The sequence below is a fragment of the Mchenga conophoros genome, linkage group LG7 (genome assembly GCF_057382185.1).
Source record: "Mchenga conophoros isolate Kocher_MC1m ecotype Shallow Benthic linkage group LG7, M_conophoros_male_GT1.1, whole genome shotgun sequence".
In the NCBI taxonomy this organism is placed as follows: Eukaryota; Metazoa; Chordata; class Actinopteri; order Cichliformes; family Cichlidae; genus Mchenga; species Mchenga conophoros.
The window spans coordinates 66,272,880-66,561,237 of NC_140532.1; the positions used below are offsets into that span (position 1 = coordinate 66,272,880).

Genomic DNA, 288,358 nt, shown 5'->3' on the forward strand with positions numbered 1-288,358 from the left:
AGACAGCTCTCTCTTCATTTCCAGATCTTGTATTTTTGTGACATCACAGATGCACTTGTCTCCTGCTTTTCCTTATTTTCTGTCATATTTACTGTGTTTCAACGTTGGATGTTCATATTCAACATGGACACCCTTTGAAATAATGTGATCAGTGTACGTACAAGTGATGCCCATGAGCCATGAGCTCAGGATCCAGACCACAGACAAGCAGCCTTCAGACGAGCCTCTGTTCTCTTTTTGCTCAGCAGTGGTTTTCTCTTTGGACTCCATTTTTGCCCGGTCTCTTTCTTATGGTTGAATCATGACCTCTGACCTTTACCAACGCAAGTGAGGCCTGCAGGTCTGTAGATGTTGTTCTGTGTTCATCCTGGTGGATGAGTCATCGATGCACTTTTGGAGGAATTTTGGGCTTTTGGACAACATTGAAAAGTTATTATTTTGAACCGTGAACGATTTTCTAGTGGCGTCCGAGATAAAAAGCATTAAGGTGGAAATGAGTAGAAAATGTTCACTTTAATCATCATGTTGTCACCATTTATGTTCTTGCTTCCCTGCTGTCACGACTTTATCGGCAACCATTAATAGCTCAAATGAGCTTTGGCTCATTACTCTTGTAATACAGGAAATAGAGGAAAAGTTTCCACCACACACAAATCAAACTTTAGCTCCCTGGATGAACGTTAAATCACTGCAGCAAGCCTAGATAGGCTTACTTTTTTAACTGTGAGGCTCTTTTTAAGGAGAAAATGCACATTTCTCTCAGAACCTTACTGAGGATGCAGTTTAGTTCTATATTGTCATTTTCAAGAGACAGGTCTGAAAGTGAAGCAGTTCAGTTATTCTGCAGTAACTGCTGCAATAAAACAGGTATTACAAACCTGACAAAGTCAAATCCCAGTGAAACCCCAAGTCCCGTCAAGCCCCAAAGTCCCAAATCCTAAAGAAGGTTTGAAGCTAGGTGTCAAATCTTAAATCAGGTCAAAGCTTCAGCAAATAGCAGCTGAGACGTAGTCAGGTAACCTCAGATCAGGTAGAACAAGTCCAAGCCAAACCTTGTCAGGGCTGGTAGCTTGTAGCTAGTAGCTAATGTAAAGTGACATCATAAACTAACTAAATAAAAACTTTTCCTACCTCTTTATATGTGAGCGAAGCCTTGAGATTGTCAGAGTCTTCCTCCCCTCACCCCAGCAGATGCCCCTCCCCCATCCCCGAGTCTGATTCTTCCCGTTAAAAGGAGTTTTTTCTTCCCACTGCCGCCAAATACTTGCTCACAGCAGGTTGTCCGATTGTTGGAGTTTTCTCTGTATTATTCTCTGTATTATTGTTCAGTCTTTACTTTACAATACGAAGCTTCGAGAGGTGACTGCTGTTGTTGGACTCAAATGAGTTTGCACAGATTAACGTTAAATCAGAAACTTCTCTGCGTTTAGTCAAATAAAACAAAACTCATATTAAGGTTTCCACATATCTGTAGCTTTATGGTGATTCAGGTACAAGCCTAAACTAGCCTAACCCCAGGTGACAGTCACTGTGCAAATATATGAGTGATGCATGAACATTGCCGCGGTATTTGTTACCGACAAATTCATAAAAAAATAACTTTAAAGCTATCTGAACCCATCTGAAAATGTGCACTTTATTCTGCACCATGATGGAAAGCATTCTTGCTTTTCATAATGAGATTACTGTAAAGCCATTATACAGAGTGCTTTGCATACAGTATCGTTCATTTCCCTTGCTTAAAAAAATGGCAGCATGAAATATGAAATGTTTGTGCGTATTTGTGTGCATGCAAATGATGGCCTTTATGTGACAGTGGGAGCGTAAACAGCCGCATTACCGGGACTGATGTTAGCAGTGCTCAGAGAGTGCCGCTCATACATGTTTCATGATGTCAAACTCCAAGTTCAGCAGAGACACTGCTGCAGGAAAATGCATGGGCCAATGCAACATTTAGTAGGTGCAGGCACAAACTCGGTAAAGACATGAGTTGAATGAGACTTCAGTCTTTTGAGATTTGGAGTAGTTTCAGTTTACAGTACTTTTCCTCTCCACCTACACTACACACTCATAAACATACAACCTCAATTGTGTTTGTCATGATTGGGTATAAAAGGAGCATCCCCAGAAGGCTCAGCTGTTCACAGGCAAGGACGGGGCGAGGTTCACCACTTTGTGAACAACTGCGTGTGCAAATAGTCCAGCAGTTTAAGAACAACGTTTCTTAATGCACAATTGCAAGGAATCTTGGGATTTTTCTACTGTCCATAAAAAGATTCAGAGCTCTGCAAGTAAGCGGCAAGGCCGAATAAGAACACTGGATGCCCATGACCCTCGATCCCTCATTTGGCACTGCATTAAAAACCAACATCATTCTGTAAAGCTATTACTATGCGGGCTCAGTTAACACAGTTCATCGCTACATCTACAAGTGCAAGTTAAAACTCTACCATGCGAAGCGAAAGCCATATATCAACAACACCCAGAAATGCTGCTGGCTTCTCTGGGCCTGAGCTCAGCTGACACAGACTGACGTAAAGTGGAAAAGTGTGCTGTGGCCTGACGAGTCCACAAATCTTGTGGCAAAGAGGAAAAGGACCATCCGCACCATGCCCCTGTCCCAGCAGTGTTGCAGGCATCAAATTCAGTTTGAACATTAGCCATATTGTCTTTGTAGTGTATTCAATTGAATATAGGTTGAAAAGGATTTGCAAATCATTGTATTCTGTTTTTATTCATGTTTCGCACGACGTCCCAACATTGGAATCTGGGTTGTACATCCTCAGAACAGCGTGCTGAATCCACTGAACAGTTTTCCATTCTTCTGAAAAGAAGACTTTATGTCACGGTTCCTTATTCATGGTGTTTACACACAGATTAAGAATAAAAGAACAATTTTTATTTAGACCTTTATGAATCAAATAATATTAGCTCAACAGTGTTTAGTGATCAATATCCATCACAAAAAAACAAAGAAAAAAATCACACAGTACAAGTTTAGCCATGAATACTTTTTTAATTTTTGGTAATTATAAATATCTGCTTTAAATACACTAACAAAATAGCTTGGACATTTTTCATGACTCGATATAGTAACAGCTTCCCAAAAATTGAGATACTTTGAAAATTTCAGGATCTACAAACCTGAGCCACAACGAAAACAAAAGATCAACAGAAGGTTTGGTAACCGATGCTACACAGTAGCTGATAGAAGATGAGCAGCTCCAGTCCTCCACGAGTTACCAGCGCCGCGAAACGCGTTACTGACACGTCAGCAAGCTCCGGCTGAAAACAAAAGATCTGAATACACAACAGCCAGATTAACAATTCGACTTCATCGTCTTTAGACAGCGTTGAATGATTGGGAGATTGACTGCAATGCACTTATATTTGATTAAAAGCTTCACAACAGTGTAAATTTCAGAGATCTGTAAACGCTGCACATGATTCAGCAGAAGTAAACACACATATTCAATCAGCAAAGGTTCATGTACTCTAATGTAAAGAAAATAGAAAATACCCTCACATGTATGGAGTTACATTTGTGCCACAAGTCAGTGCAGACCTGATTTTTGCCATGTGACAATCAATCTACTTCTTCCTATGCTTAGAGTTGAAGCACAAATGACTCTCTGTAAGTCAGAGCAGCATCTGCTGTGCTGATTAACTACGCGTATGTGGGTGCCAGTTTCCTCCTAAGGGTGAGGGAAGGATACTCTTCTTTGTTGGTACAAGTTGTTGCAAGCATCGTTTAGCTGTACACACAATAGGTGTCGAGAGAAAGCCACCTGCTCCCGGTTCCCTTTGTTCTTATTAATATTACATGTTGTACACCTATGATGCAAAGCTTTCAGGGAATTACATCTTTAAAGAACAAAACAGAACAACATTAAGCGCGCACACACACACACACACACACACACACACACACACACACACACACACACACACACACACCAGTGTTTGTATTGATTTTGCTTCCTGTTGGAGAATTTTCAAGGGAAAAAAGTTCCCCCTTCAGAAACTTGTCCACTATCTAGATTTCCATCTGTTCAGTTACTTTTTGTGATTCTGCATTAATTCTGCACATAACTCGTTTGTGATGAGTACACATCCTTCAGGATACCTTTGAAAAGCCCACACAGACGTGCAGAAAGACCTCACTGCAGCGAGTAGGTGGTGGAGGATGGATTGTCGTGCTTGCTCCCATTTTAGTGAACTGCTAATTCTTTCAAAGAGACACCGAGGTCTTCCTCTCGGGTGTCGCTAATCCCCTAAACATCTGATCACGTCAGAAAGTTGCAGCTGCAGTTTGTAGCAATGCTATGGATGCGGTCTCCTTCCTTACAGATGTTGATGCTGTGTAATTTTGTTTTGTTTCCTTCCTTCACCTGGATGCTGAGGTCATGCCAGCCGCTGATTTTCCTTCGTGAGCCATCGTGGAGGGTTTGGGTTGGGCCACTTTCAGTCCACTTTAAAGCTGCATTGAATCATCTGAAAAACTGTTTTCCTTGATGAGATCAGTTTAAAATTCAACGCTGGTTGTGGAAACGGGGAACTTTTAACACCTGTTTAAGGAAGGTGTAGGTTGTGTTGCTAATCTGTCTTTAAAGCACTTTTTGGTGGTTTAATGACCTGTTTGTTTTGAATCATAGTGAATGGCTCTCGGTCTTCTGGCATTAGTTGTTTCAATGTTCAGGACAAACCTTCTGTAAACCAGCTTTGAGCTTTTAGGCTACGTGAAACTTTGACAGCAAACAATAAAGGTGATTATCCACACTGACTGTGGGGAAGATTCCTAAAAACTACAGTCGCTCCTGTCTAAAAAACAGCTGTTTAAGTGTAACCTATGATATTTTACATATTTTACTGTAGGTTTTTGATCCAACTGGATTATCTTTGCACTCACGTTATATTTCTGAGTGTTGAGAGGGCTTTGAAACATGATTTTTGAGATAAAGTTAAAAGAAAAACTTAAATTTTAAATAGTGAGGAAATCTAAGAGTTAGTTGTTGTTTTTCTGCAGAGATAATTCAGCATTTCTAAAATCGTGCACACTGCAGCACACTGCTCCAGGTGTCAGTGGACGGATGCCGTGGAAGCTCCATCTTCTCCACATCACGAAGTCTTTTGTCCTGGCAGGTGTTTCCAGATTTCTGTTTAGAAGTGTACACACACGCCAGAATGATTGGCGGTTCTGTCTGTAAACCATTTAATCCCAAAACACACTCTGAAACCCCTGAGTGACGGTGTTTCTATCACAGTGCCAGTTTAAATCACTCTGTGGTATTCTTCATTAGACCAGCTCCTTTTTAGTGACATCAGGAAATCTACAGCACCTGCTCGGTCGCTCCGCTCCAGTCGAGCGGTGATGGTAACGATTTAAAACCTGCCCTAAAAATCCAACGTGAGCAACACGCCGGCTGCTTTGCAACAATACGCTCACCTCGCATCTGTCCGTCTGTGTCATGGTCCTGGGCCATGTGGGCCCAGGATTCTTAGTTCCTTGTATTTTTGTATTTCGTTCCTTATTTAGGCCATGTTTTCTGAGTTGCCCTGTTGTGTTGTTCCCTAAGTGTTTTCCCTTCATGGCTTTTACCCCCTGTGTGCCCCTCTGTGTATCTGTGAGCCCTCGTCTCTCCTTATGTTTTATTCCATGTTTCCCCTGCCCATTATGTCTAAGTTCTCCCCGTGCTCTCTCTCCCCCCTGTGTGCCCTCTATGTATTTATGAGCCCTCGTCTCCCTTTGTGGTTGTTTCATGTTTCCCCAGCCCGTTATGTCTGTGTTTTCCCCGTGCTCTCTCTCCTCCTGTCTGAACCTCTGTGCCTGTACATGTCATGTTCAGTTCACCCCGCCCTGTCTCGTTATGATTATCAGTGTCACCTGTGTTCCCCGTGTGTGCCCACTTTCCTCGTTTACCCTCTGTGTATTTCTGTCTGAGTCTCCCTCTGTTCGGCGTCGCGTTCTCCCTCATGTTGTGTGGATCTCCCTGTGTCTACCTTCGAGTATTAGTTTACGTTTTTCCGGTTTAGTTTTGCATGTCCTGTATTCTGTCCTGCCAGCATTAAAGCTGTGTTTCTTAAGTTCATCCCCGTGTTTGTGAATATTGCTATTGGGTCCTCCTCCTGCCTGCCACACGGCCGAATCATGACAGTCTGCACGCAAACATATTTGTTTTGAGATTGTGTGATGAGGCTGTGGCAGCTCAGGCCTGAACTTAAACTACCGACTGGGAGCCAGAATACATCACAGGCCCGCTCCTGCAATAACCAGACTGCTTACATGATTTCATGAGCCTGTCTCCCGGAACAAGTGGCTATATTTCTCATTTCCATCGCAGAGTGGGGAGTTTTAAGAGCTCCGGCTCCATCTGTGAGTGTCTCTTCTCCCAGGTCATTGGTATAAAATGGTTATTAGGTTACTAATGGTCCGTGTCTGATTGGAGCACATCTGCTTCTATGCAGATTCTCCTTAAAAATAAGTCCAGTACTGAAACTAACTTTTTGAGAGCTTAGTTTGATGCTGAGGTCAGTGTGTTAGTCCATCTCTAACTGGACTATCATTTGTGGACCAGACCTCTATGATGGTGCATCCTGGCTTTGGGTCAGTTTGGTTTTTCGGTGTGAAGTGGCAGACTTCCTCAGTTAGACCAGTCCATCACATGAAAGGTCTCCTAATGTCTGACTGGTGTCACTACGTTCACTGTGGCAGGACAGTCAGTATGTTGGTGATGGTCCATTTCTGATCCGTGCAGTCCTGAATTGCCAGCTGGAAACTGAACTCTGACTGTCGGCTCTCCACCAGCTCCAGACAGCGCTGCGACTCCATGTTTTGGATGGGACCACCCTGGAGAGACAGAGACAAATGAGGTGAGGAATATCTCAGCATACAGGCAGGACGGGTGTGACGTTCTACTGATGTTTTTGGACGAGCAGTAACCTCCATGGCTGAAGAGCAACGCGCACGAGTGTCAAAAACAGTTATTTAGATGTTTTGGCAATGCTGCTCCTGTGACATCTGTGCCAGTAAAGCTGACTGAAGGGAACTGACCTGAGAGAGGGGGACACAAAAAGCTTGTGTGTGTCTGTCTGTGTGCACGTCGCTTCACAACAATGTCATTTTCAATAAGAGGCTTGCTTCACTGTCTGAATGCACGCTGGGCTGCTGCCTCTCCATTCCTTGAACAATGCGCTGGCACCTAAAAGTAGGTCCTTAGTTATGTGGCAAACAACAGTAATATGTTTTAATGAGCCCGAGCGCAGTGAGAGCGGAGACTGAACCAGCGCTGCTTTGAAATCAATATGCTCTACACCTCCCAGCATTACATGCACAAGCACAAAGGAACAGCCATCAGCCTGAGGACAGAGCTGACTGTACAGCAGTGTTTTCGTGTTCCTAAACACACCGCTAACCCTGCATGCTGTTCTCGAATGCCTGACTACATTAGAAACACAACAAAAAAGCGGACCTGTGCACGGCGCTAACACAGTGCTCTTCTCTCAGCTCTCAGCTCACTGAAAAGGTATCGATTCTCTCTGCTTGCTTTTCTCTGTGCACAGCTGCTCAGGCACAGAGCTGTTCACCCACAAAACCCAAGCTGCTGACACGTAAGAGTGACCAAAGCATACATGCACATATATGACCTGTCATAAACATGCATTCATGCAGAGAGCGGGACAGAAACGTGGAGCTCCATCTGTCTCTGAGATTTGAACCTGACCTTACGCTGACCCCAGGCTGATCACCGTAGCTGGATGTGTCCCATTATACACTCGGAATACTCGAGGGCTTCTTATCGAAGCTCAAGGTAAGTATGTGCAATATTTTCACAGCCAAAAAGGAGAAAAAGTGTTCCAAAGCACACTTTCTAAGAGCACCTTTATGCAAGAAAGAATATAAAGAATAAACCTCTTTAACAAGAACTTTATTGTGTTCGCTAAGCCTGTTTATTATGCTTAAAGTGTGACTGCATTACTGCTTCTTTACTGACTAATGCTTTGTGTTTTGCATTTTCCTTCACCTGCACCCAGAGACGAGACACATTCCTCGAAATCGACTAACGTGCTTTCTGAAGTCCTTCTGGGTTCCTGTTTGGTTTCTTATTGTTATATTTAAAACACAAGGCCTGAAAGCTTAGTGAGTCCGTTTAAACCCTGGAGTTTCAGGGTCATGATAGACGAACTCACTTATTACCTTTTTAGTTTTTGGCATTATAATACATGCTGCAAACCTCACCTACCCCAGGGCAAAACTTAGATGTACAAGGGCCAACCACCAATGTGGAAAACAGTAGAAACCAAGGTTATTATAGTTAACTAAAACTGAACTAAAAAACTAAAACTAGATGTGAAAATACATTTTATTTAATTACAACAGAAATAAAAACGATACTTTTGAACTAAAATTATTTCACAAATCTAAAAAAAAATGACCTAAAATAAAAAATGTTTAGTGAAAATATTCTTAGCTTTAGCGTCTGTTAGCTTGGTTAAAGTGGCTGTGAGACGAACATTTTCAAACAATAAAAACTGAACTGAAGTAAGAAAATTCACTCTGGAAACTAACTGATGCAAAAAAAGACGAGAAAACGAGAAACTACAAAACTATAATAACTGTGGTGTCAACATTTCTGATGCACAGGTGAGAAAAAACCTCTGATGCTCTTAAGAGAAAATGTTTTTGCACAGATTACTTCGAGCTAACCCTAAAACCGGCCACCCGAGTCTTATATCGCACTTGCTGATCTTGTATCAGATTTGAATTTTTAAAAAATATTTCTTCCCTTTATGCCCTTTACAGACCTGTAACTGAGCTCAGGTCTCGTGTCCTGCACTGTGAGCATTTTTTCCAGCTTTCCTTCCTGGATGTAAAAACCTTCTGTGTCTTTTGCCTTCATCTTTCTATATTCATGTTCTCATTGTTACTTGGCTGCAGTTTAAAGATTCAGATTTAGGACCTTCATCTGCTTCAGAGCTGCATTTGGATCCTTTTTTGTCCAAACTGATATATTTTCAAATTCATATTTAAGCAGAGGATTTTTCTTTTGGAGGGCATGAAGGTTGCAATTTGACTCAGAGGCTGTAATAAAGGGCAACACAAATAGGAGCCTCGTTGGAGATTAAAAGGGACATCCTTCTGAAGTGTTAGCACTTCCAAACCCAGGAGTAGATAATAGCTTCATCCAGGAAATACGCTACGAGCCATCCCTCATTTCTTTTCATTTTGCTTTAAAGAAGCCAGACTGACCATTTTCACAGGACAAAGCATAACAAAGGGCACTGAACTAAAGGGAGAAACTGAATTGTATCTCTACATAACAGACAAATTGGCAAAGAAACAATGAAATTTTATCTTTATCGCTGGTACTTTGTCTCTAGAAAGCTGTCAAAAGAAAAACATATTTGTTCCCAGACTGACAGAAGCCAGGCTGCCATATCGCGCCATCGGCCCCTCTGGCCAACACCAGTAGGCAGTAGGGTAAAGTGTCTTGCCCAAGGACACAACGGCCAGGACAGAGAGAGCAGGGGGATCGACCCGGCGACCTTCTGGTTACAGATGAGCTTCCCAACCCCCTGAGCCACGGTCAGATGAGTTTTTAATAATAATGGTAACACATTTTCTCTATATATACAGAACTTCTTGATGCATTCTCAATCATCCAGGAAAGTAAATCTCCAAAAGTTGATTTTGTTCATCTGGACGTAGTCTCAGCTGACTGCAGGTAAACCTACACATACGGATCAGTATCTAAGGTTTGACTCTCATCATCCACTGGAGCACAAACTGAGTGTCATCAGGACGCTACAACACAGAGCGAACACCATCCCCACTGATACAGCGGCCAGGGAGGCAGAAGAACATCACATCAAGAAGGCCCTGAGTAAATGTGGTTATCCCAGCTGGACTTTTGTCAAAGCTGGAAAGGCACCTAAAGAAAGCTCCAGCCGATCCAGGAGAGAAGGACAACCGCTGCCCACCTGCAGTGATCCCATATGTGTCAGGAGTATCGGAGCAGTTGAGACGCATTTTTTCTAAACACCGGGTCTCTGTGGCTTTTAACCCAAGGATCGGGTCCCCCGACACAAACAGAGTAACACAGTGTACGCTGTTAAGTGCAGGAGGATTGCCAGGATTTATACATCAGGGAAACCAAACAACCTCTGGGAAAGCGGATGGCACAACACAGAAGAGCCACCTCGTCAGGCCAGTGGACACTCTTTCAATGATGAGGATGTAACATCCTGGACAGGGAGGAACGCTGGTTTGAGCGCGGAGTCAAGGAGGCCATTTACGTGAAAAGGGAAAGACCAATCGAGGAGGGGGCCTAAGGGTACATCTGTCACTATCTTACAATGCTGTGATTGCAGCCATTCCCCAACTCTCTGTGAATGGGACTTATGGACATTGATCAGTGGTTGTTGATCAGTGGTCATGAGAATTTGCATAATTAAGATTAAGGAACTGCCCTCCCAGCCCATTGTTCCTTCAGTGGGCTGGTTTCAGTCATTATGCAAACGTACTGGTTATAAGATTGAAACCTGCAGTCAGCTGAGACTGAAGAAGTCACCTGATGATGACGAAATGTTTCTCCCACAAAACGCTGCGTCCAGATGAACAGATTCAACTTTTGGAGACATATATAAGGAAGGAAGTGTTGTGTTTAAGGAAGAGTGAGACTTGTAAGCAGACATCAACTCAAAACAATCTTGTTAAAGGGGAAGCAGAATCCATATAGATTGATGCAGGTGTACTGTGGAACACATGGAGCTTCACACATGCTACCCCCCACCCCTCATCCAAGCACAGAGCAGGCATTGGTGTAAAAGGATGAAAGCAGGAATTGGGGTGGATGTGGGTTGTAAAGCGGCTTGCAGATAAAGAAGCCCAACTATCAAAAGCAGTGTTACTAAAAGCAGTTTGAAGCCTGACTAAATGAAGCCATTTTGCTGTGAGACAGAGTGCACGTACTCTGCCAGAGTGGCATTGACATTTTCAGGTTTCCATCATCTTCTGCAGTGGGCCGCTAATGGGACGTTATAGCAGGAGGAAGCAATCATAGTAGTCTTCCTTTGATGCCTTTTACTGTATATAGTATAGTAGAAGCAGGCTTGTGCCCCATTAAAGTAATCACAATGATCATTCTTGCCTCCTCTGCTGAAAACCAGTCAATTGGCTCTGTCTAAGTGTTTGACCTCCTGAGTCACTTCCAGCAAATGTACTTAGAAAGTCTATGTGCTAACTCTGCAGCTAAGACTAAGTGTACAGGAGCGGAGCCGGTGTATATACACAATCGCACACATTGATGTTCCCCTATACACAAACACAGGCACATATATACAAGCACAGAAAAACATGTGGCATTTATCCAGCACCATGTCCTCGATGCTGCAGCGAGCCTGCCTGTGATTCTGCAGAGTGCAGCGTCGGACCGCACTATTGATTCCTTGCTATTAAGGCGGGAACACTAGTTAATCAGTCGGTCAGAGAGCCAGTCAGCCAGAAAGCTATCAAGCAGCCAGTCAGGGGGTTGGGCTGGCAAGTCAGACGGTCTGAGAGCCATCAAATCAAATCATTCACCTCGAAGGATGCGGTGAGTAAAAGCACCCCGAGAAGACAAAGAGCACCGAATGCTGCGGCAGCAAGCGTGAGGCGCTAGAGTCTGTTCATGCTAAAATACACCCAGTTTACTTTTACACGAGCAGAACAGCAAACATCCCAGAGTCTCTCAGCTTGATACAAATCCAGGATCATCTACAGATACAAACAGCCTCGCGGGCTTTCTTTGATAGAAACTGTGATAGCCTTCAAAGTGCTTTGTGACATCTGCTAACATTTAGTTTACACCAACATTCAGCTCACATCTTTTGTGATTCATTCATTCTTTTCCACAGCTGCACATTATTCTGTCTCTTTGTGACAAGAAAAATATACATAAGAAAAGATTTTTTAAAAGTACTCACAACATTACACCCACAGGCGGGCACTTTCTGTTTATTGTTGTACCCTCGACAATCCCAAGCACATGAGCTTTTCAGCTGGGAGCAGGCTGCTGTTTTCAGTGAAACAGCTTTGATAAAACCAAGACATCTTCCAACCTTAATGACCATTTACAGTCTCCTGCCCCTCTTAAAATTAGCCAGAGGAGTGTAGTATGGACATAGATTTAAGTTTACCTCAAACACAGAAGGTGATGGACCTTTTCTGAAGAGACTTTGCAATCTGGCTGATAAATAATAGTGTCGTTCATGTTTAAATACAAAGGTTCTGTACTCCGAGTGAATGCAATGCATTATTAATGCGGCGAGCCATGACTCATCCTTCAGAGAGAACAACAGGACGGTCTTCCCATGGTCACTGCACGGTGACAAAAAGAATATTATTTTAAACCCCCGTCTCTCTGCACTCATGTTGGAACAGCTTCACTTATCTAACAAGAAGGTTCGACCCGTTTTCACACCCAACTCCTAAATACATACGTTGTCAGCATATAACGGGTCGGGTCAGCTTCACATTGTGATGCATCAGATACTCCCTTAGTATCAGTTTTTTGCAGGTTAGTCCAGCAGACCCAACAGGAGTCCCCAACAGCTGAAAGTGATGAGCGGAGCCTGAAAGCTAGAGTGGTTCGGCACCATTGCTGGGCTCATACATGTAAATGACGTGAAAATGGAAACGTAACTTTGTAACCAAGTAAATGTCAGAGGCAGAGAGTGATCTCATCATTTCCTCAGAGATTATTAAGTATTCTGATAATGTGAAAGAGTCACTGTAACAGTCCACCATCCTCCTCATGTGGAGTTTAGCAGGTTTTGGTTCTTCCTCACACACAGAATCTATGCTAAAACTGTCATAGTCCCTTTGGTAGGTCTATGATTGGTCTTTCTATTAGGTCTATATTTCCTTCTGGGTTTGAGAAGCTTTTGAGGTTCACGTTTCTTTCTTTTCCCTTCCTTCACTCTTGTCTTTGTGTTAGTCTTTTGTCTTTGGTTCTCCTGTTTAATTGCGTCACGTTAATCATCTTCAGTCACTTCTCTCTCGTTTGATTTTGGTAAGTGTGCTCTGTGTCTTACGCCGAGCTCAGGTGTAGCTCAGGTGGTAGAGCAGGTCATCTACTGATCGGAAGGTTGGTGGTTCGATTCCCGGCTTCCCCTAGTCTGCATGCCAAATATCCTTGGGCAAGATACTAACCCGAAATTGCTCTCCGATGCATCCATCGGAGTATGAATGTGTGTGAATGTCAGTTGTGCTTGTGCGAATGGGTGTGAATGGGTGAATGCACAAGTTGTGTAAAGCGCTTTGAGTGCTCAGAAGAGTGGAAAAGCGCTATATAAGAACCAGTCCATTTACCATTTACTTTCCCATCTCGTTTGGTTAGTTGTCTGCAGCTGTTTCCCAGCTGCTCCCACTTCCCTCATTACCTTTTGTTTGAATTGTCTCAGTGTCCCCTTGTGCTTTGTTGAGACATTCACATATAGCTACATGCTGCAGATCGTGTATAATCTCTTGTTTTCTCATCTTGGTGTTATTCATGTGTCCTGCGTTTGGACCCCCAACTTACTGCAACAATCACACAGCCTTAAATATGACAAGAAAAGGGGTTTCCCTGTGCACAGGAAATGTGTACCTGAGAGAATATATAGATATGATAAGAAGGGTTTCCTGATCAAGTGTTGCGAGCGACCCTTGGAAAACCTGCACAGCCGCACTGGAGGTCCTTACATGCTTTATTTTTTTGTTATGAATCAGCATTAATATACAGAGAGCAGACAAGGAGGCTAGAAATGACTTATAACAGTGCATTCTTAGTGGGTCCACTTTGCAAATATGTCAATAAGATAAGTCCAGAAACAGCCTTTAAATGAAAAGTTTGTGAAATGTTAGTGACCCAAACTACAGCTGTTGTTGTAGAGAGTAAAGAATGAGCTGCTCATCAGAGTCATAAATGACTGTAATCAACTGAACATGATCCGACATGACTGAGATCTTTCACAGGCTTGGATTAAACAGTACGACTCTGCACTAAAGATGCACCACGATCTAAATTAGTGAGCGCCAGACAGAAAACACTAATCAAGACAACTATGTTTGTTAGTACATATTTTCAGCCCTGTGTTCACTTCTCAGTTTGGATGGATACAGTTTACGATGGCTGATTCTAAGAACGACTCTCTCGATGTCTCCGCTTTCATCTGAACGCGATCAAGCCTCGCTCAGGAAGCTCTCAGAGCGGCCCGCCCGCCCGCCTGATGAAACGCTCTGGTGTTGCTCTTCTACTGTGCAGTCAGCCTAAAGAACGTTGGCCAGCAGCTCAGCTTTTGCCAAATGAAACTTTTTACTGGGTTAGCCTAAGGTAAATGGTGCCCATAAAGGGACAAATAAAAGCAGAGCAACAAAATAAAAAGCTGATGTAAGAAAATTCACCCTTATCACAAAACACTGGCTGCTGTCGGACATAAGTTTTTGATTTTCTTCCAGACCTTCTTGCTCTGTTTCACTGTATTGATGGCTGCTGCCTTGGGGTTAAGCTCAGTTCAATATTGTAAAAGATCTACTTATCAATAATTCACAAATACTGACTGGCCGCTTCACATGAATTGCTGCCTCCCTCCGTCTCTGCTTCGCTTCATCGCCTCGCTTCTTTCCAGCATTGCCACAAGCCTCTGCCGTTCTTTCCTTTTATTTTCTCGCCCCGCCTCGTCTCTTTCTTTCATCTCTTTTCTTCATTTTGCACTTGTTCACTTGTGAGATTCTCTGTATACCTCCTCTTGCTCACTCTTTGTCTAAACATGTACTTCTGAGCAGGGGAGACTTCACAAACCAGAGCCCTTTGTCAGCTGCACAATCTACACTCTTTAAGCTTTTCCTGCAACAACACTGTCAATTTCAGAGACCAAAAATACATAACAAATGCATATAAATGTGTATCTGTGCTGCTCTGATGCTGACTAAGTGTCAGCAGCCTCTTTGCTAATAAAAACATCCTGAAACCACAGCTGTTAGTTCACTTTGAAAGCTAATGGGCATTAGTGTCTACCCTGAGGCGAGAACAACAGTGTGGTTTCTAACATGAAAATGAAAATGATGTGAAACACATGGTGGGATAATCCAAGCTTGAGCTTAGGTTGCTAGCATGAGCTGATAAGCATAAATCATGATGGGCACCTTCTTCAGTAACTTGCACATGTTGCTCATGTTTTTCTAATTACTTTTTTAAAAACAACTAAAACATGCATGTGTTATGGCTCGAAGCTAAAGCTGCAATAAAATAATATTTCTAACAAGTAGCTTTCTGACTACGTGTCATGGGACAAATCTTTGATCAAACTTTGAGGCTACCTCAATAGAGATTTTTTTTGTTTTAAGTGTAGCTCAGTGCTTTGATTTTTCAGACACAATCAATCTATTATTAATCTGACTCCCAGCTGTAGCACAAGGCTATCGTTCTGTTATTAGAATTACTGCATCTCAGTTTCATGAATTTAGTCCAGTTGGTTTAGATCCATGTCTGTCCAGACTTTACTTTTGGATGTAAAATGGTGTTATGTATCATTTTGTCCTATCAGATGCGTTAAATTTGGTCACTTTGTGAATGACTTCTGGAGTTATGAGAAGAGAAACACACATCTCATGCTTTATCCAGAGACTGTATACAAAAGATGGACATACCAGGTTTGTGAATATTTTGAAGCTTCAAAGTTTCATTACAATCAGATTACTCCTTTTAGAAAGTAAATAGAAATAGAAAGGCAGCTCATCAGGTAAAGCTTGCTAACTTCACAGCATATTATATCAATATACTATATGAGTGCAATCCACAGACACAGATATATTAGTATTAAGTAAATTTAAAATCAGCAGCAAAATCACAACAACAGTTGTCTCAGGGCACTTTATATTGTAAGGTAAAGACCCTACAGAGAAAACAGAGAAACCCCAACAATCATATGACCCCCTATAAGCAAGTGATCTGGCGACAGCAGGAAGGAAAAACTCCCTTTTAATAGGAAGAAATCTCCAGCAGAACCAGGCTCAGGGAGGGGCGGGGCCATCTGCCGTGGTTGATTGGGGCGAGTAAAGCCTGAAAAGTAGAATTTTACTCATCAAAACTGAAGCTCAAACTACTTGGACACATCGAAACATCCAGTTATGAGCTTCTGATTAGCTCATAAAGAGGAAATTTAACCATAAAGGCTGAAATGGTTTAGAAACCAGGATGATGTGACCGAGGCCACCAGAAGAACTGCAGGATTTAAAACGTGGTGCTTGGTGTTTTCTGACAATGACTACTGATCCAGTGTAATTACATATACATTACTTATTGTTTTTCAGTGTAAAATCTCCATAAGAAATGACAATAGAATAATTTCTCTATTTGGAGCAAATAAGGAGAAGGAAGTTACTTTTTAAGGATAACTGGAAAGCTCTTTTCTCTTCTGCAAATTTGTTTGTACAAGAAATGTATAACTTTATGCAATTCAACTTTGTGGGACTGAGAATTATTATAGTTGCAAATATATTATCGACTCTTAATGAGGCCATTACTGGTGCAAATCCATATCCAGTTCATCACTGGTAAACAAATGAGTGCATTACTGCTAATGGAAAGAGGATCAGACGATGTAACAGTTGTTGTTACGCTAACTTTTAACTCTTTTTTCAGTGAGATGGAAAATCTGGCCTGAAAAACGTGATCAGCTGGTGAAGTGAACGTTTAAGGTTTCGCCCTCTCCGTCTCTTCTGAAGTTTTTATACTTCCTAACATTTCTGGGGACCTTATTTGACTTCCCCACCATACTTTTTATGAAGAAATCCAAGTTCTCTTTTGAAACCCCCCCCCCCACGGGGTTGTGCCTAATGGGCTTCATCTCTTTGACTTCTGACTTAAGTTGGGAGTGAGAGTTCTGAATCTGGCCGATGCTAATTAGGGGCTGATTCCCCTGCCAGAGTGCCTGGTAGTAAAACTACAGATAGTCAGGAAACTGGATGGTGAGGTGGTACTGTGCCTTTCAGAAGACTGGATGAGAATCGAGGAAAGGACGGGTCTGAATGATGGATAAATACGCCCCACCTTCAGTCTGATGTTTGGGATGAAAACAGTCCACGTACACACAGATGAAGCTTACAAATGCACACACAGACCAGATGCCAACGGCGTGAATGCAGTAGTGTCTTCTTTTTACTAATTATCCAGCTCCTTCTACTTATCTGTCACATTTTAAGACAACATTAAAAGTGTGAAGATAAAAATAAAAGAGGCTTGTTAAAAGTCAGAAATTGTGGACGTGTGAAAGCTCATTATGCAACGGAAGTAGATGTGCTTTTAAAATCGCACAGAATAGAGGAAAAATGATCTAAAGAGCCGGAGACAAAGTGGAGAGGAAGAAGCACGAATCTCACTCAATTATTGAATAAAAAAGAAAGAGCATAGGATCCGCAGAGATTTGGTCCAGCAGACAAAAAGCAGCAGGAAGTTACAGCAACATACAGAATATCAAAAAAGCAAAGGAAGGAGATCAAAGCCTGGAAACATTCAGAGGATGCCCCTGAAACGGGCAGAACGCGTGCACATCTGGGGTTTGTTACAACCACGTAGCGTTCGTTTGGCTGCAGTCGGCCATCTTTGTTTATACGTGCTCAAAGCTCACCTGAGTGAACGTCCAGGTGAGCTTCATGTGCTTAGTAGTGCCGTAGCTGCACTCCAGAAGCCTGGGTTTGCTGTTCACGTCAACCAGACACTTGTTGTCGTCGTCGTCGATCGTCGGGCTCAGCACTCCCAGGTGAAGCTGCTGGGAGCTGGTGTAGTACACGTTCTGCTGGGAAACAGAGGCGTGCAGTGATGAGGCAAAACACCCGTAGGAGCTTCAGAGTAACAGTCATGGCAATACTAGACTACAGTGTAATAAAACGTTTGACAAATCAAGACAGACCAGCTGAACATAAAAGTTGTCTGTATCTTTAAGGTGTATTGAAAGTGCAGCGCACTGGAGACCGACATCATTAGTTATTTAGGTTTTTTCTTATTTTTTTTTGGCCTTTAGAAGTCTCAAATACTCATAAGAATGTATGCATCATATATGATAGGCAGGTGTTAAGGGGTTAAGCTCATATTCTTTCGAATGGCCACCAGGGGGCGACACCTGTGTTTGCATAAAGACTTCTGCTCTTACAGAATTCTGTGGAAAAACCTGAAAACGTGACCTCAACACATTTTTGTTATTTGGGCTGAGTACATTCATTAGGAATAGAAGTTAAGTTGGAATATGTTCCCTTTTTAAATAATTAATAATCAAGTCAAGTGGCTTTATTGTCATTCCCATCATGTGCAGTGGTACAGTACACAGTGCAGCGAGACAACGTTCCTCCAAGACCATAGCGCTACAGACAATCGAGGTCGGCCATATCTGGATATTTTGTTTTTGATGTACTATGTTTACTGTACTCCACTTCTTCTGTTGAAAATTAAAAACAAAACAGACAATCGACACAGGACCACATCAAGTGCAAGTGTGCAGAACTTTGCAAAAATTGCAAAAAAGCAAAACAAAGACAGTTCAACACCAGCCAGAACAGAACGACACAGACACAAGGCAGTGCAATAGAAAAGTGCAACAATGACAGTGGGCTGTGCAAAAGACTGAGCGTTGTGATAATAATGAGGTCCAGTCAGCTTCTAAATAAAACAGCTGGTAGAAACGTCCTACAAAGAGACGGTTTTTACTTCGAGGCCTTTTTCACTATTACTTTAACAAAGAAGTTAAATCCATACTTCATCAGAGTATTTTTAACACAAACATCAGTATTTCTACATAAGTGATGACTGTGTGTGATTTTCCCATCATTCACTTTTGTCTGCTCACTCCTGTAGCTTGTGTTTGGTCCCAGTTGGGATGTAAGTTTTTCCATTTCTAATATGTACCAAGCAGGGGGAAATCATAGTGATAAATAATGTAATATAGTATTTGTTATCATGCTATAAAACTGGATTTAATCATTTCATTGCAATTCTTGTTTTTCTGTAGACAACAGAAAAACAAGAATAGATCCCCGATGACCCGATGGTTCTGTTTTTTTTAGTAAATTGCATCTTGGGCATAAATATGTTTTTCTTGATCAACAGAGCTCTGTCCTCTCTGTGAAATAAACTGAACCAGGACAGCAGATATACCTCAGTTTTATAACGAAGCAGCTCTGCTGTAGCCTGTATTCACTGAGGGTTTCTGTTATTAGAGGTTAGCTGCAGGGAGGACTGTAAGTAGGCTAATTTCTGAATACTAAGTGTTTTTTTTTTACTCTCACCTGCAACATTTTCCATGTCTTTTAACAACATTTTCACTTTTACTGCTGTGAAAAATAAACAAGCCACCTGTAACTGAACTAATTAGGAAGAAAACAGAAAGGAGAGAGGGGGAAATATTTAGTGGAAGGTAGGAGAAGAGAGGTCAGGGGATGATATTAGGTGCCAGTTGAATACTAGCTCAGGAAGTTTTCTTTCCCTTTCCAGGTATGCAATAGCATGAGGACATGGTAATGAATGCAATAGTTGGTCCAGTTCTGAAGCCCACAAAATGTCTAGTGAGGTAAATCAAACACAAACCTTAAGTAGGTTGAAAATTCAAACCGTGTAGCGAGGCATGCATCCCAGAAAAAGATGAGACAAAGAATCACAGACAACTTGACATGAGTAAAGCAAATGAGAAGGATCAAGGTCGACACGAAATCCAAACAAGCGGAAAAAGTTGAGATCAAGGAGCCGTGGAATAGCAGGCACAGAGGCGGCACTGCTGAGAACAAACGGATACACCGGCTGAGCGCTCCGACTCACAGTGTATGTGTTTCCACAGGAGTGTGTGAGAGCTCAGAGGAGGTAATTGATGAGAATGATGACCGCCTTACAGGAACAGGACATTTCTAGATAGGAGCCATTATCACACTGTGAACCAGCCACAGGGCTTTTAAGCTGCTGTTTAAAAACTCCCCGAGACAGACAATGGCACACACTGATGTGTGCGTGCATGTGCTGCGAGCATGTCTGTGCTGCGGAGGGAAAGCTCGTTTTTTTTCTGTGCACGTGCACTAATAAGAGTGATTACATTTGCATCCGTCAATAGATTGATGCTCAGTCTCCAACGGTGGGGCCTTAATACTTTCTCCTGCCTGTCACAGCTATGGAAGAGCAGGAACAGAAGGATTAGCACGGTGCTTCTGTAGACACACAGCAGTCTCTCCTGACAGATGCACACAGTAACAAGCGTGGACAGGAGAAAGCTGGGGGATTATTTTTAGTCTTTAATGTTTACTTTCAGCAGATGAGATTTTAAGAAAGAAAATCATTTTGAATTCATTAAAAAACTGTTTGTGACAAACATCAAATATATAAAAATGAGGAGTGGAGAGGCAGCTGGTCCAGATGATGTAGCTGTGGAAGCATGGAGATATCTGGGAGACAGGGCGGGACTCTTTGATCAGATCGTTTGACACAATCAGAGAATAAGAGCTGCTTTGATGTAGGGTTTGGAGACACTGACAAAAAGACAGGAGGGGGCAGAGCTGACGATGTAAAGGTTTTCCTTGCGAGTGAGAAGGATGGACAGGATTAGAAATGAGTCCATGAGAGGGACAGCTTGAGCAGTTTGGGACGAGGGTTAGGGATTGAGAAGCAAGGCGAGATGGTTTGGATGTGCAGAGGAGGGAGAGTGGATATGTTGGTGAAAGGATGGTGAAGCTGGAGCTACCAGGAAGGAGGAAAAGAGGAAGACCTCAGAGATGATTCATGGATGCAGTCAGATATTATATTTTCAAGTGAAAAGGCCATCTATTGGTAACCAGAAGAATTATGACTCGTGCAAGAGCAGCGTGACAGGTGGATGGCCATTTAAAGCCAGGTGATTTTTCTCAGACTGGTTTCTAACCACAAACGCCCTTTAGCCACTTTCCCTTATTAGAAATAAAAATAAATTTATTTCAACTGGAATAATGTTTTGTGCTTGCACTGTATATACTTTCAAGATTTAGGTTGAGGACAAAACCTTCTGCCTCCACTCAGCCCCGACCCTTAGTGAGGACTTCTTGTGACCAGGAACATGTTATGACTGCAATCAGATCATGCTAATCCTTAAATATATCATTGGGCCTCAAAAAATGTGTTCTTAGTCATGGTCTAAAGTGCGGACCGGCAAATTTTTCTTTGTTGCTGTTTTAATTTGAAGGACTTTAGGAATTGTGTAAAATTTGTGTTTTTCTAGGCACAGATGCGCTTCATTGTCATCCGCAGACACATGTACATAATTCATCCAGCAGACGCAGCCGGCTGGAGCTGAAGTTTGCATGTTACAGTATGTGTTTGGAAGCTCCATCTCTCGCCTCATTGCATATCTATTCAGGGGAGAATAGGGAGAAGCATAACAGAGCAGGGCACCAGGAAGGCGGGGTTTAAAGTATGACGACTTCTTTCTCACCAGTTCCTGTCTGGGGAAAAATGTGTCAACTCCTTCAAAGCCGTGTTCTGATTCAACTCGGTCATCACTGTGAGGAGGGGCTGTGAATTTGGGTAGCTAATTATTTTAATTGCTTCCATAAGCTGTATGTCAAAACCACTGACTGATGAGAAGTGGCCAAATCAGCGAACCAGACTACAGCGTCCCATCGTTTTAGAACAACAGCGTGCCCACACACTGAAAGCACCATCCATCTGTCTCTCTCTGTTTTTCCATCCTCGTGCAAGTCACTCATCGTCAGCTTGTGTCCATAAGGACTGACTCGGTGCTCAGCATTGGATGGGTGATTCACTGACAGGGGCTCTTCGTCTCCTCATTCTCCTAAAACAGCGAGGATTACCCGATCAGGTGAAACTTTTCTCTGTGCATGCCGACTCGTTCCCTAAGTTTCTCTGATATCACACAAACAGTTCATCTAAGCTGAGAAAGCTGCTCTGGGGCCTGTTCTTCGTACCTCGCTAAGTAGGTTAGCCGGATTAGATTGTTGACGATTTCGCGTGATCTTGGATCGTTCGGTTCCCCGAAACTCATCCGGGACTTGCTGTCATAGCAACAGAGCCGTAAGCGTAAACCTGCTCGGGAGCAGGTTTACTTTATGTAAACAGGATTAGATCGCGGCCACGCAGGTATGTCCGCTTCATTTATACGAAAGCAACAGCGATATTCCACCACTGTTTCACCATAAATAAATAACATCAATGTAACTAAAGACAATGCAGCACTTGATCCTTTTATTGATGTCACACAGATACATACAGGTCATTTCCTAAAAAAGGGAAATGTACTATTAACATTCTATTACATGTATGTGATTATTACAGATGTAATTCATATTTCAGAGTAGTAATTGTAAATTACTTCGTGTAATCAAGATGAGAGACCACGGCTATAAAAGCGAAGGTGGATTTGGGAAGTCTGTCGCAGCCATGTCCTGTCCATTTACGCGAGAAACCCATTGCGGAAGGTGCAAGATTGATAAGGAGAGTCCTCAGAATTCAGCGTATATTGCGGGACAGACAGGATCCTTTAGCTCAGCGCGACAGTGTGCTCATAGAGAGATATCGATATTCCCGTGAGGATATTATTTACTTAACCAACTTGTTGACGAGGGGGTGCAGGACCACTACCTGTATTTTTTTTGCTCTGCCCTTTTCTTGGTTGCTGTTATGAACAAACAAACAGATTATTTCAGGGTCTCTTTCCAAGAGACGAAAACCAATATAAGTGATAAATATTACCATTCTGTAGCATATTCTTATATTCCACTTTTACTTGTTCCCATGTTCTAGTGGGTCCTGTCGTGGCTCTAATGTGAAAGGGGATATAATATAACAATATAATATAATGTAATATAATATTGGATAATATAGTGTAATATAATAAATCTATGAATAAATAATAAAGTGACTGAATAGTGGTATTGTAAAGCGCTTTGGGTGCCTTGAAAAGCGCTATATAAACCCACTCCATTATTATTGTTATTATTGAATTACTTACGAGTTTAATTTGTCAGCAACTTCCTGCCAGCCCTCTCTCCTTGCTTTTGCAGCCTTTGCAGTGTTCCCTTGCGTTTTAATTAAACTCTGAAACTCCTGAAATCCCTCAATCAAGAGTTCTTGCTCTGCTGCCGGAAAATACCGAGCGCGCCCCTTCGACATTTTCGCCGACCAATCAGCGGGTTGCCGATCAATGTTTCTACTATCGATGCGTAGCCCCTTTTACGACACCCAGTGATGGCACATTACTGCGTCCAGCTGTACTAATCGTCAACAACAGGTGTGTTCGGGGAACCGGATTAGCGAGCTCACGGTTAGCGCGATGATTTGGTCTTGGATGTTTCATTTGATCTTGGATGTAGTGAGCGACGTACGAAGAACGGGCCCCTGTCCTCTGGTTTTGTTTTGTTTTTTTGGGATACGCGTGGAGTCGTCAGCTCATCGCTGCGCCGCTGCCAGAATGCGTCGCATGGCTGCTTTCACGGACAGCGCACACTGTGGTAGTGTAAACAGCTCTGCTCTCCTAACAGCTAAAATAGTTGTTTGCACCTGCTTCTGTTTATTTCTCTTTTTTTGCACAAACATTATTAATGTGTCAGAACTTTAAAGATATCGATGCTCATTCTGCAAATTAATGCTAATTGGTTGGTCAAGAACTTCTACCATGATGTAATCTGTTGATGGCACCAAATTTCATTAAAGCTGCAGTTAAATGACCTCAGAAATGTCTGTGAGTATGAGGATGGAGGTGATGCTATCAACGAGCTGCTGCTAGAAATTTTGAACCGCTGCTCATGTTCGTGTTTTTTTCTTTTCCCTTTCTTATCCTCATTCCTATCTATTCCTTTCTGTCATGATCCAAGCAGCCAGGAACACACAGGCACAAATGTAATCTTCAAAAAAATGGGTTTTATTATACCCCCCAAAAAGGACAAGATGATTACAAAAATTCAAAATAACTGCTAATTTACATCTGTAGTCTGAGGACAGGTCACATAAAACTTTCTGACAAGCAAAAATCCAACAGGAAGGAGTTAAAAGTAGGAGTGAAGATTTGGGTGCTGTATGGTGTCACATCTCCCCTTACAAAAATATATTTTACTATAAAAAACCCTAAACTTTCATCGATACATAGAAAACGCTGACATTGACGTTGTAATGCTTGAGCTACAGCACCATACAGCCCTATTCATCCTGGATTATCAGAGTCTAGATTAGTGGGTGTGACACAGACACGTACAAGATGTTTATATTTCTGCTGGATTTCATTCGTCTAACAAATAGGGAAGCTGTAACTCACAAATCTGTCTGATCCTGATTCAAAAGGCTGTGGGACTGATCTATTCCATCAGCTCTACGTTACGCCAACAACTTTTCTTTGTAGGTTTGTAATCGTTTTTGACTGAACTGCAAACTGTTGTGGAATAAAAAGCTCATTCAAACAAGCTCTACTTGTTGTTCCTAGAGTATTTAAAAGTAGAATGGGAGGCAGAGCCTTCAGTTTTCAGGCCCCTCTTCTGTGGAACCAGCTTCCAGTTTGGATTCAGGAGACAGACACTATCTCTACTTTCAAGATTAGGCTTCAAACTTTCCTTTTTGCTAAAGCATATAGTTAGGGCTGGACCAGGTGACCCTGAATCCTCCCTTAGTTATGCTGCAATAGACGTAGGCTGCCGGGGATTCCCATGATGCATTGGGTGTTTCTTCTCCTCTCTGCATTTAATCTCTGGCTCTCTTCAACAGTGTGTGTTTTGCCCTCTCTCCCCTCCCCGAGCCTGGTTTATTCCTGTCAAAAGGGAGTTTTTCTTCTCCACCGTTACCAAAGCGCTTGCTCACAGGTTGTCATTTAATAATGGAGTTCTCTCTGTATTAGAATAGAGTCTTTACCTTACAATAAAAAACACCTTGAGGTGACTGTTGTTGTGATTTGGTGCTCTATAACTAGAACAGGATTGAAACTTGAATTAAGCTTCTCTTGTCAGCTCCCCTCTGCACATGTTTGAGGAGGTGAACTCAGCGAGAGAGCAGGGAAACGATGTACAGCACTCAGAAAGTCTGAATCAATCAAGAAAAGTGCAACTGGCACATCTCTAGAATCATTACGCTGAAAAAAAAGCACTCACTTCTCTGTCCATTTCTTAATTGGTCGTCCAGAGATAACGACACAGACACAGCCTTAATGATACTGAGCAGGCAGAGCCACATAAGTGTGAAAGTGACTTTGCTTTATCTGAGACTCCTGGTGAGCTTATTACTGACAGTTAGGGATGTAGTTAGGCAGGCTAATCACTGGTGTTTCCCTCAGCCATCTGCTGCGGTGGTGGAGAGACGACGCAAACGCAACAGCTGCAAAGTTGTCTCAGAACATAATGAAGAGGTTTATCTGGATGAGTGGAGCAGAAGGAGGAAGAGGAGGGAGTTTAAGAGAGAGCGCAAACAATGAGGCTGACTCTAAACACTGGCTGTTTTTCTCTAAAGACACCTACGACGAAACATACTATATGCCCCTCCCCCCCACACACACACACACACACACACACACACACACACTCTGAGCGCTCATTACGGTATCAGCACCGATCAGATTGATCCCACTTTTAATAGGCTTACAGTCATTTAAAAACAGATCAGTGATGAGAATCATTCCATATCTCCATTTCATAAACGCAGCTTTTTAATGACCCACAAAACAAACTTGTCTATATGCGACTTATTTTTGTTTTTTGTAAATAAAGAAAGTTACATATAGGAGGGCTGCATGTCTGGTCCACAGATACACGAACAAAGAAAACATGTTTTTACACATCGATTTGGGCAAAGGTTAAAAATTTTCTCAAGTCCAGTAATTGGGTTTCTCTGGCAGACAAACACCCACGTCCACATGCTATTAGCTGAGAGTTTTTAAAGTTTGGTAATTAGTTTGCGTTTCTTTGTGTTAAACAGACTCCCTGGTGAAATACCTCCATCTTAAATCTTTAACGCACAAACAACTTTCCACAAAATGATAAATCAGTGTCGCCTAAATCACAGTCTCGTTATAAAAGAAACGTGATGGCTGGAGGAAACAATTTCCTCCTTCCTCGGCTTCGATGTGTCCCACCACTTGGTTTCTCTTTGTAAATGTCTGTTTTTGCCTTATGGACACTTGCAAACATCAAGTTCTGCTCCAAGATTTCCTGCAGCTCGTTCATTTCCGCCTGGACACACAGCTCCAATATCCTGGTAGTATCACTGTGTGGATCCACAGAAACACACAGGAATGCCAGCACACAGTCATAATTTACACTTCTTTGTGGCGTGTAAACCACAGCTGTGATAACATATCCACAAAAGACGTCTTACTGGCAAAGTCCAAAAATAAGCACTCAATTGAGTGCCAGCTAGTTAGTACGTTCACACTGCAAGAAAGCCACACACACACACACACACACACACACACACACACACACACACACACACACACACACACACACACACACACACACACACACACACACACCGGGTAAACAGCCTCAAAGGTCTAATTTTCAGACTTCATTGATCCAGCCACAAACCAATCTTCTTAGCAAGGCTACACAATATTGAGGCTCACATCAGATTTCTATTACCTGCTTAATTTCCACTGCAATTTCTCGCTATTCTGTCGAAGGAATATTGTCATCAGCACCTCCTGCACACGACTGAAATTAGCCCTCGATCCAACAACAGCATTCATTTCCCAACTTTAGCAAATGAGACACAGAGATGGGTTTCATGTTTAGAAACACTTGAGCGTGTGTGTGTGCAGACAGGCTGGAAACAGTTTTTTTCACCCTTTAGAAATAACAGCTTGCTTGAAAACAATGTAACTTTTTTTTTTTATTAAAGTGTATTTGTATAGCATATTGGCTTTGGGAGAAGCAATCATAATGGAAAATTGGACTGCACGAGTGATAACAAGTTGAAACTAAATAACTGCTCCGATGTAGCTTCACATTGTGCTCCCTCTCACTCAGACACACAACCACACACAGACACACACACAGTTGCTATCCATGATTTGTTCTTTGGGTTTTTGGAGTTTAATTGTAATTAATTTTTGTTTATTGTGAGCTTTCCTCTGTTTCTTGGTTCAGTTATTATGTAGATTTGATATTCATGTATTGCTGTAGTTTTTGCACTCGTCAGTTCTTGGTTCCAGTTTCTGTTTGTAGAGTTTATTTTGTTCCCTCAATATGTCCCATCTCACCCTCCTGTTTCTTTTCCCCTGTGTTTAGTTATTGTTTCTAACTTCCTGTTTTATTTTGGTAGTCATTTGTCTCCCTTGCCTTTTATCTAGTTTAACTTTTCTTCTCTGTTCTTCGTGTCTCAATCTTGCTACCCCTCTGTTTCCACTATCCCTCATTTCTCTCATATGTATGCATGTATGTGTATATATATATATAAAACTATGAAGTCATGTCGGCTCAGACGTCGCCTGGATCAACAAGGTCCGTGTCAGGTGTTGAGGAACCAGGGCACCCTGATGAGAAGTGGTCTACTGGAACAAGATGGCATCGATGGGCAAGAGATAAAAATAGGATGCTGTTGGAATGCTACTACACAAGTAACCCCAGCGGAAGGGGTTACATGAATAGGATGAGGAACCTATGGCATCTTCGATACCCAACATCCACATTAACAGGATGTGGAGGGTGAAGGTAACAGTGGTCCCAGTGGTAGTCGGAACACTCGGTGCAGTGACTCCCAAGCTAGCCGAGTGGCTCCAGCAGATCTCAGGAACAACACCTGAGAGCTGGGAAAGACAGCAATGCACTATTTGTGTGGTTTGCTTCAGCTGGTTTGTGCCAGACTCGAAGTGTAATCTCCAAAAGGCCGCTCACCTCAACATTTTTCCTGCAGTCAGGTTTTGTTTACAGTCGAGCCGACTGGACCTGAATGCAACATGAAGTCGATAGCTGTGGTCAGACACATTCATATAAGTGCTTTACTGAACACTTGCCAGTGAATTCCGCTCTCTGAGATCACTCTCCTCCTCTGTGTCTTAAATGGCCTCTCTATCCCACCTCTGCCCGTCTATCCTTCTCTTCCTCCCTCCCCTCCTCCGTGTCGGAAAGCTCAGAAAGGAAATTGAGGAACGTTATGCATCATCGGCACTCAGCAGTTCATCAGGTATTCAAAGCCACACACCTAATCTAAAGGACTGGACGAATCAGAATAAAAGGATCTGAACTGGGAATAAAAAGCACTGCAGGGAATAACATTACAAAAGATATTCTGCATGAATAAAGAATAAAGAAGGAAAAGTATCGAAGGCATGACAGAAGACCAGAGGAATACTGAAGACTTTGATGTCTGCTATGAAACGCTTCCTGCTGCTTTTTGCTCTGCCTCCTCGGGCTGCGTCTCGCTGATGTCTAATAAACGTGGCATCTTTTTGGCTCCAACCAGCGAGCCCGAGTGAGGACGGTGCCGGCGCAGTTTTACCAAGCGTCTGTATGAGCAGAGTTACTCACAGAGGCCTAAAATTTCATTAGTTTAATTCGAGGAGTGGCAGCTCATGCATGAATGTGTATAAAAATATCCATTAACATAAGAGATTATGGATTTATCCATTATATACTAACATTCTCTAATCCCATGATGATTAGCACAGCAGGTACAGGATAGATAATAACTTCCATTTCATTTTCTGTGCAGTACGCACTCGCACCTCTGATTCTGAAAGCCTAAATATCTGGGGTCTATAAAGTGATTAGTTCCCCTTTGCTGATTCTGTACTGTGTAACGATATTCTGCTCCTATCTTCACTTATCCCAGCACAGCCCCTAAATATCCCTGTTATCTGAAGACACTGCACAGAGCAGTAGGTAAATTATGGCTTGCTTCAAGTCATTTTTCTTTTGAGGAAGCTGAAATTTCTTGAAAGAATTTTATTTTAAATCACTGTGTATTTTAACACCTAAATATCTGTTCACCAAGGCTAACCGGGAAAAGTGAGTTTTGTTAGAAGAGCCGCGTTAACATCATATAAGGTGCATGAATAATACAGCATCATGCTGCATCCCAGAGGGACCAGGTTTGGCTCACAGGCCTCCACTTTAGGCACTGCTGACTGGGACTGAGGGCACTCTGCTTTGCCAGAGGCTGAATACATTTACCTGTCCTATCTGTGATTAGCCTGAGCCAAACTCATGCTGCAAATGTTACAACTTTTCATAAAGCATCAACCTGCCAAACCTAATTTTAGCAAAACCAGCACACTTAGAATGAAGCTTTTTATTGTGATGAGAAGACGCTCAAAAACCTTCACGGTGGCTTTGCCCGTCTCATTTTCTTGCATTTAAAAAATAGATTTAAAAAAAGCCAGTAAGAGATAAAAAAAAAAGGCACCACTCAATTTCTTTATCAGCACCTGCTGATTATGCTTTCCCCCAACGGAGAGAATATATGGAAGGCAAAAAGACGGAGGGTGAGGGAGGAAATGCAAACACAGCTGTTTCAGCAGCTGATGCTGTATTACCGAGTGTGACCCAGAAAGAAAGTTGGATGTTTCCGACATCAAGGCGCCGGTCAAAGCTATTAACTTTAGTGACAATGGAGGCGAGGTTTGGAGTGTCAGAAAGCTTCCCTCGATGCAGCGCACTACGTAGGCGTCTACTTCTGATTATGTGAGCCTCTTTACACAATACTGACAATTTAATATGAATTTTTAATTTTGTGAGGCTGCAGAGCTGTTCAAAGCAGAGAAGAGCGGCAATGCACAGTCCCGCTCGCTCAGTTTTTAAATTGTTTTCTCCGGTCTGCATTAAGAAGGCAATGAGCGTAGCCTTTACCGCCCCTCAGAATTCAATGACCTTAAATCTGCAGCGAGCTGATAGAGTTGTTGATTGGCCTCGGTGACTCGAGCAGAACTTTTCAGCTGCAGAGGCTAAAAAGTTTCCCGTCGCAACTAAAACAGCACGCAGAACGTGAACCTTATTATTGGGTGGTGGGTCTCCTTGCATTTCATTTTAAATCTATGGTGTAATTAGACGTCTAACTCGTGACGGCAGGCGTCCATAGCTCAAAATAACTGATGTTGTGACTATGCAGTCACCTCCGTTTTAAGTTCTTAGCTTGATGGACTCAGCTGGACTTCCTTCTGACTAGAGTGTTTAAAGGAGACCTGTTATGATTTTTCTTATTACCTGTCATATATATAATTCCAGTGGTGAGTGCTCATATTATACATGCCCAGAGTTTATGTACTTGTGAACTTTAGACTGTCCTAAGAAACAGATTCAAGCATTAACGTGTTGTGCTAGTGCAGACTGGGTTTTGGCATAAAACAAACAAAACAAACTGTTGTTATTTACAAAGAGAGCGCAGTGAGAAGACTGCATGTGAGAAGCGACAGCTCAGATTTTTGCAGCAGCCTCTTGCATATGCATTTCTGGGAGATCCTTTCTCAAGCAAGAAAATAAGAGAACATTTAAACCACGTGTGCCAGCTGATTTGCTAACGTTTTTGACGTGCAGTTTGGCGATAACTGAGGTGATATTTAACGCAGAAAAAGCATCTTAACTTTTTGCACTTGATATGGTTGCAGTTACTGCTGCACGGAGGAGGCCTCGCACAGATTTTAGAGCGAGTGTTTGAAGAGAGACGTTTCTCCAATCGTCTAAATTTATTTGCAATACCAGATAAACGTGATAAAAAAGTTAAAGGAGTCATGCAACACCAGCAATGACTCTTTGATGGGTGTCAGTCTGATCTGTGGATTTATGTTAATACACTTTACAAACAACATTTGTCCTCAACGAAGTTTTGTGACACTCACATTAAGCTATTATAGTTTCAGGACCATGGACAGCGCACAAGGTTTTCATAGAGACCCACACAAACTCAGCTGCATTATAAAAATACACACACACACACACGCACACACACACACAGATGGAGTTTGTTTCATGCTACAGAAAGCAACGCCACAATATTGTTGCACAGCTTACAGTCTTTGGAGGCTGTTAACTACCAAACCCTGTTTCCATTACAGGGAGTGCAGAATTATTAGGCAAGTTGTATTTTTGAGGAATAATGTTATTATTGAACAACAACCATGTTCTCAATGAACCCAAAAAACTCATTAATATCAAAGCTGAATGTTTTTGGAAGTAGTTTTTAGTTTGTTTGTAGTTTGAGCTATTTTAGGGGGATATCTGTGTGTGCAGGTGACTATTACTGTGCATAATTATTAGGCAACTTAACAAAAAACAAATATATCCACATTTCAATGATTTCTTTTTACCAGTGAAACCAATATAACATCTCCACATTCACAAATATACATTTCTGACATTCAAAAACAAAACAAAAACAAATCAGTGACCATTATAGCCACCTTTCTTTGCAAGGACACTCAAAAGCCTGCCATCCATGGATCCTGTCAGTGTTTTGATCTGTTCACCATCAACATTGCGTGCAGCAGCAACCACAGCCTCCCAGACACTGTTCAGAGAGGTGTACTGTTTTCCCTCCTTGTAAATCTCACATTTGATGATGGACCACAGGTTCTCAATGGGGTTCAGATCAGGTGAACAAGGAGGCCATGTCATTAGTTTTTCTTCTTTTATACCCTTTCTTGCAGCCACGCTGTGGAGTACTTGGACGCGTGTGATGGAGCATTGTCCTGCATGGAAATCATGTTTTTCTTGAAGGATGCAGACTTCTTCCTGTACCACTGCTTGAAGAAGGTGTCTTCCAGAAACTGGCAGTAGGACTGGGAGTTGAGCTTGACTCCATCCTCAACCCGAAAAGGCCCCACAAGCTCATCTTTGATGATACCAGCCCAAACCAGTACTCCACCTCCACCTTGCTGGCGTCTGAGTGGGACTGGAGCTCTCTGCCCTTTACCAATCCAGCCACGGGCCCATCCATCTGGCCCATCAAGACTCACTCTCATTTCATCAGTCCATAAAACCTTAGAAAAACCAGTCTTGAGATATTTCTTGGCCCAGTCTTGACGTTTCAGCTTGTGTGTCTTGTTCAGTGGTGGTCGTCTTTCAGCCTTTCTTACCTTGGCCATGTCTCTGAGTATTGCACACCTTGTGCTTTTGGGCACTCCAGTGATGTTGCAGCTCTGAAATATGGCCAAACTGGTGGCAAGTGGCATCTTGGCAGCTGCACGCTTGACTTTTCTCAGTTCATGGGCAGTTATTTTGCGCCTTGGGTTTTCCACACGCTTCTTGCGACCCTGTTGACTATTTTGAATGAAACGCTTGATTGTTCGATGATCACGCTTCAGAAGCTTTGCAATTTTGAGACTGCTGCATCCCTCTGCAAGATATCTCACTATTTTTGACTTTTCTGAGCCTGTCAAGTCCTTCTTTTGACCCATTTTGCCAAAGGAAAGGACGTTGCCTAATAATTATGCACACCTGATATAGGGTGTTGATGTCATTAGACCACACCCCTTCTCATTACAGAGATGCACATCACCTAATATGCTTAATTGGTAGTAGGCTTTCGAGCCTATACAGCTTGGAGTAAGACAACATGCATGAAGAGGATGATGTGGACAAAATACTCATTTGCCTAATAATTCTGCACTCCCTGTATGGTGTCTGCCTGCCAGACTGCTGCTCTAGGTCTACACTTGTGTGACCTATGACCTATATTTGACCTGCAGCATATATTTATATGCTTTTCTGAATACAATTAACAAGCTGCCTCTGTCCTGTTGGTAAATTACCCAAAGTTGAATATCATCTCATAGTTTCTTGCCAGATTTGATAAGCTGACTGCGCCCGTGTTTAGATCTCACACGCTGGGCTCTGACTGCACACACGTCCCCCACCTGAGGATTAACCAGGGCCCGGCAGAAGATATAAAGAATTATGGGTAGCACTTTATAATACGCCCCATGACTAAGAGTGGATCCCCTGTAACTACATGGCAATTCAAGGTATTTTATTTACATTTAAATTTAACTATAGTTATTAATATTTACACAGGAAGACACATGAGAATGAGGGGGTGACCAGTCAGGTTTAACAGGAAAGAAAGAAATAATTATACTGTAAGTAGATGTAGGTACTGCAAGTAATTACACGTAGTGTGCAGTTTCTATGGTAATTCTGCTGAAAAACAATGTTTCTCCATCTAACATTAGAGACGGGCTGTACTTAACTATCAGGTCTGTGTGACTTCAGTTGTTCTCTTTCACAGTTACTCTTTAAACACTTTCTAAATGAGTGTTTCCTTCCTCTAATGTACCTACCTTTAAGTATTTGTAGGGAAATATAATTACTTAATTTGAAATAAAATACCATGAAATTCAATTTTCCATTTTTCCCATTACAGGGGAATTAACCCTTTAAGACCTACCATAGAACCAAGTCCGCCAGAGCTTGTATTATATTTTTACATGCTGTGGAGCCATTTTTGGGAGCATTTCAAGTTGATATACATCAATACAACCATTATAGCCCAAATTTTAATAACATGTCTGCATTAAGTGCATAGTAATTACATAAATTGCAAAAAAGTGCAATAAACTACAAAAAAAATTGAAAATTGTTTTTGTTTTTTTAACATATATTTCTAGTTAGAGAAATTTAAGAGGCTTATCCCTCAAAACAAAATAGTTTCCCACCACAGGAAATTTATTTTGAGTGTCTTCATAGTTTTATTTTTGAAATACACCAATTTTTATATACTGCAGGAAAAATGAAAATAAATATTATAATGCAGATTTGCAAAAAACAGCATGTGCATCACAATAAACTATTTCCAGCAGTGCAATATGAGTCCTAAGCATCCCAGAAACGAAACAGAAAGTCATAAAGTCAAACATAACTTTTAAAAACACCAGTATAGGCTCATGAGGCCCTGATAGTAAAAAAACTACATTTCCGCTAAAATGACGTTACTTCCGGTTTCGGGCAGGTCATGGCGGACAAGCGAAAGTTCGCGCTGACGTCTATTCCAACGTAGGAAGTGTTATGAACAGCTGATCGAATCGGCAAAGCGTGTTTCTGGAATATTATGTTTTTGTTGCTGCAAGTGGTTTTTATGCAATTTTTGCAAAGCTTTATGTGGAAGGAAACTGTGACCTAGCACAAGCTGATGGCATAAGATGTAAGTACAACTCCTCCGGTTTCATATGCAAAAAAAAATTATTGCGCTAGCTTACGCGGTTGCAGAGCTACTGGGATTTAAAAGTAGCCCGCTCCGACCGGCTTTAAAGGGTTACGCCCTTTATCACAGGTGTTACTAAATTATACTGCATTGTGAATCATACAAAGCTACCCGACCGAGTCCAACAACGCATCAGATTACTCGTTATCTGAAAGCAGCTGCTTGCAGCACTGAATCCACAAAACAAACTGACCACCTTAAAGCTTTTGTTTTAGTTTTCTGGTACGCACCTCCGCTCTCATTAGCATTGTTTTCAGCGTTAAGTGACAGCAACACACACCCAGGCTGCATGGACCCAACAATAGGCAACTCACAGCTGAACTCAATCGAAGCGCCAGAGAAACTTTACACAGCGATAACACGTCTGTCTGCTGCTTTCAGGGTTTTTTCTGCCCCCAAAGAAACAAAGCAATCAGCAACAGCAAAACATCAAACCATGCTTTAAAAAGCTGTGCATAATGACAAAATGTTTCTGTTTAGAATTGGACAACGTGCTAACTGTGCCTTCTTTCTGTTATGATGTGGAAAAAGATAACACTCACTCATCCCTGCTGCATAATGCAACTTTATGCAAGGGTTACTCTCTCCAAATCCCCCATTTAAACTAACAAAGACTGCAGAGGACTCTAATTATCTGCTACTGACAGCCTGCCTTGGGGGATTTCTCTGTGCGATCAGTATTTATCGGTGTCTCGTGGATTCGAAGCGATAGGACAGAGCGGACGAGAGCAGAATGAAAACCTGAGCCGACTTACTCACCTGAGGCGTCATACCATGGCACAGGTACATGATGGGGACGTTGTCAGTGTCAGGTCCTTGGTCCAGACACAGGTCGTCTCTCAAGCTGTTCTTCAACTGAAAAACAGAGTGAAGGTCAAAATGAAGACGGGATGCTTCTCTACCTAAAACTGACATTATAGGCAGTGAAGCTCAGGAATACAAAATGACAAGACTGCCGTCTAAATCGATTTCATAACAGAGCAAACAGGACACAGGAGGAGGGAATGACAACGTGAAGGGGAACAGAGGAAAACTAAGGACCTAAATACATAAGACGATGGGCGACAGGTGGAAAACACAGCCGGAACAAATCCAACTAACGAAACAGGGAAGCAAAACTAAACATAACGCACATGAGATGAGGGACTGTCAAAATAAAATAGGAAGCGATAAGAACACTGAGACTCAGGCAAAGACACGTGAGCTTGACACTCGCACGGGGAATAACAGGCATGGAAACACACGACACAGCGGGGAGACAAAACAAAGCAACAGCCAAACTAGAACACAAGAACCACACAGGACAGGGCCAAGAGAGGAGGACACACCGAGGAAAGACTGGAGACTGGACACCAAAGAAACAAAACTAAAGAAGAACTAAGAACTAGACATGCAATAAAATCAGAGGATCTCCTAAACTGAAGATCAGAATCTCAATATTCCACAAGTCTAAACAAACACAGGACCCAGACGACCAGGACAAGGTCTGAAATTAAGAACAAAAAATTAACTGTTTTTGTAAAAGAAATCTCTTTACAAAAGTCAAACGTTGTGCTTTTAAGAGGACATTTTTCATTGAAACATTTTTATACGTTATTTTATGTTTTTTTCCCTCTAATTTAAGAGAAATGCCCCGTCCTTTGAGTCCACTGTTTTTGATCCTTTGATATTTTGGAGGGACAACTTATTAAAGAGCTGTAATTCCTTAACCCTTCCTTTTTAATGGGCTGTTAATCCCCTCAAATTACATCCGAGAGAGTGCGCTTTAAACCCAAATTCATTATTTTACTGTCGCTTGAAAGTGTTTTGGGAGTATAATAAAGAAACCAGCTAAGACAGCGATGATGTGGTCCTTTCACCACAACCAAGAAAATGAAGTTAAAGAAAGAAGACGCTCTGTTTAAACGACGTGTGTCTGGTTTTCCTTATGGATGCGTCTTTGTATTCCTCTCATAAGTGGAAGACGAGTGAAGCAGTCTCCTTCTCCCTCTCTATCTGGCTGTCTCTCTACATTATTAATTACTCCATTATGACAGAGTGGTGCACTACACAGCTTTAGCTGCGTGGCTAAAGTGAAGACAAATGGAACCACAGCGGGCTAATTACTGCTCGCCAGGAGAGTTATGCAAACACTTTACACTAACATTCACCTTTTTTGGCAGCTGCAGAGTCATATTTCAAAAAGAAAGAGCATCTTTGCTTTTTGGGTCACAGGTTATTTCCTCAGTTTGGCCACGTTCCACAAAAGATTATGAACTAATTGTTCAAAGTAGGCAAGAGAAAAACTAAAAAGAACTTCAGGTTGTCCTTGCTCCGTCTGTTCTGCTTCATGGCTTGTTTTCTGATCTTAGCAATTATCGCACTGAGTACAGTGCTATTAATCCCTAACCCTCAGAGAGGGAGGATCCTCCAGAGGGCCAATATCGCTGTGCATCGAGCCCATGTTGTAGCCAATATCCGAGTCCACGCTACCCATGGAAGGGTTTTGGCCTAAAGTGAATAATTTACCCTGGTGTCTGTAGGATACTGTTACGTTAGATATACCTTGGGCAAGACACTCAACCCCCGAGTCCTCCGATACATCTGCAGCATGTGCACAGAAAAACAGCGGCTGTGTGCACACATGAGCCCTAGCATTTTATAAATACAGTGGCTTGCTGCTTAAAAGTCTTTGGTGTGGTCATTAAATCTAGAAGGGAACTATAAGTCAAAATGCAGAATAATAATCTGGACCGTCTGTAATTGTTGATCAGTCAATCGTGTTAGTTTCTGCTGCATTTCCATTTCATGCCATCACTTCTTTATGTTATTCTCTCAAAGGGCAACTTAAGTATAGAGCTGAGGTTAGTAAACTTTGATGACTTAGTCAAATCTGATGCCAGCAGAGGAGCTAGCAGTGAAGGGTTAACAGTTTGAATCCCAGTCAGCGTATTCATTTCACTCTGGTAATCAGTATTAACTAATATTAACTATTAGCCAGATGCCTGAAACTACAGTATCGATATCATAGCGTGAAATCAAACTGTTTAATTTGTATAAAAAAATCCAGCCTTGGTAATATACAGCAGAGATTTTTGTACTTTGACCATGTTCGCTTGAACACTTTACGGATAATAACAATCTGTTAAGCTGCTTCGTGATTCATGACGTGTCATGAATCTTTGTGCGATGACTGATGCGCTCACACATGCATTATTTTCCTCTGTCTCTCTTCCACAGCATGTCTTTATCCTTCTCTCACCCCAACCAATCACAGCAGATGGCCCCGCCCCTCCCTGAGCCTGGTTCTGCTGGAGGTTTCTTCCTGTTAAAAGGGAGTTTTTCCTTCCCACTGTCGCCAAAGTGCTGCTCATAGGGGGTCATATGATTGTTGGGTTTTTCTCTGTATGTATTATTGTAGGGTCTACCTTACAATATAAAGCACCTTTAGGCGACTGTTGTTGTGATTTGGCGCTATGTAAATAAAAATCAATAGAATTGAATTAGTCATGGCTTAGATTCCATGTGATATCAACGGTCACAAAGCCGTGGATAACACAAGAATAAATGATTCATTTATATTAAAGTAAAGATTTTAAAAATTGAAAAACCATGAAAATATTCGTAGTCTTTTTATACAGTCTATAGTTTTTCCTTAATTTAGGCTAAAATTGATGAAATTATAGAAAAAGTGGTCAATGAAGTTAAGTTTCTTAATTTTTACCAAAAACGATGTTTCTTAAAACATAAGCTAATAACTCAGGTCTCTAAGTTCTCCATGTTTTCTGAGATGTTTTTTACCTTTTTTTGATAACATCTTCAGTTTGGGTGACGTTTATCTAAATTTTCCATTCCTGCACATTCCACACAACAAACTGTTTATTATCTGAAGTAAAATATTCACCAGCAGAGCTCTGATAACAGCGATAACCGCAGCGTCATGAGGACTGATGTGATACGAATGCACACGTTGAGGAAACCTGGCTGTTAATAGCTGACACTGAACTGATGAGCTTCGGTAAAAAACGACCTCTAAAAAGAGCGGATTTGAATAGAAATGTCTCTGTATGTATTCAAGCTCTGGTCTGAGTTTGGTCGGCTCCAGGTTTATTCATCATTAACGTTGGCAAAATACAAACATTACTTTTGAAAGTTGAATGAAACGGCTCGATGGGTCCACATTCACACCAAACCGAGTCTCAAAGCTGAAGCATTTGGAGTTTATGATGAATGACAGACAGGCAAAACTTTCATTTCCGACAGTTTATTTTCTCCACTTGCAGCACAGCTGGCCTCAGCCAACCTACAGAACCCGCCGTTCATCGGGATCATGGATCGCATCTCTGCCTTGGTTTACTTAATGCAACCCATCGCCTCTCTGCGCTCCTCTGCATCACGTCAGAGACAGTCCTGTGGAGGTTTCAGTGTGTTTTTGATCCATTATTGGAGGCTGAGTGAAGCTTTCTGTTTCCCAATATCTCACGCTGCTTTCGGACGTATCACAGCGCTGCAATAATTTGATTTTTTATCGATCCCCTGAGGGAATTTCGTTTTTACTTTTGTCCCATTTCATAGAGGGTCAGAGGTCAGGCTCGATTACACAGCCGGTGGCTGCGATGACACCGGATGATTCAGTGTTTTGCTCAGTGGAGGTAAGGAAGCAGGAGGATTTAATAGTTGTTGAGATACATCAGTCTGGACTCCACCAGCTGATAACTCTTCCATCAATCAGGCCGTGCTCTCGAGTCCAGGAGGCATCACATCAGGGGCCATTTCACTCATGAAGGCAATTTTTGATGCACTTGTATTCCCATGCTATGCCCCTTTGCACTCCATAACATCTAAAATTTTAGTTTAGTTTACGTTATTTTCAGAGGTTAAAGGTCTCTAACATATAATACAGTGTAGAAGTCAGAGAAAACCATTCTTTATATTTCATGAGTGGGAAATAGAAGCAGCGATTTAGTAAAACATGTCAACATGAATGGAAATTAAGTAAATAAGGCAACAAAGAGCTTAAAAGTCAAGCTTTGGTGCGATCACCTTTTTTCTTCAGCACAGTCTGAGGTGGCCTTCCCTTCATTTCTCTGAGTGGTCTTCAGGAAAAGTTCTCCAGGCTTCTTGAAGAACATTCAAAGCCCTTCTTTGGATGTTGGCTAACATTTCTCCTGCAAGATGTTCCCACACTGCTTCAATAATGTCGCGGTCCGATCCACGGCTGATGCTGTTCCACTCTGTGTTTTTATCTCCAGGTGTGCTCTTACTGCACCTGCAGTGTGTTTGGGATCGCTGTCATGCATTTTTCTTCATAATTCCATTGATTTTAACAAAGACATGCGACACCACCGGCTGAAACGCAGCCCGAACCATAACAGATGCTCCACCGTGTTTAACAGACGGCTGTAACTCCTCTGTTGTGGCTCTCGCCTGACTTCTTCCAGATTCATTTCCAATTGAATTTCTCTCCGTTTCCCTTCTTTAAGCACGGCTTCTTGACTTCACTGTCTGTGCTGTGTTCAGTGCTTGCCTTGTGTGAGCTGTGTGTTCTTGTAGCTTTGACTTCATGCTAAATAAGAGATGAGTGTGTAAACAGATGGTTGTCACATCAGAACGCATGTCGCGCTCTCTCCGACTGCTACCTCCCGCAAGATATTGGTTTTTTTTGGCAAATATGAAACCTTCCTATCTACATCTCTCACATGTCACCGTGGCAACGCTTTCCTCTGACACGCTCGAAGCCAAGCCCCGCACGTGCTCAGTAGTGTCAACAAATAACTCCATCCGGCCCACATTGTGATTGAAGTGTTTATCGAACAACAGCACAAGAGGTGATGCGGAGGCTGCTTTCAGAACTGGAGATTCAATTGCTGCCGCTAATGTCTGCCCCCCACCCAGCCGCCCCTCCACCCCACCCCACCACCCACACATCTATCAACACATAACTCTTTTCTTCTATTCAGCGACAGAATTGATGTTCCACAGAGACGGAATAAAACTGAAAGGTTTTATTTAACTACAGGTGGGAAAACAAAAATTGTTTGCATCCAGCTTGCAGACAATCAAAGTTATTTGAAAAATAAAATAAAAGAGAGAACTTACACCTGTAGCTCTCCCACGAGATGAGAACAAGCATGTCCCATATGCCTGAAAATAAGAGGCTTCAACCTGGTGGTTTCCTTTTTGGGTGATTCCACAGAAAATCAGTGAGTGCCTCCCACCTGACCCCCTCCAAATCAGCTATTTGTTTATACAGCAATTATAGTATTCATGTAGTACACTTCATAGGTGCAAATGGATATCCACTTGAAATTTCCTGGCCTGAAAATCACGTCCAGGCTCTTCACGTCATCTTGGTGGCTGTTTATGTTCCCCCCTCTGCTAACCCCACAGCTGCATGTGACACTATCCACTCTGCCATAGCTCGGCTACAGACTCAGCACCCGAGTGCCTTTATTGTGATCTCGGGTGACTTCAACCATGTATCACTGGACAATACACTACCAACATTCAAACAATATGTGGACTGTCCCACCAGGGGAGAGAAAACTTTAGACTTACTGTATGCTAACGTCAAGGATGCATACAGCTCCTCCTCCCTCCCCCCACTTGGTAGGTCAGATCATAACCTGATTCACCTCACCCCCCGCTATGTGCCAATTGTGAGGAGGGAACCTGTGACCACCAGGACTGTTAGGAGGTGGTCAGAGGAGGCAATAGCGGAACTACAGGGCTGTTTCGAGGTGACCGACTGGGAAACACTCTGTGAGCCTCACGCCGAGGACATCAATGGGCTTACTGAGTGTATCACAGACTACATAACTTTCTGCACCGACTCCATTGTTCCAGCTCAGACTGTTCATTGTTACCCAAATAACAAGCCGTGGGTGACTAAGGACATCAAAGCCCTCCTCAACAACAAGAAGAGGGCTTTCAGAGGGGGCAACAAAGAGGAGGTGAGGAAGGTCCAGGTGTTACTAAAGGACAAGATCAGAGAGGCTAAGGACAATTACAGGAGGAAGCTGGAGTGGAAACTCCAGCAGAACAGCATGAGAGAGGTGTGGAGGGGCATGAAGACCATCACTGGATTCAGGCCAAACAACAGCAGGGGAGCTGAGGGAGGTGAGAATAGAGCCGACGAGTTGAATCTGTTTTTCAATAGATTCGACACCACAGTGTCTGCTCCCACCCCCACAACCTCACCTGCAGTCAGCCTGGAATCCAGAGCCACACCACTGTGCCAGCCTCTCTCTTCACATGTTGCCTCCTGTGAGATTCCTGACACCCCTCCCCCACCCATCACCTTCACTCAATACCAGGTTGAGATGCAAATGAGGAGACTTCACTCAGGCAAGTCTGCTGGACCAGACGGAGTGAGTCCCCTCGTCCTCAAGACCTGTGCCCCCCAGCTGTGTGGAGTCTTTCATAAACTGTTTATGCTGAGTCTGAGTCTGCAGAGGGTCCCGGTGATGTGGAAGACATCATGCCTCGTCCCTGTACCAAAGACGCCTCGTCCCAGTGGCCCCCAGGATTACAGGCCCGTGGCACTGACCTCCCACATCATGAAGACCCTGGAAAGGCTCATCCTGGACCAGCTGCGACCCATAGTAAGACCACATCTGGATCCCCTTCAGTTCGCTTATCAGCCTCGTCTCGGAACAGAGGACGCCATCATCTACCTGCTCAATCGTGTCTACACCCATCTGGACCAGCCGGCGAGCACTGTGAGGGTCATGTTTTTTGACTTTTCCAGTGCTTTCAACACCATCAGGCCGACCCTCCTGGGTGATAAGTTAGCAGCGATGCAGGTGGATGCTTCTCTGGTGTCCTGGATTGTTGATTACCTGACAGGAAGACCACAATATGTACGTCTCCCACAGTGTGTGTCTGACAAGGTGATTAGCAACACAGGGGCACCACAGGGGACTGTCCTCTCCCCCTTCCTCTTCACCCTCTACACCACAGACTTCAGCCACTGCACAGAGACCTGCCATCTTCAGAAGTTTTCTGATGACTCTGCGGTGGTTGGATGCATCAGCAGGGATGATGAGACAGAGTACCGGGCTGTGGTCGACTCCTTTGTCACGTGGTGTGAGCAGAATCATCTGCAGCTCAACGTGGCAAAGACCAAGGAACTGATCGTGGACTTCAGGAAGACCAGGAAACACTTGACCCCTGTTTCAATCCAGGGGGTCAGTGTTGACATTGTGGAGGACTATAAATACCTTGGAGTACACATTGACAATAAACTGGACTGGGCTAAAAACACCACAGCACTTTACAGGAAGGGCCAGAGTCGTCTCTATTTTTTGAGGCGACTGAGGTCCTTCAACATCTGCCAGAAAATGCTGAGGATTTTCTATGAGTCTGTGGTGGCCAGTGCGATCCTCTATGCTGTTGCATGCTGGGGGAGCAGGCTGAGGGTCGCAGATGCCAACAGACTTAATAAACTGATCCGTAAGGCCAGCAATGTTGTGGGGATGGAGCTGGACTCCCTCAAGGTGGTGTCGGAGAGGCGGATGCTGTCCAAGATAAAGACAATGTTGGATAACACCTCCCACCCACTCCATGACATGTTGGTCAGTCACAGGAGCTCGTTCAGTGAGAGACTGAGATTACCGAAAAGCACCACTGAACGACACAGGAAATCATTCCTGCCTGTGGCTCCCTGTACAACGCATCCACTTAACACACTGTTTGCTGCTACAGCTACACATGTTTCTTTTCCAAATATTTGTTTATAAGTGACTTATGTATGTATGTATGTATATATATGTATATATTGTACTATTCTTAGTTAGCATATTGTCTGTCTTGTCTTAATGTTGGTTTAAAATGGAGCACTGTAACAAAAATAATTTCCCCCAGGGATCAATAAAGTATTCTGATTCTGATTCTGATTCCACAAACCTGGAACCAAATCAGTTTCACACCAGCATCATCGATGAAACTGATCAATGAAACTGAACTAAAAATATTTAAAGTGACTTTTTGCATGCGGCTAAACATAGTCTGTCCTGAACAGTGTAGTAATATTTGTTCACAGATTGAAGTTCAGTCATGCACTCTGCAAACCCGAGTCCACTGGCCCAGCAGGAGGGATCCAAAATGAATACGGATCACGGATTCAGACCAGATCCGGTTCAGCTCTGGTCGTTTCCCAGCTCATCCCGTCTGAATCATAATGGCTTCATTTCCCTGACGTGATTTGTTCCTTTGTTTAAAAAGGCTCCTTTGATCTAAGCTATACTAATTTATGCAATATATATAAAAAATGAAGCAGTTCTTATAATGTGCTTCTTTTTAATGATAAAACTTTAGATGAAAAAAACCTGGAAAGTTGCCCTGCTTTGTTTTTTTTCAGGAATCTGAAACCATGACTGAACTGGAGAACATTAGATCAGAGGTTTTATCCAGTAATAGCAAAAAAAGTGAGGTTGTTACATTTCATCAGTAGATTAAGCTTTTACTAAAAAATTATTGAAACATAGAAATGATCATTAACTATAGAAAAAACAGTTTTTATTCATTAAACACTGTCTTGAGGATAATAACGTCACAGACCGTCTCTCCTGTCGGGTCACAGCTGAGTAATTAGATTAAAAATCAAGAAGAAAAATAAGATTCCAGCTTCATTTAATCAAAATTACATTTGGATAAATGACAGCAAATGTTCTAACAAATTATATATTTAGTATCAAAGTTTTATTCTGTCTGTCATGACAACGGAGCTAATCGAAATGAACCTTTTTAAACTTCCTGTTTTTTAATATAAACAGTCAGCACTGGCACGTGTTCATATTCAGGGTGAACATTCCCAGAGCTGATTGGAGCAACTCTGATCAGCTGTTCTGGCGGCTCTGAGTTGATTTTTAAACTCAAAGATTGTTTTACCTGCTTCCTCGAATAGGGCCCACAATCTGAAGACCAAACCTCATTTCAGTTTACGAGTTATTATTATTTCAGAGTAACAGAAGCATGCACTGATACTGTGCACATTTTATCTGATTTCCTATCATTCAGAAAAACTCAAGAAAGTGAATTTTGGGCAAAGCTTGAATAATCATATCACCTGGTGGGATACGGTCAAAATAACCTGGAGGTTATGCGGGTTACTTTGTACCCACATTTTGTTACCAGGTTCATCATCTAGCTGTATCTTTTCTTTTTAACCCTTACAAGTGTCATGTTTCCATCTCATGTCTGAGAATCTGTTCCTAAATGGGCTGTCTTGCTCTTTGTTCTACACGACACCAATCAGGTGTAACACTGTGGCCACTGACAGGTGAAGTGAATACCACTGATTATCTCTTCAGCACAGGACCTGTTAGTGGGTTGGATATGTATATTAGGGAGCAAGTGAACATTCTGTCCTCAAAGTTGTTTTTATGGAGGAAAAATGGGCAAACATGAGGATCTGAGGAGGCTTGAAAAAGGGACAAATCTCTAAAACTGCAGATTTGTGGGGTGTTTCCATCTGCAGGGGTCATGAAAAGCGGTCCAAGGAAGGAACAGGGGTGAACCAGCGACAGGGTCATGGGTGGCAAAGGCTCTTTCATGCATGTGGAAGTGACAGCTGTCCCCTCTGGTTTGACCCAGCAGACAAGCTACTAAAACTGAAACTGCTGAAAAATGTAAAGGTGTCAGAATACACAGAGCATCACAGTTTGTTGGCACCAGTCAGGATGCCATCTGCCACGAAGCAAAGATGGTTCAGGAACGGTTTGAGGAGCACAAAAACGGGTTTGAGGGGTTTCACCAGATCTCAGTCCAAACAAGTCCGATCCACGGAGGACTTAAAGGATCTGCTGCTAACATCTTGGTGCCAGATACCACAGCACACCTTCAGGGGTCTAGTGAAGTCCATGCCTCGGTACACTTAAGTTACAATGTGGCAAAAGTTTTGGTTTTTTCATCAATGCAGAAACTGGATGTCTACCCAAGCTACAATCCAGTTATAAGTTTTAAAGATTTTATGGGTTAAAGGGTGACTGAGATCTCAATTAAAAATGACATTAAATGGTTAGTAAGTGGAATTGGTCCCAAATTAGTCATTTTCTTCCTCTATCAGCAGGAGCAGTCAGAGCAGGGGGATAATTCTGCTCCGCTTTCAACAGATTACTGTCATTTTTCAATTATGCAAAATCCTCCCACGGACGTTAGATGATGAGAGTTATAGTCATGCAGAAGTTAAGTGGTAGAAAAAAAGTTCACCTTCTCCATACCTGCTGCTGTGATTTAAAGTGAGTGTGCGTGTGCAATTGCACTGAGGGTTAACAGAAAAGTTGTGTTTTTGCAGCTGGAAAGTTACAGGAAGTCATGAAGAGGTGTTTATGATACGACGATAACAGGGTGGGTATTGTTTCTATTTTAGGTTATTTCTAAAAAGCATCGACATGAAGAATCTGAACAAAACTCAAAATAAGAGGCGCACACTCGCAGGAGCACAAGACCTAACTGTGAAAGTCCATTTGTGACCATTTCCAGATGAATCATTTTGGGTAGAGGGTATATTTTGTCACCACAGGGAATCAAAATAATTTAGCAGAGGCACTGATATACAGACCACGTGGTGAGAAACCCCCCATCACTTCTAGCAACTCAAATCCAGACTTTAATCACTCTAATATCTTTACTTTACACCAAAACATGAAAAGAAGTATCAATCGTATTGGATGCGAATCCCAAATCCTAAACTGGTAGTGGTCGTGTATAAGAAGGCAAAAGTCCATGAAACAGCCCCAGGGTCATACATGAGGACATCAGTGAGGAACAAAAGAAAAAACAGAAGCACTGGAGCATCAGGAAATGTTTGGAAAGCTATAAATGTACGAGAAACAGAGGTTTTAAACTAGAACAGAAAGAAAATGCCTACAGCTCTCATGGGCTGTGTGGGGTTCAACAGGCTGCCAGTCGACTGCAGGGCCAACTGTTTCACAAAGACTACAAATACCCAGGAATACATAACGTTCTGATTTGGGAATTATTCAGAAACCAGTGGGAACTCATTAATGAATAAACCCTTAATTCTGGATGTCAACATAGGCAAAGACGGAAATGCAGGTCGATCACAGGAACTCACCACGCCATACGCAACTGTGTCGCTGTAGGATCGGAGCTCAGGGTAGATGTTGGAGAGGAACCAGCTGAACGGTCGACAGCGGAGTCTTGACCGCAGGGCCTTCCTCTTTGAAATGTCCCCGATGTCTATTCCTGAGTTCTAGGCAAGGAAATAAACACACACAGATCCAAGTTTTACATGCTGAGCATTTTACTGCCACCCAATGACCTCGAGCAACACGATAAATACAAAAAGAGCTTCAATTTTCTTACATTCGACGTAGCAATAAATAAAAACACGTGCAGAATTCAGGCGTCTGCGTCCTTTGAGCACTACTACATCCTTGGAATGGCAATGGAAGAGTCGGAAATGATAACTGAGCAGAAGAACAGCAAGGAATGTTTAAAAAGGAGCCTCACAGAGTGCGATACTCAGTGAGGAACGGCTGAAATTAAACAGAGATGTTAAAGCAGAATCTACATAAAAAGTATGTGAAATGTTCCCGAAAGATTGTTTTCCTGCCAAGAGGAAATTTACCCTACAGACATAAATTGTTCTTGGTCCTACAAATTTGAGCATATACTGGTTGATCTGCATTGAATCACTGTAAATCTGGTCTGCAACACTGTGCTCATACAAAAAACAATATCAGAGAAGAGCTATTGCCGGGCTCGAGCAAACTGGAAGACAAGAGCGATCTACAGGCTTATAATGAAACTAGCTATGAACTGAAGGACTACTTTGGGTGAGTTAGGTATATGTGCGATCACTCAGATATGAGTCTGACTTCGCATTAGACCTGAACACACGTGGTTGAAACATGGATACTAAAAGGCTGAACTAGTGTGAACTTTTTGGGATTATGAGGGTTTGGTTAGGTTTTGACAGGTCAGCTAAACCTGGTTAAGAAACACACTGTAGATCTTTGTTATACAGTATTCAAATGACTTGCGTGAGTTGTCATCTGAAAATGTAAACAAACAGGAAGTGACAAAAACGGTAGTACCTCTAATGACCGCTTGAGGGTGGGTCCAAAAGCAAATCGATCTCAATGCTAAAACGTGCAACGTTACGACATGAAACGGTATGATGGAGCTTGACACAGAATAAATAACCAAGCTCTCTAGTGTCATCTGGTAAGTTAACGCTCAATTATTTTATCTAACTTTCATCACACATACAACTAACATGCTAAGAATTGTCCAAAATCCACAGCGAAAATGTAGCTCCATCTTTTATATACAGTATATCCTTGCACAACAACAATCCTTCAGAGATGCATTTGCTTGTTATTTATGTGCCACTGACTTTCTAGTGGATCTCCATGGTGGCATTCATGGCTGCTAGAAAATCTGTAACACAACCCCTGAACACAAATAAACATGTCCACAATAACACCCCCGCACAGGGAGAAGAAGCACCACACACACACACACACACACACACACACACACACACACACACACACACACACACAGTGAGTGCAGTGTGTTTACCTGCAGTGGAACGTTCCAGGCCATGTAGACGTGACTCTTGTACTGGTCCATCCAGACCTCAGCCACCCTCAGAGCATTGCGGCGGACGTGAGCCGTCAGGTTCTCCGTGTAGGGTTTGTGGGCACGCTCGATGTGGGCGATCCGAGAGCAGGGCAGGACCTCTACACTGCCACCGCACTGCCACACCTTTGTTACACACACACACACACACACACACACACACACACACACACACACACACACACACACACACACACACACACACACACACACACACACACACACACACACAAATGTAAATTCTGACATGTGAGGACTGTGGGGACTCCCAAAAAAGGTAGAGATATTTTCAGCACCTGCCAGGTTACTGCCAGTTAAACCTGTGTCCTCTGAATAGGGGATTAAAACCTGCTGAAACTGAGCCTGGCTGATGGAATTAGCATGAATAGAAAGGTAGGTGGTGATGCCTACCCAGATGCTGCTATTTTCATCTGTCTGCACTTGTTTGACAGTGGAAGCTGTCCTACATGCCTATGTAGGACTAGCCAGGCTCATGACACATGTGACAAATGTTATTTCAAGTCATACATGTTTTAGTAAAACAATATTTGGTGTGTGTGTGAGGTAGCACATCATAGAAAACTCATGTTTGGATTCTTCCTTCTTTTGTGCCATATACGGTAATGGAAAAAAGTGTCTTTGGATTCAAAGGTTTTCTGTGTGAGGAGATAATAAATACAAACTTCACACCCTCAGCAGGTTCTAAAATTAGGTAAATACAACCTCAGAAGTACAGCTACACGTGGGATATTATACCGTATTATTATTTATCAGAATAAAAACTAAAAATGCAGAAGCAGTGCCTGAAAAGCTAAGCACTATCTTCCTGCTTCCACTACTCACGATTCAGACAAGCCACAGTTAACATGTTAAAGGCTCAAGTTCATGACAGACATGGCTGGTTTGGAAGGGCTATCAGGGCCTCTTCTCTTTAAAAAGAACACAGCAGCACAGCTTAGGCCTGGAAAGCTGCATCTGAACAAACCACAAGACTCCTGCAACAATGTCCTTTGGACAGAGACCAAAGTGGAGATGTTAGTCCATCATGCACAGCAGCACATTTGGAGAAAAAGAAACACAGCACATCTCATACCAGCTGTCAGCAGCGTGGTGGAGGCATGAGGATTCTTCTAGAGTCAGATGTGAGGCCATCTGTCCAAAAGCTAAAGGTTGGACCAAACTGGGTCAACAGGACAAAGATCCCAAGCACATCATCAAGTGTCCAACAGAAAAGTATCCAGGTGCTGCAGTGGTCCAGAGTACAGACCTCAGCCTGACTGAGATGCTGTGGTGGGAGCTTCAGAGAGCTGTGCATACATGCATGCTGCAAAACTCACTGAACTAAAGTAACTAAGGAAGCTCAGAGCCTTTAATATGTGCAGCAAGATGTCAGAGATGTTTATGTCTGTGGTAGCGAGTGCATCTAGTCTCTGTTCTCCCTCAGACTCCACCTCGCTGCCATAAAGAACACTACCATTCTCTTCAAAGCTGCATAATAACTCTTCGTTCTGTCAGACCCCAAACATATTTGTATCATACCTCCATGCAGCTGTTATTCTCATATTTAGAGAGTATTTATGATTTATTAATGCAACTTGCAATTTTCTCTTACACAATGTGAGTCTTGTACTGTTTTAATCCAACTTCTTTTTTCATCACTGTCGTAAATATATAAAGTTCCTCACCTCATCGTGCAAGGTCTTCATCAGGCGCCTGCAGCACTTTTATTCTAAATGTGTTGTTTATTGCAGACTTTAGTATTTTTGCTCTTGATCGTGAAAATAAAAACCTGGTGTTAGAAAGGATCATAATAAGTCATGTTTAAAGGCTAACCCCACTGGCCTGTTACACCAAGCAAAAATATGCACGTTGACAAAATGTTACTGCAGCTAGAACTTCTGCACGGCTGTTGTTAACATCTTGCAGCGGTTAAACACTGACTGTCAGTGCTAAACAAAACCTTCCTGACAACGAAGTCGATACAGTACTCAAACAATGCTTTGATGTGGAATAATCGAACATCTTTCACCAGCTACAGGTATTTTATTAGTGTTTCGGCCCACAGCTGCATATCTAAATGTTTACTACTTTGCCCTCCGGTGAGTTTCAGAGTATGATGCGATGTGCACCGTCTCAAAGGTGAAGGAATTACATGGATCACGGGTCAGTAGGAGAGAAGCAAAGGCCATCTCTGCTGGTACTTTAGCTACTTTGAGCTCTTCCTTCTCAACATCAACTCCACTCATATTAACTTTTTTTCAGGGGTCCAATTCAAACCAGTGCCAATAACAGCGAAGGACATCGCTGACTGATGTATGAGCGAGGCAGCAAATACATCGCAGGGTTACCTAGACAACGGAACTTGGAGTGTCCACTAGTGACCACCTGTCAGCTACAAAGCAAAGTGCAACAATCAAGCTGCTTCAAATGTGGACCAACTTTCAGGAAATAGCAACACTTCTCCAGAAATATTCTAGAATTCGCCACGTTTGGTCAGAAGATTATTGTACCATTGTTTCCACAATAGCGCTGCTCAACACTGAGCTGCAGGCACCTTAGGATTTCACAAACAAATGCTGGGAAATGCTGATTTGAATAGAAACTCCTGTTCCCTCTATTGCAATCCTGCACTCCTGTGCATTTGTGTTCTAATCCCTCCTGCCGGCCAGCCTCCTTCCCTCTATCCTACCAAAGCAAAGCGCTGCTGCAGAACAACAGCAGAAACTGTAGCGCTGGCCTGACGCCCAGGCAGGGCCAAATTCAGAGATAATACATGCTTCTTTCAGAAATACCTCAACACTTTCTATAAAGGATTTACAACATGGGGTTAGAGTATAAGGAGCTATTCTTCGAGTATAACAATCTACCTCTGAGCATGTGGGTGTGCAGCGTGAGATAGAGAATGGCATCAGGAAAAAGGGGAAATGAAAGAAGGAGAGATTCAAAAAAGGATATAAAAAGAGGAGGTGCTGGGATAAACACACAGGGAGATAAAGCGGGAATAAAGAGAGGAGATAAAGAGAGTGAAATAAAGGGGAGAGAAATCTGGTCTTCAGTGATCTTTTCGAGAAGTCTTTTCTTTTTTTGGCTTTGTTATTTTTGTTCACGGGTGAACACAGGGTCATGTGCCAAATACTACACAGCAAACATCACAGAGCATCATTATGACTTTGAGTGCGTGTGCATCCGCTGTCTGGGAAGTTGTGTCTGGCTGACTTGTACGGGTGTCACCCAGACAAAACGCAGCACATTTACATCCCTAATTGTCTCCCGGCCTGTCTCCTTTGGTGAAATGTGGAACAAATCTTGCTGTCAGACTTGTGTTTTTAAAAGTTTTTAATGAGAAAATGAGCAGCAAAAGGCATAAACAAGTTGTGAATTATAAATCGCATTGAGCGAAGACAACCACCCGTCGTGATGGAGCGAGAAAAAAAAAAAGACAATGAGTGTTAAATATGCACAATATTACGCCAGCACGGCGCAGATCAGGCTTCATGAAAGCAATCTTTATCACTAAAAGGAGCGTGCAGGCCAGAGATACGGAGAGCTTCTGCAGAAACCGAGGGAGCGCACGAACAAATCGCTGATAAAAAAGAAAAAGTAGTCTGTGTTTGGTATGAAGATAGAAATAGAACAAACGGAGTGTTTTCTGAGTTAAACCCAGGGCCAAAACCAACACATGATGAAATAGTTAGATTAGGAGCAATGCCCCTGGGACATGTGTGCAGAACTGATTCTGTCAAAATATCACCGCCGATTTACATAATCATTGATCTGAAAAAGGGGCTTCTACAGCTCTGTGTGCTGAAACATTGACTTTCCCTGTCATTCCTGATGTTTTTATAGAAAACCACGAAGTAAAAAACTCATCAGAATAATGATGTGCGTGTCGAGGCGGGGACTCTATAGAATTCCACGTGCTGCTGAGTTCAGGCTTCAGATGGTCCTGTGGCACTGGAAGTGTTTGCTACAGAAATAAAATGTCAATACTCTGGCTAACCTTTAGTTGCTCTTTCAGCTGTTCCAAAAAACTCCACACACGGAGTTGTAACCTGTCCACATCCACACAAAATGCTCCACAGCCCCTTTGAAGTGCTTCTACGCTGAAACCGCTCCATTTTGCTTCACCGTTGCTGTCAACCCTGCAGAGGGCAACTGACTCTTGGCCCCGTTTCAGCACACAGGCCAACAAGTAATGTGGGCAGAGCGGCCGACGGCTGAGGGGAGCATCTGATCTGGGTCAGAAAGACGTGCACTGCGGTCGTGGTGGCGACAGTGAGCTCATCCCCCCACAGAGGGACCCTCACTACTTCTGCTTCACTGAATAAACCATCCAACTCTCCGCTGTGCTAATGTCAACAGGTGTTCAATTTGTCTCTGCAGTGTGGGCTTATGCAGAGTAATTATATGGCAAAAGAGCTCTATAATAGAGAATAACCTCACTGCATGATGCAGCAGCACTCTTGCTCTCTGCACTGTGAGGAGCTAAGGAGAAAGGCATTATCAGACCTGTAGCAGGCTTGACATTCATGCTTCATATGGAGTCACATCCGAGTCCTCCACAAAAGCTTCCGTGAGACAAAGGAAGGCACAACACAGCCAGTGACCAGACACATTTATATTCATGACATCATAGTGTGTTTATGACATAAGGTTGTAGCTGTTCTAAAAATGCACAGAGCCAAATATACTAAGTGGAACTAATAAGCCTGACTGCAAAACGCTGTGTGCTGGACTGGAAAGTTTGTCGGGTGAATAATCTGTGAAACAAATTGTCAGCCAGTTCTTTTCAAAGATGCCCTGCACCATCAATCAGACCTCAGGAGGGAGGATCCACTAACCAGCACAGCAGTGTAACTGTGGGGTTCATGCACATGTCTCAGAATAACACTTCAGGAAGCAGCTGAAGAAGCAGCAGCAGGTTCTGATAAAAGGGAAACTGTTAAAATCTGAAGGTTGAAGGAACAAATAGAAGAAACCAAAAGATGATTTGCCACCAGATCCTGATCCATGCATGCATCACTCCCCTTTATTCTGACTTAAATCCAGTGACCCCTGAACGACATTCTTTGAACACACTTCACACCTGAAAAAGAAGAAAAGACTACATGAGAGCTGATTTGTGAGGCTGCAGATCTCTACATGCGCCCTGCTGTGTGAAGACACAGACGTCTGCTGCCTGAAGTTTTCATTATGAACCAATGTCTGCGTAGCAATGTAACTAATACCCTGAAACACTGCCAACTCTGCTGCTCCCTGTAACTTTATGCATGTGTAATGAGCCACTCCCCCCTCTCTCGGTCCTCCATGTTAAGCTCTGCTCTCTTACATTAAACAGAAGTATTAAGGAGCAGAAATAGACGCGTCTCAGCTCGAAACATCTGGCTGAGCAACTACAGGAGCCAAAGGTTAGGCATGTATTCCCTCCTCATTCCAAATTATCAAAGCAGCAACTTTAACAACCACATAAGGTGCATAAAATATCATTATTTGAAAAGTTTGAAAATTGCTCTTGCAAACGTAAAAAAAAAATCCTGTCCGAGTGGTTCCTTCATTTTCTCTCTAACTTTTCAACACCTACAAATATGCAATGCACTTCTGCGAGCTGCAGAAGCACCTGTGTTTGTGACCTTTAATAAATCTGGTGCAATATTTCCTATAAGTGCACTCTTCCTATTGGAGTTTAGACTGAGATAACACAGCTCCTGTAGTCAACATCCAGCCAACATTCCTTTACAGGTAGCGTCGCACTCACAGCAGTTCGCCTGCGTTCTTGTTTACAGGTGGAGGGGTATAATTACTGGGGAAACATCCACCATTCCCGAGCAAATACAGGGAGCATCAGTCAGCTTGGATGCTGGCAGGTCTGCTTGTTCAGCTCTTTAGCTCCATAACCTAAGCAATACCTTATTTTTCCACCAGGGGCAGCAGAGCAGATCTTTTACTGAAGGTCTCTGTTCATCTGTTGAAACATAGATACTGAATAAAGCACTGAAAAGGTTAAGATTGCAAGGAGGGATCCAAAAATAGTGGCAGTGCTGTAATCAGTCCAAACATGCATGAGGTGATTACTCTGAAGGGGAGATTGGACACATTTAAATCGACAGATTTCAGTTTATTTCGGGCCAGTTTCTGAAACCATAGTTGCTGCTGGCTTGTCCCACCATAACTCAAATCAGCTTTCAGTTCTTCTCCCTCGATTCTGATCATTTAGCTCCAAGCATGCCTTCTTTAGCTTTTTACGGTTCATTGAAGGCTGCCGATGTGGGTTTCTTTTACTGCTGTTTTAGAAGAATGGAGCCAGGGGGAAGGTGGCATTTAAAACGTCTATTAATGCATCACAAATGGATGCAGTCAGACAAAGTTAATGATAACTGGGCTGTATGTCTGTTTTAGAGGGCACAGTACAGTAACAACCAGAAACTTCTCTCTGTGTTTCATTTATCTATCTATTCTTTTCTAGACTTGGTGGTTCAGATCAGCATCAGCCAGCCCGGCCTGATAATCAAACCTGCCCGACACAGACACGGTTGCAGTAAATCACTCCACACCGAGCCTGAGTCAACAGTTTCTCTCGATGGCTCCCGGATACATTCAGCCTCAACGCTGTGTCATCCTCCCGGGGCTGATTGGCAGCCTCAGGATGACTGTGCTTGTGCAGAGCCCAAGGCCTCTAGAGATCCGATTAGAGATAGAGTCCCTCTGGTAACTTAATGTTCTGATGGAGTTAGGCTGCCTGAAAATGAAATAAAATGTGTTGCTGCTCAAATTTGCCAGAAACTACAAGAAAACTGGAAGATGTGGAAGTTACTGTCACCATAATGTGATATATTCATATAATTTTATCATATTAAGTTACAATTTGTAGTTGTTACATCATTAGTAATTAGCCAGTTTGGGTGAGTCACCGATAAAGATGCTGCTCTATCAAAGGAAAGGTCATTCTTTTTTCTGTATGCTAGGCGAGCCGTCCTTTTAGCACAGTTCAGGTTGGATGGTGACAGCAGCTGATGCTGTTGTTAGGCGGCCCACGCTACATGTGTTTGTAGGTTACTGTATGGAAAGTGCTGGCAGAGATCTCAATCGATATATGCAACTGTTCTTGAATTTTAAGATAAAGGTCCAAAAATTAACAGCTCCTTATGAGCAAGAAAAACACCCTTTTAACAGGGAGCAACCTGTTAAAACCAGGCTCGGGGAGGGAGGGCCACCAAAGACACAGTGTGGAAGAAAGCCTGAGCTTAATAAGGCTTTATAAAGACACAGAGAGAAACATTTGAGTGAAGAAGAAACACCCAGTGCATCATGGGATGCCCCCAGCAGCCTAGACCTATTGTAGCATAACTAACGGAGAATTCAGCATCACCTGATCCAGCCCTAACTTTATGCAGGTGTAAATAAATATATTTTGAAATAAACTGACACTTTTTCCTCATAAAATGACAGTTTTCTATTAATGCATGCTGGCTGTATCCTTGTAAGGACTTTACATTATAATATAAAGCACCTTGAGGTGACTTGTTGTGATTTGGTGCTATATAAAGAAAACAGAACTGAATTGACGGGTCAGTTTAAGATTGATAACGGTTATCATTGCTCCATGTTTCACCAGTAACTAGTTTTTAGAAGTCTGGTTAAACCAAGCTGTCAGGCAGCTGCTGCTGATTACATCAAAATGGCGAGTGTGGCAAAAGTTTTGACCCCAATACATTAAAAAAACGAATTTTTACTATAATCAAAACCATCTGTTTCATTCTGGACTGTATCGTAAGGGTCTCCATGAAGCTGGACAAAAAGGAGTTCTTGAGTATTCAGAAATTAATCAGTTTGGTTATAAGAAAAGTTTATAAAGACCGTCTCACCCTGATTCCAAGCTCCACATTTTCTCCACCATAAATTTCCATGCCCTCATCAAGCAGGCCAATCTCTTCAAAGTATTTCCTGTCGACCACAAAGCAGCCAATCAGAGCAGGGCTCCTAGAATGAGAGGAAAGAGAAAAGGTCACAGAAAAATGAAGCTTGCTTTATATTAAAGTGAATGCACTGTCATTAGGCCCTTTAAAAAATATAATGCAAAGCCTTCTCCTCTACCCACATACAACAGCTATGTCCTAATCCACAATTAGCCTCATACTGGGGCTAATTGTGGGGATCAAGCCCCCTGCAGATCTATTTTTCAAGTACACTGCACATTCGCTGCTCTAAACATAGTCCTTAGTCTTGCATGAAAACCCAAGCAGTGCATTATACTCACAAATGATGCAGCTGTCAAAATGATGCCTTCACCTAACACAACTACTTCAGGACATTTTGTGGAAATTCAGGCGGGAAGAGTACACAAATCTTTCATCAACATCAAACTGAACCAACAGGGGTGAAAAATAACTCCTATTAGTATTCATGCTGTCAGTCGCACACATCTCTTCTTATCAATATGAAATACAGCAGCGCAGCAAAAACAGCTTGTTTGGGTGAATTTTGCATCCCAGTGGATACACACAGTGGCAAACAGCCAGAAACCAAAAAAAGACCCCCCCCCCCCCCCGGCTTTCAACACATTCTTTTTCATACAACATTCAGTTAAAGAGTTGTTTTTATTTTGCAGCCTATAGCGTACAGCAAATACTGAGCTATGGAGTTCTCATTATCAATCTGCAGTGGTGCTAAATGTGAGGTGCAGAGGAAACACTTCCAGGTGTGCTGAAGCATTAAGAGTTCCTTTCACTGGAACTAAGAGCTGAGCCCCCGCACCGTAATCCCCCCTCCACCAAACTTTACACTTGTGCAGTCAGAAAAGTACCGTTGCCCTGGCAACCGCCAGATCCAGACTGGTCCGTCGAACTGCCAGACGAAGGAGCGCGATTGGTCACTCCAGAGACATGTCTGCACTGTTCTGTATTTCACTGCATTTTAGTAGTAGTATCCATTATCGCATTCAAAGGTGGATTTTCTGAAGCTCAGCGGAACAATGTGCGTCCGAACACTGCCTCTCACAGACCGTAACTCATCATCTTCTGATAACTAGGAAGAGCACAATACGCATGTTTACTTAAGAAATTAGATACCGATTTAACAAAACTGCTCTGAAAGCCATTAAGCGGTAACAATACTCTCAAGCGGTCCTCCCGAGCAAATCCAGCAGCAATCTGCACTTGAACAAAAGTGCTTAAGAAGATAGAGAAATATATAATTGGGCCCATTTATCTTCCTCCATTACAATATTGAGCAGGATACGTCCTCTTGTTTTTCTCCAAATCTATAAACACTGTATTATTGATTTACTTGCCATAAACCTCAACAACAGACATGTTATCCTCTTTGCACGTATTGGTGAGCAGGCAATTCTGCTGTCATTACTGGGCTGTTTGTCTGTACTGGTCTCTGGTGTGCGTAAGCAATCTTTCTCCGTTATATTGGCAACACTTTCCTGGCCACTGAAGATCATTCTTTGTCGGTATGCGTGGTGACTGTGCGTGGTGTTCAGGACATCAAATAAGCAGACATAAAATGCACCTGCTCTCCTTCTTAAATGTTAACTGTAACGGCCCACCGAGACCGTTTTTATGTCTTACACTTAATTTGCTCTGTAGCTGTATTGCTTCCCGCGGGTTTTATACGGGTTACAATACTGACACTACACTAAGCAGAATTTACATGCGTAATTATTCATGGGGATTAGTGTTGGAGAAATTATAATGTAAAAATAATGAGCTTAGTAAGTGATCTTATCAACCCTACTTCAATATGCTTCAAGTCAAATGATTAATAATTAATACATTCTTGGACTTCTTTCTCATAAAGAGGTTCCTTTTAATAAAATAAAACCATTTCTTTTTCCCCCCCTCATATTTTTTTTTACATTATCGAGCCTCAGAGCTCATCTCCCGTTTACCTGATAGGCGCCGTGTTGTTGTGCTGCGTCCACCAGGACTTTGGCGGGTTGAGGTATCTGCACCACAGCTCCCAGTCGAAGCCCTGAGCAGACAGAGGGTATTCCTCGATCTCAAAGGTGTCATACTTGATGTTGTCAAATGAAGGCGAGACCACCCGGGTCCGGTCCTCCTTTATTCGCTGCAGAATAGGCTCCGCCCTGCAGGATGATAAAGTACAGATAGGAATGTGTTTATAAAGACAAAAGCAAATTATTGAAGAGATCGGTTTTACGCTGCAGGGATTAACGTGGTCTCTCCCATCATCTCACATCATGTTGTGAGAAGAATCAACACCATAAAGTATAGATTACTGGAAAAACAGTCTTTGTAGATGTGGTTTCATCACATTTTGACTCTGCATCAGCTACAAGCAGAGCTGTGCTAAGCCTGTCCGAACCTATGTCTTCCCCACCCAATGCACACATCTCCTGTGGTGTGCACAACCACACTGAGTTCTGTACCACACAGGATGTGGCACTGGGCACTGCTCTCGTCGTTCACTGCTAACGGGGGAAGTTTCTTCTGATCTGAGGTCATATTAGAAAGAACCGAGTAGCAAGGCAGGACAGGCAGGGTGTTTGTGGCTCCTGAGAGGGGTGAGAGGCTCATGTGTATTGGCGTGCTTCCCGATGCAGTGAGGGGGCGACTGGTGGCACCAGCTAAACCACCAGCTGGAGCGATTGGCACACGCATAATGGGGTCGGTGTGCCCACCAGCAGACACATCCATTTGTGCAGATTTGACAGGGAAGCACTGCTGCCCGGCTCCCAGGCAGGGACGTTAGGGGCCCAAAGGTTGTCTGTGAATACCCCACAAAGCTGTGGTGGGTCTTGAGTTAACTGCACAAAGCGATGCTAAGAGAGGTGTGTAGTGGAACCTGGGGGCACAAAATGCTTGTCCGGCTGTATTTGTAAGACCTGCGACTGATTGGCGACCTTTCTTTGTCTTTTCTGATTGACTGCAGGACAAGAAGGAAGAGCCTGCTGCTGTGCTGCTTTATCAACTACTCCCCCTGGAGGATCATGTGATAGTGTTACCTTGTTTTTTCTAATATTCCTGTGCAGCTTTCTGTTGAGCGAGGAGGAGTGAGCAAGCTTTCTAATAAGCTTTGATTCTTTTCCTCTAAAGAGACGTTTAGTGAAGAAATTACATTTTGTTCCAGTAGATATTTGTTTTACTCATTCATTATTTCACTTTGCTTTTACTTCTGTGCGGGTGTTGATTCTTTTGGTGTGCACATACTCTGTAGCAGCCTTTTTATTAAATGTATTTCTTTTAAAAAAAGACGGAAAGCTTTTGTTGAGCAATCATCTTAAAGCCGATACATGTGGTTCAGAACTAATTTGTGTGCTATTAATTTGGTCACAGTTGCTTCATTATGCATCTTTTTGTCATGTACAAATACAGTCATCTCAAAGACAGGATAATAAACTTCAGGTAACTGATCTAACATCCAAGACTGGACCCTAAAAATTCTGCCTGCTCTAAATGTCCCTAAAGGATGGAAAAACAAACAGCACAAGACACAAAATGTTCACCTTGAATCATGTTTGAATTTTTGAGCCTTATTTGCCTCTTTGCTTTGTTTTGATTAAATAAATATAAAAGACAGTTTTTGTGGTCCCTTTTGTCTTTATTGAGCCTAAATCTCATTGGTGTATTTTCACAGTTTATGTTCCTGATTCTGCTCCGATTGGGCGGAGCAACCAAGTAATTTTATCCAGCTTTTATTTAGTTCAAAGCTCTGTTTCAGCAGTGTCATTATCTCAAAGTACCAAAATGCAAATGAAGAAGTCAAAAGAAAACAGAAAAGTCAAAAGGCCCCAGACACTGGCAGAGGAAACAGCCTAAATTATTCCTCTTCTATCTTATATTTGTCATGAATATTACTGATGCTGCCTGCTGTCAGCTGAAGATTCTTTGCCCTTAAGAACTTTATAACCCGGCTGCGTGTTCGGGTTTGTTTGTTTTGAAATTTGCATTTTAACAGTAGAGAAATAAAAAGTTCTTTAAACTGAATTTGAAGCCTAAAAAAGTCAAACATGTATTAAATATCACACGAATGAGTCTGTCTGGGAAAAAAGAATGTGATAAAACAATCTGGGGAATTGTCAGTTCAAGCTGGGAAATGAGACGGCCGTCTTGACTGGATCAGGAAGGTCATCCCGCTGGAGAGCAGCGAGCACAGAGCTGAATCAAGGACTGAAGGAGTGCAGCTGAAGGCTCATCAGAGACAGCAGAATCAGTGGAAGCAGTAAGGTGGTGTCTGGAATCTGAAGTCCTTGAGAGATCCGATTCCATCCTACTTAGCCTTGTAAGCCATTCCAGAGCTGAGAATTGAATCGGAGAGTGAGTACAGGAAGTGGCTGGAAAATTCAGCGTTGGGGGGCTGAAGAGAGTCCAAAGAGTCCAACCAGAGCCAGGACTACAAATGAAGTCCTTGATCAAGTAATATGCAATTCAGCGGATGTTGACCACAAGGCTACGGGGCTGTGGTGGGATGATAACTTTGGCAAGTGGGACAACTCTTAAGATTCATGGGGGGATGTGGGCAGCCTGGGCAGTGATCACACACAGAGGGAAAGAGCACTGCTGTTGAAAAGCTGAGCAGATCACAAGATGTCCTGCTGCAGATAACGTCTGTCCCCAAGCAGAGATGCTGTTTGTCTATTTTTAACTCTTCGGCATTCAAACCTCGGACATTTTGTGACATTTCTTTGTTAATTATGTGGTTCTTCCAGGAAACAGAGTAGGTTTGTGATATAAAAAAGAAAAGTTGAAAGATTGCAAAGCAGACATTTAAAAATGTTCCTGTTTTAAAAGACGATTTTTATTCATATTTAGTGAAACAGGATTTAAATCAAAGTGGGTTGCAAAGCAGCTTGCAGAAAAACATAGTCCTTCACTCAAAAGCAGGGCATAATTTTTTTTAGCAGGTATCTGTACTTGTTGTCTCTTTTCAGCCATTAAGGTGGACCTTTAGGGTTCCAACGTTCTCTTGTTTTTAAACCTGAGACACTTTTTAAGGAGTCATGTTCGACTGTATGAGCAGAACCCCGGACTGCCGCTTAAAGGTGTGAGCTGTGTCAGTTTAAAACACCCTGCATAACTGGATGGTCCATCTTCAAACTCATTCAGGGCAGACAGGCAGGAAGAATTCAGCACTGACATTTCTGATGAAGTGTGTGAAAAATGTTTGGAAAACAGAGTCTCTTAAAATGCTAGGCATATTCTGAGTCGTCCACTGATTGCACTTCTCTGCCACTAGATTACATAAAATATTCAAAGGGATTTCACCTCTGTGCATAAAATGTTCGACGAAGGCAGGAACTCTTTTAGTTTAATAGATTACAGACTTTCTGAGGTTAAAGTGAAGGATTAATATGAAGCTCAGGTTGTCTCCCTATCCACAATGAAGAAGTCTGCTACACTCCAGGAACATGGGGCAGCCCAAACGTTTGTCACGAGGCTCAAGGATTTAAGAAATATACCACAATCAGAAAAAAAGCAGATACAATGAGTCAAGCCATTTACCTGACAATGACAACAAAGTTAAAATGATTGGTTAATGGTCTAATCGAGCAACAGTATTCTAAGGTAATACCTTTCAAATATGATGTAATACAGTAATTTCTCCTTAATGTCAGAAAACACCAGCGTTCTTAAATGTTAGATTTTCTTTTAATTTACAGTGGCTTGCAAAAGTATTCGGCCCCCTTGAACTTTTCCACATTTTGTCACATTACAGCCACAAACATGAATCAATTTTATTGATTTGCAGTTATTTATTTGTAAAAAATGTTTGGTATCATGTATGATTTTTGTTCCACTTCTCACGTGTGCACCACTTTGTGTTGGTCTTTCATGTGGAATTCCAATAAAATTGATTCATGTTTGTGGCTGTAATGTGACAAAATGTGGGAAAGTTCAAGGGGGCCGAATACTTTTGCATCCACTGTACATATTTTTGTATATCTCTACCTTTCTTTCCAAAAATCTAGAAAACAGATGTTTGAAAAAAAGTTTTTAATAGTCTTATCGAAAGTTCTTAAAGTTTAAGCATTATCAATATTAGCTTTAATTTCACGATCACTGTGTCACCAGCAAAATCTGAGAAGAACGGTTTTCTGACTCAAAATGAGATCTTTGCAAAATTGTGTGCTTGCTGTATCTCTGTCTTATCTAACAAAGCTGGGCACTCGGTTAATGCTAATGAGGCAGAACCTTACTGATCCTTTTGTGTTATTATTGATGTGAAGAAGACAAAGGCTGAGTGGAATGAGAAAAATCAGAGCCTTGCCTCTTCAATTTGTGGACTGCTAGAGGCTGTCATCTAAATGCAAACTACCACTGGCAGTTCCACGAGGGAGAAAACATAAACCTGGCACTGTGGCTCACAGTCATGCATGTTTGATCAGTTCAGGCCCACAGATGTATACGATAATAACATCAGAAATTCCCAGCATTAGAGAAGGGGGGGGGGGGGGGGGGGGCTCTTTCATCCTGCACTCTGATTGTTCTTGGGCGGTAAACCTCGCCTATGGCTGAGTTTTTTTTTCATCCGCTCGCACATATAAACACAGCGAGCCCACACAGATAAGCCTGGAATCTTGATATAGGGGGAAATCTGGGATCCACCTAATTAGTGAGACCTTCACATCAAAGAAAGGTAAAGGCTGGAGTGTTCACACGGGGAAGCGCCACGTCAGCTGAGAGAAAATTATTCTCTCACAGCTGAATATTAAAACATGTAAGGTGCTCTGGAACTCATTCATTTAGCTGCAGATCTCCAGATAGATTAACCCCAGCCTCCGTGAACTGCAATTAGTTAATATATCTACAAATTTATGGCAAATAAATTAGTTATATTTGAACAACATATTAGCCAGGAGCAAGTGATTTAAAAAGATCCGTTTTAGAAAAAAAAGAAGTGTCTAATAAAATAACTTCACTTTCTGTGTTTGACATTTTTAACTTCATTTAATTTTTTGTAAACAATAAAAATTCAGAAAATAACTTTTTTTGTGTTGTCAAATGAAGATGAAGTTCCATCTTATGTTAATGGAGCAGCAGGTGTGCCATTACGTCATCTCTCAGCATAGACTGAGCTTTGAACTACAGTACTAACAGGGATGAGAAAGAGAGATCATACAGGGAGTGCAGAATTATTAGGCAAATGAGTATTTTGTCCACATCATCCTCTTCATGCATGTTGTCTTACTCCAAGCTGTATAGGCTGGAAAGCCTACTACCAATTAAGCATATTAGGTGATGTGCATCTCTGTAATGAGAAGGGGTGTGGTCTAATGACATCAACACCCTATATCAGGTGTGCATAATTATTAGGCAACGTCCTTTCCTTTGGCAAAATGGGTCAAAAGAAGGACTTGACAGGCTCAGAAAAGTCAAAAATAGTGAGATATCTTGCAGAGGGATGCAGCAGTCTCAAAATTGCAAAGCTTCTGAAGCGTGATCATCGAACAATCAAGCGTTTCATTCAAAATAGTCAACAGGGTCGCAAGAAGCGTGTGGAAAAACCAAGGCGCAAAATAACTGCCCATGAACTGAGAAAAGTCAAGCGTGCAGCTGCCAAGATGCCACTTGCCACCAGTTTGGCCATATTTCAGAGCTGCAACATCACTGGAGTGCCCAAAAGCACAAGGTGTGCAATACTCAGAGACATGGCCAAGGTAAGAAAGGCTGAAAGACGACCACCACTGAACAAGACACACAAGCTGAAACGTCAAGACTGGGCCAAGAAATATCTCAAGACTGGTTTTTCTAAGGTTTCATGGACTGATGAAATGAGAGTGAGTCTTGATGGGCCAGATGGATGGGCCCGTGGCTGGATTGGTAAAGGGCAGAGAGCTCCAGTCCGACGCCAGCAAGGTGGAGGTGGAGTACTGGTTTGGGCTGGTATCATCAAAGATGAGCTTGTGGGGCCTTTTCGGGTTGAGGATGGAGTCAAGCTCAACTCCCAGTCCTACTGCCAGTTTCTGGAAGACACCTTCTTCAAGCAGTGGTACAGGAAGAAGTCTGCATCCTTCAAGAAAAACATGATTGTCATGCAGGACAATGCTCCATCACACGCGTCCAAGTACTCCACAGCGTGGCTGGCAAGAAAGGGTATAAAAGAAGACAAACTAATGACATGGCCTCCTTGTTCACCTGATCTGAACCCCATTGAGAACCTGTGGTCCATCATCAAATGTGAGATTTACAAGGAGGGAAAACAGTACACCTCTCTGAACAGTGTCTGGGAGGCTGTGGTTGCTGCTGCACGCAATGTTGATGGTGAACAGATCAAAACACTGACAGAATCCATGGATGGCAGGCTTTTGAGTGTCCTTGCAAAGAAAGGTGGCTATATTGGTCGCTGATTTGTTGTTGTTTTGTTTTTGAATGTCAGAAATGTATATTTGTGAATGTGGAGATGTTATATTGGTTTCACTGGTAAAAATAAATAATTGAAATGGGTATATATTTGTTTTTTGTTAAGTTGCCTAATAATTATGCACAGTAATAGTCACCTGCACACACAGATATCCCCCTAAAATAGCTAAAACTAAAAACAAACTAAAAACTACTTCCAAAAACATTCAGCTTTGATATTAATGAGTTTTTTGGGTTCACTGAGAACATGGTTGTTGTTCAATAATAAAATTATTCCTCAAAAATATAACTTGCCTAATAATTCTGCACTCCCTGTATTCCTCCCATATTGGACATAAATTGTTAAATTCAGAATTTATCTTAAAATCCTTTTTACATACAAATTCTTGAATAATAGGTCGTATCTGAACGGGAGGCAGAGCCTTCAGTTTTCAGGCCCCTCTTCTGTGGAACCAGCTTCCAGTTTGGATTCAGGAGACAGACACTATCTCTACTTTTAAGATTAGGCTTCAAAATTTCCTTTTTGCTAAAGCATTTAGGCTACGTTCACTCTGCAGGTCTTAATGCTCAATTCCGATTTTTTGATCAAATCCCATTTTTTTGTCTGCTCGTTCACACTACAATTAAAATGCGACAGCAAACGCGCTCTAGTGTGAACGCTCAAAGCGGCCCACATGCACAAAAGAAGACGTCACACACAATGCGCTGTTTAGACCCAGAGCAACAGTATTGTTTGACTGATGGCCCTTAATAGACTTCAGACTTTATATTTCCCAATTTTTGCTTTAAGTTATTTTGTTATTTACATAATAATGTGAATAACCTAGAGCTGGGCGATAGAACGATAACGATATGTATCGCGATATAACTTTTTCTCGATAGAAAAATTAAACTATTGCGATAGACCTCGCCGCTCTTGTCCTCTTAAAAAAAAAAAAAAAAAAAAAAGAACAGCCAATCCAAATTACGTAGCGCAGAGCTGAACCAATCACAGGAAGAGCCATAGAAGTTCCGTAGTGTGAAGGTATTTCGGCTATTTCAAGTCTGACAAAAAACAGAGTAGCGTGCACTGTAAATTGTGCCGAAAGCAAGTCTGGAAATACAATAAACTGGTGCATGCGTCACACTGTGCGCCACGTTATTGTTTCAGTGAAATGAATTTCTACAATACTGTTACTGTTAATTCTACTCTCTGCAGTGTTTAAATGCTTACATATACACAGTTACTGTCCCTCCACACATACGACTCGGTTCTGCTTCTATGCCCCAGCTTTGTTTACTTTTTCCCACCGAGGCTTCTAGACTTCTGATTGGCCAACATTTCTGCACGGTTAGGAATCTAGCGCCACCTGCTGCTTTGGCATGTTCATAGCAGCGTTTTCCTTCATTTCTGCCTTTATGTGTGGACGGGATTATTTTTTAAAATGAAAACGGAAAATCTCAGTTTTCAAAAATACCCGTGTACGTGTGGACGTAGCCTCAGTCTCTGACTGGAAGCGCTAATTCGTCATTCGGCTTTTGTCAGACTAAAGTAACTGTTAAAACTGTTTGAAAAGCTCAGCTATACAACAAGGAGAGATTGAGAATTTCCTTTTAGTTCTCACTTTATTTGATATTGACAAAAGTTAGTCAGTTTTGTCTGTTCTTCTGTAAAACAAACTAAGATTTATTTTTAGAATTAATATTTTGTTTCTAAGTGGAATTGACAATTTAGTCTGTTTCGTTTGTTCTGTTTTGAAACTTAAACGCTTTAGCGGCTGCCTTTTGTGTAGTTTGCAATATTTGCCTTTATTTATCTGAAAAAGTCTCATGTTCCTTAAGTACATCTACCCTGTTGAACTTATTATGGGAAATAAATATTTAAATAAAAACAAGCTGCTGATTATTTCACATTTTACTTGTGAGCAACGGCACATTTAAATCTTACAAATATAGTTATTTGGCTTATATCGTGATAGATATCGTTATCGCCTGAAATGAAAAAAACATATCGTGATATGAAAAAATCTTATATCGCCCAGCTCTAGAATAACCTAATAATGATCCTTATTGCTGTTTTAGAGGAGCGGTGCTTCAAAGGATAGTTGCAGATTTCTGTCAGAATCTGCAGATTATACAGTACAAATAAAATGTTCACGTTTCTCCAACGTTGTCTTCCCAACAGTTTCACTGACATCAGGATGGCCAGGAAGCCTTCGCGATGTCTTCTCCGGCGCTGATAATTGGCGTCTGTCTTGTGTCGGTGACGTAAAAGACGGATTTAATGCAACATGACCATCAAACAGCAGTCGCTTTCTAAAACATCAGATATGTATGGGATTCAGCACCACATACGAAAGTGAGATTATAGAGGATTACTGTGATAACAGCCGGACAGTCTCTCTAACATAAAACACCCTATAATTACTGGACTTTGATTCAAAATAGACAACACTGCCGATAATTGCAATGGATGGTAGAGGCAATTATGCAGATCGAGCAGTCAGTGCTTTGTGGGTAATTATACAGCAATTTCTCAATTTCTGCAAAAAGAAATGTAGAATCTTCCAGAGGGTGGCCGAGATTCGGAGCACAGGAAGGAGCGTGGAAAATAAAGGTTTAGGAGGAAGGTGTCAGCAGAGGAAGACAAATGTTACGGTCGCTGACCTCTAGTGGCTCTCCCTCTGTAGAAGAGTTGTTTTTCTCCTTTTCTTGTGTTGCAGGTCTGCCTCATGAGCCGCAGCTGAGGTGTGTTCCAGCTCGTCAGCCACGGCATATAGGCTGCCATCCTAAACTGCCACACCCCCTGCCATTTTCCCCATGTTTGCCAGAGCTGTGAGCTGTAGAGTTTTGGGCAGCGGGCCTTAGTGTGTATGTGTGTGAGAACTTACCCTCTGTGAACTTTGGTTTTTCTTTCTTTTATTGTAAGCAAAGGTGTACCCTTATTGTGTTAATTAGTTTGTCATTGTGGAAGCAGGTAGGGGTTCTCTGCCATTTTTGTTTCAACTGTTTTCTCCTGGTTTGGTTAGACAGGGAGCTCAGCCATTGTATTTTGTTTTGGTTAGTGAGTACTTGGTTTTGATTTCTAGCTAAAGTGGGGTGTTTTGTTTATTGTTTTGGCCTTGGAGACCCTGAAGAAAAGAGCTTCCCTGTGCTTGTTTTACTGTAGTAGTTTTAGGCAATAAATCTTGTATACTGACATCTATTTCTCCAGTAGTTCATGTGTTCCCTCTCACTTTGTGTTACCCCTCGCTCCAGTCGACACTTCGTTCTTAAGTGGGGCGTAACAGTACATACATGCCAACATACATGCACTTCATCATGTAATTATGTTTTGCCACCATATTTGGCGATGACTAGGAGCCCATATAGAGAATATGAGATTATAGAGGATTACTGTGATAACAGCCAGACAGTCTCTCTAACATAAAACACCCTATAATTACTGGACTTTGATTCAAAATAGACAACACTGCCGATAATTGCAATGGATGGTAGAGGCAATTATGCAGATCGAGCAGTCAGTGCTTTGTGGGTAATTATACAGCAATTTCTCAATTTCTGCAAAAAGAAATGTAGAATCTTCCAGAGGGTGGCCGAGATTCGGAGCACAGGAAGGAGCGTGGAAAATAAAGGTTTAGGAGGAAGGTGTCAGCAGAGGAAGACAAATGAAAGAGACGGAGAAGAAAGTAACACAGAAGAGCAGAGGCGTGCCCACTGCTTTGTCATTACTACAAGTGAAATCACATGCGTTACTGGGAGCGTTAATAACACTGGCACAAATACAACAGCGGCTATTATGGCAGTGACGAGCGGCACAACAAGAAACATTTAAACACAAAAACACATTGTCAACAAAGTGTGCTTAAAGAGAGGGGAAAGTGGACGGAAAAAGCCTCGTTCGCTGGCTGAGCTCTTTTGTGTCTCAGCCAAGAGTGATTTTATTAGCCACAGACAAATACCCCCACTGTGGCAATACGTAGGAGGTTTGTGTCAGAGCTTCGTACAGGGAGGGAGGGAGGACTGGAGTGGGTGGACGAGTGGAGGGTTAGGAACCTTGTAAGTGTCTCTCGTCGAATGTGAAGCACACAGCAGCAGCAAATGTTATTTTGGATCCAACCCAGACAGTAAGATGAAGCACGCTGAAGAGCAAAAAGCAAGGCAGCACACACAAACGTGTTACCTGCAAATCGATGTTGAACTCGTGTGTGTGCGTGTGTGAGACATTCTGGCGGCTGTCAGAATGATTAACGGGTGCAAAGCAGTGTTTTTAAGAAAGGACCCCGAGGTCGCAAAGTGTCCTCGGCTCAAAGAGGCTGCTAGGAAGCAAAACAGCACTTGACAGAAGAGCTGACGTGTTACGGAGCTCAGCTGCCCCAAGACTGTCACGTGTTACACACAACCAGTTATGCTAATGGGGTCAGTAAGTAACTACTGCTCTCATTACTTAAGGTGCTTAATGGATTCATTAGGAAGTATTTCAACTGTGTGTCAACATGCTCGTCTCTGGCATCACGCGTGCTTGCAATTATTTAAACTCCAGCCTTAAGAGTGGGTTATTTCCAGGAAATAAAAGTGTCCTCATTAAAATGCAAATACATGCGACTCATCAGATTACCTGCTGTAACTAGGAAGCAAGGTTTAAATATTTAAACTTTCAGCAGGAAATGCAGGCAGGCCAAAATATCCCAAATAGTTGGAATAACGAATCTTTAACCTATAGTCAGTCTATACCTCAGGTGGCACATTGATAAGCCTTCTAGTTCAAAGAATTGCTCCTAAACTGTGTGACAAGTGGGATATTTGTGAGCATGCACTGCTGCGAATTGTTGTGGAAGTGTCGGTTAGCGAGCGTCCACGGGAATTTGAAGCCGGAGTAAGGAAACTGGAACTGTCGGGAAATCGATGTAGAACACGAATTTCTGTCAGTGTTACGATCACGAGAAAGTAAATAAAATAAAATCAAGACAGCGGTACGAGAGTAGCTTTTGTAATAAGGAAGTGCTCTGAATATGTCAAATCTCAAACTGTTTATTAGTCCAAACCAGAACTGTGAGCATTTCTAAGTAGGCATGACATCATTTTTAATTTTACATAACCAGATGTGATACTATGAGTTCATACTCTGTTATGAACATGATGTTTATTAGCATCATTTTAATATATAGACAAGTAAAGAAGGTCACTACTGCTCCAGTAATGTATAGCATTTCAGTAATTACAGTTACCTTTCCTGAAAAACAGGGAAAGACTTTACTTTTGTCCGATATTCAAACAATACAGCACATTTACATCACTGATTATAGTTCAGCCCATAAGATGAACGGCACTCTGTGCTCGTAAGCAGGAAGGGGGACTCACCTTTAGCAGCTTGACAACGATGAGTTTCACATCAGCTGCTCACAGTGTGGTGGTGTTGGATCGTTCTGTTTTTGTTCACCTTTTCCTGTTTTATTTTGAAAACATTGGTTTCTGTTCCTGTCAATTTTTATTCCTCGCTTTGCTCATTTTCCATCCTGGTTAGTTGTTTGCCCCGCCCTGATTAGTCTCACCTGTGCTGGCTTCCACAGTGTATACTGCCTATGCTGCCTGGCACCTTTGCACACCGCACGTGTAAATATATTCTTTTCTTAACGCAGCCGTTCACACCAACTGCGTAATTTTGCAGGATGAATTTGTGATTTTGTTTTTTCAGATCATCTCATGGGTGACGTTCAGGTAATGCTGCTCCACACGTCCAACACTCAGATCTGGATTTGATGTAATCAAGGTGGAATTTAATCAAAACTAGAGCTTACTTCATGAAACGGAGCCAAGAAGACAAAGTGGACGGTGAGGGAGTCAGTGTTAAAACATTCAACCTTAAAAATTACATGCAGCTGCCACTTGGCTTCAAATGAAGCAGAAAATGTAAAACCTCAATAACTAGTAAATGTCCTTTCATATTTCTGGAATGGCTATAACTGGGAGCGACGTTGCTAGTTATCATTATGATGCCACTTCATCTCATACTGACTGACTTATTCACCTCAGCTGCTTAAGATCACCGTCTTTCCCCCGTGCGCCTGCTACGTACACTGGATTATATTTTTTATACAAGTATTTTCTGTATCGGTTTCATATTAAAAGCCCTCTTCAGCTTCATAAACCGGTTAATATTTTGAGGATATTCTGACAGTTATCAGAGTGAGAGAGTCATTTCTCACAGGGACTGTAAGAGATGTTAAACTGTCGCCGTTGCAGAGTCGTACCGTACAGCAGATTGAACTGTCAGAAGTGATTTACTCATCAGTGTGCAGCTAAACAGTGAATCCATTAAAAATGATGGCAGCCTGTTCCAACCAGCACATTAACTCTGATAAAACCGGCAGTTTTTGACAAATTGCAAAAGTTACTGAAAGTCATTCACTCAATTCTGCAAATACTGTCAGACAACAACGACTGTGGCACACACAACGAAGAAAGTCACAGAAAATGCGTCTCTTAAGCCGGTAAGAATGATGGACTTTAATCTCTTGTTTTACTTCTTGAGTAAATTTTGTGAATATCAGAATAACAGTGAAACACACCTGAGACCACTCAAGCCAAATAAGCTGAAATCCTGAGAAAGGGAAAGAAAGCAGATGAGACCTGGAAAACATATTTAGTAAACCGGAAAGCTTATTTGTCTGATTTGTTACCATTACATGCAGGACTGCCCGCTGCCCTCACCCTGATTCAGGTGCACTTTCTAACTCAACTCAGCAATTAGCACTAGCTCTGCACTGATGGCCAGAGACAAGTTAAAGCTGAGGGTCACCTTCAAATGTAAACACAGTATAAAAACTTCAGCAAGTCTTTGAGCTGTCACTTGAAAGCCTCATGCAAAGAAATCAATTTAGATTAGAAAAAAGATTTGCTGTTGCTCACAAAGCACGAGATGGATATACAAATCTATCACCACCAAGTGTCAAGAACTGAGTGAGGAGCATCATCAAGAAATTCAAAGAGAGCCACAAGTACAGAACAAGCCTGACAGAGGTAGAAAGAGAAAGACTTCAAAGACTTTAGGAAGAAAACTAGGGAGAGATGTGTTTAACTACCCCAGACCCTGCAGAGGAATAGACTGTGCGGCTGCACACCAAGAAAAAGTCCACTTCTGTAGATAAAACTAAAGGTCTTTAGCCACAGAGATGCTACTTATGTTTAGACAAGGGAGAGGCACCACAGTCCCCACAGTGAAACACAATAGTGGAAGTATTATGCTGTGGATGCGTCAGTGCTTCTGGAACTTGGAACTAGTGACGGTGGAAGAAAGAAAGATATGTGACAACTTTAAATGAAAACTTCAAGCAGTCAGCAGCAAAACTGGGTCTGGGTCGTTCTTCTTCTTGTCCTGTTCAATACGACGACTAAAAACATACGCTGGTGCTGGTGAAGAACTCCCTCCAGAAGCTGATTCTGTTTATCTGGATGCTACATTAAGATGAAAAGACTTTTTGGGATTTTCTTATCTGGACATTTAAGCATGCGTCAGACACCAAGTGAACGTTATGTACTGGCCTGCATGAAGCCCTGACTAGGATCCCATTGAAAATCTGTAGAGAGAACAGGGGACCACGGTCCATGTCAGAGGAACATCAAATCTGGAAGAGATGAGAGACTCAACATAGAAGAATGGGATGGGATTGCTCAGGAGGCGTGTGTGAGACTTGCTGAGAACGACAACAAATTACTGCAGGCTGCCGTCCGGCAAAAAGGACACACAAGTAGACTCGGTGCTGGAATGAAGAAGTGCAGGAAAATATTTAAAGGAAGAGTTTAGTAAAGACAAAGTGGGATAACCAGGCAGACGGGAGTACTGGAAGGTTAGGTGTACAGGAAGGAGAGAGGTGGCAAAGGAAAAGGGTTACAGAGACTTGTATGTAAAGCTGGAAGGTTTGGTGAGGACGAGCTGAGATGAATGCAGATCTGCTGTGGCGTTCACAGGTGTATAAGCTAATGTGTGTGCTGATAATAAAAGATATCGTTTCTTCTTTTAATGCTAAGGATGGAGCACGCTTCTTATCCTGCTCAGCTAACAGACTACAGTTTACTGTGCTGACAGTAAGGGCCGAGAGGTGACGGCTGTGACAGTCCAGCATATTGACATGAAGAATTAACATGAAAATGGCTTAAAAGTGTTCTTTCTACTTAGAAAAGCAGAAGTTCTAGTAATGCTAGTCTGTTACTAGTCTGTGTATGTGAAGATGACATGTGGCTGTCTTTTCACAACCATTTAGTAACCAACTGGATGGTGATTAAACACATGAAAAAACACAAACAATGCCAGACCCATTTAATTTCTTTGCTGAATTATTCCGATCAACATTTCTCACATTTCCTGAGACGGTTTGACTGAAGCGTCTCACGATTTCTGCAGATTGTGAGAATCTTTCTGTGATATTTGGTTCTGTAGATGAAGAAATCCCCAAGTTCCTCACACAAATACTCTGAAGCATATTGTTGCTAAACTATTTGCTCACACAGTCATTCACATAGTGGTAACATGTCCACATCTCTGCTTCTGAAAGACTCAACCTCCAGTGAACCTCGAGAGCATCTCACTGCCGAGGGACTCCTCTATCAATCCTTTATCTGAGGCCTGATTTGAAACTATTGGCAACAACAGTGTGAGCTGCATATGAAAGTTCCAGCTTGAACCAGTTGTACACAGAAACATCAAAACCCTCAGAAAGCAGCTTCAAAGGCTTTGGACCGATCTTCAAAGCGCGCAGCGCAGTGTTGCATTTTAGCCGCTGAATTAAACATGTTTCCAAGTCATGCAGCCGTAACTGGAGCACTGAGGTGTAAGCTCCGTAGGTCAAAGTTGTCCTCATGAGTTAAAGTTTATCAATGATTTATATACGACATCACTAAGAAAGTGACACCGCTGAATGGAAATGGAAAGGAACTGTGTGAGGACTCAGGCTCTCTCTTGACATTAGGTTTAAATGTGTTCAAACAGAGAATGATTTTTAACCATCGCCTTTGTTTATATTGGGTTATTCTGGGCTACTGACTAAGTACTTGTGATAGCAAAGCGGAGACGTTTGTGTTCTTTTTTTTTCACATTTCCAGAACGCATTTTTATCATGCTGTTAGTATTTACAGCCAGATAAACAATGAATCTCTCTCTCTGTTGCTGCAAGTGAAGGATTACCTCATGATCTTGTTCCCAAGTGATGGGAACGTGGAGCAGGAGATGAAAAGTCGGATTGGTGCGGCATCAGCTTTAATGCGGGCCTCGTATCAGGCTATTGGGGTGAAGAGAGAGCTCAGCACTGGCAAAGCTTCCAATTAGGCAGTCATTCTGTGCTGTAACCCTCACCTATCGTCATCAGCTCTGACTGGTGACCGAAAGAATGTGGCCAAAATGAGTTTCCTCTGCAGGGCGGCTGAGCTCAGCTTTACAGATAATTTGAGAGAAGAGCAGCTCCTCCACATGGAGGTGGTTTGGGCATCTGAGGTGATGTCTGCATCAGTGGTCATCACTATGGAAACATATTTATAAACTCTTATTTGGCCCAGAAGTGTCTCAGAAGTGTCTCTTATGGAGCAACTGGGAAAGTATGTATGTATGAATAAAATGAAGACTGTGATCTGTTCTGATATTCTAAATAATAAAAGAAACAACATGTCAATAATAACTTTTATATTGATTTTGTTTTGATAAAACATTTTAAAGTTTGTGGATGAAGAGAACCTTGAAGAGACGTGCACCTACGCTCCTTCTTTTCCGAAGCATTTGATGTGCTAAGGTGGCAAACCGAGCTCACGAATACTGCTGGATATTAGCGACGACTAAAACCCAATGCTATGCCAGCAATTCTGACCCTCAAGAAGTCTTAATGTCCTTAGATAGCGAGTTTAATCACTTTAAGAAACATGAAAGAAGGAATATTACGAGTAATGTAGCCCTGAAAGCCAAGCAGTTGTCACATCCTGAGCTTCCTGATCACAGAGGAGTGTCGGGTCACTCAGCTCAGCAGTCTATAAGCCAATTAGACCCCTCCTACACACACACACACACACACACACACACACACACACACACACACACACCACTCTCTCATGTGATGATCTTCTCTTTGATGTACAGTTTGAGTAATGTCTGTAATGTTGTTACGCTCGGGTTCAAACTGAAACGACTGAACAGAGATGTCTCAGCACTCGATGTCGCCGGTCAGATGGTGTTTCAGTGTAAACAACAAACGCTGCTCACAAGTTAAAGGATTTTATGTTTCTAAACTGACACAAAGTAAGACAACTGTTTGTTTTCTAAAAAGCATCAGATCCTAATTGCTGAAGTTAAAGTTAATCTGCAGGACAACCTTTACAATCTCTTAATCACAACATGTCCTGTCACGATAGTATTCATGTGATTAACCTGCATTCAGTAAACGTGACGTCTGAACTTGACAGTAAGGTGCAAAACGTCTGTGCGGTACCATTTCGACAATCCTAGGTTGCCTTTTTTCTCGCGTCATCGTGTTCACAGATGCCCGCCCACTCTCCGTGACAACAACCCCCCCGTCAGCCTTCAGACTGAGGCGTAAAAAGCTGCACATGCATTCAGACTCAGAGTTCCTTTGAAGGGATGTGACCAATCAGATTTCACAATGCAAATACCGATCTCTCCTTTTCATCACGAAGATGATTGTGGCAAATATTTGTTTCCTTCGACACTGTCAGAAAAAACACGTTTCCAAGAATGAGCACGCAGACGAGCCACTACCTCAGACGCCTTTACTTTGTGGTTGTTGCTATAATTCCTTTTAAGGTGTCTTGGTTTAATGTCAGCCTGCATGAGGTTTATTCCTTTCACAATGACCTTTTATTAAAGCCTACAAGAAGAAAGTATGAAATGCTAAAAATCTAACTTTATTTATTTTGTTTTCTGGCGCGTTGTTGTGTCGATATTCACAGCAAAGATATTATCGTTAACATTCACGCAGCAGAATTTAGTTCAGGTTTCACTGAGCAGATTCTTATTTCTACTTGGATTAAGTGATTCTGTGATGTAGTCACTGCAGATGTGTTTCTTTGTTGATCGGAGCAAAGAAAGTGCGTAACCAGAGCGCTGCAGGTTTAATTAAGCACCCCTTTATTTAGCAGAATACCTCAACCACTTCATCTCTTTTATCCACCCGGGTCTTTGGAATTAAATCACCTCACTGCCAGCCTTTCACACGATTAACTTTGTGGCCTAAAATTCAAATAAATATGTCAGAGCCTCTGTGGCTCTCTGGAACTGAAGGTTTGCACCTGTCTGACTGATGAATATGTGAGAAAATGGGTTACAGCACCACAAGTTTGTTATAGCAGTCAGAGTGACGGAGGAATGCAGCGATCCCGTCATGAATCAGCTTATAAATAGATTATTTCTTCCATTGTGTGCTGAAATTCTTCAACCGCTGCTGCAATAAAAGAAGGAAAAATATGCCTTCTTTCTGGGAATTACCTATAATATTCTCTTTAGTTTACACTGGTGCAATCAGTCCAGTTTAATTGTTTTTATATAGCACCAATTCACAGTAAGAGTTGCCTCAAGGTGCTCTACGATATTACAGAGACAACTCTAACTAATGATCCGACATGAAAGAAGGCAGTCTGGGATATTTGCTTCATCTGTGTGTTAAGGGGTTCCTCACAGGTACAGGCCCGTGGTCTGAATAATCTTATAATCGCATTATAAGATGTCTCGGCTTCACAGTGGGCTTCTTTGATACAGTAAGAAACTACGTAAAACGCCGTTTCCAGTTCACGTGTTACCTTTGTGAATTCTATCAGAGAGACAAACCTGTCTGATTGATTGCTTTAAGCCTGCAGCACCACTAACTAACACACTTCACTGTGGAAGCAAAGCATGGAGTACGAGTAGCTGGTCATATGTTACTGAAGGCAATAATTATTTAAATTTTGCTACAGTACTTTTAGATTGATGTCCCCAGTGTTGTGTGGTCCGGTGTTCTAAATTTAAACGTTGTTAAGAAAAGGAGGATCTATTAAGTGTTCAGTTTCTCCATGCACCATATATCAGGACTGAGAGTGTGATTAAAGCGATGAGTGGACCTATTAACATTTTAAGAGAAGTCATTTGAGTCTCATTATGACTTGAGGCTTTATAGGTGTTAGCGGGGCCTGCAGTGGTGGTGTCGGGTTCTTTCTCCAGCTTCAGGTGCCACCCTTTTGTACACCATCCTGACAACACCTGAAATGAACAGGGTTCATGATGCTGGGTGGCTGGGCTTGTAATACACTTATGGTTTACACCAGTTTACACTGTTATGAAGGGTTAAATTAGCTGTGGAGACATAAAACCTGTGAACATGTTGATTTCTGCAGTAAAGCTACAAATCAAGGGAGTGCAGTCTCCACCTTTCTCAGTGGCGTTATTTTTCAAATCCATATGCCTTATGGTTATATACTCGTATTGTTTTCTTCAGCTTGTAGCCATTGTGGAGTTTTGAAAGCAGGAGTAAACTGTCCATTTGTTGGGAACTATTTTCAGCTTGAATTGGTGCAAATCTGGTGTTGCAAATGCACCTGCATGATCCCTTTCTTTAGAGGAGATTCTGAAAAGTTGTTATTGCTATTTATATGCCATTAGCATCGGCCCTGTGCTATATGCTGAAACAATCTGGTTCTCTTGTGGACCTCACAATGTCTTTGGCTGCAAATGTCCTTAAAACTACACTCGCTGCCAGCGTGAGCCAGCAGCTGCACGGAGCTTGCTTTAAGTGAAAAAAGCTGCTCACCATCCAGTGTTGAACTCCACGTGTGCGTCGAACAAAGCGACAACAGGGGCAGAAGCTGCCCTCCAGCCGCTCACTCTGGACCTGATCAGTCCTTCCTGCTTATCATGGCGGACCACCTTGATGAACCCCGGGCCGTGCTGAGCATTGGTCTCATCCACAAAGTTCTGCAGATGCTCCTTTAGCTCCACTGGAGAGAGACACACACAGATTTAAGCATATTGTTAGCAGAAGTAGGATCTCTGACATCTGTTGTGTGACTGATCTAATCGACAATACTCCACAAAAGCTCACACATGCTGTATTGACATAATTCCACATGCTAGGAAAGGCAGTGCAGGAAGACACCGGCTGAGTTAAACTGATGAGCAGCAGTTGTTAGTATGCAAAACAGCAGGATGGTGATGATGTTGGAGCTCAGTCCAAGCATTTCATTTGCGCCTAAAGTTATAAAATTGAGACTTGAGTATTTCTCAAGGAAAAAGATGAGAACAAAAAGAAATGATGATATTTCGTCACAGGTGTAGTTTATGGTCGGAGAGTGGAGCCTCTCCTATCTGAAATATTTACAGCAGCTGTGCCCGACACAGTCGATCCTGGTGGTGTGGCTGAGTTTCTGGAGTTGACAATGGCTGCTGATCCAAACGCACCTCAAATGTAGTCCAGTAGCGAGTATAGCAGCACCCTTGATGTGCATCTTGCAAGCCTACCATCTTTGAATGAGGTGATTTTTAGACAATCGCATGCTTGTAACTCTGTGGCAATAATCTGAAGAAACAAAAGGCCTCTGTGCCAAAGGAAAATAGTTACCTCAGTTTTGCACAGAAGGAACAATCCAACATTTTTCTTTAGAAGAACTGACGGCTAGCCAGGCCTGACTATTCAACATCAGAGTTGGACCTCAAAAAACCTTCTGGTCCTGTAGCCTATAAGAATATCATTTTTCGTCTGGGTCTCTTTAATGACGTTTCTGCTGTTTATGGACTCAGTCAGTCATTCTGGATCTTACTGAAAAATAAATTCGTTGTATTTTATGATTCTTGGTCTGACTGTGTTTCTAGGTTGAGGGCTATCCATCGTGCGTTCACTGTGATTGGTAAGTGAGTTAAGGCTCTTTCACATTATGTTCACTTTTCCAGCCCTGGAGCCATTTTCATTTTTTCTTGCCTCCCTTTTTCTTCCTGAGTGACTTCACACAGACCTTGATTCACACAGACAGAAACATGCACAGAATATTTACGGCACACGTATATGCCATCTGCCCGCAGTGGAACAGCAGACGTCTTCATTTCCTGGTTGTGATTTTTCTGTGTTGTAATCCTGCCTGGAGGCTACGGCTGCTGCTTTTCTTTTTCTATTCATTATTACCATCAGCCTGGATTCTCTAGTCTCTCTGTTTCTTTTTAATGAGCCACAGTTTGCTGCTGACCAGGAAGAAAGATGGGCTCATTTACAACAGGAGTTGGGAGGATCTGAAAAGCACCTTACTGTGCTATATGTACATATGCGATGACTTCTAAGCACTCAAAAAAAAGAAAAAAAATGAAATCATTAAATCAAGCCCACCAAGCCCAATTAGCCCGGCCCACACCATGCAACCTGTTTTCATATAAAATATAGCCAAGTGAAGAGGAAGAGCCCTGATTTACTTTACGCTGTTAAAAAAAAATCAATTATGTGATTGAACTGAGAATTTTGAGATCAAAATGAATGATGGATTGATGATCGCCCAACAGAAAATCAATCAACATGTGTTTATATTCAAGACTATACAATATCACAAAGAGAAAGAAAAAAAGGTTTTGACTGAACAGCAGAAAAAGCTGTAATATTTAGAATAATGTGGCTTATAAATGTTGGATGATAATTATATAGACAGTTTAACCTGATACCTAAATTACTGTTGACTAATTTAATTATATACTTACTAAATCAACTCATCCTATCAATTCCCACGAGTCTGATGCTCATCCAGTCTCTTTTCTTTCCAAGCTCCTTTGAACGCTCATTGTAAGGAAAATTATGTTTCAGTCAGGACGCTTTCATTGGAGGGGGGTTGCAAAGCAGCTTGAACAAGTGCAGCAACTTTCCATGAGCTTTGCCAGTTGGACGTGTAGCGTATCAGCTGATGTAAGCTGGCAGTGAAATCAGATCATCTGTGGCTGATTTGTGGTTTGCTAACATTATATTTGAATAATATAAGATTAATGAAGATTAATCTTAATCTTCTTAAAGTCCGATTAACAAAAACACTTCTTATGTCAAAAACATTTTTTTAAATATATTAGATGTGCAAGGCCAGTATGTTTAGGAGATCACTGTCGTACTTCTGCAGAGTGCATTACATACCAACCACTGTGTATGATGCTGGATTGAGGACACAAATGCGAGCCATGCCGTGGATCGGCGAGAGCATCAAAAGTTGCGTCTGGAATCTGTTCAAGCCACTCTCCTGGTTTCATGGTTATAGATCGGAAAGCTCCTGTTACCACCAAGACCACTTTGGACTCGTCCAGATCTCCTCGAGTTGTTTCTTCAGCCTCTGGTAGTTCTTGATTTTTTCGTTCCCCTTCTTCCTGCTGTTCCTGTCACATCTATCAGAACTGCAGTCTTCTGTTCCTTGTCAGCCACCACGTCTTGCTGATTAGCCAGCAGCTGCTTGTCCTTTTTAGAAATCACAGTTCCACAAGACCTTAGCTGTGTTGTTCTCAACCACCTTTGGTCGGCTGCTATCAAGACTTTCAGATTTCTAGTCCATATGTTGTCGTTTCTCCACACTGTGTTGTCCCCCTCAGCTTACACAGTCTCAGATTGCAGCTTATATTCTTCATTTATTCTAAATGGGGGACCTGTGCATAGTCTGCAACTTAGATCCTGTCAGCTGTGGTAGACTCCTGCCTCTATGGACCTGCGTATTCGGTCCTGTTGTGGTGCTGCCATGATCTGTCCTTTAAGCCAGCCTTTTCTAGACACTGGTACGATTTCTGGATGCCAGTCATTTCCTCTGTCTGTCGATGGTACATCTCATACGGATACTTAGTTGTCCATGATCGTTGTCCTGTCCCTCATCACCATCTGTCTTCAGCTGCCTGGGGGATTCTTGGAGTAGCTCATCTCAGGGGGCAATCTTCCTGACGTATTTGCGGATGCTAAACGATCAGCGAGTCGATGTCTCGCTCATTCGTGGCATACAGCTTGATGTCATCCATGCACCGGAGGTGACTGATGGTCACTCCACTCCATAATCTATATTCACATCTACTTTTAGTGTTGAGCTGAGCGATATGCAGAGCAGCAGCAGGAACAGTCATCATCTTTGTGTAGTCTGCACTCGTGTGTTAAAAGTTGGCCTCCAGTCACTTCTAGACAAATGTCATCAGTGCAGTGAAAAGCACTCCAGTAACCATGTGTGGAGCATTGACTTACAGGCTTTCCTGTGGTCAATCCAGACAGTTCTCGTGTCTGCCCGATCGTAGAGTTCTGGTGTACTGCTCTATCAATCAGGAGCTGGCCCTCTGGTATAATTTTGCTCCATTTATGCCTTTTATACTGTATTTCCATGTATGTTCATATGTTTCAATGCATTATTGCACCTATTTCCCAGTTTTCCAAGCAAAACACAAAGAAGGATGGCTGAAGACTTTTTCCCAGCACTGTATTTATAATGGAATTCATATAAAGCTTTCAAAAAGATTCAAAGTATTGTCATTGTGCCATTAATGGAGGTTTGCATGGCTCAGTGATCTTTGATAAGCCCCCTGAAGTGATATGAACACAGCCTCTCAAGTCTAATTTAGTATTCTGGTGGCAACACTTGCCTGCATTTCCACTTTTGCCTTCATCTGGCCTCAGTTGACCCTCATTTGTCATAATTACACCCTGCATGATCAATAAGCAGCATTAATGATCTTGCACTTTTACTCAGTTATCTTTCATCACTTGCCTTCATTATAAATTACCTCCACGCAGCTGTAACTCATTCCAAAGCAAAAACATTAAATCATGAGCTACTTCCCAAAGAATTGCTAAGTTGAACGTTTGTAACGCATTAGGAGAGAATAATTTGAGGTAAATGTTAAACGTATTCATTCCCTTGCTTGCTCCACTAATCAGCATTCAACCCCGTGCAGCAACCATAACTAAACTCTGATATATTGTATTATTGAAGAACAGAGGAGCAGTGGCAGACCCATAAAATCTGCAGGCGTTGGATGCACGGACAGATTTCTCATAATGGTAATTATAGATTTGGCAGCAGTGAAATATGTTTCATTGTACGTGATGCAATTATTAACACTGGAAGTCTAATAGACAAGCCACATCCAGGCTTTGCCTGTGACTGCTGCAATAAGTCTGACTTTGTGTTCATGCACCAGTGATGCAGCTAATGCCTACACGTGTCATGATTTCGTGCACCATCCGAGGCAGAATATACGTGGGACATAAAACATGGACCAGTCGAGGCTGTAGCTCAACTAAAGGTGCCAGTGCATGCTGCAGTTATTCAACTCTGGATCTCTGTCCTATAATGTGAAGATAAGCTCTTCATCAAACTGGAGTGACTTTAACTAGCTCTTCATTTGGCTGGCTCTTTTCATTTCACTCTGTGTTTGAACCATTAAACATTCCAACAAGTTGGTTGAGCTGAAATTTTGCTGCCACTTGGGACCAAAGATGAAATCTGCAGCTTCACGTGGCTAAAATTAGCCTCAGCCTAAGATGAGGTTGAAGTTTCATTAGAAAACTTGCATATTGCTCTTAAGGTTTCCATCAGTCTATTACAAGCTAAGCTAACCGACCCCTCATCAGTCCTCACTCTTATTTTTGGTTTTGGTTTTTTAGTTTTCAGAAACACAACAGCTCAGTTAGCTAATATATCCTGTCACTCTATTAATCCTTTTAGCAAATTTACACTTTAAAAATAAAATACACATAAAAACAAACAAATAAAAAAATAAATAACTACATATTGCTACAGCTTTTTGTTGTTTTTTACCACCCACGATAACATCCTGTAAAAAATTTCTGCATGACAGAAATTTTGTGTCAAGTTTCATCAGGAAAATTAAACTGCTAAAGGTGGAAACAACAAACTTGAGGGAAAAACACTGTCGAGTACAACTATAGACACGCTAGAGGTGATACGAGCAGCTGTTGATGTGCGACCCAAAATTAAACAAATGACTCTGCTGCAAAATGTGCCAGCTGCACTCCATGTGATAGAAAGAGAGTGAGATACAGTGGGGCAAAAAAGTATTTAGTCAGCCACCGATTGTGCAAGTTCCCCCACTTAAAATGATGACAGAGGTCAGTAATTTGCACCAGAGGTACACTTCAACTGTGAGAGACAGAATGTGAAAAAAAAATCCATGAATCCACATGGTAGGATTTGTAAAGAATTTATTCGTAAATCAGGGTGGAAAATAAGTATTTGGTCACCTCAAACAAGGAAAATCTCTGGCTCTCACAGACCTGTAACGTCTTCTGTAAGAAGCTTTTCTGTCCCCCACTCGTTACCTGTATGAATGGCACCTGTTTGAACTCATCATCTGTATAAAAGACACCTGTCCACAGCCTCAAACAGTCAGACTCCAAACTCCGCCATGGCCAAGACCAAAGAGCTTTCGAAGGACACCAGGAAAAGTATTGTAGACCTGCACCAGACTGGGAAGAGTGAATCTACAATAGGCAAGCAGCTTGGTGTGAAAGAATCAACTGTGGGAGCAATCATCAGAAAATGGAAGACATACAAGACCACTGATAATCTCCCTCGATCTGGGGCTCCACGCAAGATCTCATCCCGTGGGGTCAAAATGATCATGAGAACGGTGAGCAAAGATCCCAGAACCACACGGGGGGACCTGGTGAATGACCTGCAGAGAGCTGGGACCAAAGTAACAAAGGTCACCATCAGTAACACACTACAACGGCAGGGAATCAAATCCCGCAGTGCCAGACGTGTTCCGCTGCTGAAGCCAGTGCATGTCCAGGCCCGTCTGAAGTTTGCCAGAGAGCACATGGATGATACAGCAGAGGATTGGGAGAATGTCATGTGGTCAGATGAAACCAAAGTAGAACTTTTTGGTATAAACTCAACTCGTCGTGTTTGGAGGAAGAAGAATACTGAGTTGCATCCCAAGAACACCATACCTACTGTGAAGCATGGGGGTGGAAACATCATGCTATGGGGCTGTTTTTCTGCCAAGGGGACAGGACGACTGATCCGTGTTAAGGACAGAATGAATGGGGCCATGTATCGTGAGATTTTGAGCCAAAACCTCCTTCCATCAGTGAGAACTTTGAAGATGAAACCAGGCTGGGTCTTCCAACATGACAATGATCCAAAACACACCGCCCGGGCAACAAAGGAGTGGCTCCGTAAGAAGCATTTGAAAGTCCTGGAGTGGCCTAGCCAGTCTCCAGACCTCAACCCCATAGAAAATCTGTGGCGGGAGTTGAAAGTCCGTGTTGCTCGGCGACAGCCCCAAAACATCACTGCTCTCGAGAAGATCTGCATGGAGGAATGGGCCAAAATACCAGCTACTGTGTGTGCAAACCTGGTAAAGACCTATAGTAAACGTTTGACCTCTGTTATTGCCAACAAAGGTTATGTTACAAAGTATTGAGTTGTATTTTTGTTATTGACCAAATACTTATTTTCCACCCTGATTTACGAATAAATTCTTTACAAATCCTACCATGTGGATTCATGGATTTTTTTTCCACATTCTGTCTCTCACAGTTGAAGTGTACCTCTGGTGCAAATTACTGACCTCTGTCATCATTTTAGGTGGGGGAACTTGCACAATCGGTGGCTGACTAAATACTTTTTTGCCCCACTGTACATCCCAGGTAGAAATGATTTTTCACCTTTATTATGGGACAATATTGTGCAGCTCCTGTTACAAGGATAAGTCACTTTAGTTATTAAAGTTGTTGAAGAGTTAAACAGCTATGTTGTACTTTTATTTAACACCTCCATTAAAAACACTGCTTGCATTTGACCCTGTGTACCCTGCTGTGGCTCTACTGCTACAGAACAATGCTGCTGCTCCTGGCACCCTGACAGATTCACATTTTTTTAATCGTCAGTAACTCATATAACAGAAGGATGCATTTCACCTACCCCTGGTGTAAATGACATTAATGTGAATTCATTCTTTAAATGCTCATTGGGCTCATCTCTGACGGGGACGAGTCTGCCTACAGGAGGGAGGTTGAACGTCTGGTGTCCTGGTGCAGCCACAACAACCTGGTGCTGAATGCCCAGAAGACAGTGGAGATTATTGTGGACTTCAGGAAGCACACAGCCCCACTCCCCCCCATCATCCTGACTGACACCCCCATCACCTCTGTGGACTCATTCTGCTTCCTGGGTACCACCATCACCCAGGACCTGAAGTGGGAGCCCACCATCACCTCCGTCATCAAGAAAGCCCAGCAGAGGATGTACTTCCTGAGGCAGCTGAAGAAATTCAACCTGCCAACACGGACGATGATGCAGTTCTACACCGCAATCATCGAGTCCATCCTCACCTCCTCCATCACCGTGTGGTACGCTGGAGCCACTATCAGGGACAAACAGAGACTGCAGCGTGTTGTGCGCTCTGCTGAGAAGGTGATTGGCTGCAGACTCCCATCTCTGCAGGACCTGTACACCTCCAGGACTCTGCGGCGTGCAGCTCGGATCTCAGCTGACCCTTCTCACCCTGGACACAGTCTGTTTGACCTGCTCCCCTCAGGCAGGAGGCTCCGGTCCATTCGCACCAGAACCTCTCGCCACAAGAACAGTTTCTTCCCCTCTGCTGTTGGACACATGAACAATAACCACATGACTGTCCCCGCCACTAACACATGACCCTACGCTGTGTCACTGCATCATTCCATGTCTGGCACTGATCACCACCTGCACTCATGTATATATCTTTCTACGTAGCACTCATAATTCTTATTCTCATGTATATATCTCATGTATATCTCATGCACATATCTTTCTTTCTACATAGCACTTTAATTCTTATTGTCTGCACTGAAGCACCGCAGCAATTTCCTAATGTTGTAAACCTCAACATCTGGCAATAAACCCATTCTGATTCTGATTCTGATTCTGATAGAGTCTAAACCGTGTCAAAAACTTTGTCTGTCTTATTGTTGCTTTGGATGAACTGAAGCATCCGCTCGTTCTATTAACCGATGTGAAAACTGAACAAACACAACAAAAACTGGAAACTGATACAGTTTGTCTTAGAGTTAAAGTTGTGTCTTTGGAACATACCGCAGCATAAAAGGATGTAAAAACAAAAAAAGAGAAAAAAAGACTTGTAGTGAAGTCCAACACTAAAATATTTGATGGACATTTCAATTTGGACATATTTAGCCATAATATAAACAAGTGCAGAGTATCAGTGAGGAGGAAGAGAGAGCTGTTATGAAAGGGATGAAAACTGGAAAAGTGGCAGGCTCAGACTGCATACCTGTGCAGGTACAGAGATGTTTAAGAGAGAGGGCAGCGGACTTTTTAACCAGTCTGTTTAACACAGTCTTGGAGAGTGAAAGGATGGCTGAGGAATGGAGAAGTGTGCTGGTACTGATGTGCAGAGCTGTAGGAACTACAGAAGAATAAAGCTCATGAGAAATATCATTAAGATATGAGAACGAGTTGCTGAAGCAAGGTTAAGAAGAAAAGTGATGATCAGTGAGCTGCAGAGTGAGCTCATGCTGAGAAACAGCACTAATGTTTGGATTCACTGCTGATGGAGAAGTATAGACAAGCTCTTTGTGAATCTACAGAAGGCATATGATTGGGTGCCAAGAGAGGAACTGTGGTCCTGCATCAGGAAGTCAGGAGTGAAGTATGTGAGGCAGGTGGTGCAGGACGTATGAGGACCGTGTCACGGCGGTGAGCTGTGAGTAGCTGATAGATGGGATGGCGGTGGGGGTGGGATTACATCAGTGATTGGCTCTGAGCCCCTTCTTGTTTGCAGTGGTGATGGACAGACTGACAGATGAGGTCAGGCAGGAGTCTCTGCGGACTCTGGTGAAGCCGAAGGAAGAAGCAGCTATATTGTAAACAATAAAATAGGGAACGATGTTTTGGCTTAATGCTGGAACCGGTCTTCTAACTAATGGGATGTTAGCCATCATCTCCTTCCTCCACTAGAAGGCATTTATGGTTTTATTCTGAACTAGTTTTGAAATTTAACCTTTGGGTTAATTTAATGTTACACAAACCATCCGTGGAGCGACCATATTGCATACACAGCACTTCTGTGGTCAGAGGATTAGTAGATGTGTTTGAGCCCCTGTCAGTCAGAAAATCAGCAGATTTCCTTTTGATCTTATTTCAAGTTGGTAATTAAGCTAATACTCAGCACATGAGGGATATAAGCTGTCATGTTCACATGAATGCTTGCAGACAATATACATCTCCTGTGGCTCAGGAGGCTGTGCAGTTGGGAGGTTGGTGGTTCAGTTCCCATTTGCTCCAGTCTGTGCACAAAGCTATCACTGTGCAAGATAGTGAAGCCTGAGTTGCTCTCTGATGTGTTCATTGAAGTGCTAATGTTGGATAGAAAGCACCTCAGGCACAGAAAAAAGTGCTTGTATGAATGGGTGAATGAGGCTCGTAAAGTGCTTGAGTTGAAAAGCACTAAATAAGATCCAGTCGATTTACCAGCGTGCCACGCTCTGAACTGGAGATTGTTATTCCTGGCTCTACTTAATTATGTTTGGATTTGTGTATCTGTGTTCATTGGATTTACCAAAACCTCCCTGAAACGTCTGCAGGTTGTTCAGAAAGCTGCAGCTGATTGAGACTTCTAACTACTCCTATATCACACTGTTGCTAAAACAGTTGCACTGGCACCCAGCTAGCTTCAAAGTCCATTTTAAGATTCTGGTTTTTGCTTTTAGAGCCGTGCATGGACAAGCACCTGTGGACATCAGTGAACTTTTGCATCTAGACATCAGCTAGCTGTGCAGCACACAAGGCTGAGAGGGGAAGCAGACGGAGCTTTTGCAGCAGTGGATCCAGACTCAGCAGCTCTCTGCCTATCAGCTACTCAATGGTCTCTTTCAAAAAATTCAGCTTCTTATCTTCATTTTTTTAGCACCTCGGTTGTGAAGCACTATAATTTTTTACTTTATTTTCTTTACTTTATTTAGTATTTATCGAACAGTTTGAATAATGGAATAAGCTGATAGTCCGCAGTGCTGAACTGTATCACACGTCTTCATCCAAAGCGAAAAATCCCCAAAGGTTTCATATCCTTCAGACATCATCAGTAAGTAAAGAATTTATTTAGATGTGTCGGCACACATTCGTTTGAAATTTCCCTGGAAGAAGCCCACACAGGCACAGGGAGGACATGCTTACTCCACACAGGTTTTAACCAGGAGCCTTCTCCCTGTGAGGGGACACTGCTAAGCAAGACATTAAGAACAACTGCTGCTGTGCCAGCTGTGTAAGTGCAGGCTGGCTCTGAGGAAGCTTGAGGGTTTTATGAAAGTCAAACAGCTGGAAGCCACAAACACAACTTCAGCTCACGTCACATCAAATCTGAAGTGCATCAGGTTCAGTTCAATTTTACTTATACAGCAACAAATCACAACAACGGTCGCCTCAAGGCTCTTTATATTGTAAAGTAGACCCTTCAATAATACAGAGAAAAACCCAACAATCATATGACCCCCTATGAACAAGCACTTTGGCGACAGCGGGAAGGAAAAACTCCCTTTTAACAGGAAGAAACCTCCAACAGAACCAGGCTCAGGGAGGGGCGGGGCCATCTGCTGTGATTGGTTGGGGTGAATCAGAGATTCAATCATGATTAGCCTCACAGGTCTGTCTGCCTCCGCTGAAACGTGAAACAAGCTTAACCTCCTAAGACCCGAACTCTTCGACAGCATGCATTTTTAATTTCTCTTTGATATTTGGGCTGATTGGGGCCCGATGAATGTAAAAACATTCAAAATTACCAGATTTTTTTTTCCCTTATTTTTGTTTTTAAGAAAAATAAGAGCTACATGAGGATATTCATTTAAAAATTTGATAGAACAGTAGCAGTATAATGTCCTCGTAAGTGGATATCAGGTCCTTGTAGAGCAAAATTGGGTATTTTGGTCTAAATAACCCAAAATGTGATGTCCACATATGTGGGCGCAGGTCCTAGGAGGTTAATGTTAAAGCTAAAAAAGAAGCTTAATGACTGTTTTGTCCACAAAAGGCCGGGCTAATGCCACACGCTGGATGCGTGAGAGCTGAAAACATTAACAGTCCACTCCTCTCACACTGACAGCAGAACAGTGGTTTGTTTTATTTTATGTAGTTTATATATTTTTAGCAGCCTTTAATACTATTTCCTGTAAGCTGTAGACATTCACGACGGCCGTCTACCACGCCACTTCATTTCTACTGTTTTCTGTCTTCTTCTGTTTAGACTTTTCATTTCTGTGCCCACGGTGTAATGATGTAAGCCTTCAGTGTGGCTTTAGCTTTAAATATACTGTTTTATTTCTATCTGTGCATTATTCTCTTCCACCAGACGTGAGACCTCTTGAAAACTAATGATTTATCATTGGAGTCTGTTTACACAGAATAACCCTGCGACTGAGCATCTTTGATCTTACACATCTTACACATCTTACACATCTTATCTTAAAAAAAAAAAAAAAAAAAAAAAAAAAAAGTCGAATTTCCCAGAGGAACCCACCCGAGGGATTAATAAAGTTCTATCTTATCTTATGATGCTGTTACAACCAGCCAAAGAGCTGCTTTGAAGAACTGAAAAATCAATAATTTAATGCATATAAAATCTTAATCTACATACAGAGAAGAGGCCTGTGAAGACCTTTGTTTCTGAAACGTACATATAAATACAGACACACTAATTTATACTCAGAAGATGTGTTTTATTTGCAGATCCCTAGAGGCAGCAATATATTTTTCTTAAAAGCAAAAACTGTATTGGTTTGCAAATGACACGTTGCAGCTTTCTGAATATGGATTTCCTCACTGACTGAGTTTCTGCAGTTTTACACCAAATAAATTCCAGTTCTACATGAAGTAAAAGATCAAGAAGACTTTGATTAGAAACCCCCCCCCGTGAAAAAAAAGCATCGTTATAGTATTAGAAGAAATACAACTTGGCATGGATCACGACATCTACAGATGACACTGTGATCTGTAGCAAGAGTAGAAGCAAAAGAGCACATGTGTGTGAATGAGACTGAGACGGGTGTAAAGGCGAAGCTGCAAGGAGCAGAGGTAGGGAAGATGGATGAGTTTAAATATCTGGAGTCAACCATCCAAGAGAGAGTGCACAAGAGAGGTGAAGAAGAGAGTCCAGGCAGGGTGGAGTGGGTGGAGATGAATGTCAGGGGTGATTTGTGACAGAAGGATCGCAGCAAGAGTGAAAAGGAAGGTTTACAAGGTTGTAGTGAGACCCGCTCTGAGGTCTGGTTTGGAGATGATGGCACTGACAAAAAGACAGGAGGCCGAGCTGGAGGAGCTAAGATTTCCACTGGGATTAGAAGCGCGTACATCAGAGGGACAGCTCCGGTTCAGCGGTTTGGATACAAAGTTAAAGACACGAGGCTGAGATGGTTTGGACATGCGCAGAGGAGGGTGAGTGGAAATGCTGAAGATGTCAGGCAGGAGGAGGAACGGACGACCTCTAGGGAGGTTCATGGATGTAGTGAGGGAGGACATGCAGAGAGTCGGAGTAAGAGGGGGGAAATCTTAGGGATAGGGTAAGATGGAGGAAGATGATCTAATGCGGTGACCCCTTAAGGAAGCAGAAGAAGATGTGCAAGTAGAACTAGACATGAAAAAAGAAATGCTGAGGAAGGTTTAAGGTTCTTACAGCTGTTGCTGTGGTCATCCACCAGTATGACCTCTTTGAGCAGGTGGGAAGGAGTCCTCTGGATGGCCGTGTGGATGGAGCGCAGCAACACCGACAAGGCCTCGTTGACAAAGATGAAGATGACACTGAGCTGGGGAAGGTCTGATGAGTAGGACATGTTTCTGCATCTGAGGGGAAACGCCAACATTCAGAAGCTTTGTGAGCCAAAATCACATCCTGTTAAATCCTTACAGGAGAACACCACCACACCGACACTCACCCGTCAGGCCGTAAATCTGGAATCGGGCGGGTGAGGGAGATGCGGTCGCTAAGGTAACCGTTGTAGCCATAGTACTTGAACTTCTTGAGGGCAACCCTTCGGCTTTCCGGGCCAAGGTCGTGACCCCAGTGGTTGAAGAGTGAGGAGGCGGGGTCTGAGGCTGCGTCTGACGAGGATGCCGCATCTTCCCCATCCTTCAGAGGAGTTTCTGTGGACAGAGAGAGGGAGCGGTCGATGACTAGGATTATACAGTTAACCCTTTATCACCCAGGTATCACACAGGCTGCCTGGACTTGTTTTGTACCTTGTGAATGCTTTGTGCTTCTGTAATAAACCGAATATGAGCGAAAATCTTCTTTATTTTCAGAAACCATTTGAATTTTTGTCTCTAGTACCAACGGGAACAGAGTTACGCTTTCTCAGGAGAAATGACTATGACCAAGTCTAAGCGCTCCATGTGGTTATCAAACAAAACCTGTTGACTGAGGGCTGAAAGAATCATTTCTGCAGCATCGGGAAAAAGGATGGAACTCAAATGCGATTGAAGAAACAGAGATTTTTATTGTCATTCCAAATAACACCATCAGGCAGCTGCGCAGATCCGTTTCTGCAGAAGTGGAAACAAATCCTCTAACGTGCCCCAATGTGACACTATTTGGTTTTCAGATCAGCTCGGACCTCTGCGCCACACATGCACATGGTGGAAAACAGTAACAACCAAAAACATGCTGTAGGCATATTTGGTGGTTTGAAATGATCGATTTAAAAAATATATAGCATGCAAAGAGGCTTTAATGTATTCCGCTTTTCACTGTGCAGGCTGCAGAATTTGGATGCAGCAGTCTGTTGTTTGTCCGAATCACCAAAAGATGGGGATCCTCTGAGAGAATGAAATATTCATGAACTGAGGCCGGCTGGAACTCCTCACTCAGGTGTGAAGGTGTTGAAAACACAGAAAGTATATAAGCAAAAACTTTTTTCAATCCATAAAAACGAACTCAACACCGAGCCACGAGACTCCAGCATGGAAGTCACGATCTTGAATGTGTAATATACACCACAGTGGTTTGAATGCTTGAAGTTAAACTCAAACAAAATAAAAAACAGAAATATGAATTAATTCAATTTTGCAAAAAGATCAAAAAGTATTTGTTTTCTTTTCCCATGACAGCGGTTGACAGTTGCTCAAAGCGCTGTCAACTTTTATAACCTGCTACTCACTTTTTTAAACCCCTTTTCATGGAGCCCACGTACTGTAGCGTTGGGCTGTCACGCTGTAAGACATTTAACATTTGGCAGGACCCACTGTGCTGTGCCAGGTTTGTATTTCACACAAGGTGACAACGTTTAGTACCTCCTGCTCAACAAGGGAAAGTTGGTAAGCTTAAAGTTCTCATCTACAACTTCCAACTGAACACTAAACATCATCACGTCTGCAACTCATCACCCAAGAGCTTGTTATGATTGAGGATTCAGGGTGCACCAGTCTGCCGCCGCATTAAAACCTGGTGGTTTTAATTAAATTTGTTTTAAACCAATTTTAAACTAATTAAAACCTGGTGGCCCTCGCCAAAATCCCCCGATCCTAATCGTTTTTTAGCATCGGCACGTGTATTCTTGGACCTGTGGAAGTGGTTGCCGGCAAATTGACGGGGTCGTCCTTGGTTTGCGTGGAAGACAGTGACTCGTCTGCAAACTACTCACGGCAAGAGTGAAAAAGTGTGACACAAACCAGAAACAGATCATTTAGTAAAAGTAAAAGCTCCTTTTTAAATGTTACTTTGAAGGTGAATGTTTTCCACTTTTTTAAGTTTCAAGCAGAAAGTGAATTCAAGTGAAAGTCTGAGCTTTGAGCGTGCTCATTTGAAGCCTGCACATCTTTTATAGATATTGTGTTGCACTGTCTCTTTGCCCCCCAAACTATGTGCGACATTGCCAACTGCACTGGTCTGCATTAAATATTTAATAAGACAATATCCTTTATGTCTGGGATAATTTTGTACTGAACTGAAGTCACATATTGGGCAAGTTATCAACACATGACTGAACATGATGCCCAACCAAAGACAAATGTAAAAAAGCCTGAAAAAGAGGAGGGTCACACTCTGCTCCTCATATTTAAAAAAAACAAACAAAACTGCATTGATCAAGATCAGGATAGCATGACAGGTTTATTGGGATTACAAGAATACTATGTAGGAGTGATGGGCAATATGTAGTGATTTGTTATTAAGGTGACATTGAAGACGTCAGTGGATGTAAGCTGAATTTTGAAGGATTGCTAACATCACCCCGCTCTGCACCCCTACTAAGTTTCATCAGAATTGACTAAAACATTTCGAGCTCTCACATTTATCGCATCAAAAACACAACCTTCTCTGTGGAGGTAAAAAGAAAAGGGAAAAACAAATGTCCAACAAGAAATGGTGATACATTTTCAAACACCTGAAAGGTGATAAATTATTCACTTCTATGTTCGTGAAAAAAGCAGAGGTGCAAAAATTGTCCAAGAACTCATTTGAGCTCTTTAGTCACTTTTTCTTTAGAGGAGATGACTAACAAAACACAAACTCCATCACGTGATCGTGACTGGCTCATGTTCTGATGGGGGTTTTTTTAAATACAGGAGTTTTCTCCAGACTGGGATGCTTTTATCACGGGTAATTATGGCACATCACAGTAACATACTCCACAGGTTTAATTTTGGTTTCTGCAGTTTGACTTTAAGATTTTGACTCCAACCAGCCGACTATCTCTACTTCTATTTTCAGCCCTCAGTGGAGGACTGTGAAGTGCCTCCTTCCTGCAGCAAATGGCTTTTTTTTATTACTTTGAACAGCAGTACTTCCCCCTTTGGTAATAACATACTCAGTGCACTCGTGGGTGAAATGGCACCTCCCTCCAAGTCCACTCATAGCCTCATAATAAGCACCCTAAAAGCACTACAAATGATTCGGTGTTCCATTTTTCTTGGCCACAAATGCATTCTGAGTCATGCAAAGGTTTTAAGAGTTTTAAGTCACCTCATTTGCAGCCATTTATATTCACTGATGCATTTAGTTAATGCATTGTGCTTTTCAGAACAGACAAAAAAAGTAAAAGCTGGAGAGGGGAAAAGAAAGATGGATGGCAGATTGAACCCGTGTGTGTGTACTCTGTGCTCGGGTTGAGAACAAATGAGCAGAGGGAGTGTGCTGTGACCTGCACTGCACTGTGTTAGACAAACCTCATTACTAATTCAGTTGGACCAAGCTACCCTTTACAGCACAGCTGGAGGGCACATCATAGCTCTGTACAAGACGTCAGGGAGAATAAAGTGGGACAATGCTGAGGTTGTGTCCGTGTGCGTATTATACAGTACCAAGTGTAATATTTGTACAAATGATGTAGGTGCAACAGGGACACAGTGCTGACGGCGTGTGACAGTGTAATATTAAAGTCGAATTTAGCGTACTACAAGTGTGGGAATGTGTGTGTGTGTCATTTACTGTGGATTTCCACAGGAAAATCTGAGGGCCAAATATGCTGTTTAAACATGACTGATAAACATCAATGGAACACTTTTTAATCAGAGAACAGCATCAAGTCAGGTAAAGTTCTGGGGTATTGATCTGGTCAGTAACAGAGGGGGTGTTAATCGGTATCAGCTGCTTTGGTGTTCGTGAAATTAACAACAGGAGCTCTAGAGGGGCAACAATGTCACAACCCCCAAAGCAGGAATGGTTTTACTGGTGGAGGCCACTGACATTTTCTCCTCCTCATGTTTACAGAGTCTCACGAGCATGGAGGAGATTCCAGGAGATAGACAGGGCCGTAGAGGGCCCTTAAGCCACCAAAATTATAAACAAAGTCAATGAAGGTGGCAGAGAGCCCAACGCCATCTAGTGGGCCCTGAGCTCATCTGCCATAGAATACCAGAACTAGCAGTTCCACCATTGCCACCCTGTGATTTCCACAAATGAGAGCAGGTTCACCCTGAGCACGTGTGTGGAGAACATTGTGCTGTCTGTAAGTGTGACGGCTTTAGTGATGGATCAGTGATTGCATATCCGCGGAGGGATACACAGGCCTATTCAGGTTTGGCAACGCCACCCTGGCTGCCATTAGGTATCAGGATGAAACCGTTGGACCTGGGCTGGGACGAGAAATATGCTTTAAAATTCAACCGAATTTAAAAATACGTCTGCACTGCTGCAGCAAACAGTGCAACTTTGTCCAGTCGTACCCTTGTGGGGCGTAGGAACTTGGCGCCACATCAATATCTGCTCAGCTACACACAACACAATGCACAAATCCAGAAAAGAATGAGAGTGAGGTAACACAATTTGAAAAGAAAATCAGCATTTATGGCCTTAAAAAGAAGCTTTGGTGATGCAAAGGAGGAAAATGTCATCTACTAATCTAATAAAATGGAATCTAGAAAGAAACAGACAGGAGGAACAAAAAATAATGATGACAAGAGCACAAAACACAAAGGACAAAGAAGTGCTGACAGGATGCTGAGTGAGGTACGAGAGAGTGATGGAGAGGGCGAGAGGCAGAGAAAGTGATGAGGAGAACAAGGATAAAAGGGATGTGACAGAAGGTATTCATCCCCAGGCATCTGTAAACTAGGAAACCCTGAGCTTTGTCTCTCCAGATTGTGGAGAGACACACTTTTATTAGCTCAGACAGACACCATGACACACACACACACACACACTTCCTGCAAACCTGAGGGCATCAGAGCTGGACTCCCTACAACCTAATGGATTAGAAATGAGACGCACTGCTGGGTGACAAAGTGGCTCACCTTGTCCTCCAGTCACTTTATGCAAAATTGACATACGATTGGCTCAGCAGGCTGCACGCTGCAACCGGCTCTCCAGCCTCAGCACAACCTCTGCAATCAGAGCTGAGATCAGCCTCAATCAGGACTGAGAGCAGGACTATTCCAGATTAGAATCACTGTAAACAATGTGCGAATGACTACCAAAAATATAGAATCTCTCTTCTATAAACACTTTTATTTGGACAAGGGGTTGCAAATGTTTGATTTTGTATATTTTGGATGTGAAATCTATTGTTATCCACTTTTACTGAAGCTCGAACGAACAACGTGAATATATATATAGCGGCGGTCTCTAAGAAATGTTCCTTTATTTAAAGTAAAGTAACAGAAAAATTACATTAAATTAATCAAATATGACAAAACGACATCATTATTAGTAAATCACTGAATATTTGAACCTATGTAGAAGCTTTTTCACGAGTGTGTTTCAATGGCACACTGTGTTACCTAATGCTAATCATCATTTTAAAAGGCTACTTGGTTATTAGAAAACATATTTAGAAACCTGTTATTACATAAAATAATTAGAAAAACACATTTGTTTAGCTGAGTGTCTGCAGCATCAACTGTCATCAGGTCAAAAAAATAACGGTGGTCTAAAACTAATCAGAATATTTCCTCCTGAAGGGTATTCCCTTGACTTAACCGCTCTAACTGCCTCTAATCAGAATAAAAGACAAGCTGTAGGCCCCAATGTAAAACTGTGCAAGAGTTTATAGTCGGGGAATCGGATGCCTCGTAGATCCGTGACAGCCAAACACTGACGTACCTACAGGTGAAAAAGAAGTCTGTGGGAACGCCAGGCTCAGTTCCCTTACTTTATGACCTCAGTAAACACTTTCTGCATCGGTTTATGGGCTCTAGTGCTAGTTTGAAGTCTTAAAACAATACAGCATGATGTCCTGAATGATAAAGAAGGTCATTACCAACCATCCTTCTTCCTCACTGCGTCACATTTAACAAAACAAAACCAACACGATAATAGCAAAACAGACAGCATGAGGCTTCACAACAGGGCCACGAAACTGGAGGATACCAGCGTGGCTGCATCTATCTTGTATAAACAGTCTATAGAGTTCGGAAGAAATACAACAACAACCCATTACTGCTGCTGAACGCCTCCTAAAAGCTGCTTCAGACACATTCTGACAGTTTCTTCATCACCAAAGCTGCTACCGGCATCATTTCTGAAAATACAAAACATAACAACTCCAAAGCACTATTCTGTTTCGATGATCATGTCATGTAAAAATGCGGTGTTCGTTCGGCATGATGGAAAACGCGGCCACCTCCAGCACGCTGCTGTCGCTCAAACACCGGTTGGGTAACAGCACGATCCGTGAGCGCTCACCAGCTGGGCTGTCAGTTGAGGTTTGATTGACAGTCGGCTGGTAGATGAGGAGATGAAGTGCTGGATGGCAGTTTTTTAGAGGGAAGTGGAATTCAGTAAAAGGGCTAAAGAGTTACTAAAACGATTTTAAAGTCTAAACTGAACTGCGAACAAAATCCAGGAATATCACAGCTGCACAAAGTCTGGGTCTGGATCTGTTTGTGCCTTTGGCTGTCAATCTTCCAACCAAACGCCGACTCGCAAACATCCACTGAAGAACGGAGAATAAAATAATCCACACACAGAAGAAGAATGCTCATAACTAAAGTGATGGAGACGTCTTTGAGGACAGAGTCGCTATTATTAGCACACAAGTACGGGGCCGTTAGCGCGGAGTGGAACTGCTGGAGGGTTGTGATGATGATTCAGAGCTGGATCTTATTTAGGGAGGAATAATTGAATGATGTCACGACAAAAAGGAGATTCAGGATTTGCAGATTGCATCCTATTAGCAATCAGCTGTTATTTTGAGGGAATGAAATGCTTGGAATGCTTGTTTTTCATTCTCTGCGTTAAATCTCAGTGTAAAATCAGCAGCCTTGTGTTCATTCAACCCCATTGACTGTGTGGGATACAAACAGCTTAAACCGACGAAGACCTTAAATGGGACATGAGCCCGATTTGCAAAACACCATGCGTGGATGTAACCCCCCCCAAAAAACACTCAATTAGTCCTCCGCACATCCTCTGTGTACTTTCAAGTTGCTCATCAGCTCTGCTCCGAAACACTGCTGTTTTGCAGGAACCTATCCCAGCAGGCTTTGCGCTTGTAACACAAACATGCGCCCACACACACCCGAGGATTTGAAAGAATTTGTTTTCGTGGAGAGAATCTCATTTGCTCTGCAAGCCCCGCAACATTGTCTCCCCGCGAAAGCTTTTTGTGTTCCAATATTTAAAGAGGCATAAGGGAAAACACAGGCAATTCATTTGCCTTTTGTATTGACTCCAAGTCCCCTTCAAACCACACGACGGCTTCTTTTTCGTATCACAGCGAGAGATGACTCATAAAAAGTGCTTTTTCCATAGCTTGCTGTGCGTTTGATTGTGTTGCCAAGAGCATGCTCGCACAAGAGTCATTTGCAAAATGTTGTGTGGCCCCCAGCTGGGGCAAAACGGGAGCCCATCTGCAGATCCCCAAAGTAAAGGGCAACTAGCTTTTCCCCCGAAGTTTCTCGCTGCTTATTATACAACGACACATACTGACAGAGAGAGAGCGTGATGTCTCACAGAGAGAGCGAGAGAGGGAGGGATGGGCGCCTTTGTGCCAGAGTTCACACATGATTAATTTAATCAAGCTGTGAGCAGATGGTGATCTCTGTCTTCCTCCTCTCCCCTCAGGTATGAATAATGTGTTTAATGGATCACACCTGGACAAGTCAGATCTGTACTTACAGCGAACTACAGCAGAGTGAGAGGGCGCAGACGCGTTAGCCATTTTTACAAGTGGATTTTGTTGCATTGCTGGCTTCGTACATCTGTTTAGATCGGGGCATTTTTAGCAATCAAACCTCTGTCTCCAGAGGAGAGGGAGGTGTCGCAGACAGAACGATACGCCGCACGATATCTGGCACTTCCTGCGCGAGGAGGAGCAGCCCGGCACTGGAGGAGAACAGCAGTCTCTCAAGCGCAGATGGATTTCAGGAACAACAGTAGTTCAACATTCTGGGAAATACCTGATTGCTTTATTTCCTCAAGTGAGATAAGAAGATCAATAGTAATCTCATGTGTAGTACAGAGCGAAAGCTGGGATAGTGTTCAGTCTAGCTTAGCATAAAGAATGCGGGGGGAAGGAGACAGCACACATATATGTCCAGAGAATTAGAAAAAACAACAGAAATCACCCCAACTACCACAGAGCCTAAAAAGACGAGTTGGAAGTGTTGCTGGAGCTGCTACTTGAAAAACAGATGTGTTGCAGTCATTATGAGCGGTTGGCTGAGCATGTGCTCGCTGTCACTGCATGCTGAAACCTGGGTGTCAGTCTTTATATATGGTGCACATTTCAGTCATACACTTATTTCATGCAATCAGCTACTTCTAACTCTAAAAATCATTTGGAAGGTCTGTATGCAGAACAAGCAAATAATTCACTTCATTGTTTTCTTTCAGGTCCCAAAACTCCAAAGAAAATCGTGAGATGAAGTTCAGTCCTCGAATTAACAGAGTCGTGGTCTAGCAGAGCGCTAGGAGGTCAACGCCAGTTTAAAAGGGTGATATATATAAAATTCACTGCCATACAGCTTTCTAGAAAGAGGCTGAAAATATTTTTTCACTTAATATTTAATATTAGGAGTTTTGACACTTTCCCACTGGCTTTATTGCTTTTCACCCTAATGCTCATTTTCTGTCATTTGCAGGTATAATCATATATATATATATATATATATATATATATATATATATATATATATATATATATATATATATATATATATATATATTACTGTGGAATAATCCAGTGTGTGTTTATTTTCTCCCTCTCTGCGCCGTCTCTCTGACTCAAAATCTGACAGACTGCAGATTAAAGATCAGAGAGGCAGATTCCATTATGAAGCCATTTCCCTCCTTTACCATGCTAACAACCTTTTAAAACCATCTGCCATCATTTTCTCCCCATCACGCTGTCTTCATAGTGCGATGGCCGCTACAAATGACTTCCATCCCTTCTTCCTGTCTGTCTCACAGTCTACATACTGTGTCTGTGCGGGCGTGCAAAGATAGCAGATCTCGTTTCTCTCTTCAGCTCAGTCACAAACATTATCCATAATGGCTCTGTGATGCCAACACACACGGGAACAAGTGTGTCCTTAAAAAACACACCACGGGAATTGTTCGTGACAAGAGGGAATTATACGTTTTGATCGAAGCTCGACTGAAGTCTGGTTTCTCCAATCGCTCACTTTCAGAAATCAATACAGATTGAGTGGGTCTTCCTGTAAATCCATATGGCTCCCTGCTGCAACAGACGGCTCCACTGCTCCACTAATTACATTACAGCAGCACTGATAAGGTTTCATTGTCTCATACGAGAGGATGATCGGGACAATATGATTGCTGTAAAAGACATTTCTCGGAAAAGTTTTCTTAAAATAAACGAGACGCAAGACGAGGAGAGATTTTCTTATCATACACAGATGATACTGTGTTCTCGAATGTGCTCGTTCTACTCTGAAAACAGCTGGATCTGTTTCATGGTGAGATGAGAGAACGTTGGCCGCTTCAGAACATACACGTGCCTGCTTGAACGTACCCCCACCCTCACACCCCCACTTGTTAAAACAGCAAATGAAAGGAACAATTCAAAAACAGACGATAAATCAAAGTGTGCAAACAGCCGTCCAAGAACGGATGAAAACCGCTGGCATCAAGTTGAAAGTCACGCGATAACACCAATCAGACACCACACCTGCTTGATTATGCAGTGTTTTGTCAGTCGTTATGTTCCTTGTTCTTCTAAATTCACTTTCCACCAGTGTAGTGTGAGCACAGTTTGCCAAGGTAAGCTAAACACTTACTGTATGCACGGGGAAATGATTCTGTTATTAGGGAAAGCAAAAGCTACAAGTTTAGCTACTCTTCCTGTCGACCATTGTTACACTTTAAAAGAGTTTGAAAAAATTTAACAAAGTTCAAAAAGAGATTAAAGAAGCAGGATGCCATAATTTAATGATTTAATGGCCAGCTTATGTTTATCAATAACAATAACTACTCCATAGATCATCATGAAGAAAGTTGCACAGGAGAACAGGCTGTAGAGTCTCCTTTAGCAGGAATAACCTGAAGTAAACATTTTCTATATGACTTCATAAGGAATCTATCGCAGCATTATGGAGGAATTGTAGCCCCACTTCTTTACCGTTACAGCGGAGTTTGAGCCATTGCAGCACCTTGACTCTAGAATATTTTGGTGTACAGAGGAGTTCACGGTCAACTCACTGAACCCAAAGTCACGTCCCAGATCATGTGACTGCAAAACAAGCCCACATCAACCTTGCATTATGGCCAAACTTATCCAAACAAGCAGTAGTTCAGTCTATTTCTGTAAAGGGAGTTGGTTCTCCCTGTGAAACATACACTCACTGACCTGAACAATCCTCCTTTATGACCCTAGTGACCATTATTCGCAACTGAACTTAATAATTTACTTACAACCCTCTTGTTGTGTGCACCCCCACCACCTTACTTTAGTATTCCTGGTCACAAGTGACCAGTTTTAACAGCTCTTAAATTAACATAAGAAACATTTTTCACCACCAAATTCAGTTCAGTGGGTTGTTCAGTAAGTCGTAAAAGTGGGCCTTTCATTTTGTCATTCAGTGGGCCATTCAGGGGGTCAGCGGCCAAAGGTGAGGGGGGGTGGGTGCCCATTCATTTCCTATCACTCTTGACCGGGAACACCACAGATGCAACAAAGTTGATTAAAACACTCAAAATTCAACGAAAGAGGTGCTCATCACTTTTATATGTTCAAGTGCACAGTGGGGATGATGTCATAAGGGCTCGAGGCAATCAGATGTAAAACACAATATTTCTGCGTTTTTGAATTTGTAAATCGGTAAGAAAATGAAAGCAGTGACTGAGTCCATGAACTCACGTGGGTTCATCGAGGTCAGCTGAGGTGTTTTTTGCAGCCACAAGGTTGCATCATTGCAGCCATTAGAAAGAGTAGAGTCACTAATGTGAGAGCTGAACACAACAAACACAATTTGATATAAATCTATGGCAAAAGACATAGTAGAACAAAGCCATGCTAAACAAACGTGTTCATGAATCTCCAGCCTCAAGTTTCAACCTAGCTTGACTTACGGCCTTCCTGAACGAAAGATCTGCAAACTTTCGTGGTTGTCAGTTTTATTTAATCTGGAAAAAATAGATAATAACTAGAGAAAAGAAAATACTTTTTTTTTTATAGCCGATTAGCTACACAGCCATTATGAGAATCATCATCAATAAGCAAAATACATGACCTGTTTGAAGTGCAGAACATATGGTTGGACAAACACACACACAAAAACAAAGAGTTTTTAGATTTATGCGAGTTAAAATCATGTTAAACAGGCAGTAAAAACTGCTGTGGGATAAACAGGCAAACAAAATAACAAGTGGCATTTCCTCCTCTGTGACCCTCGGCATATTCCTGGTTGAAAGAAATAAACAAATTAGATCCAGAGAAATGTCATCTTTATGCAAATGAATTGCTACCCCCAAAACAATACCGTCCAGCAGCCCCCCCTCCTAGCACACATCAGCATTTGCTGCGTTTAAAATATTCAACAAAAACAGATTGGGAAGGTTTTTTGTTTTGTTTTTTTCCTTCGTCTGAACAAGACATTTGCATTTGCAGCAGTGTGTTTGCTTTAAGAGTGCAATATGCTTGAGTTCTGGGGGCATAATCAGAGGAACAGAAGGGCATGCATGTTCTCTAAAAGAAGAGACCCTGGAGACACTGAGAGAGAAAAAACTCTGTTACTGGCGCTTCGGGAAGCCAATTAGCACACAGCAGCAGAACAGCAGGTTTGTTGTAAGGAGGGAAGAAGAGAGACGAAGAGGAGAGGATTTAAAACATGTCAGACTTTTGTGTTCTCTGTACGGTAAAGAGTTAAACTGTTGCTTGAAATACAGACATTCAAATCAGTCTGAGGTTTAGCTCATTTACCCAGACAAACAGAGAGAGGTTCATAAAGATTAAAGAGGTAATTGTAGCCTGGAGAAAGTGACAAAACTCAAAGGCAAACAGCTACAAAAGCCAGGTGGTGGAATCGGAGGAGCCGTTTCACCGTCACAACCCGAGCCCCTGAAATCATTCACGCTGTCAGAGCTGACCGTGACACCAGTAAGTGTGAGGAGAAAGATATGCCTCTCAAATACATTCAGCAACAAATCTGAAAAAGGTTAAAAACAAAACAAACACAATAAACGGCTTTGGGGAGACTTGAATTCAACAGTACTCAGAAATCGTATCACAGACTTTGGAGTCAACGATGAAAAACAGCTTACATTAATAAACTGGGAGAAGCGTATGCTGAAGCACACCATCGTTCTGCCTCTTCACTAAAATCTTGTAGGATCGATGGCGTCACGGTGCCTACAGAAGGAGGTAAAGTTAGAAATTTGAGCCAAAGGAAAATCCCAGAGGTAGAACACATCTGGGCCTAACCCTGATGCTCAGGTTTGGCACTGCGGGCAGATGTAGACACAGGCCTAAAGTCAATGCGAGCTGCAGAGGCTTGACATAGAGCGAGTGCTTTCTGGGTTAGACGTGGGCCAAATGTCACAGCACACCTGGCATCTGGCTGAGTCAAGGCAGCCGTGCTCACTGTGAATCACCGCTGTCAGGCAAAACCAAATGTTGCCCACAGACAGCTGCCGATATGGCCCAGAAATGAATTACCATCTGGAGTCCACACTCGGCACCACGAACCAAATAGTTTCATGGGCTGATTTTCATTTGAATTCGGGTATATTTCCACTTTTAGACTCCTGCTGATTAGTTTTGTGACTATCGTGTAATAAAGAGAAAATGTGTTTTGAAGAGTCCCTTTGTGGTCTTTGAGCGTCTGGCCTTGTCAGTGATGGCTGGAGGCCTTGGCGTATCATGTTTTATGCCACGATGATGCTTAGATTAGATGCAATTATGTACTTGTGACTAGTCCCTGTGACAAAACAAATGGGGACATAATTGGGTTTAACCCTCAGCTGTGTACTTACTCTGCCCGTGTATATATTTATATTGAATTTGTGCAACAACCTCACACGCTGTGACAAAGCCTCTGTGCCAAAAACACAAGAGCAGATTCCTACAAACACAAAGCAATTAACTGTCCTTCATGAAACCCGAACATGAAAATGAACTAGAGCTGGGCGATATAAGATTTTTTCATATCACGATATGTTTTTTTCATTTCAGGCGATAACGATATCTATCACGATATAAGCCAAATAACTATATTTGTAAGATTTAAATGTGCCGTTGCTCACAAGTAAAATGTGAAATAATCAGCAGCTTGTTTTTATTTAAATATTTATTTCCCATAATAAGTTCAACAGGGTAGATGTACTTAAGGAACATGAGACTTTTTCAGATAAATAAAGGCAAATATTGCAAACTACACAAAAGGCAGCCGCTAAAGCGTTTAAGTTTCAAAATAGAACAAACGAAACAGACTAAATTGTCAATTCCACTTAGAAACAAAGTATTAATTCTAAAAATAAATCTTAGTTTGTTTTACAGAAGAACAGACAAAACTGACTAACTTTTGTCAATATCAAATAAACTGAGAACTAAAAGGAAATTCTCCTTGTTGTATAGCTGAGCTTTTCAAACAGTTTTAACAGTTACTTTAGTCTGACAAAAGCCGAATGACGAATTAGCGCTTCCAGTCAGAGACTGAGCTGCACCGCTTTATTGTATTTCCAGACTTGCTTTCGGCACAATTTACAGTGCACGCTACTCTGTTTTTGTCAGACTTGAAACAGCCGAAATACCTTCACACTACGGAACTTCTTTGGCTCTTCCGCTCGACAATCTCTCCGGCGTTGGAACCATCATCTGTTTTCTCTTCGGTCACGCTCTCGGTTGATTTTTCTGTAGTCGGCACACTCATTTCCTCCGTTACCCGGGCGGCACGGCGGCTGGCTGCTTCCCAAACAAATACACATGTGCGGCTTGGCACTTGTGCTGTACGTAACAAGTCACGTGACGCTGCGGCTGTGATTGGTTGGATCGGCTCTGCGCTACTTAATTTGGATTGGCTGTTCTTTTTTTATTTAAGAGTACAAGAGAGATGAGGCCTATCGCAATAGTTTAATTTTTCTGTCGAGAAAAGGTTATTTCGCAATACATATCGTTATCGTTCTATCGCCCAGCTCTACAATGAACTAGTCTTAGGAATAGGTTTCATTTAGCTACATGCTAAACAGACACCGTTTCAGAGACTACAAAATGTTACCTGTCAGTTCAGCTCCCTTATATTTATTTTAGCACTGCAGTTCAGCTGGTTTCCCCTTCGCTATTCCAGATAACTACAACCCAGCTGTAACAGGTCACTGGCGGCCTGGTGGATGTTAAGCGGTTAAAGGAAAGTTATTTCTATGCAGTCTCTCTGTTAAATATCTTAAGGCGATCAAGCTTAACGGAGATATCAAGCCAGCAGATATGGTGTCCAGCAATGTGCAGCCTATAGCAACAGGTATTTATTTGTTGAGTTGGGAACCTCTGTTTATTGAAACAGTGGTTAGTTTGACTCCTGCAGCATGAAGCATATACAAAATCCTTCTAGAAGCAGCTCAGCAGCCCTTTAAAAATGATATCTTCTTACTGATTTTAAAGCATTATCTAAATTAGCTTTTATTTCTATTGTCACCAGTACACGTGTATGGACTCACCAGTAAAATATGGTTAAAATAATTATGACTGTGTCTCCAAATAAGGTTTGAATAAGCTTCTTTTCCCTGGTAGTTGCACTGTGCATCTCCCTCGTATACTTTGTTCTTTCACTGTTACCACGCAGCTAATAGCTCGGTCCCACTTCAGTAAAAACAGGACACCACTGTGGTTGCGCAGTCATTGTGTTTGTGTTCTTGGGATTTTTTTGCCATCAGAATCCGATTGCAACCAACTGATCTCCCGGAGTTTGAATATGCAACATCCTCAATCTACGGGTGATCAATTTCCACTACAAATGCAACCTGTCTCCAAACACTTGCAGCCAGACGAACATATAAGGCTCTGGTCAGACTCTGAATGTGAGCAAGTGAATTTTTGTTTAATGTGAATTTCTGTGTATGTATGTAGACGGTAACAGATTTGCAACAGACGGAAGAAGATTTGCAATTTTTGCAGATTTATCGGAGTTAATCGCCACAAACAGATTTCACATTATTATTTCACTGCATCCATTTCCAGAGGCAACAAGATCACAAGTTGATTGCTTATGTTTGCAATAATTGTGTGATCATGCTTCGGTCTCCGTAAAGCATAAACCGGTGTGAATCTCTACTGGGCGATTTCATCAGTTTAGCATGATTGGATAATCTGTTTCAGCTGCTGATTGGCTCTCTGGGGCAGGAACAGGACGCCCACAACCATTAGCATTTCAGAACTGTCCCTTAGATTCAGGATTCTGTGACTGGCATGACCCTCCTCATATAATGCCTCTGGTGCCAGTCTAAAAGCTTAAATACTGTTACAGAGAAAGAAAAGAAGAACAGAGAAAGTCTGCATCAGTGTCCAAAGCTACCACGGACATCTAGTATACGTCAACCAGCCCTAAGGGCACCCAGAGAGAAGGGCAACCCAAATCACCCTTTTGAATACGATGCCTAGCAACAAAGGTAGTAGGTTTAACACAGTGATTGCCTCCAAACAGCCTCGGTGCACTTGTGTCAGCAGCAGTATATGTGCCAAGCTTGGAGAAAGATGGACAAGAAGAGCACTTCCTTCCTTTATTAGAGAGGTATTCCCTCCACTCCAGCAGCTGCCACTAGTTCAGAATACCTCTGCACATTATTGACACTGGAGCCAAAGCAGCACTTAAGTTGCCCTGTTGTCCTAAGAATCTGCCAAATTCATTTCAGCTTTAAGCACCAGGCTGTCTTTTCAATCTACCACATGTCCTGGTTTATTAAGCCCACAATGGGCTTATTCCTGGTTGATTTGCACATCAGGCTCTGTGATTTTGTTAGAAATGTGTCCAAGAGCTGTTTCATTGATTTGCGAGCATTTAGTGTGACCAGCAACCAACTGGCAGCATTTCAGCCTTCTTTGGATGAAATAAGCTCATACGCTCGCTTCTCCTCTCGGGTGGGCACAATGCACAATCAGGAGTCGGACTCTATGAGATTAATATCCCTCGCCCAAACATGCATGCCATTTGGTGCTAAATGAAAATACTTCTCCTTTGACTCTGCAGATCAATCACACTAATGTTGAGCGGAGCTCTCTGTGTGAGCTGAAGAGCTTTGTATGTTCAGCACTGAGCACTAATATCCATCACAGTGTTTCACAGTCAAGCTAATCTCACTGATAAGGTGCCAACGTGAGTCACACACTTTCATTTCAGCTGCCACACAAGCACCAGCACATAAATTAAAGGTAGTACACGGAATGATTCATGGAAGCTAATAAAAGGCACGCCACTCATTTCCCATTGGTACAAACTATATTAAAATTATAGGGGGCCGAACGATACGCAGGGCTCGGTTATTACTTCAAGTGCATTAATCTCTGGTTTTCTGACTGGATTTTGGCTTTTAACATATTAGTCAAAATACGATGAGTGACTTTCGAAAAGCGCAAACTATTGAAACCATTTTACGACTACAGCATCACAGCAGCAATCGTTCCTTACTCCGTCACACACAGCAAAACGTTCATTTCCAACTCTGTCGTTTATAGCAGCGTGATGTGCTGCTTGCAGTGAACAGCAGTGACTAATGCACCATGAACTGTTGCCAGCTTGGGTCAACCTCAGGTATGCGCTGCTGTTAAAACTAAAAAAATATTATTATAAGCGTAAATCACGCTTTCATGTTATTTTTACCCTGCGGGTCAGTCTTCATCTTACAATATAAAAGGGCCTCGGGGAAACTGTTGACCTATAACGGCACTAAAAAGTACTTAAAAAGTAGGACATTTGTTCAGTGTTAGTAATATTCTAATGCATGCATAAATAACAATAAAAGTAGAGTGCACTTTATTATTTCAGAGAACCAGAGCTTAGACTTTGACTCTTATCCTGGCCTTAGTCTCTCAGATTTACGTTAAAGTGAAACAGATTTGATGCACGGCTCCAGACGTTGCATTTATAATGAATTCAGCTTTGATAGAGTCTTAACAGAGCAACAGAATGCATCTGCAAACTTGGAAGCTCAGACCAGATGAAACGACCGTGTTCCTGTGAGTGTTCTGCTTTCATTAGGCGTTTCTTCCAGGACCAGGTCTACATGTGACTTCCTGCTGCTGCAGGTCAAGATAAGTGCAAGAGGAAATAGTGTTAGTGTTTGCAGACAAAGTTGGATAAAGGTCAAAGTGCACTCTGTGACCCTCTGACATTTGCGGTGCCTTGTTTTTGTGTTTTTCAGAGAAAATGCCACAGTGGGTTGTGGGCATTGTAACATCAAAGCGATGTGTGCCTGCTGCGACGTGAATATCACTGGACATCTTCTGTTTGGAGTGATTTTTCTCATGTGGTCCTGACGGCAGCTGCTTCAGTTTTCTTTCACACACAAGCTGTGACGTTAGCTGCCGGGGCATCCAAACAAGTCCTGGAGAAGCTTTTCAAAAATGCAGAAACTCCTCATTGTTACATTCAGTTGTAACACACGCTGTCTCATTTGGCTGGTGCTGAATCATGGTGTTATTTCTTAGAGCTGAATGCAAGACAGAGTCTGAAGGACATTCTCTTTGCTTGCGCCGTGTCCCTCGGTGCTGTAAGTGATTGCTAAAAGGGTAATGCTGGGCACCACTATAATGCACAATGACAAGGTGACTGCTACTGGCCTTCAGAAAACAAAACCTCCTCATTACGACGCACATTTTATTACTTCTGTGACTGAACGGGGCAGTTCTTCTCATGTCTTCCTTCTCACAGTCATCCTCCAGGCTCTTCTTCATGTGCTGGTTTGTCTCTTTGCTGTGATCTGGGATAGAAACTGTTTAAACATTATCGTATTTTCCAATCATCCTACATTTCCCCCTTCGTGCCCACAGCAGTTTTTGTTCTAAAAAGAAAAACACAAAGTCTTGTCTACTCAGATAGTCTTGTCACTTGTCCCTGTCCTTCCTCATTCTCTCGCGGTCTGATTCATCTGCATGAGAGACAGCAAGGAATATCTGACAGCTACTGCGGGTCAGTGGACCGGTTCTCTGCTCTGTGAGCATGAGTTTGTTGTGTTTGTGATTGTGTGTGGGAGACAGAAGGAGGGGGGGAGCTGTGGGTTTGTGGTGGTGGTGGGGTTGCTTGGGGGGGGAGACACCCGGGGCATCTCAGTGTCCTTGGTGGAAACAGCCAGAAAGCAGCAGACCGGCTTCACTTTTAAAGTCAGAGCTGCAAGACGTGGTGTCCTTATTGAATTCACTATGAATGCAAAACTATTTCACAGACAATGCTTCAAAAAACACGAGATTCATTTAAAACTACACTGCACATGCCCTGCCTTGCCTCTGAATACGTGAAATGTTTTGTTTGCCATTAATAACAGTTATCCTGTTAAGGTTATCCACTAAATTGACAAATATTCACTTATATAAATTAACCCTCCACAGGGGGGCTATGAGCCGCTGTACCCTTTGAGCCAGTCCTGAGGCTGGACGACCGGGGAGGGTTGCATCAGGAAGGGCATCCGGCTTAAAATCTTGTGAATCATAAAGAACAAAATTTGCATACTGTGGCAAAGCTGAGGATATTAAGATCTTTGTTGAGGGGAGAGCAGGATGGACAGGATTAGAAATGAGTCCATCAGAGGGACAGCTCAGAGTCAGAGAGGCTGAGATGGTTTGGACATGTGGAGAGGAGGGAGGGTGGATAGATTGGACAGAGGATGATGAAGATGGAGCTGCCAGGCAGGAGGAAAAGAGGAAGACCTCAGAGGAGGACATGATGAGGGCTGGTGTGACAGAGGAGGATGTTAGGCATAGGGTGAGATGGAGGAAGATGGCGATCCCTAAAGGGAGACGCCAAAAGAAAAAGAAGCATTAATTATCTTTTTGCAGCGGGTGTCCTTGAACTGAGGTGAAGCCTTACATCCTTACCAGTATCTGCGGAACACCTCATATGGTAGTGACCATCCAAAAGCATACCCACCAGATTCATTAATATTGGACGTAGTGAGTCTATAAGGTCACTGGGAAAGTAATTACTGAGGTACCAAATGAGCCAAAGGCTTCTATACGACGAGTCGCCCCCTGCTGACCATTTAAACAAACGGAGGTTTACAAACAGGCACACCCGAGTCGCCAGATCATTATTCTCTAATCTGCAGATTTATACCAGAGTTCCAAGCAGGTGGAAGAAAAGAAGTGTACAAAATAAATGAACTCTGTGTTAAAAGACTCTCTGTGCACTACAGCGCTGTTCCCTGGATGGACGCCGCAGCCGGAGCAGCAAAGCACATATCTGTAGGCAGGAAATGTTGTTCTGGCTGAGCCCATAATTAATCTTTCAGTATTTAAACAGTTACAGTCCCTGTTTCACTGTATATTTAATCATAAACCTGAGTTTGCAGAATCCTGGAAAGCCAGCAGCAAACAAGTTTTCCCCAGGTGCTGCTCTGTGACGGTGAATCAATACAAAGCAGAATATAATGAATAAAAACAGAGGGAAGAGAAGACAGAGTGTCACAGTTATTCCCTCCAGTCTGGAACACACTCGCAAACTTTGTTCTTTAAAGCATAAAAAAGAGAAAGAAACCCAGACGCTCTCTCATCCTCCTGTGACTCTATATCATGTCCAACACAGCAGCGATGGACTAATGTATTAACAGGAAAGCATCAACATGAGCCGGTCCTTATTAGCAAAGCTAATGTTAATGCATTACTACCTTTTACTGTGTTCATCACATTATACTGATTGCCAAGTTACTCGGGTTGTGTTTGATGTAACCTACCTCCAACCTACTCTAAACCTACAGAGAAGTTTTCCTTCACAGTGATTTACCTGTTTCAGAAGGTACAACAGATGAGAAGGGGGGGTGGGGGCATGCCATTATTCTTTCATCTTTAAGTCCTTTAGGCGCTACTCTGGGGGGTGGGGGGGTGCAGAGCCATTGCAGGGGGGGCGCGGTATGAAAAGGGGAGAAAAAACCAACGCTTGGACACTGCTAGCACGGGGCGCCCACACAAACGCAAAGCAGGAGATGAAGCATCGCTGAACATGTTTCCAAACCAAATTCATTCTAAGCCAAAGACTAGAAAACATGGTGAAGCAAATCTTCACCTGCACAAGTGCTGAGGTAGGTCTCCCTGCAGGATTGGTTTTCCCTGCATCGGGAGCAGCGCTGGGCTGTGTAAATCACAGACAAACAGGATCCCACATTCTTGATCTTTAGTTCACAAACACTTCTTGTAATGACTAACTACTCCTGACATTTTGGAGATGTTTGCTCTTTATACAGTAAAGTTACAGCGGGATACGAATAACATCAGGCTGATCCTGCCACGATTTGTTCCCCCTGTCCAAATCACCGACAAACAGGATCCCACAGCTGTTTATGTTTTTGAACCCATTTTGTACAGAGAGACATTTTTTGATAAATGCATTGATAGCAATGTTGAATATTATTACACAGGGAAAAAACAACTACACGTAAAATAATCACATCGTGACGCCTCTTCCTTTGTAAATGGAGGGACAGTAACTGTGTGTAAAACCTGCAGATAATCAGATTAACAGTATTTCGTCTCTATCTGCCATTCTGCAATTCATCTCATGTAAACAATAACGTGGCGCGCAGCGTGACGTGAAAAAAGACACATACCTTTGATGTTGCGTGACCAACTCTGTATTCCTCGTCCACACGTAAACGCAAAAAATGAGTTTAAAAAATCTCAGTTTTCGGTGATTTGAAACGCCGTTTACGTGTGGACGAAACAGCTGCGTTCTCAAAAATACCCGTGTAGGTGCGGACGTAGCGTAAAAGAGTTAGTAGTTTATTTTATTACTACCTGTAATTTATTGCAGATTACTTGTATTTGCTTAACTGTTTACTAAATGTTTGAGGTGTGAAAGAAACCGCAATGGAGCAAAATATGGGCGTGTGTGGTTGGAGGATGTGTTTGTCCGCGCACAAAAACAAAAGGTTTGGGAACCACTGTTCTAAGGTGCGTCTCTGGAAGCTGGTTTTCAGTCCATCTTCAGCAGCATTCCAGCTAGCTCATCTTTATTAACACCATCCCATGCCCATGCACCGCCTCCACCTTGCTGACATCTGATTGGAGCTCTGTGCCTGTCACTCATCCAGCCACGTGCCCGTCCATCTGGTCTACCAAGTGTCGCTCTCATTTCATCACTGTATAAAACCTTTGAAAAGTCCCTCTTCTAATATTTCTTGACCCAGTCTTGACGTTTCAGCTCATGTGTCCAGTTCAGTGGTGGTCGGACAGCACTGGAGGATAATGGGTTCCTGGCAGCTCCACCTTTGACTTTTCTCAAATCTTTGGTAGTGGTGCAAAGACATCCACACAGGAAGTGACAGAAGGCCTTATTTTATTTGCAATTTTTTATTTTCTTTCCCTTAACTAAAATAACTGCTGGCGGCACAAAGTCAGCAGTCTCTGGGTTAAGGGGAATCCAAACAGGACTGCCAGCTGGTTGCTAGTGCTTGATGCAGCAGTGGTTTACTAAGGCAACCAGAGCCTGGAAGGCCTGCAAGCGACCAACTATCAGCTACAAAGTGATGTGCAAGAAGCGAATCACTCACAGTTTGACGCTAACATGAAGAATTTAACAATATCATGAAGTATTCCAGCTGTGACAGTCAAACAGTGAAAACCAGATGTTGTTACAGTATTGTTACAACATAGTTTTGTTTCTATTATCATGGCAAAGCTACATATATAGCACAGAGGGAAAGTTCATGATCTGTGTAATACAAAACTTTGTTACAAAAGCAATAAAAAATTCGATTAAGTATTCAGAATTCATCCTAGAGTGCTTAGTCTGCCTGCTCCACTGCACAATGACAGGAGAGGGTCGTAGCAGCTGCAGTGATATTAAATCATTTAGATAATGTGCTGACCTGGGGGGAGCACAGACACAGATGACCTCAGCTGCACCGATAGCAGCAAGGAAAGATGTGACTGGTTAGTCAATACACACCGTGCACACACACACGTGCACGCACAGTACACTCAGAGACTCGTTTAATCAGGCAGCCTCCTCAGACGTTCCAGAGGGATTCATATATTATTCATTTGTGGCGCTGGGACACATTTACTGCTCATCACCGGGGGGAAAGAGGTCTCACCTGGGACAGGTCAGTGTGTTTAGGAGCAGGCAGGCCACATGCTTTTGGCCACAACTACTGAAAAACTGTTGCTGAAATACAAACACAGATTTTCAAATGTGAGAATTGAATTAATGATGCAGAGTTTGAGACTGCGGGAGGATCCCGAAGATACATGATTCTAGGAAATTGAATTCCAGTCACTGACATTCTGCTCCACTCAATCTCCTCTCTTACAAACCACATCTAACACTGCACAGTATTATACTTACATGTTACAGAGTGCGAAAGCAACTTGTGGGTTAAATTCACACACTTGGTGAAGGTTAGGAGGAGATTCTCTTTGGTTCTATGGATGCATGTTGACTCACTGTGAGCTTTGGCTATTAAAACAGAGAGACAGGAGTCTTTGCATAGATCTTTTACAATGTTGTGTTCACCACAAGCAAATAACGTGCTGTAAAAACTTGGTTATTTTAAAGACACAGAATCAGCATATCTGTGACCTCCCAAATACACCAAGTAACTTACTAAAAATATCATGCAGTCAAAATCAGATTTCTTTTAAAATCTTATGGCGTTATTTTTGTGCCATTATTCTGAGCTCACGTAAAAACAATTTGCAGGTGCAAGTGTTGCATTTTGAGGAGAAATTTATTTTGATTTATTTCATTGCTGCCTGCAAAAACTGTATTTCAGTGTTTGCTGTTATACACACACACACACACACACACACACACACACACACACACACACACACACACACACACACAACAGCAGCCCCTCTCGCTCAGTTTTTGTATTTGCGCTCGCTCACGATGTGTTGCTCGCGCTCTCAACATTTCTGCCCGTGCGCGTTCAACTCTTTCTCTACACCGTTATATTTGTGCCACAAAACCAGCCAATCACAGACTTGGATGCAAAAAAAAATCTGATTGGCTGTTCTGGTCTCCAATCAGCTCGAAATGACGAAATGCAATATCCCAGAATGCATTTCGTCCAAAACTCAAACGAGGCAGTGGCGGAGGAACACAGAGTGGCGGAGTTTGAAATATTACTCTTTCTGATCACAAAATAAACTTTTAAGATATTTTCTCAAAGAATGTTTCTGTGTAAACTTCAAATATCTGCTCGATTCATCAAGACATCACATATTTGCAAAAGTGCTCTAACGTTTTCGGAGATGCCTGTTGAATGACGTGAATGATAAGAAACTGCTGAAGTGACATGAGCACTTGTTAATATTGCTCAGGGTCCAACCTCACCACAACAGAATGTGTTTGTAATGTGTGTGAACAATACAATAATTAAATTAAGGTGTGCAGGAAGCTCTGCATGTTTTAGTAGTTTCACAGTGGATACATTTCCTGATGCTATCCAAAGGGACTTGTGTCTCCAGCTGGAATCAAACCAACAACCTTGTAAGTAGGGGTGCAACGATATTCGTATCGATATTGAACCGTTCGATACAGTGCTTTCGGTTCGGTACGCATATGTATCGAACAATACAAAATTTGTAATTTATTTTATCAACTTTCCTTCTGACGATGCTGTCTGTGTTGAGCGCTCAGTGAATCTGCGTTCGACTACTCCGCCTAGGGTTGACAGTGCAGCCTAGGCGGAGTAGTCGAACGCAGATTCACTGAGCGCTCAACACAGACAGCATCGTCAGAAGGAAGAGCGCAGGGCAAGCTAGCAAGACAGAAGTTAAGCTCTGCTTGCAACAGGCAAATTGAACCTCATTCAGATCTGGCCTTTGGAATTATTTTGGTTTTCATGTGACGTATGACCCTGAAGGTAAGTGAGTCATGGACTAAAGTAAAACAGTATGTTGGATGTGCCATGCAATGCTCAATTACATTGGTGTGAACTAGTGTGTTAGCGCAGTTAGCTCGTTAACGTGTTGGCCGTCTAGCCCCATGCACAGGGCGATCGGCGGTAGCTCGTTAACGGAGATTTGCCGTGTTGTGGCGTTAAGGTCATTTCAACGAGATTAACCTGAAAGCACTAGTGGGAACACAACGAATATGACTGCACATTTACGCCGACATCATCCTAGTGCAAAGACAAGTGGAAGCAGAAAAAAAACAAGCAAGCATGCTACTAACTTTAGCCGAGTCATTTAGACAGCTGTTAGCACATGATTCTCCTTATGCTGCTGAGAATATAGCCCAGAAGAAGCGGATAGTATAGCTTTTATTTTGGAAAGAGACATTTCTCTGTAATAAACTCTCTTTTCCAAAGATGAGTGATTCCTCAATCAGATACAGGGCTCGCAATATCGCTAGCCCGACGTCCTGGGGCTAGCGATTTTTTCCAGTCGGGCTACCAAAATCTATCTCTGCCCTGCCCGTCGGGCTATTGTAGGAAAAATATATGTCAATGCTTTTGAATTCTTTCAGAAATGTAGCTGGGTAATTATGTCATTGGCATCGGTGAGCCACTGTTAATATGTGACATATTGAAGTCGCGTTTGAATTTGCGCTTGTTTTTTTGCTTTCACTTTGCAACCGCGCGAACTGTGTATAGAGAGCGACAGCACTGATCTGTGAGTGATGATAATTTGTGCACCAATTCCTCTGACATCGTCTTATTAATCGTTAGCTTACTATGCAAACATGACAAGTGAAATCTCCCGCAGCAAGCTTAAACATGTGAGAGGTTGATCGCGCAGAGAATCGCTGAGCTTATGTGAGTGCGGCAGGATATATATTTGACTACGATGACCTGGATGACTGAGAACCTTCACAGACAGATATATATTTTAGTTCTGCTGAGCCAAATAAGACAGGTCAGGGTGAAGAAGTGACAGCCAAAGAAAAGCTTACCACAAAACGGAAAAGTTATGACAAATCAGACTATAAGGCAAAAAGAAAGTGCAGCTTTATGGTTTCATGGACAAAATTATTTCTGTGGCTGCAATATGACGAGCTAAATAACCAGGGCTGCACATAAGTGGTCCGCAGGTGCGCATTCGCTGTCAAAATAAAAAACACGCACAAGGGTTAGGGTTAAATTTAAAAGCTGTACTTTTGAGTTAAAATATATATTTATAATTTTAATAAATGACAAATTAAAAATGCATGAACATTTTTTTGTATCGAAAAAATATCGAACCGTGACACCAAAGTATCGAACCGAACCGTGAATTTTGTGTATCGTTGCACCCCTACTTGTAAGTCACTGCAATATGGAGCCACTAAAGGTACTGATAGAAAAACTATTTTAAAAAAAGCTTGGTTTGTCTTTCTACAACAGGGCAGTGTTAGCTGCTGTGACATACTTAGCCCTTGGACAGTTATTAACTTGGGTTGAAAACACCCAACTTGACATAACACACACACACACACACACACACACACACACACACACACACACACACACAGAAATCTATAAATGTCGGTTGTGCGTACTTCAGTTGCTATCAGGAGCTTCCAGTTAACATCCACAAAAACGTCGCTTCTTACAACAATTACTTATGGAACCTGGATCAGGAGACAAACTTGCTAAGCTTACACTCCAATTAAGAGAAACCTGCTTAAAAAAAGTCTGGCTCACGTCCATATCTAACTGTGGCATGGAAACATACTGTACTGTTATCTCTTTTGCTTCCCACCATCTGCAGAGCTTCACACTCACACAGCGTTATGAATTGGCTGGCACTGACAAGCAGCCCCCCCTGCATCTCCCGGACTTAATTAACAAGTGTAACTCTCATAGCAAGTGATGTACAGAACAGTGTGTGTGTGTGTGTGTGTGTAAGGAGTGGGATTGCATTACAGGCTCCGTGATGCTGCACATCATGGCAAATGAGGCGGGGGACATCCAAACCTTCTACATCTGTAAACTCAAACACGACTTCGCTCTCCCAGCAGTCCTGACAGGCCTGCTGGTATATTTATGATCCCAGTCCTGGCACCATCAGCACATTTCCAGCAGCTACTGCCTAATGCTCCTCATGTCCAGGATTCATTAGACAGAAAATTATAATTGTCTGTAAGATCAGGAAATTTGTTCCTATCAATTAAAACCATGTATCATTGCTTATCCACAGAGGAGGACTGCTAGCTTGTAGTAAGAATCGGGGCTGCTCAACCCAGCTTTCGACGTTATTTGCCTGCTGATGGGATACAGCTGTCTTTACTACAAGTAGTATGATACCTGACCAATCCGAACACCAGAAGACAACAGTAACAACAAGTTAAAAATCACACACAGAGTAGCCACAACATTAATGTGGCAGCAGCCTCCCACAGCAGGAAAGTGGACCAGACCACACAATCTGCTCAACTCCAAGCACCAAGACAAAGATTCAGCGGCACAGACCGAGCACTCAGACTAAATTAAGGACCTGAAGAATTTCCTGCCAACATCTGACACACCACGGGAGGATAGGAACCATCGGGCAGCCAAATTATCCCACAGTCCAACAACCCATTCAGTTACATCTGCCAGCCAAACTTTCTCTCTACTGCTATCGAGATTTCAAGCTCCCTCCTGCTTCTTCACCTGTGATTCAGAAATAGGTTCCTGGGAATGCCAGCTCACCTCAAGTGACCACTACTAACTGGGTCTCCCCACGTCGTTGTAGTCAGTCCGCAAACAGCCCTCAAACAGAGAGTGATCACAAGGCGAGACCCCTCACGATCCAATACACCTGCCATCCGATAGAGCCTCCAACTTCCATCATTTCTGCTAAGAGCACACATGGTACTTCTTCAACTACCTCTTCCTTGCCAGTTTTCACTTTTTCTATCCTATTTTTTCAACATTTGGTTCCCAGTACTGGCCCCACGATGCCAGATTCACTTTAAAAACTGTTCCAGCAACATTCAAAACACTTTGTTGCCAGAATCTTTTCTCACTTCTACTGGTTAAATATTATTCCCATGTCTGGTATCAGGTTGCCAGATACATTTCTCTTCATTTTCACTTTTTTCAACATAATTCATCTAACATTTCAGGCCGTGAGTTGCTGGATGGACTTTTTCTGTTCTACTTCTTAGTTGTGTCTGCTCCCACATCTGTCACCAGGTTGCCAAATCTTCAGCCATCTCCAAAACAGAGTATTTAATTTTAATTAAAGATGGCAACCAAAAGTTGTATACATGTGTTCCCATGGATGGGATGACAGATGGTCCAAGGTGTGCACCGTCTTACAATATGGTTTCTGTAGGAAATTGTAAACTCATCTTCAAACCAATCAAGTCTAGCAGACTAGGTTGAATCTGGAGTCCCCTCAGCTCACCTCCTGATCTGGCGCTTGATTGTAAAATCCAATCTTCACGGCTTTCAGTAAAGCCAGTGTATTTACAGGCCGGGACCTTCTCTTCTATCTCTCAGTCACTGTTGGAAAATAAATAAATGGCAGAAACTGAACTGTTGTCATTTTTCTCAACTCTACGTGGACATTGGAGAAGTCTTCTGCACCAAGAGATATTCTGTTTTCCTTCAGATTAAACATATTTATATATTTTTACTCAAGCATTCACCTACTACTGCTTCCTTTTTAATCAGCAGGATTTAGCACCCCGTGGTGATTAGTTTAAACTTTTGACACTTTTCAAACACATTACATGCTGTTTTAAGGAATTACGCCATTCCAGCCAGAAACCATTTGAAAATGTTCCTGCTCTCATTTCTGGCACTGGGATGCCCTCTTTTTTAAATCTCCACACTCCATTTTAAAAATCTTCTGCGCTTCTCTCTCGTCAGCTTCACTATTTGGTTTTTATATGTTGGCAAGTGATGTTTACTCATTACTAACTGAACTTCATCAACTTTCTCAGTACAAGCTGCCAAATGAACACGTTGCTTATCTCATTTCATCATCTGCCTACATTGCTGCTCCCAGTAATAGTTGCTACATCAATGAGGCACTGAGGACCATTTTTCCTAACTGTTAGTGAAATCTCGACATCGTCAGCCTCCTGCCAGGAGCTGCCACCAATCCTCAGTGAGACCTTCTCTCAACCACAGGTTCTGGCCTAGCTTGTCTCTGAATTATCAATAAACATTTGTCATTCACATGTTGGTTCGAGGTTCTTGCCGGTATATTATTAAGATTATTTCGATGTATTAGAGAGTCAGAAGAATTTCATTCCTAACTTGAAACAGTAACAGGGTGGTATGACCCAAACTCTATTCACAACTGGGAAATTGGTAATTACGCAGCTCATGAATACGACTCACAGTCAGTACGGTCATAGTACAGCTGTAATGGCAAAACCCCTAAGAGTAATGAACTGACAAAGGTTGAGTGTTATTGCCTGCGAATTCAACTTTCTATTTTTAAGATATTGTGTTATTTTTTGTGTCATTGTTTAACGAGGCTGCTGTGCATGTAAACAACACATAGCTGCTGGTGTTGTGCCTGGAACGAGCAGATTGGGTTAGAGGGGGCAAAGACTCGAGCTGGTGTTTGGACTGGATTATGATTGCCTGACTGCATCCCTTTTCCTACAGCTGTGAGTGGCTGATGGGTAGGGTAATGTTAATGGAAGACAGAGCCAAGAGCAGGGCCATGGAGCAGTGCGTGATAATTAGTTAAACTGTGAGGATTCAAAGTTAAGAGCCAATCATGACAACAACGAGACTTGGTGTTATTTGCATTTGCCAATGCGCTCAATAATGCAAGGTAAGCATTTAAATAAAAGCTCTACTGTAGAACAAAGCAGTAGTGGAGATGGGGACTCGAGGCTGTGGTGCCATTAATCTTAGAGACAGGGAGTCGGGCAGCAACTTTCACCAGATCTCAATCTAAATGTTATTGGGTTTCCTTGAAGAGTGTCGAGCTTGTGCACAAGATTTTCTAAATTGGAGAAGAACACGTGAAAACTCAAATTAGTTGTGCTTCTTGAACTTCTTGTTTTTGTGTTAGAAGTGCGGACATTTCCTGCTAATAGAGGGGTTCTTGGAGTTACAGGGATTGTATATAATCAGAACTGGGCCCACATCATAGCCAACTTTTCTTCTATAAGGTATGGTGACATTTTGAATTAGGGTCTGTTTCAGCAGACACTTGTCAAACTGCAGGGGAGGTGGGGCATACAAGTTCGTCTGATTCTGGAAGGTACTTCGCTTTCACAGAATGTGACAAGAGCCCCTCAGAAAAGCTAAACAGCACACGAGAATTCAAAATGTCACAGTACGTCTAAAGCAAATAGGGTTTTTGTTCAAATGTCGACAGCCCTCTCCCTCAGTCCGCCCCCGGGCAACGAAAGGTTAAAAATGAGAAACAGCCTCGAGTCTCGATAATGTATGGGGCCCGTCCTGTTTCATGCAGCCCAGTGTCTTATAGCCTTGGCCCTCACCGTCCAGCCATCTGTCAGCCATGACCTGCCAGTGGCATGAACATGGCAGCACGCCAAAGACTGCGGGGGAAGGAGGTGGTGGAGAGATGATGAAAAACTGAAAAGGAGATGAAGGGATGAGAGGACAGTGAAAGAGAGCGGGAGCTGTAATCCTCCCTGACCCATAAAGCCTCTGCCTCTCACCACATCTGTTGACTCTGAAAGGGCTTCATATTTACATGAGCTCAGCCTGATGGAGGCTCCGGGGCTTTAAAACATGTTCTGCAGAGAACTCAGCTATTAGTCAAAAAAACCAAGCTACAAATCAATAAGGAAACTGTTGCAGCAGAATTCCAGTTATTTAGACGGTTAGCTGTGACATTTCCCCTGAAATAATTCCACATTTATCATTATTATAGTTAAATTGTTGCTAAATTGTTGGAATATTACATTTTGTTCATCGTCTGTCTCGTAAAATCCTACATTTACAAATTATTGCATTACAAAACTAAGGTCAAGTAATTGCAGCGCATTTTCAAAGCATTCTACATTCTGCCAGGATGCAGCGGTGGTGCATTAGGAATAGTAAGACAGACAAGAACAAGTCTTATAAAAGCCATCAGGGCTAAGTTTTTGTATCCAGTGAAAACTGTTGAGTTGACTTTGAGTCACAAAGACGATCCAAGTAATGTTTGGCAGCACACAGAACAGAGCAGATGGATGCGCTGAAAGAGTTTAAATGGTGTGCACCATAGAACATTTAATATTTGGATGTGCAGAAAAATATCAGCTCATTCTGTCAAGAAGGCGGTTCATTTTTAACTTGAAACCTGACAACAACGTGAGTGGCAGCTACAGCTGGACCATCCCAGCCCCACAGACAGTGTGAGGGGAGCAGTGCTGTCTAAGGAAGGTCTGAGATCAGGTTAGGCAACAGCCATTTTTATACTTACAGCTGAGGATGCTGGGTGTCCTTACCCAACCTGAAAGGCTCTGCGGGGTTTGTGAAACTGGAGTTTTTATGCTTTTGTGCATCTACACAACAAAAGGACTCTTCAATGAAGTGGAAAATGGGATCCTGCTGCTCAGGTGTTTACCTGCTGTGACTGCTGCATCCTCAGAGAAGAAACACAGCTCTGAAAACACTCTGTCGGAGCTGATTAACTCGTCTCCCTATAATGGCTTTTGGATGATAGTGACATTCTGGCTGTCATCACTTTATCAGCATCGCTGCGGAGCAGACATCTACCCACTGCTGCTACCTTCTACTCGTGGACGCTTACGCAGCGTTTTTTCTTAACAATGTCCTGACTCGCTGTCTGTTGTACCCAGCTGTGCCTGAACGAACAAATAAGCACCGCTGTGTTTGACGGTTTTGTAAACCACTTGTTTATCATGCATTACCTGGTGAAATGCAAGGACAAAGGAAAGATTGGCCCCCACCAATTTACGTATCACATTATTTCCTTTTCAATCATTCAGGCCCTTCTAAAACGTTTGATGAAATAAAACAAGAAACCATGAAATTGGAGACTTCGATGTAATGTTCCATTAAATATGATACTTGAATGTTTTCCTTCATGACAGAAGACAGTTAAAGTGCTTCAGTGATTTTTGCAGTGTTGTTTCTGTGAAAACCCAACGCTGAAGTCAAACCGGCGAGGGTAAGGATGTCTCGCATATCTTTTCAGTGCATCGTGAGCTTATCATGAGTCGTTTTACTCCATTTAACTGTGAAGAGCCACACATTACCAACACTGACAAAAAACTATTTCTTGTCAGTGGTGGCTTAGGCCACAGGCACACCGGGGAAAACAGTAGTTGGTGCCTGCTGCGAAAGCACAATGTGCAATCAACTTGTGATTTCCTTGTCTTTGAAACTGTTATTTCAAAAGACCTGGATCAGATCCACGATCACTCGGAATCAGGTACAGACATTTTATAAAAGTGAGGAAACTAAAAGAAGTAAGGAAACATGAATGTGTTCTGTGTGCGCACTGCTGAGAGAAGACATACAGGGGGGGGTTTCATTGTGTGCTGATCTCTGCGTAGAAATGTGACTAAAAGCCTGGAACCTCTCCTGCTCCCTTTAAAAAGAGAACAAGCTGTGTCCCTGTATGATCCTTGCATCAGGATTGTCATCAGACAGACAGTTTGGTTCTCAACTGTTTCAATAGAATTTCAGTATTATTGTGGAGCAGGTGGGGCTCAGCTCACAGCTCACTCACAGCTTTGAGCCATCTAGCCATGCCAGGTACACTGAGAGTCAATCTGAGTTGAACCGAGACAGGTTGCCTCCCACCAGGTGACCTGTGCAGTTTCCTTGCATCCGATTTATTATTTACTGTAGTGTGACTGAGGCCTTAGCTGGCCCTCACATTATTAGTTAAAGGAAAGCTTTTTATGTTGTTTTTCCTTTTTTGCTCCCCCCCTTGCTCAGAATCCAGCCTCCTTGATCAGATGACTGAAAGGCTTTTCCAGATCGAGGTCCTAATCATGTGATTGGGATGGTGGGGATGTAGCAGCAGGATGCAAGGCAATCCACCGACTGCAACCATTACTTGGGCATATTTCTGGAAAGCTTGTACAGATCAAGCTCTAAATCCAGCTGATTTATAGACGGTTACCAGAAAAGGGCAACAATCTCTGAAACTTATTTTCTTCTTGAGGGCCAGATTTGAACCCTTTAAGACCTACCATAGAACCAAGTCCGCCAGAGCTTATATTATATTTGTACATGCTGTGTAGCCATTTTTGGGAGCATTTCAAGTTGCTATACATCAATACAACCATTATAGCCCAAACTTTAATAATATGTCTGCATTAGGTGCATAGTAATTACATAAATTGCAAAAAAGTGCAATAAACTACAAAAAAATTGAAAATCGTTTTTGTTTTTTTAACATATATTTCTAGTTAGAGAAATTTAAGAGGCTTATCCCTCAAAACTGTAAATACAAAAAAGTTGCACAAACTAGTTTCCCACCACAGGAAATTTATTTTGAGTGTCTTCATAGTTTTATTTTTGAAATACACCAATTTTTATATACTGCAGGAAAAACGAAAATAAATATTATAGTGCAAATTTGCAAAATAACAGCATATGCATCAAAATAAACTATTTCCAGCAGTGCAATATGAGTCCTAAGCATCCCAGAAACGACACAGAAAGTCATAAACTCAAACATAACTTTTTAAAACACAAGTATAGGCTCATAAGGCCCCGATCGTAAAAAAAACTACATTTCCGCAAAATGACGTCACTTCCGGTTTCGGGCAGGTCATGGCGGTCATGTGATAGTTCGCGCTGATGGACGTAGGAAGTGTTACAAACAGCTGATCGGATCGGCGAAGCGTGTTTCTGGAATATCATGTTTTTGTTGCTGCAAGTGATTTTTATGCAATTTTTGCAAAGCTATATGTGGAAGGAAACTGTGACCGAGGACAAGCTGATGGCATAAGATGTAAGTACAACTCCTCTGGTTTCATATGCAAAAAAAATTATTGCGCTAGCTTACATGGTTGCAGTGCTACCGGGATTTAAAAATAGTTACGCAAAATGGAGCGTGCTGCTCCGATGGGCTGTAAAGGGTTAAGGGGAGGAAATTGATTATTTAGTGTTAGGTTTTTCTTTTTGACGAGAAAGAAAAACAGATCCAGATAATTACGTAGATTTTTTTGCTGCCAGGCAGGACCAGCAGCTGAGGGGTGCATGCCATAGGTAGTGCAAGAATATTTTCATTGATCACTGATATCAGAATTAGCAAGGAAGAAGTCCTGTTGGATTCCAGAGCCAGATATCAAGGCCATATGGAGATTAAATCCCTAAAAGCAAGAAAACTGGGCGCCAAAGCCACTGACAGCATGCAAAATCTGGGCCTGACTGCAACATCTTCACTAGCCTGTCTCTATACAGAGCCTTGGAGCTCCCTGCATTGCATGACCGTGCATGAAGAGATCCATCAACAAGATCAAAGTGAATGCCTGTGGACAAGCTGTGGCCTGATTACCTGTGGGTGGGCAGACTGGGCAAAATAATCTCTGATATAACATCTGAATGCTGTGAGAAGGGATCCCACAAATATGTTTTATTTGAAAGCCAGAAAGTGCTGTGAGCCACGAGTGCAGTAAAAAGCTGTGACAGTTACCATCAATATAAATTGTCGTAGCCACTCAGACCCATGGAAAGACACATAACAAAGTAAATACAGAACTGTAAGTGTTCCTAACAGCCCTACTTCCATTCATCTTTTAGAATCCCTGAAAAACGAGCCGGAGAGGGAGGCTGCGTGCACTGACAGGCTACTGGACAAATAAAGAAAGGTAGGCATGCACACCTCCTCTGTTTGAGTAGCATTCTTCATCCTCCCTCTCCAGTCTTCTGTTCCCCTTCAGTGACATGACACCCTGCCTTGGATTGCCAGACAAGCTCTCATTCTATCAATCAGCTGCAATGCCTTCAAGACAAACCCCGTCTGCTCCGCGTCTCGCCGGCTTCGCTCTCGGCTCGATTCTCCTCTCTCACCTCTTGCAACTCTGTGTCGACATAAAACTTCTCTTTCTTCCTTTTTTCTTTGTATTTGTACTTTATCTGCCCTCCTTTTGTTTTTCCTCTGCTCTCTTCTTTCCTCTGTCTTTTGCACATATAAAAGAACACTTGTTGGCATGCACTTCATCGTGTGGGAGTGATAATGTCCTCTTGGCTTTTACTTGATAAATTAGCTCAGTGAAAAATGTGTATACATCATAAAATAAGTAGCTGCTCTGATCATGTTCAAGAATGAACAGAATCCTTCATCAAGAGTTTAAAGTTTCTCTTTGCACATTTCTTTGGTTGTACATGTATATATTCTTTATGCTATATATAAAAATGGATTCAACCAACCAGATGACTGATAATTATGCATACCTGCAGTGAAATTCTGCCTGGATAGCGCCAACTTATCATCTGTGCTGGAGGTAGCTATTATGGCTAATTAACCTCCTTTGCCCCCTCTCCAGAGAGGGAGCCCTGAAGCTAGAGGAGCAGCAGCAGACAACTGCTGCCCAGCAGAGAACAACCTGGCCCGGGCAGATGGCAAACCTTAACCCCCTGAAGTGCGATGCAGGAGGCAGGATGATAGAGAAACTGGGGATTAGAGGAAAAGAGCAAAAAAAGAACTACTAGCTTTGCAAATGATGATCTCAGGTGTCTGCCACTTAAGTTTTAAGATTTCAGTGCAATGACAGTTCAAATACCCCAAAACAGATTGTTTTTTATCGCAGCAGGAAGAGAGGAGTGCTGAGAGAAGCAAAACTCGACTTCTGAAACAGTTTGTTTGTTTCTTTTGTTTTACTCTCTCTCGACGATGAGGCACCAAAAATTGTTTGGTCAGGTGACGTGGTTAGCATTAGGAAAATGTCTGTACCCCTTTGCTCTGAGGAACATAAATGGTCTGACAAAGACTCGCGCAGACAAAGTGAAAAACAACCTTTTTTGATTGTCATTTTGTTTTTATGCAATTAAGATCATGAATTTATATTTTTAAAGAAAACTTCTAAACGGACTGTTGGCAGTGGGGAGTTTCAGACTGATGTCCTGACCTTGCACCCACTTACTAAAAAATACAAAACAAGTTATTTGCTTCACTGTATGCTACTCCACTGTATAAACCTGAGATCAATGAAATCTAATGGCTGACCTTTAACTTGTGTAGACCACAAAACATAATTTATCATCAGATCCTGATCCAAAGTTGGACGTTTCAGTATGTTTGTCAACAGCTCAGATACTGGATAGATTTAAAAACAACAACAACAAAAAAGAAACATGATTAAAAAGCAAAACAAAAGTCTAAATAAAAGCTACTTTGTGATTGCACTCTGCTGAGAAAAGACAGTCTGATGTTGTTTTGTTCTCAGCAGTTCTTTTATGGATCAAACGCTGGGTACAAATACGACTAACTACAAGGTCCATCCAGTGCTCCATGCAGAGATCAGAGCATCAGTATTATTGAGTATTACACAAAAACAGGGTTTTGCACTGGACCCAACTGTGCTGTTTATGGTGCTGTCCGTGGTGCTGAAACAGCTTTAAGCTGATGAAAATTCAGATAAGTTAAATAAAACCTTCTTGGCTGTTAACAAATGGGACACACTGGGGTGGAGGGGTGATGATGTCGTACTAGGTGACGAGTCTCTCAGGCAGGTCAGAAATATCTGTTTGTTTGAATGTCTGTAAAACAAGGTTGCTTAATAATATTCAACTTCCATTAACACAACGATCTGTTTTGTTGCCCTGTTTTGCATAAGTGTGCGTGCATGTGCAATTACACTTGCATAAATCATTGTAAGAGAGCATATACTCACTAGATGCTCTCTTACAGATCTCATGTTAATACTGCCTACTTGAGACTAAAATTCCTATGCAGAGTAAAGATGAAAACCAAATGTGCTGCAGAACTGTTGGTGATTCATGTGGGCCTATATATAGTCTACACAACAACCTTAGGGCATCCACACTGAGGAGAATTGTTAGGATGTGAAGAGTAACTGAGCAGTTTCTGCAACACAACAGGGACATAAAAGGCAGCCGGAGAGTTTTACTGGAACAGAAAACATTTAGAAGAATTGTTCGTTTAGAGGGGAGGAAGTTCTGATCAGACACATTGTGCCTGTGCATGCGAGCAGGGGGTCTGCGGTCCACAGCACAGCAGAGACAGATGGTCCTCTTGTCAGCATATTACGCTCTGACCAATGAAAAGGCTCCAAAATGATGCGTGGAAGCAAAAAAGGCAACATACACACTTTCCTTCCTGTTGGGAGGATTCAGTTATTACCAAATCACAAACCACATAAGGTTTGTCTGCACACACTTACACACACAATGCAAGTGATGTATTTGGGGCTAGATTAGTAAAGACAGGTGGTTTATGGAGGATGCTTATTTATGCAGACTACACATGTTTGAGATTCAGCGAGTAATTGTAGTGTGTGTGTCCAAGACTGTTTTTGTTGTTGTTATTATTTCTCTGTTGGAACGCCTTCTGGGAATTAGATTTGCACTGCTGTGTGTGTGTGAGAGAGTATGTGTGCTTGAATGTGTGTGTCCTGCATGTTTATAGCAACAGTAATCCTGTGTTGGTTTAGCTCTGGGAGCACTAGTCAGGGGCAGAGCGATGAACGATCATAAGAGTGTCTTTGCTTCCTGACTTTATTTGAAAAAAGGATAGCTCAGGCACATCGTTCACATTTGCCGTAAAATGAATCTCAACATTTCATCCCTCTGACACAACCTGAGGGTTTGCCTTGGATGCTGAGTGGCTTCTAAGTGCTTGACTCGCGCCCCTTGACACAGTGTTAGTCCAAATCTGTCTCTCGACTGCCGACTGCAACATCGGCGCTACTCGAGCGAAACAACCTTGGGAGCCTAATGTGAGGTGTGCTGAGTGCCAAACTTTTTATCTGCAAACGGCTGCATCTCAGGAGTCAGAACAGAAAAGTCAAAGAGGTCAAAGCCGCGCAGGGCAGGTTACAGGATTGGATCATCCAGTCGTCTCATCAGAACGAGCTCTTTGATATTTACTTCATTACGTCATTTCATTAACAGAAAAAAAGCCTGTTTATATCTGAAATGCATTATATTGTGTTTGTCAGTCAACAACTACACAAATGCCCAATAAAGTCTGATTGTACATTAACACTTTCTAAAGACAACCCATTAGAATTAACTGCAATTTGTTTGTGAAGTGACTTTCATTAGAGCCTCTTCTGCTGGCTGATGTTAGAATGAACAGCTAATCAAGGCGGTGCATCTTTGCTGCTAATTAGTGGTAATGCTCTTTAATTGTCAGGAGCCATCTGTCCCTTCCACTGCTCTAAAGGTAAGTGTTACAACCTCAAACAACATCTTCAACAACTTAGTGCTCATTACGGCCAATGAGGAAAAAAAACAAAATAAACAAAACCTCACACACACACACACACACACACACACACACACACACACACACACACACACACACACACACACACAGAGAAATCAGCTGTTTACTAAACTAACCCTCACTTTCTTTACTTTATACGAACACATGCGAAACACAATCCACTTTACAAACATGTTCAGAGCTGTGTTTACAGACAGAGACGATATAAAATATTAAAACTGAGAAATTTTTGTGTTTTTTTGAAAAATATAGTTCATTTTTAATTGGATGTCAGAGACACTTTTCTTAGCACGGAGGGAAGTTTACTGCTGTGTTGCATCATCTTTCCCCCATTCTTAGCTGATAAAAGTTTTTACAACACCAAAACTTTTCTGTTTACTTTCATGGTTTCATTTCATTGTCACCAGCACTTTCTCTCTGTCTCTCCCTGTGTTCATTATAGACGAGCTGTTTTACAGATATATGACTTCTTCATGTATGCTGAGCTTTATTTACAGCTCTATGGAAAAACTATTTAGGCTTCCCTAACAATTTCTTGTGTAATGAATAATGAAAGCTTGGCTTAAACTGGCCATGTTGCACCATATACAAGCTTTTGACCCCAAATCTAATCTTGACACTCACAAAGAAACGATCTGCTGTTGGATAGCTTCACTCAACATGTCTGATGAATAGATAGTTGTTTCAAAAAAAGAATTTAGCCCCTTTTTCTTTTAATATCCCTGTCACAGCCTGACAACACCTGATAAAAGTGTGCTGGCTGCGTTATTTCATCGCACTGACTGGAAACTCTTTAACCTTCCTGCAGTGCTCTGTGGACCCGTTAAATTGAGTCTTGAAACCTCTGCTTCATATCACAATGCCAGACAAATAAGTGCCTTTAATAGAGTGAAGCTGTGGACCCGGGCAACCTCTGGAAGGCTATGTAATGACTATAACTTGTTAGCTGCTAAGCAACCACAAATGCCCTGCTTTGCTCGCCATCTTGACTGGCTGCACTTTGCAATGGTTTGTGCTGCCGCTGACGCACAATGTTAGCTCAATACTTCCCATCACTATCACTGTCTTGCTTTTAATCTCACATGTTAAATAAGGCAAAACCTAGTTTTGTTGGGTTTGTACAATGAGAGTGAAATTGTTAAATAAAGCCATTAGAAATAAAGATTAAAGAGTACTACTTTCAGCGAGGTGAATTCAAACCAGGAGTGATCACCTCAACAAAAACTCAAGATAAAGTCCAGACCACCCTGAGGTGGACCGGCTATGATGCCCCGTAACACATGGGACCCCATGAGAACTAGAAGTCTGCCTTCAGTTTAATCTTAACTACACACCTTTAGGCACTAGCGATCAGCTGTTAGGGAGAAAAATGTATTCTCCAATCAGCAAGAGGTTGTGAGATGTTGCTTTCTGTCAGCGGGTGAAGGTTAAAGAGGTTTCTGTCACTGCACCAAAACCATCCTTGCATTTTTTTCCAAGTTTTGCTGCAGCTCGTTGATTAGTTACGTGTTTGCAGATAAATCAGCGTCAGATCTGCTGCAAACTACAAGCAACTGAAGCAGTCTGCTACTGACCAAAGCAACCACAAGGAGCTTTTTGGTGCAGCACCCTCTTTAAGACCTTCTTTGTGACTTCAGCAGCCTCCAGAAGCCACTTGCCAACTGACAACCAGAGGTTGCCAGAAAGTCTCTAACCTGTTTCTTGGCCTTACTGTGACTGCATCGTGCAGTACTGACAATGCACTATGGCAGGTATGTATATCTCTGTGTTTAAACAAGCTGGTAAACACACACACAAGGAGACAGAGGTGGAAACAATATCATCTCTGTTCTCACAGCTGGTAAACGTCTTGGCGAGATGTTGTAGCGCATCCAGAAAAAGCAAGAATGGAAACACAAAAACTAATTTGGAGTTTTGATCATATTAGTAACCAGCAGCGTCTTACATGGGGCTTTAAAATCTCTCATACTGCTTTGACATCTGGTGAATGTGAAGGCCAAAAGCATATGATGAGGAAATTACAAGCCAGTGTGAGGTGTTTAGCATCTAAAAAGCACAGCAGCACAGGAAGCACTGCCTCCACTCCCCATCTGTCCTGATGCTTTTAAAGCCTCATTCCCTGGTCCAAATCATCTCAGCGCCACTAAATAAAGTGATTTTTCCCTTCATGTAGAAATTGGAGTTCGAAGTGCTTTTAGGCCGTGAGCAAACTTTGCAACACACCCGCAGTACAGTGAAAATTACACGTCATTTAACTCATGGCAAACTACTGTGAAAATGGACGATTGTTCAGGGTAGTTGGTTTTTCTTAAGTTGCCTGAATGTGTTTCGACACTGCTTGTGAGTGTGTGATTGCTGTAGCAACCACAACATTACTGTAGTGTGTGGCAGCGCGTGGAGGTGCAGAGGGAGAGAGTGGGATGGTGAGATACTGGGTCAGTATTTGCTTATCTACAGCGGGATTAAGATTATGATGAATAATCTGGACTGCACAGATGGGTGAACAGTCCAACACCCACACAAACACGTATTCATGAACTGATACACAGCGTGTGTCTCGTCATCTTAAAAGCACAAACAACAGGATTCCTCTGTGAATTTATTTAATTACAAATGATACAAACTTTCACTTTGGTTTTGTTCCAAGCTATATGATAAAATCCCTCCATGTGTTACATATTCTGACTCATCAAAACACAAAGTGTCAAAAACAGGACACTCTGAATCTAAAGTGTTAATAGAAACCAAGGACACACACACAGAGCTTACAAGCCGTTTTACCTTCTTGGTGGACGATACAAGACATAAGTACTTGTCTAATATCTGGAAATGGTGTTCCTGCCAGGGTGATGAACACCAGTCTCCCAGTTAAGTATCTTAAATTTGACGTACAGCTGCAAAACTACAAGCTACAGCTGGCTAAAGTCTTACTGTTGCAACCAACGCATTTCAAAATGTGCAACACTTATTTTGAAGTTAACCAGTCTCTGTTTCCAGTTCAAGCTGCTGCTTCCAGTTCATGTCAAGCTGCTGCTTGGCGAGAGAAGTTGTTGTCTTGCATGCAAAAAAGTCTACTGGTGACGCAATCTGCTAGCGACCAAGGCGAGGAGGTTTTCCATACAGCACTGTGTACCTCTGTGTGACCAAATCCACGACAGTGACGGCCAGCACCACTTGCCAAACGATAGTCGAATACCCATTCTTTTTACTTGAGACTGGTGTTTGTCAGTCTGTGACTGGGGCCTAACCAGGCTCGCTAGGGTTAGGAGGCGACCTCACACGGCAGCAGCCAAAGTGTCAACTCTGACACTTCAAAATGTTGGTGAATGTTACAATGGCTATGTCCAATTTATTAGAATTTCACTCATCAGAAGCAGAACATATAATTCCTTTAAAGAACGGCACCGACAGCACAAAGAAGATGGAGAGGTTTCCTGTAGTTCAGTGAGTCAAATTAATGGAGTTAAATATTGTAAGTGCCATCTGCTTCCTTCTTTGAGGTAAACTGCTGAACTAACATGGAATATAATACAAGTTCTAACTTCAGGCAAATCTGCTATTCTTCAAGCGGGCGGCTGAAGAGTGTCGGGTCTACATGGCTTAATCCTACTTGAACTGGAATGCAGAGAAATCATGCAATAGTCTTGTGACTTTATTTTTCCAAGTTAAAGCTGCTTCTGCCTTGCAACACATGCAAAACACCAGAAATATTTACATAAAGGATTCCTACTGACAGTCAGAGGACATGTTTCCTAAATAATTCTGAATGAATTTAGGACTTCTGTCACAGTTGTTTGCTTTCACAGTCATATTTCATGATCTTCATCTTTCCTTGGCCTTCTTACTCCGCTGTCTCGTAGACCAGTGCGCGCACAACAACAACGCATCAACAGTAACACATAAAACATGGATATCACATCATCCTGCTATATGGTGCAGTTATTGATTAAAAAAATATCAAATGGTATTCCCAAGAAAAATGAAACATAAAAAATCCAGTATCATGAGTCCGAGTCCTTTTTCGTTAGCCAGAACCTCAGAGGAAGCTCAACCTTTGTTCTGCCGAGTCTTCGTCTTTCTGTTGTTCCAGTTTTTCTGTCTCCAACCAACACCACCACATCTCCACCTTTTCTTCTCTGGAATACCAGGCAGTTTTCCTGACAGGAGTCACGCTCATAAACATCACTCTTAATATATTATGGTTAGTATTTACGCAAGGAAAGCAAACTGTTAGTAACAGTGACTGAGAATTTTTGGTCCCATATCTTTACAGCACCTTCAGTGTCTTGGTTCGTCACATGTCCTGATGATGTTCCCATCTCTGGTCAGTCATGCCACCGCTGCAGGCTGGGTTACATCAGTAAACTGTCCTGTTCCCACTTAATTTATTACCTCATCAAACATTCCCTGCTTCAGCGTGATGTTGACTATGTGTCGTGTGTCTATTTGCAGTGATATCGATGATATGATGAGTACTTTAGGGCATGACTAACATGTGAACGCCAAGTTGTGATCACGGTGAAATATGCATCAGTAAAGCTGCGTGTCAGTGCTCATCAGTGTGCGCGTGAATTTGTTTTCATCTTAGAAACTGGTCCGTTTCACGCTGTGTTTTTATCTTATGGAAGATAAAACCTAAATCTAGATAGCAAAGGGTCACCTTCGTTCAGCTTCTGTTTCTTCCTTCTTCTCAACTGCATATAAATGGTTTTCCACTCAACTTTATACAACACGTCTCATTCACGTATTCACACAGGCACTTTTTTTCCACACCCAAGTGTTTTCTAACATTTACACATAAATACGTGTCAGAGAGCAACATGTTCTTTCTCAGTACCTGAGTTAGAGTCACCCCATACGGCTGTATAACACGGTTCAGCCGCAGCTATATGAAATGTCAGTGATTTCAAGGCAGACCTGGAAAACCCACATAGAGGCCGGGCACATGAAGGGGATGAGCAGCCTCTATGTGAGAAATGGCCTCAGGAGACAGAACGTGACTCAAAAACAGCTTTAATGTTGCAGTTTTCCAAAAATACAAAAATAACGGCAACGCTGGAGTCAGGAATGCAAACGGTAGGAGTCAAGGGCAAACCACGGAGAAAGGAAGGACACAGCCGAGAGGAAAACAGCCGAGGAGACACACGATCAAGGGAGGACACAACAAGGGGCAAGAGGAGACTCAGGCAATATACACACAAGGTAAAGAACTCAGGAGACAACAGGTGGGAAATACAGCGGGAACAAACCAGGAATAACAGGGAAAGTCAAAGGACATATCAAAATAAAAAAGGAACTTATTCACATTGAGACATAGACTCAAATATGACACAGAATCACAAAAATGAACTAATAAACCCAAAGCTGTGACTAACACAGAGCATAAACAGAACATAATCCTTTCTCAAAACCAAAAGGAACCATAAACCCACAAAAACTCAAAACTCTGGCTCCAAAACACGACACACAAACCAAAGACAGAAAGTAGCATCACATCCGCAGGATGGTGAATATGAAAGTCACAATAACTGGGATTTGTAATAAGCGTTTTCTTTTTTAAACATATAGATATTAATCATCTCTATGTGCGTCTGTTCAAAGTTTCATTGAGGCTGGCTAACCTGTACGCTGTGATCATTAGTGCAAAATTACTTCAACTGCTGTGATAAAGGAATTTGCCAGATATGGGATAAATAAAATATTTCTCAGCAATCAGTAACTAGAGTCTTAAAAGACATTCTAATCAGATCTCAGAAGTGCCTTTTATTTTTTTATTTCTTGGCCAGAGCAAATTAGCAATGATTTTAATATCACACTGACTTACGACCAATGATAGGCAAGCTAGCTAGCCTTAGATAATCATGTTAAAGCAGTACAAACTGGACACGTCGCCACTCTGCTGCAGGGCGTCTTCCATCATCTCACTACATAATTTCTTTTGTCAAGTAAACATTTCATACTTTTCAGACCTTACACCTCCTTCACTTGTCTTCCTCTGTCTTCTTTATTAAAAAATACATTAAAAAAAATTAAATATGAGCTCCTGGGTCCAGTGAGAGTTCGCAATCTCACTTCCCTGTCAGGAAGCACCTTATTTTGAGATATATGGAGGCTGAAGAACTGACAGCTGATGTGCTGGACTCGATCCAAGGGAGTCCCGCCAAGCCCATCCATGCCCCTGAGCTTTAAAGCCTCACACAGAAATGCACTTGTCATTAGCTGTGATCTTAGCCATAACATAAACTCAGCAGATCCAGCTAATGAGAAGTGATTGTTTCATATGGAAAGACAGCAAACACACACACAGCGTTCTCTGCACTCATATAACACATCAACAGCTACGTGCTGAAACCACATGAAAACACACAGCATGTTGGCATGCTTTCATTCTAATGCAATAATCAAGTTTAGTCAACATGAGAGTTTCACAAGCAAATTATTTACTTAGGAAAATGTAATTAAAGTTCCCTGAAATCAAACAACTGAGAATAAAATTAATCCTCAATCACAAAACTAATATGCTTCAAGAAAAACTGAACAGGATGGAGGTGGACCCCTGCCTGGTGGCTTGGATCTCCGACTACCTCACCGACAGACCACAGTACGTCAGGCTGAAGGACATCACGTCTGACACAGTGGTCAGCAGCACAGGAGCACCACAGGGAACTGTGCTGTGCCCTCTTCTCTTCACCCTGTACACCTCTGACTTCTGCTACAACTCTGAATTATGCCACATTCAGAAGTTTGCAGACGACACAGCCATCATGGGGTGTATCTGGGATGATCAGGAAGAGGAGTACAGAAGTCTGGTGAGGAACTTTGTCGCATGGAGTCACACAAACCACCTGCAACTCAACACCTCAAAGACTAAGGAACTGGTTGTGGACTTCGGGAGGTCTAGAGCAGGTCCACTGCCGGTTCAGATAGAGGGGGAGGAGGTGGAGGTGGTCAACAAGTACAAGTACCTCGGGCTGTGGGTGGACAATAAACTGGACTGGTCATGCAACACAGAGCACCTGTATAAAAAAGCCCAAAGCCGACTGTACTTCCTCAGGAGGCTGAGGTCTTTTAACATCTGCAGGAAGCTCCTGAGGATGTTTTACCAGTCGGTGGTTGCTGGAGTACTTTTCTATGCTGTGGTGTGCTGGGGGAGCAGCACACCACATATATATATATATATATATATATATATATATATATATATATATATATGTATATATGTATATATATATATATATATATATATATATATATATAATATTCTGTAACTCTGTAACTTCTGTCGGTGCTGTGCTTTTTTGGAAATCGAATTTCCCAGAGGAACCCACCCGAGGGATTAATAAAGTTCTATCTAATCTAATCTAATCTAATCTAATTGAACTAAATAACTATTTTATGCCAGCTGCTAAAATCTGATCTAATTAGTTTAAAGGAGGTTTTATTTTTAATAACACTGAAACAAAAAGTGTAACAGCTGATGCATAGGATGCATGGAGAAACATCATTTTCATGATGTACACAGTCAGAGGGCTGAAAACAGAGAGCGGCAGTGAGAGGAGGCGAGGAGGAGTTGGTTGGTACACTGCATGAATCACAAAAGTGATGGGTGGAAAATGTTCACTATCCCGAGAGGGATTTAACATCTCTCCCAGCATCGAGCACATAAAGGCAATCGCTGATTTATAAGCTGCCAGGATCCCTTTATTATAGAGAGGGTTTTTATATCAAGTGTACATATGTGCGGCACTCTTTACGTCGCTGCTGCGATGCTTTAATAGAAAGAACGCTGTTTGTCTGACACTACAATCAGATTTGAGTGGACTGTGTCTCATTGTGTGGTGTGGTGACAGCTGCCAGTTAGGCATAACTCAGGTGTGACAGAGGTGTCAGACTTAAGGCTGTAAACAGGAAATACATCACTTTGTAATGAGATTTTCTTTAAGAACAATAAAACACGAGCAGCGGTCGGAGGATTCAGAGTTGAACAGAGTCTATTTTTCATGTTTCCTACAGCTCATTAAAGCCTGCACTGAGACAGCTTTAAAAAAGTTCTGCTTATATACAAACCCCCTCATACCTAAATGACAAAATACAGTGGGTCAGTTACCAACGACTCCTCAAATGCATGTGTTTGATGAAATACTTCAAGGACGTTACTGTTTGCAGATTCGCTGGGCATGCACCTGTATTTGACAACACAGACAGCTAAGATGCCCCCTTCCATTTATATGTGAAATAAAAATAATCCAAGTAAATGCAAAATGCAGTTTTAAATAATCATTTTATGTATTAAGAGAAAAACCCTATCCAGAGTAGGGCTGGGCCATATCATACCGTTCATGGTAATACCGGTGTAATGTTGGGCAACGATAGGAAAATGAAATATCGCGATAGAATATTGGTAAAACGCGCATGCGCAGCGCCTTTGTTTACATACGCACATGGAGGCGACGCAGAATGAGAAGAGCGAGAGCGGATCATTGAATGAAACGATGAACCAGAACTGGTTTGTAAAAACGCTGCAGCTTCACTGGTGTGGAACTGGTTCAGCTTTCGTCCGTCAGATACACAACAAAGCACTATTTTTGGTAGCGCATGCTAGCGGGCCGTCGTTATTACCGTGTTGTTTGGAAAATACGGCGCACTTAAAATCAATCCTTTGATTTTTCTGAAAGTCGACAGAGCCCCTTATAACCCCGTGTGCCTTATGTATGAACTCTGGTTGTGTTTACTGACCTGGAAACGATTTTATGTACACGGCGCTCGAAAATCTGTCAAATGTTTCAGTACGACTTTGCTAAGCTACGAAGCCGCACCGCTTGATGGATTGTCGGAGCATTACGGCTATCGTAGGCGGAGCGATACGCACTGTGCTTCAACATAATGTTACCGTACTGTGTGTGTATAACCTCTTTTTAAGTTTTGTGGATATTATACATGGTTATGCTGAGGATGTGTCGGCCAGTTTCCACTGGAAATGCCTTTTGGTTAAACTGTCAGCAAGAATTTGCATTTGCACTGTTACATTTTTATATAACTTTAATGCACATTAAAAACAGCTGCTTGTTTAAGTGAAAATACATTGATGGGGTTTTTTTTTTTTGCACTAATAAAGTTGAAGAGTTGTAAAGTATTTTGTCTAGTGTCAATTATATCGTCAGTTATGTCGTTATCGCAAATTTTCAAATGTATATTGTGATAGATATTTTTGGTCATATCGCCCTGCTCTAATCTAGAGCTACTTGGCCATAAAAGCTGAAAGATCTCATCCAGCAGCACGTCACGCAACGATCTAAAGAACCAGCTGAGGAGCAAAGTCAGTGACATCATCTGTCTGAAAGGGTCACAGAAACGTCTCTAAGGCTTTGGGAGTCCAGTGAAGCACGATGAGAGCCGTTAGCCACACATGGGGAAAACCTGGAATAGTGCTGAACCTTCCCAGGAGCAGGAAGGTAGCTGCCCAATATATAAGTCAAGTAACAGTACATGTTATAAAGCAACAGAACAGGTCAGTCTCCTCTGTTATCACTGTTCTGAACAACACAATGTTCCTGAGCACAAACACAAGAGATGGGCAGTTCATTTTCCCACATGAGAAACTGAGGAGGGCTGCACCAATCAGCTGAACTCACATCTGCTCGGTATTCATTTTATCTCTTTATAAGGTGATTGGTGCTTCCCCACCTCTTACTTCAAAGGTCACTGGTGTCAGTAACAACAACCATAAAGCAAAGTTCCTCTGCTGCAGCTCCGAACTCCTCATGTCAAAAAGTTTTCCTTTGTGATGAAATCTTGGCCTGCTGAAACAATCCATGCGTCTTGATGCAACAGGAGGATATCAGCCTGTCTGAGATTGAAAAATAAAATACTCTGAGATGAGAAACTGCAGCCCAGAGGTGGTTATCAAGTCAAGAATGCCAAGTTAGAAGCGCTGTGGAAACTTCTTCATGAGGTGTTTCAGGGAAAACAAACTTCTGACGAGTCTCAGAAGCACAGCGGTGCACGCGTCAGTCTGAGATGGACTGTGTTTGATCTTACTCCATCAATTAAAACACACAGCTGTTCATCTTATCTTTGTATTTCAGCAGGGCCTCCGCTGCTGATCAGAGCACCGTTTGAACATGATGTTTGATAATCATGCGAGAACAAATTTTAGTAGTCACGCTCGCTCTCACACGCCAGATCCGTGTCCAGTTGGCAAGTAAACTTACATCATCCTCGTTTGTTTTTGGCATTCATTTGTTTTGGAGCCAAACTTCATTCACTGGACTCACTGGAAGCAAATACACATGTCCACATACTAGCACTAGCACTTCTTTAGCGTCATGAAAAACTTCAGGGAAATCATCGTTCTTATTTTGTTTGCATGGATTTTCTTCAAGTGCTCCAACAGTCCAAAGACACTGAGGTTCAAACTGGTATCATCATTTTGCATATAATCACAGAGCTTATTTTTACTTTTGGTGCATTATTTCATGCCGTGAACAATATCATCGAGACCACAGAGAGTCAACGACATCCAGTGCCTCCAACTGACGATGGGCGATGTCATGTCAGCAACTTACAAATCTCACCTTTCTCAGCTTGGAGGCGAGCCATTAAAGCAGCTACCAGCGAAAGCAAATGATACGCCCATTGACACTCGATAGGGTATTAAACACATTATAGGGTTACCTAGGCAACTGGAGAAGTTCTGCTAGTCTAACCCTAACTCCAAAAATTTCTTGTGCCATTTAACAATGTGCTATAAATAACAGCACAACAGGTGAACATCAGAAATATTTTAAATGGATGTATTCTTACATTTAGTGATGAGTGTTTAAGTCGATCCTAGTGTTGCCTCGTTAAGAAACAAAATAGTTCGGTATTGGAACAGACACATAAAACCAAGGTATGACAAATGGAAATATTAGATCCTCAGTAATAGACTGAGTTTATGTAGATTATGTCCATCCACCCAGCCATCCACCCATCCATCCACCCATCCATCCACCGCTTATCTGAGTTCAGATGGTAGAGACGAGTCTGAGGAAAGATGCCCAAACTTGCCTCTCCCTGGTCACCTCATGCAGTTCGTCCAGGTGACACCAAGGTGTTCCCAAGCTAGCCAAGAGCCATAATCTCTCCATCACATCCTGGGTCCAACCTCCAGTAGGACACGCCCAAAACACCTCGCCTAAGAACCATCCAGGAGCCATTCACATCAGACGCCAGAACCACCACGCCTGGCTCCTTTCAAATGTAGATTATGTCACCATTACATTTATATTTTATATAACAATACAAATATTATTTTTTATGCTTTCTTGATATTTATAGCAATATTCCGCAAACTGTTGCATCTAAACATTGATCCAGGCCAAGAAACCATTAGTCTTACTTCAAATTCAAAATTCAAATTCAAATTTTATTTGTCACGTACACAGTCATACACAGTACGATATGCAGTGAAATGCTTGGACAACTGCTCGTGACCTAAAGAGAACAAAAAAGGAAAAGGCTATGAATAAGATAGGAAATAAATATGAAAAATTAAAAAGGGTAAATTTTACTAGGAGGAATAAAATATAAATTAAGGTTAAAAAGGAAATAACTGTACAACACAAATTAGAATGAAGGGTAAATTTAACTGGGAAAGAATAAGATAAAATATATAAATTAAAGTTGAAAATAAAATAACTGTACAACAAAATACACAATATAGAACTTTATACCGCTGCCGGGTCCTCTGCAGTCTACGATTGTACAAACCCTCTGCTTCGTGTCCAAGGTGCCCAGCGTACGTGATGTGTGTTTACGAGCATGTTAGTAGAGAGGGAGATTGTTTCTGAAACTGTGATAAAATGCTCGTCTGGACAGAGACTGTTTTAATATGGATGTAATTGACCGGCAACCCAGTCTCTCCACAGTGCTAGCTGGGTTAAGCTCCAGCCCCCAGGCAATCTCCAAGCAAAGTGAGTATGGCCAATAATTGGATGGATTTATGGTGGTGTTAGATTAAAAGTCACAGGAACACCAAAGTGATTACAACTCACCCGGAGGGGCCATTCCTAAACGGAATAAACTTCATGGGAAAAGCCGAGGGTTTGCCAAAGTCGGTAAGATTCATCCCAAGCCCAAATGGATCAGAACTGACATCTCGAGCCAATAAAAAAAGAATAATTCATGAGTGTAATTTATTATCATTATCTCCCTAGAATCCATACTGCCACAAGTTTCATGTCCACTGTTGTAAGACGACATTTACCAAATAAATCAGAGCACGTGGGCGCGTCTGTTTTTCCAACCTCTCTGAGACTTGCCAAATTGCAAAAGTATTGATTTCAAAAAGCAGAGACCTCTAATAAAGTTCATACATTTTTAAACCAGACTGAAAGTGTCAGCATCAGATGATTAAAAAAAAAAAACCCGAGCAAGAGGGAACACATGGCCGTTCGGCTGGCTGGGAACAGCGCTGCCTGACTCATTATTCTTAGTCACCTCCACAGCTTTCTTTATGAGAAGGATGCTTTGCAGCTTTTGCCTTTATGAGATATCGTACAGAGTGGAGAGGGAGCACAGTCTCGCACTATACCTCCTTAACAAATATATTAGTATCATAACATCTGACTGCAATACTCATTTTACAGTAATGATTAGAAATGTTTTTCACTGATGAGGCTGTTCAGCGTGCCTCCATAGCAGCTTAGTAGCATTCATTATTGTCCTACTATTTACCAATTACAGTATGATCTTCATTCATCACCATGAGCTTCATTTAATATAATTGGACTTTTGCAGCATTATAGTCTCTGTGATGCCGTTACTAAGAATACTGTGACCGAACGGATGCATAGCATGCGTTAGTCTCGCTGCAGAGCTGAACCGTGAGCTGCTCGGCAAGTTCAAAGTTCTAATTCCTCGTTTTCCTTCTTAATGTAAAAATGACTGCAAGTGTCTCCTTTGACCCTGGGACCAAACTCAAGTATTAATAATGCATTCTGAAATGTCAAAATCTTCCTCAGGCTTCACAGAAAGAAAACCAACCTCTTTTATTCTGAGCAGAGTTTCTCAAAGTCAGAAAGAGCAACAGTTAGAAAAAAACAGTGAGGAGCCTTCTAAAGAATCTGTTGTCACTTATGGCCTTGAAAAACTAATTATTCTATCACGCCAGTGTCAGAGCAACCAGAGCGCTGCGATGACGCTCCTACATCTCCATTGTTTTGATAAGGAATGAGAAAAAATTGTCACATTTTTTATTAATGTCTGAATTTCATTCATGCATAAAAGCCTGCCACTGACAAAGCAACATACATTAACCAGCATGGATGCTAATTTGTATGTAGACGAGATACAGCCCCACGACACACTTCAACAGATCAAACAACATTAGCATCCTGCGCCTCGTGCGTATCGCAGTAATATCTCGCTGTCTTCGCAGCGAGAAATCCATCTGAGAGGCAGAGCGAACAACACGGAGATGAGCTTGAGCAGTGACCCGTTAAAGTGTACTACAAGAACGCATTATAAACTATGGGGTATGAGCATCGAGCACCGAGTCAAAAGAGGATGACCAACAGGGGAAATCTAATTACCTCTTAAATGATCTTGTTGCATTTTAATGTGACTGAACTCCACGGCGCTGGAGAGTTAGTGCAGGCCAGAGACGCAACCAACAGATCATTTTATCACTCCAGAATGCAACTAGGCAGAATTTAATAAAGACAGTGTACTGGTGTGAGCACAGTGCTGTCATGCATAAAAACTGTTTTCTCTGTTAATTCCTGCTGAAGTTCAGTTTAAAGACCGATCGCGTTGCACAGAGAACTTCAAGTTAGCGGGAAATCAGCTTCTGGAATTTTTTACGTGACTCTGTTTTAAGACCTTCTCTGCTATAATTAGATCCAAGTTTTCATGACTAAACGCCCATAAATTGCAACTTGAATAACAATCAACAATCCACCTGACAGTGATCAGTGGTCAGCTACGTTTTGGCTGCTGGCTTTATGGGTCGCCACATCAGATCTGCCTCCATCTCACCGTCTCCCGGTGTAACATGGTAGACTAATGTGCCTGTATTAATTCATCTCCATATTATTGTGTGAAGTTGCACTGGGTTGGGAGTGGTTGTGTGTGTGTCACATTTCTGGTGAGCCAATGGGGTTGGACTAATTAGAGGCAGTTGTAATTGATCGCACTGATTCACTAGTCTACTGGTAGCCCACACTACAAACACTGCTGTGATATTTTGTCTCTCTGTGCAGGTATGTAATGTGATGAAACCTGATATGTTCGGGATGGATGGGTTGTGCGCTGTGAATTATATAGTGATGGTGTTATTTTGTCTCTCTGTGCAGGCCAGGGCCTATTATATGCCGCAGCTTAAAGGCAGCTGAGTTGCGGAGGCTGGAGTGACCACTGGCTCTCTACTTACAGGGTGGTGGGTCTCAGAGGACAACTGCTAACCCTGTTGAAGTCAACATGTGGAGTGCAACTGGCGTTGTGGCATAGCTGGCTCTGGCCTTGGACTGTGTGTTTGTACTAGATCTGCAAATGGGACACTGGACTGTTTTATCTTTTACCTTTTAGAATTTTATTGACTGCCATCTTTTTGCCCACGGCTGAGACGGTTGGTCAGACCTAGAATCTTTTTGTGTGTGTCACACCAACCCTCTCCATGCCCTCCTTCACCTTCCTCTTTTCCTCCTGCCTGCAGCTCCATCTTTGTCATCCTTTGTCTGATGCATCCATTATCCATCCTCTGCACATGTGCAAACCATCTCAATCTTGTCTCTCTCTCTCGCTAACACATTTCCATCTCCATCCTCCTTCACCCTGACCTGCTGCACATCCTTTCAAGTTCAGACTCTGTCTAGTATATAAAGCTGTCCTTGGTGTCCAACTTTACATACTACTCTTTATTGTACAACTCCCAGTACTCATGTCTGCTTTTTTTATTTCCTTTGTTAAGAATCCCACTTATTCTTGCTAACCTGTAATTAATTGTCATTTGCATTTGTATTGGGACTTTTTTTTTTACCTTCTTTCTAGAATATGAGGTTTACGGTTATTCACAGGGCTGAAAACCTGTCGTTTACCCACACAATCTTCTTAAGTATCCTCTATTCTGAACAAGCAACAAACATCACCTACACACTAGAAGACGTAGAAGAGACTTTGAGAAGCATTAAGAGGCTCTGGTACTCTCTCACAGACCAGTCTGAGGGAATTTGTAGGTTCCCTTTTGAGATTATTTTGTATAATTATTCTGGTAAAAAACTGTTGAAGAGAGGAACTGAAGCAGCTTTGTCCTTTGTGCATGCAGAGGTTTGTTCTGAAAAACCAGCCCAGAAGAAAAAGCAATAGACACAGCACTGACTGACAGCACATCCGTGTTGGTTGTTGATGATCTTCACATGACTGAACTCTACTATCTGTGTGGCCAAAACAAAACAAAATGTATATAAGTATAACATTCGACATCTGATTTTATCGAATTGTCAATAAAACAGAACTTAAGGCGGCTCTGAAAAGAAAGTGTAACAAAGTTTGTAACAGAGTGGATATGAGATATTTTTTTATTACAAAATGTAAATAAATTTTATTTTGGGCCAATTTTTCATGTGTCACAGTTTCTAAGCTGCAGAACATATATTGCCGCTTCTTTGTATTTAGGATGGGCAGGTTTAGCGTTACCACGACAACAAGACTTTTTATTCCATTGTTGAAAGTTTTATTGCCTGTCCTCGACTCAATTTTCATAACTTTTGGTCCCTCCATTTCTTCTGATGCAATTCAAAATATATTTTCTTTTGGTTATTAGACACAGCTAAACACAAACTTCCTGTCAAAGCCAATGTTCCAGCTCCACCTGAACTGCACGACTCTGATTACATCCAGAAGAAAAGAAACGAAAACACCGGGGAAATAAGCTGAACAAACGAAACCTACAACATTCCCGCTTCGATCTCAGCTATTATAAAGAGCACATACTTGCACAACTCTCACATGAGAAAGTTTTTGCAATTAGAGCCCCCACTGTGCTTCTTTTGAGTGCTTTATAGTATACGTGATATCAAATTTCTGTTTTCAAAGCGATATTACATGAATGGTAGGAGCACTAATAAAAAATCAATGTGTGAGATATAAAAAGAGCATTAAGAGGATTCATATTTCCTGTGAGAATTTCATACAGGAGATCACGTTTCCATCACAAAAGGAAATACGCCACTAAGCAGGATTTAGCTTCTCATTTCCTCTGGTTAGGAGAGAGTGATTAGCGGCAGCCACACAAGGCTGGGAATATGCCAAGTATGTTCAGCACACTGCATGCTTCAATCTAATGCCAGTCCATTTAGCTGATCACATTGTATCATTAGTCTGCTTTGTATCAGAGGTCTGCTCCCAACCAATCATTAAAGAATCTGGTTATTTTTAAGAAAATGGCCTAAAAGCAGTATAAAAAAACTTTACTCTGTCTGGCTGCAGAAATGATTAATGCGGGCGTCATATTAACTCTGAGCAAGAGCCTGAGCCACAGCATTAAACCCACTGACAAGTATGTAACATTTATCTCATTAAAGTGCAGTGATTGGCTGTTATGTGACATGTGGCAGCCTCTCCCCAGAAGGCTGGGAACAGGCTGTGAACCATAACAACAAACACCAAAGGACTGTTTTTCAGTCAGATCTGCCCTCAGTCGTCACATCCAGTTTCAAGAGACCACGGAGGGCATCGCTGTGGCTCACTTGGTCGAGCTGGAGCTTTTCCCACTATTCTGTCTACTCTCACAACTGTCCAATCAAATCAAGACAAAAATCACCCAAACTTAAATATTTAAATAGACTTTGCTAACTACTGGGTAAGATCACGGTGGCTTCAATTTGCGCAACATCTTGAAAATTAGAAATATCCTGTCTCAGAGTGACGCTGAAAAACTAGTTCATGCATTTATTACTTCCAGGCTGGACGACTGTAATTCATTATTATCAGGAAGTCCTAAAAACTCCCTGAAAAGCCTTCAGCTGATCCAAAATGCTGCAGCAAGAGTCCTGACAGGGACTAGAAAGAGAGCAGATTTCTCCTGTTTTGGCTTCCCTTCATTGGCTTCCTGTTAAATCCAGAATTCAAAATCCTGCTCTTCACATACAAGGTCTTAAATAATCAGGCCCCATCTTATCTTAATGACCTTGTAGTACCATATCACCCTATTAGAGCACTTCGCTCTCGCTCTGCAGGCCTACTTGTTGTTCCTAGAGTATTTAAAAGTAGAATGGGAGGCAGAGCCTTCAGTTTTCAGGCCCCTCTTCTGTGGAACCAGCTTCCAGTTTGGATTCAGGAGACAGACACTATCTCTACTTTCAAGATTAGGCTTCAAACTTTCCTTTTTGCTAAAGCATATAGTTAGGGCTGGACCAGGTGACCCTGAATCCTCCCTTAGTTATGCTGCAATAGACGTAGACTGCCGGGGGATTCCCATGATGCATTGAGTTTTTCCTTTCCAGTCACCTTTCTCACTCACTATGTATTAACAGACCTCTCTGCATTGAATCATACTTGTTATTAACCTCTGTCTCTCTTCCACAGCATGTCTTTATCCTGTCTTCCTTCTCTCACCCCAACCGGTCGCAGCAGATGGCCCCGCCCCTCCCTGAGCCTGGTGCTGCTGGAGGTTTCTTCCTGTTAAAAGGGAGTTTTTCCTTCCCACTGTCGCCAAAGTGCTGCTCATAGGGGGTCATATGATTGTTGGGTTTTTCTCTGTATCTATTATTGTACGACCTACTGTACAGTATAAAGCACCTTAAGGCGAGGAGGTTGTGATTTGGCGCTATATAAATAAAATTGAAGATTGAATTAAAATTGAAAATTGAAATTCATCCGTATTTTCTATGCAGTTCAAGTTCCTGCTTGAACTGTTTGAAGGATTCTTTAGATTATAACAATTTTCTGATACATGGCATAAAACTAAAGCAATTATAGCAATCATATAAGAAAATAAACTACTGCATAAAGATTCTGATAACCCTACACTTCACCACACATATTTGGTGATATCCAACTAAAGCACAAAAGCCTGCAAACAAGTGCAAAGTGAGCAAAAAACCACTGACTGTTTATTCAGAACTCCTACCACCAGCTGGAACAGACTCCACCACAATCACCACATCACCTCTGTCATGAGTTATCGTGTTCACAAAGTCGAACGTCCACGCCGCCTGCACGACGGCGATCATCAGTCTCTGACGGCTGAGGGGTAAAAAATAAAAGATGGAAGTTTCAGAATCACCAGAATGATTCTGCTGCTCTGGCCTTTGTCTAAGCTAACACCCTAAACCTCGCCTCCACACTCATCGCAAAGACATGAGAGTGGTGCCAATTTTCTCATCCAACTCTGAGAAACAAGGTTGATATGTTGATGCTTGTGCATGTACTAGACTTAGCTCAAAGCTAACTGTTACCCTTTAATGCCTCTGTAACAAGAACGCTGCTCCTGCTTGTACATGGTTCTGCTGTTTGCCAATCGCAGTTCTTCCTGATTAGCTTCCACAGAGGAGACATGGATGTTCCCTCTCATAGAACCGACAGATCTCTGCGAGTTGGGTGCAAGTTGATATAATTTTGAAGGCTCATCATCTGTCCTTGGAAACAATGTTTTGCAGTCACAGTGAATTTCTGCTGTGATTTCAAGTGTGAACAATGTCATTGTTGCAGAGATTACGGCTGGTCTGGTAGAGAGAAGCTGAGTCTATCATTATGAAATCACTGTGGAGGAACGCGTTTGTTCTTTGATTCTATTTGAGATAAATAGAAAAAGCTTAGTAATGAGAAAGGAGACTTTAATAAATGAATCGTGTATTAAGTACGTCACTAACGGTCTTAAACTTCCACCTACTAAGCTGTAAAGAATACGAGTGCTTAAAGATTGGCCGTTCACCTTGAAGAGATCCCCGTTAGTGCAGCTTGTGCAGGCCAATCGTGTGACTCAAGTTTCCTCCTCTAGCTCTTTATTAAATTTGAAAGACTGGAATGACCTAAAATGCCCCTTAAATCACATTCACAGCCATAACAGGCCAATTTCATACACATAAACCTCTGCAGCTCCACACAATCTACCGCCTGTCAGGTAGAGGAAATAGGGGCCACGGCAAACAGCGACAACAGGGAGCCAGACGGACAGGTAGACAGACAGATTAGCAACGGGAGATTTGACCTTAGCAGAAGGCGCAGCAGATAAAAAAAGATGCTGAGATGGATGCCCTCCTCAGATTGATCTCAGTCTTAGAAAGATGAGTATCTCTTAAGAGGAAAATGACAGCACCATCTGTGGAGATGATTGAGTCGATGACTTAGCCATTGTTCTTTTTTATGAATAGCTCTCCATTTTTCAACCCGCCAAAGTGTGATTACAGTGCTCAGCTTGGGTTTGTACAGACACACCAGGGCTTTGGCGTACGTTCACCTGGACTGTCCTGATCTCACAAAGAAATGCCAAACAACGACGCCGTTCTCAAAGTACAAGTACAAAGTCAGGAAGCAGTAATACAAAGTCAATCAAAGGCCTGGTCGCTGTGGTGACATTGCAACGATCTCAAGGCAGTTGGAACCACAGTGCCCACGAACACAATAACATTCAAGCCCCCTGCTCAAGAAGGCACATGCACAGGCTCACCCGAGTTTACTGGTGAAGATCTGAATGATTGAAAGAAAGCTTAGGAGAAAGTGCTGTGGGAAGAGGAAGCAGAAGGAAGAGAGATGCTGAGCATGACCCAAAGAACGCCGTCCCCACAGCTGAGCGCAGAGGTGGAAACGTCATGCTTTGGGACTAAAGGTACAGGTCGACTTCACCACATCAAACTTTGCAGTGTAAAATCTTGGATGGTGTCCTTTTCAGGGATGTGCTCATCTGTTTATCTATTCGCCCTCCTGATGCTGATTCTTCAAACAACCTGGGCACGGGTGCAAAACCAGTACAGTGTTTTAACTTTGGCTCTGTCCGGTGGCTCTTCACTCACTCACTAATGTTTAGAGCAGAAACCGGCATGTTTCGAGTCTTTAATAATGTTGGAACAGAGCAGAGCCAAGCTGAACAGAACATACCACAGAGTATCAGAGGGAGGGAAAGCCCTATACAAGATCGGTCTGCCATGAAAATGTCTCTGTTTGGCTTTTCTCAGCAGTACACACAGAGTTCTTTCATGTGTTAATAAAAAGCTTGTCAAAAATGCAGCTACTAAGGGAATGGAGCGATCTGAAGGGCGTTCACAGGATCTTACAACATGTAACACTAATGTAAATAAATACCTGCAGCCCCACGGAGCCTGCAGAAATGTGATACACCCACTCATGCACGTGACAGTAGCAGTATCTTATTAACACAGCCAGGTTATGATCTGATGGTAAATGGGTTTGGTGTTCTTCTTTGTGCAGGTCAGTTGTAAAAGACACATTTCAGTTTTAAACAGCGCCACTTTGTAATTATGCAGACTCAAACTCAGGGTTAAAAGGTTTCAAACCACAGAGCCACACACAGTCTCCAACAACTTCTAACAACAGAGACCACCCTCACACTTCAGCTGCCTCTCATTGTTCAGAACAGACGTGTTGTTTGGGGAGAAAAACCTGCTCTTGTACCGTAATTTCAGTAAACGTTTTTCTTTTTGTGCTCGTTTCAGACTCTAATTTTCGCTGCGTTCGGTAGATGGTCAGTAATCAATCAGTCTCAATCAATCAGTCTTTATTTATAAAGCACTTTTCATACAAAAAGTGTAGCACAAAGTGCTTTACATAGTTAAAAGCAGCCCACCCCACCCTCCAACTCACTCCCCACACTCTCATTAACATAAATGATGTGAATACACACATATTGTGAAAAATGAATGAGAATAAAATCAATAAATATTAGGTAAAGCCTAAATTAATAATAAAATAACAGGATAGAATAAATAAGCATAAAATAAATAAACGCTAAGTAAAAGCTAAATTAAAAAGGTGGGTCTTGAGCCTGTTCTTAAAAACATGTACGTTCTCTGCGGCCCTGAGCTCCTCCGGCAGGCTGTTCCACAGACGAGGACCATACCACTGAAAAGCTGCCTCTCCGTGAGCATGTGTCCTGACTTTAGGGACAATCAAAAGGCCAGTACCAGAGGACCTCAGGGTCCGCGAGGGTTCGTATGGTAAAAGCAGATCTGAGAGATAAGAAGGCCCAAGACCATTAAGACATTTAAAAACCAATAAAAGAACTTTAAAATCGATCCTGAAACACACGGGGAGCCAATGCAGCGATTCTAAAACAGGTGTAATGTGGGCCCGCCCTCTGGTCTTCGTCAGCACACGAGCTGCCGAGTTTTGCAAAAGTTGTAAAGTTGAAATATTCTTCTTAGGAAGACCAGAGAGCAGGGCAGTAATCAATGCGACTGGTAATAAAAGCATGCATCAACATCTCTGTGTTGGCCCGAGAGAGAATAGGGCGGACTCTGGCTATATTTTTTAGATGATAAAATCCAATTTTGGTTACATGTTTAACATGTGGGATAAAACCAAGCTCAGAGTCAAAAATAACACCCAGGTTTTTCACTTGTAGCGAAGGACATAGTGAAAATGCCTCTAATTTAGACAAGAGTTTCTCTCTCTGAGCCTCGGGACGACGATTAAAACTTCAGTTTTGTCCTGGTTAAGCTGTAAAAAGTTTTCTGCCATCCAAGATCGTATATCTAAGATACAGTTAAAAAGGGCATCCATTGGTCTGGTGTCATCAGGAGACACAGAGATGTACAGCTGCGTGTCATCAGCGTAACTGTGGAAGTTCACTCCATGCCTCCTGATGACACTGCCGAGAGGCAACATATACAAATTAAAAAGTACAGGGCCTAGAACCGACCCTTGAGGCACACCACATGTCATTTTATGGATCTTAGAGGAGCATGTATCCATACTCACCATAAAAGTTCTGTCAGAGAGATAGGAAGTGAACCAGTTGTGTACAGCACCAGAGAGGCCCACCATGTGTTTCAGTCTGTTTAAAAGAACAGCGTGGTCTACTGTATCAAAGGCTGCGCTTAGATCCAGCAGCACCAGCACTGAGAGCTTTTGGGAGTCCCAGTTACATCTAAGATCATTTAAAACCTTTAGGAGAGCCGTCTCTGTGCTGTGGGTCACCCTAAATCCAGACTGGAATATCTCCAGGATCACATGGACTTATATTTTAGGGCTCTGTTCAAAGATCACCTGCAGAACTTTTCTCTTCCATCTGGGCAGTTTTGCGATTGCAGCCTCGTGCTGAAGATGCAAAAAAGAGAATTATTGATTTACACAAATTGGGAAGACTCTGTGAGCCATTCCTAAACAGCTGCAGATTCCAAGATCCTCTGTTCAAACAATCAGTTGTATGTAAGTAGCAAGTTATTTTAATGTGTCACCACTTTGCCGAGATTTGGAACAAGACCTAAACTGTCGCGCTCAGATGAGATGCCTGTAAGCTCAACTGAAATTTGCAGCTGCCAAATTCCTTCTGTTTCAACAGGAATGGAGGGAATATTACAGCCTCTACCAAAATGAAAATAAGTATTGCAGGTGTTTAATATGTACCAAGCAAAAAGCCCGACTGGATTCAAACCCAGAAGCTGCTGTGCAGTAACACTGCCACCCACCTTGCATCTATGCTGCCCCTCGTGCTTTGTGCAAGCACAACTTCACTGTTCATTTATGTGCATGAGCTGCTGCATTTGAAAATAAATACTGCAGGTGTCTAATATCCAACAATCAAAAAAAGACTGATCGATTTCAAAAGATACCATAAGCTACAAAAACTCAGAAGACTTGAACTGCAAATTATTAAAACAATTGCTTCAAAGAGGATTCAGGAAATTGTGTAATGTTTATCTCTCTATTAAGGCAGTAAGAAAACAAAGAGGAGCGTTTCCTCAAGGTGCACAGCCAAACATTAAAGCAGTGGCACTTCATTATTTACGTTTCCTAACGTGGAATAAAAGAGTTTCACAGCAGACACCGAAGGAATGCTGGGAATGTTACAGCATTTCTGTGCATGCGTGGACTCACATGCACACGCAGACTTTATAAAGACACCCTGCTGTTCACAGCTCATAGCTCTGGGAAGTGTGTGCATGTGAGTGTGCGCTAGTGTGTGTTTAAAGGGTTTTTTCCACCTGAAGACACAAAACACCACCTCCTCCCTCCTGTTGCTGCTTCAAACACACACACAGACACACAAATGTGCTGCAGGTGCATTACATCACATTAATCGCACTGTATGCACACACATGCGTCAAACACACAAAGATAATTTTCTCAAATATTCCCAAAGGCATCTGGGATTTGAATGTGGACAAAAGGATGGAACACAACTGTGTGTACTTTGTGTGTGTGGTGGTGGTGTGATGGGCTTATTGTTCTGTAATCTGCTCTTGGATCCTCGGGGAAGTTGAATTGCAACACCTGATTATCTCGGAGCCGGAGCATCAACAAGAAAGGTAATTCCCTGGAGACAGATTGAAAGTCTTTCTCGTCTCTCTCTCTTTTCCTTAAATTTCTTCATCCTGTCTCACTCGCCTTTTATCTTTTTTCTCAATCTCTCCCCCTCCGACACGTAGACACACACTTTCTCCCTCTTCTCCACAAACACACGGCACTCTTGTCTAAACCACCTCTTTTCCTCCAGCATCCCTGTTTTACCCTCCCATTGCCTCCTCCTGCTATTCTTTCTCATGTTGCCCTCCCATCCCGTCCCTTCAGTCCTCCTCTCTTCCACTTCTCTTTCATCATTTTATTTAAGAGGCACAGCGGTTTGATGAAGACTGCTCTGATAATTCACTGACATAATTCTGCTGTCTTTTCATTTTCTCCATTACTGCATGAAATGGGCTGAACCGGTGTGAGGGACCTGTGTCTGAGGAAGTCTTTTCCTGCGTGTTTCATATGTGAAACACAGCCCATCAGCAGCAGGAAAGCTGTTCACTGCCGTGCTGTGACCTCTTCTGTGCTGTTCACCTTGAGGAGAATTAAATTCCACTTCCCCTCAGATTCAATTTGCCGCTCGTACGAGGCCCCGCCTCAAACGTCGAGAAGTCGCAGCGTTCTCAAACCCGAGTGTGCAGAGAGATTTCTTTGTGTCCGCCGGAGTGAGTGACGGCTCGTCAGGATGGCGCCGAGCTGTGTCGCCGCAGCAACAATAGCCTTTCGATAGCAGCACCTCGCTTCATTTCGCTTCCATTACATTCAATCATCGTTCCTCTTCTAGAAGTGCATTTTTCTGTTGAAGTCACAGCAATCCGTGTGCGCTCAAACAGTTTCCTAACATCATTCATATTTCAACTGAGGGAAGCAGGACTGGAAAGTGTTTTGGTCTCTGAAAGGGCCTGTGTGCTGTTTGGAAACATACATCCACATACCTGCGTGTATAATGAGCATCCATAAATGCCCGCTTTGTTAAAGCTTCAAATTCACAAATCCCCGATGCAGCGTGTGCGCTGACTGGATCAGAAACTGCCTGTTTCGGGTCAGCGTGCAGGGTGGGTTAGGTCCACATCGTTAGGCCTCTATGTGAAAATTTCGCCTGTTTGGCCAACACAGATGGAACTGCTTGTGTTTCCTGGGATCAGTAACAGCGAGGCTGGTTCTACATAACAGCACACAGCTACAGCAGCAGTTACTTCATGCAACATGTTGCATAATCATGAGGTTTCTAACCGCCACAGTAACCTCACCGATTACTGAAATAAGCCATAAAAAACGGGACGCAATGTGAGAGACATGAAGAGCTTTTAAGTCATCAGGTCACGAGTTTGACACCCCTGGTTTACTTGCATGGGTTTTTGTGATTTTGATTAACTTGTCACGGCTGCGATGACAGATGAGTGGGGTGACGAGTGAGGACCCAAGAAGCAGGCACTGCTGATGTGAGTGAGCTTTATTGTGGGGAAGGACATAAAACAAAAGGCGAGGATGTCGAGAACAGAACTGAGAAATAACCTAAATTGGGAAAAACTACGAACTAAACAACAAATCAGAACACAAGAAGACGGAGCGTGGAGGTACATGAAGAATGACAGCATCGAGGAACACAGGGAGACTCGGGGAGACAACACAGACGGACCAGCAACAAGCAAAACGAAACACAGGGCTTATATACACACAGGAGCAATCAGGGAATCACAGAAGGGAGAAATCAGGGCTAACAAGACTAGGGAAGCAAACCCAGACACGTTCACATAAGACACTGACCTTCAAAGTAAAACAGGAAACATAACACAGCAACGCGAACCTGACACAGAGACACGAAAAAGGCATAACACTAAACACAGGGAAGGCATACAAACAAAACCCAAGACAGAAATCAGGAGACAATAAAGAACCTAGGAAGCAAGAAATACAGAAACCAAACAACAGAAACACCAAGTCAACGAATACAACACACAGAACCAAACCCACTGGGTCACTAGACCCGGGTACCCTAACATAACTTGGTGAGAAATTAACAAAAACCCATATGGAACCACTGAGAGTCTATCATCCATCCAGATAGTTGGTAAATGGATGTATTAGACCAGCGGTCTCCAACCTTTTTTGCGCCACGGACCGGTTTATGCCCGACAATATTTTCACGGACCGGCCTTTAAGGTGTCATGGATAAATACAACAAAATAAAACTAGTACCGGTACCGAAAAAAAGAAAATTTATTCATAACACACGTGAAAAGACCCAGGAAAACCGAGTTAACGATCAAAACGATACCAAAATAACGCTGAAAACCGATAAAAATCCTGAAAACTATACATTTCACACCTGAGCCTCAACTCTCGCGGCCCGGTACCACACGACTCACCGACCGGTACCGGTCCGAGGCCCGGGGGTTGGGGACCGCTGTATTAGACCATATTCAAGTCTAAATGTATCGGTATGCGTGCCTGCCTTTCCATTCCTGTGTCCTCTTGTCAGTAACTGTATTTTCATCCACCTGTTAAAGAGCAAAAAACAATTTGAAAAATTGAAAATTAAGTATAACTTTCTATTTTTAACTCCGTCTGCTCTCAATACATTATTGCTGTCTCTCAGACCATCCATTTCCACACTATAAGGGTCCATACTTAGATAAACCTTTATACTGATGGTCACACGGGCTATATGAACCGAGTGTATGGAGTTTTTTGGGAATTTATGTGGAATCAATGAACCTGTTGAATTCAGAAATAAATAGCCAACTTTAGAAGAGAAGAGTTATTGCATATGAATATTCCATTCAGTTTTATTTATACAGTGCCAAATCACAACAGCAGCCCCAACAATCAGATAACCCCCTTTGAGGATGCACTCGGTGATGGTGAGAAGGAAAAACTCCCTTTCAACAGGAAGGAACCTCTGGTAGAACCAGGCTCACACTGTAGAGATGAATAAGTAAATGTAAAGCAGTTATTCAAAGGTTGAACTGTCCTTTGTCTGCGACCTTTACCCTAAAATGTTTGGTTTGCAGCCTTTTTCCTTTTTTTGCTGACTTCATCTCTGTGTCTTAACCAGAAGGACTGGAGCCGTCTAACATGCCATTTTAATTACCATGACATATTAAACATAACCAGCTATGCTAATGAGGTCACTCATTTAGCTAATTAATGCACTAATTAGAAAATATTTCAATGTCTGCACGTAACTCGGTGGTGGTACTTAAATGAGCTCCGTAACCCAAAAGCACAAAGGAGTTCCTTAGAAATAAGTGTGTCCTCATTAAAATCTGGTGCACAACGCGAGCAGACACGAGCGCAGATGTGATCAAGATGCACGTCAGAAAAATCGGAGGGAAAAGCTTCTCTGTGAGCATGCGGCCGAACCCAAACAGTTCTCGGGCCTCGCTCACCAGCGGTCTGCCGTTTGTCTGACGCGAGGCAGCTGCTTTGTAGCACCGAACGCTGGAACAGAACAGCCGAAGGGCACCGAGTACTTCACTGAGCCACAGTGAGGAGCCAGCACCTGGGGGAGATCCACCGAACACAGCCTACTTGCACAGGTCTGATTACACACACTGTGGTAAATTATGCACTAAAAATAAATGACCAATAATGGCGTCGTGCATTTTTCATTATGCAGAAATTAAACTGGAATTAATTAATCACAGCAGCCTCGAATATAAAGACAAAAGTCATAACAGGGAGCGATGAGACCTGTTAGCACGAACAGGAGAGTCGCTCAGTGAAAATGACCTTATAACGATGAAGATTACCTGCAGCGTCTTGCTCCAGAGTAATGCAGACTGGAGCAGACTGGGATCAAACCACCAACCTTCCAATTAGTCCTACCTACAGGTACACAGAAACCCTAACTCTGCGCAGTAAAGCTAAAGTCATGTAATTATTACTTTTTATAGGGACTAAATCCTTCTTTTTCTTTTTAATTAAAGGTTATTAATATCATTTTAAAGTAACCACCATCACACCGTTAACTACAGATTTATCTTGTGTATCTATTTCTGTCAGTTTTACTTTTCCTGACAGTAGAAACACAAACACAAAAGCTCGATCTACAGACAGCTCGGGTTCTCATCTCCTCCTCAAACCTGCTTGTGAGGGCAGCCAGTGGTGGGAAATGTTAAGTGGACTGGTTCTTAAAGCGCCTTTTACAGCATGCCTCAGTCCCGCTTTCATACCAGCACTTTTTTGATGTCTAAGAGCTTTCTGTGTAATATTTGCATGCTGATCAAACAAGCTGGGTGTTCAATATTTACTCAGGTTTCAGTATCTATCCCCAGGATGCTGCGGCATGCAGACTGGGATCAAACCACCAACTTTTCAATTAGTGGTTGACCTGCTCTACCTCCTCAGGGAGATTAGCTTACTCTAGCGCCAGAGTAGGATAAAACTGTGAAGTTAACTGTGGCTGAACTGGTCATATAATGGTGTATTGTTATCACCTGTCTGAATGGTTTCAGTAATAAATTCTGGAAAGTTATTGAATTATTTAAAAAGCAGTGCAAATCTCACCTATTTACACCAAACACAATGCGGATATAAGAAGCACTGCTTAGCTTTGCTTTGAGTGAACAACAGAGCTTTGTATGTCTGCATCATATTCAAGGTTTAACTGTCAGTGGCCATGCATCAAACAGAAGGAAACATCTTTAATGCTGACAGAGGTCTTTGATGAGAGGGGAAATATTACATGTCCTCTTCACACTTCTCATCTTGAACATCTGCAGGAGTCATGGTGTCCACTGCATTTCAGAAACTCTTAGCTTTACTCCAGCAGGTCCAGGACTGAAACATAGTATAAGTGAAAGACTGAGATGTGGGGTATCCTTCAAGCTAAAGACATTCAACAATCAAACGGCGTCTTTGAAAGTTGATGGTATGGAGAAGCTGGGAGGATGTGTTGCAGCTGCAGGCCTTAGATGGCAGAGAACAACGGTGGGTGGCAAACTCACTCATCTTAGATAATGTTTCCAAAGCAAAAAAGCAAATGCATCCAGTCTGAGAAAGGAAATAAAACGCGGCCTCCGTGTGTGTGCCGTGTAGTGCAGAGCTTTGAATCTCACAGCTCCTCTCTTCAGGGGAGATTATCCCACACAAAAGTGGAGAAAGCTGCGGAGGAACAGCACAGTGTGGTGAGCTCAGGTGCTTCCTCAGATTACTCTTTGAATATTAACAAAATCAATGCCATTCAAATCTGGGTCAGGGCCAGAAGATGATCACGTGTGCTAACCAACATTTTTAGTCATACAGAGCTTTCTACAGCATCTCCACATTTTCCACTGCAGTGGCTTAAAATGTGTACAAATGCATATATTTTTAACAAAATATACCTCAGTGTTTAGTTTCACTAACAATCTCCAAACTCCTAAATCATCATTTAAATTCGGTTCATTGCACCTCGTCCTATTCACATCATTTTGTTTGTTACAGTAACAGCATTGTACTCATAGAGCTGCTGAGACCTGGGAATGCTTAGACACAATCTCCAAGGATCCAAACTGCTTCCATCAGCCCTGAGATGTTGGTAGTAATCTGTCTCTATGCTCAGTGTTTGAGGCCAACACTGGCTGACACTGAGAGCAGGTCAGGATACGGTTTCTACACTTTCTCATGTCTGTCCACGCATGACCTTTAAACCTTTTCATATGAGGAATTTCATTATAATAATAATAATAATGATAATATGCAGTCCTGACACATAAATTCTTATCAGTTCAGCCCAACTGAAAATTTGTGTCATTTCTTCTTCATAATCTTTGCAGTAAAATATGATTTTGTTTGAAATCCTTATGTGTTTTTCTTTTTTTGTGCCTTTTCTTTGCTGGTCTCACTTTTCTCTCTGCTTTATTTTGAAAGTCTGTGTTTTTATTACCCTCCCCTTCCTGTTTCACTCCGGATCTTTGAGCCTTCAGAAGGCACTGGCCAGTCCGGTGGGGTCACGGTGGGTATCTCCATCTTTGATGTGCAGTTTACTGTCCATACTTGAGTTTTCTGTCATTGTTACACATTTAAACTACGACCCATGTTGTTCGACACAAGTCAAACACAACTATAAAGGCTAAAGATGTACACCGTGTGTGTTTCCCCACATCCAAACTGAACATTTTAAAACTTTATTATTCAAAGTAACCACATTTAAATAAACAGGATTCTTAGGAGATTTGAGAAGAAAACTCAATGATTGTATTCGCAGGGCTTCACTCGTTCCACATGTTGTCATGTTACAGCTTTATTCCAAAATGGATTCAATTCATTTTTCACTTCAAAGTTCTACACACAACACCCCACAATGACAAGGTGGAAACAAAGTTTGTGTAAAATTCTTGTAAATTTACTAATAATAAGAACAAAAATAGTAAATCCTTTAGACTGGACATGATTTGGGAAGCCACAGCCCGTCTATATAAGGTTTCATAGCTACCAGTGCATGTTAGAGCACAAACAGAAGTGTAGACGTCCGACTCGACTGTATCGAGGAACAGATCTGGGGAAGACTACAGAAAACCTTCTGCGGCATTGAAGGTCGCAGTGAGCAGAGCCTCCATCATCCAGTAATGAAAGCAGGTTTCACCCACAAGGACTCTTCCCAGGGAACTTTAGATATTTTGGTGCTGTGAAGACTATATTTCTCTTATCAGTGTATTGATTGTTTATTGAAAAATGCCCTTTGGGCCCGAGTGTGTCTGTTCATAAGTTATAGCAGCACAAGGCCCAACACCGTTCCTGAGGCCCTTTTCTCATTTCCCTGTGTCTCTCTCGCCTTCTCCTGTTTCTACGACTGCAACAGCTTTTTCAGATGCATTTGGCACTTTTTGATGAGCAACTTTTTGCACTCTAAAAATAACTCACCGTGCCAAAGTGAGGCAGACCTGTTCTCTGCATCTGTACACTGTGATGTCACAGCTGCTCAGGCGCAGCTCTCCGTCCAAATTCTGAAGGACAAACCAACACATTTTTAACAGTCCGCTCCTTAATGAGAGGCCAAGGCCATTTACAGCATCATTGGCACTGGGAGAGACAGCTTTCCAGCATTAAACCAGTGAGAGCATCTATGGGGTTTTTTTAAATAACTTTTTTGGACCAAAGTCAAAACAGTTTCTCCTTAATTAAAAAAAATTATGTCCTGTCAAGCTTGATTAAACTAGCCAACAGTGTTGGTCAAGTTACTTGAAAAAAGTAATCAGTAACTAATTACTGATTACTTCCCCAAAAAAGTAATCCCGTTACTTTACTGATTACTTACTTTCAAAAGTAATTACTTAGTTACTTAGTTACTTTTTAACAACACGATTTACAACCTGAATAGGTGATAAAGCGATAGATCTTTCAGCCCAATTCTACTTTTTCTGCATAATCATCATACAAAATGTAATCAAATGGAAAAGTCTCTTTTTAAAACTTGTTTTATTAGTTTTAATCTTTTAACTTTATGCATCAAGCAAAAATTTAATTATATGCAACATTCTCTGACTGGAAGAAATTAGTTTAACATTTAAACCTACTTTCTGCACATTCCAGCTCATAAAATAAAATATTTTGTGTGTTTACACTCAGTCTTTCAAATAGATGCAAGTAAAACACAGCAGAAAATAAATAAAGTCAAAGACTCAGCGGTCCTGTTGCTCTATTTTCACCTGTAAAGCAGGAGTGGGGTAGGCGGAGGTTTACCCTGGTGCAGGTGTGCCGCGGTCAGTGGAAGAATCCAGTTTCTCTGTGAGTTTCCCATTACGTCGTAGCTACTCGGTGCTTGTTGGAAGTTTAGGATTTTTTCGCTGTAAAAAGAAGTTTTCTTCCCACGCACAACAGACACTAATGTTTTTGTCACTTTTTATGGAATCAAACTCAAAGTAAGGTCAGTACTTCCACGCCTTAAACGCTGCACGCTCATACTCTCTCTGCACTCGATATGTGATCCATTGTTGATCTGCACACAGCTGTTGTCACTAACGGCGCACTCGCTTACGTCGCTGTCGTGAGACATTCTCGCAAAAAATCACGGTTTTAGTAACGCAGTAACGCAGCGCTCCTACGGGAAAGTAACGGTAATCTAATTACTGTTTTTGCAATAGTAATCCCTTACTTTACTCGTTACTTGTAACGCGTTACCAGTACAAGTAACGCGTTACTGCCCATCTCTGCTAGCCAACGGAAAATGAAGTAATTTAGTACAACATAAATGTTAATGCAGCAGTAATATTAATCCACGAAAACACGATATCTAACCATAAAACACAAACTGGCAACATTTTTGCACAGGCCAATCTATAAATGTAGAAATGTTCATTCTTTAGGGCTAAAGAATACGTGAGGCAACAACGTACTGGTGAAGAAAAACCTGCAGCGTTGTATCATTACAGCCAGCGCCACTGTGGTCAACAGCAGAGTGTGCGACATCCAAATGATTTAGGTGTTCTTCCAGTGACCTCAGTGATAACCTTGTCTCAGCAGGAAGCAACCCAGTGTGTGACCTCGAGCTATTTAGCCGGAGGGTACCAGCTGTATATCTCCTTGTTGTCTGCAGGATTGCAGTCAGCGTGGTTCATCTCGCTGAGAGCCATCGTGACAGATTCAGGAAACGGTGAGTAAAACTGTCAGATTCATCCGCTGCAAATCCCGCCTTCAGACAAGCCGCTGCCGTTCCATCGGGCCTGCGCTGTGATTGGCATGCAGGAAGCAGCGCGTCACAATAAATCAATCAGACCAGCAGAGCCACACAACAAAACAACAGTATCAGGCGCTTGTGTCCGCAGTCCTGCAGAGGAGATCAGACTAAGCCTGAGAGGATTGAAGAGCAGACACTCGTGCTGCTGCTGACTGCTGGACGACAGACACCGAGTGACAGTGACAAATGTGTTCAGTAAAGTCTTTGACAATGTCGTGGAAATAAAGGTGTGCTCTGCCCCCCTGTACCACGTATTGATACAAGAAAGTACAATCAAGCTAACAGTATGGCCACTCTAAAACAGGCCGTGTTACGCTGCATGTACGTACCTCTCAGCCTTCACCTGCTTTAGCCCTCTAAACAGAATAACAGTCAAGAACTAAAGTTTACAATAATAATATCACTTATTTGGATTCAGGTCACAGATGCAGCAGACTAAGCAAAGCAGCCCAGCTGTCCCACTTCGTCCAGCACTTCCTGGGGGACCCCAAGGTGTTCTCTAGCTAGACGAGCTGTATAATGTCTCAGGTGTCCTAGTCTCTGCCCTTCCAGTCTGGATCACCTCCCTAAGGGGCCATCATAATACTACTCTGAACTACCTCCCGATGTCTGTGCTGATTCAGCAAAGTCTAACAGTGTCGGGGCACCTGTGCCATGTTCCACATGTTCCCACATGTTCCCAGAGCCTAAACTGCTGAGGATTCACAGGAGAAAAAGGCGTCTGTAATGAATATGTTACTTAATTCTTAATGTATGCAATGCACTGCAATTCTGAGTGAGCTCACTCAGTTCAGTCTGCCTGTCTGTAACCACACACCTCAGAGTTTCATGTCACAAAAACAACGACGGCCCTATTTTATTATTTCTATTTTGATGTCCAGCAAAAAAAACTTCATCTGCTGTCTTGACTCGTTTTCCAGCTGCAGTGAAATGCTGCACATTCATTGGCTCACAGCCTGAGATTGATAACTTATCACCTGGATCTGCCTCACAGAATAACCATAACTTACAAATCAAGATTTCTCTGTCTTTCATTTAATATAACTTTAAACGAGCTTAGGTCTAATAATGCAGATTTTAGAGACTTCCACACTGGAAGCCACGCCCATTTTTTATACTGTCTGTGAGTAAAGTGGGTGCACCATTCAGTACCCCTGGATCAAACCACAGTCGAGTATTACTGCTGATCTCAAAGACACACCTGCAAAGTTTGATATTGTTTTACAATAAACTACATAAACCAAATTAAACGATGGTACCCACACAGACGTACAAAGTAAAAAACAATGAGCCAGGCTGTCACCGCTGGTAAAGAGAACGTTATGGTCTGTTAACAGAGAGGAAGTTAAAGCTGCAGCGCTGACAGGGAAATGCCTCCAAGCAATGAGCCTTCAGCACCAAAGGACAAGATAAAAACAAGTTTCTACAGATTATTGCACCACTAAACAACAATCAAAATGTTTTCAGCATGTGTGCCCCTCTTTATGAAGCCATACAAGCTCAGCGTAAGCTCCAGTGAAGCCTTCTTTCTCTGCAGCACAGCCTGAGGGGAAGAGACATCAGTCGGATCCAGGCACCAGAGGTGGCCAGCGACCAGAGGCAGATTTGTGTCAGGGTGCATTACATGCCCAGGAGAGCGCCGTTGTTTCAGAAACATACAGCTGACCTCTCTGAAAACAATTCTTCAGGACAGCAGCAGAGGATAAGTCCTGCAGGCTGTGTTGGTGGCTCACTGTTATCCTCTGTGTGTGATCTGATGGCGCCCTCACTCACTGCAGCTCACTACCCAATTTTAAGTTTTGCGTTTTTTTGTTTTAAACTTGAGGAATAAAAAAAGGATTCAATTTGAATAAAACTGGCAACATTTGATTTGTTTGTTACTATTAAAATAAGTGTTTACTGCACAGTGTAGCTGCTGTAGAACAGCCTCGCATTCATGACGCAGCTCTGTCTGCCACCAACTCTCCCTGGAAAATGAAGGATCGACTGTGCAGCCAAAACAGGAAGAAGACAGTGATTTTTTTCCCATAGTTAGATTCCCTCAGGTAACTAAAAAGGCAGAAGGTGGAACAGCCAGAGTAACTGGTGAAACTGTACAAAGAAAAGGGGAAAAAAACTCTGTTTGCAGAGCAAGCAAAGGGAGAGTGCTAGAAAGAAAAACAAGGGTGAGTATTACACAGAATGTGGAGTGTGTGCAAGCAGATCACAGGATGAGGAGTGTGTGTTTTCACCGGCTGCACCTGCAGCACACTTTCTGCAGGGCCGTGTGAGTCGTTTCGGGATCACAATGACATCAGGAGGGATTCTTAGAAGATATTTAACTTGTAAATAGACGTAAAACTAATGTGAAATCAGGTTATTTCATTAACTGTTCCTTGCAGTGAAATAAGCAAACTAACAGCCTTTATCAACTTTGAGTAAACTCAGCGGATGAATGTAATTTGAATTTGGCACCTCATGTTTTTGTGTTACTGCTAAAGAGAACGAACCCAGTGACAGCACTGTAACGCCCTGAGCTATTCAGTACTCTGTTTAAGCTCATGGAGTATTTTCAGTAGTTACTGTATTTTTAGTTGAGTGCTGAAGTTGATTTCTGCCATCTTAAAAGAGCAAACTAATGTAAACTGTAGCCAAATTGAGACTCCAAAGCTTCAATACAGTACAAAAAGACGGATGAAGCCACCATGACGTTACACACTTGTTTTAGCAGAAGTGACCGTACTTGAACGAGAACGCTATACAACTGTGATACAAACACACGTCTTGGATGGTCTGTACCTCACAGAAAGTCACAATTTTATTCCGATAATAAAAGTAAAGAAAATAAACCTGTTGATTAACATGGCCACTGCTGCAAAGTTCAACATTTTAAAATGTGAGCCTATGGGGACTGACTCAGTTTTGGAGTCTGCCTCAAGTGGCTCTCAGAGGAACTGCGGTTTCGGACTCTTCTGCATCGGCCTCGTCGTTCGTACATCTCTCTCCACTTTACTTCTCCACTTCAGTAATCAACTTAATTTCATTCATTTATAATGAGCTTAGCTTGGTAGCCTAACTGATTAATTCTGCGGCTGAATTCTGGCCCAGACTTTATTTGCATGGCAACACGTCTCTCAGCTTCAGCTGAGGAATTAATTTAGCATTTTTCTCTTCTTCTTACTGTACTGCTAGCATCTTATTTGTTGGTCGTTATAAAGTTATGCAGGTGAAGGAACTATAATAATGAAAACTACTTTATCTTAACTTTGGTCTTCATCTGAATATAGACAAGAACATATAAAACCCTTTATGCACACGAGAAATCAGACACGGAGATATCCTGAACAGAAGTTACATCCACAGTGCAGCATGGCATAAAAAAACACAAGCAAATGCAAAATGGGGCAAATATGGACAAGAGATGACGAATGCAATATAAGATGATATTTCCATGGAGTCTCTTTTTTTCCTCCACTTGTCACCAACATATGTGGAAGAAACTTTAGCTTTAATAAAACCTGGAGCTACAACACAGCTGAGTTTTAGTAACTGACTTTATATGAGAATCTCTGCCTCTCCATTCACTCAAATATCATCACTGTGAAGCCTGGCAAAGCTTAATGGGTTGCAGCAATTCCATTACAATGAATTAATTTTGCTGCATTACCATTTTTATAAGTGCCATTAAAACTCTTCAAAGTCCTTTAAAAGGAGAAATGTCATAAATTCAAGTCTCCACACAGAGCTTTAAAAAAAGCCTCAGGATACATTTCACAAAGTTTCCAGCAGCACAACATGGACAACAGTAGCTACACTCCCAGAGTTTCCTTCATTCACCATCGCCGTGTGTGACGACTTTACCCCAACGCGGAGGGAATCTGACTGTGGCTAAAGGCCGTCCCCACCGGCTGGAAGCGGGGATGTAGCTGCAGGCAGCTGAAGTGAAAGTACACGGACAGTCTGAGGAGCTAAAACTGAATCCCAGGGATGTTTGTAGGATGGGAAGATGGTAAGTGGGGTAACAGCAGGGGGCACTGGATGAAACAGATGAACTGGATGGCAAGTTCCACATCCGATGAGCCGAGCAGAATCTTAACTTGTGACTGGAATGCAAGCTACGGTTTCATGAAGCGTACCTTAACTGCAGCAGACAAAGGGCTCCGTGCTCCAGACTGTAATTAAAGCAGAAATATATTCAAATGTGTGTGCACAGCATGTCTACAGCAGCTCACAGGAAGCAGGCGGGGGTCCCGTGGGAAATCAAAACATTTTATCGGATATAAATGCAATGTAAAAAAATTGGGTTTCAGCCTGATGAACTGCCCCGTGCCTTCACACTGATGTATTATTTATTTACTATTTACATTCTTTTCAGGATTGTACTTAATGCTAAAAGTGATAAAACAGCACAAAAACAAAGTATTTGTAATGAAGAATAATATGCTTTATATTATGGATTCATTCATGTGTGCTTCACTTAATGTTGATGGATAGATCATTTTAATTACTCGTTACTTCTGCCTATTTGATCTATTTCTGTAATACATTATGATTTATTATCAGATTTATATCTTCAAAATAAGAAATACGTTTTTGAATACATGACATCGAGTACAAAGTCAATTATTTGTATGAATTCTGGAGCAGAAGTATGAAGCACAACTTTGTAACGCTGGTTCCATCCACACTGTCAGTGCTGTAGATCATTTTTGACTTGCACTCGACAACAAACAAATCCTCCCTAATGACAAAAATTACTTCAAAATTACTTGCATTAGATTTCTTCACATCAAAGTAGGGGTGACCTGGGCCGCGGGTTTGAGACCCCTGCTTTAGACCAATGAACAAACATCTTCCAGCAGAAGTAGAAGTCGACCAGTGGCCGCCCATCGTTGACCTGACAGTGGGCGGGTGAAAAAAAACTGTTTGCATTTAATGAAATGTGCTACACAAACAAACTGTCAAAAACAAAATGAAAATAAAAACAACAAATTGCAATTTAAAAATTTTGGCGCACTATTTAAAAGTCTGTCACATTTATTATTGCCACTTATGGTTTTTCTTAATTTTTGCTACTGTAACTTTGCACTGTCCACTTTCAACAAATTTCCCACATGTGGGACTAATAAAGGTTATCTTATATTCTTATCTAACACATCCTCTGATTGGCTAAAAGTGTGATGCATCTGTGTTTTGAAAAGACATCGATATATTAAGTTTTGTTATTTTATTATAAATATGAGTAGCACTAGTAGTTTTAGTAAAAACCAAAACAATGAGCTAAAAGACGCTAAAACGCTAAATTGGAGTGTAAGCTTTCTCCAACTTAAACCTTCATATAACACTCTGTAACAGCAATGCTGTTAAAAAGTTTTTGTTTTATTTACCTGTCAAAGATAAACAACAACAACAAAAATAATCCCTATAATTTGGAATTAGGATATTATATAAATGATAGATGAGCGTTCAGTCAGGCACTGCATCCCCTCAGTACAAAAACAAGGGTAAAAATGAATCTGCCGTTATGTCTCCAGCAGGGTAAATGCACCATTTAGTTGGTTTTTGATGCTTTTCCTTTCTTCAGAGCATTTTCATCTTCTTGCAGCCCACCCAGTACCTGACTCCCTGACGCCAAGTGTCGGAGGCATTTCTTGCAGCCCCCAGATGACAGCTTCATGAGGCTCACGGGCCACAATAGTCTCCCGAATGCTGCGCTGGAGGAATTTAGCTGTGGGGCAGCGCAGTGGAAAGCCTCCCTGTGGTGCCATAATGCAGCCTCGGGGAAATACGCTGCAGGATTTAGAAGACAGTGTGTGACAGTAGAAACTTCAACAACTGTTTGAATCTGTGTCGGAGATACCGTGTGTGAAATGCTAACAGGCTACGTCGTGCAGCCTGCCGCCATGAGAACGTCACTCTGATGAACGATGACATGAACGCCGTGCCCGGCTGATTGACTCGCTCATGTGTGTCCACAGACGCGCAGATTTAAAAGTACAACACTTCACAAAGTCCTTACACACTTCCTGCTTACGGGATCAGACAAATGTATGCAAGAGCAGCTGAACTGCTAGCTTATGCTGCATTTGGGATTTAAAATAGGTGCGTGTATGTGAGCGTGGCTCACAACCCAGTCTGCAGATGTATGTCAAGTCAAACCCACAAAGTACTGCACAGAGCCTCAGTGCTGAGGGTTAAGTCCATTATGAATCCCCAGTGGATTTGAGCGTATGTGTGCTGCTGTGTGGAAAGTGACAGGGTGGATATTGACTGCCGTAAGCACGGTCTTCTTCTTTAATGAACCTCTGTGTTCTCAGCTCTCACAGGACCATCACAGATCCTCAGGAGCCTGCTTTGCATTTCTAACCGAAGTACCAACATTATGTGTTTAACACAGATAACTAAACAGGAAGCTAGTTATTCGGCTTTATCAAGCCACTTTATACTGACTACTTATTACATGTGCAATCACCTTGGGTCTAAACAAAGCAAGAACCTAATGTGGAAGTCCTTTTTTTTTTTTTATTAGCATCTTAATTAGCATTAACCTGCAGGGACCTGGCATCCACATATGTGGGCATCACATTTTGGACTGTACTAAATTTTGCTCAACAAGGGCCTGACATCCACTTACGAGGACGTTATACTGCCACTGTTCTGTCAAAATTTAAAACTAATGTCCTCATACGTGGATTTAATTTTTCTCAGAAACAAAAATCAGGTAATAAAAAAAAAAAATCTGGTAAGTTTTGTTTTTACATTCATCAGGTCCCAATCAGCCCAAATAGCAAAGAGAAATTAAAAATGCATGTTATGAAAGAGTTCAGGTCTTAGGAGGTTAATTAGCAGATGTCTGTGTCTGTGTAATGCACCTGTACAGTTTATGGATGCAGCTTGCTAACCAGTCGCAGCGGATGGCCCCGCCCCTCCCTGAGACTTGTTCTGCTGGAGGTTTCTTCCTGTTAAAAAGGAGTTTTTCCTTCCCGCTGTCGCCGAGTGTTTACTCATAGCAGGGTCGTCTGATTGTTGGGGTTTCTCTGTATTAGCGTAGAGTCTTTATCTTACAATATAAAGCTATATAAATAAAGCTGAATTTAAGTGAATAATCTGATGCCAAAATATTAGAAAGGCCACCACAGTATGACTACATATTGGGTGGTTGTAGCTCAGGAAGCAGAGTAGGTCATCTACTAACTGGAAGACTGGTCGTCTGCCTCCTTGATCGAGACGCTGAACCTCCCTGATGTGCTCATTTAGATAAAAAGCACTTAGGTGTAAATGGGGAATCTTGTAAAAAGCGCTTCGAGCACTCGAGTAGAAAAGTGCTACATGCGAACCAGTGCATGTCATCATTGATTAGCTCTGCAGTGATCTCAAGTTCAGGGCTTATTCGGTATGTAAAGCTGACATGTTCAAGGTAAAAATCGGGCAATAAGCTGCTCTTTAATTCAACCTGAACATTGATAGCTTTGTATTGGCGAACCGACAGTGAATCTAGCATTACACCTTTATTGCAGACAGACTTCTTCCCGGCGGGCATAAAACTTTTGCTCGGTCACAGAGAGCAGCTGTGACCAACCAAGCGAGAGGGATGAATGTGGATTTCGACAGCTTTTGACACAGCGTGATCATGGTTAAGTTGCAGGTGCGCACCAGAGCCAGAGCTGGCAAATTAACTTTTAAGACTCAAAGCTCAGAAGCTCTTCCTGGACTTCTGTTGCCTGAAATGGGCTTTGATGCAGCGTGAACGTAAAGTGAGGGCAGCGAATGACACGTTGTTGTAACTAATAAGTGATGCTTCATATCAGTGCTATTTCAGCTGCATCCGCAAACCATTTGGGGATAAAAATAAAGTATATTTCACCAAAATCATCTTCGTACGAGGGAACAAAATGTGTCTGCGGAGCCAAAATGCCGAGAGGCTGATAGCGTGGCTCCTACTGATAAGCTTCAGATCACTTACTATCCGAGATCAAACGCTGCAAAGCCAACTATGGCACTATTGTTGTGTTTTTTCTGTATGTGCTTAAATCCTTATAATTAAAGATTTTTTCAATGACGGGGATGCAAGCAGTTTGGGAAAGTCTTTGTGTTTTCAAAATAAGGAAAACTTCACAGGCTTTTCATAGTGATCGTGTTGGGTGTTTATAAATGTCTCAAGACACAAGAAGTGAGCTTCAGTGCTGTCAAGGCTCCCTGCACAAACACTCTACTCATTGTCTGTCTCATCCTTGTGTGAGCTGCCTTCTGCGACGGCATGACATCGAATTTTTAAAAGAACATTCGGCTGCTCCGATCTCATCCTCACATCCCACACATCGTTCAGCCAAATGTGTTTCATTTCAACGAGGTGCTAACTGTTCGGAGCCCCGTCTCTGGAGAAAACCACCTGCACAAAGTCAGCAGAGTGGCTTCGTCACCGTTTAGATATGAGTACAAACTGGAGCTGTCAACAAATACGCCAAATGTGATTATATAATAATTTAAAATATCTGATTGTGAAAGTCAATAGTGCATTGTCTCCGTTTCTGTTTCTGGTGGTGGTGGGAGAGGGCAGCGTTACTGTCTGCCTCACTCAGAGCAGGAGAGCGATCCTGCTGTAAGTCTCACTGTGTGGCATTCAGATACTCTCTGGATCTGAGGGCGACACAGAGAGTGTAGATGATTCAGGGACAAACGGCTACCAGCTGAACAACTGCAGATAAACTGTTAACTAATCATGGCCTTGTTTGCTGAACAGTTTGTATTTGTGGAAAAATAACAACAACAACAACAACAGTTATTGTTTGCTGCTGCAAACAATAACAGGCTGCAGCAGACTGTTGACCTGTCCACTCTTCAAATCCACTCCTGAAAATCCAGTTCTTTGTGTATACACCGTGTTCTTTTAACAGCCTGTACAGGCAGTTATGTCTCTCACTGTATTAGCGTGCTTCTTGTAGTTGTGATGCCATATTGGAAAACCCTTTTTAAGCCAATAATGACTTTGTGACAGCGCTGCAGCAATAAAACTATCAGCGTGACGTTTGTGATACTGATGTGAAGAGAAGTTTAATCCAGCCTGCATCGTGTTCATATAGCACATCCCCAACTCTCACTCAGCTAATGCTCACATCCGACTGTTCCATTATTCAGTGTGATGTGCTGATCTGAGACGTGCATGCCTGTCTGTTTGCTGGGGCACTGTTTTAAATGTATGTATGCATTTGCTATAAATCCTCTTTGTATGTCTGCACTATTGCTGACAGGTTGTTCTGAAATTGCAACCAAGTATCAGATATCACAGCGTGTCAGTAAAGATCATGAACTTTTCTCCTTTTGATCGTTCTTTTTTACCAGCATACAGTCAGGTGAGGAGGAAAGCACGTGTTCTTTCACCTCTAAGGTTTTACATGTCATGATGTCATAAAAATATACATCCTCTGATGCTTGCCAGGTTCTAAACTTATTTAAATCCAACCTCAGAAGAACAACATATCATATATAACATTGTGTCATTTATTCAGTCAAATCTAAGCCGTTAAAACAGATACAGTGTGTGAAAAACTAAGCACACTTCATGATTGAGTAGCTTCAAGTATTCATTTTCAGTGTGACCTCATCAGTCACTTCCAACAACCCTCCCAGGCTGATGGCAACAACTGCTTCTCTGAGATGATCGTCTCTTTCCTCCCTGGCGTTGTGTTAATGGGCACCTTCATGCTGCACACCTGTAAACTGCCACAACCTCCGCTTTTACAGAGCTGCTCATGTACACTCACATCTGCTGATGATCAGTTAATGAAGCGACTGTGATAAGCAGCTCCTAGTAGAGCAGGGCGATATCACCAAAAATATTTATCACGATATAGATTTGAAAATTTGCGATAACGACATAACTGACGATATAATTGACACGAGACAAAATACTTTACAACTCCACAACTTTATTAGTGCAAAAAACCCATCAATGTATTTTCACTTAAACAAGCAGCTGTTTTTTTTTTTTTATCTGCATTAAAGTTATATAAAATTTCACAGTGCAAATGCAAATTCCTCGCTGACAGTTTAACCAAAAGGCATTTCCAGTGGAAACTGGCCGACACATCCTCAGCATAACCATGTATAACATCCACAAAACTTAAAAAGAGGTTATACACACACAATACGGTAATATTATGTTTAAGCGCAGTACGTATCGCTCCGCCTACGATAGCCGTAAAGCTCCGACAATCCATCAAGCGGTGCGGCTTCGTAGCTTAGCAAAGTCGTACTGAAACATCTGACAGATTTCTGAGCGCCGTGCACATAAAATCGTTTCGAGGTCAGTAAACACAACCAGAGTTCATACATAAGGCACACGGGATTATAAGGGGCTCTGTCGACTTTCAGAAAAATCAAAGGATTGATTTTAAGTGCGCCGTATTTTCCAAACAACACGGTAATAACGACGGCCCGCTAGCATGCGCTACCAAAAATAGTGCTTTGTTGTGTATCTGAGGGACGAAAGCTGAACCAGTTCCACACCAGTGAAGCTGCAGCATTTTTACAAACCAGTTCTGGTTCATCGTTTCATTCAACGATTTGCTTTCGCTCTTCTCGTTCTGCGTCGTCGCCATGTGCGTATGGAAACAAAGGCACTGCGCATGTGCGTTTTACCCACATTCTATCGCCATATTTCATTTTCCTATCGTTGCCCAAAATTACACCGGTATTACCGTGAACGGTATGATATAGCCCAGCCCTAGCTCCTAGCTCTTGCTGACCCTGTTGATTCTTGGGGAAGTAGTAGGATGTACTTAGTTTCACTGCTTCTGCATCCAGATAAATACATTTAATGTTTTTCTTTTATGGTCTTGTTAAATAAATAAATAATGGCATGCACTTAATCATCTTAGATTGCACTAGACTAGTTTTAAACCCTTCAAAAGGACCAGATTATTTTATTATGACCTGATATATAAACCCATAGAGCTGCAGTAGGGTGTACTTTCTTTTTACCATGACTACATAAAGGGTCAGTAAAATTAAAACAAACACTGACCCATGCAGGACACTCTCCCTCGCTCTATTAATCTACTACCTCAGATTACACATGGCTGAAGTGATGCTAGGCTGTAGTTAAAGAGCACTAATCAAGGGTTCCTCACAATGGCAGCCAGTTAAACTTGATGAACGTCGCATTTATAATCATTTCCTTTGTGTGCGAGTGCAGTGCCCCGTCTTTAAAAGTGGAACCCAGCACAGATTTTTAGCTACAATTCTAGAGGTGTCCCCTTAACCCGTGGCAGCTGATTACAGTGCTACTGTTTTGCCAAGGAGACGTCTATAAGGTGTGCGTGTGTGTGTGTGTGTGTGTGTGTGTGTGTGTGGAGAATAGTCAGACGCTTCGTCCAAACTGCACGAGAATCAATACAATTAAATTAAAATGTGTCCATCCGATATTTTTATAATGCTCGTTGTTTGGTTCACATGTTTTCACACTCCTGTTTGATTGTGTCGTGTCCAGTGAATAATGGAATTTTATTTCTATTAACATGTGTTAAAACAAACAGAAGCTACTGCCTTATTGCTCGCCACAGTGAGTAGCTCCACATGTTTGACTGAGGATGAAACAGGTCCTTTCCCTTGCTAAACAACGACCCCACGGAGCTTCTACAATGTGTTCAAATTAATATTATTTCAAAAGTCTTTCTGAATGATAAGAGTTTGGTGTGCCTAAATGTTCTTCAGTAGCCTGGAAATGACAAAACAATCACAAAGGATCTGGTTTCTAAAGCTACACAGTGATCGTGTACTCTGCATATAAAGCAATTAAAACATTGTAAATATACTCTCCAGTAGTTTTCAGAGTCCAAGCAGATATATGTAAATACTTTGTTTTGTCCAGTCAAACCACAGCTCCAACATAAAAGGTGGAAAATGTCGAAGCCGTCATCGATTTCATCGAGACGTTAAAGCGGCGGCTTTCGGTCAGTCAGCCTTGGGTTTGTGTTATGCCGACACAGCAGCACATGAATGAAAAGAGACGATGCTCGATGTGGCAGTGATACAGGAAAGAGACAAGAAAGAGACAAAGAGACAGGAGACGAGTTTGAACCAACCACCACTGTAGGCGCTGGGAACGATCTAGTAATAAAATCTAACGAATGGGGATTTTCAGCATCTCCATTTTTACACAGTAAATTTTGTTGCCCATCTAAAAAGCAATATATGCAATCATTAGATTGCACACACAGCAGATTGTATTTATTTTCACCTTCATCTTTTTGCTGTCTTTGAATGCAGAATCCACTGGAAAATAAAATCCTGGGCCAGAAAGTATGCAGCGTTGGATTCTGCAGCAGACGTGCTGTGAATTGGTCTTAAATCCCTAAATTTCGCCATTGTCAGCTTAGATTGTACACCGTCACAGTATAAATGTCTAAATGCATTTTTAGATATAAAAAAAATCTAATTACAGTTGCACAGCTGGAATCTGTCAGTTATAAAGTCTTGCTATGCTACTAATCATCGTGCGCTGTGGTTTTACACCTCGAAGGGGAAATTATTTTTAATAGACTAATCTGATGTGAGAAGATATGAGAAAAGACACAGTGATCCAGGCATTTTCTATACAACAACAATGCTTTGGCTTCAGGGACCTGCTGAATCCAAGTGCACATCAGGTTCGGCAGGTTTTTCCTCAAAAATAAAAAATAAATAAATAAAAATAGAGAAAGAGCAAGAGATGATTCTGAGTGGAAAAGTGGAATATTGGCTGAGTTTATATGGAATGACCCTTCATGACACCAAAGAAGAGAAAGCACAGTACAAAAAAAATAAAAATAAAGCGCCTTTTGGTTCCTGAGGCTACTTAGCACATAACACAATTTGGTGGAAGAGGTTATGAAACAGTTTAGTAATTATATTTAATCAGATTGTGTCCAGCAGGAAATATCATTTTTGTGCGCAGGTCAGAGATCTGCGCCCAGTCACAGCGTAACTCAATAATGTGCTCGCTGCGGTCGGGCTCAGGGCAGTGCAAGCGCAGGGAGGCAGCGCTACAAACTCTGCTGGCTTTTATTCAAAGAAAGTGGCACTCGTGGAGTTGTATCGCCCTCCTGCATCTGACCAATCAAAGAAGGACTTAAAGGTTAAGTCATTGCAAAACTATCACACCTGGCCTAGCACCTTCCCTTTGAATTTTAGACGTGTGAGAGCGAGGAACCTGCAGCTCTTTAACATTCACAGGAAAGAAAGTAACCTCTCCAGGGAGGCGAAGGAGTTTCTTCCCTTTGCTCTTCCGCTCAGTAGCATCATTCTGTGTTATCCTCGGGCATCTTGGAGCACGACCATGAGGGGAAAAAAAGAGATCCAAAAACTGATTTCTGTCTACACACTTCCCAGCGCACCTCCCAGTAGAGCTGGGCGATAGAACGATAACGATATGTATCGCGATATAACTTTTACTCGATAGAGAAATTAAGCTATCGCGATAGACCTCGCTGCTCTTGTCCTCTTAAAAAAAAAAAAAAAAAAAAAAAAAGGTCAGCCAATCCAAATTAAGTAGCGCAGAGCCGAACCAATCACAGCCGCAGCGTCACGTCGCGTGACTTGTTACGTACAGCACAAGTGCCAAGCCGCACGTGTGTTTGTTTGGGAAGCAGCCAGCGGGTAATGGAGGAAATGAGTGTGCCGACTAGAAAAATCAACCGAGCGTGACCGAAGAGAAAACAGATGATGGTTCCAACGCCGGAGAGATTGTCAAACGGAAGAGCCATAGAAGTTCCGTAGTGTGAAGGTATTTCGGCTATTTCAAGTCTGACAAAAAACAGAGTAGCGTGCACTGTAAATTGTGCCGAAAGCAAGTCTGGAAATACAATAAACTGGTGCATGCGTCACACTGTGCGCCACGTTATTGTTTCGGTGAAATGAATTTCTACAATACTGTTACTGTTCATTCTACTCTCTGCAGTGTTTAAATGCTTACATATACACACAGTTACTGTCCCTCCACACATACGACTCGGTTCTGCTTCTATGCCCCAGCTTTGTTTACTTTTTCCCACCGAGGCTTCTAGACTTCTGATTGGCCAACATTTCTGCACGGTTAGGAATCTAGCGCCACCTGCTGCTTTGGCATGTTCATAGCAGCGTTTTCCTTCATTTCTGCCTTTATGTGTGGACGGGATTATTTTTTAAAATGGAAACGGAAAATCTCAGTTTTCAAAAATACCCGTGTACGTGTGGACGTAGCCTCAGTCAAAGTCAAGTCAAAGTCAAAGTCAAAGTCAACTTTATTTGTCGATTCTTCCACATGTACAGGACATACGGAGAATAGAAATTGCGTTACTCTTCAATCCCTAGATAAATAGCAAATGAACATTTAAATATATTTAAATATAAAAGTGATTTAAAAAATGCAAGTAAAATAATTAAAAAGTAAAAATTTAAATAAATACAATTTTACATATAACAAGAAAGCTATACAATATACAATATAATGGGTAAGTGACATTGAGTGTAAACCAGGCAGAGTAGTGCAAATAGGCAAATAGTGCAAATGGAGATTTAGTAGTGTACGGTAAGAGAAAGTGTAACAACAAAGTCTTATCCAGTCTCTGACTGGAAGCGCTAATTCGTCATTCGGCTTTTGTCAGACTAAAGTAACTGTTAAAACTGTTTGAAAAGCTCAGCTATACAACAAGGAGAGATTGAGAATTTCCTTTTAGTTCTCAGTTTATTTGATATTGACAAAAGTTAGTCAGTTTTGTCTGTTCTTCTGTAAAACAAACTAAGATTTATTTTTAGAATTAATATTTTGTTTCTAAGTGGAATTGACAATTTAGTCTGTTTCATTTGTTCTATTTTGAAACTTAAACGCTTTAGCGGCTGCCTTTTGTGTAGTTTGCAATATTTGCCTTTATTTATCTGAAAAAGTCTCATGTTCCTTAAGTACATCTACCCTGTTGAACTTATTATGGGAAATAAATATTTAAATAAAAACAAGCTGCTGATTATTTCACATTTTACTTGTGAGCAACGGCACATTTAAATCTTACAAATATAGTTATTTGGCTTATATCGTGATAGATATCGTTATCGCCTGAAATGAAAAAATCGTGATATGAAAAAATCGTGATATGAAAAAATCTCATATCGCCCAGCTCTACCTCCCAGTGTTGCAGTGTCATGACAGCCAGAACCGACTGAGGACAGGATGGTACGCTGATGCTCTTCTTCATGCAACAATGCACAAGCGCTGACACCTGCATCAGATCTCACACCAATGCCACGCACCTCTGATGACACGAAGATGCCCGACTTGCACTGAGACATGCGCACACACACGCACGCACGCACGCACACACACACACACACACACACACACACACACACACACACACACACACACACACACACACACACACACACACAGAGTCTCAGAAGTCCACCCTCCTCCTCTTCTGAACACTGTCAACATGGATCAGCTTGCATTGACTCATAAAGAAACTCCTAAAAATAAGTCTGTTGGCAGGGTGGAAACAGACAATGCAGAGCACGAATCAAAACGTCACGTGTGAGCAGACATAAGACCAAAAAAAGTAGTAACAGTGGCCAAGAACACATATTACGTCTCCATAATTACACTCATGCATAGCTCACTTAACACCAGCTCCACGGTGCAGAAATGGATGGTTGTAAACAAATGTGTTAAGCCACACACTGCTTGCTGACCTGAATCTCTTCATTGCTTAACCTGTGCCTCTGCAAAGCCTGCCACGCAACATGGCAACAGCCAGAGGGATCACCTGATATGCTCCGGCAGAGTCGGGATATCTCATTTCTGCTTAGCTCACTAAAACGGAAATCCAGCCTAAAACTGAGAAGTGGTTTTCTTTTTGGAGGCCAGCAGGGTTCAGCATTACGTGGTCCAGAAAGACATCTGTGAGTATATAAATCAACAACATAATGTTAAAGATCTTGGGATTATCTAACCTACGCTTTTACTTCATATAAACTGTTAAATACTATACATCATCTCACCTTTCAGCCAACTAAATCATCAACTGTTACCAAATTTAATCAGCTGCATAAAGATAGATGAAACAATATCGGGCAAATAAAAGAAAATAAAGACAAAGAAATCAGCTTTGGAGTTTCTAGAACTAGTCAATAATAAAAGCAGAGCTCTTACAGAAGATGAAATTATAAAGTGTCTTTTTATGATCTTAATGAAACCATAGTTGGATGAAGTTTTGACTAAAAAGAAATTTATCCCAGACCAGAGAAGAAGAAAAAAACAATGTTGAATGTGAAAATTGGAGGAAGGTCAAATGTGTCAAAAATGAAAAGATGTTCAAGAAGGAAAGAAAAAAAACTGTCAGAGAAAATCTTTGTGACCTTTTCCAGGAGACTGACAGCAGAGTGTGAGACTGATGTGCTACATAAATGTGATCCTGCGTGAAGCAAAGATAAACGTCTTCCTGACTCTCCTAAATAATTCTAGTCTGACCAACTGGCTGCTTCTGTGAATGAACACCCTTTTCTTCTATCCTAGTATCACTAAATACGCTTCTTGCTACCATATTGGTGGCTAAATTGGAGATATCTGTTGGCTACCAGCACATGCCTAGCATGTATTGTAGCCAACAGATGTTAGGCCCTGAGCTGGAGTCAAACTTGCCAACAATGGCCAAGCGTGTGAGGTTAGCTAAAAGCTGAGAGGACTACTGGCAACTTCCAGTGGAGTGATAAGATTTTCCAACCGGCAAATTCAACACCGCTGGAAGATAAATTCAATTTCCGTTAAAAATGCTCCGAGAGGTCCCAAGACCACAAACCCAGCTGAGTCACCTACGTCAGTCACTTGAATTTGTGGAGTTGAGGCCTAGCAGACAGCTGGGAGTCACAGCTCGCCATGTTTGGGGGCTGTGTCCCCGACTTCAGTATCCACCTGTGGATTTTTATTTGCATTTTAATTCAGTTCAGTTCCATTTATATAATCTTACTTCCCAACTAAGGTCAAAACACTCAATATCATAAGGTAAAGATCTACAATACTGGAGAGAAAAGCCCAACAAACTGAAGATCCCTATGAGGAAACAGTCTGTGACAGTGGGGAGGAAAAACTCCCTTTTAACAGGAAGAAAGCTCCAGCAGAACCAGGCTCAGGGAGGGGAAGCTATCGATATTTGTTTATGAATGATTATATTGACTGGACAGATGACAACCATTCAATGGGCTGATAACTTTCCAATGACTCTGAGACGCAGTGCGTCCTGGATTCAAACAGGTTTTATCTGAGGTGTTGTTTTTGGTTCATGTGACTCAGGATTGTGCATTTGATAAAACTTTAGTTGAGCTTCTTTAACATACTTGTCCTTAACTCATCTACATCACAAACCTCTGGAATTGACCACATTAAATTAGGCCACTGCATACTCAGACTCAAAGGAAGACTTTGATTTGATTGGTTTTTTAGGTTAAACATGAGCACGCCATGAGAATGTTAAATGCTATTAAAAGACAGTGCCTCTGAGCTCTTTGATGAGTTAGCCTGACCTTCCAGTACTGATTCATGAGATTAGACAGTGCTGAAAACACTGGGGTCCATTAGTCAATGATTTAAGGTCTTAGTTCAGAACAAGTCTGAGATCCTGCACGATGTGCAGTTGCTGCTTTGAGTCTTCACACCACCATTAAAATGTCAGAAGTACAGGAACCTTAGTGCTTTTGAGTATTAGTAATATGCTCATATATCAATCATTCAAACTTTACAAACCCTCTGAGTCAGCTTTCAATTCAATGCCAATGAAAGTCAAGCCTGTGAAGTATATTTTCTGCTGCATACTGAGCACCGTATTATCCTCAAACCTGCATGCCAGCGCTGCAGTCCGGTCATTTTGTATCAGTGACAATGCATAAACACGTAAACACATCAGCCTCTGGCTGATAATGTAATCTGGCACCGGCCCCGAGGGCTGAGCAGAGTGGAGGAGAGCAGAGTGCCAAGCACTCCAGAGGCTAAGTTTGCTCACCCGCTGTAACCCTAAAGCCTGTGCAGATTCTATTACCGCTTCTGAACAGTTCAGTAAACCATCAGCCTGCCATTCTCCGCATTAATGATGAGTGTGCTTTAATAATACCCACATCTCTGCACAAAGACTCTGAGCCGCATTAGAAAACACAGATGCTGCTTTAAATCAGAATATGTAGGCGTGTGTAAAAGTGTGCATCTCCTCAGATTTGCTTTTAATTCTTTGCCACAGTAAACAACGTGACGTCTTCACTCGTCTTTGCCCACTTGTGAGAAACTGGTTCTGAATCAGAGGGCCAGTACCCTTAAATATCCCCGTCCAGAGTGGAAACAGACTGCCCCCTGTTGTAGGCACACATCTGACCCAACAGCCAGCTTTCTTTCAATTCCTGAGATTTTAATCCATCCATATATAAAAAAAAAAAGCAGGTCATGCTTGAAAGAATGAACTGCTTTTCTCAGCTGCTCTTTGGTAAAAATCTGCATTATTTCCCATCTAAAATGTGCAGAAATGTAAGTTAGTTTGAAGCAGAGGTATAAAAAGAAAGGCCTGCTCTCCTGGTCACTGGTGAATTGTCCATTTTTATATATAATAAAAAGGCTCTGAATAAAAATACTGCTCGAATAAAATGTAGTTCTTTTCTCAGAAACTTCATGATTTACATTCTCATGATTTTAAATGCAAGACAAAAAAACTTTTTTCTTTAGTTTTCTTAAAACTGATGCAAAATCGTATCTTTTCCCTGCACAAACGAACCACAGTTATACATCTCTGCATGAGAAATGATGTTTTTCCTCTCAACAGCATTAATTCAGCATTTCTGATTAGGAGCGTGCTCTCGACGAGCTCATCCGAAACACAAAATTAATCCTGGATCAACAGTCTTTCTCAGAGATGTTTGATAAATTAGGTCCCTTATCTTTCCAAGGAATGGCGTTCTCTCGCCGACTATTGGCATTAGAGCAGAGCTCCGGTGTTAATCAACTCAGCAGTGCATATTTCTCCTAAATCCCGCGCTCAGTTACTGGATCATGTACTGTCCCATTTAGCAGAGGATACGGAAAGAGTTTGCCCCACTTTTTAATTTTTGTTGACTCATTGATGCACATCTCCGAGGAGCATAATTAAAATGTGAAGTATCCAGGGGGAGTAGCAGCCCTCTGTGTCTGTATCACGGAATCATTTTATCAATGAATAAAATCCTGGGTAGATGTTGTTGGATGGCTTTTGCCCGCTGGTAGGGTCTCCCACAGCAAATTGGTCCTGGGTGAGGGACCACACAAAGAGCGATTCAAAAAAATCTCTATGAGTGTGAAATCTAGGGAACAGTTCACCCTGCCTGTGACAGGGTTACCAGCGCCCCGCCCCGGAGCCAGAGCTGGAGAGGGTGCCCGAGGACGAGCGCCTGGGGGCCCAGCCCAGCCAGGGGACATGGGCCCACCCTGCGGAGGGGGTCGGGTGCAGTGTGTGCTGGGCCAGGTGTCAAGACCCTGGCGGACCGATCCCCAGCTACCGAGACTAGTGACTGGGACATGGAACGTAACCTCTCTGGTGGGGAAGGAGCCTGAGCTACTGCATGACATTAACAGGTACCAGCTAGATATAGTCTAGCTCACCTAGACACACAGCCTGGGCTCTGGAACCAGTCTCCTGGAGAGGGGACGGACTCGGTCCTTGTCTGGAGTTGCTCTTGGTGAGAGGCAGCGGGTCGGGCAGGTATCCCCTCAGCTTGCTGCCTCCTGATTGAGCTGTTCCAGGCATGTCCGGCGAGAAAGAGGTCTGGGTTTCTCTTAGGCTGTTGCCCCCACGACCCTGCCCCAGATAAGTGGAAGAAAATGGACGGATGGATAAAATCCTCACTCGCTGCTAGTAAACATAGAAAACTCAGTTCTTTGGGGTGAACCTATTCTCTTTTCTTTATTTTCTGTCATATATGAACCGTTCCAGCGGTGCATCCTCATATTAAACATGTCTTTAATTTGAAATAATGATGTCAGTGCATGTCGAGGTAATCCATGTGAGCCAGAAGCTTCAGGCTTCAGATTGATACCGTTTTTCTTCTTCTCTTGGGTCTGTATTAAAGCTGCACAATTAATCAAATTTTAATCTTGATCTCGATTTTGGCTTCCCACAGTGAAACGACTGCGATCGAGCGATACTGAAAATCCATGCACTGCCAAAAGAATGCAAAGCAAAAACGAATGAAGCGCTCCCTTAATCAGCACCTGACCACGCGGCTGCACGTGCCAGTCCCGGCTGCTTCCTGCGCTGCGCGGATTGCAGTGTCTTGGATGAGGCTGGATGAGTAACACCAGGTTAAAGACAGATTTATAACAAAATCCAAACGTCTGGCACAGTTTTAGTCTGCAAACGCACCCCTCAAAGCGGATCAGCTTTAGGGCAAGTGATGTTAACCAAGAACATATGCAGAGAGTGCTTTAGACTTGTGTCTGTAGCATAAAGCAACACCGCTAACTCATTCAAATGCCTGAAAACACACAGCAAACTGCAGCGTAATTAATGCACGAAGGCCAAGAGAAAACAATGCAACGGCCGCTGACGCCCATAGAGCACACCTGTCTGCATAACCATCCGGCTCGCAAAGACCCGCTGAAATTACCAACCCGACTGCACCCATGTTGGCGACAGATGTGTCCGGTAAACACGATGACTAATGTTGCTTCAGGAAAACGGTCAGAATATTGGTCAAAGGTATCCCCACGTGCAACATTGTGCTGTATGCAAAGTTTCCTTTCTGTCAGTTTCATTCACACCTATCATGCAGGTGCAATGAATGAAGTGAAAGACTTTATACTTTTAGGAGATGCATCTAAGTCAGGAATCAACACACTGATACAACTTTGTGTTAAGCTTTTGTTTATGACGGCTTCAGCTCTCAGGCAGGAACGAGCTGAGGGCCTGCATGAAATAAGGATTATTTTCAACTGTGAACAAAGAAATAAAATCCCTATAATAAAAATATAGAGCTGGAAATGAACGGTCTCCTTTAATGAAGACGTCCACAGATTCAGACAGCTGTAGAAACATTTATCCAGCTCTGACACCGATGACGCTTTTAGACAACTGAACTAATCTGTTCCTGAATATAGGTTGGACTTTAAAAGTTGTCCAGAGAGGGCTTTAAATGGGGTGATGAAGCAAACACAAATAGTACATTAAAGTGGGACATTAACTATCAATGGATTTGAGGCTCTACTCAGCTCAGACGCCACTAAATGCATATATTAGCAGCATGAATGGACTCAAGTACAAATAACAAGCACTATGCTCCTTAACAAAATCACATCTTTGGAAATACATGTGATCCCCCAGAGCAAATCACTGGACCGAACTTTTTCAGAGCTGAAAGGGTTTTCTTGTTGTTGGTCAGTATGGGGTTAGGGTGCACATCTACTGGTTTATGTGGAATTTTCACCCTGCTGGTATACCCAAAGGAAACCCTCACTGCACAGTACCTGCAAGGGCAAATAATTGGCAAGCTAACACCTTCTAGTTTCTGAAACTATGCTTGTTCACTGGTTATCAGGTGGAGAGGTCACATTAAATGAAAGGCTTTCGCACACATTTCATTCAGTTGGCTCTGCGTCCTCACAGGAAGAAGGTTGTGGGTCGACTCTTTCTCTGGACACCCTGGATTCCAGCTAACAGGGAAAAGTACTGCATAGAAAATAAATTAAGGGTGTAACTCTGTAACCAACTTTGCACCATTTAAAAGCATTGTACCATTATTTTATGGTACGCTCTCTCTAGGATACAAGTGTCCCACATCAGGAATGCTTTGGTAACACACAACTATACAGACTTATGGCTTCAGCATTCCTCACCCCGACCACCATCTGTTGGGAGAAGTCGGCTAATGCTAACACGGAGCCAGATCTAAATATCCTTTCAGAGAGAGGACTGGTTACCTTCACCAGAGCTGGATCTGAACAGTGAGAACATTTGTTGGATGTTAAGGTGTTTCATGAAGTCCAGAACTGACAGAAACTGGCAGACGAAGAACTTTCAACATTACAGATAATACAGAAACCATTTAGCACAGATATGAATACGAGCAGGAGTGCATTGACGTTTTAGCTTTCCCTGTTTGTGTCACTCAGGCACAAAAATCTTTGAAACCCACAGCCTCAGTGGGCTCTGCATCAGCGACAAGCAGCTGTACCCTAAAAAAGGCACATCGAGGCACTTTAGCTGCGAGCTCACACCTTATGAGAATCTGTGGAATCATGTGATACTTTTACTGTTCTGTAATCACTCTGACTTGGACCACCGGTGGACTGATACACAGCTCCCTCTGCAGCCACACAGTGCTTCGATGTTTTGTTAAACATGTGTAGAAGTCTGCTATTCCAAGACCCGCAGGCAGCTGTGAGAGAAGGATAAATTCATGGATTTGCCTCCTTTAAGCAGCAGGGGAACGTCTCCACTTTATTTCTCACATGTGAATTTTCCAGGTTTTCTTGCTCTACTATAATATTAAAGCACTGTGGTGGCGAAGGTGGGGCTTATTGGCTAACTTTAACTGATAAACAACATGTCACACAAGGCTCCGCAATTATTTCACAGCCAATGAGAAACAGGGTGACCTGTCACAGATGTACAGGACGGCAAAGCAAGAGTCATCCACAGAGCCAGGAGCACATGGCTGCTGAAACATGATCTGCAGTAATGTAAGATGGAAAAAGGGCCGTGTGGGTCCTGCCTGCGTAATTAAATTGCTCCACAGCTCTTTTTCTGCATTTAAAGTATGCAAAACAGTCTCCATACTTTACATATTTGTCTGCTTTCTACTGCTTACGTGACAGTTTCTTGTTTTTCTTTGTTAATAAAATAATCAATGCTAATTTATTAATGAGATCTGGGTAGCAGGTCTGATACATTGTATATTCCAGTGGAAAATTTCCACAGCATTTAAAAGGCTCTGTTTGCATGTTGCAAATAATCACATGGACTGCAGCAGTCTCCGTGAGGCTCGGTGCACAGGTGGAGCTGTGACTTTAATCTGAAACACGCGCTGGACAAATGGGGCTCAAATATTTCCATTAGCTGCTAATCTGTTGATTAACCCTTTAACTAGTCGCTCAGCCCCGGTTACATCAACAGAAAAGCAACAGCAGAAATGTTCGTGTAACTGATTATTGTGCGGGGATCGCAGCTTTATCACTCCGCACTGCTCCTACAATGACGCCGAGCCCGGCGTTTCCCCGGAGGCTCCAAACTTTCCCGTAACCACGGCGGCTGCTCTGACCTTTAATGTGCTCGTTGACGACGCTCTCCAGCCGGTCCAGCCTCTCGATAATCCTCAGGGTTTCACCTTTGCTGTCCTCCTCCAACTTTCTCTCCGCCTCGCCGCCGCCGCCGCTCTCCGCAACTTTAGGACCGCTGTTGGCCACGTAGTTGGTGATCCAACCGACGTACAGCAGGCACACGATGTTGGTCATACCGCTCAGGATTACGCATGTCGACACCAAAGTTTTAGTTCTCCTTGTGCACAGCATCGCGACGTCCCTCCATGGGCAGGCAGGTGGATGCCAGGAGAGGACGCGCTCGAGAAATGTTTCCAAACGGAACTAGAGCGAGTCAGTTCGCCTGTGCGCGCTCACGGGCCCGGATCAGCATCTCCACATCCTCCGGAGGCTTTCAGCGCTTTCCACTGCCGCACGAGCGATACTTCAGGTTTTAATCCCAGAGATGAAAACACGGTGTCCCGCTAAACTACCGGCGAGTTCAGCCGCAAAGCCGTGAGACGCAGCAACCCACCCCCCACAACCCATCCCACCGCGTCGTAGCCCTTGCACAGCCCAATAGGAGGGTAGGAGGAGGGGTTTGCTGGAGTCTACCCGCCCCCACACACAGCTGGAGCGCACAGAGGAGGGCGGAGGGGAGGAATGTGAGGAAGCTCAAGTGCAACGGCCCAAACAGTGACGATCGGCGCGGCGCGGTAACGGAAACCAAACCGGTTCGAGTAAGTAAGGAGCGGCATACCGCGTGTGTGCGCGAGCGCCGAGTCTACAGGTGAGTCTACAGGTGAGCCTGTGGGTTCAAGTGTGAGCAGTTTGGTGACAGATTGTGCTGGGACTGCAGGAAGTGAGCTTCACTCCTGTTTTATTAAAAATCATGACTGAGAAAATGATTTTTTATCATCCAAGTCACAGAAGGAGGTCATCTTTCGCACTACACGTCACATTTATATTAATGTAAGATCATCTGCATTAGACATATATGTATAGATGAACACACACGCGCACACACACATATGTGAGAAACTTTGAAATGCAAGTATAAAAATATGAAACTTATCGTGCACAAGCTTAAAGGTGAAACATCCCAGAGGTGTTCAGTTCAGATCATATTTGAAGCTTCAGTAAACGCTGTGCGTTTGTGCACACGTGTGTTTTCCATTAAAGCCAGCTGTTTTATCAGAGGCTGTTCCTGAATATTAGCAACTATTCACACGCTTCACTGTAGTTTTCATTTAGTTTGAGTTATATTTAGCTCCGAGCACGCATCATCAAAACACAACTCGTCAGCTACTGGGCCATCACATGTTTGATTTTTTTTTTTTTTAGAATACTCGTGATGAACATCATCAGATTCAATTCATATTTAGCCAATTTTATGATTGCAGAGGTTCTGATTGGGCACTGGCACCGGGTTTCCTCGGTGAGCATGAATAACTGTTGATTTAGCAATTTCCACTCTTGCTGTGAATGTCCATGTGAAAGACACAATATAACTATAAATATAAATACATAACTATTTCAAATAGATAGGACTTTGTGTAAAATATAAATAAAACACAGTGTAATATTTAAAAGGTGTTTAAAGCCTGTATTGATTTAAAAAAATATATAGTCATGTTGAATTTCATGCCATCGACATGATAAAAGTCGGTACAATGAGGAAACGTTAATCACTGTGTTGCATCACTCTTTCTTTTAACAACACTGTGTGCATCTTTGGAACTGAGGGGAACAAATCCTCTGGGTTTAAAAGTCGAATGTTTTCACATTCACACTTTATCATTTCTGGGCCTCTTTTGTTCGTCTTTAATAACGTCCCAGAGGTTTAGTATCGCAATAACGGTTTAGGAATTACAGCCATTTTTATACACAGCCCCCCTTTTCAAAGGCTCAAAAATAAATGAACAATTGGCAGACAAGCAGGAGTATCCTGCTCCCTGTTAGGGGTAAACGGTCTAGATTCCAACTGTTGAACTCCCATTTGATCCAAACTATAGTGTAAAAGCATTCCAACAGTTTCTCAAGGCTAAGAATACGATATTGTTCCACATGCATATGTAATATGTACGTCCCAGCCCTCGATCAGGTAATTCTCACATTTCTCACTGACATACTGTAACTCATCATGCAGATTGTGGAATGATATCCATTATTACTTATAAAAACTCACCTGGTGGGCCTTGATGTGGGTGGCATGTGAGTCTTAGGGTTCACTCTGTAAACAGTGAACAGGTATTCCGTCTGCAGTTGCAAATAAACATCGTGACGCCATTTTTACAAACTCGACTGCTGCAGGTTTCACTGTTTTCCACATTACTCACAGCGAACATCTTCAGATTCAGCTTTATTAACTTTATTAACATGAAAAAATTAAAACTATGACTTGAGGGGTAACTGTCCGAAAAAGTGAAACATAACTTTCAGAGTCTCTCCACCAAAGGAATTCTTATACAGCCCTTACTGAGGTCTACATATGTGCATATTATACAGTCAATAAGAATGTACCGTCATGGCTTTGCTGCCAGTGAGTGGTTTACTCAAAGGCCTCTGGTGGGCATCACTTTATATGAGCACACACACTCACACACACATGTACGCACACACACACACATGCACGCAGACACACACACATGATCGCCGACCACCTAGGGTTGCTGTACCTGACTGCTAAAAGAACTTCAGAACTTCACACCACCAGCAGATGGATCTCACAGTGAGGGCCTCTAGGCTCCAGCTTTGTCTTTCATCCACTGCTCCACCAATCGCACACACACTCTTGCAGACACACACGTACACACACGTGGCACTGAATCGAAAACTCGCCATTCACCCAAGAGCACTCTGGCAGATTCAGCTGACTTGCCGAGGGTATAAATAATGCATTAGATCTGAAATATTAAGGCTCTCTGGTCTATGCCGCTTTCAATCTCGTCTGACTGACTGTCTGTCAGTCTGTCTGGGTCTCTCGTTCTTTCTCTTCCCTCATTTTGGCCAAAAAGGAGGCAAAATGTCATTGATTTTACTGTGCTTGGAGCAAGAAAAACACTAAAAACCCACTAAAAGGGTTCAATCTTTGTCTTCCTGTAATGCAAGCAGACAATTGTTGAAGTGAACCTGATGAGTATCCTCAAAGCAATCAGGCATCAAAGACATCTCAGTTTCATCAAAATACGCTCCAAAACTGTAGCATCACTCGTCTCTTATGAGTTACTGTGCTCAGGACACGCAGACTGAACATTACCATCATGTCTGTCACTTTATAACTGGCGTGGATGGTGACAGGTCCCCAGGCATCTTTACTGCTGTAGGGTCACACAGGGTGGGGGGGGGGGCTGTTTTCACCAGTGTACCCTCAGGCCTTTTCCACTCGTATTAAAATTATTTGATAAAATCGGATTTCTGAGCAGTGATTGCCTTGGGGAAGACCTTAGGCCTGAGATGCAATTATTACATCAGTACACAGATATAAGTTCTGTCCAGCAAAGATGTTTTCAAGTCTACAGTGTTTTAAATGTTTAAAGGATACAGCTAACCACTTTAAGTCTCATGCAACTGTTGCCATTGCAGCTTGCAGAGGTAGTTTAAAGTGGCTCGCAAGATTACGAGGTCAGGGATCCTGCATGCTCAACTGCCTCAACATTAAAACCACCCAACTAAGAGCATGGAAGTGAGACCTTTACCTGTAGGCATTGTAATTCGAAAAGGTTATTTCTGCACGATCTGGATGTGAAGAGCCGAGCTCTTTATAGTCTTCTTCAGGCTTGTGGTGTGATGGCACAAACTGAGCTTGAGCCCAGAGGGAACGATCCATTGTTTTCTTGTAGAGAAGCATCACCTCAGACTCATAGAGGTGGACTCTAATGTCAGCCTTTTCAAGCCAAGTCTGGAAACTTTTCTCTTTTCTTTGAGGCGGTGACCTATGATACCAACCAATAAGCTGCTTATAATGCAGTCTTTAGATATCTTCCCAGGTGATTCAGTCGCCACTCCTTTGCTGATCTACATGGTGGCAGAGGGTGAAAGAAGAAATTCACACCTTGGTGCATGTGACCCTAATGACTCACCTCTCAGAGAAATTTGTTTAATGTGGATTCTGGTTAAATGACATTGTGTTTTAAAGCTGTGACTGAATAACTTGAAAGTGCATCATGGTGACACACAGCGGTTCCCAAAATATCCTTGCCATTTTGGAATGAGTCTGGCATGATTTGAAATTCCGGTTTAATATCAGAGGACATCGTCTCTTCAAGTTGTTTCAGCAATATAGAACTGATTATGTGGGAGCATGCCTGACTGCAACAAGGGCTTAATTAAATCAGCTCACGGGTGGATCAATTGAAAAGTCCTCTGTGTTGACAAGTGTTTGCTCTGACAGAGAGGACGAGGAGCCGGGCCCCCTGTGCTGCAAGCTAATGTCACAATCAGCTGAGATGACTGACCAAAGAGAATTGAACAGCAATGCACAACGTTTCCGTTTTGTTATCTACGTTCGGTGTTTTGCTGTTCGTGTTTCACAGCAGTCTTACAAACCAAATGTAGCTCGGAACAATTTATTATAGAACCCACTCAACAAATTTGTAAAAATATCTGGTATGTATCAAAAAACTCTAACCTTCAGCTTATTCAATATAAAATACTTCACCGGGTCCACTGCACTGCTCGAAAAATGCCAAAAATGGGTCTGCTTCCATGTGAAATATGCACACATACATATCTCCATGCTCTGTGGCTCTGCACACTTGTTCAGCAGTTCTCGCTACAAGTAACTAGATCACTTTTCACCATGATTGGCTGTCTCATCCCATTACCAGCATGTCTCTGTCTGCTGGGGGACACCACAACAATTACTGATGATGTCCACAATCCCAAACTATTACTCATAGCGTTAACTATTGGCAAAGAGACAATCCTAGTGAACTGGAAAACAAGGACCACCATCAGTTTGACTCAGAGTACGGTTCACATTCTGTAGGATCTTCATTTATATTAAGATAAGATAAGATAACCTTTATTAGTCCCACACGTGGGAAATTTGTTTTGTCACAGCAGGAAGTGGACAGTGCAAAAGTTATGAGGCAAAAATTAGAATACAATAAGAATAAATACAGTACACAACTGTACAGAATAGAATAAAATAAAATACTATATACAGTAGAATAAAATAAAATAAATATACAATAAGATAAAAATAGAATACAAATACAAATACTATATACAACTGAGTAAAAATACAACGATGACAGAAAGGATTATTGCACTTAGTATTATTGCATATGTATGGATGTGTGTGCTTGATCAGTTAAAGTCTTTATTGTGGAGTCTGACAGCAGTGGGGAGGAAAGACCTGCGAAATCTCTCCGTCCCACACCGTGGGTGCCGCAGTCTCCCACTGAAGGAGCTGCTCAGTGCTGTCACAGTCTGCTGCATGGGGTGGGAGATGTTGTCCATCAGGGATGACAGCTTAGCCGCCGTTCTCCTGTCACTCACCACCTCCACTGGGTCCAGAGGGCATCCTAGAACAGAGCTGGCCCTTCGGATCACCCTGTTCAGTCTCTTCCTGTCCCCAGCAGAGATGCTGCCGCCCCAGCAGACCACGCCATAAAAGATAGCAGAAGCCACCACAGAGTCATAGAAGGTCTTCAGGAGTGGGCCCTCCACTCCAAACGACCTGAGTCTCCGCAGCAGGTACAGCCTGCTCTGCCCTTTCCTGTAGAGGGCGTCTGAGTTATGAGTCCAGTCCAGTCTGTTGTTCAGATGAACACCAAGGTACCTGTAGCTGTCCACAGCCTCAATGTCCATACCCTGGATGTTCAGTGGTTGCAGTGGAGAATGCTTGTGCCTGCGGAAGTCTACCACCAGTTCCTTGGTTTTACTGGCGTTGATCTGGAGGTAGTTCAGCTGGCACCAGTCCACAAAGTCTTGGGTCAGACCTCTGTACTCCTTGTCGTCCCCATCAGTGATGAGGCCGACTATTGCAGAGTCATCAGAGAACTTCTGCAGGAAGCACTGGGTGGAATTGTGGGAGAAGTCTGCAGTGTAGATGGTGAAGAGGAACGGAGCCAGAACCGTTCCCTGTGGGGCCCCCGTACTGCAGACGACCCTGTCCGACACACAGCCCTGAGTCCTCACATACTGTGGTCGGTCGGTGAGGTAGTCCAGGATCCAGGTAGTGAGGTGATGGTCCACTCCAGAGTTCACCAGCTTGTCCTTTAGAACCGAGGGAAGAATGGTGTTGAAGGCACTGGAGAAATCAAAGAACATGATTCTCACAGTGCTTCCAGCGGTCTCCAGGTGAGCGAGGGAACGATGTAGGAGGTGAATGACGGCATCATCCACTCCAATGCCAGGCTGGTAGGCAAACTGAAGTGGGTCCAGTGATGAGCTTATTAGGCGCCGAAGCTGAGCCAGGACCAACCGCTCCAGGGTCTTCATCAGGTGGGATGTCAGAGCCACCGGCCTGTAGCTGTTGAGGTCCTTGGGGCGTGAAGTCTTTGGCACTGGTACAACACAGGAGGTTTTCCAGAGCTGTGGGACTCTTCCCAACCTCAGGCTCAGGTTGAAGAGGTGCTCCATCACCCCACACAGTTGGTCCGCGCAGGACCTGACGACCCTCGAGCTGATGCCATCTGGGCCCGCTGCCTTCTTGCCATTAATCCTCCTCAGTTCCCTCCTAACCTGGGTGGTTGAGAGAGACAGGCTGGAGCCTTGTGTTGAGTGTGTATTGGATGCTGTTGTTGGGGGTGGGGAGGAGTGAGCAGGGTGAATAGAGGAGGTGTGAAGTGTCTGAGGTGTCAGAGGTGGAGCAGCAGCAGTGGGGGTGGGTGAGTCTGCAGCCGATGTTGCAGACTGCCTCATGGCTGAGTCAAATCTGTTGAAGAAATGATTCAGTTCATTTGCCCACCTCACATCCCTCCCAGGCAGAGAGTTCTGCTGTTTGTGGCCCGAGATGGTTCTGAGGCCTCTCCAGACTTCACCAACGTTGTTTTGTTGAAGCTGGTTCTCCATCTTCTGCCTGTAGCTCTCCTTCCCATTCCTTATCAGTCCCCTCAACTCTCTCTGCACCCTTTTCAACTCCTCTTTGTCTCTGGATTTGAAGGCCCTCCTCTTCTGCTTGAGGACGGTTTTAATTTCTGGGGTAATCCAAGGTTTGTTGTTGGAGAAACACCGTACAGTCCTGGTAGGTACAGTGTTATCCACACAGAAGTTTATATAGTCAGTAATGCATGTAGTAAGGCTGTCGATGTCCTCACCGTGGTCATCACAAATCACCTCCCACACAGTCGACTCAAAACAATCCTTAAGAGCCTCCTCGCTCTCCTCTGACCATCTCTGTACTGTGCGGGTGGCTGGTGGCTCCCTGCGCACTAAGGGCTCATACACAGGGACAAGGTGCACCAGGTTGTGATCAGATCTGCCCAGGGGAGGGAGAGGTGATGAACTGTATGCCTCTTCTGCATTGGCATACAGTAAGTCCAGTGTTTTATTGACTCTGGTTGGGCAGGTCACATACTGGGTGAAGGTGGGCAGTGTGGAGTCCAGTGAGGCATGATTATTAGTTTATTTATTAGGATTATGGTCTTTGTCCTGTTCATTCTCTTTCTTCTCTTATTCCTTTCTCTCTTTTTTTCTCCTTTTACCTTCTCCCTCCTCATCTGTTTTTATTATTGTGCATAATACAGCAGATCCACCCTGGTAGAAATGACTTTCGCTCCCCGTTTCCTCTGTTTCCCAGTGTATGTCCTGTCCTCTCGCCTCTCCCAGATACTTTATTGACTTGTTTAGCTAATGACTCTGTAAATGAAATGAGTCAGGCCCTGTGTTATTACTGTTATTGTTACTATTATTGTTTTGTTGCTGTTATTATTATTGACAGACAGAGCACAAGGGAAAATATATATATATATATATATATATATATATATATATATATATATATATATAATTTTTTTTTTTTCTATTTTTCACATTCACGTGTCCCTCAAAGTTTTTGAAATGCAGATAAAAAATAAATGAATAAAAAAAAGCAAAAATCGATGTTTGTGAATAAGAATCATTAAATTAGGCCACACCCCATTTTTTTCAAAATAAGAGAAAACATTTACCTTACTTTCTGTTATTCTGGTGAATAAAGAATATTTTGTAATCAATCACCAAAAGCATGTTGGTGGGTGTTAGAATACCTGACCGGTGCTCTGAAGTAAACTCTGTGTGTGGGAGCAGAGTGAAAAGTGTTTCGTCTGACTGATTTGCATTTGACATTTTGCGTTCTCACATCCATCAGCTCAGGGCTGCAGTGCATGTGCAACACTGGCTAATAACTGAATAACTGAGCTTTTTCATATCCTTTGTGTTAAAGAACATCAGCACATACATGTCACTGGCAGCAACATTGTTACGTCTTTGTTTCTGAAATATGAACTAACTGCTCTTTAACTGCTTTTGTTGGATAAATAAAACATTTTTAAAACACTTTACAAACTGAAAAAAAAAATATTTTTGCTGCTTTTTTCTTTTTAACCTGTAATGCACGAGGAAGAAAACCTGATTTCAATTAACTGAATAAAAATGGGGTCATCTGTTTGTTAAAGAGCTGCACATGTATCTGAAGCACCTGGCATATCTGTCCTGTTGTACTTAGACTTGTGCAGAGCACGCTATGTGAAAACGGATGTTTCAGAGAGTCCTGGCAGGTTTGTGTTTCAGTGAAGTGCTACAAGATAAAAGCTCCTCCATCCTAACCTGAAACACCTATAAGACGCTTTTCTCTCGAAACTGCTTCTCTTCAAGTTCAGGTGAGACAAAATATTCGTGCTTCTAAAGACACGAGTTCACACGCCTAAAATGAGGATCTCTACAAGAAGATTTTTTGGCCTTGTAGTAACCCCAGCCTCACCTGACTCTAAACCCTTTTGCTAACGTGTTCTCCACTCAGTCGCAGGGCTGCTGTGGCGCACTCAGACTGAAATTCACTTCCCAAAGCCTGCCTGCTGACTTTGCCTCTTGCTATCTCCCCCTTTGTGTGTTTTTACCTGCAGAACGTCAATCACGAGTGAACCTTTCAAACTTTTATTGTCTCTATCTCATAAAGTGGATTCTTACCTCTTTATTAGGTCGCAGCAGGTCGAGAGAGGTATTTATCGAGGCAGTCTGTGGAAGTAAAAATGCTTGAAAAAGACTTCCTACATTCATCTGTGGAAAGCCAAGGTGAACAGATACTCTGAGTTTGTAGCAACACTCTCTTTCTGCACATTAAGACAAAGAGGCCTCAGAACAGATCAGTGACCCTGAATGCAGGATGCAAACAGGTTTCTATCACACATGGCTGACTTCCACAGACACAAACAAAGCGTTTTGCTGTTTGGTTGCTTAAACAGGGTTAAAATAACACATTCGTCTTCATTAGCCAGCTATACAACAGTAATGTGTGCCACAAAGCATTAAATACCTCATTTGTCTTTGCTTGTGTAAAAGCAGTGAGACATGAATATTCAAATTTCTGGTTGTTGTAATTCATCTGTAAAACTATACAGTTTTACTTTAGTTTTTTTCTTTTCCTCATTTGGGTCATTGAGGACTTTTTCTCCTCTTCTGTGTCAAAGTTCACTTCCTGTTTTATTTTGAAGTTTAATTCCTATTGGTCTTTTCTGTTGAGTCCACCCATACCTTATGGATATTTAGTCAGGGTGCCTTTCCTCGGTTTTTATCAGGTCATTATTACACCTCCCCACCGTTTCTGAATCTCATATGTTACTTTTTTGCTGACTTCCTGTTTTATGGATTTTAATTGCTCGTTAGATTCTTCCGTCTTTCTGTGTACCATTTTTTTTTGTTCAAACTCAAATGAAAGGTCGTTGTTTTCCCACTAACCTGCCCCCCACCTGGTTAAATGCATATTAGGTCCCCCTGTGAACATTTATTGAAAAACAACAGACGCATGGCACAGACAGTAGCTGAGCATTCTTCTCAGCCAGGATGAAAGATGACGATCCAACCAAAGCAAGCAGCACTGCTAAAATCAATCAGACACTCTCGCAACACTCTTGAAGCTGAAATGACGACTTCCAAATTGTTGGACGAGCCGACGAGACACTGCAGGGTGAACTCGGTTTAATTATTCGGTTCACAGCAGTTTGTTGCTTGTGCAGAAATCGTGGTAACAGCATGACTGAGGACACTGACGGGCTGTGCAGGTGAGACGTGGGAAGCGCACCTCCTGTCAGAAACGAAACAGAAGTCGTTCATCAGCTCGTGCAGCAAGTTTGAAACCATGAAGCTGCTCCAAAACAAAACAGATGGAAATGTGCTGAGGACACACTCAGCTGTTCGAGTGTGTGTGGTGAGTTCACTGACCCACTTCTGCACAAAAGCCTCTCCTCTCTGCTCGTCTCCTGCTGCACCACTGAAGTCCAAGGCAGACATTTTTGCACTTTTTTCCAGCGACTACGTTTCTCTCCGTGTACTATACAAACAACTTTTTTTGTTTGTTTGTTGTTGTTTCACTTTGTTTTCTTTGTCTTCTTCTGTTTTGCTTTTTTTTATTTTTTTTATTTTAAGCAAATGAATCAAGCTGAGTGTCCTCCGTCAGAGCTGGTTACCTGTCCAGTCTATGCCGTCTGCTGTCCACCTTTTTTTTTTTCTTTGCCTGTCCCGTTTGGATCTTTTTGCCATTTTTTTGCCATTCACACGGGACAGACATGACTGGGAGAAAGAAAGAGAGGTATGGAAAGAAAAACAGCGGGGAAGAGGAACGGTGATAAAGGGCAAAAAATAAAAACCAACAAAACAAACAGACAAAAAATACAAATATCAATCACCTGGATCACCTGTTGAGAAAGAAGAAAAAGAAAACAAGCAAAAAAAGAGAGCAATAAAATAAACAACATCATCGCGATGATCTATGTGAATATAACAGTAAATACTAAATATTAAACATTATTGTGCAGCACGTAAGATCGACAGCGCACAGTGTGCTTTGAGGTAGGAGCCAAAAAGGGTGTAGTTTGTGGGTGTGATCACCCGTGTGTACACCTGTGAGCATGGACGCGCTTGTTTTTAAAAGGTTCCTTCATGTAATGATCTGCTAGAGGGTGTGGGGGGGCCACAGCCCCGTCCTGCAGGGCATGAAGCAGGTATGGAGGAGCTCAAAACTCCAGACATCCAGAGGCCCCCAGAACACAAGAGACCAAGGAAGACCAACAGAGGGGCAGCCGCGCCACTGTCCCAGAAAGAGCTGAGGAGAGTCCCAGATGAGGGCTCACTCAGCAGCCGCGGAGCAGAAGCCAGGGGGAGTTGCAGTGACGCGCCCGTGAGCTCCGCCGGCAGCCAGCTGTGCCTGAGTGACCGAGCCCGGGGGTGAAGACTCCAAACTGCCCTCCGACGCCAGGGGTGAGGTTGTACACCCTGATGGTCTTCTAGATGCCGTGTAGCGTGCCCACCAGCGTGTATGTGTTATGAGAGTGTGAGTAATGTGAATGTCTAAGTTGGGGGTTAAAATTGAGGCACAGGCAGCCAGAAGGGGACAGAAGGGGGGATGCCTGCCCTGCACTCTGGTGACACACCTTTACCCCAAGGCCCTGCATGTGTGGGTGATTGTGGTGGAGCGGGAAGAGGGAGGCAGCTGGAGATGGGGAGGGAAGGAAGGGAGGGGTGGCCTGCTGCCCACCCTGTGTGCAGCACGGTGACTACAGATGTTTGGCTTTTTTATGAAGTAAATTTGCACATTTGTCCAAATAAAGATGAGTGATAAAGAAAATGGAACCATGGACTCGTGCAGGGATGGGACTAACTAACCAACCAATGGTTGACTGACTTCAGATATCTGGAGACTGCAAAGCTGCCCTGGTGGCACATAGTGACTCTTATTATACAAAGTAAATGCTTAGATTTTTTCCTTTAATTTGTCACCTGTTTGCATATGAATGTTGGTACATTTCAGTAACTAAACTTTCGCTTTTCTTTTTTATGTTTTAGTAACTAGTTATGAATTCTACAGCCTTCCTCAGCTTCACTTGTTTTATGCTTTAGTAATAAGCGAGTAAGTGAGACAGCAGCACTATCGTTTGTCTTGGCACAGACTCCACACCCAGGGAGAAAGGAGCAGCTGCCAACAGGAACAACCAGGCTGCACAGAAGACCTGACAGTAGTCCAAATGTGACTGCCCAAGGCAACTGGGCAACCACAACTGGTCTTGTGCTGTGATAGAGGTTAATGAGATTGTCACACTTTGTCTGCCCATTCTAAACCATGTTCTCTGTGAATAGGAATTTTTCTTGTAACTATTTAAATACAGTAAATCCTTTGTGGCAGCCTGTTCTCATTGCCTGAAAGTCATACACTGCTGCATCCCCACAGCCACTGGCATCTTTCAGACACACACACGTTGAACTTTGACGTTAGTGTGGTGACGTCCAGTTTATGAGACTGCTCCCGCTCTCACTGGGTCACATTTAAACGCGACGTGTCGCAGCATTTGTCAGCGTGCGGGATCACTGCTGTGAAGGACATTTAAGGATACCTTGCTGAAACACAGGGGAGTGTGCTGTGTTATCATAATGCAGTCACAGAGTGTTGAGAAACAGTAACATAGTAACAAGACGCTTTGCAGTTTGACACATTTGAGAGCGCGAGGTGCAAAGAGCTCTGCAGAGATCTTGGAGCATACAAGGTAGCAGTGTTTCAACCTTGATCGTGTCTGTTGTCATCAGAGAAGCTCTTCCTTCATTTCTGCCAGTGTCACGTGTTTTTATTTACAACTACCAAACTTGTGTATCCTCTGATCCAGTGACACACAGTTTGCAGCGTGTATGCACTTACACTCGATAAACTGGTGTTTTATTGTGTGTGTGCACGCCTGGAATGAGCCAAGGCCATCAAATCTGAAATTTAAAAAGGAAATATAGAGTGTGTAGTGCCTTGATAAGTGGGCGGTCATGTTTTTTCCTACACCTGAATTCAAGTCCAAATATTCTAAACTGGCTGGATAATACGGCCAACATCTAGTAAGATAAGACCATGAATTATCTGCATACTGAGAAGTCTGAGGTCACTGAGAAATATTCTTGCTTCTGAAAACATAATATCATCATTATCAGCAATGCACCTGCTAAGAGAAGAGGCCATTACATTCCTACACCAGCACACGGGTACAATAGTTCAGTAAAGTCATAAATAGAGGCTGACTGCTCTCATTTCTCATCACGCCTGTTATGGACTGAGTAATAAATGAGTCTGGAGTTTGGTGGACGGCCTCTGCCTCCTGTGCCACAGCAGCTCTGAGCTTTGGGAAGTGTCGGAGGTCTAACTGGGTTTGTTGTCTTCGTGTTTCCAAGTGCAAATGTTTTAGTTGATGTTTGATGTTTTTTGGCTGTCATATCTCTCCAAACTAGCCATAATTAGGAATTATAAAAAGCTTAGTTTGCATGTCACATTTAAAGAAATAAATAAAAAAAATTATATTTATATAGCACCTTCTAGAGAGAGTCACAAAGTGCTGCACATAAGATAACAAATAATACAAAGGTAAAACAGACAATATAAAACAGGCACAAATTAACCAAAAGCAGTTTTAAAAAGGTGAGTTTTGAGTTGTTTTTTAAAAAACAGCTACTGAGTCCACAGTTCTTAAGGTTTGGGGGGAGAGGGCCACAGTCTCGGGGCCACAGTGGCAAAAGCTTCACTCTTAGTTCTCATCTTAGCTTGTTTTATAGCAAGTAAGCCCTGATCAGATGACCTCAGGGACCTGCTGGGGACATCGGGCTGTGGCAGATCAGAGATGTAGGCTGGTGCCAGTCCAGGCAAGGCTCTAAATGTCAAGACCAGGGTCTTAAAATGAACTCTAAGTTCAACAGGAAGCCAGTGTAGCTGAAATAGCAACGGTGTCACATGTGAATACTTTGTTAAAAGCCTGGCTGCAGCATTTTGCACAGCCTGCAGACGATCCAGGGAACCTTTGCTTAGACACATAAACAAAGAGTTACAATAGTCCAAGCGTGAGGAAATAAGCAATCTCAAGTATAGCAATCTCCAGTTCAGAGTGAGATAAAATAGGGCTTAACTTAGCCACATTTCTTAAATGACAAAAACAAGACCGAACCAGAGAATTCACATGCCCATCCAATGTGAGAGTCAAAAGTGACACCTAAAGTCCTGATAGAGGATTTCACATAAACTGAGAGAGGACCAAGGATTAATATGTACAATAAGATGAGAAGTCGTCATCTTCACTGAAAATATTGGGTGAAGTTTGCACATAATCGTGGAAGTTGACCATTGAAGAACACTAAAACATCACAGATCTTGTATCTTGTATTTAATGAGACTGGCAAAAACACGTCGTACAGCTGGTTGCTGCCAGGCCTTCTGCACTTAAGTTCTTCATCCCAAATTTAGCAGTGACTCAAACAAGATGATGAATATGAAAGTGAAGAATTGTTCTTTTGTGAACGGTGGCACACGTTTCAGAAGACTACACTGTAATCATTTAAAATAAAAATGGCTTATAGTTCCTTAAGAATCATATTGCGAGTAGTTACACAAGCTTTTAACTCTCATTAACTCTAGCAGACTTGTTGACCTGTGCTGATCATGCCTGTCCCAGAGCACAGAGGCAGAGACCCCGAGGCTGAGTGCTCGGGTTTATTGTTTAATAATTCATTACTTCAGCTCTCTATCTAAGCGTGCCTTCATGTCCACACACACACACACACACACACACACACACACACACACACACACACACACACACAGAAATGTCCTGTGAATCTCTTTAATGGTTATTGCTCAATCTTAAATTTATAAAATGAGGCATTTGAACTCCTGTCTGGGAAATTAACTGCTCTGAAATATCACTCAGTACATGCAAGCAATTTTCTGAGGTGCTTTTACCAACAGTAGTGACAGCTGTAGCTTTGTTCATGCACAAACTTTCTTGTAGAATTGAACCCTCAGGAACTGGAGGGAATTTGGTTTGATAAGAGGAAAACTGCTACAAACTGCTGCAGAAAAATAAGTGGGACTAAAGTTTTGTTGTCAGTTAAGCAGCCCAATGAAATGGAGAAATCTTTATTTAACTCAAATCCTTATTTTTCTTAATACCAAAGCAAATTTAGCAGTTACCACTGTTTCCAAATAGCAGTGGTAACATATTATTTTAGTAAAGAAAATAAATTAAAACAAATAAGTGAATAAATAAACAAATAAATATCTATTTTATTTTCTAATTTTCACTTTAGCCTTGCTGCAAATTTTAAAGACCTCTCTGCATTGAATCATACCTGTTATTAATCTCTGTCTCTCTTACACAGCATGTCTTCATCCTGTCTTCCTTCTCCTACAGCAGATGGCCCCGCCCCTCCCTGAGCCTGGTTCTGTCGGAGGTTTCTTCCTGTTAAAAGGGAGTTTTTCCTTCCCACTGTCACCAAAGTGCTTGCTCATAGGGGGTCATATGATTGTTGGGTTTTTCTCTGTATGTATTATTGTAGGGTCTACCTTACAGTATAAAGAGCCTTGGGGCGACTGTTGTTGTGATTTGGCTGTATGAGTAAAACTGAATTGTATTAAAAATTGCAGTCCGGTCACTTTTAGCCCTTAAGGTGATGGTTAGTGGGCTTTAACCTTTCTTGATGGATCATCAATCAGAAGTCTGAGTCAATAAATAATATTAATATTATTCCATTTATTCCATCCATTAGTGGATCAAAACTTTCATCCTTTGGACACCAAACACCTACAGAATTTTGTGACAGTTCACTTATATTGCCTGTAGGATTTGTGCACAACATGGTATAATAGTCCATGCTCTCTGTGTGAAAGTATTGGACCAACCTGCAGTCTAACACGTGAATGACTGTTGCTGTGTCTTAATCCAGCTGTTACCGCTGCTAAAATGTTTGGCTGTAGGTTTGTCTGTTGTTTTTTCTTTTAATTAATAAAATAAATACCAGTTCCATCTAGTTCTGACCCATGTTGCTATATTCCTCACGCTCTTCCCATCATTCCTTGCTTGGTTTCTTCCCCGTTTCTCCTTCTGGCACAGCTGTGTAAGAGGGCTTTATTCCATGAGAACCCATTATGGGCAGACAGCTAGCGTTTACGCCTGTCACACCGTGGACGTGCATGCGTATATATTCATCTGTGTGTCTGCAGTGGTGCCGTGGGGGGAGCAGGGCAGTATAGCTTTTAAATGTGCCTTAGTATGGGTGTGTCATCCTTCATGCTTCTCACCAATAAAGCTATAGTATGCTTACCTGCACCCGTCCTTTCCTCATTCATCCTCACCTCCTAATCTGCCCTGATGTGACGGGATGGCTACACTGACTATAATGTGACTAGCGGCACAGTGGTGGCCATCATTGCCTTTTACATATTATGAATCAGGCCTACATTACTGCTGTCGTCACCACTTTCTCTTACATGGTGCATAGACAGGCTGTAAGACCAGCCTTGTAACTCTCCATTAACAGGTTGCCAAATCATCCCTGCACTCTTTGACAGCTGAGAGCAAAAATAGAGTTTCTGAAATAAAATGCTTTGGGGCAAAACTCCACAGGGAGCTGTTCTACCTTCCTTTCTTTCTACACCCCTAACACTTGAACTTTCAGCTAATACATTAACAAAACTATTGCTAAACACACTATTCAGTAACCTTGTTACATTTGTTATTTTATTTGTGTGCGATCTACAGTGAAAAGTAATAAAGGACCTATAACTGAGCACCACGGCAGATAGGCAGCAGATGGTGTTCAGTAGATTAAGCTAGCTGGGTGCTACTTGCTAAGAAATGGAAATGAAAATCAGAACTAGAGGTAACTGCAGAATCAGTTGCTAATTGCTGGTGAGCTGCTTAGATTCTTAGCAGGACTTCTTGCAAAGCTTGACAGCTCTTGGAAAGCGGGCAAATCCCAAAAAGGTTAGATCGTGGAACAAACACGGCAGCGTGGCTACAGTCGAAGCTAAAGACAAATCTAAGGTGGTTGGCCAAAGTGCACAGCACTGTGTTTGGTGATTGCCATTGTCTTTGATCCCAAACTCATCTTTTGTATCAGGAAACTGCTTAAAACAAGGCTGTTCATGAAGAATCACCTTCAACAAAGAAATGATCAGAAAATCAATATTAATCAATAAAATGTAAAGAAGAAAATACTTCATCAGTCTGATACTTACAGGTTTGGTTTGGGATACGTTTGGAAATGGCTCTGTACCATTTCCTGTGCAAAGAACATCCCCTTCTAATGACGACTGCACACTAAAATCTTTACCCGAAAGTCTCTCAAGCAATCAGACTGCAAGCAGAACGTCAGTGAAAGAAGCATCTTCCATCAAAATCCACCTTCGTGCTCCTTTACAAGTCAGACTGAAGCAACGGCATATTGTCTGCATCACTGAGCAGCTGATTTCCTGTTGAATGGCTCTCATGAAGAAACTTCAAGAAACTGGAAAACTGGCTGGATTGCTGCCACTCAAGCGCACCCTAGAAACCTGTTTTCCCTCTGGGAGATGAAATCTGCTCCTCTCCAAGAGCTGTCAAGCGTTGTAGAACTCCTGCTAAGAATCTGCCATCATCATAGTCAAAGGAGCTTGCAAAGAAAAGCGTCTGGACTTCTTTAAGTTGCTTGAAGACGTTTCACCTCTCATCCGAGAAGCTTCTTCAGTTCTAAGGTCAAATGGTGGAGAGTCCCAGATATAAACCTAGTGGGAGTGACCCCCCACAGAGGGACAAAAGGACCCCCTGATGATCCTCTAATCGCCTGAGCCAAGGTGTGAAACTGGGCGTGGGTCCCAATCAGCCAGAGTTTCGGGTGAGTTCATTGTGAAACCTGGCCCCACCTTATCATGCGAATTCCTGAGATCAGATGGCCCAGGATGTGAGTGGGCGTTCAGGCATCTGGGGAGGGAACTCAAAACTGGATTATAGATGGCAGACAGCTGGTGTCGTAAGCCCCGCCTCTGTTCAAAGATGGTCGCTCACAGTGGACATAGATGGCTTCTTTCACTCCTCTTTCAAACCATCTGTCCTCTCTGTCCAAAATGTGAACATTGGCATCCTTGAAAGAGTGACCTTTGACCTTTAGATGCAGATGGACTGCTGAGTCTTGTCCTGTGGAGGTGGCTCTTCTATGTTGTGCCATGCGCTTGTGACCATCATCATCATCGTCTGGGAATCTGTGGGAAACCCATAACTGTTGGAGTCCTGGTACTCCAATACTTCTTTTGTCCACATTAGTCCAACATTTACATCAGTATATTATATTGCCATATGGCACTGGCATATGTTGCCCGTCTGTTCCCTTTATAATAATATTCACTTTTCTTTGTTACCTTTGAGATTCTGCCACCCTGTAGCCATTTCTTCATATCTATATTACATTCATAATTATTTTTATCTTTCTCACTTGTCAGATAAAATAACTCATCCTCTGATTCTGATTCAGAAAAGCTTTCGTATTTGCCAAAACATGGCAGATGCCATTGTAGAAAGCTCTGCATACAGCGACTAATCTATGAAGAAATAAGAAAATCTCTAAATATATTGTTACGAAAATTGAACTTCGTTCTCCATTCAAACGTCAAAACACAGAGAAAAAAATCCCGTGAAGCAACAGAGGCTTGTGTTATAGTGCAGCTTAATTCCCACTGAGAAGAAAAAGCATGATTCAATCCATCTTTCTATTGTATGTCATTTAAATTAGATACAGAGACACATCCTCCCACTCTTTGCATCCATCACCAACATAAAGCTCCATGTTTCCAAAAGACCTCACAACGGATTGTTTCCTCCATTTCTTTCTATCAGTATCAAGAGATTTGTTTTTGAACACTGAGAAACATTTTTCACAGCACTAAAAAGTAAAAACTCTGAATTAAACTGCTGACAACGTTTCTGATAGGTGCAGTCTGGTAATAACTGTTGCCCTTTTTCAGTTACAAACGAATAAATCCAAAGCAACAGAGGAAAAGAAAGGTGAAGACGAGAGCAGAGGAAGGGTGGAGTGGGTGGAGATGAGTGGCAGAAGGGGAGCAGCAACGCTGAAAATGCGGAGTACAAGATGTTAGTGTTTTGTTGCGGACAAAAAGACAGCTGAGCTAGAGTGTCCAGGACAGACGAGTAGAAATGAGTGCATCAGAGGGACAGCTGAGCAGTTTGAAGAGACAAAGTTAGAAAGGCGAGGCTGAGATGGAAGCAGAAAACATCAAGGTCCGTGTTGCATCAACAGGTCAAACCACATCCAGCTAATCGCTCTTTTAAATAATATTTAAATATTATTATATTTAATAAAGTTATGTTGAAACCAAGCACACCATTGTTTTTCTTGTGACATTACCAATAAGTGTGATGTGTCACATGACCCTCTTCCTATTGAAAAAACAAAAGTTGTATCCAAGATGACCGACTTCTAAATGGCCACCATGGTCACCACCCATCTTGAGGAGTTTGCCCCCTCACATATACTAATGTGCCACAAGCAGGACTTTAATATCACCAACCATTCCCATGTTATTAAGGTGTATCCATATAAATGGCCCACCCTGTATATGGGAATCCCACACAAGACCAAGATGCTTATATTTCCTCAAAACATTTTCACTGGATTGATAGGTGGATGTAACTTATTAACTGCTATTGAGGTCCAAGGCCTCTGTGAAAAGAAAATTGAGCAACTGAGTGAATAATAGTAATTCTATTAGATACACATACAACTTTATTATCTGAGTAAATATAAAAACCTTGTCTTGAATATTTTTCTCTATATAAATGAACAGAAAATAAACTGTCCATGAACAGGACCCTGTGGAACACCTCTTTTGTTCTTTAGAAAAGATGGTTTGTCATTGAGAAGAGGTCAGGGTGGATGGATGGGTCAACCAAACAATAGACAAACACTAATTGTGTGCTCCAAATAGTCTGATTCTTAACGTTGTGTTGGTTTCATTGTATCCATAATAATCCAAACTCTCATCTTGAGGGTTTTTTTTGGGTGTGTGTGCATTAATGTTTTCATAGAGATAAATCAACAAAACACACCTGCTTCACATCGAGACCTATATGATTGTTCACTCTGGAGGACTTGTTGGTACATTATGCAGTCAGAGTGAAAAGTGAGAGGACACGTGGTCACAGCCCCCTGTTAACACACACTTCAACAAATTATACCCAGAGAAGACCCACCGGGAATGTCAAACCACGTCTCCTGAGTGCAGAATCTCAACTGTGCGCTGCCGAGGGCCCCGGCTGACCTGCGCCTCATTTGCATGACGGAGTTCGGTGTAATGAATTTAATTCTGAGTGTGTCACAACTGGCTGAGCTCAGTGTAGGTCCCACTGGCTTTTCCTTTTCTCTCTTCACAGTCTCCCTGCAGATGAACTGTCTCATCCAACCACAGCTTCCTCCTGTGAGAAATGCTGCACATGGGACTCTTTTTTTCTTTATCTCTTTATTGTTATCTCCATCACACACACACACACACACACACACACACACACACACACACACACACACACACACACACACACACACACACACACACACACACACACACACACACACACACAGCTATTTCTTTCTCCATCTTCATTCTCAGTCAGGCACCTGGGAGTCCTTTGTTTAGTTCTCTAGGGTCTGACTTTGGCAGTCATTATGAGTCAGAGGAAATCCACTTCAGAGCCTCATAGAAAGGCTGACTGAGTTAACCATAAAACTCTTTCTCATCCCATCTGTCTCTTCCCACCCTTGCCACTCCTAAGACTTTTCTTTGCCTCTTTTATTGCTGTTTTCACAAATAGCTGTTACACAACTTCAGGCAGATATAAGCAGAGTGATGCAGGTCATGAATCAGATCAGAACAATGAAAAAAAACAGTGTAGATGAGTGTTAATAGGATATTTTGAATTTTGAATTTGGGTATTCAGGCTTTCCTGAAAGCACTTATCTTTATGTGTCTTGTAAACTTTGAATGCGTCTGCGTTTGGGTCCTCTCCCCCCAGAGAGGGGGTACTGCTGTACAGGCACTGGTGCTAAAATGAGAATGGAGTGTATCAGCTGGATCCGGGGACAGCTTGAGCTAGACTTGTGTCTACAGGGTCAAAGAAATCAATTAATGCCATGGCAGCCAAAACAAGAAGCATGATATGCCGTTATTTAGTGAAAAGTCTCAGGGACACACAAGCCGTCCTTTTGAGCAAACAAACACAAAGAAGAAAATCTATCAGTTCAGCTCTGACGCCGATAAAATAACTCCTGTAGCTGTTCAGTCACAAAAGAAGAATTTGTTTGACATTTTATCCCCAAAGTATTTTTTCGTTTTTGTCACTCTGCCTCCTCTGCCTCCTCTCTCGTAGACGTCTGCCCTCGCAGACGTGACAGATAGCGTTGAGAGGAAACACCCAAATACCATCATCATTAATATGACTCATTTTTAAAGACACAAAGGAAGAACAATTATACATAAGACAGCTAAAAATGTCTCAAGTACCTTTTTGATCAGGAAATGGAGAATTAATAGAAATAAAGAGCAGAGCTTATTTTTGGAATATGAGTCAATGCGAAAACTGACAGGAGCTTTATTGGGGGATAAAAAGGTTAAAGGATTTAAGTTTTCTTTCTTCTTTCAGTTTTGTATCATTTTGTAAGTAGGAAATAAGTGAATATAACTGTGTAAATATTTGTAGATAATAATTCTCCACTTAAATTACAATTTGTTTCATATGTGAAAGGTTTGGTTTGAGAGCAGGTTATGGTCTAAGTTAGAATAGACCTGTTGGAAACATCACCCTGAAATGATGTGAGAGGGTAACCTCTTAGAAATGTTGTTAATAACACTCAGTCAAGTCCTCATGGTGTAAAAATATATGATTTTACAAAACCAAAGAGAAGCACAGCCAGTTGAGGATTTCCGAACACCAGCAATGAGTTCTGGAAGTTTTACAGCTCTCACAGCAACAGAGTGACATGTCGCTGCACGTCAGCATGTCAGTGGCAGCAGACGCTGACAGAACTGCTCTCCTAACTCACAACTACAAGAAAAGACTTTTTGCCAGTTTAGTTACTTTTTCACATCTTTTCAGAGACTTTTTAATGTTTTAGATTTTCTTTTTGCTACTTTTGTGTCAAAAAAAGTGATTTCCTGGATGAATTCTTTGATCAGTATGTGACTCTGATCATGTGTCTGTGGACTGACTGTGTTCATATGGAGGAGAGCAGCAACAAGTTCAGACAGCAGCCAGAATTAGAAGAGGAAGCACCGTCGATCCAAACAGTTTGTCCAGCAAATCAGAAAAAGTTTACCGAACGAAGAAATGTTCTCGAGTCTGTCTCTGCGATGGCGTCACTCAACATTACTGTCTGAACTAGTTGAAATGTGAATGAAAGACTGACTCAGGTTCGTGGATTCCTGCTTTGAAGTCTCACGTTTGGCATTTTGGCCGAGATCATCTTCTGTGAAACTGAGGACACTGCACACTGTGCTTTAAACACGTGGCTAAATGTGACTGTGCTTTTTAAAATTAGCATCATGCTGTATTAAGTAATACTTCAAACTAGTGATTAAGACCAAGAGCAGGGCTGAGCAATTAATATTTCCAAGGTGCCACATAAGAAACTGGGACTGCTGTGGGAGGCCTCACCAATGAGCTTGTAAAGAAATAAAAGTGATAAAGATGAAGAGATAAAAGTAAAACTGCACAGGGGGATCAAAGTAATCCCCCGGGGCTTCAGTTTGCTCTGGGTACCAACAACAGAATGTTTGTTGTGCTTTGCTCAAAGATGATTGCAGATTAAAGCTCCATCAAATAAAGAAATTATCTTGTCATTTGTTGCTCTGCAGCTGATGGTTGATCACCAGAGGACCAGTCAGAGTCTGTTGGTAGGTAAGTAACTAACTCTAACTAATTTAACTACCCCATCATTGGTCACTTGCCTCAAACATGAGAATTACCTGCTGTGTGGACTTGCCTTAAACTTTCCAGAGCCTGCAGAAGTGGATCTGGAAACAGATATAACTGTGGATGATGAGGCGGCTGGCTGTATCTGGTTAGTTACTGGAAAAATAGCTGGTGAGGGTACAAGTGTGTGCTGGAAAACTACCAAAAAAACCCCAGAAGAAGTGCTCAGTGTACACATGAGGCAGTTGGACACACTAGAGCTGTCAGTGACAGTTTGTAAATCCTTGGATGATCAACGTTTGATTTAGCAAAGATTTTACGTTGGACCCTCTTCCTGCCAAAGCTTCCCCATTTATCCGGGCTTGGGGTCAACACCAAGAGAGAGACGACAGTTAGCGAGCAGCGCTGTGGCTTCATGCTGAGCTTGAGCTCCAGATGTGATGTTTGCTTTGAGAGTGTTGGTGGAGAAGGACAGGGAAGGAGGTGCACTCTGTCTTTATGGATGAGAGAAAGAAGATGACAGGGTGCCAACAGAGGAGCTGTGTTACTGCATGTTTGAGTGGTGCAGGACACGTATGAGGACAGTGAGACTGGAGAGGCGTGTGGGTGGGTTTACATCAGGAACGTGCTTCAAGCCTCTTAGTGTTTGCGATGGTGATGCACAGGCTGACAGACGAGGTCAGGCAGGAGTTTCATGCACTATGATTATTTTTTAGATGACACTGATCTGTAGTGAAAGCAGGAAGAAGGTGGAGGAGAGCCTGGAGAGGTGGAGGCATGCTCTGGAGAGAAGAGAAATGAAAGTAAAATTAAATACCTGTGTTCGACCATCCAAAGCCACAGACTGTTTACCAGAGAGGTGAAGACTGTTAGGAAGAAAACTACTAAATAAAGCAGTTTTGTGCTCATTAAAGGGTTGGGGTCAAAAGCATCGGTTCAGTGCTATGATTAGATTGAATTATTGAGATCGACATGTAGAGCGCAGAAGGGATTTTTGCAGAAATGCTTACACATCATAACTGGTTAAAGTCAGGATGATCTTTTTCTGCAGCACGGAGTCTGAGCCCAATGTCCTGGACTTGGATAATAAGTAGAAAAAAGACTTGTACTTTCCCTCACTGACTGTTCTGATATCAAAAGTTTTTAAGGTAGACTGTTTTCTTGGATTTGGTAAATGTTTAAATATGCAATTGTAACTCTCTGGTGCCACCTTAAAACCTGTAGTCTGTAATAGGACATGATGTCGTTGGTAAACAGGAAGTAAGTCTGTGAATTAAGGAGAAGGCATGTGCAGCATGGTGGCCTTAGCCAGATAAATCCAGTGGCATCCACATACATCCTATGCCTTTGGTAGCATTGTGGTTTCACCTTTCCCTGTGTCAATAAACCTGTGAACCGGGAATCGTGTCATCAGAGTCTTGATGTGGGGAAGGAGTTTAGCTGACTGCCCAACCATAGCAGAGGCAGTACACTGACAGTGGAAGAGTATTCCAGAAGCTCACTCCCTGATATGACAGAGCATCTGTGAAAAGGTGGTCCATCTAAATGCCAATTCACAATCACCTCTAATAGTGGCTCGAGTCAGTCGAGACCCGACAACACTGCTAGATTTTTGTTTAATAAAATCACTTATTGGTGGAGGCGCCAGACCAGGTATAGCTTTGTATATTAGACAGGCAGCGTCCAGCGTTGTAACAGACAACAAAACGAAGACACAAGACAAAGTTAGAGAGGCACAGCTGAGATGATATGAACAAGTGCAGAGGAGGGATTGTGGATATATCGGAGGCGCCAGGCAGGAGGAAAAGGGAAAAGCCTCAGAAGATTCATGGATCAAGTGAAGGAGGAGGAGCAGAGGGTGGATGTGACCAAGGAGGATGATGGGATAGAGTGAGATGGAGGTAGATGATGTGCTGTGGCGACCTCTGTAAGCGACTGTATACAAGTCGTTGTAGTCGTGTATTACCACTTTGTTCCAAAAGGCGGTGTAGTGAGTCACTAGCTAAAACTTAAAACAGTAACATGCAATAATACTTGTTAATAGGTACAGCGCAAAAAGAAAATTAGTAATAAAAGTTGGCCGATAATTACAGAATTTTAACACAAAATCTGACAGAATTTTGTAGTCAGTGTTTTTGTCTCTCAGTGACTTTACAGTCTCATCCTAAACATTCAAACTAGTCTGCAGTCCCTTAAAGAATACAGGAATCGTTAAAAGACTACAAAATGTCATTTATGACTTTAGACCTTTAAGAATTTCTCTCCATCCATCATGAGATGCACCAGAAATTAAGTTTCTCTGAATGTTGATCAGGGAAACTTTTATATAACCCGGACTTGTTTGAAGAGATTGAAAGCAATCATTTCTCCTCGCAACCTATTGGCTATTCCAGCCAAGCATTACATTCACACAGTGAGAGGGAGAAAATGTGCAATTACTTCTACATCATCTCATCGGAGAGGAAAATTGGTGCTGCCAAAGTGTAAAGAGAAAATTCAGTCCTCATCTTGTAGAAAACTCAGCGTGAGAGTAGATGTCGCAAGAATGAGACAGACAATCAATCAAAGACCTGAAATATGAAAGAAAGAGAAGACGGAAAATCTGATTTAGGAAATGACAAAAGATATGACATGAAAGGAAAGCGGAGGTTAAATGAATGTGAGAGTGCCAGCAGGATAGAGTGGGCCAGTGTAATACTAATCTGATAACCTGTAGAGCAGATCAACAGCATTCTCCACCAGATTGCTTTCTTCCTGTTCCAGAGGATCATTTTGTGTTGTCTTTTGCACAGCTGCTTCGTATGTTTAGTACAACACGTGTAGAGATTTGACTGTTTTGACAAACAACTCTAAACCTACCAGAGCCTGTATATAAAAGATGGACGTAGCCACCGAGACATCATCCATTGATTTTTGGAGGTCTGAGTTACTATGTTTAAGACAGAGGGTGGAGTGCTAATCAGCTACTGCTATCGTTGTTAACTAGCTACATGTTGTAATGGTACCAGTGCAGTGTACAGATGCAGATATATGCTAATTAATGCTAACAGAATGTTCTGACCCAGGCCATTAGCTCCTCCCTGTTTGAAGTCATTCTGCTCTGCAAGCTCTGATTGGCAGTGGGCTGAACACTGGTGACATTTTTAAATTAAGACCCGACCTGACTGCTTCCTTACAATTCCTACTGAAGGTTTATTTGTCATAAAGAGTGTTCCAGTATAGGTCAGATATTGGGATTTCCACGTTCCAAGTCAGAATTGTTATCTGGAATTCCAACTCAGATATGTGTCATAGCCTCCAGCCCCGCCCCAACTTAGTAAGCTGAGGTGGCACCTTTGAATGCAAAAAATAAGAAAACTGCATAAATAAATAAATAAATAAATAAATAAATAATACAACTTTTAATCTATCTCTTGTGTATTGCCAATGCATGAATGGCTCTGCCTTCCTCAGTTCCTGGAATTGTTGTTCTACTGTGTGAAAAAATGCTTTTAAACATGGAAAAATGCAGAAATTTCGTGTAGATTTTAAATACTGTAAATATTTAAAATCTGTACCAGGCGGGAGGCGGGTAAAAGGTAAAGCCTGCATTTTCTTTGGATTTTTATGGTGTAGGTAGGCTAGTTTTATTAGTTGTTTTGGCCACGACTACCTGAGGAGAGATGAATTAACCAGTTTATTTTGAACTGCAAAATTTGCAGCACAGGTCCTTCTGTGGGAGTGGGGAGCAGGGGAGTCACGTCCATGTTGCACGCTGATTTCCCCAAGCTACAGACTAATATAATACCACAATTTCACTCAGTAAAACAGGATTCCTCAACTGCGGGTGTTGCGAGCCGTACAAATTGTCACATAATTCAATAAAATCCACCAACAACAAATACATGGCCAGGAGCTCCGGCTCAGTGACTCATATTGGCGTGAGTGAGGACTAGCAGACAACTGCCAGCTAAAGCTACTTGTGCTGCTAACTCTTTCAAGGTGTCTATGCCACTAACTCCAGTAACTCCGGATAGATCATTTCTCAAAGATTCTCCTGTCATATAGCTTTTAAACAGGGCAAACCCAGTTTTTTCATAAACATGCTTCTTTGTGCACTAAAGATTTTAATAAACATCTTTTAGAGACGGCCTCGTGTGGCTGTTAGAGGAAACACAGTTTCTGGGACTTAGTCCTGAAAGTTGCTTCTTGATACCAACTCCAAAGCACAACAGGTTAGGGTTGCAAGTGCTGCAGTGGCAGTGGTTTAAAAAGTTTCATGTGGTCCACAGATATTCTAGCATGAACACAATTGCAAAGACTTTTTTTTTGCAGACTCTTTCCAAACCTGCAAAGATAACGAGGTTCTCTGAGCACTGATTCCTGGGGAGGAGAAATTCTCCAAAACACAAATTTTCCTGTCACAGTTTTGGGGACGTTGCATTGATTTATTCAGTCATTCAGCCTGTTTGCTTGCTGTGCTCCTCGATCCACTCTCCTGCTTTGTCAGGCCTGCCACTATTCATTTGCTGTCTCAGTGCTTTGTGCCGTAGCTCTCCGGCGTTCTGTTTACCTTGCCTATTTTGACTCTGGATCCTGCCTCAGCCTGTTCCCACTGTACCTTGAACCTTCTTCAAACTCTGGTTCACAAAACCCAAACTCGCATTGGTCCCCTAGCAACAAGCTAACTTTTGCAGGGTTTTTAAAGGTGCATTGTGTAATGTTGTTTGTTTGTCACAAGCAGTGGCGTGTCTAGAAAATTTTTGTTGGGGGGGCCAGGTAGGGGCACAGATTTGGAGAAGGGTGGCAGATGTAATTGGCAGATAATGTTAAAAACAATTCTACCAACCGTTAACCATAATTCAATAACCCTGTAAACCTAATAACCGTAACCTTATTAGAATGAGATTTTAACCACTACGGTGCAAAGTGTTTAGATACTGTGTTGATTAAGTACAAGAGATACAATCAGTCAGTGTTTATTCAGCATTCAAGGACATCAATATTTGCATAGTATTTTTACTGACATGTAGTGCACATGTGTTTTGGGCAAAAACATTTTTGAATATTAAAATACGAACATTTTTAACATACAATTGGCAAATTAGCCAATTCCAATGCAAAACCAATGCCTGTTAAAAAAAAGAAAGAAGATAATCTTCTCACAAACTGGTGTTTGATTTTGAAACAGGAAAAAAGTGGAGAAACAACTGAAAAGACTAACATTTGAATAAAACCTGAAAGCAAGTAAATACTTTATATGCTGCCTTACTTTGGTAATATTGAGAACAACACTGGCTGATGATGAAATGCAGTCAGCTGGCATGGTGACACTGCCAGTATTAACCTGCAGGGCTGGACTGGGACAAAAAATTGGGCATTTTCACTACAGATTGGCCCACCAGGTATTAAAGCCATAAAGCCTTTGAATGAAAACAAATGCTGTTGTGACAGTGATGTACAGTCTTTTTGGTATATGTATGATTTCTATACATTTTACGTCAGATAAAAACTTTCTTCGCAAGATTCAGATAATTATTTAATAAAAGCTAAATATTTTAAATGAGAATAAAAAAGAAAAGTATTTCTTTGTGCCCCCCTCTCCCTGTTAATGCCCTACCTGGCCCCCTGGCAACACTTTGCTAGACCCGCCCCTGCACAGTTACCAGCTGTCAGCTACTTAGAAAAGGATCCTGGTGTTATTTGTCTCTCAGAAACAGTTCATAACTTCAACTCATTCCTGTCACCTAAAAGGTAAACCTGTTTCTCCATCACCTGTTCAGCTCTGATGATTCAGTAAGGACATCTCCTGGTTTCATCTTCATGTTTCCCTCTCACCACATATCCAGATCGACATCATGACCAGCAGCTTTACAGCTTTACAGCTGTGGCTCCAGCAAACATTCTAACTAAATAAATTCTAACAACAGCTGATCAAGCTTAAACGTGCTGCTGCTGTTTAGCGCGACATCTGCTGGTTTCCTCTTTCTGGCTCAAAGTGGGCGATAAACAAACAAGAGAGACGATCAGCTGATCATTGATCAGTTTCATGATTGAAGTAGCAACAGGAGAGAGAGGAGAGAGAATGAGAGAAGAGGCAGCTGTGCAGCGTAAAGACAGAATAACTCCAGTTTTGTGTCTTTTTCCATCCTAGCTGAAGTCCGGGACAAACTGCGTCTCTTCTCAGCTCAATACCAAACGCGTAATATTTTCTATGAATGAGGGACCATTCCATTTTTTAAGGAGCTGTTGGCAACTCTACTAACTAACCTTATGAATAAAATAAAGTTCACTATCAGTAACATCATAGCAACCGAACATCTGTATAAACTTGTCATGCTAGCTCACGCAGTACGAGTTATTGTAACTGACTGTAAAAAGTCAGCACAACGAAAATAAACTCCACCTAAACTTGGTTTATATCTGACCCAGAGAGACTGCAGGTCATAACTTCTTACCTGAAGTTCAGTTCACCTGACACTCGGACTGGTGGCCGCCTCGGGGCTCTCCTCCTGCTTCCCCTTCCCTCATCCACCTGCTGGCCTCTGTGGAAGCCCTGCCATAGCCACCACCAAACAACTGAGTTATTTTTACACATCGACCTGCATCTTATAACTCATAACTCTTATGTTAAGTGGGGGAACTTGCACAATCGGTGGCTAACTAAATACTTTTTTGCCCCACTGTACACTCACTGGCCAAATTTTTGTTAGATACACCTGTTGAGCTGCTCATTAGGTCAAATACCTAATCAGCCTATCACATAGCAGCAGCTCAGTGCATTTAGGCATGTATACATTAATAAGATGACCTACTGAAGGTCAAAGGGGATTTAAATGACTTTGAACATGCATTGTTGTTTGTGTCGGACAGGCTTGTCTGAGTATTTCAGAAACTGTACAACCATCTAACCGGTTTATAGAAAATGGTCTGAAATGGAGGAAATCTCCTGTGAGCAGCACTTCTCTGGGAAAAAATCACTTGTTGGTGCCAAAGATCAAAAGCGGAATGAGCAGATTACTTACAGCTGTAAGGAAAGCAACATGAACTCAAATACCCACTTACTTCAACCAAGTTATCAAGAAGAGCACCGCTGAAAGCACAATACGTTGAACCTCGAAGCTGATGGCCTAGTGTCACCTGCTGGATAGAGGTGAAAACACAAAGCAAACAATGTCTCTTTCATCTGTTTCACAGCATGCACGGGAACTGGAAACTCGCCGAAGGGAGGCAGAGGAGAGAGAGCGGAGGAAGCAGAGGGAGGTGCAGCTGGAACTGGAAAGACAGCTGAAAGAGGCTGTGATGGTAAAAAAAAAAGTTTTCCACTTGACACCAATTATGTACAGAGTCTTTTCTCCTTGACTTTGATCTTTGAGAACTCCAGCAAAATGTTGACTGTCATTATAAAATTCACACCTAGTCTTTAATGATTTGGAAAAATGGTTATGACAGTCCAGGAAAAGGTAATTCAGGAATAGGTCAGTTTATACCGCTCTGTTGGTGCATCTGTTTATGTAGCTGTGTGTGTGTGTGCATAGATAAAAGACAGCATGCAGGCTGAGATGCAGGTGAAGGAAAAGGAGGCTGAACAACAGAAGAAGAGGATCAGGGAGCTGGAGCTGACACAGCAGCAGCTGGAAGTTGCCCTTAATATGGAGATCCAGGCTCGGCTGGAGGAGGAGAGGGCCAGACTGGAGCTTGAGCGGTAACAATGGATTTCTAACTCTTATTATGGCCCTTTATTATTTTATTTGTGATGGAGATCTGAGATATCCATGAGAAGTATTAACATTTTCAGTTGCTTCTTCCCTTTTCCCCCTCCTTCAGGTTGCTGCAGGCTGAAGATGAAAAGAGGAAACATTTCCAGCTCCTCCAGGAGCAGCAACGTACAATGCAAAACCTCAGCCCCATACAGGAGCTGTCAGATGGCAGTCCCGATGAGGACACCCCCTCAGCCCTCAACTCTGCCTCTCAGGAGCTCCAGGATCTGCAGGCATCTCGCCAAAGAAGTCACCAGCGTCTGGAGGTGAACAAGTTTGTTTTGACTGGCTTTGTGAGCAGCATCTTATTTAGTGCTCTTCTAAAACAACACTGATGAAGATGCCTGCATGATTTTTGTTTCCAGGAGGTTCAGGAGAGGCTGAGGAATGCCAGTCAACAGGTACGGCACTGGAACATCCAGCTGAACCGACTGATGACCCCCATTACTCCTGCAGGTGCGGTATTCACTTTGCCTCTTTGCAGCACAGACTTCTGGAACAGAGTGTTAGTATAGTTAATAACAGTGTAGACCAGGGGTGTCAAACTCAAATACACAGTGGGCCAAAATTCAAAACTGGATCAAAGTCGCAGGCTAACTTTAATATTTATTGAAATATATTTATTCCTCCAGATATAAGAATGAATCTTTTCTTATGGACTCAAACACATTTTGCTGAAAAACTGAATATGGAACAAGCAAAGCTTAATACTAAACAATATATATATTAGCTGTATAATACCAGTAGGCCAGCTCTGATAGTAATTTGGTATGGCTTCGCGGGCCAAATGTAATTAGGTTACAGGCCAAATTTGGCCAGAGTTTGACACCTATGGTGTAGACCATATAATCTGTCAGATAATTGCATTAAAATGCTACAAAAGGCACCTACCCCCAAACATGTCAAGAGATTCATTCAGTGACTTGAATGAAAGAATCTGACTCACCTCAAGTTAATTAAAATTAAAAATAAATCCTATTATGATTTAAACATGGAAATCTTAAAACGAAAAATAAGCGCATGCACAGTTGTTACAGGCTGCAAACATGTTTTATACTGCTTTGAAGTCTGGGACAGCATCATAAGAGGCATAACTGATCTCACCATAGTCCCATGAAGACTCAAGATGAGTGTTTTCACGACTGCCATCTTGGTGTTTTGAAATCAGGCATGATGAATGAAGGGAAGAACTGTCTGTTAAGGTTCTCAGTCGTTCAGGTCATCGTAGTCTAAGGAGCTTGGAAAGAAAAGCATCTGGACTTCTTTAAGTTTCTTGAAGAGCATTTCACCTCTCATTCAAGAAGCTTCTTCAGTTCTCTGAAGAAATTCTGAACTGAAGAAGCTTCTCAGATGAGAAGTGAAACATCTTCAAGAAACTTAAAGAAGTCCAGATGCTTTTCTTTCCAAGCTCCTTAGACTGTAGTTAAACTTCACACACTGGACTTGTCAGTCACACATCCTTCGCCAGTAGGCATTCCCAGAATGATCTTTCCCCTTCTGACGCTTAGAATGACCAAATATGTGCAAAATGGACAATTCCACATGCCACCATGTCAGTCTTTTATTAAATATGACATGAAACAAATGACTGAGCCATTAAATTTGTCACAAAGGTGTTCACCTAATTCCAGGCAAATGGAATAGACTTCTATGGGACCATAAGTCTTTTTGCACTTTGACATTTGTTTTACTTTTCAGATCTGTAACCTATAACTTTTATACTGTATGTGTTTTGATCATAGGAGTCTACGGGGACTTACTTACTTTTAGCACGTTTAGCAGATGATGTTGGCTTCTTTTTCAGTACTGGAGCTTCCTGCTCATTGAAGACTTTTCTAAAAGGAAATGCTTAATCCAAAATGGCGTTTTAAGGGCTTGGATTAATGTCAATTTCAGCAAATATTCTTTCTTATGTTAAAAGAACATGGATCTCTGTCAGTGATAACTTCTGACTTTATAACTCAAATTTTAAGAGAGAGCTTCACTGCTAAGCTCTCATCTGTGTGGGTGTCACGGTTCGCTTGAGGACTCACACGCAGGACTCAGAGGCACAGTCAGTATTTATTACAGTTCCACCAGGTGTATATACAAACAGTGCAGGGGATAGTGCTATATACAAAGCGGTGACAGGGAAAAGGCTCTGGGGAAATCCAGGTAGGGAAAAGACACTTGCTCCTCTTCTGACTCTCTCTCCAAACACCGCTCGGGGGATGCAGAGTCGGGTCCAGGGGATCTATGTACAGAAGGAAACACACGTTAGAGGTTTTGCACAGGGAAGCAAAAGAGAACTTGCTCAGAGCCGGGCTGCACTGACGCGAGTCACACACAACGATCCAGTGATGAGTAGAAGCCACTCCCTGGCTTAAATGCTGGCTGCACTGATGAGGCCCAGGTGTTTCCTCCTCAGAGGGGGGTGGGCCGAGGGCGTGAACCCACCATGAGTTCCGCCCTGGCGAGAGAGAGAGAGAGAACACTACTAGTCAGCGGCCTGCTGATCCCCTGGCCGTGACAGTGGGGTTCAAATCCCTTATTCAGATTAAGATTTTATGTGACATTACATTGGCAAAAATTAAATTTACTTGAATAATGTGAGTATTGGAGTAAGTACTTGAGTAGTTTTTGAATAACTTTAATTTTGTAATGTGCATATTTTATGAATAATGATGTTTCAATACTTTAATCTACTGAATAAGTAAGAATTAGACTTAATAATCTTTTTACTTTAAAAAGGGAAATTGTGTACAATCTTTTATTCTCCAAAATGCACATAATAAAAATGTTTTGGGGAATGTATATGCTTTTTAAAAACCAATTGCTTCTTACTTGATGCATGCTATAACTTTCAGCAAAACTGAACTAAAATTTGTTAACAAGCTTACCAAATAAGAAATGTTTTGTGAATTTTCTTTGCAGAGCGACTGGAAAGCCGGCTGTTATCAAAGCCCACATGCCCTAAAAAGGAGGACGCGCTGGCCAGTAATGAGTTCATCACTAAGTTTAAGATAAGAGTTGATCAGAATAGAGGCGATGATGAAAGTCTGGAGCATCAGTTGGAGGCTGCCAACCTGTCTGATGAATCGTTCGAGGCCCAGACAGAAGTCAACGGACAAATATGATCACAGACATTTTAAAAACGCGAGTTGAGAGTTAAGGGGGAAAAATATTGTAATAAGTATATATTTGAATTGCACACTAAGATATAAAGTGATGGCAGCGAGCACAGTGTTGCAGGATTTAATTAAAAACACATCTGACTAAGACCAACTGAAATTTAGAGTTGTGTATAATAAAGTTTATTCATGATTAATAAAACAAATCTGTAATAATTTTCTTTCTCTTTTGTCCAGCTGAATCTCGCTACAGCTTAAATAAAAGAAAAGAATGTGTTTTGAATATATTAAACTATTCTCTCTTTTTCTTTCTTTTTTTCTTGGTGGGTTTTCTTTTGCAATCAAACGCAACATTATACAATTATATAGTATAGTAAGAAATATCCTTTAACTTAATTTAGTATTTGTTTTTTCATTTTTGTTTTTATTGTTTCCCCTTCAGTTTTGTGCTTATAACATGTTCTAATCTGACATATTATGCAGTAAATTATTTTTGCAATAACTTAGCAGGCCATTGTGGGAGCCAACATTCACTTATCAAAGACATATTTGTATATTCTGTGGACTGCTTTATGGTTGTGTCATTTAGAAACATAAGCCACAACAGACTTCCACTGGAGAGTACTTAAAAATGTATTTTTATGTAAAGATCTTTTAATAACTACTATATTAAGAGAGAACCTATTGTTACATGGATTAATTGTACAAACTGTAGAGAAATAAGTTTAAGCGTGCAATTTTTTATTCATTTTTAACTGTATTAATGTTTTTATGTTAATACAGCCGCCTCATATCTGTTTCCTCAGTGTTTTTTAAACCATGTACTCCATCTATGAGTAAGAACATGAATAAATTCCTTTCCAAATTTGTAGTTCTTTTTTCCAACACACAGGTATTCTTTTGCACCAAGGCGTTAAAGAAATGCTAAGAAAAAATGAAAATACTACGTTGCAACCTGTGTGTGTGTGTGTTTATATATCTGTATCTATATAGATATAGATATATATGTGTATTCGTACCCTTTTTTCATCATCTAGTTTCCTGTGCCAGATCTTCTACTGATCCACTGAGGCAGACATGTAAAAAACATGAACTAAAGCATATTTCTGTATATAAACAGGACTTTAAATCTTTATCAACAGCTACTTTAGAGGAAATTCTTCAATAAACTGCAACCAAAGGCTCAACTCAGAGGACAAAACCCAACCTGTTATAAATAGTGTGACACCAAACTTTCTCTTGTGTAAAGTTACAAATAGGAGTAATTATCCACAGAAGCTTTTATACATAATGAAGTTATAATTCGTCCTGTAGAAATTGTACATTTAAGCTATATAGTTCCCTCTGTGATAACTCTGCTATGAATGCCTCTTATTAACTTTTATGCTTTTACAACCCACTATGAGCAAACACTCAGCAACAGTGGGAAGGAAAAACTCCCTTCTTGAAGGAAAAAACCTCTGGTAGAACCTGGAAATCTGTCTAAACTAGTTGGGGGTTAGAGCAACAGATGCAAGTCTTCAGATCATTTGCAGTGTGACTGTCTTTGTGCACACTTTAACCTCATTCAGTTTTCTTATTTGTCAAAATGCACCATGGGTAAAAAAAAACAAAACAAAACAAAATAGTAATGAAGGAGAATCCTCAGCAAAGATGAATTAAACAAGTTTTATTTTGATCCAATTTTACTTTAAGTAAAACACATCTTTATTTGATGACTTTAATGTCATCAAATAAAGACAGTTTTGATGGAGCTCCTGACCCAGCCCAAGCTCTCTATGAAGACGAGGAAAAACTCCCCAGGGGGCCAGATCGATGGGAAGAAACCTCGGGAAAGCCCATTCAAAGAGAGATCCCCTTTCCTGGGATGGCTGGGGGGGTTACAGGAAGTCCGAAAAAGCTAATTTTTTATTTATTTATTTTTTAAGATTGACCCATTCCTGTCCAACAGAAAAAAGAAAGGAGGTTACCACAATGTATCACACTTATATGATAAGGTGTGAATTGTGTGTTTGTGTGTGTTATCTTAGCCAGGGGTGAAGCTGGAGCTCCTCCAGTGTTGGGCGCTTCTCCGGGGCTATAGTTAAACATGCCTCCAAGAAATTCTGGCATTCTTGAAAGAAAGAAAAGATCAAAAAGATGAAGATGATAGTTCTAGTGATCCAAGGCATCAGTGAATCTGGAAGTGTGAAGTTTTCTTACCTGTGGACAGACGCTTTTTGATGCTCAGTTTCTTTGCGAGGAACCTCTCGGTACTAAAGTGCTGTGCATGAAGCGCTTCATACAACACCACTCCCATTTGCCACACCGTGGTGGGTCCACACCTGTAGCAGCTCCTCCTGTACCACTCGGGAGGGGTGTGAAGAGGAGTGCCTAACAAACAGACACAATTACAATTTCTTCTAAAACAAAAGACACAAATTGTTACATCTGTGAAAAGCAGGAGCAGAATATGTTACCATAGAAGACGCGATACAGAGATCGCTGTTTAACAAAGCAGCTCAGTCCAAAGTCAATGATGCGAACTCGAGGCACATCGGAGCCGGTCTCAATCAGAATGTTTTCTCCCTTGATGTCCCGATGAAAGATGTGTTTATCCTCAAGTTCCTTTACAGCATCAACTAGTTGCTTCAGAATGACCTGGAAAAGATGAAAAACACAATAATGAGTTAATGCTTTTCTGCCTTGATTGAATGCTGTACAGTCTAAGGCTCTCCCAGTCAACCTACCTTGGCCTTGTCCTCTGGTAAGGTTCTTCCATATTCTGCTTTGTATTTTTGCAGGTCCACAGCGGGGACAGGTCTCTCCAGCACCAGGATCAGCTCTTTGCCAAGGTCGAACCACTCCAGCAAGGACACAGGTGCTGATATTCCCACTGACCCTTCTGCTTCACCTGCAAGTTTAACCATAATGGCCACTTCCACCGAGAGCATCTTCCCGCTTTCATCCTGAAATATTACAACAAAGTGGATGATGAGGAACGCCGCATTCAATCCAGTAATGTAAAACTGATTCAAGTGTTGGACGCTTACCGCCACTTTGCAGTAGACTTTATTTTTGGGAATGTGTTTGATGGCAACCTAGAAGACACAGAGCATTGGTGAGCATTTCCTCAGTATGACATAATGAAAGGTGGAAACACAGCAGACGTCTCAGTTTACGATATTATCCATTATCTGCGTCACTGCCTGTCTTACTACCATCATCTGAACACTTACTGGAAAACGATCTTCTATCCGGTAGCCAGAAAACACTGCTCCGCAGCCTCCTTCTCCGAGCTGGTGCTCCTCCACATATCTGGCTTGGAATTCACCTGAACAGACAAAACAGCAAATCTTGTTTTATTACAGCTGTGACACAAATTACTCTCCTCTGTAGCCTAAATGTTCCTTTTGCCCTTCCCCTGAATATAAAACCCAAGCTGCTTGCTACTTACGTTTTTGGTCTGCCACTGATTTTTTGTCCTGGTCCACATTCCTTTTTTTTTTCTTGGGTGACTCTCTATCGTCTCCCATGGCCTTTCTTTTGCCATTTTTTGCGCACACCTGTTTGTTGTTCAAGTCTGGAGATGTGGAAAACACCAAAAGCACATCAGCTCACTGGATGATAGACACAAACACTAAACACCAATATCTTAAACCTAGCAACCACACTTAATCTACCCCCTTATTCAACTAATTAGCCTACCTTTACCAGAGTCCAACGAGGAGGATGCTTGCTCCTTGTCACCGCTCATATGGTGGAGAAGTTTAGCCCTCTTTGCTTTCTTTGTTGTGTCCTCTTCATCTTGCACAACCTTGCGCTTCACTCCTTTGACCACATCTGAGCTGGTGGAAGGACCAGCCTGCTCAGCGACCCTCCTCCTTTTCATTGGGGTCTTCTTTTCAGGACTGGCCTTTCTTTTAGCAGTCCTGCTCTTACGATCTATAAACGACAACAACACAGTGGTGAAAAAGAGTCCCCGACATCAAGACTGGAAGCAGTTTGATGGCAAAGAATTTGAAATTGCTTATGATCACAAGTTTAATCTTGGGATGAAAAAAAAAACTGATCAGTGCGAGTTGATACTAGGTTTACTAAGTCTTAGATCTTGATGGCACTTGTTGGTCTGTTTTTACTGTTGAGTCCAAGAATAAACTTATTACATTATTTTACCAAAAGACCGGTAACCTTTCTTTGATTAGACATCTTGTATTAAAGCTATTTTCAATTAAACATATGATTCAATTGCTCCAAAAATGATTCACACAGTGTCAACATTTCTAGGATTTGGATTTTACCAGGATTTGATTTTATTATTTTACTTACCTTGATCTCCCGAATCTTTCTTATCGGCTGGAGTGGCAATTTTTCTTGTTTCCTTTTTCATTGTAATTTCGGAGACCCTTTAAAATCGAAAATGTAAACCGTAATGAGCTAAGATTGAGTTAATATTCCTTCAAATGTGCACCCTTCAAATGCTTGACTTTTCTAACTGAATTCTGTAAGTGAGCTTTATAAGTAAACTCTGGAAACTACGGCAACACAACATAGAATCTTGCCTTTCAGTGACTTCACTGACTGCCAGTAGTTCAAAGTAGTTTACAGAAAAACACTGGCAGACAAAGCCATAATATTTCATATAATTCAATCATTTCATATCAATTAAACAGTTTCTTTCATTATCTTTCATCATTTGTATAAAGACCTCATCTATGGATGACAGTATGAAGATTTGTGGTTGACCACACACATTATAATAAACACAGTGTCAGCTACATTGTCATCTGATTTAAAGTATTTATTATGTACATTTAACTGTCATGGTAGTGAGTCTGTGACCCAGTGTTTTGTGTTTGTTCATTTATATTCATTGATTATTCTTATGTATGTTTTTGGTTCTCTTTATTGTTTTCTTCTTGTGTTATATTCTTAGGCTTTAGGTTTCTGTTACTTTGCCTTGCCCCTGTGTCCCACGTGTCATGTCTAGTCACTCTTGTTTCCATGTTCCCCAATTTCTCCCCAGTCAGTCATGTCTCTGTGTCAACTCTGTGTCTTTGTAAAAGTCTCTTGTTTGCTGTTTTACTTTGATAGTCATGTGTGCTGTGTTAGTGTTTTCATGTCTGTGAAGGTTCTCAGTCATCTAGGTCATCGTAGTCTAAGGAGTTTGGAAAGAAAGCGTCTGGACTTGAAGTTGCTTGAAGATGTTTCACCTTCTCGGATGAAAAGAACTTAAACTTTGCTTGAACGTCTTCAAGCAACTTAAAGAAGTCCAGACGTTTTCTTTCTAAGCTCCTTAGACTATGTTAGTGTTTTCAGTTTTCCTTCCCCATGGTCTTGTTGTTTGTGATTTCTCGCAGCTGTGCTCTCATCCTGTGTCTTATTCCCTCATTTATCCCTCTGTGTATTTAAGCCCATTGTTTTCCTCTGTTTGCTGTTGGGTTATCTGTGTATCATCCATGACAATTAAATGAAATAGCAAATGCAACTACAATTTCAATGAGATTCATTCCTGGCATTCTACTGCGGTGGCTGAAAGTAGACACCAAGCATTATCACTGTAACTGATGTAAATATTGGACTTGGAGGGGATTCGTCTGATAGACTGATGCAAACATTACTGTGAGGAAATTTTTGAATCTCCCAATTTTCTTTTTTTCTGAAAGAAAGAAAGTTGGTTACTGTATCACATTTGTATGGCAAGATGTGAATTCAGTATGCGTGTGTGTTTGTGTCAGAGAGGAGTTTATCTGAGCCAGGGGTAAAGCAGGAGGTCCTCCAGCATTGGGCACTTCTCCAGGACTTTGTTAAAACTTGTTTTCAAGACGTCTGAAATGAAAGAAGGACAAGAGATATCGAGATGATAATTCCAGTGATCCAAGCGATCACATTGATTTTCTGCAAAATTTTCTTTTTGAGAGTCATTCGGCTGGGCAGGGGGTATAACACATCTGCAATGCAGCAACATCTGCTCTCTGGGCCTGTGTGAGAGTGTTATCTCAATGGCGGGAATGAGGATGTTGGAATTTGGCATCTCAGGCACCAACTCATCTCTTTCCTTAACCGGGCTCACCAGAGACTGGTTTCAGCCTCTCTCCATGCTTTAAGGAGGTTGAGTTGATAAATCTGACTGGCCCCTCCCCTGTCTGACCCTATCTCTTCATAGTCAACACCAATGTTCTCACCGTGTGACCATGAACGGTCCTTACCACTTGGCAAGTAATTTCGAGCTAGAAGAAGGGAGTAAGACAAGCACTTTATGTCCCTGTTAAAATACAACTACATTTTATCAAATATCACTAAGCAGTCCTTACCTTTAAATACAGCCTGGTTTCTTTCTCTTTCTTTCTATATCTCTGAGTGAAGTTAGCTCTCATTCTTTCTCTTCCTGTGAAATACAGCAAGTAGAGCTTTAGATAGCAACACACTGTGACACAGTTAGTGTTTGTTGAGGTGATAGAAATGCTGCATTTGAAATTACCTGACACAACATTTTACTCCCTTTTATGTTCACTCCTTTTTTTCTGAAGTACCGCAAATTATGGGCACGTGGGGTTGTTCTGGTGTTGTGCTAAAAATAAATAAATCAAAACTACAGTACATGGTTTGTTCTTTCATCTCTTTTTATGCGACATCCTCTACTGATTAAAACGCGACTGCCTTTCACTGTTTAGGCTCAAATCTCATTGTTTGAAGGCCTGCAGTGACGTGAAATATTAACTTCCCCCAAATGCGTTAAACCCAAAGTAACGAGTTTGTTTTGAAAATATACGGAGTGGAAACTACAGATATTTGTAGTTTTGCACGTCTTTCTTCCTCCACCAGAGGCCATAGGCGCTGTCGATCTTGTATGTCCTCCTGCAGCAACATCTCTGTGAAGCTGATGCCTTCTTGCTTGCAGGTTGAAGAATCTTTGGTGCGCCTCCACAATTCTTCTGTGTGAATAGAATAATGATGTTTCTGTTTCTGCCATCAACTTGTTTCCCTAAGCGGTGGACAATATCAACAGCCTCTTCTAAGTTCAAGTCAGGGGCAATCTTCTGAAGCGTTTGCAAAACCTTCACTCTAATGTTTTCGTCTTTGTCTTCCTTCACCCCTTTCAGTTTTAGGCACCACCTCATTCGGTAGCGCTCTTGTTCTCTCACTCTTCTTTTCAAGTCTTCGTTTTCTTTAAGCAGCAGTTCATTCGCATTTGCCAGTTTAACAACTTTCAGTTTGCAATCAGCTATCTCTGCAGCGTTAAACTCTACAGCCTTAGCCAAGCTGGCAACCATAGCTGCACTTTGTCTGTTTTGTTCCTTGATATCCTCCAGTTGTGCTTCAAATTTTTTGTCAAGTCCCATAATGGCTTCAAAAATAGTTTTATTGGAGATATCATCTTCCTTCGCTGAAGATTTTGTTCTTTTCTCCTCTGGCGGTTGTTTTCGTCTCCCTGTGAGGTGTCATGCCGAGCAGATATCAGAATTGAGTTCAAGCAAAGTTGACTCTTTTGGTGATTACAGTTTGTCCGGGCGGGCTGTGCGTCTTATTTCATCTGCAGACACGTCGTTGGATGAGGAACAGCTCATGTTGGCATCAGTGGCAGTCAGGATGGCGGCATCTTCCAGAGGGAAGGTCAGGTCGCTGGTCTCTCTGAGCAGGACGCTGTCCACCAACAAGCCCGGTTCCACGGCTGGAGATTACCCTCCTCCGGCTGAAGCCCCCGCTTTTCCCCCGAACAGCGAGCCAGCAGCGGCGCCTCAGCGGAGACCCAAAAGCAGCGGCTGCTCCGTGCTCCTCTTCCCCAGTCAGGGCAGCCAGTTTGTGGGCATGGGCAGAGGACTTTTGAAATACCCCAACATTAAAGAAATGTTCACCATAGCCCAGAAGATCCTGGGTTATGACCTGCTGTCTCTGTGTCTGGAGGGCCCCGAGGACGAGCTGCAGAAAACCCCAAAGTAAGTGCCAGATAAATGTCTGGAAAAGGACAATAACTGCAGGTCCTGCCTTCTTAAATGTGGCCATTTTATCTTTTAAAAAAAAAATAAAAAATACTGCTACAGTAATATTAATTTATATTTAAAATGTGCGCACATTATGTATGAAGGTGTGGATGAATGATGCTTGCTGTAAGAAAGCATTTTGAGTGCCCAGTAGAAGAGCATCTTTCAAATGCAAAGTTTCTCATTTCAACTTTAATTACTGCACATGATTAAGGCGATAAGAGTAAATAAGGCTTCCAACAGTGGTTATTTCTTATTATCATATCTTATTTTTATTGGTTTTATCAGTAGATTGTTGTTTCACTCCCACCAAAAACATCACCGTAAATAATCTTCTGATTCTGAATGACCATTTAAAAAAATAAACAAATTGTTCTGAGTTAATTTCAGTTACGGATGTATCAGTGACGTAAATGATATATCGGTCATAATCGGGAGGCTGTTACATTTTTATTTTTTTTTACTTGTTTTGACTTGTCTTTTCTGGGGCGATGAACTTTGCAGAAGGTAGAAAGATTTCTTTTTTGGGGTCTTTTTGTGCATTAACAGTTTCTGATGCTGGCAGCAGCTTAGCAAATGAAGATGTAGCTGAGCCCCTTGAATGAATTTGTTTCGTGCCATTTATGAATCAATCATTTAAAAGATCTGTAGCAAGACAATGACAAAGCTGGCTGTCAGTCTGTCTCACCATCTGTTCTTTGCCTGTCTTGACTGCCCCTAATTGAATTCACTTCAGATATGCGAGGCGCGTTTCTGAGGCCCAGAGTAAATGCACTGGCAGATGCCAAGGGCGTCTGGAGGAGCAGTTTCTGTGTTTCAACTAAAGGTTTTCCTCTGTTTACAGCATTCCCTCAAGAGTGACTGCTGCCTGTGCCAATCTGTGCACTGGAGGGGATGGGGGTCTTCATGACGCCATTCACTGACAGTGATGCATTGCTAAGCTGCCTACTCTTAAATGTAACCATTGCAACTATATCCCACCTTTACACTAACCTGAAATCTAATTCTGAGTCGAAGCCTGAAACCAGGTCTTAATTCTCAAGCAGGACTTTGGAAACATGTGATAAATAAGAGAATAGTTCAACAAGTTTAAACAGTCACAAAATTTCACACAATCTGCCCTCTGTGAACCACAACACGTTTCAGACATGCAAACTGGCATCTCTTCAAAGCAATACTTTAATGCAGGGGCATTAACTGTCACAGTCCTTGTCCTCCTGGTTCTCCTGCCAGTTTCTCTCTCTCCATCTGTGTGTGTGTGGTTACTGTGCCCTACCTTTCAGAGGCAGGATCCTCTTAGTCCACGCCCTCCGGCCTGGCCCACCTGCCCCTCATCTGGTGAGCAGTCGGCTCCCTTTAAATACTGAGGACGTTCCTTCTGTTGGTGCTTGAGAAACCAGTCGTGTTGGAGGCTGTAAGTCTGTTTACCTGTGTCTGTGGGTTCTTTTCACGCCACCCTCTTTTCTGTCCAGGAGCCTGTTTCCCTCGTGAGCGATTCATTTGTGCAGTGGGAGAGAGAAGTCTGAAGATTGAGCCTACTCTACCAGACCACCTGTTTGGATTATTGAACATAGAAACTGTGGGCATTTTGACTAGAGACCGGTCCACCAGGTATTATAGGAAAAGCCATAAAGCCTTTGAATGAAAACGAACGCTGCTGTGACAGTGATGTAGACTGAATGAGAGAAGTAATATTAATATTTTCTCTGAATACGAGACAATTCCGTTTTTTACGAGACGGTTGGCAGCTACTAACTAACCTTGTGAATAAAATAAAGTTCACTATCAGCAACATCATAGCACCCACCCAACTGTATAGAAACTCCGTCATGCTAGCTAGCACGCAGTACAAGTTATTGTAACTGACTGTAAAAAGTCAGCACAACGAAAATAAACTCCACCTAAACTTGGTTCATATCTGACCCAGATAGACTGCAGGTCATAACTTCTGACCTGAAGTTCAGTTCACCTGATACTCGGACCGGCGGCCGCCTCGGGTCTCTCCTCCTCGGGTCTCTCCTCCTCCTGCCTCCCATTTCCCTCATCCACCTGCTGGCCTCTGTGGAAGCTCCACCATAGCCACCGCCAGAGCTATTTTTACACATCTGCCAGCACCTCGCCAATCCACCACCTCTCATTGTTTATACCGTTACTAAAAAACCCCAAAAAACATCGGCCTATAAAAACGAAAAATCACCATCGGGCATACCGGCCAGTCCAGCTATGTCCAGATGGACAGAATCAACTTTTGGAGATTTACTTACATGGATGATTGAGCATGCATCAAGACGTTTTAACCCTGCTGGTCTGTTTTAATAAAACGGACATGGTCAGAGCCGCCATCCCCTCTCCATCACTGTCATCGCTATCCTTGATAATGTACAAAAGAGGCCAAATTTTCCACACTTGATCTTCTCTACAACATGTTGGCTAACAACACATTCTCATCCCAACACGTAACATACAGACGCTACCCACATAACACAATTGGCATGGGCCGGATCTGGCCCACACAATGTGCTTATACATGGCCCTCATACCAAAGAATGATGGCCATCATTCTTTGCGGTACGTGGGCCATGTGTAAGTTGTGTGCAGACACACTGCTGGCCCTGTGCTGGCCCAGAACAGTTTCAGCTCTGGCCCCAGATGTCAGCCTAATGTGTACCTCAATCAAGCCATGTAATAACAACATGTGCTGGAACATTATAGTGCAAAAGTAACATAACGAAACTCTGTTCAGGCAGTGACTGGACTGATTCTTATGTAGTGTTTTTCTACTCTCCCAGATTACTCAAAGTGCTCTATACAACATGCCACATTCAATCACACACTTTCTCTAAGCTGACTGCTTCCTAACTATATTCATACACATTCACACTCTTGACATGCAGACTAGAGCAGCCAGGGATTGAACCACTAACCTTCTGATCAGTAGGTGATCTGCTCTACCTCCTGCGCTACAGCCACCCAGTGGTAACAATGAGTAAACTAGGTTTTGGATAAAGTGTACACTCACAAACCTGTAAAACCTGCATTTGAAACATTGGCTACCATAGCAGTATAGTATTGCAACATGGCATTTGGGTCTACTAACTGAAATAAGAACATAAATAGTGCCATCATTGCCAGACCTGGTCCACATCTGGTTGACATACACCCTGCCACGACACCAGTCAGTCAGAAGTGCCAGCTTGATGCCGGACCCGAACCAGACCTGTTTTCTATGAGCCTGGGCTACATAAACCAAACCACAATCAGGCCAGATTCAGCATACCATCACATAAACAGTGCCATCTACACCAGGCCTGGCCCATATCTGGATGACATACCACTTACCATGCCACCAGTCAGCCAGCAGTGCCGGCTTGACACCAGATCCGGGCCAGACCTGTCTGCTATGTGGGTACGTGACAAATTGTCAGTGTGTTACGTGTTAGGAATGAGAATGCTCTTAAGGTGGTTAGCAAGAGGAAACTCTTCTGCTACAACTAGCTTTACTTGCTAGTCTAGCTGTGTTTCCACACAAGGAGCAGATTCTAAGCAGAGCCAGTGTTCGCTATTAAAGACCCGAGGTCATAATGAGCACACGCAAACCACCAGAAAAAGGTTGCTAGCTTCTCGGCATATCCAGCTCAAGTCATTGAACTATCACAACTTCCAAAAGCCAACAGGAACTGATTTGTCTGTTCGACTCAACTGAAAAACTTAGTTGCCAACACAGCGACACACAACAGATCAGAAAACAGCAATTGGACGATCCCTGATGACAAAGCACGGTGAAAGAAGAAGAAACCCGGCTCAGGCAGGAGCAACCATGTGGTGGATGAAGGAAAAAGAGGGGAGCACTAAATAAAATTTGTGATAACATATTGTAAAAATTCAATTAGCTGAAGAGATGTGGTCCTCTAATGACCTCATGTGAGTAAGTGTTTACTGGTTAATAAATCTTTTTTATGTTCCTTCAGTGTGCCTTTGCCTCCTGCTGCTGCCTTTATTAAACCATACATTTGTCTTTTCAAATCAGTAGTAAAATCTGACCAAAAATAGCTCCTGCGTTACGCGCTCCCTGTCTAAACAAACAGCGTTGTCAATTACGCCGAATGAGATACCCGAGCACAGCGTGACATGGTGTCGTTTCCGAACTCTACATTATACAAACTACATCAAAGATTCAGGGTTCTGGAGATGGATCGAGGGAGTCAGAGAGGGTTACTTTATTGTCTGATAGGGAACATATTGACTCCTCCATTCTGGCACTGCAGGTCCTGAAATCTACTAAATCACACACACACGCACGCACACGTGCACGCGTGCACACACACACACACACACAAAATAAAACTCGAAGGTCACAGATTTGATAGACTGGGTCTTTTGGTGCTGAGGCCCAGTGGTAAATCTTGACATTGTGTGTGATTAAGTGGGAGCATATGAGGGCTGTGCTCATGCACATGGGATCATAAGCTGCTGGTTCTGTAATTAAAAGACCTCTTTTTAATTATTAGGAGATAAAAGGGGAGTGTCTGACTACTAAATCAATACACGTATATATCTGATTTACACATTAATCTACTTTAAGATACAAGTGGCACATTTTGAGCAATGCTTGTGTATTCAAATGGTCCAGGATGAGCACAGTGCATGATTTAGTTTTAATTACATTTGATCAATTTGAAGTTTTTTCCACTTTTTTCCTGCCACAAATCGGCTAACCTATGAGTTATTACATTAGGATGTCGGGCAAAACCTTAAATCTCTAATTAGCCTCGTGTTACTTTCAGCTGCTCCCTTATTCACAGGCCACAGCAGGTAGCTGCGGGGTGTGATTGGGCATATTGTTTTACTCTGGATGTCTTCACTGAGGGGATTTGTGCCTTCTCCTGGGAACTGAACTGGAGATCATTCACTGGTTAGACAAATGGCAAATATGTAAAGCCCTATACTTAGCCTTGTGGCTCGTGTAAGTCACTTACACATGTAACCAGCTCCTCTCTGCATGGTGCTAATTATGCAGTTCAGACACTTCATTCCCTTCATGCAGCTGAATCTGTATGCACCAATTTGTGCTGTTTTTGCATCAATTTATATTCAAATAATTTTTTATGTAGAGAAAAAATTAAAATTTGGCACCGGATACTCAGCATAGAGCCCACTGGAATAAAATGCAAGCATGACTGTCTCACTTCTGTGTCACAGATAAATAATTATTCCCATCTTATTTGGTTAAATCTGCTACACACTATTATAGCTGGAATGTCAGCCATGGTTACAATTCCCAGTATTTTACAAACTCTTTGCAGCTAAAGGTCTCGTCTAGTTTGGCTGAAGTAGAACTTGTTTATTTCACACAAACACAATCCTTGCTATTCTGTCTTGTAGTCGAGTGGATCCTGCAGTCTTTCAACAACATGTCATGTAAATATCTGGGAACTGGGGAGAGCAGCTGCTGGACTTTTGGGAAGGTGATGTCATGTCTTGTCTGAAAGAGAACTCTAGCTGCTCAACAGACCGGTGTCTTTGACTAATTTGTATGTCATCTGATTGTTGGGTTTTCTAATATAAGAGGAGTAATATAAAGTGCTTTGAGGAGACCTCTCTGAGATGCTTTTTTTTAAATACTCAGTCATGTTCCTGACTTGCTTTCAATAAACCTGAAATGTTCCTCCAGCTGTTTGTTGTTGTTGTTGTTGTTGTTGTTGTATCACTTACTTCTCTGGGCTTTTGTTGCCTCCATTCCACCTTTTTTAAGAACATGTTGCTGCTATCAAATTCACAATGAGCAAATATTTTTGATGAAATCCTAAAACATTTCCGTTTAAACATTTGATATGTTTTCTGTGTTTTCTATGCTGAATGAAACTGTTTTTATGAGCTCTTAAAATAACTGCATCCTGCTTCATCTTAAACAGCATCCCAGCGTTTTTGGAATCGGTCCAAGTGTTGCATGTGTTGAGTTCGTGGTCGTTAACAGCATAACCTCAGTAACAGCAGCTTAACGGCAAGAAAAGGAGATGAACACAAAATCTTTTTCCAAAAAAGACAAAGAGTTTCTGAATGCTGACTATGTAGCTGAAAAGATATGCCATAGACGAAGAAAACAAACAAAAAAAACAGACTTCTGTCATTTCTCATCTAGCAAACTGTCTTTGACCAGTTCTACCAATTCAATTCAATTCAATTCAATTCAATTCAATTCAATTTTATTTATATAGCGCCAAATCACAACATAAGTCGCCTCAAGGCGCTTCATAGATACAGAGAAAAACCCAACAATCATATGAGCCCCTATGAGCAAGCACTTTGGCAACAGTGGGAAGGAAAAACTCCCTTTTAACAGGAAGAAACCTCCGGCAGAACCAGGCTCAGGGAGGGGCGGGGCCATCTGCTGCGACCGGTTGGGGTGAGAGAAGGAAGACAGGATAAAGACATGCAGGTTAAGCTACTGAAACAGTCTTCTTGGATCTCTAATTCACCGCACATGAGAGATGCCTGAAGAAGAACCCAATTGGTAAATTTGCCTAATTATTTTCTTTAAAAAAAACAAATCATGAGAAACTACTACCAGCACTCGTCCTACTACCTTTTTGTACTGCCGGGTAGTTAGATGCATGTACAGCTTGATGAAGAAGTTGTGTTCAAACACTCTACATCATTATAAGTCATGTACATTTGCAGTATGGAAAACATTTCACATAACAGTCAATGCAACTTTAGTTAATACTGCAAAAAGGAAATGTCTCGCACTCGTCCCACTTCAGCTTATTTTCAGACTTCCCAATGTTGCAATTTTACCACGAACTCCTAAAATGTGTTAACCACTAAAAAGGAAACAAGCTGAAAGAAACATGTGAAATAAGTCTCACTGAACTGGCATCAACAGAGTGTCAGCAGTGTGTCCTTTTCACTGTAAGTGCAAACAACAGCCAGCAGATTAAAGCAGGTCTGCAGGGGGCAGACAGGCTGTCATGCCCATTCTGACATCAGCTGTCCCAGTACAATCAAGCTCTTTGAGCCACAAACACTGTACATGCTGTGACAGCAGACGTTTTTCAAGTTGTACAAGAGCAGAGACACTGCAGGGGTCAGTGTTCTGAAGCACAGGAGGAGTTCCTTTGATTGGTACAAAGAGCCAGAGCTCGACAGGAAACATGGAGTTAAACTTGTTTCTATAACCAGACTATAAAGACTAAAATAGGTTCATACGTCCATAATCTATTCAGAGATTTCATGGCTTTGTCAAGGTTTGACGTTATAAAAAGTGTTATACAACGAAGCTGTTGGCAGTATCACAGTTATAACTCTCCTGAGCAGGTAAATGCTTTATAGATGAAGTCTCCTGTGGTGTTACAAGGTCACTAACATACATAACATCACTCTGGGTTCTTGGCTAGCTTAGCATTAGCATGCTGTCAGTGCAGGTGCTTGTAGAGAGCCACAGATGTGTTAGCAGCTTAATGCAGTCGTGAATGCAATTTACATCGTGCACTTGATCTTTTGTGCAATAAAGATCAAAGTTGCTGCAGACTGTGCCACTCTTTTCCTCTAAAGAATCAGTCAGTCCTCCAACAATGTGCAACTGAAATGTACAAGCACGATCGATTAGCAAGAAGCCTACAGTCAGTAGTAATAAACTGTGTGTTAACATTCAAAACTCCACCTATCAGAGTACTCTCTGAACCAGCAACACTCATGCCAACATCCAAGTTTTCTTCCATAATTATTCAAACAGGCAGTTACTCTTTCACACAGGGACCTGGTCTGAAACAAAACCATCTACAAGATGCTTTTATTCTGTGAAAACACTGGAAGTTCAGACAGTTAGATTTTAAGTTTACACTCAAACAATATGTCTCCTAAACCATGTAAATAAATTCTTCCATATTTAAAGTTAGAGCCATCGTGACTACAGCCTCCAAAACCAAATATTCCGCCTTCTCCGTCTGAAGCAAATCTGTAGAAAAAAGAAGCCGCTGACATTTTTAAACTAACAGACAGGTTCAGAGTGTAACGTGTTGCTGCACTTCTTAATAACAATGAATAGTTTGACTCTATGAGTGCAGCCAGAACCAAATGCCAAGACTGAACTCATAACGCAAAAGTACAAGAATGTACTGAAAGCACTTTGCAGTCGAACTCGACTTTACGAACCATTTTTAAAATGAAGCCTTTCAAACTATGAAGTAGTTACTCAACCAAAAACAGGAGCACGCATCTGTGACCTGCGACTGTAAATGTAACGCCGTGGAGGAAAAGAGCCCACCCACCATCTGTGAGGAGTTTCACTTTTACCACCAGCGCTAACAGGAAGCTGTCACTAAATGCATACATGTGCTTGTGTCAGAATTGAATGCTCAGCTCCAACACATCATACAATATAATATAATTTATTCTTTTATAATGACAGAACTGAGAGAATCCCAGTTCGCGTGCCTGTTGTACTGGGATTCCTTCCACTGGTTTGATGCTGCAGCAATTCTCACACAGTTTGACCATCATGTACTGGATATGTAGTTTTTTTCATTTACTGGTATTAAAGAGAAGCGTTAATGTCTACGTCTTATAAGAAGCACTACTGACTTCTCACACATTTCCACATGTTGCACAGCAACTTTATCTCACAGATAGCTCACATCGTTCCTGATAAAGTATCCAGTAAACAGACATCCTGCAGGTCAGCTGTTACACTCTGAACTGAAGCAACGTATCAGCATGAACCAGTTTAAAAAGCTGTTCAAAAATTTTTGCAAAGTACAGGGAGGGCTCTGATTGGGTGTTCTCACCCACTATTTTCACAATACTGATGTGCATATATGTGTGTGTGGGTGCATATGTAGGTTTATAGATCTGTGAGCGTGTATATCTTTTGACGTGTTACTGGGGTTATAAAACCTACATGTAACAAATCGTAATGAAGAATTGATGATGGAAGAACAAGTGTCGACTATCAGTTACTGAATAGAGGCGAGGGGGTGGGATTAAATAAGCTTGTGCTTCTTCCGACTCTTTTTGAACATGTAAGTGGTTCATAATTATTAATGCTTTGTTTTCCTTTTCTTGTGTTTTCTCTGGTTGTCTCTTTTTCTCTGTTGTTGTTATTCTGTTTTAACACCTTCAAAATAAAGATTCGATACAATAAAAATTCGGGTTTACATGGTGAAACGCTTTGCAACCTTTCTCTGGATGACTCCTGTGCTCCATCTAAGCCCGCAGATTTATCCACACACACTTCTAGCAAAACAGTTCAGCCTTATATCAAAAACATATCGATTCTCTGTCAGCTGTGTGTCCTCGAGCAGAATCATCAAACCATTTCAGGGAAGCATTTGCACTGTGTTATTTTGGCTAGTAGGTTTCTCGCTCCCTGATTGGCTCTACTCATCGTAGATTGTTCGTCTCTACTGAAATAAACTGGCTGCATCTTTGAGTATAAATCAGTCCATTGTTGGCAGATCACCTGCAGAACTTTCTGGCCCCGTCAGTGCATCCTTACAACACTAATCATTATGTTCAAAGTGCACAGACGTCTGTCTGATGACCTGTTGTTTCTCTGGCGTTGTGGCACAGAGAGCTCGACACTGCAGTTTAAGAAAAGAAGAAGTAATGAAATACACTTAAAAAAATAATGAGTGTGCCCAAAACAACTGGGAAAACCTCGTTTTGTCTTTTTAATTGTTTGACTGTCAGGAAATTAGCTTGTTTAAACCACTCACTTTGAGTCAGTTTATCCAAGTGCTGCACAGACGTTTGGAAATTTTCTCTCTGTCTCTTTGTGTGTTAAAATGCAGTGAGTTAAGCCCCCTGTTTTACGGCACTCAGAGGCTTTTAGTTCTTTCTTCCGTGGAGAGTGACAGCAGAGGAAGGAAAGGAGTGGAAAAGTGAGTGATGGTTAAAGACACGCAACAAAAGATCTCCTGCTGAACCCAGACTTCGCTGCTGATTGTTCACAAATGCCGATGATCGAACAGGAAAATGAAAATGAGGAAGGAGGTAACATCAGGCAACGATTCCAAAGTCAAACAGGGAGCACTTACTTCAGAATACGCTGGTTGGATTCCAGCTCCGGTGGATCTGCAGGCCCGACTGTCCCAACTCAGCCCTTACATTTCAGAAGTGTCCGAGGAGCAGCTCTGGTCCAAGCTGCCAAAGCAGTGTAAAGTTTAAAGCTGTACACAGTTTACAAGATGACACCTGAAATGAGTGACTGAGCCCAGAAACTCAGCACGAGTGTTTACAGAGGTCCCAGCAGCAAATTTCAAAATAAAAGACCTTCTGCAGACTAAACGCTTCACAAATGATTTTGTGCGATGCAACATCACAGACACCCCGGAAATTCCCAGAGTTACAAGTAAAATAGAGAAAATAACTACAGTTACAGTTAAAACAGAATAAATACAAAATGGAGCAGCGGCGTGTTTACAGCACAGACACTGGGAAATGCTACACGAGGCCAATTAGCTGACTGGGAAAAGCTGGTACAGAAAAATGGTGAGAAGAACTCAAATCAACAAGGCTGTAAAGAACCAACGATTAATAAAAGAAAAATGGAAATGAGCTGGTGATGTCTAAACTGTTTTACATAATGTGATGTTAAAAAGCAGTGTACAGTAGACTAAAGTGTGAATCAAAGGAAATGCAGTTTGTATCAATAAGAGAAAAACAGACTGAAGTTGACTGAGTGTTGAGCCCATCAACACATCTCCTCACATAAGCTAAAAAAGGATTTTTTGGGTAAATAAAATAGAAAACCAGCTTTTCCCAGATTCTGCAGTGAGATATGAAAGTCTGCTTCTCAGCACGGGTATTACAAAGCAGCAAGTGGAGCAGGCTGATTGATGATTAAGTAACGGCTGCCTTCGACATTTCCAGTTCAAAAGCAGAGGTAGGATCCTCTCCACGAGCAGATTCTGTGAAATTGCACTTAAATATTGGCGTGGTGATAAATTTCCTGCAGGGTGAGATTTTTCTATTCACATCACGGGAAAATTAACATCAGATATGACAGCATCGTCTGCTCTCCGTGTCAATAATCTGACATTTGAGATGACATTAGCAGCACGTTATAGAGCTTCACCTGCCTGATGTGTCAGGTCCTCAACATGACATATTTAACCCAAGTAGTCATCTTAGGAAGGTTATTAATAAAACACATTAATGGTCTCATTAGCAGAGATTTCCATGTCAGCGTGCTCATACAATATTACATATTAGTCACAGAAGGCTCATGCACCGTCAGTCTGATATAGAACACCCTTGAATTTATTTCATCATTTTCCTGAAAAGAAAAAAAAACATAATGAGGTAATTTAAAAAATGTTATCAAAAATTAACAGATTTCATGATTCATGATAAACATGGACGTCAATAAAAGCTCTCAGCAAAACTTAGTCAGCTGCACAGGAGATCAACTGAAGGCTGGAAGCATATTATATCAAATATCAAATATTAAAGAACAAAATATGCATGTAAAGGTAACCATAAACCACACCCATAATTTATTTATATAGCACTTTAAAAACAACACATGGCCGACCAAAGTGCTGTGCAGCAGAAATATACGAAGTACAATAAGAATAATAAATACAGTAAATACATAACAATGAAACCTTTTAACCTGGATTTAAAGAGCACCACTGATGTCGACTGTCTAATGTGTCTAATGTGAAGAGGAAGATCGTTCCAAAGCTTCGAGGTCACAATAGAGAACGTCTCTAAGTTTCAGTCATGATTTAGTGACTGAGCTGACCGGAGTGAACGAGGGGGGACGTAATGCTTAAAAACCAGTAAAAGGATTTTAAAATAGATCCTAGATTCAATTGGAAGCCAGTGTAAGGAGGCCAGAACCAGAGTAACACGATCACGTTTTCTTTTACCAGTTAAAAACTGTGCCGCAGCATTTTGCTCCAGTTGCACAGAGTGCCCTGGGCAGCCCTGTTAAAAAGGAGATGCAGCAATCCAAACGTGAGGTTATAAAAGCATGGATGGCATCTGGAAAGAAAAGGCTTGACCTTTGACAGACGTGTGAGGTGATAGAATGAAGGTTTCACCACCGCATTTACGTGCAGTGTCGAGTTTTACCCCAAGATTAGTAACCGAGCTCTTCAGGTGAGGAGTCAGAGCAGTAAAGTCAACATCTGGAGTAACAGAGGAATGACTGGGACTGTACGTTCATTAAAATGTAAAACATTTACAACCGTCCAAGATAAGATAACTGCAACTATTAAAATGGTTTTCAAGCAACTTTCAGTACAAGAACAGGACGGTTAATACTACAGACACCAATGGAAATCACCTGCTGACACACCTGCATCTATTTAGAATATTGAACAAAAACATAATGAAGCATAATTACAGGAGTTTGTTAAAACAGGCAAACGGACAATGCAGGAAATTTCAGAAGTAAAGATACAGAGGATTAAAAACAGATGTGATATGAGGTCAATAACTGAAGTTATTGACCTCATATCACATCCATTCTTGTCCATAGTCTTGTTACCTCCCGTATTGACTGCTGCAATTCTCTTCTGCATGGTCTCCCCCAAAAATCCCTCCATAAGCTTCAACTGGTTCAGAACTCTGCTGCTCGCATTATCACCAGAACCCCTCCTACCAGCACATCACCTGTTCTTCAGGAACTTCACTGGCTCCCTGTGAAATTCCGGATAATATTCAAACTTCTTCTGCTCACCTTCAAGGCCATTCATAACCTCGCTCCTCCTTACCTTTCTGACCTGTTAACCACCACCTGTTCTGCCCGCTCACTTCGTTCTTCTTCTTCTATCCAGCTTGCTGTACCTTCCTTCCGCCTCACCACCATGGGAAGCAGAGCTTTCAGCTGCTCTGCCCCCAGAAATAAGAAGCACTGGTTCTCTCCCCCAGTTTAAATCCCAACTCAAAACTCATCTGTTCAAATCTGCATATTCACTGTGAATCCCCTGTTTGTTCATTTTATCTTGTGCTTTTGTTTTATTGTTCTTATTCTGCCATTGTTTTACTAAGTGTTTTATCCTATTGTAAAGTGTCCTTGGGTGACTTGAAAGGCGCTCATAAATAAAATTTATTATTATTATTATTATTATTATTATTATTATTATTATTATTATTATTAAGTCCTGAATATGGATTTTGTAGTGTTACTTAGTTTTGATTAAAATATTGAATAAAATGAGCAAAAGGGAATGAAAGTAGGTACAACAAATAAAGAGTCCTACGTCTGTACCGTTGTGTATTTAGTGCTTCATTTTCATTCATTATATTTGTTGTGTATGGTGACTTTATTAAAAAGCATATAAAAAGCTGCAATTACTTCTGGATACAATCAAATTTTTTTGACTCCACTGATACAACGATTGTAACAAAAGGATGAAAAAGTAGTTTTAGGGAGCTTCAGATAAGACCCTGCATGTGGTAAAGTTACACCAACATTCATTTAGTTATAGCTGTAGACAGTGTTGATGTGCGACACACATACCCAGTCTTAAAGTGTGTATTAGCATCATGGCCTTCACGCTGTCAGTCTCAGGCTGAAGAACCTGACTGCTAACAGTCTCAGTGTCATTTGCTTTTATTGTCATCCAGAAGTGATCAGCAGGCCTCTGTGATCTGTACAGCTGTGTCTCTGAGCAACTGCTGAACATGGAGCTGCTTTCCTGAATTACGCAGCGCAGAGAAAGCCTGTGCACAGACGTTCACAGCAGCATGACTCAGTCCACTGCTTTGGTCCACACTAAAATATCTCAACACCCACCGGATGGATATCATGAAGTTTAGTGCGTCAACTGTTGCCAGATGATCTACTTTGATCACCGCCTCGGTAACCGCAGCCTCACATTTCTGGTAGCGGGACTGTCCCCGTCTCACGGTCCCTGGATTTTGTCCTTGTTCCCTTATAACGATTGTCTTTCACTTCATGGTTTCACACTCGTACCTTGCTGTTGTTGTATCCTAATACAGAGGTTTGGTTTTTCATTAATGACTCGTTCTGTGTTTGTACACGCATGCTTATTTTCAAAGCTGAACTTGGACATTAGCGTGTGTGGATCGCCTCGCTGTCACTGTGTGGGCTTTAGCACGCTGATGTCAGGATTTACCTTGAAGCCTCACTGTGCTTTGCTGCATTGCTTCTTGTTTTGTTTTCACTCTTTGGCTGAGTTTTGGCAGCATTTATATTTGTAACTCTGCCAGCTGGGCGCCTGCAGCCTTCCAGCCAAGGTTTGTGCATTCTTATCATCCAGTATCGACCCATCCTTCTATACTTCCAGGGCATGCAGCTTGGGCAACATTCACAGTATGAAGGTAAAATTTTGCATGCCTTCATAAATACACTAAAGTTATTCGGGGGCTGGTTCGTCAGCAGCTAGTGCTTTTGTCTAACGGCTCAACAGATGATGTCAGAAAGCAGACTTATTATTTTTCTCATTTCCCTCTTTGTTGCTGCCACTCACCTTTTCTGTGTTTGTACACGAGTCAGCAAAGGTTAACAAACTTAAGAAATGAAAAAATAATCAAAAAATGAAAGTTATGGCACTGAGCAGACATGCTGCAGCAGCAAACACCACGAGTCAGAGTCGGGAAGGATCCGTGTGATATAACCAGTGTTGGGACTAACGCGTTATTAAGTAACGCGTTACAGTAACTACGTTATTATTGTGGTAACGAGCACGGTAACTAGTTATTATGCCAAAATCAGGAACGCGTTACTCGTTACTGGGATTTAGATGGGGTCGTTACTCGTTACTTCGTGTGGTGGCATCGCGGAGCTTCCACAGATTCAGTAACATTAGCAAGTGGTGGAGGCCAGCAGGTGGATGAAGGAAAAGGGACGCAGAAGGAAAAGAGACCCGAGGCGGCCGCCGGTCCAAGTGTGAACTGAACTTCAGGTAAGAAGTTATGACCTGCAGTCTCTCTGGGTCAGATATGAACCAGGTTTAGGTGGAGTTTATTTTCGTTATTCTGACTTTTTCGTACTGCGTGCTAGCTAGCATGACGGAGTTTCTATACAGCTGGGTGGTGCTATGATGTTAATGATGTTGAACTTTATTTTGCTCATAAGTTATTAGAGTTGCCAACCGTCCCGTCTGGTATTCAGAGAAATATTACGGTTTCTTATTGAGGTGAAAAGGAACAGTTTGCTGGAGTTATTCTGTGTCTTTGCTGCACAGCTGCCTCTTCTTCTCTCATCCTCTCCCCCTCCCTCTCCCGTTTCTACTTCAGTCATGAAACTGATCAATGATCAGCTGATCGTCTCTCTTGTTTGTTTATCGCTCACTTTGCGCCGAAAGAGGAAACCAGTCGCGCTAAATAACAGCAGCACGTTTAAGCTTGATCAGCTGTTGTTAGAATTTATTTAATATTAATTTCTAGTATCAGCTGATGTTTGCTGGAGCCACAGTTCAAAAAAGCTGCTGGTCATGATATGGTTTGGTTATCTGGTGAGAGGGAAACATGAAGATGAAACCAGGAGATGTCCTTACTGCACTGAAAAAAAAAGTTCTTTCAATTTACTTGATTTTATTGTGTACATCGGTCCCACATAATATGAATAAGTATGACTGACTTAATTTTCCACTTTCCAACAAGTAATAATTACTTGTAAAGCCAAAGTATTTCATTCAAATCAAATCAAATCAAATCACTTTTATTGTCACATCACATGTGCAGGTACATTGGTACAGCACATGTGAGTGAAATTCTTGTGTGCGAGCTTCACAAGCAACAGAGTTGTGCAAAATACAATAATGTAAACAAGCAAAATACAAGAATGGCTACATCTGAAACTAATAAATATATGTACAATATATAATAGTATATGCATTTCTGGATGTGTATACTAAATATTTTTCTACGTGTGTGTGTGTGTGTGTGTGTGTGTGTGTGTACACATATTTTATAAATTAAATAGAGTAAACAATAAATAAAAAATATAAAATAAAATATACAGAGTTGGGACATGTGCAAAACAGTGGCGTTACTGTACAGTATGGAGTGCATAATGTTGAAGTTCCAGTAGTGAAGCTGAGGTTTCTATGACGTGTTCAGCAGTCTGATGGCCTGATGGAAGAAGCTGTCTCTCAGTCTGCTGGTACGGGACCGGATGCTGCAGAACCTCCTTCCTGATGGAAGTAGTCTGAACAGTTTATGGCTGGGGTGACTGGAGTCCTTGATGATCCTCCCCGCTTTCCTCAGGCATCGCTTCCTGTAGATGTCTTGGAGGGAGGGAAGCTCACCTCCAATTATCCGTTCAGAGCACCGCACTACTCGCTGGAGAGCTTTACAGTTGTAGGCGGTGCTGTTGCCATACCAGGTGGTGATGCATCCAGTGAGGATGCTCTCAATGGCACAGTGATAGAAGGTCCTGAGGATGCGGGGGCTCATGCCGAATCTTTTCAGTCTCCTGAGAAAGAAGAGGCGCTGCTGCGCCTTCTTCACTGTTTTGTTTGTGTGTACTGACCACGTAAGATCCTCAGCCAGATGTACTCCAAGGAACCGGAAGCTGCTCACTCTCTCCACAGCAGCGCCGTTGATGGTGATGGGGGTGTGTACTTCTCTGCACCTCCGGAAGTCCACTATCAACTCCTTTGTCTTTGCGACGTTGAGGGTGAGATGGTTGTCTTGACACCAGTGGGTCAGGGCGCTGACCTCCTCCCTGTAAGCCGTCTCATCACCGTTGGTGATAAGACCCACCACTGTAGTGTCGTCCGCAAACTTCACGATGATGTTGGAGCTGTTAGTGGCTGTGCAGTCGTAGGTGTAGAGTGAGTACAGGAGAGGGCTCAGTACACACCCCTGTGGAGCACCAGTGTTCAGTGTGATGGGGGATGAGGTGATGCTGCCCAGTCTGACCACTTGGCGTCTGTCAGACAGGAAGCTAAGGATCCAGCTGCAGAGGGAGCTGCTCAGTCCTAGATCCTGCAGTTTCCTGTCCAGCTTCGAGGGAACGATGGTATTGAATGCTGAGCTGTAATCTACAAACAGCATCCTCACATACGTGTCTCTCTTCTCCAGGTGTGACAGGGCAGTGTGTAGTGTCAGGGCTATGCCATCATCAGTGGACCTGTTGTGGCGGTATGCAAACTGTAGAGGGTCCAGTGAGTCGGGTAGTGCAGAGCAGATGAAGTCCCTGACCAGCTTCTCGAAGCATTTGCTTACGATGGGGGTCAGGGCTACAGGTCGCCAGTCGTTCAATGAGGAGATGGTGGAGGATTTGGGTACAGGGACGACGGTGGCCATTTTGAAGCAGGCTGGGACTACAGACAGAGAGAGGGAAAGGTTGAAGATGTGCGTGAACACTCCAGCCAGCTGAGCCGCGCATGACTTGAGGACGCGGCCGGGAATCCCGTCCGGACCAGTAGCTTTGCGTGCGTTCACCTTCCTGAAGCACCTCCGCACATCCTCCTCAGACACAGTGTGCGCACTGACGTCATCCGCGGTGCGCACACTGTCCGGTCTCATGGTGTTCGCTGTGTCGAATCTAGCGTAGAATACGTTTAGATCCTCACATAGAGAGGCCGTGGTCTGCGGTGTGCTGGTTTTCCCTCTAAAGTCTGTGATCGTGTTTAGTCCCTGCCACATACTCCGAGGGTTGTCAAACTGTTGCTCCACCCTGTCCCTGTACTCACGTTTGGCTGCTTTGATCGTCTTCCGGAGTTGGTAATGTGCGTGTTTGTAGTCCGATGTGTTCGCGGAGGCAAAGGCGGTGCTCCGTGCCGCCAGTGCCGCGCGAACATCTCCGTTAATCCAGGGTTTTTGATTTGGGAAGGATTTGACTGTTCTGGATGGGACGACATCTTCCACGCATTTCCTGATAAATCCGCAGACTGAGTCTGTGTATTCATCAATGTCTCTGGCGGCCACGTGAAACATTTCCCAGTCCGCGTGATCAAAACAGTCCCGCAGCGCAGACTCCGATTGGTCCGTCCAACAGTGCACCGCCCTGTTACGCCATGGTACGTAAGATGGCGCCGAGTATGGCAGCCTCGTCGCGAGCTCCCCCAAGCAACGGCTTTCTTCTGTGTTTAATTTTACTTTTCCTTTATTTTTTCACGAGCAGCACTTGTCTCCTTGTGTACGACCGACAAACCTTACTGGACATAAAAGACGGTCTTTCTTATAACTTTCCGGAGTTCAAGTTTTGCAACACGGACGCTCCGTTTGCAGACCCCCCATTCATCTCACCTGAGACGCCTTTGTTCTCTGGCCCTGGAGGCCGCAAACGCCGACGCAGAGGGAGAAGATCTGGCGTTCTGGTTCGACTGAGACGGCGCACTAACAGACCACCGTTACCCAGTTTATTACTGGCTAATGTGCAGTCTCTGGAGAACAAGCTGTGCGAGCTTCGGGCACGGATCTCATTCCAGCGAGAGATGCGGGACTGCTGCGTGATCTGCCTCACAGAAACCTGGCTATCGGACAAGGTACCGGACTCCGCAATACAACTACCGGGGTTCTCCGTGCATCGCGCGGACAGGTCACAGGATCTTACTGGGAAAAGCAGAGGCGGTGGTGTGTGTTTCATGATCAACAACAGCTGGTGTGATTATGCGAACGTGCACCCGGTCAAATCCTTCTGCTCACCGGACCTGGAGTACCTGATGATTAAGTGCCGGCCATTCTGGCTACCGAGGGAATTTACAGCAGTGATTATTACGGCTGTTTACATTCCCCCACAAGCCGACACTGACCGAGCACTCAGGGAACTGTACAGCGTGATCAGCAGCGAGGAAACCGCACACCCAGAGGCAGCGTTTATCACAGCCGGAGACTTTAATAAGGGAAACCTGAAGAAAGTCTCACCCAAACTCCACCAACACATCCACTTTAACACTCGTGGAGATAGGCTACTCGACCACTGCTACACCTCTTTCCGGGATGCGTACAAAGCCCTCCCACCGCCCTGTCACATTAGATTACTTAAAAAAATCATGTTCGATGTACATACTGTTTATCTGTTACCAAAATATCAATGTATTACGTAATGTTGATATATTTTAAAGTTTAACACCAACGTATTTTTGATTGTCAGTGGTACTTAATGAAATTGTGTAACATAAAGGCATTATAATTATGTTCCTGCAACACAAATTATGGCTTTAAATCCTACTTAATTATTTTAAGTCAACTTCATAAAAATTCAGTCCTTGGTTTCTTGCCTATGTACAATATAATAATGTAAACATAAACTAAATGTTATTGACAAAAAAGGCAAAAAAAAATGGGAGTGCTGAAAAGTTCACCTTTATTTTAACAGCAGTGAAAACAGCAAGCATATAAACTTGTTACACAGTTTTAGCGATTGCCTGCAGATATAACTGAAAGAAAGATTTAAAACATTTGTAAATATTTCCCCTCAAAACTGACCTTAGCAGCAATACAAGAAAGCTACAAATAAGTGCTTATTAATGATCCTGTCATCTTACACATATTTGTATTTAATTTCACAATTAAAAGTTTGAAACTAAATTAAGCCTACTTGGAAAAAGAATCAAAAAGCATCCATGAACAAACAGGCTTACACAAATATAACTTTTTTTTGCATTTAACATTTCTACAACTCCTGTTACCTGGAGTTTAAGAGGCAGAAACCAGCAAGCTGCTTTGAATGATCAAGTCTGTACATATATAGAACAACTTCAGCTTAAATTGGTCTTCCAAAACTCAAAGAGGCAGCAAGCTGCTATTAAGGATAAGATATATCTTCATACATGTCACATTTTGTATTTAGCTGTACAGAATTTTTTTTACTAAATTGAAGCTTAAATGACACTGACCTCTAGTTCAGACTTGCCAAGAGATGGGGAGCTTAGATGGTAAGCTATCATCATCTGATGCTTTGAGGCCAAGGAGAGAGGCACATTCTTAAAGCAGCTTGTGTGTCTCATGACCTGCTTGAAAAAGCTGTGTTTGGCCTCGAAACGCATTGTCCACAGCCAAACAACTGGACCAAAAAACCTAATCATCTGTGGATAGTGCTCCAAATAATGGTGTTTTGGTAGTAGCTTAACATCAGGAAACAGTGCCTGGTATCGCTGTCTGTGCTCTATAATTTTGCTTTCCAAAAAAGCCAGAGAGTCATCACTATGCACAGGGGACACGACAAGTTCTGTGATATCCTTCAGAGTCATGAGAACAAGCCATGCAGGCTCATCTTCAGGCACAAGTGATCCAACTAAAAAAGGCAAGAACCGGAGCAAGCTCCAGTTCTCATGCGCATTTCCTCCTACTGTTTTGGTGCTAGAGAAAGTTTGTGACACTACATGAGGTCTGTTTGTCTTATCTTCCCATTTGTAGGGGAACTTCAGAATCGCATTGTTTAAGTCGGCTAAAGTGAAAAACTTCTTTGATATAAGAACTGTCAAGCAATGAGCCAACTCTACTGGGATTATACCCTCAAAAACATGAGCAAGATCAGGCGGATAACCAAATATGACATGAAAGTGGGACAGATTTTTGGTGAAGACACATTCTCTTTTTACTCCACAACAGCCTGTACCTCTATCTTGGGCTTGTTTGACATGGACTTGGTGAAGGTCTTTGCTTCTTAGCGTGAAAGCACCAGACGCTACAGAATACAGCTGAATATCACTGCTCTTCCCTGTGCAAAATCTGCAATAGTATTCTACAGAAAAGCTTTGCATAAATCCTGCAACACTGTGTGCTCCAAGGTTATCTGCGATTACACTTACGACTGTACCTTTGACTGACTCTCCTAATAGTGGAACATAAACGCCATGTTCTTCAAGAGTTTTCAGATCCTGTAGAAGAGGTTCCAAGATTTTGTCATAACCATAAGTTTTAACGTCAGTGGTTTTGCACAACACTGACAAGTAGATGGACGATAAGGAGGAATGAGATCCTGAAGGCAAGTTAGTCAAAACCCAATAAATGGCACAAAGCTTGTGTTTCTTCCGTGAGGTACCAAGGGGGTTACAGACTTCAAAGTCATCCACATAAAAACGTAGGGAAATCCTTAGATTTTCACCAGAAAGGAAAAAGTTTTTCTTAAATAGGGAACCATCACTTGAAGACCTGTAATGATATGACCCAGTAGAGTCTGTTCCCACCTGTTGTTTATGGCATTTCACAACTTCATCAACAACATCTTTTCTACTCAACAGCTGCTGTAACAATTTCAGCAATGGGACATATTGGAAACTGTGTTTCTTTTCAGCATCAAGTATATATTCAACTGGTTCTAAAACACAGAAATTTTCCTTGTAATACTGCTAACGCAGATATGCTGTGCTTAGCGGACCACCCTTTTGAATGGACCTTAGTACAGGATTACCTGAAAAAACTGCATTAATAGTTTCTGTAATGAGATCTTTATCAATGGGGAGGTTTCTTTGATTAAAGATATTCGTCACAATATCACAGGATAATGGTACAGGTGCCGACCGTATCAAATGATAGAGTTCCTCTAAAAATACATCAATAGCTGTGCTTGGCACATGGACCAAATGCTCCAGCTTTAGCAGAGTAGTTGCAAAACTTTGCTCTATGACTTTTTGCAAGTCCTCAGTATCACACTGACCATGTGAAGGAATGACAGTATCCAACTGATCTACAAACTCCTGACTATTTTCCTCAAATTCATTTGTAGGTGCGATTCCTGTTCTTACTATACCTCGTTTAAAATCACCTGGTGTATAATGTCTGTGTTTACGGTTTTTGTGTGATTTAAATGTACAGTAAATGTTTGTTTTAAAGTTGCAGCCTAGAAACATACAAGTAAGTGTCTCATTTCTTTTAAGATGCGCATATATGTGAGCAAAATAATCACGCTCTGATGCTAAATCATTGCATTCGCAAAGGTGGCAACTGAAAATCGCCTTTTTTTTAGTAGTGACCCCCGTGCTGTGGATTTTATTTTGATGGACAATAAGGGCATTCCACGTTTTAAAGGTGCATGGACAATGCAGGTATGTACATGGAAAGTGAGAACGACGTCCAAAATGTGGATGTTTTAATCTGTAGTGATGCAAAAGCTTGGAACGACTTGACACCGTTTCTGTGCACCCCTTACAACTCCACATTCCCAGCACCACCTAACCCTGTAAGACACAGATAATCAAGAGTCAGCTCATTCAATATCCAGAGGATTACGTCAGATTCAGAGATCACACACACACACACACACACACACACACACACACACACACACACACACACACACACACACACACACACGCTTAAAATTGGACGCCAACATTGAAGATTTATTTTGTTTCTTTATGCTAATCTACGTATACAATAACATTGATGTTATTGCACATAACAAGAATATAACTTCATTTTCCAGACATGTGTAATCATAAAAGTAAAAAATGCCACCATCACATACAACATTAACTTTTACTAAAAAAAGTTATTCCCAACAAGCAGAACATTAAAGTGCCAATCTTTTGCTCATTTATACATAATGTTTTGAGAAGCAGCTCACATATGTTCCACACAATCTAAAAAAAAACCCAGAAAGGTTGTAACTTTTGTTTGGACAGTATTGGAAAATTCACAATCCAGAACTTAATTAGACAATTAGAACCACTGTTTATTGGCCATGCTTTTCTTGGGGTGCTGGGAGCATGCTCCATTGAACAAATGTATGTATCTGTTTGTAGATATCTGTATTAGTTGGGCTTGAATAAGATAATAGTTAAGTAAGGGGCACTTCACCTAAAACAATGACTATGACAGATGATTTGGCATTCATGGGCAAAGGTTCTTAAACCCAAGTCTAAGTCTACATCCACACACACAAGGTATTTTTGAAAACGCAGCTTTTTCTGTGCATTTGGGTCTTTCGTCCACACAAACGGGATTTTGTATCACTGAAAACTGAGATTTTCACGCAACGCCTTTTTAGACGTCACACTGTGAGATTAATTTCTTCAGTAGCAGATACTGGCAAAATACTGTTGCTGTTAATCTTACTGTTTGCAGTTTTTACACACTTACATATACATACGCAGTTACTGTGCCTCCATTAAGAAAGACAGGCATCAGGGTGAACTTATACATTTAACATGGACGCTCTCACAACCTAAATACCTACGCCAACTTTGTAGTTGGTTTTGCGAAAACATTTTATTTTTATTAAATTTCTGTATGCTGTATGAATTTTGTGCATTCCCCAGTTGTGAGTCTACACCAGTCGTATTTCATAGCGTTGTGAACCTGGCCATGAGAGCGAGAGACACAAAATCCAAAATACTGTCTTTAGTTATTAACATTTTAAATGCCTTCATCATTTCAAAGGTAACACAAAATTAGCTGCCTTTCTAGAAAAAACACGAAAACTTTTCAGAATTACCTCAAAGTTTTGTGAGTATACAAAACTGTTTACTCCTTCCGCTCCCAGGCTTCTAGACTTCTGATTAACCAACATTTCTACACTGTTTGTTACACTAGGATTTGGTTCTTGACAGCATTTGAGTTTACATGTGGACGGAGATATTTTTTCAAGACTGCAGCATGGATGGGATTTTTTTTATTTTTTTAACTAAAATGGGAAATCTCCATTTTCAAAAATATCTGTGTACGTGTGGACGGATTCTTGTTATGACTTGCGTGTGTGTCAGCCACCAGAATTAACATATCTCACAGTGGCAATCCCAGCTTGCTAAACTCTGACGGTTGCAGCAATTAGCCACTGTAGCAATGACTAGCAGTGTAACACAAACACTATTGCGCTCTCTCGGTGAGATTTCATGAGCTTGTTAAGCCACTAACAACCCAGTGTCCTCTGCCACATTCCAAATCCGACCGATAACAGCCACTTTCTCCCGACTATGTGCACTTTGTTAGACTATTTTTCAGCTATAGTCGTGTAGCTAATACCAACACTAGCTAGCAGTGTAAAAAGAAAAGGAAAAAGTGCATTTTGGTGCATGCTGTACGAAAAGCATTACAGATAACTTTTTTCCCAGCACGCAACAAAATAATTCTGTGAAAACATCCCCAAGTAAAACAAATGTATTTAATTTACTTACCTTCTCACTATGCCCACTAACGCAGTGCCAAAGGTTGCATGTGGCTTAACAGTCTTCCAGAAACTGGCGGTCAATTGCGCTCTCCTTGAATAATGTTGTTGTTTAAAGGCCGCGCTTATGTGATTGTCCAATCATATTTAGTTGCTGTCTTTGAATATATTACATCATTTCCGTTGGTGGTCAAACATGATTACAATGGTTTTAGTATACTAATTTAGTCATTTTATATCAATGCAAGAAAAATGAGTAGTTTCAGTATTGTTTATAATTACGTAAATGGTACTTTATTCAATAATGTAAATAAGAGAAACATGAAAGGCTTGTGTAGCATTAACTAAATTCATTTGTGCAAATCCAAAAGCCTGCCAATTACCATTTTTTCAGTGTGGATCATCAGAGCTGAACAGGTGATGGAGAAACAGGTTTACCTTTTAGGTGACAGGAATGAGTTGAAGGGAAGTTATGAACTGTTTCTGAGAGACAAATAACACCAGGATCCTTTTTTAGGTAGCTGACAGCTGGTAACTGTGCAGGGGCAGGTCTAGCAAAGTGTTGCCAGGGGGGCCAGGTAGGGCATTAACAGGGAGAGGGGGGCACAAAGAAATACTTTTCTTTCTTATTCTCATTTAAAATGTCTAGCTTTTAAAAAATAATTAACTGAATCTTACAACAAACGATTGATAGATTGATGCATATATACCATCAGAACAGTGTACATCACTGTCGTGACAGTGTTTATTTTCATTCAAAGGCTTTATGATTTTTCCTATAATGGTGGGCCAGTCTCTAGTAAAAATGCCCGGGCCAATTTTCTGTCCCAGTCCAGCCCTGTAAGCGGCTCATCTGCAGTCTGGTGTTGCCTACATCTTCCTATTCAGAAGGCAGAATTTCTGAGTTCTGAATACAATCGAAAGCACCACGACTGCAGTTTTTGTGTTGGATGTAAAAGGCGCACATGACGCTGTGACGTAGGCTAGAATCATGGCAGCAGTCAATGACGGTCCAGGCGTGGGATTTCTCTCGTGGAAATGTGCACATTATCTTTTCCTTTCTATTGGTAGGTGGCACAGTGCACTGTGGCAAGTAAGCAAGCTAGAAGACTGCAAAGTTATGGAAGCAACACATTAACAAGAGAATTCTGAGTAAAACCAAAGTTACTTTCCCTAGTAACTAGTTACTTTGAAAGTAACGAGTAACTTGAAGTAACTGAGTTACTTTTGAGAGAAGTAACTAGTAATGTAACTAAGTTACTATTTTAAAGTAACTTACCCAACACTGGATATAACGTCGACCCAGTGGCTACTTAAACTAGCCTCTGGCCTTTTTTCACAGATAGCAGAGATGCAACACTCGCACAAGTTAAATATTTCAAATTAAATCCATAAGAATTCCTTTGTGGTCGTCTCCTGAGCTGAATGCACAGCACATCCTCCTCAGAGCCTCAAACTCAAACACTGTTCAGACTGATTACTGGATACAAAGTGACAAATTAAACTTTTTAATTTCAAAAAATATACTTTCATATATTCTTTGTTGATTACATTTAAAGTTTTTTTTTATAATAAAAGCTTAAAAGGCTCATTAAATTAAAATTCCAGTATCTGAAAATATTAGACTGTTTCACTTCTAGTTTGAGTTAATTACTATCCAAGCACTGTAATTTCTGTTGATCTCCGAGTCTAGTTGAGCAAACGCAACCACAGCTGTCCAGATACTGATCGCCGACACTCTGCACATAGAGGATAAACCGCAGAAGCTCATTAGCTGGCTGCTCGCCGAGTGCCGTACTGAAGCGTGTTTATGGAAAGTTGACAGGAAGGGAAAAGTGTGGTAGGAAAAGGTGCACAAGCACCAGCAATGACTGCAGCTTTCAGAAGTTGAGTCAGGGATTTGGGAGAGCTTCACAAGGAGTGGAATGATGCTGGTGTCGGAGTACCTTCAGGAATCTTTCTAGTGTAAAGAAACTCCTGAAGCAGAGGCAGTGTGAGAAGGTTTTTTTCTGTGCTACAGAGGAAAAGAACTGGGCAGGTGAAAAGTTTTCTTTCAAATTAAAGTACTCTTTGCATCAAACAAGGGTCCTTAAGTCTGGAGGAGGACTGGAATGGCAAAGAATCCAAGGTGGTTGACGTCCAGTGTGAGATGTCTGAGGTCTGTGATGATTTTATGGTTCCACGTTTCTGCTGTTGTCTCTGTTGGCGGTGGTGGTCGGTCCAGCGTGTTTCTCAGTTTCAACCATCCACCAAGAAATCACTTCATGCTTCCACCTGCTGACTTGCTTAATGAAGATGCAGATTTGAACTTAGCACCTGCCTACATTATCAAACTACTGCCAAATGTTTCTACAGCGCTTCAGTGGCCAGCTAACGTGCCCGGGCTGAACCCCAAACAGACTCTATGGGATGCTGTCATGAAGAAGACAAGAAATGCCCGAGCCAAAAAGAAACAATCTGAAGGCCGCTACCAAAGCACCTGTAACACCTGAGCAGCAGACTCCACACCACGCTGCTCCGATGCAATAATTCAAGTACTCGTTGTACAAATGAACATCATTTTCCGAATTCTGTGGTTAATCTTAGGAAATATTTTAATACTTTGTCGGGTCAAACTATGGCTATATTTAGCTTTCACTGTCGAGGAAAAGAAGACGATTTGTGAACTGTGTGAAGCAACTCTCGCCGTGGAAACACGACAGACTTTTACACTTTAGATTTTAGTCACTGAATCGACTTTAGCGTGCCATCATCTTCTGATCTTCTCAACTAAAGCTAAATTGAAATGAACACTGCTGTTCACTGCTGGAAATAAGGAGCTACAAAAGCAGCTGACTGAATGTACTGACTGTACAACATCGGAGAGGATGCAAAGGCTTCCTACTGAGAACTCTGTGAGGACTGGTGACAGTGAGGAAGAAGAACCAGATGAAGGAATCAAATGTCCACCTAGTGCAGGGATAGGGGAACGCCAGGGCCGGTGTCCTGCATGTTTTAGATCCTTGATCCATCACCGCTGATTTAAATGGCTAAATGACCTCCTCAACGTTTCTTGAAGCTCTCCAGAGGCCTGATAATGAACTAATCATTTGATTCAGGTGTGCTGACCCAGGGTGAGATCTAAAACCTGCAGGACACTGACCCTTCCCCACCCCTGACCTAGTGCAACCGGTTTGTTCTTTAGGGGGAAGACCTGGCATTGATCAGTCACAGGAGTTCACTCTGAGTTTGAGCTTGTCTGAATGGTTCTGTAATTTTGACGGGAACTGAAGTATCACCAAATCGCACCCATGTGCTGAGGGTGAGTGTGATTCAGGACATCGGACATTGTCAGGGCTGAAGCTAACAGCTTGTTATCCTCCAACAGGAGCTTCATGAGAAAGCACCCACGCCTCTGCACACACCCCTGCTTGCACACTTTCTTAAACTGTGTGTGTGTAAAGTTGCACTTCATTATTCTGCCACTGTTAGCATGTCTTTGTCACTGAAACATAAAAGAACCTAACCTGATGCAGCTTGGCAAACACTGTTCCCTTGTTTCCTGAAGGCAGGACATCGCTTCCTTCTGTGTTTCCTATTTTTCAGAAAGAACATGACTTTTTATTTGCACCAGCTCTGGGCCGATGTTTGACAAACACATGTGAGCTGAGGAGTTTCAGAAACGACGGCAATGTGGAAGAATTATAACACAGAACAAAACAACATAAACCAGCGTGAAGGATTTCCAGCCACTGCAGCGGCAGCCAACCTCTGGCACTGAGCAGTGTTTGTTCTTCATACGTCACATTTTACAACACCCTATTCATCCTCACGGACTATTTATAGGACCTTCCTGTTTTGAAGCGACACATCGACACACACGAGCATACGCAAACACTCGGGCCTTCTTGCTTTTCCACACACATTCCCAATCTTTGTGTTAATTACAGCTCTGCCCTTGACTCGAGCAGGGATTTATAGCCGGGGCATGATCCTGGCTCAGAGTTGCTGAGTGGAGAGAGAGAGCGAGGAGGCAGAGCTCCATCCGAATCCTTCCAGATCTGGAACACGCCCAGGTGTTACCTGTCAAAAATATATTTTAGAGGAGTGGAAGAGTGCACAGCCACACTGAGTGGGCCCGGTGCCACGTCCTACAGAATAAATGGAAAAAGATAACTGTGCCCTGAGTTAAAGCTCCATTGTGTTTGAGCTGCAGCACAGCACCTGCAAGGTTTTCAGGAATTTCAGGGCATTCAATTAACCTTAACTTCAAAGTGATGTTATTGTTTTCCATTTATCCTTTGGCTCTATATAGATGTCTCTCGTTTTGTGGCAAAATCGTTACATTGTTATCTTTAATTGGTGTCTTGTGCGATTAGCTGTTCCTGAAAAGAGACAAAAGGTTGGTTTTCCTCCTGAAAGTGAAGTAACTCCTTAAATAAACTTTATATTCACTAATTGTATTACTTCATGTTTAAGTCAGCTTCACTTGCAAGAAAAAAACGTTATGAGTTTTTTAATGAAGCAGTACATAAAGTCATGTACACAAGGCTGCACGTGCTTGTATGCATGCCTGACAACGCCGGCGACCTGGGGGGGTCTCCTCCTGGACCTGGACCAGGGCATCACTGAGCTCCTGGACAGTCTGAAGTGCTGCAGCGCTGAAGGGACTGAAACCTAATGTCCTAGAGGCATTCTATTGGATTCAGGTCAAGTGAGCGTGGAGGCCAATCAGTGCTCCTACAATTCCTACATCCTCCAGGAACTGGCTGCACACTGAGGAAGCCAGGACCCACTGCACCAGCATTCTGGCTAAGCTGCTTTTGAACCTGCGTCTGGTTCAAGAGCATCTTAGCTGAATCCACTAATGCCCCACACAGGAGCTCTGTGGGGTGGCTGTGGCTCAGTAGGCAGATAAGGCCATCTACTACTCAAGAAGGTTGAGGGTTCAAACCCTGGCTGCTCAGCTTGCATCCAAAAGTATGAGATATACTGTTGAAAGTAGAAAAGCGTCATATAAGAACCGTCTGTTTCCCATTAACAGTGAGGCAGCTAAGTGAATGGCAGCAGATCAGCCAACAACATGACATTAAAGCGAGTTTACGGGGCAGCTAAAACAGTTTGTTTATGACGGGGTGTTCAAGTCAAATGGAAACGCCCTGAGAGACAGCAGCTTGTTATGGAGGTGATCAACGCTGAGGCCATTCACATATCAGCACTTTGAGCTGATGGTGAACTTGAACTTTAGATATTTACAGCATATATTCTGACTCATAAAAGGTCAATGGTCCAGATGCTTAAACAATGTGAATGTACAGAAACAACATTTTCTAATGAGGAAATGAAATATTAGATGAAGGCATAATCTTCATGTTTCTCCACAGTAATCTGCCAGACTTTGAGTCAAAGATTATTTATGATCTAAATGTTAAACGACTCTTTATAGAGGGATGAACTTTATCATTCTTTTTATTAACTCTGCAGCCATAAAATGCCCGTAAACTTCTAAGAATGTTATTCTATATCATTAATTTTAGATCAGCTGTGTTTTCTTCCCCCTGACAGCTGTGATGAGTGATCGAGTTTTATTTGCTAACAGATGTGTGAGGCCATTTTTTTATTCTCTATTTGTTTATGCAAATGCAGTTTACTATCCATCCGCTCACCAGCCAAATCACATGACCACAGCTCAGTGTTGGGAAGTTACTTTTAAAATGTATTCCACTACAGATTACAGATTACATGCCCCAAAATGTATTTTGTAACATATTCTGTTACGTTACTCAATGAGAGTAATGTATTCTGAATACTTTGGATTACTTAATATATTATCATGCTTTTTACAACTACATGAATGTGCTATTGCTGTGTGATTTATTACTATTACTGCAGGTTACTCTCCATACCAACACTAACTAGATGTTTAAATCTTAATATAAATGAGTAACAGTAGGTGGACATTAGGTAATTAGGCAGCGATCTCATGTAGAAAACTATTCCGCGCGTATATAAAACAGGTCTGAACCGTAGTAAAGTGCCTATTGCCTTCATTTTTTTTTTTTTTTTTGAATAATACTTTTTAAAAATGTTTCTTCACGTCATTATGCGGGCTGCAAGTAGAGGTGACATGGGCCGCGAGATTGAGACACGGGTTACGTCCACACTAATGCATTTTCACTTGAAAACGCATCGTGAACTGTCTTTCAGTTGATCTGCTGGCAATTTTTTACTCAACCAACTCTAGAGTTTGCAGACAATAGGCCGAAAAAGTGAAAATATCCAGCGAGTGGCAGTACTCTGGGTGAAAATGCCTTGTTGATACCAGAGGTCAGAGGAGACGTGACTTCAAGCTGATGGGAAGGCAGCAGTAACTCAAATAAAAAAGAGCATCCAGGGGCCACTCGAGTCAGTTAAAAACAGGCTGCTATTCGCCCCGAGTCACTACAACTGGACAATAGAAAATTGGAAAAACGTTGCCTGGTCTGACGAGTCTCAGTCTGATAAGGTGAGTCTTTAGGGATCGTCTAACTCAGGCCAGCCATCTCTGTTGGGATGTGGGAGAAAAGTATGAAGGTAATCAACCTTTTCTTCTTCTTCTTCTTCCTTCTGCTCCCCTTGAATCAGTTTTAAGCCTCAAATATTTGGATCACTTCCTATAAAAGAAGAAAAACAACAGCTTCCCTCACACAGACGTCAGGCTGAGAGTGAACAAAGTACCAGTGGTTACATGTTTCAGTTAGATGGTGCTGCTGTTTGGGAAGTGTAGCAAAAAGAAATTCTATTTCTCAGAGCAAAGGTTACAGAAGCGGCTACCAGGGTATCTCACAGGACTAGACGTCTCCATGCAGTGCCATAGTCCATACGTTGCTGCTATCTGATTGGCTACTTGTTAGTACCAGTGTTTTGTGCACTGTATACTGTTTCACACCCATTCAGCAGTGTCGCTCAGTTTACGGTAAATCTGGACTGGATCGATATTTTAAAACTTGCATTAATAATTCATGCAAACAAATTAAGTAATAAAAATATTTGTATTACCTATTTGTCCTTTTGATTTATAAGATGTTTCATCAGCAATGCTGGAGACATGATACATGATTATGATGCATTAAGCTTCCAGGAGAAACAGCAGACAGGACGGATGACATGTTCAATGAAATCACTCGTAGCAACGACAGCACGACTGACAAGATGACGCGTTGTGATTGGTGTGTCTGAGCTCAGCAGGTGACGCTGAATCGATGACTTCGGTGTAATTAATCAAAGAAGCACGGTGCGATGGAGAAGAAAAGATGGCAATTTTATGTTGAGACAATTAGAAGTGAATGGCTCGATCAATCACAGTCAGACAGGGATGTGTGCAAAACGTTAACATTTGTATTCAGACTCATCACTGAGAACATTCGAGCTTCAGACCTTATTTTCATTCTTCGCTGTCATATTAAAACATGCATTTTACAACAGCTTTTACAACAAAAATTGTATAATGCTGCTTTTTTATTACAAAACGAGGAGAATACATCATGAAAACGAGTTCAAATTATAGTTCACAGTAAAACTAAGACAAAAAATATATATTTTCACAGGAACAAATCCTGGGAAGATTCAGTTATTGATATCATGCCATGTTCTGGGTGAGTGGCAGTGTTTTTCCACAGTGCTATGGTCTCCTCCTTTGGGCGGAGCCATCTTCATCCCACCCAGGATCCTCACCTGTAGCTGATCAGCTCGGCTGTATATAAGACACACATGCAAGATCGTCTGCTAATCTATGTCTCGGCCTCTCGTGTCTTTAGAGAATCATTGTTCTTGTTCGGTTATCTCGTACTTCTAGTCGTTTCACAAAAACCCAACTCCTCCACCCTGCTGTAACCTCACTCAGCTGCATGCTGGTCTTCTTCAGTCAATCTCAGCCGTGACCAATTTGCTATAAACTCTCAAGGTTCCCCATCGACCACGCTTCCCCCCTCCCGTGTCTCTTCGCCTGCAAACATGTAAGCCTGAAAAAGATTCAACCGGACTATTCCCATTAATTTGTCACTGCAGCTCTGACACTCCTCTCCTTCTGTTTCAGAGCCTCTGACCACCGGTTCTCAAATCACTGTCCTCTCATCAAGCTCACCATCATTCAATGATGAAGCGTTTATGTATAACTCCAGGATAATTAGGCACACAGCCCTGTTTTGTAGAAATTACAAATCTATACATTAATAGATTTGTAATATTTTCGAGGGTGCATTAAAACACAGGACATTTGGGGAGCAAGCGAGTAGATGGCGACACCATTAGGGCAGCGTCGTAGTGCAGCAGTGAGACCTATTGCCCTGGAGCATAAAGGGCTGGGTTTGAATCCAGCAGAGTCTGCATGCTCTCCTCATGCTAGCGTGGGTTTTCTCCGGGTGTTTATGCTCCCTTTCACAGCCTAAAGATTTATTATTTGTGATTAATAAATGGCCTCTCAGTAAAAGAAAAGTGTATTTATGTCCTGCTTCAAATGATGGCCACATGCTGATGTGTGACAGGGATGTTTGAGAAGTAAGACATGTCGTTCTCTTTAACATCCAAGCAGGGAGGAAAAATGTCTCTGAGAAAGTTTTAAAACATATTTGCTGTTTCATTCATTCCATATGCAGGACATCACGAGTTCTGGGAGTCGTTTCTTTTTAATTGATAGATGGGTCGAGAGACTTAGGTGCCTTTGTGAGCTGAGAGGCATCGCCAAAATGTCTCTTCAGTCCTCTTGCTGATTTGGAGAGGGTCATCTGGATTTCTATTCCTGCCTCAGTCAAAAGTGCTTCGAACGCCTCCAGCTTTTTCTAAATTCAGCTGCTAATGTGGGATTTTAAGTGTTGCTAAAAAGCAGAGAACACATCATCCTGTGTTAGCATCTCCACCCCAGTGACCTGGGAGCTGTAGAATTCAGTTAAAAAATGTATTGATCATTTTCAAAGCTCTGCTATTTCTGGCTCCAGTTACACCTCATAATGTTAAAGGTTCTCACGATCTCTCCCGCGCAATCTGCAGTCTCGTCTGTCTGAAGCTGGCGTTGTTGTTTTCTTTTGTTCGTTCTGCAGATTCAGAGGAGCTGCCAGTTTCCAACTTTGTGTACTTTGCATGTTTCCTGTTGGCTGTAAGTGCACATGTCAGAGTCGGGCGCTGGAGCGTGGTCATGTAGCTGTTTCAGTGGCCCCGAGATCTTTGATTAGATCGATGACTCACATGTAAAAAGCTTCTAATAAACCACTGAACACAAGCTTATGTTTCTAAATAAATAAACATCAAGAAAGGTCAAATCAGCCCTGAGAGTCCAGAGTCAGCAAATAACTCCTGTTTTGTAGGTGTGTAAATTATGCTAATTAAATACATCGTAGTGCTATCAAAGGGCTAACGGGATGATCCTTTGAACAGATGTGATGAAATCCTGCTTCCATGGTTCCTTCTGCACATCCTCCACAGAGAAAATAACAAAGTCAGTATGATAATCGTCCCGTTTTCCTCCCCTCACAGCAGATGGCTGCACGGAGCCTGGTTATGTTAGAGGCTTCTTCCTGTTAAAAAGGAGTTTTTCCTTCCCACTGTCACCAATTGCTTGCTCATATGATTGTTGAGATTTCTCTGTATCATTGTCGTGTCTTTACTTTGCAATATAAAGCACCCCGAGGTGGCTGTTGTTGTGATTTATTGCTTTTTTCTAGTAAATCTGACTTCCTCATCATCGACAGGAAAGAAATGAAAGAGTAACAACCTGTGACACTGATCCAGGTTGAAGTTCTGTTCATAGTTCATAAACCATTTAATGGGAATTTCAAGTGAACGAACAATTGCACAAATTTTGTTGCTTGCATTTTTGTATTTTGACAGATTAGTTCAGTTATGTGCTGCACTAGTGAACATAGACACCAACATGTTGCACAACCTACACACATGAAGTCATTGTGATCACCGATATCTAAGTAGATCCATAAAGATCTTTGCATCCTTGTTTCATCTTCAGCTTCAACGTTTAAAATGTGAACGGAGATTCTGAAGGTTTCACATGAACTACAAGTGAGCTACAAAAAAAGCTGCAAATACAAAATGTGCCTGAGGCCAGTCACACACCTGCAAGAATGCAGATCTGTGCTTGTTGTTTCTGTTGATCTTCTGCTTTTTAATCAAAATTTAATGAAATGAAAATGAAACGTGTCGTCCTCATTCCTGTACTTTGATTTGACTCACTAGTTTCATTTTCTCAACTTTTCAGTGTGAAGCAACAGAGAGAACATAAAGATCCAGTTTCATCAGCCCGTTCAAAGTGAATGACAGATGCAAGAGTTGAAGCCTGAAAGTGCCATTCACTCCTTACTGTTGCCATGCTAGCGGGCTTCTCAGAGCAATGCTGTACCTAAATAAACCCGGTCGGCTGTTTTTCATCCCCGTCTTTAATGCTGGATGCGTTTTTAACATCTTCAGCTGCATTGGCTGAGTTTAGCGTTAACAATCATCACAACGCTGCACAAAGTCTGAGGCGACTGAAAAGTTCATGCACATTGTTCTGTGATGTCCCAGTGTTGTTGATCCTGGGACATCCATCAGTATAACATGGAGTCACATCCCATCATGCTGATATTCAGAGATCATTTTTCAGAGCTGACGAATGATGATTGCGAGCTGTCAAATAACCTATGAGAGCTGATAAGACTGCAGGTCCGGTGAGTACGCACTAACTCATATGGTCTCCCTGCACGCTGGCTGTTTTAACAGCCATCATTATCAGAGTTCAGTTAACACTGACGGGTCTGCTGTCACTTACCACATTGCCTCGTTAATGGACTGACAAAATGTCACTGGCAGCGCTCAGGTTGGAAGCAAGCATCAGCAGGCTTAATATAACGCAGCATATTAGAGCTAAGATGCAAAATAGTAAAGTGGTGATTCTGCCACTTGTCACTAAATAAAATAGTTTCGTGTAAAAACATCGTATCTATGTTTATCTGAAGTTTTATTGCTGGACAACGGTTTCAGGGGATTGAGCCCTTTATAGGCAGGTTATAACAACCAGCCCAGGCCCAGCACACAGAAACATGTGCCAGTTCATCCAGCTCTCATTAACTTAGATGTTTAAACTTGAGCCTGAGGAGAATATTTGGGTTTCTTTGAACAGCTACAGCATGTTTTCAACTGACTGCTCAGCTCTACAGAACTTTCTTTTTTCAGCTGTTTTCTCGCGGGAGGCTGGGGACCTCACTACAGTTCTCTGAACCACTTAACTACATGAACTGTTGAGGTGAACTGTGCAAAGTGCTTCAGAGGTGAGCAGCATCTCCCTCAGCTTGAAATGACAACATTTTCTGGAGGAAACCAGAGACCATTGAAGGTTTTTCTCTGCTGCTTCAATGCAACAAACTAAGCTAAGTAATTCTGTAAGTCTGCACCTGAGATAAATGCTCATATCAGTATGTTAGTATGCTTAATAAGGTGCATCTGTGCATGCTAATAGATTTTATTCTGCAGACTTTGCATGTGTAACTCTTGTAGTGAACTGAAATCTATGTAAAGAAACCTGAATCTCTAAAACTGAACTGAACTGTAACCTTGCGGTGCCACTAGGTGAGCAGAGTCACTGCGATGTGCTCGAATGTTTGTAAAAGTGTTACAGAAAAAAGTCCAGTAGCTGCTGAATAATTTGTGGCCCAACAGACTAACATCACCAACTCTGGAGCTGTGCTGACAGCATGCTAAAAATGTTTCCTCATTATTCCATTCCACGCAGTCCGTCCAAAATTCCTGTTCTATAGGTGACATATTGTGTAATATATTCAGAGGATGTTGCCACTTCTGCAGAGGTATTCACACTGAGTAGTTTCTGCTCTCTCTCTGCACTAACTTGGATTTGTCAGACGCAGTCTTCACCAGACTCTTGTTCTTCGTACTTCCAGCTGTTGCTCTGAAGTTTCCTGTGAGCAAATACTTGAGCAATGCCTGCATTTAAACCTGCAGGATGTGATTAAAAAAATGATAACAGAGCGTGCACAGTTTTCATTGCACCAAGTTTTCTCCCTGGACTTATTTGCAGTTTGAAGCTTAAGAAAAACCTTGGGTACACAGAGCCGTACAGCAGCGGAGAGATTAACAGAGATGGTTCTCTGATTTCTCTGAAGCAGGGAGGGGATTACCTGGCAGTGGGCAAAAGAGTGCAAGATAGTATCTTTAACACTGCCCAGAAAAGCAGAATTTTATAATGAGCCTTCGAAATCCCTCGCCCTCTGCAGATTTCGAACCCTTACAATCACTTTCCACAACAACTTTTTGTCACTTGACATTACAAGTTATCGAGGCAAAAGGCTGGAGTGCCTCCTCCAGGTTGGTGAAGTGCTGCTGCTCAAATAGAGGAGTTCAAGTATCTCAGAGACTTCATTAGTTCATTAGTGGAACGAGAATGGAGAGTCAGACTGACTGACGATCTGTTATGAAGAGAAATATGAGTGTGAAGGCCAGGTTGTCCTTTTGCAGCCAGCCTGATCTGCATCCCCGCCTTCTCCTTTGACTACCAACTGTTCTTAGTGACCAGATAAGAATGAGATCATGAATACATGAGTTCAGGACTTCAGCATGTCATTGGCAGCAAATGTTTACAAGTATTAGAAAGGTTTTATGTGATTTTTTTCTGCAGATTTTTGTGCACCAGCCAGTTTTTTACTGTCCGTGTCTGCAGAGTTTAATTCCCACTGTCCGTGATCTGATGTCCACCATGTCTGTCTTGCACTCTTTTCCCCACTACAAGCTAATCTTCTCTACGCTTCAGCAAAATCTGCCAGGACGACTTCAGAACACCACCCAGGGGAGGTATTTTGCAAGGAATTCCCAGATAACACAGTGTAGAGATTATGTTTCGTGTTTGGCTTGGAAACACCTCATTTCCTCCCAGAAGAGCTGAAGGATGTGGCCAGGCAGAGGGAGGTCTGGGGGTATGTACTCAGACTGCTGCTTCTGTGAACTGGATTCTTAAAAGAGAATGCATGGATGTATAGGCAGAACTCTCTAGATTTTTAATTACCCCCAGAATGACAGCTAAGACTCGTAGCACCAAGTTAATCAATGATTTAGAAGGACTCAGAAACTTTAGAAATATGCCCCGCTGCCCTCGAGCTGGTGCCCTTGTAGAGCTCTTGGCATTATTCAAAATATTATTTTAGTTTGCATAAATTTTTCTGATACAACCAAGAACCAGCTCATATTGTAAGTTAGGATGAGTGAATTTCCACCACACGTGCAGTGGTGTTAGATAGTAAATGGTAAATGGCCTGTATTTGTATAGTGCTTTACTTGGTCCCTAAGGACCCCAAAGCACTTTACACATTCAGTCATCCACCCATTCACACACCGATAGTTGTCCTTGGTCCATGAAAGCTCCCAGAGGCTCGGTGGCATGTTGTGGTTGCCTTTATCAGGAAGTAGAGGCTTCCTTGGAGGATTTTCCAAACAGTAGCACTGAGTTTGTGAGTTGCCTTTGCTGTCATTTTTGAGCTGATTGAACATTTGCTCAGACTAAAGGGTTCAGTGCATAAACCATGCACCTATGGGATTCTGGGAGCTTTCGCTCTCTTTCTATTTGTCAGCAATGCTGCTATATATTTTCCTTCTTCATATTAACTCTGACAAGCCAATTTATCTGCACGGAGCTAATTCATTAGGAAAACAGAGCTGCTGTAGGCTACGGGCATAATTACTGTTTCTAAAACTGCAGTGATGTGAGGAAGTTGACTCGTTGATTAGAAACTTTACAAGAACAGAAAACTACATTGTTTAACCTTGAAGTGCAATATGTGAGAACAAGAGCAAAGAAAAAAAACGGCAAAATGCCGCCTGTCTGTGGCTCTGTGAATAGCGTGCGATCCAAACCCACAATTCATGATATAACTCTGCTACTGTATGTGTTTCAAGATAAGCTGCAAGAACGTTAACTGAACTATGGTGCAATATATTTGGCTTCTGAATCTTCTTGATCGACATATAGTCAGAAATCATTGGAAAATCAATAAAGATTCATGTTTTTTAGTATTTTAATATCTCCAAACATCTGTACCCTGTTCATTCAAACCATCACAAAGGCCACTAATGTGCCGGACATGTGGGCCAAAACTCGAATGGAAGAAATGCAAGAACACCATGGAAACAAGGCTTTTCCTGTGTTCAGTGAGCAGTTTTATTAAGAATAAATCATGTGCTGTGAACACTATGTCTGCGTACTACAACTCACTAGACAAATATAGCGAATGCAAAGATGAAAGTAGCCATGGTGACGTCGCTCGCTGGTTTGTAGACTTATTCTGAATCATTGCTTTGTTGCCATATTTAGAACTGAACTCTCAACTAACGCTAACAAACCTGAATATTGAGCTGCAGTGACAAATGATGTGTGTCTATATATAAACACTTATTTGCACGTGTACTTAGTTTTAACTGAACTCCACTCTTACAGCTTCCACAGGAATTCTTGATGTACTTGATGAACTGATCATCAGCAGTTGTGAGAAACTCTGTAAAAGCAGAAGTTTTGGAGCATTCGGAACTGTGTTTAAAGAAAATACCACAACCTTCCCAGGAGGGGGCGCCTCAGCAGACTAACGCGTTATTAAGTAACGCGTTACAGTAATTACGTTATTATTGTGGTAACGAGCACGGTAACTAGTTATTATGCCAAAATCAGGAACGCGTTAGTCGTTACTGGGATGTAGATAGGGTCGTTATTCGTTACTTCGTGTGTTACCTCGGAAATCGGAACACGGACCTGGGAATGATGTCACACTCGAGTAAACAGCATTCTGGTTAACCTCGTCAGAGAAGTCGGGATTCCAATATGGCAATGCCCTCGAAAACGGTTGTTTTGCTAGCCCTCTACAAAAAGAAATTACTACTAAACACATATGCAGCCATAGCTGGACTCGGTGCGCCTATGGTAAGTTTTCCTTTTGATATGCCGATGTTTATTTGTTTTCCGTAACGGTATAAACAATGAAAGGTGGTGGATTGGCCAGATGCTGGCAGATGTGTAAAAAATAACTCAACTGTTTAGTGGTGGCATCGTGGAGCTTCCACAGATTCAGTAACATTAGCAAGTGGTGGAGGCCAGCAGGTGGATGAAGGAAAACGGGACGCAGGAGGAGGAGAGACCCGAGGCGGCCGCCGGTCCGAGTGTCAGGTGAACTGAACTTCAGGTAAGAAGTTATGACCAGCAGTCTATCTGGGTCAGATATAAACCAAGTTTAGGTGGAGTTTATTTTAGCTGTGCTGACTTTTTACAGTCAGTTACAATAACTCTTACTGCCTACTAGCTAGCATGATGGAGTTTATATACAGCTGGGTGGGTGCTATGATGTTACTGATAGTGAACTTTATTTTGTTCATAAGGTTAGTTAGTAGAGTTGCCAACCGTCCTGTAAAAAACAGAATCATCTCGTATTCAGAGAAAATATCACACGTTTCGTATTGAGGTGAAAAGGGACAAAGTTTGTCCCGTAATTCAGCTACAATGAAAAATACACAAAGGTGGAGTTATTCTGTGTCAGCTGCCTCTTCTTCTCTCATTCTCCCCCTCTCTGTCCTGTTTCTACTTCAATCATGAAACTGATCAATGATCAGCTGATCGGCTCTCTTGTTTGTTTATCGCCCACTTTGTGCCAGAAACAGGAAACCAGCAGATGTCGCGCTAAACAACAGCAGCACGTTTAAGCTTGATCAGCTGTTGTTAGAATTTATTTAATATTAATTTCTAGTATCAGCTGATGTTTGCTGGAGCCACAGCTGTAAAGCTGCTGGTCATGATGTCGGTTTGGATATGTGGTGAGAGGGAAACATGAAGATGAAACCAGGAGATGTCCTTACTGAACCATCAGAGCTGAACAGTATGGCGTTATTTTTGTGCCACTATTCTGAGCGCACGTAAAAACAATTTGCAGGTGCAAGTGTTGCATTTTGAGGAGAAATTTATTTTGAGCGAAAAAAAGCTAAATTTGAGTGAACAAAATTCATTGCTGCGTGCAAAAACTGTATTTCAGTGTTTGCTGTTATCCACACACACACACACACACACAACAGCAGCTCCTCTCGCTCAGGTTTTGTATTTGCGCTCGCTCGCAATGTGTTGCTTGCACTCTCAACATTTCTGCCCGTGCGCGCTCAACTCTTTCTCTACACCGTTATATTTGTGCCACAAAACCAGCCAATCACAGACTTGGATGCAAAAATATCTGATTGGCTGTTCTGGTCTCCAACCAGCTCGAAATGACAAAATGCAATATCCCAGAATGCATTTGGTCCAAAACTCAAACGAGGCAGTGGCGAAGGAACACAGAGGGGCAGAGTTTGAAATATTACTCTTTCTGGGTCACAAAATAAACTTTTAAGATATTTTCATGCGAGAATGTTTCTGTGTAAACTTCAAATATCTGCTCGATTCATCAAGACATCACATATTTGCAAAAGTGCTCTAACGTTCTAACCTGTGCAGGGGCGGGTCTAGTAAAGTTTTGCCAGGGGGGCACAAAGAAATACTTTTCTTTCTTATTCTCATTTAAAATGTCTCGCTTTTAACAAATAATTATCTGAATCTTACAACAAACGATTGATAGATTGATACATATATATTAGGGGTGCAACGATACACAAAATTCACGGTTCGGTTCGGTTCGATACTTTGGTGTCACGGTTCGATATTTTTTCGATACAAAAAAAATGTTCATGCCTTTTTAATTTGTCATTTATTAAAATTATAAATATATATTTTAACTCAAAAGTACAGTTTTTAAATTTAACCCTAACCCTTGTGCGTGTTTTTTATTTTGACAGCGAATGCGCACCTGCGGACCTCTTATGTGCAGCCCTGGTTATTTAGCTCGTCATATTGCAGCCACAGAAATAATTTTGTCCATGAAACCATAAAGCTGCACTTTCTTTTTGCCTTATAGTCTGATTTGTCATAACTTCTCCGTTTTGTGGTAAGCTTTTCTTTGGCTGTCACTTCTTCACCCTGACCTGTCTTATTTGGCTCAGCAGAACTAAAATATATATCCTGCTGCTTTTACACACTCACTCACATAAGCTGAGCGATTCTCTGCGCGATCAACCTCTCACATGTTTAAGCTGCGGGAGATTTCACTTGTCATGTTTGCATAGTAAGCTAACGATTAATAAGACGATGTCAGAGGAATTGGTGCACAAATTATCATCACTCACAGATCAGTGCTGTCGCTCTCTATACACCGTTCGCACGATTGCAAAGTGAAAGCAAAAAACAAGCGCAAATTCAAACGCGACTTCAATATGTCACATATTGACAGTGGCTCACCGATGCCAATGACATAATTACCCAGCTACATTTCTGAAAGAATGCAAAAGCATTGACATATATTTTTCCTTCCTACGATAGGCCGACGGGCAGGGCAGAGATAGATTTTGGTAGCCCGACTGGAAAAATCGCTAGCCCCAGGACGTCGGGCTAGCGATATTGCGAGCCCTGTATCTGATTGAGGAATCACTCATCTTTGGAAAAGAGAGTTTATTACAGAGAAATGGCTCTTTCCAAAATAAAAGCTATACTATCCGCTTCTTCTGGGCTATATTCTCAGCAGCATAAGGAGAATCATGTGCTAACAGCTGTCTAAATGACTCGGCTAAAGTTAGTAGCATGCTTGTTGTTTTTGTCTTTGCACTAGGATGATGTCGGCGTAAATGTGCAGTCATATTCGTTGTGTTCCCACTAGTGCTTTCAGGTTAATCTCGTTGAAATGACCTTAACGCCACAACACGGCAAATCTCCGTTAACGAGCTACCCCTGATCGCCCTGTGCATGGGGCTAGACGGCCAACACGTTAACGAGCTAACTGCGCTAACACACTAGTTCACATCAATGTAATTAAGCATTGCATGGCACATCCAACATACTGTTTTACTTTAGTCGATGACTCGCTTACCTTCAGGGTCATACGTCACATGAAAACCAAAATAATTCCAAACGCCAGATCTGAATGAGGGTGGGGGAGGTTCAAGTTGCCATGTTGCAAGGAGAGCTTAACTTCTGTCTCGCTAGCTTGCCCTGCGCTCTTCCTTCTGACTATGCTGTCTGTGTGGAGCGCTCAGTGGATCTGCGCTCGACAGTGCAGCCTAGGCGGAGTAGTCGAACGCAGATTCACTGAGCGCTCCACACAGACAGCATCGTCAGAAGGAAAGTTGATAAAATAAATTACAAATGTTGTATTGTTCGATACATATGCGTACCGAACCGAAAGCACTGTATGGAACGGTTCAATATCGATACGAATATCGTTGCACACCTAATATATACCATCAAAACAGTGTACATCACTGTCACAACTGTGTTTATTTTCATTCAAAGGCTTTATGATTTTTGCTATAATGGTGGGCCGGTCTCTAGTCAAAACGCCCGGGCCGATGTTTTGTCCCAGTCCAGCTCTGTATGCAGCTCATCTGCAGTCTGGTGTTGCCTACATCTTCCTATTCAGAAGGCAGAATTTCCGAGTTCTAAGTACAATCAAAGCACCACGACTGCAGTTTTTGTGTTGGATGTAAAAAGCGCACATGACACTGTGACGTAGGCTAGAATCTTGGCGGCAGTCGATGAGGGTCCATACGTGGGATTTCTCTCGTGGAAATATGAACATTATTTTTTCCTTTCTATTGGTAGGTGGCACAGTGCACTGTGGCAAGTAAGCAAGCTAGAAGACTGGCAAACTTGCTGGGTATCCAGTTATGGAAGCAACACATTAACAAGAGAATTCTGAGTAAAATCAAAGTTACTTTCCCTAGTAACTAGTTACTCTGAAGTAACGAGTAACTGGGTTACTTTTGATAGAAGTAACTAGTAATGTAACTAAGTTACTGATTTAAAGTAACTTACCCAACACTGTAAATAAATGCTGCAAATCTCTATAAACTGAAGACGAGTGGACCAAAGCCTCTCCACAATAATGTGAGAGACTGTTGAAGTCATACTGAATCATTGCTATTACTGGTTGTTCTACAAAGCATTTACTTCGGGTGTGTTTAGTTTTTAACACGACTGCATGCAAAATCTGAAACATTCTGCATTATTATCTGTATTTGTATTTCACAGAAATATTCCTTTAATTATTGCTTTGCAGCCACACAATAACCCATCATGATGTATAAATACTCTTCTGTGACACAGCTGCTCTATTACAGCAGATAACATTGCATTTCCCAAAAGGTATCAGAATTTGATAGCATCTTACAAAAGGAGCTTTAATTTGCTCAAGAAAGTCATTTATTTTGAAGATGTTGTGTGATTGTATTTTGAAATCAAATGACACCAGCAGATGATTTGGACATTTAATCTGTTGTATGATGAAACGTGCTTTCATTTAATAAAGAAAGATAACGGGAAATGTTCTGCGAGCGGCATCAAAAATGAAAAGAGTAGTGCGGCACTGAAAGCAATATTTCTATCAAAATACTCCTAATTGTTTCCCGAAGGCATTTCTCCATGAAAGTTATTTTACCCGATCCTCTTCAAGGTTAGAATAACTGAACCGTAAGTCTAGAAATACCTGCCTGATCTCTTCTTTTCAACCATAACTGGGTTACACGCCGTTTGCTTGGAACAGACACACATCTGCCCTTCTTCAGTCTAAAGCATAAAGCATCCCCATGCTGTTGTGCAGTTCACTGGCCCTTCCGACGATTAGACACATCCATTTATTACAGATGTTTTCCTTTTCCCTTGTACATCTTAAGCGTACAATTACATCCAGGCAACTAGTACACCTTCCTCCTACTTAACTACTTTGTATAAATTCAACCTGACAGGTCATTAGAGGCACTGGTTACCATGGTAACAGTGATGGCACAGGCAAAATATTTGAGGCAGAACATACTTTCAGTTTCTTTTTTTAGCTTGACTGTGGTGGATGCAGATGAGCGTTTGTAAAAGTGCTCCCCCCCCCCCCCCCCCCCCACAGAGCACATGACATTTGACTTGGCGTAATCCGCTCCCCAGGGATCCGCTCACAAGGTGGGTCGCATTTTTGGCTCTACATATTCATATTCATGAGCTTTGAAACGCCGTGTGTGTGTGTGTGTGTGTGTGTGTGTGTGTGTGTGTGTGTACCGTTTAGTTGAAGATTCAGATATATGATGCGTCGTCAGCTGGAAAGTCATGTCTTCGAGGCAGATTTCAACCTTGTCATTCGACCTTGTGGCTTTGTTAAAACTTTGTTCTTTTGCAGAGATTCATTTGAGTCTGCAACTCCTCCTTGGTCTCATCACAATGCACAGCTTGAATCTCCTTCGTGTGTGGAAAAGGCTTTCTTCGCAGAGGATTGGACCAATAACAGTTCTTTTGTAATAATTAGAAATAATGATGGTGGTGAGGGCAGAATGCAACAGGGCTTTTTTATGCACTGGCAATAATGTTTTATTCACAAAAGCAAAGAAGCTTCTCAGCAGCAGTTGGCCTGAAGAGCAGATTGCAGCCACATCTATCAAATATCTCAGAATGACGTCTAGGAATTCAGATCAACCTAGAACTTTAAATAACCCAATAACAGCAGCGCGGGATGCCAGAAGCCTCTCGCGCTCAAAGGCCTGAAAAATGTGAAATTAATGCTCTAAAATAATCTTACCTAGAATATGATGGCAGTTTTTCTGAAATGTAAAAATACATATGTGTAAAATCTTTGAAATAAACTATAGACTTAAAATTTTTCACCAACCAGCAGTTCCTAAACGTCTGACTGCAGTTATTTTACACAGCTTTTTGACACTTTTTAAAGAGAAAAGACTTCCACATAGGTCTGTGTGAACCTGAAAGCTTCTCACTTTTCAGTTATGTCAACATGATTCCCAAACGCACGTAATAGTTCTGGTCAATAAACAAACTAACATTCTTTTTAATTTATTATTTTCCATTTAATTGATTGTATTTCAGAAGGAAACAAAACTAAAGAAATGATGAGATTTTAAAATATGCTCTATTCTTCACTAGCAGACAGCCGCCCTACAGGTGTTTGTTCACAGGGCCACCTTAAATAACTATTTATTGGAGTCAGTAGTGTTGATGTAGCTAACTCGCTGATGTAAGGAGTTTGGAAAGAAAAGCACCTGGACTTGTTTGAGTTTCGTCATCCGAGAAGTTTCTTCAGTTCTGAAGCAAGTCTACAATTCCTCAGAACTGAAGAAGCTTCTAGTTTTTCTTCCCGAGCTCTAGAGTACCATGACCTGGATGACTGAGAACCTTCACAGACACCTAGCTCGCCAATAATTTCCCGGATGCCCCTCACCTGGGAGGTGTGTGAGCAGTGCAGCTGGATAGTAGATAGCATATATAAGCTTGATGTGTTTTAAAGAAAACAGACCATAGTTCATGTAATAGTATGCAAAACTAGTTCACGCATTTATTACTTCCAGGCTGGACGACTGTAATTCATTATGGCGCCAGTGTCCGGCAGCCTCACCTCTGTCAGTGCGCCCCAGGGTGGCTGTGGCTACAATGTAGCTTGCCATCACCAGTGTGTGAATGTGTGTGTGAATGGGTGGATGACTGGATATGTAAAGCGCTTTGGGGTCCTTAGGGACTAGTAAAGCGCTATATAAATACAGGCCATTTACCATTATTATCAGGATGTCCTAAAAACTCCCTGAAAAGCCTTCAGCTAATCCAAAATGCTGCAGCAAGAGTCCTGACAGGGACTAGAAAGAGAGAGCAGATTTCTCCTGTTTTGGCTTCCCTTCATTGGCTTCCTGTTAAATCCAGAATTCAAAATCCTGCTCCTCACATACAAGGTCTTAAATAATCAGGCCCCATCTTATCTTAATGACCTTGTAGTACCATATCACCCTATTAGAGCACTTCGCTCTCACACTGCAGGCCTACTTGTTGTTCCTAGAGTATTTAAAAATAGAATGGGAGGCAGAGCCTTCAGTTTTCAGGCCCCTCTTCTGTGGAACCAGCTTCCAGTTTGGATTCAGGAGACAGACACTATCTCTACTTTCAAGATCAGGCTTCAAACTTTCCTTTTTGCTAAAGCATATAGTTAGGGCTGGACCAGGTGACCCTGAATCCTCCCTTAGTTATGCAGCAATAGACGTAGGCTGCCGGGGATTCCCATGATGCACTGGGTGTTTCTTCTTCAGTCACTATGTGTTAACAGACCTCTCTGCATTGAATCATACCTGTTATTAATCTCTGTCTCTCTTCCACAGCATGTCTTTATCCTGTCTTCCTTCTCTCACCCCAACCGGTCGCAGCAGATGGCCCGCCCCTCCCTGAGCCTGGTTCTGCCGGAGGTTTCTTCCTGCCAAAAGGGAGTTTTTCCTTTCCACTGTCGCCAAGGTGCTTGCTAATCCGGTCTTTAAGTGATGATGTGACGAATCCTACTTCCGGGCCTAAAGTAGTCTGCGTTTAATATGGTTTTGTGTTGTTAACATGTTTAATGTTTTTTATTTTCTTCTATTTAATCTCAAAAAGCTCCTAAAACAGTCAGTGATCACTGTTGACCTCCCTCGGCTTTTATTACCGCTAATCATTTATTTAAGCTCAGTTTTTAAAACCTTAGGATGTAACTACAGCCCAGCCCATGCAGCAGTATATGAATGACTAACCTCGTATTGTGGATGGATTATCTCAGTTGTTCTCCTGGCTGAAGTTTGGTCCTTTTACAGCATCCTGCCATGCGATTACATTTGTTCCTGACCACCGAGAATCCTCACAATAACTTTTATCGAGTGGAAAAAAGTTTGCGTGTTTATATTATGCTAACATAGCTGTGTCGCTAGCGGTCACGTAGCACATCATTATATACCAGCTAGCCAAACTTCAGTAACCCTACAAACGTCACTGCTGTTTAGTTTTCTGTCTTCATTTATGTTGGAAGTGATAGCAGAGCTGTACGTTTGAATTTGTTTCCAAAACCCCGCAGTCAGGACATGCTATATTGTATTTAGATAGAAGCTAGCGAGCTAACTCCCTGCTAACTTCTAACTCCGTTAAATGTCATAAATTCATAAAAAGGTTTTCACTGCCCTATGCATCGCCAAGAAAACTGTCCTCATGAACTGGAAAAATAAAAATAATCTTAATTCTAACCAATATAGAAATTAACTATTAGATTACATTAGTCTTGATACAGCCTCTGCCACCACATCAGATCAATTGCTCTGGGATCCTTTGATCAGCTCCATCACCTAGTTGGGGTGGGGGGTCATAGTTTGGTCCCGCCTTCACTGTTGTGATTGGTGTGGGGGTAGGGACAGGCTTAGGGCGTCGGGGGGTTCCCCGGAGGCATCTTCCTTGGGGGGCTCAACCCGGGGTAGCGGTCATGTCCAGGTGGGGGCTCTTTTGGCTCTCGGGTGACTGTTTCCTCGTGGCTGCGTGCAGCGGGGCTAGGGGAGGGTCTGTGCTGACGGACGTGGGTTACTGACCTGGTAGCCTGTCTGCCCCTGGGTGGGTCCGGGATGGGCGTGAGGTTCTGGGGGCGCTCCGTCTCTGGGCTGGGGCCCTGGCCGGGCCTCGGGTCCTGGTTTGTGTGTTGCCGGGGTTGTGGGCGGGTGGGTGCATGGGGGCCCATCCCTGGCGCAGGGTGCCGCCGGTGCGTCGAGCCGCCTGGGGGGCTCTTCAACTGGTGGGGGAGATTGTCACACCTTGCAGGAGCTTTCCTCTCCTCAGGAACTCTCTGCAGGAGGGGGAGATACAGGAGAGGTGGAGGAAGATCTCAGCCTGGGCGTCTATTGTCTCATGTAGTCTGGAAGATGAATGGATGGTGGGGTGGGTGCAGTTTTCTCTGTGGTGGGGTTGGGTGGACTGTCCCGGGCTCTGTGGGGCCGGGGGGCCCCGGTCTGGACGGGCCTGGGCCCCCTTTCCCTGGCGGGTCGCGGAGTATGGGAGTGCCTACTGGGGTCAGCGGGGGAGCTGGCCCCAGGGAGGGGTCAACTGCCCCTCCCTTCCTTCCCTCCCCATCTCCAGCTGCCTCCCTCTTCCCGCTCCACCACAACCACCCACACATGCAGGGCCTTGGAGTAGGGGTATGTCACCAGGGTGCAGAGGAGGCTACCCCCCCCCCCCCCCCCCCGTCCCCTTCTGGCTGCCTCTGCCTCAATTTTATCCCACAACTTAGACATTCACATTATTCACACTCTCATTACACATACATATAGGATCTTGGGGGTGGGCACGATACACGGAGTCCAAATTACCATCAGGGTGTACACCTCACCCCTGCCGTCGTTGCCCACCTCTCAATGTTAAATACACGTAGACATTGAGGGCTAGCAGGAGGGACTATGCGCTTACCTGCTGCTCTCTGGCAGGTAGCTCCATGCCCTCCTGGGTTTTAATTGCACCTTAGAACACACATGCATCAACACTACAATGAGCGGGTGGAGGGAGGTTTGCACAAAGATGGCGCCGGTGAGGTCGGCTGCCGTCACGACTGCTCCGACCACTTTTTCTTTGTCTTTGCTTTTTAAGTTAGTTTTCAGCGTTTCTAAATCGGCAAAATCACCACCATTGGGTACATTAGGTATGACAGTGACACTCTTGTTTCTATTGGTTTACAATGTACTCACAATTCGAAGTTTTTAACTCCGGATCCGAGCTGGCCGAGTGAGATCTTGAGGAAGAACAAAGGGAAGCGGCGGCGGCCTAGAGGGAAGCGAGCCGGCGTCAGGAACAGGCTGAGAGCTCGTGCACACCGCACACCTCTGCCTAGCATCCTGCTCGCCAACGTCCAGTCACTGGAGAACAAGCTTGACGACCTCAGGGCCAGGGTAAAGTTCCAGAGAGACATTCGGGACTGCAATCTCCTCTGCTTCACCGAGACATGGCTGAACCCAGCGGTGCCGGACCACGCCATCCAGCCGGCCGAGTTCTTCTCGGTTCACCGCATGGACAGGACACGGGACTCGGGGAAGTCAAGGGGAGGCGGCGTGTGTTTAATGGTGAACAACAACTGGTGCAACAGTGCGAACGTTGTTCCTCTCACACGCTCCTGCACACCAAATCTGGAATTACTGTCCATCATGTGTCGTCCTTTTTATCTACCTCGGGAATTTACATCGGTCATTATAAGTGCCGTTTATATTCCACCACAAGCGGACACGGTCACCGCCTTATGCGAGCTGCATGAGGCACTCACACAGCACCAGACACAACACCGGGACGCTGCGCTTATTGTGACGGGGGACTTTAATAGCGCCAACCTCAAACGCGCAGCGCCGAACTTTTATCAACACATCACCTGCCCCACCAGAGGTGAAAGGACACTGGACCACTGCTACACTACGGTCAAGGACGGCTACAAGGCTCAATCCCGCCCTCCTTTTGGCAAATCTGATCACGCCGCCATCTTCCTCATCCCAAAATACAAACAAAGGCTGAAACAGGAAGTTCCGGTTCAGAGGAAGGTCGCGCGCTGGACGGATCAATCGGTGGCCGCGTTACAGGATGCACTCGATGACGCAGACTGGGGCATGTTCAGAAACAGCTCCGACGATGATGTCAACGTGTTTACGGAAGCGGTTGTGGGATTCATCGGGAAACTAGCGGATGATACCGTGGAGACAAAGACTATCACAACGTTTCCCAACCAGAAGCCGTGGGTGGATAAAACCATCCGCGACGCTCTGAGATCCCGCACCGCTGCCTACAACACGGGACTCATGACGGGGGACATGGACCCGTACAAAGCCACGTCATATAACGTGCGGAGGGCGGTGAAAGAGGCGAAGCAGCGCTACGGGAGGAAACTAGAGTCACAACTCCAACAGAGTGACTCTAGGAGTCTGTGGCGGGGACTAAGGACAATAACGGACTATAAAGCACCAACAACCGGTATGACGAACGCGGCCGTGACTCTGGCAGATGAGCTGAACACTTTCTATGCTCGCTTCGAGGCTGCAGCTAAGGACTCCAACAATGCTAGTGTTAGCGGCGCTAACGGCTGCAGACAGGAAGATACTGCCAGCACCGGAAACGTGCTCGTCATCTCCGAGCATGAAGTAAGGAGAGCCTTCAAAAGAGTGAACACCAGGAAAGCAGCAGGACCAGACGGCATCCCAGGTCGTATCCTAAGAGACTGCGCATACCAGCTAGCTCCTGTGTTCACTGAGATATTCAACATCTCTCTATCTCAGTCGGTGATCCCCACATGCTTCAAAGAGTCCATCATTGTTCCTGTCCCGAAGAAACCCCACCCTGCTTCTCTCAATAACTATCACCGTGTAGCCCTCACCTCAGTAGTGATGAAGTGCTTTGAACGCCTGGTCAGAGACTTCATCATTTCTTCACTACCAGACATACTGGACCCACTACAGTTTGCTTACCGTCCAAATCGTTCCACAGACGATGCCATCTCTCATCTCCTCCACACATCACTCACTCACTTGGACACTAGAAGGGGGAATTATGTTAAAATGCTCTTCATAGACTACAGCTCTGCATTTACAGTGGGGCAAAAAAGTATTTAGTCAGCCACCGATTGTGCAAGTTCCCCCACCTAAAATGATGACAGAGGTCAGTAATTTGCACCAGAGGTACACTTCAACTGTGAGAGACAGAATGTGAAAAATAAATCCATGAATCCACATGGTAGGATCTGTAAAGAATTTATTCGTAAATCAGGGTGGAAAGACTTATATGGAAAGACTTGAGACTTGAGACTTACTTGAGACTTGCAAAACAATGACTTGGTCCCACCTCTGGTTCTTTGTGTCTGGGGGTGGGCGTCCGGGTACACACCGGCTCACTCCTTGGCGGCCGCTTATCGGGGCCTGGAGCCTGGGGCTCGCTCGGGCCACTTCGGAGGTGGGGTGCCCCCGGCCTCTTGGCCTGGGGCTCGGTCACTCAGGCACAGCTGGCTGCCGGCGGAGCTCACGGGCGCGTCACTGCAACTCCCCGTGGCTTCTGCTCCGCGGCTGCTGAGTGAGCCCTCATCTGGGACTCTCCTCAGCTCTTACTGGAACAGTGGCGCGGCTGCCCCTCTGTTGGTCTTCCTTGGTCTCTTGTGTTCTGGGGGCCTCTGGATGTCTGGAGTTTTGATCTCCTCCATACCTGCTTCATACCCTGGAGGACGGGGCTGTGGCTCCCCACACTCCCTAGCAGATCGTTACATGGAGAAACCTTTGGAATGCAAGCATGCTGATCCACACAGGTATGCACACAGGTGTACACACGGGTATTCACAGACGCGGACTACAGCTTTCTTGGCTGCTGCCTCAAAGCACATTGTGCGCTGTCTATCTTGCGTGCTGCACAATATCGTTTATTATTTAGTATCTACTGATATCTACTGCTAGCTAGTTTATTGTGATGGTGCCGTTTTTTTTATTATGTTGCTCTTTGTTGTTTGCTTTCTCTTCTGTTTTTTTTCTCCATACAGGTGACCCAGGTGTTTTTTTTTTTGTTTTTTGTTTTTTCTTTCTTCCCCCCCTTCTCACCGTCTCTTCTCCCCTTTGGTTTTCTCTCTCTCCCCCTCTTTCTTTCATTCTTTCTCCCTGTCCTATCCCCCAGTCATGTCCCATTTGTAGCAACTGAAAATAAAATAAATTCATAATTATAATAAAGGTCAATCAAATGGACCAATATGGCAAGGCCATGATGATCCACTTGGTAAAATAAATCCGCTTGGCATCTTTCTTGGCCTTAAGACAACAATTCTGATGCTAAAGATCCAAACGGGACACAAAAAAAAAAAAAAAAAAAAAATGTCATAAATTCCGTTTTCATGGATGCCTGGATGTTAAACTCAATTGTTACACCTGGTAGAGCAGAACGCTGATCATTTTATTAAAGATGAAAGACTTTAGACAGTTTTTCAACTCTCAGTGATGCCATAGTGATCGTTTGACTTAAGGACCTGCAACGAAATTTGAGCCCAGACACGGCTAGTGACGTCAGACTTAAAGACTGGATAGGGGGTCATCTGATTGTTGGGTTTTCTCTGTATGTATTATTGTAGGGTCTACCTTACAATATAAAGAGCCTTGAGGTGACTGTTGTTGTAAATTTGGTGCTGTATAAATACAACTGAATTGAATTGAAAATAGTGTAATTAATAGTTTAGATACAATGAAAATCAGCATGGGGTTGATGAACATCGCATGGAGAGCAGCAGGTAAACTATGTGGATGCTACATGTTTTTGGTGGGGAAACGAGGTCCATGCTACATTTTGGCTTCGTGCATCAGTCATGTTTACTCTCCTTGTTGTTGTCTGAGTTCACCTACATGTTATTATCCTTCTCACCAGTCTGTGTACAGACCTAATTCCTTACACCCTCACCCTGTGTACTCATAGTTCATTAGTGCATTCATGTGGAAGGTCTGCTATAATAAGTACTGAATCTTATAATATCTTTACATTAAAGCAGTTCGTAAAGCCTTCAATGAGGTTTGCTGTTGATGCTTCATGAAAGAGCAGCACCTGTTTTGATGATCTCAATACATCCATCCGAAGTTTCTGCATCGACTGGAGATAGGCGAAGGCGTCCCAGAGCTGTAGTTCTACCTTACTCCTTAATTAGAAGACTCTTCAGCAGCCTTGTGTGTGTGACTCCACACTGAGTTACACTCATCACAGAGATGGAGGGTGGAGAAGATTGCTGAGAGACTGAAGTGGGCCTTTGTGTGCTGTCTCTCAGTCTTTTGGGGTTGCTTTTATTTATGTTCTGTGCTGGCTTCATGAGTGACTAAACTCTGACTATTTTTGTGTCTAAAATATAGATGTTCTTCAGATTTAGTGGCATCTGTCAAGATGTGAGGCGTTATTACTACCAATAAACAAAAATCTATCAATAATTAAAATAGAGGAGCTCCCAGGAACCTGACCAATAAAATGTGTGACACGCTGTTAAATTACACGCTACTGTAAGACATGCATAAACACAGAGACATATGACATACACTTGTGTATCAGATACTCTGATGAGTACAATGACTCCCTTTAAAGCTGCGCTCTTAAATGTAATCCTTTAAAGTAATCCTCCTGTAACAAAGTCTAGTTTCTTTGTAAGGAAATTAAATGAACAAAGAAAATATGTTTTTTTACATCTTTACCTGAAGAGAAAAGCTGACTTGACCTTTGCGAGTGCAGTGAGTGTTTTTAGCTCTTGGTTTCAGGCTGCGTTCAGGCAGGAACAACCTTCACTTTTGTGTCTGCGTCGCCTGAATCTAACTCGAGAGGAAAAACCCTGGACAAATAAAATCTGCAAGCCACTTTCTGCTGCCTGTCGATATTATTACAAAATAATAACTGGAGGGGAATCAGACGGTGTGTGTTCCAAGGTAAAAGCATACAAAAAAGTTGCAGATAAATAGGAAAAATGTGATAACAACAGTGGAAATGTCAAATGTTCAAACCTGTAATGAACGAAGTAGATAACATTAAAGACCTGGCAGGTTTTTTACATCAGAGCAAACTGTTTTCAGCTGCTTCACAGGTTTATCCTTCGAGATTACACTCTTAAGCCCACCTGGAGATGCATGCATGATGTGTAATACTAATGTTTGACTACATTGCTAATGCAGATTCATTCCACTCACTGCAGCCGTGCAGCCATTACAGCATAGCCAAGTAATCTGTGGGCATTAGGAAGCAGCAAAGCAACATCATCACACTCTCATTGTATAAAGGCAGCACTGCCAAAGGCTTGACTGTAGTAGTCACCTACTCACACTTTTATTCTTGAGAGATTTGTGAGGCCATGATCGGGGGGGGGGGGCTCGTTTTTTGGTCCAGAGCAGTCAGTGCACAAACACTAGCAACTACAGATGTGTTAGCTGTGATAATGAGCGGTTTATCCAGTCGCCCTGCTGACTGAAGGAGAAAATGCACACAGCACTGATGAGAGCGCGTTTTGGATCTGCACAACAATCCCAGTGACCTTGTATATACCAACGTGGATGGTCTTTGAAACAATAAGTTAACAGGTTTGTGGCCACGAGGAGATCCTATCACATTCCTCATTGTCATTTGATCCACAGGTAATAGAAAAATATTGATTAGTGCAGCTTCACAGTGAGGTGAAGGAAATTGAACTTGGTAGGGGAGTAGATTTTTGCTGGCAGAAGAGACCGCTAGACATGGAGATATTGTATATTAAAATGTAAATTCAGCTCACTTCAGCCAAGACAGAAAAATTGTCACAGACTTCTCGAGTTGCCAATCACTATTTCATCACAGCCCCGAGGAGCGAGAGAAGCACTGCAGTCTTACTAGACTGTGCAGCGCTATCAGCACTCAATAAAGAATCTAAACTGAAAGATTTTCCTGCTAAGTATATTCATCTAAAGTCTGCATTTCATTTAACGATGGAGGAGGTGTTCCGTCCAGGAGCGTTCATCACTGCTGATTCCTTCTGTGCACTTCCCGATACTTATTCGCTGCAGGTTTTAAATTTATCGGCGAGAAAGTAACAAGCATTGCCTCAGTATAAGGAATAATAATCACATCATCAATCTAAGGGCTCAAAAAAGTCAGGGACATTCCTGAAACTATCAGAAAGGATGCGAGGGAATGGACAAAGAAGTGGGCAAACTTAAGTACCACACAGTACTTAACACATAATGCAGCACACACCAGCATAACTGCCACTTCCACAGGCAGTGGGATGTACAAAGTGCTACAGCGACTCACAACCCCATCTGCTGGTGCCAACTGGAATTACATAAAAGTACAGCTTACGCTTAGTTCAACTTTATTTAGCATCTCTCAATTACAGTAACGAGTGACATTCAGCTGGTGGATTCAAACATAGTTCACTGACAGATACAGAGTTTCCTCTATAAGGTGGAATGGCTAATGATGGTGGAGGTGGTGGAGCACGAGACAGGGAGTGAGTAGGAAAGTATACAAGGAAGATCAACAAGAACCAAACCCAGTCTGAACATGAGTGCAGTGCTTTTGGTATCGATCTGATATCAAGTGAATACAGTTTTGTTCTGGAACGGCTGTGTGCAGGCAGGAAAAGGACCCAAGGTGCAGACACTCTGAGGCAAAACTTGAAGCTTTAATGCTGAACTCAAAAGGGTAACAAAACTAGGAATACAAAATACACTTGCACAGCAAGATAAGGGTAGATCACAACACCGACAAACTGAAACACAGGGCTTAAATACACAGAGGGAGCAATCAGGGAATGAGTAACAGGAGGGAAACACAGCTGGGGCAAATCAGGCCTAACGAGACAGGGGAAGCAAAACCAGATGCATTAACATGGACATGGACCTTCAAAATAAAACAGGAAACATAACACAGACTGAACTTACAGACACAGACTCACAGGCAGGCACTACAACAGAGGGAACAGAGGCGTGGGACCAGGGCAGACAGACACTGACTGGACACGGGGTTATAGCAGACAGGGGAGACAGCAACTAAGGATGACACAGAGACATAAACCATAAGAAAGAACTCTAACAAAGAAACCAAAGACTAGAAATGATAAATAATATAATAAACTCAAAACCCTGGGTCAACGACCCAGGCATCCTAACAAGTTTGGCCAAGACTGATAAAAATACTGATACTTTTCAACACGATTAGATCTTTAATTTCCACAATAATACGTTAACACAACAACACACACATTTCAGCTTTCTCTGTATTTTAAAACTGGGTTTTTTGAGACCTGGAATATAAATGTTACTGTCTTTAAAGCACTTTGGGTCAGCATCTGTTGTTTAAATGTGCCATAGGCTATGAATAAAACACAAAACAAAAAGGTTCAGACATTTTTCATAGTGCATGTCTTAGGTCTGTTTTTTCAGACAAACAATATATTATAAAATAAAATAAAATCCCGCGCTCGCCCCTGCGGGCGGTCAATCCTTCAAACTCGCGTCCCCTACTGGAGGCCTGGGAGCCTGAGGGTCCTGTGCAGTATCTTAGCCGTTCCTAGGACTGCGCTCTTCTGGACAGAGATGGCTGGTGGTGTTCCTGGGATCTGCTGGAGCCACTCGCCTAGCTTGGGGGTCACTGCACCTGTACAAACTTCTCATGTTCCTTCTTCCTGATGTTGCTGTCATTCGGTATCGTTATCACTACAGCCTTCTTCTTCAGATGTTCCTGTACACTATGCCGGCCACTTGGTTATGGCGTTCCATGTATGCCTTGCCTGCTAGCATCTTGCACCCTGCTGTTATGTGCTGGATTGTCTCTGGGGCATCTTTACACAGCCTGCACCTGGGGTCTTGCCTGGTGTGATAGACCCCAGCCTCTATGGATCTTGTGCTCGGAGCTTGTTCCTGTGCTGCCATGATTAGTGCCTCTGTGCTGTCTTTCAGTTCAGCTTTGTCCAGCTAATGGTAGGACTTCTGGATGTCAGCCACTGTCTATTTGTCAGTGGCACATACCGTGCAGGGGCCTGTCCAGAAAGAAGTATCTGAAACACAGCCATAATAAGAGCTCGTCTGTGGTGAATAGGCCAGAAAATTACATCCTATATCTCTTCCTAATCACTTCACATTAATCTTGGTGGAAAACATTATGAGAGAAAGGAAAAATGTTAAGGAGAACTGATAAGGAATCAGAGATTCAGAATGCACCCACATTTTAGATACTTTCAGTTAGTTAAACTAATTAATGATCATGTTAAAGGGTGCATTACAGCAGAATACAAACACACGCATACGTACATGTATATGTTTGTTTTTTGTTTTGTTTTTTATTTCTATATAATCCTTCCAGAATGTACTATAGCTATGAACAGAACCATAAATAAATCAGTCTTACTTGTCCAAGCAATGGAAGAAAAGTGGGAGCAATCTTTCCTCCCTTCACATACGGGGAACGTAAAGCAACCACTTAAGCTAACAAGAAACAAGATTAAAGAAACTGATGGACAATTAAAGAAACTGATGGACATTATGGACAATGCCAGGCATCCTCTGCACACGGCCATAAACAATCAGAAGAGTCTGTTCAGTGACAGGTTGCTTCTCCCAAAGACAAGAACTAACAGACTTAAAAACTCCTTTGTCCCACACGCCATCAGACTGTTTAACTCCTCTCTGGAGGGGAGAGGGAGGGGAAACAGGAGGACAAAGGAGGGGGGAACAACTAAGCTGTAGTGCCTCTGCACCTCACTGTGCAATACCTTTTGTGCAATACTTTTGTAAATAGTCAACGGTGCAATAGACTCAATACTTGAAATGTGCAATTCACTTGTATTTTTATTTTTATTCCTATTTATTCTATTTATCCCCTTCGTATATTTTATTTATATTGTCTCTGTATTTATATATATGTGTGTGTGTATAACTCTGTAACTTCTGTCGGTGCTGTGCTTTTTTGGAAATCGAATTTCCCAGAGGAACCCACCCGAGGGATTAATAAAGTTCTATCTTATCTATCTTATCTTATCTTATCTTATCTAACATGCATGCCTTGCAGTTGCAGAGGGTAATTACAAAAAGTGCCTTTAAAATTATTTGTAGCAAACTGCTGCTGCAATCCTAAAGACCGGAAGTCAGTCTGGTTAAAGTACGCAAAACGCTTGTATGCAGTAAAAAAAAAAGTGAGTGTATAGGACTCCATTCATGCAGAATGACACCATCAGCAGATGTTGATGCAGTCTGCACTCCAACTTGTAAGCGACAGAGAGAGGGAGATGGAGTGAGCGAGCGAGAGGCAAATAGGAGATTGAAAAGTAACAGCACAGCTGAGAGGGAATAAATACATGAGAATAAGATGGGAGGACTCCTTTTTGCTCCGAGATGTCAGCTGAGAAGAAAGTACTGCCTGTGCAGGTGAAACTCTGCAGAGCAGCAAAAAGAAGCGTGGAAGGAAGAAGAGAAAGTGTTTCAGAGTGACCTCACATTCACCTCACCTTTCCACCATCAGGCGCGTCTTTATACATGCCAGGGACTGAGACAAACGTGCAAATGACAGCATTTCCCTCGTTTTTCCTCAGCCATGTTCTTCATCTCCTAAATGCCACACTCTCCTTCATTTCGCATGGTTTTCTGTGTGCCTCAAATCCCTTAAACCTCAGCAGGAGGTTGTGAGGGCCACATTTCTGATTAAATAAAGGAGTCCCCACTTCAGGCCTGACAGAGCAATGTTCCTGAGCTGTGACGTCTCGGTCAAGTGTGACTATCGCTGCATGGCAGGGATCTTTGGATTTAAGTCTTCCAGCCCGACTTCCAGCCACCTGAACGCACACGTCACTGGGTCAGCGATCAATCACTGTGTTTGTATTCGAAAAACCATCACACACAAATAATGTGTACATTATTTGGAGTGAATTGAAATGCAGTGACTTGGAGGCTGTGCTGCAGAACATGATCAGCTGTGATGTTCCAAACAGTTCTCTGATTAACATCTAAACGCCACAAATAATTACCGCTGATTAACTCTGAACAAAACTGCTGCATATTAGTGCTTGTTTGCTCTGCTCAGGAAAAAAGAGTCACAATAGCAGTTTACAAATATAAGTTATCTTCTGTTTGAACACCACAGGGTGCAAAAGGTGCACAAATAATCAAGTCAAATGAATTACAGTCAGATATGAGTATGTAAACAGTTTTAAACTGATCTTGCTCCGTCACAAAGATCATCAGGTAAATTATGAGTTGAGGGGTTATTTGCCTGTAGCCCTGCTGGGCTCAAACCAAAATAAACTGAGGTACAGCAGAAGTCCATTTCTATCCCTACAGGTGCTGTCTACACTAAGGTACCCCCTAGGGCTAATTATTGAATTTCTGTGCAACCACTGAACCTTTCTGGCTCTATTCAGGAGGACAAAGAAAAAGCAGGACACTGGCTGCAGTCGATTAGTACATGTTTCTTCCAAACTGAGGGACATGACCCAGAAATCTCTTTGTCGCATTTGTTAAGAAACAGAAAAGGACAAATCTGTTCTCAGGCTGCAAAAGGTTCACATCTTAATTATTTCTATGAGATTTTAAGGTGCAGTATCCAAAACGATGCATGTTTGAGAGCAGGTAATACAAATTTGATTTCCATATTTCAAGATTTTACAGTTTAATCAGAATCAGAATACTTTATTAATCCCTCAGGAAATGAAATTATTAGTTAACTGAAAAGCTTTTGACACATTGTGACAGTTTCTTGGAAGGATTTGCAATCAGAAAGGAAGCAAAGACAGACAAGGAAGTTTGAAGCCCACAGACCTCGTTCAACACCATCCAGTAACATTATTAAAGAGCCGACTGTAAGAGCAGTCAGATTCAGTTGTTCCTCCTTTTCTAAGCCCGTTTTCACACCTACAGTTTGTTTCCTCTGGTTTCAGTCCGTTCATGAGTTTGTAAACCTGTAGTTTGTTTTGGTTTGTTTTTAAACAGAAAAACGTCCAAGCAAACCAAAATGCCTCACTACAAACCACGTGACCATGTTCAGTCCGCTCACTGGCCAGATGTGTCGGGGGCGGGAGCAACAAAAGTAAATACAGGAAGAAGGTGCTGCAAGTTGCAAGCCCGTGCAGACCTTTGCACATCGATAGTCCCTTCCTGCATTGAAAATATGCGGCTACAGGATGTAGTTAGGGTACTTGTAACGTACAGCTCGTAGATTGAGTTGTTATTTATTTACCCAAAAGGTTGATTCTGTTCATCAGGACGTTTTCAGTGGGAGAAACGTTTCATCACTCATCCAGGTGACTGCAGTCAGCTGCACGATGACTGAAACCAGCCCACTGAATGAACAATGGGCTGGGAGGTCAGTTCCTTGATCATTAAAATGCAAATTCTCACGACCATTGATCAACAAACACTGATCAATGTAGCAAATGGCGTTTTCCTGACCTCTCTCTGGCCTGCTGATGGGTTAGGATTCGGACTCTTGTTAACGTCCCTGAAGTTTCCCTACCCATAGAGCCCAGGGTTGTTCAGTTTGGCCTTGAAGTTGAGCCGCGTTTACTGATTGAATTTTAAGAATTTTAGAAAGGTTAAGAAAGTTTTAAGATAGGTGTTTGCACCTGCACCTGCCAAGTGGTGCCACTAAAGCATGGATCGTTGGCTGGTGCCTACTACTTTCCTCAGCTTGTGTTGAAATGTAATTTGAATACTTCTCCAACTCTGTAAGCCTGAAAAAGCCTTTTGTTAAGTTACAAGAGTCCTAACCCATCAGCAGGCCAGAGAGGTCAGGAAAACTCCATTTGACACATAAAAACTGTAAAATACAGAATGAATAATGGTTTTGTTACAATGAGTCAGTGGAAAGTGAAGCTGCTGTTGAGCAAAAATAAAATATTCTGATGTGGAGCTCCACCAAGTCTGATGCAATTCAGCAACAATATTTACATGTAAGAGAGCCACACTGGCTGATCCTCCCAAAATGACATTCAGTCACTTCAGGGTTAAGAATGAGCTGATACAAACTGGGATTATATATGGAAAGGTCATCTAAATTAGACCATGGATGGATGATCCCGACCATAACAGCATGGTAGTAGGAGTTGAATTTATTTGTCATGTGGATTGTGGGAGTGCTCTGAGTCTTTTTGAGCAGCTCTTCTTTGCTTGATCCTAATTGATAAGTTGATCTTTGTTAAGATCAGTTTTTAAACTTTAAATTCATCAACCACCAAAGTCTTCACCTAAACTTTGACCTTGCATTTGCTCTTCACTAGGTGTGAGAGCCATGCCCAGTAGAGGGCAGTCTATGCCTGGATGGTGCCACTGCTGTAAGGACTAACTTTACCCAGGATACCAAGTTACAACTGATGTAGCTTAAAACTATGCATGAAGCTCTGTGGTGCTAGGGCTGCTCAATAATTGGATACATTAACATCAACAATCACAGTTATTTGGTTCAATAATTACATGTCAACTAATCTCAAACAATTAATGCAGTTATTCATAAAAGGCCCATGTCGTGAAAAATCAGCTTTTATAAGATTATGAGATTTTTATGATCTTTTAATTCAAATGAAAATTAAAAGAGAAAAAATGGTGAAAAAAGAGGCAGGGGTGGGTGGGCAGGACCAGCCACTGGTAGGTCAATACTGGTGGTGTATGTACTCCCAGTTGGGGGCAAAGAGAGGCCCAGACAGAAGTGGACTTGCAGAGACACAGAAAAGCACAGGGAGCTGAAACTAGCCAACAAACTGGCCACGCACAGCCAGAAGAAAACCAACAACACTTTCAGGGGTAAAAAGCTTTTACAGCTTTTACAACCGTGTGGCCAGTCACTGCACACACTGCTACTATATAGTGTTACATCACCATATAGACGCAGCAATGATGTTTTGGGATCATCTAAGATTACCTGCTCTGATAAGTTGTCTATTTTCCAAGGTGAGACTTGCAGCCACAGCACTGCACATCAGTGTGTTTCTTCAGGCTGCCTGCAGCTACAGCCTCAATGGCCTAAGCCTATCTTCCACCTCCAGGTTACAGAAGTGAGGTATATGACATCTCTAGCAGTGACATTTCATTCCCAGTGTTCTTCTCGATTGAACTGTGCCATGCTAATCAGAGCAACAATGAATTCACTGAGCGTCAGTGCTCTGTACCTTTCTTTGCTGGTGATGCTTTATAACATCTGTCTCTGTTTTCTGTGTGTGCCCTATCAGCACCCAGCAGTGAAGGCTTCGAATGTCAAATGATCACAGAACTATGACAAATTTGAGAAGCAGCAGACTTCGTTCCTTTCTTATCCGCTGGTCTTGACAGCCCGCTGACAACACTTACCTTCTCCAGGTCGATCCTCGGCCCTCTGTGCTGTCAGCAGGTGTCCAGGTCTGACATGTGGTGAACTCAGCTTTCAGCTTTTGATGTCCTTTGCCCAGGAAGTGTTACTCATCACGCCACTGTTCGACTGCTTCAGTGTTCCTGTCATCTAGTCACCTGCAATTACATGTATGTGTCAGCTAAGACCCCTCAGTGCTGTCAGAGCTGATTTCACACAAAAAACACAAGATAGCTGTAAGGGAATCGAATACAACGACTCTACCAAATCTTTCACGTTTTCAGTCTTTAATCATATTTTTAAAAAAAAACATGATATGATATGATACATCATTACAACTAAGGAGGAGCCGTTTATTTGTGGCTGGGTAAAGGTACAAAACAAAAGGCAGGTGTATACTGAGGCAAAGCTAACTACAACTAAACTGGGAAAATTAAAAGCTAAACACAATAGACAAAGAGCAAAACCTTGAACATAGAAAAACCACGGACGCACGGAAACATGACGAGAACTCAACAGACGACCTGAGCCTTAACAAAGGAGGACTTAAATGCAAAGAAGGGGAATGAGGGAAGAGGAAACACATGGAGAACACAGTGAAAGCAAAACAAAACACACCGAACATGGAAACACTAGACTGTCAAAATAAAACAGGAAACAAAATGAGACGAAGACTGTGACAACACGAGCTTGACAATATGACATGGACACGCAGACATAAACAAGGAGAGGAACATGAAACAGATGAAGGGAAACGAGGCACAGACATAACTAAAAATCATACATAGAGGACAAGAGACTTACACAGGAAACAAAACGACACATAAACATGGGAGCACGGATGAAACTTGAACTAAACAAAACCTAAGACATACTAATAATAACACTAGAACTTAATATTACATCATAAGCAATCAGACATACAAAATAAACTGACAATGCTGACACACGCACACACACACACACAAAGAAAAGAGTTACCACAATGGAAGAAATCAACATTAAGCTTTAAACAAATATATATTGCGTACATTTCTTTACAATAGCAATGTTAATGTGAACACACGATAAAGGCTGCATTGTTTCAGTTTAACCGAGGCGGTGACAGGAGTTACACACTTTTATGCGTGTATAACCAATCATGTTTCAGGCAGTGACACCTTCCATACAAAAGCTAAGCTGTCCACGACTCCTTCTGCCTGTCCTCACTGCACAAAATAAATATCTGTGATTGTGTCTTTATCCTTAAATCAGTGCTGGATTTGCTTTTCAGACAGACTTTTCACCCCCCACTGCTCTCACACTTTCTGGAGTTCCTGCTTTGACCCCGACTCTTGGCAGCTAGGTGCAGTTTTATTTCTCAGCAGCACTTTTTCACTGTGTGCTGTGTCAGGACTCAGGGAGCAGCTCTGCTTTTCTTCCTGGAATTTGATGGCTTTTTGCCAGAATATTTACAGAAGAGCTATTTTTCTTTTCCTTTTCTTGTTCATTTCATTTCTTTGAGATGCTGTTTGTGTCTCTAAAAAACCACCAACACATCTGGCAAACTGCAGATGTGTGGAGAAAAAAATCCAACATTTATGTCTAGTTTTAAAATGCCGTCTCAGTTTAAACAGCACACGTTTACTGTCAGCTAATGTCCACTAACATGCAGACAAAATGTTTCAAATAGCAATGTGAAAAGCACGTCAGACACTGTGAATTTGAGATTCAGCTCGCTGTTGTCACTTATTGCTAAAGAAAGCTTTCTTTTTGATGTATTTTACATTTCTAGGACTAGAAGTCAACGAGGTACACGTGATGCAGTGACCATCAGAGATGGGCAGTAACGCGTTACTTTTAACACATTACTGCAATCCGATTACTTTTTTCAAGTAACGGGTAAAGTAAGGGATTACTATCGCAAAAACGGTAATTAGATTACCTTTACTTTCCCGCAGAGAACTGTCCCTCCGCCTGAAGGCTGAGTTACGAGACTCGAAACCAAAAAAACGAAAACCTGGACTCATCATCCAAAGGTTTTCAATTAGGAAAACCCAGATGGTTTTGTTCACTGTCACGTTCTCTACACAACATTTTATGTAGAAAAGCACAGACTGAGTGAAGGTCTCCAGGTCCAACTGTTCGACAATGGACCAGTCTGTCAGATCAAAACAGTCATGCAGCTGGAGGATGTTTTAATGACCCGGGTGTACACACAACAAGGAAGCATGAGACAAAATACTGAAGGAATAAACAAATCAATAATAACAACAGAGCAGCGATTTCAAAAGTGCTCACTGTGGCCCCCTGGTGTACTTTGAAGGCATTACAGGTGGGCCAGTAATCACAGAAATTCAGTCTGAAATCACAACTATGTACAGTTACACAT

At 42.3% G+C, this 288,358-nt stretch overlaps 3 protein-coding genes across 5 annotated transcripts; 1 reads left to right on the forward strand and 2 right to left on the reverse strand.

The window, feature by feature from the left end:
- Positions 1-2,996: 2,996 nt before the first annotated feature.
- Positions 2,997-183,167, reverse strand: galnt18a (UDP-N-acetyl-alpha-D-galactosamine:polypeptide N-acetylgalactosaminyltransferase 18a). 2 transcript variants are annotated; one of them, XM_085280894.1, is made up of 11 exons: positions 182,690-183,167; positions 89,947-90,154; positions 89,688-89,854; positions 76,828-77,014; positions 57,637-57,834; positions 55,607-55,721; positions 47,685-47,870; positions 46,210-46,347; positions 34,911-35,006; positions 17,647-17,811; positions 2,997-6,847 (listed from the first exon to the last, which is right to left on the reverse strand). In XM_085280894.1, the coding sequence occupies exons 1-11, from the start codon at positions 182,937-182,939 to the stop codon at positions 6,701-6,703; spliced, it is 1,857 nt and encodes a 618-aa protein (XP_085137020.1). In that variant the 5' UTR covers positions 182,940-183,167; the 3' UTR covers positions 2,997-6,700. The 2 variants fall into 2 exon arrangements, with proteins under 2 accessions (XP_085137020.1, XP_085137019.1); XM_085280893.1 differs by having other exon boundaries at positions 17,647-17,814.
- Positions 183,168-212,713: 29,546 nt separating this feature from the next.
- On the forward strand, positions 212,714-216,579 carry LOC146571626 (uncharacterized). Its single transcript, XM_085280899.1, has 5 exons — positions 212,714-212,845; positions 213,079-213,245; positions 213,368-213,566; positions 213,666-213,756; positions 216,214-216,579. The coding sequence occupies exons 1-5, from the start codon at positions 212,714-212,716 to the stop codon at positions 216,414-216,416; spliced, it is 792 nt and encodes a 263-aa protein (XP_085137025.1). The 3' UTR covers positions 216,417-216,579.
- A 1,484-nt stretch (positions 216,580-218,063) lies between these two features.
- Positions 218,064-221,514, reverse strand: LOC146571627 (serine/threonine-protein kinase pim-1-like). Of its 2 annotated transcripts, XM_085280898.1 has the most exons (9): positions 220,719-221,507; positions 220,098-220,334; positions 219,847-219,972; positions 219,629-219,723; positions 219,443-219,490; positions 219,140-219,358; positions 218,870-219,050; positions 218,613-218,783; positions 218,064-218,523 (listed from the first exon to the last, which is right to left on the reverse strand). In XM_085280898.1, exons 1-9 carry the CDS (start codon positions 220,777-220,779, stop codon positions 218,432-218,434), a joined length of 1,230 nt encoding a protein of 409 aa, XP_085137024.1. In that variant the 5' UTR covers positions 220,780-221,507; the 3' UTR covers positions 218,064-218,431. The 2 variants fall into 2 exon arrangements, with proteins under 2 accessions (XP_085137024.1, XP_085137022.1); XM_085280896.1 differs by having other exon boundaries at positions 219,140-219,490; positions 220,719-221,514.
- Positions 221,515-288,358: the final 66,844 nt, after the last annotated feature.

Bases quoted from the DNA above. Each gene is read 5' to 3' on its own strand.
- galnt18a (XM_085280893.1), bottom strand. From the start codon at position 182,939: ATGCTGTGCACAAGGAGAACTAAAACTTTGGTGTCGACATGCGTAATC. The intron at 89,855-89,946 runs GTGAGTGTCGGT...GTTTCCCCTCAG, and splicing joins CCAGATTTACGGCCTGACGG to ATGCAGAAACATGTCCTACT. The intron at 55,722-57,636 runs GTAAACGGGAGA...CTCTCATTCTAG, and splicing joins AACAACACGGCGCCTATCAG to GAGCCCTGCTCTGATTGGCT.
- LOC146571626 (XM_085280899.1), top strand. From the start codon at position 212,714: ATGTCTCTTTCATCTGTTTCACAGCATGCACGGGAACTGGAAACTCGC. The intron at 213,246-213,367 runs GTAACAATGGAT...CCCCTCCTTCAG, and splicing joins GCCAGACTGGAGCTTGAGCG to GTTGCTGCAGGCTGAAGATG. The intron at 213,567-213,665 runs GTGAACAAGTTT...TTTTGTTTCCAG, and splicing joins GAAGTCACCAGCGTCTGGAG to GAGGTTCAGGAGAGGCTGAG.
- LOC146571627 (XM_085280896.1), bottom strand. From the start codon at position 220,779: ATGAAAAAGGAAACAAGAAAAATTGCCACTCCAGCCGATAAGAAAGAT. The intron at 220,335-220,718 runs GTAAGTAAAATA...TGTCGTTTATAG, and splicing joins GAAAGATTCGGGAGATCAAG to ATCGTAAGAGCAGGACTGCT. The intron at 218,524-218,612 runs GTAAGAAAACTT...CTTTCTTTCAAG, and splicing joins CAAAAAGCGTCTGTCCACAG to AATGCCAGAATTTCTTGGAG.